General features: G+C 39.6%; 4 protein-coding genes across 8 annotated transcripts; 2 read left to right on the forward strand and 2 right to left on the reverse strand.

The window, feature by feature from the left end:
* Positions 1-23,355: 23,355 nt before the first annotated feature.
* Positions 23,356-25,915, reverse strand: LOC121359227 (formin-2-like). Its single transcript, XM_041478028.1, has 2 exons — positions 25,901-25,915; positions 23,356-24,018 (listed from the first exon to the last, which is right to left on the reverse strand). The coding sequence occupies exons 1-2, from the start codon at positions 25,913-25,915 to the stop codon at positions 23,356-23,358; spliced, it is 678 nt and encodes a 225-aa protein (XP_041333962.1).
* ARMC2 (armadillo repeat containing 2) lies at positions 23,564-93,095 on the forward strand. Its single transcript, XM_041478033.1, has 20 exons — positions 23,564-23,769; positions 24,013-24,065; positions 26,648-26,895; positions 27,513-27,585; positions 29,770-29,941; positions 31,108-31,318; positions 43,766-43,836; positions 47,620-47,712; positions 50,531-50,709; positions 51,989-52,091; positions 54,592-54,812; positions 59,223-59,368; positions 61,572-61,671; positions 73,874-74,189; positions 75,584-75,706; positions 77,485-77,598; positions 78,921-79,053; positions 81,041-81,195; positions 85,273-85,447; positions 92,965-93,095. Exons 3-19 carry the CDS (start codon positions 26,678-26,680, stop codon positions 85,404-85,406), a joined length of 2,562 nt encoding a protein of 853 aa, XP_041333967.1. The 5' UTR covers positions 23,564-23,769; positions 24,013-24,065; positions 26,648-26,677; the 3' UTR covers positions 85,407-85,447; positions 92,965-93,095.
* Positions 88,597-166,300, reverse strand: SESN1 (sestrin 1). Of its 5 annotated transcripts, none has more exons than XM_041478034.1 (11): positions 165,893-166,300; positions 98,056-98,121; positions 97,651-97,770; positions 96,969-97,169; positions 95,868-96,050; positions 94,418-94,660; positions 93,030-93,177; positions 92,080-92,192; positions 91,649-91,839; positions 91,274-91,418; positions 88,597-89,714 (listed from the first exon to the last, which is right to left on the reverse strand). In XM_041478034.1, exons 1-11 carry the CDS (start codon positions 166,154-166,156, stop codon positions 89,628-89,630), a joined length of 1,761 nt encoding a protein of 586 aa, XP_041333968.1. In that variant the 5' UTR covers positions 166,157-166,300; the 3' UTR covers positions 88,597-89,627. The 5 variants fall into 5 exon arrangements, with proteins under 5 accessions (XP_041333968.1, XP_041333973.1, XP_041333969.1 ...); XM_041478039.1 differs by lacking the exon at positions 165,893-166,300 and adding an exon at positions 105,295-105,375; XM_041478035.1 differs by lacking the exon at positions 97,651-97,770.
* Positions 166,301-167,053: 753 nt separating this feature from the next.
* Positions 167,054-190,699, forward strand: CEP57L1 (centrosomal protein 57 like 1). Its single transcript, XM_041478040.1, has 12 exons — positions 167,054-172,155; positions 172,785-172,966; positions 179,633-179,777; positions 181,621-181,800; positions 182,387-182,496; positions 182,917-183,033; positions 183,305-183,382; positions 185,113-185,211; positions 185,929-186,006; positions 186,109-186,308; positions 187,890-188,034; positions 190,188-190,699. The coding sequence occupies exons 2-12, from the start codon at positions 172,937-172,939 to the stop codon at positions 190,401-190,403; spliced, it is 1,398 nt and encodes a 465-aa protein (XP_041333974.1). The 5' UTR covers positions 167,054-172,155; positions 172,785-172,936; the 3' UTR covers positions 190,404-190,699.
* Positions 190,700-243,638: the final 52,939 nt, after the last annotated feature.

Genomic DNA, 243,638 nt, shown 5'->3' on the forward strand with positions numbered 1-243,638 from the left:
CTGCAATGAAGGGGAGGCTTCACTCAGTTTCTTTTGCTTCTCTCAATATGTTCTCATCTTTTCCTCCTCAGGGGTGGCTCCTCATGTTCTTGGGAGATTTGAGCTTTTCTCTGAAGCCCACAACTGTCTACTTCCCACCCTACAGCTGTCCTCCTCTGTCAAGTCGGTTGTACCTTGAAAAAGCCCTATTCATGGCTTTGCTGTAGCCTCTAATTATTCTCTGCTGAAAAGAAGAGGATGCTGGTGTGGCTCCTGTTACAGAGCAAAGAGGAGGCGAAAGCTGAGTGCGGATTATTTAGGCCAGAACAGAGGTTCTGTATCCCAAGGCACAGTCCCTTACAGTCCTCAGCTGCCCCTGCTGGGCTGACCACACTCAAGTAGTACAACTGATGTCAGAGGCTCACTGTTCAATCTTTATTATATTGCTGTGTAGTTGTCAGGCATTAACTTTTCTTGGGTAAAGCATGATCAGGCACATCTTATTAAGATAACATGACTGGTAGCAGTAGCAGAACTGACCTAACACAAAAACACTTGCCCAGTGACTCAATGTACCCATCATCAAGCAACACTAGGATGAAGAATGAACCTACAACCAGTAAAAATCATCCAACCTGAATGGTGCTCTCCACCTCATGAAACTCATCTGCCTTAACCTGAAGCGCAGTAACAGAGCCCTACCTTCAGGGACATCTGGGACCAAGCCTGTGTAGGTGGAACCAGCACAATTAATGCTGCTCCTCCCATCTATTGACAATCGCTGGTCCTGCCAGCAAGCAGACGGGAAGTAGAGATAGCCACTCTTCTGTAACATTGTAGTGTCCTTTGCATTATTAATCACTCTTTCATAAAGGTAATGAATAGTCACACTCCTTCCCACATATCCAATTATTGCACAATAATTAATGTGCAATTCAGCCCATCCTGACCTAAACCACAAGATGCTGAAGTCTCTTGAGTCAGTTTAAGACTGTCTTGTAGGTTTCTAAACCAGGATCAATTAATGGTGGGTATTTTCTGCACACTGTCTGCAAACTCCTGTCCCAGTTCCTGCCCTTTGCCTTTCAGATCTGTTTTCAATGCAGTGGTGGTCAGGCAGTGGTGGCTATTGGATATATCAGGACCATAGCTCAGTGGAAAGAGCCCTGATGGACACACTAGCCTCTTTTGTCTCTACACCTTTGTGTGTAAGTAGAGGTTATGTTTATATAGCTTTGTGTCTAGTTTAAATGTGCAACATCCACTTGCTTAACTGAATGTGCATTGATGGAATAAAACATTTTCCTCTTCATTCCAGATCTGTTTTCTAGCAAAACTAAAATCTTGTCCAGTTGATGTATCTACCTCATGGATAATGTCCACTGTCTCTCAGCATAAATAAATCACAGCTGTGTGTTTCCTGCTAGTTAAACTGACTTAAATGACTAATCATCTTTCATTCGTGTATTGCCTTTGGGCTTCTCAGGGTCCTCATAACCATGCAGAGTGTAAAACTGGATGTTTTTCCCACTAAGTTATCCCTAAAATAGTTCAGTCTTCTTGAACAATAGAAAGTTTCCTGGACTTTATTAATGAAAGATGAATTTCAGTGTTTGGAGAAGCTCTTTGTTCTCTTTCCTTGTTTTCAAGGAAGCTGGTTCCTATCATGGCTCAGAATGTTTCCACAGTGGCTTGTCTATTTGAGTTTCAACTCATGCTTCAAATTCCTTTCTTCCTCACTAGCCTTGAAGTCTGAATAGTCCTTTACAAACAGGTAATGTAGGACATTTTAAATATTATCCTTCCAGTCACTCTCCAAAGCTATCTGTCATGATAGGCCTATCGTGGCTGGAATTTAGTTGCAGACATTCCAGGATTTACACTCATCAAATGTCTTAGGTAGCAAATGCAAGATGTGGCCAGCGGTGTGTATTCTATTGCCATCTGTCAGAACCAGGTGGGGCAGTTTTCTTTATCTCTTCCACAACCCATCCTCCATCCAGGGAGATCTCTTCTCTTAGTGGGCCATTGAGTCTCACTGCATGACTGATAAAATTACATCATCCCACTGTGAATGCTCCACCCAGGGGGAGGAGCCAAGCTGGATATAATCAGAGATTTGGAATACCTTTTGGAATTTCCTTTGAAAATCCAAAGGATTTCCTCTGGGAATCCTTTTCCACTGGCTTCCCAGAGGAGCAACCTTTTTTCTACTGCATTCCCAGAGGAAGACCAGGCCCATCTACACCAGCACTGGACCTTCAGAGGAAAACTGCACCCTTCTACAGAATCACTGCTCAACAGAACCACGTGTCACTCCAGGAGGATTGCAGTCATCCTTTAATCAGACTGCTACCAACACCCTGACCAACAAGGTGTCAAGTCATATTCTGTCAGTGTTATTTTGTATTTCTGCATTTTTATTTTTCCTAATACAGAACTGTTATTCCTACTCCCATATCTTTGCCTGAGAGTCCCTTAATTTCAAAATTATAATAATTCAGAGGAAGAGGATTTACATTTTCTATTTCAAGAGAGGCTCCTGCCTTCCTTGGCAGACACCTCTCTTTTCAAACCAAGACATCATAGTAGCTACTTCATAGATACCATCTCTTTCTACCTCTGCATCTACCTCTCCTTTTCCTAATAATTAAATTGCACATTCTTTGTGACTGAGAATGTTGTCCTGTTGCTCTCTGTTTAGAGAGATGTCGATTATAATTGGCTTATCATTCATGACTGGAATTCTTAGGCAGCAGTGAAATAAAAATTTAAAAAAAAATTAAATTATGTATTCATTCAAAAATACCATGTGTTTTAAGGGAGTATTTTAGGATATTTGAGTGGAATATTCCTGAAAATACAAAATGTCAGTGATTCAGGATTCTATCCATAAAATGATATCTCTATCACTCCAGTTGCCATTAAATTCTTCTTTTTACCTTGTTTTTAAAGCCAATATTAAACACTTTTAGTGTTTATCTGGACTCTCACCACAAGACCATAAACTGGATCAACCTTCACTGTGGGAATGCAGTGATATTAGGACAGAGCAGTTTCAAAAGCTCAGCAACTGTGTATTCTTTTAGATACCTAAAGTAATAGATTTTCTAAACTGTATAATCTCACCAGATTCTTAAAGGACACCATCTGTCTGTACCATCACAAAAGTCCAAGTATGCCCTCCCCCTCCCAAAAAATGCAAGATGTTTTTTAATCATAACTGTTGAATGTATTTTCACAATTCAAGAAATTTAACAATGTTTTGGAAGATGAAAGAGCACCAACAACAAAAGTGAGAAAGCAGATTGTGGGACTTTCCTCCCAAGACCTGATGGGAATGTGGAATTTGAAAAATGTTTGTCCCCCCTTGTTCCCCCAGCTCAGGAACACCATTCTTCCTGTACTATGGACAAAAATCATAATACAGATCTCTTGATGTACTGTGGGAATAACAGGGCAGGAAACAAAAGTTAAATATTTACAAGTGACCGAGTCCTACTCTGTTTGTACCCATGATAGCAAAGGATCCATTCTCTGAATGTTGTGTTCCTGGTCAGAGAGGCTTCCTATACTCACGGACACCATCCCTTCATCTCCCTTCTCAGCAGTACCATTAAATTGTGTGCTGGCATGGGTTTCTGTGGAAATCCCTCATGCACATAAATGAGTAGAACGATAATGACAGCAAAGTGCCTCAAGCTGAAGTATCAGGATGCAGTTTCACAATTCGCCTACACTGTTCTCAGTCCATTTTGCCATATCCTTCCTCTGTGCCCCACACCTGCCAGCAGCAAAAGTGGTCCTACAATTACACAGACTGATCAGCCACCCTATTTGGCTGATTTTGGAGAGGAGAGAGTCTGTTTTCTGTTTAGGCAGGTCCCTTGCCCCCTACACAGCCCTGTGAGAGTCAGCACCAACACACAACAAGGGGACAGGGGCAGAGCACAAAGGCAGGACATAAGGTTGTCCATATCTTTAGCAGCAATGCAGATTATTTAAGTTGGTAAAATCTCCCACTAGAAAAGGCATTAGAACAGATTGATAAAAATTAATTTAGAAATTCACAGGACTTGACAGTATCTATTCTTCAATTTCAGCATGGTTAAAATATGAAACTGCTCTATTGCTTTTTGTGGTGTACCACTTGAATTGGGTGCAGGAATTGAAGGTGAGGAGTTTGAGATATTTTTGGTAAGCATAAGCCAGTATGTCTGATTTCTGCACCAAGAAAATAAACCAAAATTGTAACTAAAACTAGAACTACTGTATACAGCAGGTGGATAGAATATGAAGATTCAATATGGCTTTATCACAGAGAAGTTGTACTTCAAAAATCTATCAGAGTTTTTTATGCTGAGTGTATGAAAGTAAACAAGGAGCTGAGAGGGGATACAGTTGGGCTTTCAAAATACTGTTGACCAGGTCCCTCAGTAAAAGCTCATAAAAAATAACTTTGATGAAGCAAGAAACAAAATCTGTTGGTTAGCAACTGCTTAAAAGCTGTGCAGCAATGGATAAAAATACAAGTGTTTTCACAATAAAGATTTGTTACAATTTGTTCACTGTTATTAGCTTTTCATTACCCAGTGAAAAGGTAAAGAATACTATATAGTGGTAAGGTTTACTGATGATACTAAGTTCTTTAGGATACTAAAATCAAAAGCCAGCTCTAAGGGGATGCAGGAGGACACCATGAATGAGAAAAAAGCTAACAAAATTAGGTAAACATAAGCAAATCTTAACTTTTCAATACAGACTAATGGTTTCTAAAATCACTAACATTCAAGAAAGAAGCCATAGAATAATTTTGACCAGTTTGATTAAAATAGTCACAGTTCAAAGGTAAACCATAAGGAAAGAAACTGAGATTGAGCACGAAAACATTGTTAAAGCACTCTACTTTTCTCTATCTCATATTTTTCTAGGTTGCAAGGAAGATCAAGAGGAATGATCAAAGGTGTGGAACATTTCCATCTGAGGAGATAGTAAATGAAAAGTAAACAGACCAAGATGTTTCTATTTGAAGAAAGGGCAATTGAGGGTATACTATGAAGGAAATCTGTGAAATGGTGACTGGTATTAGGGCAGATAGAGAGCAACCACATACAACTTCTGACAATAAGAGAATTGAATGGGAGTCTATAAAATTGTCATTTGGCAGGTTCAAAACACAAGGAAGCAATTTTTTTTTCCATAAAATAGAATTGAATGTAGAATAAACTTGTTGTTATGGTAATAAAAATGAGAATGGGTTAAAAAAGGAATCAGAGCCATCTTGGAGAGAAACTGTTGAAGACTATTATGCAGTGGTCTAGAAAGAAATCTCCAGCTTGGAATTACTGGGAGTTACAGGATATACCCTGGAAAGAATTGATTTGTATGTCTAATGAGCTTTTCATAAGCATCCACAATTGGCCACTGTGGGGAAGAGGGAAGTGAACTACAAAGACCTCTGGTCTGTCCACGTACAGACATTTTAGCCTCTACTTTCCAAACACAGTAAATTACTTTAATGAGGCTTCTAATATCAGCCACATAATGTGAGGTCAGCACAGGTAGGCAATATTTTAGATATTATATCTAACTCCATATTGCCTTGATTAACAGCTATGAAATATCCAAAGGCCATTATTCAGCATCATTCAAGTGGAAGTGGTCTTATGCCATGGATGCAACAGACCTCTATATGAGACCAGAGCACTTTCTTCTGGTAAACACCATGCCATATGTTTTTATCAGGCACTAATTTGGGGGAGAATTAATCTTTATAAAGTTATTACGTTAGAGTGTCCTAGTTATGTCAAAGTATAGAGCTGGGGGCTTCTTCATTTGTACAAATGTTGCCAAACATTTAATTTCAGATTTTCAGCCTGGTGGATAATAAAAAATGACTACCCACCAAACTTGGAGCAATAAATTGAGGCTGTGTTTTTGGCAGCTCATCGTAGAGGGATTAATATTACTGGAATAGCTTTGTTTCTCAGCAATACCTCCTTAAAAACAGCTTCCTCTGAACACATATTTCTATTTTATTGAGAAAAGGAAATACAGTATTAGAAATCAATGTTTTTAAAGGGTAATTTAAAGAAATCTATCTTGGCAGATGCTGAAATATTTTCAATTTAAAACAAATAGTATTTCTGTCATCCAGTTGGATTTTTTAAATTAGACCATTACTCCTTGATAAGTTAATTACAAAACAGAAAGAGACTCAACCAATCTAAAAAAGCATATTGATGAAAGTATAGAGCACATGTCTAAAAGCTACTTGTACTGATTTATGGGTGAAATTTTACTTTTTATATGAAAAAACCTTGTCTCCAACATCTTAAATCATAGGGAAAAATGCTCAATTTTTCACCTTATCAAAACTAATGTTTTACATTGGTGCACTGATGGACTATTGTTTTCCTGTGCTACCATCCATTATAAAAAGTGACAGCATCATAATTGAAATTATTTAAAATATGTTGCATTTAGATAATTCTTTACTTTGCTATAAATATGACTACACAAGAAATGCTGCTACTGGAAATTGCTAGGATGAGATACCAAAATGGAATCATTGCTCAGCAGGCCATATTCCTCTGGATAGGAAATGAAAAATATCAGAACTTCCTCTGAAATGCAGAAAGGTTAAAGGAATGGAAGGAACAATTTTTGTTGTGTCTGAGATGCAGACAAGGGAAGCACAGAGTATGTTGCAACCATGGGTTGAAATGTCTCGAGGTCTATCAGCTGAATCCTGGTCTCACCAAAATCCCTGACAAGTCTTTCAGCTGAGTGAAGTCACAATTTCACCCCAAAGATTTTGGGGTAAAAGGAAGTAAAACTCACAAAAAAAAAAAAAAAATTGCACTGGGTGATTAGCTTCGCAATCTCTGCCCATGGATGTCCCTGTAACTGTAATGCATGGCAGCTTTTTATAGTAAGAATTTGCCAAGGTGCCCAGTGGGAATCCTTCTGGATTAAGTGCTGGGGTCTGAGCCAAAGTCATGGCAGGTATCAGTCTAAGTTTAACAAAATGAATAGTGGCAAGCCAGAACCCAAACTAAATGCCATCTATGAGTAATTTACCCGTATAGAAACTGTCCCACAGAGCCAACAGATGTTGCTGTCCTAAAGTAAACAGGCAGATTTAGCATTTTCAGATACTGTAAAATTTTACAGAATTTCACAGAACTGGCCAGCTGGTGAAAAAGAACCTGGCCAACTGCAGAAAAATGGCAGAAATAACAAATCTGGATTATGGGAGATGTTGTGTCCATGAAACTGCACAGTATCTGAATAGGCTAAATTTGCTTGTCCACTTTAGGGCAGCAACATCTTGGGGCAAGAAAATATTTCTCATATTATAAATGCATTAAACAGGACTGGCCCTAGAATTGAACCCAGATGAACACTGCTGGTGACTGGTCACCAGCCAGTTTTAAGCACGCCCCTTTAATAACGATCCTTAGACTGTTCAAGACCAGGTGAAATCATAAGAAATTTTAACAGAAAAATGTTCGCAGAAGACTTCTATACTTCAAACACAGGAACGAAAAATAAAAAAAGAAAAAAGAAAGTATGGGACACAATAAAAACCCCAATTTTCAGAATATTTTCCACTGGTAATTTTAAAAACCTAGAACTTTTGAAAAAACAGGCAATTTCTTTAATTACAGGAGAAGTCTACATTATACAAGGCTTTCCATATTACTGCTCACATCAATACTATCTCAGAGATAACAGCAACCCATAAATTACAATATTGTATTTTATTGCTTACCTTCCTAAATGTGGAGCAAAATTTAGGCAGACACTATGTATTGGTTGTATACCTTCATCCCCTCCTTCTGATGAACACCAATACAAGTACCACTGTAAAGTTTGTAAGTTTATGCTGTTACATGAGACAAAGTAATGATCTTCACTCCTTCTATTTAAAGAGAAAACCTGTCTTGTGATGCTTTTTTATCTTTACCTTACAAAGTGACATAGTCTAAGGACCCTGAAGGACAGGCATGTCAGCTCTACAGTTTTGATTTGGGATTGTTCCAGGTTAGATGACTTTTCAAATACCCCTAATTACCACTATGGAACAGTTTGCATTTTGATATAAGTGTGTACTTACTTTGATGTAAGTGTGGACTTCTAATTTCCACAGAGGAAAAATGGAAGTCAGAAGTTCTATATGAAAAGTAAACATAAGCAGCATTGAAAATTGGACTTTGGATCATTATTCAATGGTTCACATTAACATGCATTAGGGAAGTTACTGTGGGCATGGTAGCAGCACTGTGAGTCCAGGTTCCAGGTCTGTCACTTGCTTGTGGCCTTTCAGGAGGAGTTTCTTGCATTGCTTCATGGTGGAGCAATGTGAAAGGTCAAGTGGGGAGTGTCACTGAAATTCTGTGTTAGGGACTGTGCCTGGGCTAGGAGAATGTGGCTGAGTCCATTATCAGGCATTTGACTCCTTTATTTATCATAGTTATTAATGTACCAGCTCAAAAGGTCAAGCGACTCACATGAGATTCTCACTTTTCATTTGAAGAAAAATGTGTCCCTAGCCTTGTGCTTATGGAGAAAAGATAAAAATGTAAATGTGCAAAGGCTTAAGAAGTAGAATGATACTTAAAAAAATCATTAAAAGACACACTACACATGTAGAGTTTTTGATCTGATGTTATGATCTGGGGGATAATTCATGACTTTTGAGTCAGGGATAGAAAAGATTAGGACGGACAATAGAAAAAGGAGTAGAGCAATCTCCCAAAATACGAATTATTTAAAGAGCTATTCCCACGTGTTTAAAACTTGAGGTAATATTATACTGTCTGCTGCTGTAGACTATGATCCTTCTGGCTGTTATCTCACTTCAGTCAGTTGTAATTTTACTGACCAATAACTTGACATTTGTTGTTGCAAAGTAGATCCACAAAAGCCACATCTGTCCACGCAGCCCACAATTGCTCTTCCACAAGGGCCTCAACACCTGCTTCAGGGCTGGTGCCTCTCACCAGTCAATTAAATACACTTATTTTTATTTTTAAAATGAACCCAGATTTTACAGGAAATCCAGGAGAGCTGTGTGATACAGTCTGCTGTGCGATAACTATCAATGGTCAGGCCTGAAGTAACATTTTGGTTAGAATTTTGTTCTGAATGGTGAAACGCTGGAACAAAAGGTGAGGTAGTTTAGTGAGCCTTCAACTACTGCAAAGAAGATCTAGTAGAAGGAAAAGAGGCTGAAGAACTCAGCTGAGTGTGAGAACTCTTTGGGTAGAATTTTCACATTTGCCCCAGCTCCAGCTTTTTGCAAGTGCTGAGTCTCTTGGCACATCTCTAACTAGTGTGTTGCTGTAAGCATTCCTGTTCCATCTCTGAGCATCCTGTCAAGAGCTTCCCACAAGCTTGGTGATAGAAGCGTGGGGTGCAAATCATGGTATCTTGCACCGTGAAGTGTTTTCCTATTAGCACTTGACATTGCTGGCCGAGTATGAAGAAATTCTCTCTATCAACTTGATGACTCCAAAATTCCATTTTGATCAGCCAGTGGTTAGATTTTGAAGGGAAGGGCACAGCTGTTTCAAAAATGAAGTTTAGTGGTTCTTCATAAATGCCTTCTATTTCACATTCTTTGATGTCAGGAAACCTCAATATCTCAGAAGTTTCCAAAAGTTGTTTTCTAAAAATCACAGAATTAGAAAATTTTCTTTTAGTGACCATACATCCATACTTTTCACTTTGAACCAATTCTCTGTGGTTCAGCTTAATTTTTTTTGTTCATCTATCACTTGCAGACTGATAATACCCTGGTGTCCAGTCATGGACAGCTGGGTCTTAATAATGTGAGATGATGTATAAACACACTTAGCAAAATGATGTTCTATCCCAGAGACAATTTTTGTTGAAAACAATCCTAAAGACTACTGTAAACCTGAGAAAGGAAGAGGATTATTGGTCAATACACTACCATAAAACACAACAGACTGTCTTTAGCTTGGCAGAAAGTTATCTTTTGTCACATATTTGCAGCCTTAGGGTTGCAGCTGTACAATAAGAGATCCTTATTTTCTTCTTACATTTATTAATATTATGTTGTTCTACTTGCATCACAGCTGGAGAATGTTAGAAAGTACTGAACAAAACTCCTTCTGCTTTTCCCTTGTGTGGGCTTGATCCAGGAGCAGTAAGTGGAGAGCTGAAAGGTAGAAAAGAACTCTCTGAAAAAGCTGTGTGATAAAAGAAGACAGCTAAGACAAATACTGGAGCTTTTAAACTCCTCCCACTCAGCAATGCTCTTTCTTGCACCTTCAGTTTCATCAGACTATCTATCCTACCAAATATGCCTACCTTTCAAATTTACCCCAGCTTTGGAATGGAGGTAGCAGCAGCTGCAAGACCCCACAGGGTGTGATTATCTGTCTCCTGCTGATTATGTTTAAACATATGCTAAACTGTAAAGGTCATTTTTCTAGCATGACTCTGGAGTACACTTAATGATAGTCTTGTTACCAATTGACCTCCTGTACCTGACAGAGATTAAACATCTTGGGCAAATTTTCATTGCTTAAATCTGTGCCAAATCCTTTTCATATGTGAAGGACTTGATCACTTTTAAACTGGTGATGTAGTACAAACAAGATTCAGTTGTTTGATGCCAAGATGCCTGCTTGATTTTTGCAGTAAAGGAACAGAAATTCATAACCACTATGAGAAGAGCAAAAGAAAACACATCTGTGCAGATCTTTGTTGATAGCCTAACCTGATTCCTCAGTACATCCTGCCTGGACAAGGTTGAGTGATGCTGCAGCAGCCAGTAGAACTACAGCCATGCTACCTCACGTGATGAAAACACATTATCTGTGTCCATGGCTTACCATCAGAAGCATAACCTAGCTTTCAAAATAAGGGATATATTTTTAAAAGTATTCATATTGAGGAAATTAAAGCAAATTAGATCATGTTGTAGTGTTGGTTTTAGCAACTTTTACTTACTCTGCTTCCAGCATATTTAGACTTAAACATATCTGAAAAATCTCACTAAATCTACAGTGGGGCTATTTTCAGGGATGTCTTTTATGTTCCATTGGCTATTAACATTTCACAGCATGTCACAACTGGCCATTCTGATTCTATTGAGCCTTGCTGAATGAGAATTTTTGTATTATTTAAGAGCAATTCATGGCACTGCCTATATTCTATATCACCTCCTCAGAAACAGGGATGATGACAGGTGATGTCTCAAAAGATAAGTAATCTTCCACTACATACCCTCTGTCTACAGTGAGTTCTCTAGATGTTGTACATGAGGTTCACCAGGAAAATTCATCATGACATGTTACCTACTTTATTTATCCATTCCACTTGATACACCTACTAAAAATAGCTGTTCTTAGATGAGTGAGCCTTGCCCTCTCACATGTGTCCGTCTGCAGGATCTAATTCTGTAGCTGATTTTACAAAAGTGAAGAGTCATAAGATGAATGGGCTAAATAGGAAACTGTATCCTCCAGGGATATGTTGATGATTTAAAAATTTCTTAGGATACATGTCAATTAAAAGGAAAAAGGAAGAGGAAGGACTCCATACACCCTTTCATGCTTATTTCCTCTTCACTGTTGTTTCCCTTTTATTGCATCTGTCCTCAGATAAGCTTTCTGTTCACCAAATCAATTTTGCCATTTTGCATATCTTTTCTTTTATCCTCTTTACTTTTGCATCTTTGTTGTGGTTTAATCTGGCGGGCAGCTAAACATCGCACAGCCACTCACTCACTCACTCACTCTTCTTTCCCACCTCATTGAGATGGTGGAGGGAGTTGCATAAGAAAAATACAGTCCATGGGCTGAGATACAGACAGTTTCATAGGAGAGAAAAAGAAAAATAAAATTAAAAAATAGAATATGCAAAACAAATGCTGCACAATGCAATTGCTCTCTACCCACTGACTGATGCCCAGCCAGTTCCTGAGTAGCAGCCCCTGGCCACCTCTCCCCCTAGTTTATGTACTGAGCATGACTATGTGGTGTAGAATGTTCCCTTTGCCAGTTCAGGTCACCCTGTGCAGTTGTGTCTCCTCCCAGCCTCTTGTGCCCTCCAGCCTGCTTGCTGGTAGGGTGGTGAGAGAAGCAGAAAAGGCCTTCCTTGACTTTGTGTAGCAACAACTAAAACATCCCTGTGTTATCAATATCATTCTCATCCTAAATCCAAGCCACTGCACTGTGATGGTTACTAGGAAGAAAATCAACTCTATCCCAGCTGAAACCAGGTACATTACTACTGTGTGAGAAAATATTTCTTCTTATTTCCAGGCATTCTCTCTATTTTTATTATTAATGACAATGAGATTGGAACCAAGTTCAGCATCAACCCATAGCTGATTAGTGGTCTTAGTATTTCTGATAAAAATGAGCAGATAACAATGAAATTTTGAAGGAGAGGGTAATGATTATAAAATTTTGCTCACGTTTTGAGCTTTTGTTGATAATTTAAGTAGAGAAGGTAGATGGCTGAATTTAACAGCTTCTCACCACTAGAATGGTGTTCTTTACACCATGACTGAAAACTGCACTGACAAGAGACCACAGAAAAGCTTGCAAAACCTAAGCTTTAGGTTTAACATTGGCTTAACATTTAAGCCTGGTTTAACATTGACTACAAATGTCCTCTGCACTAAGACAGAAAGAATGGGACAAATTGTGATTTGCTGGGCATAGGAACAAGGACAGAAGGAAAAATTAAGTCTTTCACCCAGTCTTTCCTTTCTGTGCTCAGAGGCAGGTTGTAGAATACAAGAATAATGAAAAACAGCAGGTGCAAAAATACTGAGCAGGCCAGCCTTTCTTCAGAGGTGGTGCTGAGCAGGTCAGCAAGGTTGCAAACTGAGGTGGGTTTAGAACAAATATGAAAAGAGTACATCTGCAACAGTCACAAGGTCAGGCAAATACCACTCAAGTATCCATGAATATTTGAACTGCAACTGCTGCCAGAAATTAAAGTGTTTTTTCTTTCAATGTAATTCTACAGGTAAAAATATATTTTGTACATAGGATCAATCCCCACAGGAAAGTGTGTGTTCCAAAATAACAAAGAATGCCCTTTTTCATTTGTTTATTTATCATGGAATAGAAGTGTCCACACAGGCAGCTTTACATTCATAATGATATTGTAAGATTTTTAGTGGTTCATTTTTTCAGTGAGTCAAGTCTTAAAACTATCACTTGATGGAAAAACCCCCATCCTTTGAGGAAGAACAGGAACAATATTGATATTGCTGTGTTCTGGAGATGGTACCTTTGCATGCAAAATCCATTGCCCTCTTTGGGCAAATCTGGACCATCACACACAGCACTGTCAGCAATGGAGCACTGTGATTAGCAATTTAGGAGAGGAATGTGATGCCATCAGAAAGGAACCCAAAGAAGCAAAAATATGGTAGCCAGAAAATTATATATCAGCAGTACTATTTCTAAAAATAATGGTTTCCAAACTTTTCCACGAGGCATTAACAGCTCTTTAAGGGATAATCTTTATTGCTTTGTAATGTACAAAGCAATAAACAGCTGCTGAGATTGATTAATAGCCAAAGCAAAGTTGAGGCATGTAATCAATCTAAAAAGCCATTTATTGTGAGTATACTACAAAGCAATAGAGATTATTGCTGTTGCACAACAAACCATAACAGGAAACACATAAACACATACACACACATACAAACAAACAGTTGTTTTCTTTTCAAGGCTTGGAGTGCCATGCTGCCTTTTCCCTGAGTTTTTCTCTCTAACAAAGGCAGGCAACTGGCCTTGCAGCAAGCAATCTACTGGGAAAGGTAATGCCCTATGAACTTCAGTGTTATCTAAAGGAGAAATAATATTTAGTATTTTAGTTTTGTAGCTAGAAATACAAAATTCCACAGGTATTCATCTCATCCTTGGTAGCAGTACTGTTATTTATACTACCAAGAAAAACAAAAAATTAGCTTACCAGTCAAAAAAATCATCTAATTCATGAAAATGCAGTGCTCATTTAGAAATGAAGACTATTCACTTTTATGGGGTATTTTTATGAATGGCTACTAAATCACTTCAGGTTTTTTCAGAGTAACACTGAATAAAACAACTGGCTTTCAGCTCCAGCTGTTTCCAGCAACTACCCCACCTCATTCTTTTAATGCAACTTTAATACAGTTCTTAATATAGTTTGGTTTTGACTTCTCCAGTCTTCTTGGGAGGCTGTTTCAGAATCTGGTCTCTACTAGCTTTAAACATTTTAAAAAATTTGCATTCTGATTTTTCCAGGCCATATAATGCTCATTTATTCCTGAACATAAAATAAATTGCTTTTTATCTTCTTTAAAGAGATGATATTAAGAGAGTCTCTCACCCTTCCCTTTGGCAGAATAAACAAGCTGTGTCACTGTAGCTTTATGGCTTCATAGGTTTGTCCCTGGATCAGTCTCACCACCCTTCTGAACACTCATCCCAGTCTCAGTCTCTCTCCTGAATCTGGATGCTCTGGATGGCACTGAGCTACAGAGGAGCTCCCAAAACTGCCTCCTCCTGATGTGCACTCACCACATCTACTGGAAATATCTCACCCAGCAGACCCAAGGATCAAATTTGCCTTTTCCACATCCCCTTAACATCTGAAGCCAATTGTTAACTTGCACTTCCAGGCACAACTTGCATATTTCTTCTTCTGAACTGATGACCTTGCAGCTTATGACAGAAATTTGTATTAGTACAGAAGGGCATAAGCTTGCAATTTGCACTATTAAGTTTCAGTCCATTTTTATTACTCTAGTTCTCAAGGTTATTCAGGTCTTCCTGTATCATATTGCCATCCCTTTCCTTATTAACTATGTCTCCCACTTCCGTGTCATCAGCAAATTTTATTAACAAACTCTGTCTTCCTGTTCTAAGGTAATGAAAAAAATATGACTGAAGAGGTATCCTTGAGGAACTCTTGGCAAAATACCACTCAAAGTCAGGTGTCTCCGATCAGGACTATTACAAAGTATTACAAAGTATAAAAGCACACTACAACAGTCAGGTATCACAATTCTCCAATTAGAATTTTCCAATTTCACATTTACTGGAAATACAATTCAGCTCAATGAAAATAAATTTTTGGATTCTAGTGGATCCAAACTTTCCAAACTCTTATCTTCAAAAATCTGAAACTATTTCATATCTGCAATTACCAACAATTTAATAACACCTACTTAAAATACTAGAATAAGGATTTTCATAAATACATGTACATACCTCTTTAGAGATATAAAAATTTGGAGTATAAGAATTGTATTCATGATGTAGTGGTCCCCTTGGTTGTTTCTAAGCATTTGACTCTGATAGTTGAAACAATTGTTTTAAAGCTATTATTGCCTTAGCAGCCAATTTTTCCATTTATCCAGCCTTATATTTAATTTTTTATCACCTTTGTACTATTCCTGCAAGTCACAACTTCCCTGCAGAAGATGATCTCCAGACTTGAGATGACATTGTCCATGTATTCCTTTTCTCTGAATATGAGAAATTTGGGTCTGAAATTTCAAATTTCCTCATGTTTCCATTTTCAGCAGCCATACCATTCTTATTTCAGGAAATGCTGGACCTAGACCCATGACCTTCTTAGCCCTTCTCTACTTTTTTTCTTTCTTTTTTTTTTTTCCCCAGCTGGTGAGTTCACTGTCAGCAAAATCAATGCAAATCTTTCAATAATTATCAGTGATATTTCTTTTGTTCCTGCTGGTATTTATTTGCAAAGGGATTGTCACTGAAGTACATGACCTTTTGTCAAAAATTTTAGAGAAAATTCCCACTTAGAGCAGCCAAACTAAAGCTCTCACCTATCTCAGCTGTGTGTAACCCTACATTTGTGCTCCGGAGGCATCCCGAGGCTGTGCACACCACTGCTGCTGCTGCTGGCCTGGTTTCATCTAAAAAGTTCTAGTGGCAGAAGTTCTGCTGGCATGTGCCACTGACACAGCTGTTTTGGCAGGATTTGTTCACATTTGGCTGGTTTTTAAAGATGCAGTACGTCCTCAGATCATCAGGCTTTTATCAGCAAGAGAAATCTGGTGCTGTGGGAGGTTAACCCAGAGTACCTTGTGCCACATTTTGTAGATTGCTTTCTGGTAATTCTTTGCAGCATGTTGTGGAGCTGCACTGTATACTGTGAGATACAGTGTCCCATCCTAAAGTCTGAGTAAATATTGGGTCAGATTTAAAAATGCTTTTCTATCTTGTACAATAACCTATTTTTATACGTATTGCTTCCCCATATTGCAGATTTCTCACTGCCATAAACCCAGACTACATCCAACAGTAGAGCTCTCTTGCTCATTTAAGACAGATGAAAGAATTCTTTTATATCCAGAGAGAAGCTTAAAATATTGGGTACTGTGGGCAAGTGGGACATAGAGACAATGAATGATAGCTAACTATTTGCAGTAAGTATTTGCTAAACTACAAGAACAAATTGTAGTTTTGAGACATACTGTAAACGCTGGATGAGGGAAAATTTCAGGGCTGGATGTAAAGTTTGTGTTATCCTCACAGCACATTCACTCTGAGTTAAGAGATGCTTAAAGCAAAGACAGTGGGGAAATAGGTGGTGCCAGCATTCTGGAAAGCTGTGCCAATCTGGGCATTTTGGCATTATCTGAGGTGCTCAGACTCCAGTAAGATACAAAAAATTAAGTATTTCCTGCTGCACAGTCTTTTCATGCTGGGTAATGACTGGAAATCAGAGATGAACTTGATATAATAAGCATTGCTGATTGTGGTGGAACAGTAAATAAGGTTTATGTCCGATTCGGTCCCATCTTGTTTTGAATACATAAAATGAAAGCAGTGCTTCTCAGTGGTGATCTCTCTGGAGATTATTTTATATCGATGTTATTTGTGAGACAGCCCATGCTCTCCTTCCCATCTATACTGTTGTCAGTAAGAGCTTCAAAGCCAACCCTGGCAGCAAAGACAAGGCAGATCTGGTTGGCAAGGTGTTCGTGAAAACAAAAACACTGTAAGTGGACAAAAATAACACCAACCCACAAACGTTTAATTTAGCAGTCTCCTGCAAAACACATGAAGGGTCTCATAGGGTCCCTCAATTTCAGTGGAGTTTCATCCTGTTTCCTGAATTCAACACAGAGGCAGTGGCAGTGCTTTGTATTTTTCCATAACATTTCCAGATATTAGAGACAAGAAGATTCCTTAGAATAGCTATCATACATGCAGAATATACAGATGGATGGAAAACACACAAAGCTTAGAGACTGTATGTAGGCATGGAACCTGCTGGGTTTGTGCATAACCACACGTGTAAGGCAAGTTCCAAACAATGAGTCTGACATGTTATGGACCTGTGGTCTGCAGGCAGCCTGTGTGTACATGAAAACAGGCTGAGTTGTTCAGGCAGTAGAAGAGAAGGCTCTGGGGAGACCTTATAGCACCTTCCAGTACCTAAAGAGGGCTGCAAGAAATCTGGAGAGGGTCTTTTTACAAGGGTATATAGTGACAGGATAAGGGGGAATGGCTTTAAACTGGAAGAGGACAGATTTAGATTCAATATCAGGAAGAAATTCTTTACTGTGAAGGTGCTGAGACACTGGCACAGGTTGCCCAGAGAAGCTGAGGATGCCCCATCTCTGGGAGTGTTCAAGGCCAGGCTGGATGTGGCTTGGAGCAACCTGGTCTAGTGGAAGGTGTCCCTGCCCATTGCATGATGTTTAAGGTCCCTTCCAACCCAAACCATTCTATGATCCTATGACTTTTTGAACTTTGGCTGAAAACTAATATTTCAGCAATCTTAACATGCCCTCCCACCAGATACAATTTGACAGGAGAATTTGTTTGGAGGAAAGGCAAGGAATGCTGCTGTAGATACCTTGAGAAAGCAAGTAAGATCACCATGCTCTATTCAGTTAATGCAACAGCTCTATACAGTGAATCCCCTTACCTGATTAGCTATGTGTGTTCATTGAGCTCCCTAATGGATTCTGTATCTCAACAGTTTTGACTTTATCCACATCTTTGTGCCCAAAAATCCCTTCCAATTTAGTCAGTTCTTGGTATTCTTCACTACAGGCTTCTGTGAATTTTAAGTGCAATGTCTGAGCTCAGTATGCCCCATAATGAATGTACAGCCACTGTAAGTTGTGCACAAAAAAACACTCATGAAAGAAACACTAAACTGAAGGTTGTGTCTTCTGAGAAAAAAAAAAAAAAAGCCCTTTCTTTTTCATCTTTCACTGGTTCTTAACTTGCTCTTTAGGCTCTATGTTGGATTGCAAACTTCAATGACCTTCACATTTTTCTTCCAAATTTATTTATTCTTCAAGAAAGGTTGTGTCTCCAATATTTCTTCAAGTCTGGCCTAAAGAAATTTGGGTCTTGAATTGACAAGGAGCACCAAAGTCATGGGGAGTTCTGTTTGTCTAGCTGTTTCAAAAGGCACAGTAGAGGAAAATCAAGCATTTCACTAACATGCCAGGGATTTCCAGTCACTGGCAGAGGCAGCAGAAATATCAGGAAATCAGTGAAAGCAATCATTGATGTAGGGACAATTGCATAGTGGGTGTGCAGCTGGTAGATTGCTCACAATGCTTAGTTAGCTGGTAAAAGAAGTCTTTGCGTGCTGTGTGTCAGCACAAACATGGGTACAACTGAAGCCTATTTCACTTGGGAAGCTGGTGTAACTTCACTGGGAGATCTCAGCTTTTGGCTGAGCAGCTTTCGAGCACTGAGCATGGAGGGAATCAATTGCTGGTTAGAGAGAGGGTAAGGGACAGAGTTTGCAGGATGCAGTGGTTAAACCACACCATGCAATGCAAGCTAGAGATTGATCAAGGCAATTTCCAAAATCTAAAATTTCAGCCAAATCTGAATAAGATTTTAAGAAATTTTAAAAAATTTACATCTATCCCAGAATATTTAAGGTTTGAAAAAATCTCTGGAGATCATCTAGTCCAACCCCCTTGCTCAAAGCAGTTAACTAGAGAAGGTTCTTCAGGGACTTTTTCAATCAAGTGTTTAATATCACCAAAGATGGAGACCATACAAGCTCTATGAACAACCTGTTTTAGTGTTTGAGATGCTTAGAGATAACCATTCTCATCACAGAAATTTGGTTTTATGATTAAAAGGAGTTTCATGTATTTGTGCCTTCTTTCTCTTGTTCCTTCACTGTGCACCACCAAGAAGTCTGTCTCCATCTTCTTTGCATCCTTCCTTCAGATACACACGGATGAGTTCCCACCAGAGCCTCCTCTTCTCCAGGCTGAACAGTCCCAGCTCTCTCAGCCTTTCCTCATACTAAAGATGCTTCATTCCATTACTCATCTTAGTGGCCCTTCTCTAGACTCCAGTATGTCCCTGCGGTACTGGGGACACCATGACTGGACCCAGCACTGCAGCTGTGGCCTCACTGGTGCTGCACAGAAGGAAAGAATCACTTTGGTCTACCTCCTGGCAGTGCTTTTCCTAATGCAGCCCAAGAAGCTTTTGGCCACCTCTGCAGCAAGTGGCACATTGCTGGTTCAACTTATGTCAGCTGGCATCCCCAGGTCCTTTTCTGCCAAGCTCCTTTCCAGCCAGTTGGCCCCCAGCATGTACTGGTGCATGGGGTTATTCCTCTCGAGGTGCAGGACTTCACATTTCCCTTTGCTGTGCTTCTTGAGATCCCTCTTGGCCCAGTTCTCCAGCCTGTTCGGGTCCCTCTGAATGGCAGCACAACCATCTGATGTACCAGGCATTCCACCCAGTTTTATATCATCTGTAAACTTGCTGAGGGCACACTCTGAGGATGAGTGGTCCCCAGCTGCATTTTTTGTGGCCAATCTCAAACCTTTGAGCTCTGCAGTTCTGCCAAATTTAAGTGCAGCTCCAGATCCATCCTAATAGCCCATGCTTCATCAGTTTGTCTGTCAGGGTGTAATGGGAGACAATCAAAAGCCTTACTTAAGATAAACAGTGTACGCTGCTCTCCCTTTATCCACCAACTAGTCATCACATCATATACCCAGCACTCTTTCCTGTGACAGATTTCCCTGCTGCATGTAATGGAGGACTTCATAAACTTGCTTTATTAAGACTTATTAGGCCACTTGATACAGGATTGCTTCTAACTGCTATGAAATGAACAGCTCCACCTGCCTTTGTAATGATCTACAAGTGACACACAACATTGAGCTTATTTAACAGCACATACCAGATGGTTTATGCAAGGTTGAATATGACAGGAAGATTTTTGTCCAGATTGGGGGTGGGACTGTTGTTTTACTTTGAAAAAGACGAAAGAAATGCAGACAAATGGGGGCTGCATTGCCACTTGTGTTGCTGAAATTGCACTGGAGGCTGCTTTTACAGGTCAGCAGCTAGGAGGAGCAAATGTGGTCAATGAACACTCAGTGGGTAAAGTGCTTAACACTGTTAACTAATTCTGAATTGCACTGAAATATAGGCTTGGTATGTTTGGATATTCAGGTAAGTTTCATCTCTAGACAGATTTAAATTAGCCAGACCAAAACCTGAGACTGGATACCAGCACAAAGTCCCTTCCGAGATTTTCAAATCAAACAAAATTTTTTTTAAAAAGGACTTTGAATGAATATGACATAATTGAATACTTTTTCATTGCATATTTTTTTTCATTAGTGAGGCAGAAATGTTCAGAACACACTGCTTTTACCTTAGCAATCACTTCAGCAAATACTAGCTTACCTAGACCAAGTTAATAGGTTTTGATTATATTTCCATCCTAAAGCATTGTTACTGCAAACAAGATTTAATTATGTACCTGCATTTAAAAGAGGTGCTGAGGGAGTTCCTTCAATAAAAAGCACGGGATAGAAAGGATTTAAGTGAGAAAGTTACAACAGTTGAGACATAGCAGAGAGATCACAAAAGAAATATTTGCTGTAATTGCCAAAGCTCAGAAAATGAGTAAAATTTAACTTTTCGATTTGATGACCTAGAAAATAGAGAGAAGAAATAATGTGCATATGAAAAGGATTAAAGAAGAATCCAAGAAAGGAGGCTTAGTGGGTTTAACTGGGTGGATTTAAAAATTGTTTAAAGAATGATAACAGTAAAAAGAAATTCAAACTGGCTATACCAGGAAACAGATCTACACATTTTTCTGTGAAACTTCCCTTGTATTATTTCAATAAAAGAAAGGTTCAGAAGAAAGTAACAGAAAATGAGCTAACTGTGAATGATCTGAAAATAGCATACATACATGCACGCACACACATTCTTTTGGCTTTTAAAGAAGAATATACAGAGAAAAGCGGGTACAATAATAACAAGGCTTTCATTACTTCTGAGGTATTGAACTTGGCTGCCAAAGAAAGAGGACTAGATGTCTAATAATTAGAGATAAAGTAGAAGCTAGCAGAGATAATGGCATGTGTTATGTAAACCAGGTAGCGTTACACACGGAGATCTTTTTACTGCTATCATAATGCCTGTCAGAATCAAAAAAGGAACTGGAAGAGGGTATTTTTCTAGAAGAGAGTGGCATAACAAAGCTTATCATAAAAATCAGAAAGACAAAGAAATTTAAAATATCCACAAGCTTCTTATGTAGCAAACATTAAAAAGTTATGTTAGCAAGCAATTAGTAAAAGGAACTTCAAGCTAGTAAGAGATTTATATATATATTTACATATAAATATATATAGAGGATGAATTTATTCGGGGAGTGCTTTCAGATATATCTGAATAAAGGAAGAAGTTTGGTCAGAGCTGTATTTGTTGTGTTTTTCTATTATTCACAGAGGTAACAACTACCCTCCTACAGCAGTTTTTAGATAAATTTCAAAATGCACTCAGAGATAGTGAACAAAGTCAGTCACAAACAACTTACAAAAGGCCTTTGTTGTTATTACATGTCTGGAGATTTTCTGATACAGGCTGTGATCACATTACTCATTGCAATAGCAGGAGGCATGCGAGGGAGCTGTTCTGGTTCACCTGGCCAATGGGAACCAAACCTGGAAGTGGATGCATTTTTGGTGAGACCTTGCCAGGAGGCAGCCTGGGGAAGTCACTGCAAGTGACCCCTTTGTGCCACTCCAACAAAGCCATCTGGCCTGTGGGACCCATGTGTGTGAAGCTCTGCTGCAGCCAGTGTGAAAATGTCCATCTTTTGGCCTTCCAGAGAACAGGAGGCAAGCGGGAGATGAGACAGCACTTCTGCCAGGGAACCAGTAATGTGAGCAATCCAACCTTCACTGCCTCACCAGAGTGACCCAGGCACAGGACAGAAGTTTGTGGCTGCTGCTACAGTGTCTGAGACCCCAGTTTTTTACTTTGGAAAACTTTCAATGTCTCCATTTTGGACCTGCAAATCTGAGCTGAGAGAGAAGGTATTACAATGATGCTGACACCCGAAGAGTCAGAAATAGCCAATGATCCACCCAGAGAGTTACAGAGAATGAGAAGGGGGTTGGGAAACAGAGTCTTGCCTTATCAGTGAAACAGGCATCATAGCTTTAAAGGAGTGATCCTGAACAGAGGATCACCTGGGCTTTTATCCAAGAGTCTGGGGTCATCCTGTGAGTGTTCAGCTCCTGCTGCGTCACCTGTCTATTGTCACTTGCTGTGTCTCTTGTCACCTGTCTGGCCACAGGTCCCGTGCCCTTTATAATGCAAGGAATCAGTGCCAGTTCCCAGCCACCATGGAGACTCAAACACCGTTGACCACCAGCTCAAAAGAAGAGAAAGATTGAGCATGAGGACTTAATAGCATGAGAAGCAAGAAAATCATTAAACCAATAGAAGGCTAAATACTCCAATGAATTGTGATTTGTTTGCTAAAACGTATATTTAGTGTAATTTAAATGGACTGCTTATGGTGGTGGTGGAGTCACTGACCCTTGGAGGTGTTTAAGGAAAGACTGGATGTGACATTTAGTGCCATGATCTAGTTGACCTGGCGGTGTTCAGTCATAGGTTGGACGCGATGATCTCAGAAGTCTTTTCTCAGAAGTTAATAAATTCTGTGATTTTGTAAATTTTTGAGAACCTGAGTTGATTTGTGCAACACTTCCACTCTGCACCCTGCACAGAACAAAAACCATCTCCTCTCTAAACCGGGCCCGTGTCTGTGTTTAGCGTCCCTACACTGGCAACAAGCGCAGGTCACCCCGAGTAACTTCTGCCAGCTGTGCCCTGGGCGTGTGCCAGCCGCCACCACGCTGTCCATAAACGTGGGCTAGGCCTGGCCCCGGGGGAGAGCTCTCCACCAGGAACCCACCGTCCTGCAGGCCAGCACCCCGGCAGGAGCCTGCACGGGCACTGCCATGCCCGGGATGTGGGCACGCCATCCCTGGGATGCTGGGCACGCCATCCCTGGGATGTGGGTACGCCATCCCTAGGATCTGGGCACTGCCATCCCCGGCAGTGCCGGGATCTCGGCACTGTCATCCTCGGGATCTGGGCACGCCATCCCCGGGATGTGGGCACTGCCATTCCCGGGATCTGGGCCCCCCCATCCGGGCCAGGCAGCGGCCGCGCACGCGCCCGCGCGCGCAGGTGCTCGCGCGTGCGCCTCGGGGTGTTCGGGCGGCCCCGCGGGGGGCGCGGCCCCGCTCCGGCCCGGCGGCGGCGGCGCGGCGCGTACGGTTGCTATGGGAACGGCGAGCGGCTGAGGCAGGCCGGGGCCCTGCGGAGGCGCTGGCGGGTCCCGACCGAGTCCCCCGGGCAGCGCCCGGTGCCCCCGCCGGCCGTAGTGCTCGTCCCTGGGGGTGCCGCCTGGCCGGGCGGGGGCGAAGGGCCGGACTGTGCGGTAAGTCGGGCGGGAGGCTTTGGAAAGCGGCCGGAGACTGATAACCCGCGTGCCGCCTCCTGGCAGCTTTCCCGGGCTTGGGAGAGAGGCGTGATTGCCGGGTGTGGCTGGGACAGCGTTTACTCCGCCGGTACTGCTTATCTGGGGGGTTCCCCTGGGATGTGTTGTCCCACGGCTCACCTGGAAACCTAACTGCGCTGAGAACTCAGCTCTCGTAACTTCGTTCTTGTTTCTCTCTGATAGCGATTTCTTTGCGTCAAAATTTCACCGGGGTGAAAGTGCACCAGTTGTGATTGGTAAGTTTCTGTTAATCAGAATTATGTCTAACAATAGCTGTTGTTTACACACTCCTGAAGGGAGGATGTAGTGAGGTGGGGATCCATCTCTTCTACCGTGCCTGCAGTGAAAGGACAAGAGGAAATGGCCTTAGGCTGAGACGGGGGAGATGCAGACTCGATATTAGAAAAAGAAAATTCACTGTTAGGATGGCCATGCACTGGAATAGGTTAGCCAGGAAGGTGATGGAGTCACCAGCCTTGGACGAGTTTAGGAGGCATCTGGATCTGGCACTGGTTGATGTAGATTAGGGAGTACAGGGGCAGTGCAGGGTTTGCTGGTGGACTTGATGATCTTAAAGATCTCTTCCAACCTCAGTGATTCTGGGATTCTTACTGAGTCTGTGCCTGTGTGCTGACTGTTCTAGAGATTTGCCAGGGCAGACAGAACATGGATTCAAATGTCAGAGAGCAGAATGTTCATAGCTTGGATACAGAGCTTCTCTTCACTGTACTTAGTGATTGCAAATACACCCGCTCTGCACCCTAGCAATTAAACCAGTCTTGAGATGGGAAAGAGGATGGCAGAGGCAGTGTGAGATGGCAGAGGCTGTGTGAGATGGCAGAGCCAGTGTGGTGCCATATCTGATGTAGCCAACCATGCTTCTCTAATCTTGACTGAGCTAAGAGCTGTGAGAGTACAGCTGTCTCACTTCTGGTCGTGGCTGGCACTAATGTGTGGATCCTGTACTGCTATCTACTGCTTTAAAATCTTTCTGTACAGCAAAGACCAGAATTCTGGGGTAAACAACTGGGGAATAAAGACAAGAGCCCAAGTATGGGTTTTCAGACACTGCTGTGATACTCTTCTACCTCACAGCAGAGAGGCAGAGAGGAGCTCTTGTGCAAGTTAAAGGCTACTTGGGAAATGGTGACAGTAGTGAGGGACAAGATCTGTGTGTACCAGTTATTGTGCTGTCCCCGTTGACATGCAGTCTTCCCTCTATCTGTTTCCTGCTGGGACTGGAGAGTAAAAATTACAGAATCACAGAATATGCTGAGTTGGAAGGGACTCACAAGGACCATGAAGTCCAGCTCCTGGCCCTGCACAGGACATTGCCAACTGTATCAGACATAAGGCCTACAGAGAAAACCTTCCACTTAAGGTCAAAATTCTGGCTCCCAGTAGCTGGAGGAATAGGGAATAGTAGTCCATCTTGCTTTTTTCAGTGAGAACTGACTGTATAATTTTTTTTCTAAACAGACAGCTGCAGTGGAATTCCTTACTGTTTTTTTAACCACATTGTAATAGAGGGAAGAGTAAGGAGCACACAGAACAAAATTCAGTCACAGCGAAAACAAGTAATATATTAATGGTAGTTGGAAGTATTAAAAACACTGATAGTCTCAGGCTCCTGATCTGTTCCTGAGGGTTTTATTATTATGCATCATTTAGTGAAAGAGTTGGTGCAGTTCTCCTTTTTTATGTTTTTTATGTCTCCAGTTTTATGTTGGGTGTGCAACAATGACAGACACTGCCAGAATGTGCTGGCTCTCAAAGAAAGGAGAAGCAGCTGGAAAAGTTAGACTGCAGAACAGGAATAATTGAACTAAGAAACTAAGGATATAAGATTTTTTTTTTACTCCATAGTTTAGAAATAAGCCAGATGATGGTGTTTGATCTACTGTCAGTTCATTGTCATAAACTGTGTGAGAGAATAGAAGTTACCAGATGGTCTGAGTCACAATGCAGAAACATATTTTTGTTTTTAGGTAAGCTTGAAAGCAGAAGAGGAATTTTGCATGGTGTAAGACTCATGATGAGTTTGCTGTAAAACGACAAGGATGATACCTACAGAGAACTGCACCATGATAGTGATGGGCTGTGGGTCCAGGGAGTGATTGGCAAGGATGATACCTACACCATGGTAGTGATGATAACTGCACCATGGTAGTGATGGGCTGTGGGTCCAGGGAGTGATGGAGCAAGTCTGTCACTGCCCACTGCATTTCCCAGAAACTACAGCAGGACAGAATACTAATTAGAAGTTTGGGTTTATAACTTGTATTGGTGTTATCTTTCTTTGCCTGTGCTTGGGGGTGGGTTGGGGAGTTGGATTGGAAAAGGAAAAAAATTGATTGCCTGTTCTTCCTTATCTCTGCTTATCAATTGCTGAAACTGTCCTTGCCCTTGGTAAGGTCGATAATATGTATTGGGGTTTTCTTAAGTTGGAAAAACCTGTCTCTTTGCAGCATATTATTGAATTCCTGTTTTGACTGTGGTGTTTCCTAAGTAACTGGGTGTCAAGAAACAGATTTTCTATGGAATTGTAGAGGACCACATTTGGCCCATGAAGCACAGTGATGGATTTTAGTATCCTGTAGAAAAACTGAAGGTAGATCCTTCATGTCAGATGCTTTCTGGTTTTGAGTATTTTCCTACAGAACTGAAGAACAGAGAGGAAATGCATTATCAGTGTACCTTATTTCCCACTATTTCAGCACTGTCTAGGATTTACTGTGGTAGCATAACCAGTGATTAATTAATAGTTTGTAATTTAAAACTAGTATAATACTTTGTGCCATTCACATATATTTTCCAGTGGTCTTCCTGTGCAGTACTTTGCAGAGGAATGCAAGCTTCAAAGACTGAAAATAGAAGAAAAGCAGAACCATTCTACTGGCTGTCAGTGGCAAAGCCTAAGACCAGTTCTGAGATTGTAAATGAAGCCAGAGATGCCCTACAAACAGTAAAAACTCAAAGATTATTCACACCTACAGATGAACAAAGGAAACTTTTTGGGTCTCAATCTTCACAATGTCCTCAAAATAGACGCCCTGTACTTCTTAGGTACTGTGGCTTTAAGATGTTTTCAAATATCCTTTAGCAGCAAGAGATTTGATTCTCGAATTATGCTTCTGGTGGTTATTTTCCCTGTGTTAATCTGTATTCCTAGTCACATCCTTTGCCTTCTTCTAATGATCTTTACTGTTGGTGTTATTCTACATGTCCAGGAAGTTTCTCTGGATTAGAGCTACCAGAGGCAGTCACTACACTACTTTTTTATGTGTAAAATAGTATAAGAAAATAGTCTGTTAGTTACCTTTTCTTGAGACAATTGAATGCTTTTAATTGAGATAGTCTTCAGCTTTTTTCCTAGAATATGTGAAAGCTTGCTTGTTTCCTATAATGTATGGGCTAGATCTTTTTTCAGAACCTTCTGAGATCTTTTAAATGTGAAATTTTAGGACCTGCAGTTTGAAATGCTCATTTTTCAAACAAAGTTTTTGCTACCTCAAAATTATTTCTAGTTGGAGTTTTGGTACCATGATGTGCTCTTGTCACTTTTCCTTTCTTCCCTTTCCCCATATTCACTGGCAAAGGGAAGAAGCATGCAATTAAAAAAACCAGCTGATCACACAACTCTGCATCTGCTTTATTCTAACTATGTTCAATTTCTTCATTAGTCTTGATACATCCAGTTCTGATTTGTCTGAATCAAGACCAAATTCTGCTGTTCGTCTAAGTCCACTGACTCATGTAAGTACTCTGGAAATAACTCATGCACTACTGCTTTAAAAATATGTGTCTTGGTAGTGTTAGGAAAATAAATGGTTTATAGACATTGGGGGAAAATGGAGGCTTGTTATAACATTAGTCTGAGACTTAGAAAGTCAGTTTTGTAATTTTTCCTCCAAAACAAACCCAAAAATAATTTAAACTACTTAACTATTGCTGTATTGCTTTGTGACTCAAAGTGACATTAACAAGAATTGAAAGACTGATACTTGAGTCAGCTTTCTTGTGTAAGTTTACTGAAATAGGTGAAGCGTAAACATGTGCCAGCAGCGTACCCTGGCTGTTAAGAAAGTGGCTGATGGTATCTGGGGCTGCATTAGGAGGAGTGTTGGCAGCAGGTTGAGGGAAGTGATCCTTCCTCTCTGCTTAACACTGGTAAGGCCACACCTGGAGTTCTGTATGCAATTCTGGGCTCCACAATATGAGAAAGACATGGAGCTACTGGAGAGAATCTGATGAACATCCCCAAAGGTGATGAAGGGACAGGGAGAAATTAGAATGTTCAGCCTGGAGAAGACCAAGGGAGGACCTTATCCATGGATGTAAATACCTGAAAGCCAGATGCAAAGAGGACGGGACCAGCCTCTTTGCAGCAACTGGACCAGAGGCAGAGGGCACAAACTAGGGCACAGGATGTTTCCTCTGAAACTCAGGAAACAGTTTTCCTGCTGTGAGGTGATAAGGCCTTGGCACAGCTTGCCCAGAGATCTTCAGAAGTTTCTTGGGCATGGTCCTGGGCAACTGAGTTTAGGTGACTGTAGTTGAATACAGGGCTTGGACCTCCAGAGGTCCTTTCCAACCTCATCTATTCTGTGGTTCTGTGAACAGTAACTTGAAGGTAACTAGGTTCCTTTCTATTTGGCTTACATTTCTATAAGATGTCATGATTGTAGTTTATTTCAAAACAGATAGAGGTCTTTTAAGAGCCACTTTTCTTCCTCTGTGAAAGCTGTGAATTGTTTTCAATTTATAAGTGTATCTGCTCTTTCACAGTTTTTTTTATATTTGGTCTTTAAATATAGGATTAAGTCACGACTGTTTGTTCAGTACCCAAGATAACAGAGTGTGCTATAGCAATTAAATGTGCTTGCTGTATACATTGCTTTTTCCAGACAGGAACCTTTAGGAAATTCTTTAGGAAATTAGGGGAAATATCCAAGAAATTTTATATTTTAGTAATTTGGATAAGGGAATGTATTTACATGAATCAGGTTTAAAAATTCTGAGCATGCTTCTCTTTAGATTAAGTATATCAACATTTGGATTTAAGAACTGGTGTTAAATTTTCATGTATTTTGTGAGAGTGGAAAAAAATAGAGAAAACTACTGACTAATGCAAAACATGCCTTTTTTTTTTTTTCCTTTATCAATGGCTATAAATTAATACACTGTAAATTAAGAGTTTGTATTAATTATGGTGGTTGTAAGTAGTCAGTCTCACCTGTTGGCTCCTTAATACTGTGGAGAGCTCTGAAGGATCAGCTGGAGACTTTCTAGTGGATTCTTTATTTTAAAGAGATTGGTATTGATTTTAGAGGTCAGTGCTTTTATGTAGGTCAAGGGCACAGCAAGTGCTTGATACTAGAGATTCAGGGACTTGTTCACCTCCTCTAAGGTGCAAGACACTGACATGAAACTAGGACTTTCATGTCTCTGGATCTGCATGATTTGTCTCAGTGTGATAGAAAGTAGTACATATGATGTGAACGTATTTGGAGTGTTTTGGAAATACTGTTTTAATGCTCCAATGCAAACCAAATAATAGATGTATCTAGAATTGTCAGCAATAGTCATTGGCACAATATTTTCTTTGATAAATAAGCTTGCTGCAGATGTAGTTAAATGAGTACTTAGGAGGAATAAATAATTCTGAGTTCTACTCAAGCTAGGTTTTGTTTTCTGCACCCCTGAATGTTGGCTTTCTATGGTGATAATGGTATAGACATCTGGTTTGTTTGGTGGAACAGTATCATTAGATTCAGGATATGAAAATTTCTTAATGAGCAAGCCAGTGTAACTTCTGTTCTAGTTTGAACTTAGTCCTTTGTTAGAAGTTATGTGGATTTCTTTTTCTTTATTTTTTACTTAAATGAAAATTAAATTATCTGTGCTTTTGTTTAAAAGTCTTCTTTATTTTTGTCACAGAAACCAGTAGTAATAATTTCTGAAAAAAAAGATGAAGCTTCTTCTGTTTTCCATCCAACACCTCCTGCTGATGCTGCAGAGGTTAGAAAAGTCAGCAGTGCTTGCAAAGGCTTATTTAGAACACCTTCTCTGAAAGATTTATTTTCTGCTAAGGTGGTTCCTCTGGATCAGAGTAAGAATGTTTTGATGCATATTATTTGCTAGAAAGATAACTGCATGATGGGTTTTAATATTGGTAATTACATGAATTATTAATACATTAAAGGACTTGTGTGTCCTTTCAGTGTGAATTATGGAAGTATTTAAATAGGTTTAAGGCAGTTTTGAAAATGTGCCTTCCCAAAATTATGCTGGCTTGCGCTACTGAAAATGAGTTGAAAACTACTGAGGTGCCTCTTCTTCCTATAGGTTTCCAAGTAATGGAATCTTACTGAAAGTTGTCATCAGTGAGTAAAATTAACATTAAATGCTGACATGCTTGAAGAGATAATGAGATGCCATCATCTAAGGAGATTCCCTGACGGATTATTGAGCCTAAAAGGAGGAATAAAAAGAAATTATATGTCTTGACAGGCCTCCAACTACATCGTATTTGTTGTTAAGACTTTCATTAGTGGTGATTTAATAAAGGTCACCAAATGTGGGATTTAAAAGTAATTTTCTTGAAGATGGGAAATGGCATCTTGGCTTCCTGCATGTTGGCTCATAATAAAGTGTGCTGGGACTGTATTTCTGAAGACTCATTTATAATGACAGTTCTTATATTGTCCAGGATTGTTACTTACATTATAAACTGAATATCTCACTTTTTACCTACTAAACTTTACTTCATTTTTATGTATTTATTCTATAAATATATCTTTATATAATGTGTCATTTCATATAACCTTAATAAGCTGGTGTTACTAATTGAAGAAGTTGAGAAGGTAGTGTACTTGTCTCTTGCCTTGGTCTCCTCCCATTTTGGGATCATGCAAATGTTATGTGTTATCTTATTTGTGGAGGTTCTTCTTGTATGTACATAGAAGCTACAGGATTAACAGCTACCTTTTTCCTGAGTTCCTTCATAATATTCAAGTCCTGAAATACAATCACTTTTTTTCTCCAGGTACAATCCACCTATTTGTAAAAGGGAAATAAAGAAGATGAAATATTAAAACTTAAAACACAACCCCAAAAGACTTTAAGAGATACTGTTCATAAGAAGACATTGACTACCTTACTCTTAATAGTCTAAAGCTTTCTCACCTTTTAAATTGATACAAATTTTGTTAATGTAACACAACAAGTAGTAATTAATAACACTTGAACAAAATGCGTTCTCTTTGACTATTTCAGATGGAGTGAAACTTGATTTTGAAGAGCCACCTATGATGATGAACAGTCTTGACAGAAGTAATAATAACTGCTTAGCAGAACAAAAGTTGTACACATCATTTAATGATGAGAGTAGACAATTAATTTGTAATGAACATACCAGCAGATCAGGAAGTGAAGACTCCATGGAAGGAACACCAGGAAACTTTTCACTTCAGCTGCAAGGAGAAAGGTCAGCATTGGTCAAGTATGGTAATGTGCATTTTCCAGACAACCTTCTTCCTAGGTACTCAATTGTGCAAGTATCAAAATGCTTAAAATTAATGATATTTGAAGATAACATTACGTATGCTTTAACATGAAACTGTGTTTAGATTATTAGAAAAATTTACATTTCTTCTTTTAGGAAGTTTCTACATTCAAAAGACAAATTTGTAAAATATTGTTGGTAGAAATTTGTTCCATGTGATTTGTTTGATCATTAACATTTCAAAACCAGGTCCTCAAAGAAATCCTCAAGTAAAATCTTCAAGTTTAAATTTAATGTGCTTTCTTTTGTAGTTTAGTCCTGATGTTTTAAGGTGCTATACCATCTTCACCTAGCTTGACAGATGAGTAGAGCCATGCTTTCAGTTCTGGTATGTGGTCATACACCAAAACCAGGCTAAAACTCTTCAGCAATAGAAGCAGAATTTTTTGTGACTTCGAATTTTTAGGGGTTTTTTTTGCATGACCAAATAGATGTAAGAGATTAATGAGACTCACATGAATGTAGTCTGTTTTTACTGGACCTGGAATATCATATCCATTCTTTAATTCATAATCAAATAATTTTTCTTTTGATTCAGATGTGAATTCTTGCACAGGGAGGAATAGTCCTGTGGCACTGTATATAGTTGGTGTATCAGTTGCTGCATTAGCAGTCAGATGAACAACTGTTTTGTGATAATAACATTGACAGATCTGGCAATCTCAGCAACAAAGAATGAAAACCACTTTATTTTCAAAACACATCCTTGTAAAACTTGTTCACTATTAAAAATACGTATTTGACAGTAGATATCTTTTTTCTAGCATGTTTGTATGCTTAGGGAAAAGCTATTTCCCTGGATATTCTAAAGCACCTTTGATATTAAAGATTATGTTCTTAATTTTATAAAATGAAAGGCCTTTCGTTTACTAACTTGATGATAGCACTTAATAGTTTAAGAGAATGTTGTCCATTGAGGCTGTTATAATAAATGATGCATAACAGAGCTATCATAGGACTCTTATATTAAACGGTAAGCAGGACTTCTAAAAAAGATTCTAAAAGAATAAAGACTTGTTATATAGCAAAGAAAAAACTCCATGAGTGTGGAGGAAGAATGAGAAAAAAAGAGCAGAGATGAAAAATGTAGGTGAAAAAAGAAAAGCACCAAAGAGAATACTTTACTGCAATATAATTTTCTCTCTTTAAAATCAGTGATCTAATAACTTCTTAGATAAAGACTAGTTGGATTATCATACTACATAAATTACTGTAGTTTGAATTTTATTTAATAAAGGTGTGGTGTGAAGTACTTCAGTGTTGCAGTGGAAATGGATAGATCCTTTGTGGAATATGCATCCTGCTGTGTTCAGTTCTGCTTTCTGTTTGGGTTGCTGTTTTGGTTGATGGTGTCCAAGTGCCTCTAACAGGAAAGGGTCAGTTGATATTTTTGCTAATTCAAAAGGATGACCTTCCTTCTCTGTCATAATTTTAAGACTTGCGTGTATAATTGAACAGCTAACCCATTAGGCATGCTTTGTGTCTGTTCAAAATTGTACACGGCTCCTTATCAGAACAAGAGCTCTGGAAATTTTTGGTTTTGCATTTTTGTTACTGGTGCTTTTTGCAATCATGAATCTCATACATCAATTAAATTAGATCTCAAATTACTGGCCTTAACATAATACAAGACACTGCTTTCCAATATTGTTCTGACTGGTTTTCTCCAAAATGGAAGAGAAATATAACATTCCTCCATCCTTCTGTGTTGAATGCAAGATCTGTATTTTTGAATGGCCCATTTTTACCTCTCCTGTGAGTCCTCTTCTGTGTACTCGAGTCAGAGCTGATTTTTGCCAATGCTTAGGAAGCAAAGCTTCCTGACACCATTTAGGTGCTCATATGGCTTAGAGCACCACGGGTATCTGCAATGCTGCAAGATGCACAAGAGTAATACAAAATGCTTTCCCTTTAGCCGCAGACAAAGGTCTCTTATCTGTATCAGCCCAGGCAGTTCATGCCATCATGTGATGGGTGTGGATCATCTCAGCTGCTCTCATAGGTTGTATCTTCTTGCTAAGACCAAACACATCAGTCCAGTGTTTGTGTATGATACTACACAAGTCAGGCAGACCTTGTTCTGTGTGCTTGGGTGATGTCATTCTTCATCTGACACAGCAGTTGAAAGGTACCACAAACCTAGCCTTACATATGGTTTGTTGAGTTTGGTCTTCATGATAGTTGTATGTAAATAGCTCCAGAACCATAGAGGGGCCATTGCAGTGAGAGATTTGGCATTCTTTCTCAGTAGAACATGTTTACTAGATGATTGTAAGGTTAGATTGCATCTGGTTCTGTATCATAAATACTTGAGGCATTTTGTATAGGGTTACAAGATATTTTCTATTTAAAGTACATTGCATTCAGGAGTAATAGGATGAAAGCTTAAAGGAATGTCAAATCTTTTATTATCTAGTGTCCTGTCATTTCCTATACGAAGCAGGTGTCAACCTCAATTCTGTATCACTGTGACTTAAAATCCTTGCAGGAATTAAGCAAGAGGGTTGTAGATATAGTACACTTCATAAAGGGAAAGCGTGGGACTTCCTACTCCCCTTTCCCTACAGTTCCTATACATGTACTGAAATAACTTCCCTAATGAAACTGTGTTTCTGCTAATGAGGAAACAGTAGAGCATGGCAAAATAGCATGGCAGATTCCTGCCATTAGTGTTATTATATTTATTTTAAAGACAATAGAAGGGAGGTGTTCTATTCCAACAAGAGACTTGATCACTTTCTGTCTCACATTCTTTTGTTGTCTCCAAGACTGAAGAAAAGAATGAACAGTGCTAGTGAAATCACAGCTGCCTTGTAAAGGTACTGGAGGAAAAAAAAGAAAACTACCTTTTGAGGGGAAAAGCCGTTTGCCATTTTGTTTGCAATTCTGTTTTGCAAATAACCTTCTAGATGTAATAGAATAGGTATATTAATTGAAGCAGATTGAACTTATTGACATATTGCCTCAGGAAAGCTAGGAACAATTTCTGGCAATCATAAGGAAGCTCAGTTTTGTTTACATCTTCCTCTAACCATTGTGCCTTGCCATCTATTGTGATTGCTATAGAAGTGAAACTTCTAAAATGTTTTCTGCATTCATATATTTCAAGAGAAGTGTCAACAGTGATGGCAGATTTGCTGATGAAGAGCAACAGTTTCCTGGGTGTGAAAGAATGATGATTTTTTTTTTCCTACTCCAATTTCTCAGTATTCTGAAAGCTTAGATGTCATTCCAGGTCTTCTTAAAAGCGGAGCCTTGAGTGAGGAAGAGTTTGCAGGCAAACAGTTCATTCCCAAGTGGCCTGTTCTTTTTTAATGAGTGAGTTTTATAAAGAGCTACAAAAGGATTAGCAGGTACTGTAAAGAAGATATACTGTGCCCTGTTTTCTCTCACCATTGCTCTCTTTATTAATTGCCTATTTTACAGTATCCTTGAAATCTATTCTTCTTCCATGAGAGTAGTTTCTCTTTCTTGTGCTTTTTTAGGGTTTTGGAATATTTCAATAGAAAATGATAAAAACAAAGGATTAAATGGTAAAGTGAATCATATATTCATAGAATAGGGTGGGTTTGAGGGAACTGCTGGAAATTAGTTCTCTCTGGTTACTTAAACTACCTTCACATCTGTGCTCAAAATATGCACTCTTTTTCTCTTCGAAGAAAAGGATTCCCACAGAGGAGAGAGATTTTTTTTTCCTGAGGGGAACACTCATTCTGTTTTGTTCTGGATGATTTTTTTGAAATTAGTGATATGGTGTGACTATTGGTTTGAAGTATGGTGTAGCTGACTCTCCAGCATTTTTATATTTTTCTTTTTTTTAAATTATGTATATTGACAACTTTTGGAATTCTCATAAAGACAGGGAAACAGAAAATTAACCTGCTCCCAACTAATCGTTATCTATTTCTGCCTCAGTTCCACTGGCTATTTGGACCACTGATTTCGGAAAGAAACAATTGAGTGGTGGGAAATCCTTCATAGGAGGAGCTTTCTACAGTGTTTTCCAGATTGTGACACCTACTCTTTAAAGAATGTGCCTGGTTTGGTATAGGGTTAAGGAATACTGAGAGAACACTGGGAAAGAAGAATTCTTTTTTTCAGAACTTGTTACAGACTTCTAAAGAATAGGGTAAGAGTTAACTTTTATGTCTGGTCTCTTAGCTCACAAAAGAGACAGTGGAGTTTAGGCTCATTTTTACCCTGTACTCTAAAGAGTCTTTCCACTCCAGCGCTTAGTTTTAGGCCAATGTAATTGGTCTCCAAATCTGGGAGATCTAGGTCTTGAGAGTCCTTAATACCAACTGAATTGCAATTCTGGAATGGGAAAGTGTGCCATGCAAAGGGTAGAGAAGAAATGTCAGTTCAGTCTAGGTAGACCTGTAGTAACAATGGATTTAAATTTATTTTCTGTTTAGAAATGCAATGTTTATTCAAGATTCAAGTTAGGAAGATGATGCGGGTGTGGTTTTCAGACTCAAATATATTTAGGCTAATGTTCTAGATACTTTTTATGGTTAGAATTAGACTGTCAATTGTCTGGTTGCCTAAAGATACTCTGTCACAAATAGATACCATTAATATTTTCAATATTAGACAGAATATGCAGAGAATGTGAAGAATAAAAAGGATAAGGATAGACGTTTTTCATCAACCTTGATTATTATTTTGTCATACTGTTTAACATGTGCATGAGGGTCTCCATCAACAGCCTGTATAAATAAGAAATACTGTACTTTTTGTCGCTGCAGTTGTCATAAGAACTGAGTGAGCTATTCCCATGATTGTGTTTACAGGATTGTTATTTACTCATCTTTAGGATGACTCAGAGAGTGGGTCTATTTGTCAATATATTTTTACAAATTATGTTGTCTTTCTACTAGTTATATTTTCTCATATCAGTGGTATCAGTTATACAGTTGATTATAGTTTTCACTCCCTTTGTTTTTTTCTCTTCTTATGATGTTCCTTACAATCCTCTGCAGTTCCTGAAATAATTTCAGGACATCTACATTACCAGATTTAAATTATTTTCATGCTTTTGAGAAGTTTTGTGGATGAGAAATAAAATTGACTCAAATTGTGTGTAATTGGCTTAATACTTTATTTTATATCTCTTTTAGCTCTCTGCCAGTAATTTTGTCTCCATTGTTTTTTTGAAAAGGAAAATAGTCTTTAAAAATTGAGCTATTATACTGTTTTTTTTTTTCTTTGAGGCGTATTTCCAGATTGTGTTTATCTGTCTTGTTTGTCCCTCAGATGACATCACAGAATAGAAGATTCTGTGGTAGCTGAGCAAAATAGGGACAGATTCTCTTAAGTGGCTCAGTGAAGGTCAATTGTTTGTCTAAAAGGATAGAGTGCTTTTCAAGTGCTAAGTTATGGGTCAGGAAGGAATCAATTGGTTTGTAATAAAAAACATATTCCCTACTATTCAAATAATGAAAGACAATACCAGAAACTAATTCTGATGTCCTTCTGGCAATATGAAATATCTGGATAGTATAATGAAATTGGAATAAAGGGATTAATGAGAAATGCAAATGTTAATTGGTATGTGGAAAAATTAATTTCTGTGAGAGTAAATGACAAAACTAAATACTATTTTTTCTCATTTTGCCAAAAGCTAAAAACACTTCCTACTAGTTGCTTTGGCAAAAATACTGAAATGTTGTTTATACTTCCTTTCAAAGTCTACAGGGCAATGTCTTGTTGTTAACATCAGTAATTTTGGTTTAGAGTTAAAACTCTTGTTTCTTGATCACTAAACACTTACAGTGGAGGAATCATGGTAGCAGGGCATTGTGTTCTGAAGCACTGGCTCCTAAAAGCATTGTGTAAATGAACCTGCTCTGAGAAGATCCATTTCAGTTTCTCACTTGCTGCAGCTCTGCATCTGACTCCTCCCCTTCTTTGCCTGGGGGCCCTTGCACCACTTTGTCCATTGCTGCTGATTCAGCGTTTGCTCCATTCTCCTTAGTGCCCTAATTCCCAGGATCACCATTAGCTCCTTTAACTTTCTCTGGAGCCGCTACTGTTCTTTTTGAGACAAAGCTGCTGAGTTTGGCTGTGCCCTGATAAACTTGGTCTAGAGCCCTCCTTATCTTTGCACAGTGCTCCACAGTGCTCCTGCCAAGAGATCTGACAGGCTGTTCATGAGACCACCGTTCTGAATAATTTTTTAAAAAGTGCTGACAGTAGATAACCCATTGGCTGATACACTGGAGGGTTGTCTAGAGGAGCCTCAGCAGGCTGGAGAAATAGTTTGACAGGAACGTGATGCAGTTTAACAAAGACAAGTGCAAAGTCCTGCATCTGGGCAGGAACAACCCCGGGCACTATTATATCCTGGGAGCGATCCAGCTGGGAGGCAGCTTTGCAGAAAAAGACCTGGAGGTTCTGGTGTACACCAAGTTCATAGAGCAGCTCAGGATGGGAGAGACCTCAGAAGATCGTGTGGCCCAGTCTTTTTTTGGAAAAGAGAATAGATGAAACTATCTATCACGCTGTTCACTTGTGTCTTGAAAACCTCCACTACACCTAGGCTGCTGGGACCAGCTCCAGGCTCCCCAATGCAATAGACATATTGAAATTACTAGAGGGAATCCAGCTACTAAAATGTGAAGGAATCCTTTGTATAACGAAAGGCTAGGAGATCTGGAGCTGTTTAATGTGGAGAAAAGGCTTGGCAGTGGTTCTTACCAAGATCATTCAATACCTGGAGGGAGGGTGCATTGTGACACCATCGCTGATTGTGGGACAAGAGCTCTTCTCCTCCATGGCAAGCACTTAAAACAGGAAAAACTATTTACCTGTGATGGTTCTTTTTAAGGATTTATTAGTTATATGTACTTCCACAACACCTCCTTGCAGCTTTTCCCTTTGTAGTTCATATAGAATTGTGAATCTTGGGTTGAAAGAAAAGTGCTCAGCTGCTTAAATAGCCAAATGATCCTTATCAATATACGGCATGCCATCCTGGACACTGCTAGCAATAAAAACAAACCCAGATTACAGTGTAAGTGTGTAGTCACATTCTGAATATACAGATGAGTAAAATCTCAAATAACATTCTTTCTAAATGGCCTGTCTGTTTAAGGATTATCCACAATCAAGGGAACCTGACTCTGATCCAGTCTGGAAGAACACTTTTGTGCCTAGTAATCATTTTGATACATCTGGCTCCCAAAATCTGCTTAGCATTGCTTGTAATCTGTTCTTCCTAACACTTAGTGAAATGTCTTGATTTTGGGGTGTAGATACACCATGTCTGGCTTTCCAATGCACACAACGTATGTTGGTAAAATCAGATGTTCAGTGCTTGTATTTATGTATAAACAGTCTGCATCTACTGCAGTGCCTACACTGTTTTTAGAGCTTTGTGAAAAGTTAGAAATTGCTCTCCTAGACTTTTGCAGACCTGAAAACATTGATATATCACAGATCCAAAATAAAATTTGTAAAAATTTCAGTCACATTTTTGGTTTTAAATAAATTAGAAAAAGGAATTTTGTGGGAGCTGAAGGGGATGAAGGAATGAAGGAAATGAAGAAATCAAGGTAATGAAGGAAAATACAGTGGGGAGAAACTGAATGACTATGAGGGGAAAATGGAAGAAAAAAGGTTTGTTTACCTTATCAAAATAAAGACCAAATATAAAAAGGCTCTAAGGTTTAACAAATGATCTGGAGCTTAGATTTGCTTCTGAGGAAGTAACTTAAAGATAAGAATGGTGGTTTTATAGATACAGAAAGGGCTCAGCAGTTATAGATGTGTAGAAATAATGTGCTCATAATTAGAGTTCTTTGGCGTAATAAAAAGGGCATGTTTAAAAATGGGAAAGAAATCTGTTTCCAGACATCAGATTGTGTCTACAGTCTAGGGCTTCCTTACAGCATTTACTCAGGGCATGCTCTGCACAGTCTGTGTGTTAGTAGCTCTCTGCCTTTTTAAGAATCTGTTCAGGTTCTGGTTTACATGAGATAGTTCCAATTCCTGTCTCTACTTTAGGAGAGAGTCCATAGATCCAGCTTACAAGGGTGCAAAAGGAGAGGCTCATAACACCTGGACGAGCAAAGTTGTGTGAGGCCTTGGCACTTGCAGAAAGAAATACAATGGTGCTTATGACATTTTCCATCCCCACTGCCCTCATCTTTTTCTCATTCCTCTTTATTCCTGCTTATTTATTTTTAAATAAAATTTAAAAAAGTAACCTTTGAAAAAGTAACCTGTTATATTTTTACACTGTCTCAATTACTCTGCTTATCTTCTCTTCTCCCACTTTTTTATCTAGTTTTGCCTCCTGTAAGGTTATGTAAGATGTTACAGGATCCTTACAGTGAGGAGAGGGTAATGTCAAGAGGGAATGCCTTGAAGCTGGACAATTCAGAAAAGATGGTCATGTTCTCCTTTTGTTCTAGTTGAGCTTTGCTATCTCACTGACCACAGGTGCTTGATAGATACAATTCTGCAGAGAAGAATGAACTTGTTAGTATTAGACCATATGTCCCTCTTAACTGGTAACTAAATAATCAGGGGTACCAGCCATACATCTTTACCAGTAATTAATAAAATTAAACAAAGGAGTAAGTCTCTGGCTTGGTGGCTATCTGCAGTATCATAGGTTATATAAACACAATGAAACTATTTTTAATTACCTCCCTGTTTTTAATACACGCAAGGTAGTGTCTGAGAATGTCCCTACCTCTGCTTATCTGTGCTCTGTACTCAGGCATTTGTCAAGGAAAATATCACCTTTGCTGGGCCAAAACTAGCAGGGGTGATGCTAAGGGTCTAAATCTGTGGGACAGTGTGAGACAAAATTCAGGCCCATTGCCACACTCTGTTTAGCAGGTAGGGAGATAGTCAGCTTCTCAGATGTTTAAGGTGCAGTATGAAGAAGGAGCCCTTGCACTCCTTCACTGGGATCTTACTTTGACATTTGTGATTCAAACCTTGCTGTTGTGTGCAGCTTCTTTGGAGATTACTAGTTCAATTCTTTGCCTCTGGGATATAGTTCATAGAAATGTAGTTTTTCCTGGAATATCATGGAAGGGTGAGAGTTTGCAGGTTTACTATTAAGAATAGGCACATGGCAAGAACAAGCAAGTAAATTTCTAAACATGCAGAATTGCTTAATAAATGCAGCTTTCACTTAATTATCCATTCTTTCACCAGGGGAAAATACTGAACGCGTGTTGGGTCTGGCTGAGACGGAGTTGATTTTCCCTGGAGCAGCCCTCACAGTGCTGTGCTTTGCACTGAAGGGTGTTGTTGATAACACACCAGCAGCTGGCTGCTGCTGAGCAGCGCTCCACAGCATCAGTGCTGTCTCTCCAACTTCAGCCTGTCACTAGTAGGCTTGGGGTGGGCAAGTTGTTTTGAGGGGACATAACCAGGACAGCTGGACAAGACTGACCAAAGGGATCCCATAATGTATGATGCCTGCTCAGCAATGAAAGTTAAGACAAAGGAAGTGAGGGGGCACTATTATTATGAAGTCTGCCCTCCAGAGCAATCACTGCATACTCAAGCCCTACTTCCTTAGAAATGGCTGGACATTGCCTACTTCTGTGAAGTTGAGCATAAATATTTTGTTTTTCTTTGCTTGTGCAAGTGGCCTTTGCTTTTGCTTTATTAAACTGTTTTTGTCTTGGCCCATGGGTTTTTCTCCATCTTGTTTCTACCCTCGGTCCTGCTGAGGGGGGGAGTGAAAAGAGTGGTGTGATTGGGCACCTGACATCTGTCCAAGGTCAACCCACCACACCACATTACTCCAGTACCAGCTTACTTTCCTTTTGGAAGTCCTCACACTCTGTGTACATTCAAGAAAGCAGTGTTCTTCATTGAGGCTACTATGATTTCTTTTATATGAGAAGGATAAAAATGGTCCAGTTGCCAAGTTCTTTTTCTTCTGTAAATCATCAGAGCCTCTGTCAGTTGATTTCTTGATGAGGCCCTTATCAGACGATCAGATTTCTGCCAATTGACTTTGTTTCCAAGGCAACCACTCTCTTGACAAGCCAGTTCCCTTCACTAGTAGGTGACTTATTTTTTATAATAGGTTGATTATATTTTAACGGCATTGTTTTAATAAGATACTTCTATTTAAATTTCAGTCCTAAATGAGAATGTAAAGATAACAAGCCAAAAGTCTGTGTAACTAAAATGAAGTTGGCAGAGTGGTAAAGACATATAAAGGGATTTTATAATCTCTCACAGAATTCCTAAATTGTACGTATTCCCTAAAGATAAGCCTGCCCACGAACCATTCCCATTTATATAGGTATTCAGTGTATTCATTTTCTGAAAATAATGGAAGTTCTGGTGACTTACGAGGATGTTTCCCAAAAGCATAGATGGTTGTATGGCTGGTATTTACAGAACAATTTGCTTTCCTACTAATTTAAGTCTCTAAACTGGTGATACTAGTGTTGATACTGGTGTTTAAAAAATAACAGATTCCAGCCCAACTTTTTTGATGCACAATTGACATGGTCTTACTCTACATCTCACACATGTGGTGTTTCTGGTAAATTAACTCATCCTTTGTTTCAGTGGCTTTTTATATTAATCTGCTTTTGCTTCCAACAAAATTCATAGGATTGTCTTTGTTGAGTTTCTTGGATTCATCCTGGATTTACGTTTTCAGGGAAGAGGCACAGACAGGATATAGTTACAAAACACGTTCTCTGAGGAAAGTGAATTCAAACATCTGTATTCGTATAGGCATGTAGTATCATCATGCCTACACACAATTCTGAAGGTACTGATTTCTGAATATAGCTGTGTTCAGTATAGGGTGACTGAAGTTGTTCTCTTGCTTATCCAGTATCCTTTCAAGTTGTAGTCTTGTTTTCAGAGATGGCTGAAACTTGTAGAAACATTTCTGAAACTTTTAAAGTTTGTAGGACAAGGCATTCACAGAAATGGAATCAAATTTTTGTTTCTACCGATACATTGAACTGTAAAGTGTGCTCTAAACCCCTTCTTTCTTAGTGATGTCAGACAATTTTAGAGAGGCAAACACTTGTCTTTTTTACTTTATAAAGTATTGCTTCCCCAGAGTTGTAGAAATTGCTGTATGTGAGCTGAAATAATTTCAAGGTAGTTTGTGTAAGCATTTTGTGTAAGGATTTTGGAGCACTTATATCCTCATGCTGTAAAAATAAAACATTATTCACTGTTAGCCATAATCAAGCAACTGTTCTTCTGTAGTGTGATTGCTTGGGAAATTTCTCACTGATCACAGTGAGCTATCCAGTCCCTTTTGCAGGGAACTGGTCTTGCAAGATCTTTGTCTTTTATTCTGTCCCCATCTGTTGATAGGATGACTTACGTCTTCTCTCTGGACTGACAGACAGGATTTAGGCACCAATCCAGCAAACTACTTAAACAACAGTTTAGCTTTAAGCCTTAGAGTAACTAAATTATCTGGTTAAAAAAAATTGAAATGACATTGCTAACATACTACTGTCATCTTTAGAAGAGTTCAGGAGATTAGGTTGTATTGGTACATGAACTTTAAATGGAATAAGAAGTGTTAAATTAAACATACACAGAGAATAGAAAACACAGATTAAGACTTTCCTCTTTAGTACAGGAGGAAAGATTCCAGTTTGATAGCAGAGAGTCTACACCTTGTATATTTCTTTTAGATCAGCGCTGCTTGAGTGTGTAGCTAGGCAAACAGAATAAATAACTAAATTTATTATAGATGTGTGTAGTAGTTTCCTCTGTCCACAGAAAGATCATAAAATCAGCAGGAGTTATGGCATTACTTTGTAAAACAACAGAAATGGCACCATACCTGTTGTACTGACAGAACTAGTGACCACTACACAGTTAGCAATAATTCACTGGCAGACACAGAAATTCTAATATACACTTTAAAGGTTACTCAGGTGTTTGTTTCTTTGAAAGATCTTCTCATTAAATATTATAAAAGTGTTAATCCTGTCAGAAAAAAATACAGCCCTTGTGAATGAATGAACGTACAGTTTTAAGCTAGTTGAGTTTTATATTCATTTAATGAAGTTGATGGTAAAACAGAAATTATCTCTTTCTGAATTTAGTTTGGTTCATCTTTCATTTTATTGAGCAAGCAGAAATGCTTAGTTTTTGTGTTCCATAATGGTGACCTCTTGTGGTGCGAATGTGTCAGTATTTCTGAAGGAGCTTTCTGTAATACATATGGGAGGAGGTTGTATTTGCATGTAACTTTTAATGCACAGCTAACTTGCTAACTTAGTAAAGTAACATCATCTTTTCCAATTAGTTATTAATATGCACAACTCAATGCATGTGAAAGAACAAGCATATTGAGCACAGTTTTCTGATAATGCTTTTGTGTGTTCATACTGTATCTTTTAGTGACCAGATGGAAGAGCCTGGCAAAAAGTCATCACAGCTGAGGACTTCAGGCCAGAAGAGAAGAGTAACAGGTACAAGGGATTTCAATCTCCATTCAAAAAATGTGAAATACAGTCTAATAGAAATAATGTAATTCTTGGGATTTGTCAGTATTGTTTATTATTATTCACTGAACAATATTTTTTGGTTTTCTAGATATATTGGGTTTTCTTACTGTTCTTAATGAAAATAAACAATATTCAAGAGATCTTCACTCTAAATATCCATTGGTATTTTCTATCTTGCTTTTCCCATATCTAGGCTTAAGAATTTGCCAATCCATTAATTCCTTATTTGCCCATCACTTTTTCTAATCTGTCACAGTTGCACAGAAACTAATAAAATTATGCCAGCCTGCATTATCTGAAGAAACAGATTTTGGATTGCTGTGTAGGGATGCATTTTGCTAATTTTACATAACAGATTTTAATAATATTTCCTCATAGCTGGCACATTTCATACATCACAAGTGCATATTTGAGAGGCTGGTTTGGAGACCTGAAGTTTCTACTGTGCTGTTATTGTGCTTTATTACTATTTTTCTAGAACTGAGAAATACTGTTATTCCAGATCATTCTGGCAAAAGCTGTACTGTGCTCTGTGCTCATTTCTTTATGAGGAGCAGAGAGTATTTACCATGTTATGCAAGTTAGTACACTTACAAGCCTTTTAATTAGTTTGTGCTATTTTATTAGTGTTACTGAAAATTTGAAGTGTGTTTTTAGGATTGTTTCTTTTTATGTCTACTTTTCTTAACATTATGTAGCTTCCTTAGTATGTGCATGCTTCATCTTTTATCCCACAATAAAGAGGGGGATAGCACTAGGAATTCTCCATAATTTCTTCTCTACAATGGGATTCTGGGTGCACTGTTCATTTACAAATTATTTTTATTTTCTGATATGAATTGTGTTTATCTTAACATTTTAGAGAGGAGGTCGGCTGTTTCAATATTGATCTATTCATGGCCACTCAGTATTCAGTGAAAAGGCTAAACATTATAAGTCAGGCAGTGCTCAGCTTTTGAAAGCTCAGTGTTGCTAAGGCTCTTGTATTTACATGCTAAAAACAGCAACCAATAAATGTAGACTGATTAGTGATTTTTTTTGACCAGAATGCAAAGCAGCGGTTAAGACCTATTGAAAACTGAAACAACCAATTTGAACTTGCTGCATTCTTTTGCCTTGAGTATTTTTTCTGTTGAATTGTGGTTTGCTGTATTAGAAAGTTCTGGACAGCTTCTGCAGTATTTTAAATATAGCTAGTACCCTAACTTTTCATCAGCAGCTTAAAAAATCTCCCAGGACTGAGACATATACAATTTAGTAATGTTGCTTTACTTTATGGTTGTGTATTGTCTGGTCATTCTTACTGCTAGGATTAGTACTGTTTAGTAAAAGCTAATGAACTTCTTTTTTATTTAGGTATAAACAATAATTATATTTAGATATAAGGTATACCTTATTTAGATATAAGGTATTATTCTTTTTTTAAAAAAATATGCCATTATGACTTTCAGTTTGCTGTATTCTTCTGATGAATATGAGGCAAGGGAAGCAGAGTAGTACAAAAAAGCATTGTTCTTTTCATTCTGAACTGAAAATTAAATAGATTTAGTAATTTTTTTTTAAAGTGAGAAGTTTGGCTCTATCTGTAAATGCATGCCTGAAGTTTTCTATTTCTTGACTAATGAAGTTAAGTATATGTGTAGTTAAAAAGTCAGTTCCATCTTTCAGTTTAAGAGAGGTAGCTACAGATAGAAAATAAAAGAAATGATTGAGTCAATATGTGGGCTTTGTGGCAGGAAGGAAGTGTGCACGCTATGGTAGTGTTCTCATTTCAGCTGTACTTGTACATTATCCTAGAGCAGAATTTTCATTAATTTTCAGAATTTACATTATCTGGAGCAGAATTTTCACTTCATTGCAAACACTGCACAGTGTTTTATTGGTTAGGCTACTCATCAATTTAAATAAGACTGTCAACTCATTTGATCTACAAAATAAAAATGCCATGCAAAATAGTAAGAATAATATTTGCTAATAACATGTACTTATATATAATATATATATATAACAAATATAGTGTATTACTTATGAAGTAGCAGCATTTTTAATGACCTTTTGAAATAGGTATATTTGATAGATTGTGTGTAAGATGTAGGTAGACAGTTAATATAGACCAAAAAAATGAGTCTTCTGGTTATTTTCTAAAGAGCAAGTTTTTAAAATAGGAAGTTTTAAATTGTTTTACTGTTCCAAGTAATGCCAGTAGACAGTCACTGTTTTAAGGTCTGAGATACTTCCTTGTGATGCAAACGTCTTATTATTGGTGTTCTCAGGTAGTATAGTAGTTTCTGTGTTCCTTCATATTTGTGTTAGGAATTTACATTGTCCTTTAAATGCAAGAGCTAGTAATGAACAACAGGAGACATTTTCAGACAAATCCGTGACTTAAAGAAATGTGTATAATCCAGTCTTAATGGCTTTCTTATTTAGTAGAGTTGTGTGACTTTTATTTCCCTATTAAAAAAACCTCAAAGCAAAAACAAATCAACAAACCAGACCCTGTCTTTATAACAACTTTGCTTGCCTGCAAGATAAAGAGCTTACCCCAGTCTTGAACTCCAAACACATGGCTACATGCACCTTGTAAGCAACTGTTAGATCCTTTACATCTTGATTTTCGCAGAAGCTCTGGCTCTCCATCTGTAGTGGCCCAATGGTCAGGGCCAGAGTTTTGTCACTTCAAAAAATACTAGGTGAAGGTGTAAAGGGTGTTCAGCACATCAGAATAATTCCCAGTGATACTGCATCCATGTGAAAGTGAGTCCTGGATTCCATTTTTTAATAAACAGTGTTTTCACCAACTTCCTTGTCCAGTCTGAAAACAGATCCATGCTCCCAGTCTTGTTTCCAGAAAAATTCTAGTCCACTGGTTTTTAGGTCTACCAATTTTTGCCTTCATGTCTGTGATACTTTTTTTTGTATTTTGTTTCTGTAGCCAAGCGTAAAAAAGCTTAAGTATTTCTAAAAACTCTCTTTGTGAAGTGGACAAGGTTTCTGATAGTGAAAAGTAGCTTTTTCTGAGTCACGGGGGTATTTGGCTGAAGGCAGCCAGGAACAGTGGGAGTTTGTTGTCTTCAAGATTTCTGATATGTTTTTTGGAGGCAAATATCTTTCTCACATATCTATAGTTTCCTACTCATTTCAGAGGTTGCCATGTGACAAACTGCTGAATGCAATGAAGAATAGGAATAAACATGCATTTTATAAAAGTTTAGTCATGAAGTTCACAAAACTAATTGCATGAAGTAGTTAGAATTGCTAACAGGATGTAATAACTAACAGGACTTTCCCTAACTGATCAATCAGTTAATCAAGCTTAGTGTTGTATCATGCATATGTACTAGATAAAATTCTACAATCCTAGAGGATTGTCTGTAGTATATATATTTTTTTAAACAAATAATAAACTGTCACGTGAGCACAGAGCTGAGAAATAGTAGGACACTTTGATGTTTATGTAGTCATTACCTTCCAATTTAGTGATCAAATGAAACATTAATGTCAGCAAACAAAAGCTTTACAGTACAGCTTTACGTATCAAACCACTTATCCATCTAGTTTTGTTTGAAATGTTCGTTTTTGAGAACACGTAAATAAAAGTAAAATCTTTAATTCATAGAATAACCCAGAATATAGCAAAACGTGACATTTTTTCTGACTAATGAATAAAGTATTTGTAGTTATTTATTATTGTAGAAAGTGAAACCTTCACTGAATGTGTGCTCTTGTTTTGAATGTATTTTGAAGGCCTAAAGGATGAAACAAGAATAAATGAATGGGAAGAGGAAGATTTCTTTTGGCATACAAGGATTCTTCCAATTCTGCGTGACCTGGAAAAAAGTGGGTAACGCTGCTCTGAAAGGGTATATTTTCTGTACTGTTTCTTGCAGGAAGCATGGGACTCATTTTTGTTTACTGCAAAATAATAACAGTAATTGGGGTATGTGGCCTTTTGTGCTTCCATATGTTCAGTGACTTCACAGTGTAAAACTGGCCTGGGCAGTCTAGGTGGCCCTGCTTGAGCTTGAGCTTGAGGGGTTCTACCAGATGACATTCAGAGGTCATTTCCAACCTTACCCATTCTGTGATCCTGTAAAAATCTCTAGAACTGGTTTAGAGAAGATCTTGTCTGATTAAATTACCTTATTTTAGACAGCATAGCTCTGCCAGCTTAGCAGTCAATGTTGAGCTAATAATTTCAAGAATGAGTAAGGCACAGATTCACTGCTTTAACCATAGGCTGTATTGAAGGTCTCGATCCATTTTGAAAAACTAAGGAAATCTTAATGAAAATTTCCACTTGTGATTAAAGTGTTAGATGTGCCAGAAAAGTATATAATGACTCAGAGTACTGAAGCAAAATTGAGTAAATTAAGTACAGCTTGAAAGGTTAAACTCTGGTATCCATTTTGCATTGAAAAAGTTGTTCAGTTGCCTTCTGTAGACACTGTATTTATTTGAATGGTGGGAATATAGAAAGTAGGTTTGTTTTTAAAAGTAGTTCTGTTTTACAGGATCTTTAGCAGTGTTTGTGGTAGCATGGTACAGATTAGAACATTTTTTTTGCATAGTTTTGCAGATGTTTGTGAGTATGAAACACCTGTGCAGTGCTAAGTGATTCCCAATATATGTAATTGTTTAAAAAAGACAGGATTCTCATTCCCATGTCTGTCACTGATGTATGGAAAACAGCGATCAGGAAATTTGAAAACAGCTATGTAACAGCACATTTTCCTTGCTTAATGCCAAGATTGTCAAATATCAGCCACTGAGTAACGGTTTTGCATGGTGAGATGTTCTTTATTTGTAAGGAAAATAAAATTTAGAGGTAAAATCTAATCATGTCTTTCCCTTGTCATGAATGTAGCTAAGGAAAATCAGTTTTCATGCTCCTTTTCCTCAGTATTCACTTGATTTGGTTAGTGTATTGGGTTTTTTCTAGCTTTTACAAAAACCTGATTATGGCTTAGTTTTTCTAGTAGTAGATAACATTATCTAATGATACTTTCTCACCAGTTGGTTGAATGTAGTACTACATATACGTGAAGACCTGAGTTTTGCTACTTCTTTAATATTAACACAAATTGTAACTGAATTGCATCACTGCCTCCTGCAACTGTGTGATATATTGCTTTCTTTAGACTATTTACTGCATAATTCTTATGAATATTGGAATTACATATTTGAAATGCTTTGAGTGGGTCTGTTGGTAATTTGATATTTTTTAATTTCATGTGCAGTCATTTGCTTCGTAATTTTTACCTCATTCCCTGCACATGAACTTAGGTTGCATTTAGTTTTTCATCTATTAATAGAGAAGCCTTTTTCTTCACCTTCCTCATGCAAAAATATTTGCAGAAGCCTTTCCATGCAAAAACAAATCAGTAGTTAACCTGGAACTTATTTATTGCCTAAATTCTTCTGAACATTATGTGCTTGAGTTGTTTATAATATGACAAAAAAACCCCTAAAGTCTCTTTTTCTAGAGGAACAAATAATTTATTTTGTTACATTCCAGTACTCAGGAGGTTAAGCTTTAAAATGCCCCATGGGATGAGTGATGAATAATTTTTATTGTTAATTTTGATGAAATGGAGAGTAAGACCTTTCAGTTTTGGTTCCTTGCCACTCCTGTTTACAGCTTACTGGAGCAGAGCATTTAGGATCATGCTAAATTTTGTTAAATTTTCTGTCATGATGGGACTAGAAATGGAATAGTCGTTGCTGTTCCTTGAGTGTGATGATTGCAAATTGAGAGCTTCCAGGCACTTCTCAGCCTGAGGGATCAGTCCTTGAATCTGCCTACAGGGTAGGAGCCTCAGACATGTTTCATCACAAGTGCTTTGCCTCCTTGAATATGACTTTATTTCAGCTGTGAAGTACATCCTGAGTAAATGCAGAGTTTATACCGCCAGCTCGTGTGGATTTATGTGGACTTTGTAAGTGTCACCTTATGGGCAAAAGCAAATGTAAGAAAATCTTTTAAAAATCTCACTGTTCAATTTTAAAAATAGAAAAGACTTCTTTTCTCTGTAAAGTAAACATGTACATGATTCCATTGTGTTGAGATGCACTTTTTGCAACTCTGTTTTATTTTTGTATATTTTAAACAGAGTCTCAGGGACTTGGGTGAGGAAGTAGATCACTTTTTTGTCAATAGGACAACATTCCACTCAAATGTGTCTTACGCCTCTACATTGAAGAGTTCTAGCAAGTTTTTACATTCACTTTTTTTTATCCCAGCAAGGTTTGATGTATAAAGTTACGTATATGGGGAGAAAAATGCTCCTTAATGATCCCTTTTTCACATCTAATGTTCGGTGGAGCGCTTTAAAGAATGTTTTCAGAGACACAGTTTCCTGGTAGACATTTGGTCAATCTGATTATCAAGCATCAAAGGTGAGCTTCATTTTAGCTGTAGGTTTTATTTTGGCTCAATGATTTCTCATCTTGAGTCTCCTTTTTTTGACAAAGCAGAATAAAATTATTTCTGGGGATCACGTTATCGTGTGAAGACATTTATTTGGTGTCTTATTTTTGTTGTTGCGCAACCTATTCCTTATTTTGTTCTTCTGTGTCTTCATGTATTGAGATGCTTTGCATAAAGTGGCACTGATAATTAGTTTTTATTTTTCTCTCCTTTCCTACGCCCTTCAAGGAGAAGACAATATAGAACACCTTTGTCTAGCTTGTACCAAGCTCCATCAAGTATTGGGTGATGGAAATATGCTTGGAAAAAGATTTAAAAGAAGAAACATCCTTCTGAAGACATTATATAAACTTGTAGACCTTGATTCAGATCCACTTTCCTTGAAGCTGGCAAAGATTATTCTGGCTGTAAGTGTTTTGAAATGCTCTTTGGTAGAATGTGAAGCTCAAAATCATGAATTACAACTTGCACTTAATTTTTCATTTCATACTTGTAAACTGTGTCTAAATGAACCCTTTTCCTAAGTACAGTTTACTACCACAGGGATACTAGTCTGCTGTCCATCTACATCAGCACTTGTAGCTTATTTTCTGCAGAGAAGTTACATCTGGGTGAGGAAGGAGGGGCACAAAATAGAATAGTTGGTGTATGGTGGCAGTTATATTGTGTAGGCATGGAAAAGATACAGTGTTCTCTACTGGGATACACGTGCAGGGATTTAAAAAACCCAGTGATTATAAAATGTACAATAGAAATGAAGCTTTGTTTTTAAATAATGTCTTGATCTTGTTCTGAAAATACTAAAATAGAGGGGTTTTTTTTTTTTTTGAAGGTGTGTGAATGTAAATAATCTTTTGCTTTAATATTTCTGATTAAAACTCTCAATTAAATTTTGTGCTTTAGAACGTCTTTGTTCATGTTCTACAAAACATGTATGGGCAGTCACTGGTGAAAGGATGCCCACTAACATTTTGTTGTAGGCATCTGAGTAATGTTTGTGTCTGTTGAAGGAGTTGTGTTGTCCTATAAGGTAGTGTAAGTTATCTTATTGAAAAGATACAGTTACATATTCAGATACCACAGAGTTGTTAAGTGGTACTTATTAAAGAGAAAGGTTCCTTTACAGACATTTTTCTTTGTAATCTTTCAAAATCCATGAGCCTAGAAGAAATTGCCCTTGAAATGCAGAGGAAAGGAAGAGAGATGGCAATGTATTTTTACCACCTTTCCTTCCCTTTCACAATCTCTCATCATAAGATTGTGTTTTCTGATAGCTGAGAGTAAATTTCGTTATGGCATGTATTGTTGTACTGGAGGTCTTTGTGGTAGATGCCAAACCACTGACTTCCATACAGAATTTCTTTGTAAGGGAATTGGAGAAAAAATCCTGCAAGCTATTAATATACTACCTGTTTATATTAATACATTAAAAGTTAAAAATGGTTATTTTAAAGCCAGCACAGTTTGCTAAATAAAGTTTAAAATACCTGAGTTTCAGGTTATTTCAGTTTCCTTTAATTCTGCATACATCTTCAGTTTGTTTTAATGTATTGTTAGGATTTCAGCTGTAATTTAATAGTTGTGTGAGAATACAAGTTTGCCATGGTGTCTGAACTTGTAGAATGTTAGGTGTACTTTTGCATGCAGATTTTAGTTGTGATTTTATGTCTTTTAATTTCTTTGCAGATGAAAGTAGATGGAAAAAATCTTCTCAGTGTTTGCAAGCTAGCATTTAAAATTTGTAGGAACGAAAAAAATTATTTCATCATTCAAAATGATACATTATTGGGTATGTATTCTTTCTTGTCTGTAAGTCAGATGTTGAAATTCAACTGTTAAAGTTGTTCATCTTTGAAAAAACATTTTCAGAATGAAAAATTCTGAAGAAAGACTAAAAATTGCCTGCCTAGGTCAAACTAATGGTTGGTCTAGTCCAGTATTCTGTGTTTAAGCAGCAATGGGGATGGGGAATGCTGTTCAGGGGGAGCACCGGAGCTTGTGTGTTTTCTGTGATCTGTTCCCCCATCACTACTCCAGCATCCAGAACTGTTCTATTCTATTAGGGACACTGGATGGTGCATCCCTGCCTAATCCCTTTTTAGTTTCCGTTTATATGTCTTTTGTTCATTCATTTGCCTTTTTGGATTTTCTGATTCTGTCTCCCTCTATGACGCCATAGAACAATTTCCAGAAATTCTCTGTGTGTTTTAAATCCATATATTTTTCTTTCCCCCTGCTTGTAGTTTTACAGCATTTATAAGAGTTTGTACAGTCAGTTTACCCTTCACCTTCAGGATTTTTTAAAAGGCAGTCTTATCACATATCTCTGTCTTCTCCTTTTCAACACTGAGGCATCTCAGCCTCTTAGCTCTTTGAGCAGATATTGTGTCATTCAGTTGCTTTATAAGTCCTTTTCTCTACCTTCTCAAACTCCAGTGGATCCTTCTTGAGATTTATGGAACAAAACTATCTGTAGAATTCGAGCTGTGTCTGCAGCAAATTTTATAGAAATGAGATAATGCTGACTGTGGTGTTGGCCGTCATCAGGGAGGACCTTGAGAATAGTAATTTTTTACAATATTTTTTATAGCTGCTGCTTCACATTGAGCCAATGGTTTGCAGAACTGTCAGCAATGGCTCTAAGATCTTTTGTGTTTGCAACAGTGTTTGTGTCATGCACACCCTCCCTTGCAAATATGAGAAATATAAAGAAAATTAAAGTGTGCAAATGATACTTGGTACTGATTGAAATCATTCCTTTCATTAAAACTTCCGTATGTTTTACTGATGTAGGCCTTGGTCTTGCAAGCAGTTATTGCATCTGTATTGGTTAAGGCATATGTGTATATTCGCTTAAATAGCTGAGAGTATTCATGGTCTTAATGTTTAGTACAAAATTGTTGTCAGAACTGAAGACATGGTGTTCAGGTGGTAAGGAAGGGACTCACAGGAAATAGAACAGCTGGGTTGACTTTGGATACTGAAAAGTACAGTTTTGTAGAAATCAGCATCATACACAGCATTTGAACAAGTCGCATTTTTCTCTCATTTCCATCCTCATTCACTTTTCTTTCACTTGCTCTTCTTCCCCTGTATTTTAAAAACTAGTGAAGGAAAGAGCATTTGTAGGTGTTGTTTTATTTGTTTATTCACTCTTTGTGTTTTGGACCCACCTTGTCCCAGAAGAAGACATGACCCTGGCCTATCATCACAATTGCCCAGATCCCTGTTACAGTCACTGGGTTATAGATTCAATTTCTTTTTCGTCTTCTGTCCCTGAGAACTATTTATGTGCAGTGTAGCATCTCCAGTAGAAGAAATAAGTTAATCCTTCATCCCAGCATAGACAACTACTGTTCAAGACCCTGTTTGATACTGTGCAGAGCAGGAACCTGAGTTCGGACATTGCCACAACCCAAGTGATTTACTTGGTGAGGGTGGGAGTTTGCACAAGAACCTAGAGTGTGTACTTCATTCATACATACATATATATATATATATATATATATGTATATTTATATATATATATATGTACCATTTCCCACAGCTTCAGTTGAGACAGAAAAATTTTTTTAAATCTCTTCAGTTTAAAGATATAGGAAAATGTTTTTATTCAGATGGAACTGAATGGAACATAGGAAGCAGAAATAAGTATCTCTTTGAATCAGTTACTAGAAGTTTAAAAGTATAATGTTGGTTAGGATTACTCATTTATTTAAGATACCCCACTAAATTCAGAATGTCTCAATTTGACTGCAAAAGATACCTTGGCCATGTGTTAACTGTAAATTTTAACATTTCAGATGTCTGACAGTGGTTGCACAAAACAAAACTTCTTTGTCAACTTTACCTACATAAAAAGTAAATCTAAAAAGACTATGAACAGATTGAAAATGTGAGAGTTGAATTAGGCACCTGTGCCTTTTAGTGTTCCATTTGAGATGCTTGAAGACGTTTGATTTTTAAGGAAGTAGTGGGAAGTACACAGAATTCCAGGCCCACACAATCACTTTTGCAAATCTTGACTGAGAATTTCAATGATTCCTGCTATGTGTTTGCAGCTTACACTGGTTCTTGAAGTCTAGAAGAACAAAAGTCAGGCCCATTCTCTTATTCATTAATAATTGTTTCTTGGTTTCAGTCCAAATATCCAATTTTTCTAGCCCACTTATTAGAAATGTAAGAGTTCAGTCTGAGGGTGTTTTCCAGTTGTTAATCTCTTTAATGACTGGATTGTAGCAAATATAAATTTTAATATTAGACATTCTGAATGATAATTTTCCTTTCAGATTATTTGTTGCAGGTTCTGTGGAATGAAGATCTACAAACAAACCACGAAGCTCTTGTCTATTGCATGGCAGCTATAAAAGTCATGTCTGAAAAGGAAGTACTTCGTTTTAAAATGGTCAGCAAAGGAGCTATTGAAATGTTTCTGGAATTAATGAAGCAGATTAATAACATAAAAGAACATGACACGTATTTCTCCAAGTTGGGCCACTTATTAGTCCAGGTTAGCATTTAGTTTTATTTCTAAAAGTATGTTCTTCAAGGGCAAATTAAAAATTTAATTAGAGGAGATAAGCTAACCCTGTGTGCTACTGACGGAGTTGTACCTATATTTCAATAGATTTATTTTTAAGAAGTTAAATGAAGTTGTTCAGACCTAATGTGGTTACCACAGATGTTTGTGTGTAGTCAGTTTTAAAGGCTTTAGAAATTCTGAAGTTAATAGAAATATTTTTATGCCTAATAAACCAGTTTCTCATTACTACTTTATTGTGCTGACAATATTCTGGATACTGTAGTAAACAGATAAAAATGTGTTGTCTATCTAAATTCTTGAAACTGAAATAATAAATACAAACTGGTTCTGCAATATTCTAGATTACAAAAAGTTTTTTTATTACAAGAATAATATATTTTAAAAATATATATGGAAATAGCTGTGTTTCTTTGACAAAGTGTTTTTGAAGAACTGCAATATAAGGAAAAGGTAGTTGCAAAAGCAAACACCTTTTAAATCTTTTGAAGGCAGCAGGCTCAAAACTGTTTTCACATACAAAGCACCTTGATAAGTGGTGGCTCTGAAAACTGATCCTTGTCCCTAAAACTTTTTAAACCCATGTATTTTAGAAACACTGTGGGATGGATATTGTGTTTACCAAGGATTTGCCAGGTAGATACCTAGCATTTGTTTGGAAGTTACTGATGTAATGTTTAGTGAATGGTTGAATTGTAAACTTTCCGGTACATCATAGGAAAATACATTGGACAATTTTCTGAGGTAGTGTTTGCACTAGGTTTGTCAGCTAATTATGCCAGATTTCTTTAATTCTCTACTAATTTATAAGCACAGGATTTTATACTTCTTGAAATTATATGAGAAAACAGATAGCGTACATCATCACATTACTATTGGTTATTTTTGTCTGATTTTTTAAATCTTAGTAATAAAACTAATAAATCAGTTTATTTCCAGGATTTTGACTATCTGCCTGATATTCCTCACAACTTTGGAGGAATGTTTTTCTTCCATTATGTGCCTGGGATAAATGTAAGGTTTTTTTAATCAAGGGTTTAGTTTGCAAATGTGTAAAAGGAAAATGTTGTATTTTATGCTGTCTTTAAGAAACCTCTCTTATCTCTGCTTTTTTCAGTACAAATGGAAGTGTAGCAAAACTGTTTTGTACTGTTTGAATAGACTGGCTGTTTCTAAGAAGTTCTTGAGTGTTTTCTGGAGAAGTCTGACAGCTGTCTCTTATTGAGATTGCTCTTTCACTTGTTTGTGTTCTCTTCTATAATAGTACAGATACTTCGGTTCTCTTCTTCTTGTGAGAAAAGTAGTGATTCCTACTTCTATGGGATTCCTGTGTGACTTTCTCATATTGGTTCCTTCAACAAATCCATGTGCACTGCTTCCTTCATGTGAGTTAATTGATCAGTCATCATAGACAGATGAACGAGTAGTTCTGTTTTAGGGATGGTTGGAGAAAGTCTGTTCTGTGATCGATGCCTTCAGAATAAAGTTTTCATAACATACTGCATCTTGTAGCAACAGATCAAATAGCCAGTGATGTACAGAAAGAATGTCTTCAGTTATAGAAAGCAAACTATATTGGAGGAGAAAAACACTTTAAATAGTCACAGTGGTCTCTGAAGGAAGCTCTGCTATCTCTTAACCTTGGGAACTGAAGTATCCCATTTAGTTGGGACCAACTCTTCATTCTTTAACTGTATAATTGCACAATCACCAGATGGCAGTGTTATACATAATCTTGCTTGATCCTTTTTGTGGGAATAAAGTCCCTATCTGATTTCTTCATTCTTCCACAATGGTTTTTTTGCAGAAGTCATACAATACAAGAATAAAAATATTTGTAATATTTTTTCCCTTAATAGAGGGCATGAAACCAGGGTCAACTTTAATTAATTTAGTGTTGCTTAACCTAACAGTCTGTTAATATTTATACAAAATACAGTAATGCTTACTCAAAAAACAGGATTTTTGAAGAGTCACTGTCAAGACTTAATAAGTACTCCCTATTCCTTAATTGAAAAGCGCTTAAATGTCTTCTCCTTTAAAAATAGCATTTATCAGCAGTTAAATTTTCTGTTTGGGTGAATTTGATCTTTCATATGGCAACATAAGGATTAGGACTGGTGGGGGTTGCTAAAGATAATTGTTATGCATTTCTCCCTGAAACATAGGGTCTGCTTGAAGCAATCACAATATCTCTAGAATTCAGCTGCTCTCTGGCTAGCTTCTATTATTTTTCAAACTGTACTCTTCAGGTTTCAGTTGTACATTAACTGTGTTTTATGGATATATACTTCTGTGAACTGCTGAATGCTGTTTTCTTGCACATTTAAATGTATATGTTATTTTGCACTGCTTTTCCTTTCCAACCTGTCTTTTCTGAGGGTGACTCTTGATAGAATTTACTGCTTGAGGATTTTGAACCATCTAACTGTATCAAGCATTGAAAAATTTTACTCTCTTTTTGGAGACCTCTTTACCATCATCTATTGACATTTTTTCTATTATCCAACATGTAAGTCTCTTTGCTGCAGTGAAAGCTCTTGTCTGGGTTTGAACAACACTTTTAATATGTGCCTTATCTTTCATTTCCTTTATTGTGTCTATTGAAGCTTAGCTAGAATTCAAAAAATACAATTTTTTGAATGATAGGCTGAACATCTTGTATGTAAGCACTTGTATGTGAACATCTTGTGTGTAAGCAGTGAATGGAGTCGCCTGTCTCTATTCCATGGGACAGGAGTTTTTCTACCAAAACTTTTGAAAAGCAAAGTATTTGGTCAGAATATATTTATTAAAATGTATCTGTTGATTTTTGAAGCATCATGACTTGAGAAAGAATATGCATCTGGAAATTTTTTTTGCAGTTGTTCAGTTAAAATAAATAAATCCCAGGTGTCTTCTTAAAATATAAGTGATGTGAAGCAAATGGCTTCTGTAGGTTCAGATTCTCTGTATTATGAATATAGTATAAATTACATTTTTAGTGCTGAAGCTAAATCCATTCACATAATCACATTTTTTTCCCCTCTATGCCTTGCTTCTCCATTTTGACATGTTGCATCTCCTGTTGCTCCATTACAGAGCATAATGGGGTTACTGAAGATTTGTACTCTGCTGTCAAATTTCTTGAAGTAGGACAGCAAATTTGAAAGCTACTGGAGAATGGACAGAATATGCATAGAGTCCTATGTGCAAAAGCTGAAAACATCTTAACCTGCTCTTTGTCGAGAGTTTTTCTTTAAAATTAGCAATTACATATCACTCAATAAGCAGTCCAATTTAATGATAAAATGCTTAATTTCCAGAGTTTTTTGTGATAAGAAACAATTTGAACAGATGGTTTTTGTGCCTTATCAAACTACATTCAAAGGCAAATTGAAGTTAATAATTTCACTCTGAATAAGAAAACTTTGAAGAATTTCCATATTCACTTAAGATTTAATGGCTTCATATTCATTTTGTAGTAAGTTCTGGATTAGATCAAAATTAATTTAAATGTCATTGCCTGTCTGACCTTGTCATTTGGATACTCTTGCCTTGGAAGAGAATCAGAATATTTCAAGATGTGCAATAGGTGATGTATTTGTACATCTACCAGAGTTAGATTATGCTTTAAGCTCCTTGAAATAGAACAGTATCATCTGAAAATATTTTGGTTTCTTCAAATAGACCTGAGCACATAAGCTTTTCTTTTTTATATTGTTCAAACAGTGGATTTCTTTTATCATGATTAACTTTTAATTTTTAAATTGGAATAAATCTGATTGTCTTTTAAAATAAATTCATTTTAGTTTGCAGTTTACAGTTACCATCAAAATATATATCAGTATTTTCAAGATTTAAATATAAATTTGCAATACTAAGATTTATTGAAGAATTACGCAAAAAAATTACTTTAACCATCCACAGCATTTCACCTAATTCCACTTGGTACATGGCTGTAGACATGCAAGATTTTAAAGCATATGAAAGATCATGTGTCCTTCATGGAAGGAGGTTACATGCAGGCAAAGACCAGTGTCAATCTTACATTTTCAAGCAGTTATCCCAAACACACCGTGTTGCTGCCTGCAGGTTTGCTGTTGTTATTGATTGGTTTATACCCGCCTGCAGAGTGTTAACGGGCATAGCTTGGGGTGCTGTAGGTGAGAGCTGGCCTTTGCCGTGCTGCGACCAGCCGTGGTTAATGCCTGTCCCGTGCCCCGTGTGCATAGCTTTGGGTGCTGTAGGTGAGAGCTGGCCTTTGCCGTGCTGCGAGCAGCCGTGGTTAATGCCTGTCCCGTGCCCCGTGTGCATAGCTTTGGGTGCTGTAGGTGAGAGCTGGCCTTTGCCGTGCTGCGAGCAGCCGTGGTTAATGCCTGTCCCGTGCCCCGTGTGCAGCTGGCAGCCACTCTGCGGATCCTGGCCAACTGCGCCCAGGCGCGGCGCCAGCTCAGCCCCGGCGCTGCCATCCCCGAGCTCTGCGTGGCGCTGGAGCAGCGCAGCAGCGACAAGGACGTGTGCATCTGGATTGTCAGCGTGCTCAGGTACGTGGGAACGCAGTACCCCTATGTGTGCAGCGTGTGCAGGCAGCTCCCCTCCCTCAAAGGAGGCACGACCAAGCGCTGAGATTGGAAGATTTACATTGAACTCTTTTTTAAAGAGCTCTATGTAGCTTGTAATGATATTGTATATTAATTGTGTCTCTGTTAATTTCACAATTGTTTCATTGTAGCCGTATAGACTTGGATTCATCATCCCCATGAAAAATATTTTATTGTATTGTGTCATTCTTTGATCCCACCGATTCTGATTGAGTTTTTTTAAGTACCGTTTCTTGTATTTTAAAGCTGCATAAATTCTTAGGTATTTATTAATCCTGGTTTACGCCATGTTTGAAAAAAAAAAATAATGAGAGAAATTACACAAGGAACTATGTATTGTGAAATAAAGTACACAAGAGGGAAAATGTGACCAGTGTTCATTGTTTTGAGCTGTTACAGAGTGTTTGAGAAGATTAAGCCCTGGATCAGGGCTTGAGTGTGCAGATGGAAGTGCTGAAAGAATCTCAGTTTTATGAGCAGCCAGCGGCTGCTTCCCAAGTTGTGGTCTTTAGAGTGAGATCAGTATGGGTTAGTCACCACAAAGATCATTTTGTAGTCTGAATAGTTTCTCAGTCAAAAGTCTTCCAGTTACCAAGCATCGGCTTGCAATATTCAGTGCTAGATAGACTTGCAAACAATGTAAGGATTTGGAAGAAGTTGTGAAATTGGCTGTTGGTAATTTCAGGAATAATGGGATTATAAGTGCAATTTATGAATGATGTGCTGGATGAAGTATTTGCCATTGCTGCTTTGTTACTGCATTGAGTCATGTTGCCTGTGGCTCTGTATTCAGTGAGATTCTGTTATGGACTTCTCCTGTTCAGGTGCTCCAAATTATCCATCACGTTCTCCTTTCTGGATGAGGTTGAGTTGTGCTTTGAACAATGGCTACATAAGGGGCTGGCACTCCTTCCTCCCCACAGCTGAAACCAGGCAAATCTGCTCCTTTGCTCTTTGTGCTAACTGTAAAGCATGTGAATGGCTTCCCCAGTTCCATGCTACCTTTTTCACACCTGTCTCTAGTTTTGTTCCTAAAAATGAGCTCTAGCAATGATTACAGCACTTTGAGCATATTTACTTCTTCTGAGGAGGGAGCATTTCTCCTACTTGGAAAATGCCATGAAAAGTGGGATAATGAGTATGTAATTAAGTGCAATTGATACTTACACTGTAATTCTGATAAGGACATTTACTTGGTATAGAATTCAATATGGAGAAAAAATTACTTACCTTACCCAAGGTTTCCTACTGCTTCAGTTTTTTTCCTTAAGATTAGAAGTACACGCTCCAATAATACAAATTAACCATAAAAATAAATTTAATTAGCTTCCTGGAAGTTGCAGTCACAAAAAATATGCAGTAAAGAGCTCAGATTTGAATTTTGTTTTGTCTTCTAGTAATACAGAATGATTATTCTCTCAATCAACTTTAGGCAGCTTCTTTGTAAAGAATATGTTCAATCTGTTCAGATTATTCATTCAATAAGACTGTAAATCTTCCTGTAATAAGTTGTAATTGAACATCAACACAGATCTTTTCTGGTTTTGACTACATAAGAGGTAAGATGTTATCCTAGCTTGTTCTGTTACTGCATTTTTATGGTGTGACCAAAACATATCCAATTCCCTGTTTTGGCAATGGTCAAGGTGAGCAGTGTAGGACTGAAGCAGCTGTTAGGAAATGTGCAGAGATAAATCTTGCCAGCAAAGAGGCACAGTCTCTGTATTGCTGGTGAGAGATGTGTTCTCTTGGTGCTGTTGCTGGGCTCTACTAGATGTACACTAGGAAGCGACTCCTTATTTCCTCTAGTCTGACTTCCCACATCATCTTGAAATTCCAGTTCTCCCCTTTAGCACTAGAAGTGCTGGTGTCAGCATACTGTGCCCATATGGCAAGCAGGTTGGGAAGCTCCTTCTGTTTGCTGCTTCCCATAATTCACTGTAGCAAGGATAGCTCTGCTTCTCTTGTGCTCTTATGTAACTGCACATGCCTCTGCTAGAAGTCAGAGTATTGGCTTTCACTTCATTTGCTGTAAAATACAGCTCTGAGAATCTAAGAGAAAAGTGCTCTGAGAAAAGTGACTTTCTAAAAAATGTTTTGTGGAAAAAAGTCCTTTTGTTCATTTATATTTTTTTTTTCTTTATAGCAAACTTTCTACCTACAGTGACTTCTGTGCAGCTTTAGCAGACTGCTCCAGATGTTACATTGTATTTTTAGCCCTGCTAAACAAATACCAGAAGCAGCAGGTCAGTTTTTCATCTCTTGATTTTTATATATTAATCCTCTGATGTGTCTGTGTATTGTTGTGTGTAAGCTTGTTTTCAGTGTCCTACTTTTATGCATTTACCAAATAAAAATTTTAAGTGATTGACAGCATTTCTATGTAGTAAATAATTGTAATGAAATAATTTAGATTAAAAATTCAAAGCAATGCAGCAGACAGTTGATTAACTTGTCTGTCCATGTATAGAAACAGTCCTTTGAGACCTATTTTTTTTCCTAGTTTCAAGAAATATTTTTTAAAGCAAAGAGCTATTTGAATATTTAATTGTTGGAAATGGTCGGGCTTCCTCCTGTCCTCCACACCTGCAAAAGAAGTGTGACTTTTCTAGAGCTAAGCAACGTGATAGCAGAGGAAAATATGTTCCTTGCTGTCATGTAAAAAGGGGAGATTTCCTCAACCCCTTTGTGTTTAATTAGTCTGTCAGAGCCCCAGGAAAGCCGTGACCCCTATGCCCAACCAATCTGTCAGTGTCCCATTATGGGACCCTTCACTGAGCAGTCCCACTGGATCTGTTCCACTGACTTATTCAGGGTCACACACCTAACAGAAGAACCTCCTCTTCCTTTACCCACGATGGGCAGAGGGCAGTGCCCTTGGAGGACTTGCATTAACAGTTGGCAGACTGACACTCTTTATTAATAGAATTGTGAAAGGTTGAGGTTTGAGACTTGCCAGTGATAGTATCAGACTGCAAAAGGTATATTCAAAGCAATATACAAATTTAAAGCAATGTACTAACAAGCTCTAATCGCCAGTAAATGCTGGTCTGAGACAATCATTCAGCATGCAGAAATCACATTTCTTACACAGGCATCCCTAAGAGGGAGAAGACAGATTCAGCTTGTCGACTGATCCCAGAAGTTACACTGGAGTCTTCCCCCATTTCTCCCCATTCTTAACTAATTTTTATACTATTTCTTTATGTTTAGGTGGAACTTGAGTGGCTTTGGTCATACCTCTTAGTCAGTGAGAGGTGGTTGTACTAGGGGGTGGATATCTCAGGATAGTACCTGAGATAACCTTGGGATGGGAACATGCATTAATCCAAGTAGAATGGTTTCATAACAGTTGCTGATTCAAGAGCAGGACATTTTCCTTTATCTCTCTTGGTTTTCAGCTGCTATGGGGCTTATCAACTAGGAAGTACCACTGAGTTCCCTCCTCTGCAAGGGTTTCAACACAGTGCCTGGCCATGGTGTCTCCACTCTGCTCCACCCTCTCTTGGGTCCCCTTTAGATTGCATGATATGTGGGAGGTCAGATATGCTGACCATGTTTCATCCAGGGAGTACAACTGTGTTTTCCCCTGTGACTTCCATACCATTATCTTCTTACCCTTAGTCATCTTCCCATACTCTCTAACTTTTGATATCTAATAAGATATCAAAATGTATCTCTCCTTTACCAGAGAAAACTACATGCTTGGAGTACTGCATTTGGGATATTCATGTAGAAATAAATGTTTAGACTTTGTCAAAATGCCTTGTATCATGAAGTAAAATTCTGAGTATAGTTGCTGCCAACTTTATTAGAATTGCAAGGGTGTTGCTCTATTGTCCTGCTTTCTTACATTTACTGAAGATAAAACTCAGAGCTCGGTGCAGGATCCCAGTCTTACAGATTGATGCATTGGTAAGAGTAGAGTGCCCTATGTAGGGCAAATTACTCAGCTCTATTGCCAGGTAAGTTTTAAGAAGAGCATAATTTTTCTCTGAAGCATAGATGTTCAAATGTGGAACAAGGTTTTAAAACAGAGAATACTAAATTACATTAAGATCAGTCTTAAAAGTAAGGAACTTTCTTGGCTGGTCCAGCATCTAAACTAGTTTGAGATAATTTAGTTATCCTATACAATTTATCCCAGGCTTAGTAATTCTCGGGGCTTTATTGGAAGGAGGTTTTATTGGGTTGCTATCATTGAAGGGAGTTAATGAAGGTAACTGGATTGGCTATACTGAACAATGTTCTTTCTCCTGCCAAATACAAAAATAATTTGTTCCTTTCCTGTTTACCAGCATCCCTGTTGTCTGTGATAATGCACATGGAAGGGGAACAAAGATTATGTTGTTTCTCTTCTAAATATCTGCTGTAGCATATCTGAGTATTTCTAGGATCAGACTGCTCTTGCATAGTTTAGTCTTCAAAGACACTTCAGTAAAATACTATGTAAATACTATGTAAATAACATTAAAAATGTCAAAGGCATTATATTTTCCTAAATTTATAGTTATTCTTCCTTGTGACCACTGTATTAAAAACTCAACAAATTATGGAACCGAGATTAGGGATCTTTAATTAAGTAACACCTTTCTTCTAAACATAATCTGTCATTTTAAGGGTAGATTTTCTAGGTTCCTGAGATAATAGTTTTGTGTCATAATTAATTGTAGGTTCGTATCTACCTCAAATTGTTTGTTATTATTTAGTATTCAGAATTTAGCTTCTTATTTGGCTATTAAGTGGTCCTAAAATACATCTTTCTTCACAAGGTTAGCATTGCATTTTGTGTTAAATTGTCAGTTGTTTTATCAAAATACAAATGAGAAAAGAAGTAGCTTGTGTATTAGAAAAAACCTTAGCTATTACATTGTGTTGATTATATATGCAATGTCTTCCAAATAAGTATTTCCTACTGCAGTTTTGAAACAAGCATGTAATTGTCAGTTGTCAGCTTAGTGAAGCCCTGCAGAAATAAAAAGAAGAACATAGATAATGTAATGCACCACTTTTTCTGTAGTATATAATAAACACTTGAGCTGTGTGGAGTGCAAATGTTTTTCCTGAGGTGTAGTTGACACTGCTAATCTTTTTTTTAAATGCTGACAGCTAATGAGTTACAGTATGAGTTGGTATGTGTTGAAAATAAATGAAGTAACAGCAGTATGAGTAAAATTGTCTGCTGTGGGAAGAATCAAAGAGAAGGAAAAATCATCTTTATAAAAGCATTAAAAATCTTCAGGACTAAAAGCTGATATGTGAAGAAAGGAAGTGTGTCTGTGTGTTCTGAGTTTTCAGGTTGCAGATTTTGTGGGATCAGGTTTTTTACTGGCAGTCATAGCAGCTATAAACATAGGGGAAGAAATAGAGGAAAAACAGCATTCTGACTTTCTCAAGGGCTGTCATAATTGTGACTTTAAAGATAATTATTAAATACTGTGAAAGTAAAAATGGGAGCACTGGAAATAGGCTTGCACCCACACCACACACTGAATTCCACAATAGTTGCAACCCAAATAGTCTGTTCTTTGCTCCACACTGCAGCTACAGCTCTTTTCCCTTTTTTTTCTCAGCTCATTTTCTCTCTTGGGTGAAAGAGTCAGAAGGAATGGAAGAGTAATGATTCAATGGTATGAGGCAGACTTTTGGGGAAATTGAGTTGGCAAGACTTGATGATAGCATGTGTCATAGTCTTAGGTAGGGAGTACAGAAGACTGGAAAAGCTGAATCTTCAGGCCAGGACTGGGGAAGTCAACTGGGCTTTTACACACATCTGAAGTAGGTATTCATGGTTGGCTTTGTACCTTACTTGTGTGGAGTAACAAAAAAAATCCTTGCTGGTTGCCACATGCTTTCAAAACTGTCAGAAGTGTTTGTGTAATTCCTCTGTCTTACCAGATAAGCTTTGCATGATTCTGTTTCCAGTCAGCATTGTAGACTTTTGCCCATCTCAAGAAATCTTCTAGCAGGACTCTGTTCCACTTTCCCACATCATTATCATCTCTAAGCTTTCCAGATAGACTGCATAAAGAGTGACTTTCTCAGGCTGTGGTTAATGTCACAAGTCACAGGCAGGCCATGCTTTTGGAACAGAGACATTGCCTAAACAGGACAGTAGCTTCTATCAATAAGTCAGTCACTACCTGAGCTTAGGTGGCATTTTGGGGTCCTGCCAGCTTCCATGTAATGTTTTATCAGTTAGGAGTCTGTTTTCAATCTAAGAGCAAAAACACAGGGTGTGATACTAAAATTTATATAGAAGCCTGCTGTATAGAAAGGTCCCCTTACACTTTAGTGTATCCTAATTTTGAAATTGAGAAGCATTTGTTTAAGAATCTGACATCACTGGATGCAATAATTGCCTATTCAGCAAAATGATAATTACATTGGATCACATGAGCAGTTCATCCAGTCTGCTCTTGATACTCAGCAATGGTGAGATTCCGATGTCTAGAGAACAGTAAAAATGGCTTGTGTGATACTTCCTGTGTGTACTTACCAAACCTCCAACTCTTTCCAGTTTGGAAACACCCTCAGCCAACTGTGTGTGAAATAAACCTCAGCTGACTTCTTTTCTATGAAATTCTACAGTCTGTCTTCTACCACATATAAAGTTTTAACATGTTAAAGATCCACTGACAAGGAGTTGCATAGCAAACAATTCCTTTTGCCTATTTTGAATTTTCCCTTTACTGTCTTTATTTGATGCCTTCTGGTTCTTGTATTGCAAATGTGGTGAAGCCCATTGATCATTTCACACTTCCCTCGATTTTCTAGGTGTTTATCCTACTCTCTTCAGGTTACCTCTTTTCTTTCCATGCTGAGGAGTCCTTGCTTACATAGCCCTTTCTGATAAGGAGACTGTTCCATGCTGTGATGTATCCATGTTGCTTTTCTCATAACATTTTCCAATCCTGATTCCTGTCTTTTTTTTTGATAGGAGGAAACCAGAACACAGCACTTAAGATGTGCCCATGTCATAGATATATATGCCTGCATAAATTTATTTCCCATTAATTCCAAATAATTTATTTGCTTTCTTGATCTGTGGTCATTAAACTCTGTCATTAACTCCAGGATTGCTCTGTAGGTGGATATGGTTGGTTTAAAGGCTGTAATTTTATACACGAAGATATGATCACTTTGTTCTTTTCCATGGATCCTTTAATGTATAAATTAATGCATTTAAATTTCATTTTCTATTTTATTATCAACTGACTACAATTTTTTTTCAGCTCTTCAGTCAGCCTTTATCTTAGGAACTTTGAATATCATGGTGCAGTCAGTACATTCTTCCATATCACTGCTACTGCCCATTTTCTGTGTTTATGGACAAATTGAATACAACTGATCTCAGCACAAAACCTTGGGAATTCCACTGGTCATCTTCCACCATTGCAGAAACTGCTAATTTACTCTGTTTTACATCCTCTAATCATTTATCTGTACCAGGACATTCTGCCTTACAGCATGACTCCTTAGTTTCGCTAGGATTTTGGTGAGTGACTTTGTTAAAAGTCTCCATGAAAGTCACATGGGTGATATCAGATGGGTATTTTTTATGCATGTTTGTTCATCCCTTCTAAGAACTCAGTAAATGCATAAGTCAGAAATTAGAAGTCTTAAAGCTGATTGTGTTTATCTGGCTGTCCACTCATTTTTTTTGGTCTTTTTTTTTTTTTTTTTTTTTTTTTTTTTTTTTTTTTTTTTTTTTTTTTGTGGTCTCTTCTAATTTATCTGGTCCAGACACCAGACTTTCTCGCTTGGAATCCTTTCATGTTTGTTACAGCTTTAGAAGGTTGCATAGTGCTGTTAGTAATTAAGCTATTTAATTAATTAGTTCTTTTAGAACTGTTGGATAGTTATCCAGTCCTAGTGATTGGTTACTCTTTGTTTTGTCAGTTTGTTCCTTAAAGTTGTTTGTGATCGCTTCAGTTTTGGACAGATGGCTCTGATGAGCCTTCCCTGGAGAATGCTGTCGCATTGAGATCTCCCCGTTGCTTCTAGAGTGGGCATGAATCAATGCAAAGAACTCATTTAGCTTCTCTGCAATTACATTTTCTTCTCTCAGTGCTCCTATTTTATCCTGATCATCAATTAGTTCTTCAGATTCTGGCAAACTTCCCAGTCCTGATACGTTGGAAAAGATTTGTTATTATTTTTGCATCTCTTGCATCAGCTAGAAGAGCTGCACTTATTTTCAGTTGTAATTTGCACACTGCTTTACCTGGTTGATTTAGCAATCAGTTTGTCAGAAACAATTTAATTAAATGAAGAGATGTTGCCTTGTCATCCTCTGTAAGGACTTGTCCACATTTATCAGGTTCACTGTGCCTGGATCTGTCCAACTTCCTTCCCAAATGTGTCTACCAGGTATCAGCTCCCAAATCAGCTTATTGTCTTCTGTGAGCAAGCAGGCTTATGCTTGTGAGACTTGCTCTTGTCTCCCACAAAGCAAAAACCTTGTTTCAGGGCTGTTGAATGTCCTGTTTGCTCTTGGGAGTGCTGCTGTGGGGAAGGTTGTCGCAGGTGAGGCCTCTGACTGCAGGGAATTTTCCCACTGTGTTTCTGGCTTTATTGATTAGGTAAAGGCTTTTCTGCATGTGGTGTTGGCTGGTCTTTCTGGCTGGTGTTTTGGCTGGTTTATGGATAACTCCGTGATGAGCTCCCAGGAGCCCACCATCTGTCTGCTTCAGTCAGTCACAGAACATAAGTCATGTAGTGCCCAAAAGCAACCACAGGCTCTTCCTTATGCAGTGTAGTGCTGCACCTGTGTTTACTTCAGGTACACATTTGCCTTTTAAATATTTGAGAGTTATTGGTGCTCTGCTCAGTGCCATCACACTCTTCTGAGATTCCAAAGGGGTTTTTTATTAATGTTGTATTGGGGGCAATGGTGTGTTCCTGTGTCTACTGCTTGCTTCTAAATAAATGGTTATCCAGTGCTGACCCAAGTGTTCTTAGTGTTTTGGTTACTCACTTTTTTCGTCTGTGCCATCCCTCATTTGGGCTTAGGACAGCTGTTTGTGTGATAGCACTATACATAATGTCAGAGAACTGACCCAGCTTCCAATAACCCTAAAACTGAAAAAAAAAAAACTCCAGTCCTTTCCTGGTTATCATCTGCATTGCTTTCCATACAAATGCTTCCTTGATCCCAAATACTGAGGCAGCAATGTGGGAAAGGAAAGAAACTCTGTGTGGAAAGGAGATTGAGTGCTGTTCATGCCACTACTTGTGCTGAAATGCTTGTCAAGGTAACCCTACAAAGAGCTTGCCTTGATAAAGTGGTTCTTTTCTCCTCCATATACTAGTACATATTTTCAGTTGTATTCCTCCTCAGTGTAGGCCAACATTATAATAGTGCCTAGGACAATTTAAAAAAGGAATTTGATCAGTAATGTAATTTATCATTAAAGAGCAAAACATACAAGATTTTTCTCCAGTGTTTTATGTGTGTACTTGCATATTCAAAACTGATCAATCATTCTCTCTGAATTTCCTTTTTTTTTTCCAAGAAGAGAGTAGCAATTCTAGGATAGATATTCTGACAACTCTGAAGGAATTTCCCTGCTGATAAAGGTGAATAACTACAGAAGGTCACTCTTTCCCTACAGTATTATTTCTGACAGTGTGCTGAGCTGAAAAGTATGTGCATCTTCCTAAAGCTTTAGTTATGATTTTTTTTTTCTCTTTTTTCTTTTCTTTTTTTTTGGCTGAAAGAAAAAGCAAAAACGTTAAGTTTGATCTGTACATTGAGTGTAAAATTATCAGAAATGCAGTGTTCAAAGTTTGTAATGAACCAGTTAGCATGCATCATATAGAAACCTGCTGTTCTGGTGAATCAAAAGATGGAAGTGAATGTATGTAATTACTAGATAGGTAAATAATAGAGTATCAATAATAATAATAAGATATTACTGCTTGGTGAGACACATTTATAAAAATATGTTATTGTAGTTTTTAATTTAATTTCTCTAAACAATGCTGAAAGCTTGGGAACACCTCTTAAAAAAAGCTAAAATAATTACTAGGGTTAAAATGCCCCAAGGAAATTAATATATCCATGACAAAGGTCAGACCATGAGCAAGCTGCCTATTAATAGAATCTGCACAAGGAAGACATTTCTGTTAGAAGACCAGTCTTGAATCTAGGAAAAAAAAAAAAAAAAAAAAAAAAAAGAGCTGATAAGAAATAGGGGCTATAGTTGTTCAAATTTAAAGTAGTAATAAGAATAAAGATTTTAATGAGAGAGATCAGCAGTCATTGGAGCAATACCATGGAGGATATAGTTTTCAACTTTTTTTTTCAATTAATTTAATTTCTGAAATACTGGTTTTTTAGAGCGCCTACACAGCTTTTCATCAAATATTAGTCTGGTGACAGTGTGCTTGCTTTTCTTCTTTACCTTTCCTGGGTCTCCAGGTGTCCACAAACAAAACCTAAGCACAAGTTCTTGATTGCTGAAATTCACTAAGTGCAGTCTGAAAAGTTTAGCTGAACACATCAGACTTTGGGATGTAGAAATTATTGAGTAGGGTCCTATGGTGTGGATAATTGCATTTTACTAATGGTCTCTCCTTCTCCTCAAATGTATTAATATTTGGGGCGGAAGAAGGCTCTGTTTACTGACAAGGTACTCCCTGTTGTCACTGTGGCAAAGCTTCTCCCTGCTGCTTATTTCACATTACTTAGTCCAGAGGTTCTCTATTTGTTTTTGATATTTCCAGTGTGTTCTACACCACTGCCCTCTCCCCCTTTTTTATTCTGTAAATTGAGTTTCATATTGTGACAGCTGTCATTTCTGGGGTTGAACAGAAATTTTTCCAGCTAGAATGTCACTTCAAGATGAATCTTTACTGTATTTGGAAGAGATTAGCTCCAGGTCAGTAAAACTGCAGTAATTTTGCCTATAAGTAGACTATTTAACCCTGCAAAGAAAACTCCCAAGTTTTCTTTCCAAGGTGCATAATAAAACAGAAATACAAATTTGGAAGTGAAGTGTAAATTAGATTTGAATGAGAAGCAGGGCAAGTGGTAGAATTTTGACTAACTCCACTGAAATTTGGGTAACATGGAAAGCAGATTTCATTTGCAGCTGATGATTCAATAGGAACTCAGCTGCTGGCATCTGACCTTTTGTTTTGTACTATCCCCCTCATTCTGAGGGCCCAGACACCAAATAAAGTAACAACAGGTACTTGGCCAGCATTCACAGGTTCTAGATTAGACTGTCCTTCCTTGTTGATCTTGTTTTAGTTAGAAACTACTGACCTAATTTGCTTTCTTCCCTTACTGATAAGGACACCTGTACAGCCTGTACCTGTGCTCATCGTGCTGACGCTGAAAGGCAGGTGTACTTTAATTGCCAAGATAAACTGTTGTCAGGTTCTGTGACTCAGCAGGTCATGGGGCACCTCTGCTACTAGGGCAGTGCAAGGAAGACAGTTTCAGAAATAGATAAGCAAAAAAAAAAGCTTCCATATCCGTGATGATCAAGTGTTTATGTGTCAGTTGCCAAAAGAATAATAGTTAAACGCTGATGGAGTAAGTGGTGCCATTACCACCTCAAAACCCAAAATATCACAGTTTCTTCACAGATAGGAAGCAAGAAAGAAGATCTTCCAAAGCTTTTCTTGATGTATTTGTCCAAATTTATTTGTGTAGGTGAAGCTGTGTGCTCTTGTATATAGACTTCCACTCAGGTTTCAGTACATCTGTGTTCATCATGTCTCACATGAATGCATCACTATAAAAAGATGAAATAACTGAGTGTAATTCCTATCTTTAATCGAGTTTGTCTTCAATGCAATACGTTTAAACTTCCATATGATGTAAATTGATCTGATAAATGTAATTTTTCTGTAAGTGTGAAACAATGTCTGAAATTCCATATGCAGTTAATACTCTAAACATGTGGAAATGAACAGTAATCTCATTTATTATATTGATTTTTTTGCTATGTACAGAAAGGCCCATGGGCCTTGCACAGGTTTAGTCTTGCAAGCATTTTCAAAATATCATGTAGCTTTGCATGTATCTTTTTACACAGCCATTCTAAGATGGTGTTTCTTACTCTTGCAGTCCTTGCCCATGAGCATTTAAAGAAATATAGCCAAAAACAATACAAACCCTTGAGTATTGTACTACTCAGCAGAAGCTGTGCAGCTTTCCTCTTTGACCTTGCTGGTTAAATTTTCACTGGAAGATAATGCAACTTCGGTACTATTCTATTAAAGCCGGATGTGCTTAGCTAAAAAAGAAGTATTTTATAAGTTTGTTTTGCTGGGCTGTAGGTGGAAAGCACAGCTGAGATCACACTTCTGAAAATATCAGTTGATTGCTGTGTGGTACCTGTTTGTCTCTTTCCTGATTGGGTAGAGCTGTTGCTGGGCTGATACCATTTTGACCAAAATTAGAAAGTCAATATAAACTAGTCAGACTAGATTGCCTGCTTTTTTCAGTTCTCTCTTCTGATTCATCAGTTGTTTGTTTCAAATTTTTACAGCCTTTGTGAGTTGGGTGTTGTGCCAGCAAAGGTGAAAGCTCTTAGTGGTTAGTCATTAAGAATATTCATAAAAACTTGTCGTGATGACATTTAGATTCTAACAAAAATGTGATGCCTAATTAAAAAAGTGGAAGTGTGTCCTACAGAGTGATATTATTAAATACATGAATGTGAAAACCAGTTCCTCACGTAGGAGACTGCTGCTTGTCATGTTCAAGCATAGCATTCATCTTCCTGAGAGGATGTTATTGCCAGTGTCTTGTGGCAGAAGCTTAGGACCTGAAACTTACTGATGAAGGCAGGTATCAAAGGAGGAGTTGCTGCCTAATCATCTTTTTTCCTTCAGTGTTAGCTTGTATACTTTAACAAGTTAGACTGTGCCTGGTTAACTTATGTTACTATTACCAGGGAGGGTTAGAATATGTGTAAATATAATTATGATATTTGAAGAAATACAGTGAAATAATTGTTCAGTAAAATTCTAGGTGAATGCAAGTACAGGAGGTTGGCAGCTAAAGGAAGATGGTTCTCATGTACTTGAAGAAATGCTGTTAGTTAACCTGCACCATTAAGCCAAAGCTACAGACTTTTTAAAAAATGAGTAGATTTTGATGCAAGGGACAGAGGGAAATGTTTCAAGTAGTTTAAACTTGAGTTACTTCAGACTTTCAGAATTTTTTTTTTCTTGTCACATACTGGTGGCTAAGAAAAAGATGGGGATGTCTTTGAATGCCATTCAGTTAGGATCCTCTAGTCTTGCCACTAAAAGGTTGTAACCCAGTGTGTACAAAATCAAGGTCAGGCTAGAAAGTGCTTTAGGAGAGCAACTTGATTAAATCATGAGATCTCAAGACACCTTACAAAAATAGAAAGTAGGTCTCATTCAGCAATGATAAAAATAAAAGGGTAGGAAGAGCATATAAAATCAGGGAAAAAAAAACCCCAGCAGAGCACAATATGAGGTACAACTACAAAGAGACATAAAAAGAAACAAAACTTTTTATAGTAGATTGAGAAGACAGCAAGGAAATAATTTCTCTGGTGTTCAGAAGAAGCTAAGCAATACTGGCAGGTACTGTGATAGTGAAATGTGAAATGCCTTTTTGTTTTTTGCTTCTTTTTCTGAAAGGGTTATGTATGACCAAATGAATAATCTCTACTTTAGCCTGGATTCTTTTGTCACTAACAAACAAGCATATTAAATGTCATCAAACCAGCTGATGAAATTTTCCTTTTGGTGTTTACAAAAGGACAGAAAGGAGACCCAATCTCTGAGATTCTTAAAAAGTTATTGCAAGAAGAATTGCAAGGTTGTAGGGTGCCTGTTTTTAAAAGGAGAAAGAGGAGGAACTAAGGAATGACGGACCAGTCAATTTAAATGATATTTCTGGTAGAAATCAGGAACAAATAATTCAGCTATCTGTAAGCAATTAGAATGAACAACAAAATGAATAAAACCTAATTTGGATTTAAGAGTAACAAATCAAGGGGAAGGAGTTTAACCTCTACAATGGTTACTAGGCCTAGAAGAGGAAAGGTTGTGGTCTCTTCCTGTCACAGTTGACACTTGCTTTCTTGAAAGATTAGTAAATTCTGACCCATATGATTATTCTAGTTATATAAAGTGTGATTTTAAGATGTTTTAAGATTACTGTGGGCTTGGTAAAAATAGATGACCTCTACTAAGTATATCGCATTGGTAATTACTCCAGTGGTATACTAGTTCTGTCAGATGTTTTTGATTTCTTCTGTAAATCAGGTTATGAAAATTGGTAGCATAAAACATTATTTCTAGCTGCTGTGTTTGGCATTCCTTCAGTTGTTCTGGATGTGCTGTTATCTGAATTGGGAAGCAAATTAAGTATTATCTTCTTTTTAAGCAGCTTCCGCCTTCTGATGTTTTCCATGTAACATGGTTTGTTTATTTATTTTGTTACAGGATTTGGTTATCCGTATCATCTTCATTCTTGGTAATTTAACAGCAAGGAATGACCAGTCCCGGGAGCAATTTTTTAAAGAAAAAGAAAGTGTTAATACCTTGACATCATTATTCCAAACCTACTATGAACTTGATTTGAATGAAATGACACGGCACCATGATAGTAAAGGAAAAAACCAACAAAAGTATCCTTCAGAAGCAGAAGATATTCTGATAAAACTAATAAGAGTGCTGGCCAACCTCTCCATTCACCCTAGAGTAGGTGCAGCTCTGGCAGCTGCCCATCCTGTTGTAGGATTACTTGTTACAGTACTAGGTAATAAAATTTATGTTGTGTTTGTTATCTTTGTTCAGCCTGTAAGGAGAGTTTAAGACTTTCCATTGCAAAAAAACCCCAAAGTCAATTGGCTGATGTTCATAAACTGTTTTATGTAGGAGGCCTGCTTGAGATAGTGGAAGCATTGCTACTTTGGTACTGACTTTTCAGTATCTGGGAAAAGATGTTGTAGAAGTCTTTAATTCAGTGATCAGATTTGCAGATAGGATCATTAAAGATAAGAAATTTTATTTTAAACACATCTCACTGAGAGTTAATATATAAGGAAAGTTTGTTCTTATCGGGTGCTATATAGATGTGTTTGGTGGTGATGTGTTTTTTTTAAAGGTTTGCATTTTTTGTGACTGTTTTGGATTAAGTGTTGTTTCTGTTCTCTGCACCCATAACTTTCAGCCTCTTCAAAGAATTTTCTCTTACTTTTTTCCTTCTTTTTCAGTCTTCCAACCTTTTATCTTTTCAGATGGAAGAATGTCTCCCTCCAAATGGAGAATTAGGACTGCAGTTCCTTTACCACTTACTGATCCCGTTGTAAATCTAATTACAGACTAGGGCTGGTCTGTTCTGCCCATAACAGAGTTTAACTGTGACAAGATACATGTTAAACAGCTCAGTATATTTTACTGTGTAATGAGAACATTAAACATTATGTTAAGGTAATCAGCCTGATTGTACACCGTCTTACCAGTCATGAGGGATGAGACAAGTCAAACTCACAACTTGGTTCTGTCTCATGGGTTGAAACTGTCTTAATGTCCTAATAATTTTGTAAGTGCTTTTGACCTTCAAAGCTTCACTTTGCTACCCTCTCCTCTTCTTGAGCACTCTATCAGTCAGTTTACTACAAAGTGTTCTGTCTCCCTATGAACTTCTGAGACCAGAGACCTCAGACAAATAAGTCTTTCAGACTTTTAGACAGGTTAACATTCTGTCAGGAACTCTAAGAGAAAAATCTTTCAAATATTGTTGAAGGGGTTTTTTATCCTTTTTTTTTCCTAGATACCTGACAGTTCAGTGTAATAGTCCTTGGCATTTCTCCATGTCTATCACACAGCCTTGCTCCTGCATGTGGACTCTTCGGTGCCATCTTAAAATAGCAAAGAGGATGTGTAAAATGTCTTAACTAACTAAATTTTGAACTATGTACAACGACTTCTCTAAATTAATAATGGGGAAGAATGGTTTTGTATTACCATTTTTGGATCAGGTGTTCCTGTTAGCTTCTGCCGTGTTACTGAACAACAGAAGGTTTGACTGCAGTAATGGCTGTGTAAACCATTACTCAGTTTGCTTCTGGGATCTAATGCACTGCAAAATTAGATACATGTGTGTGTTTGTCTACATATGCATATGTTTTGGGGTTTTTTCACTCTTAGAATACAAGTCAGTCGATGCCTGTGAAGAGTTGGTCATAAATGCTGCAACAACAATCAACAATTTGTCCTACTACCAAGTGGACAATTCTGCAGTTCAAGACAAGAAGCTACACATTGCTGAAAGTAAGGACTTTTAAATGAGTACTTTTTGTACAGCTTTTAGAAAGCAGAAACATTTTGAAACAACAGAAAGACACGTAACATTTTGTGGTATTATATTGCAGGAGTATAAAGTTCATAGGGCTAAATTCTTTCAATAATGATTTCCCTTTTTTTTTTTTTGAAAACACTATGGCTTACATGAAAATAGTTGGGTTGTTCACAAAATCTCTTATTTTCTTCTGCAAAGGAATTTGCAATATTGTTTTCTGTTCAGCAGTTTTTGCCAGATTTGTTCAAAATCCATATACCTGAGCCAAAATAATCATGTTGCTTTTTCCTTCTAATCACAGTATGGCAAGAGGGTTTTTTCTTCTTATTACTTTCTGTACCTGCAAAATCAGATTTCTGTCTGTTTCTGGGTTGTAAATCCATTGGCAATATTGTATTGAGTGATTCTCTCCCCTCTGACATTGTGGACAACAATCAGTTATGTGTAGGAGCTGCGCTGACTTCTGGGACTGTTGTGTTAATGTTGTACAAAAGGTAGAGAGGCTGTGTCTTGCACATCTCTCTGTCTCAGTAGACCAGACATTGGGGAGAGACAGAACCTGAAGTTCACACAACAGATAGAATGAGGAATAGGAAGAAATATCCTGGCTGTCAGCCCAGTGCCTGGACTAGTAGACATCATAGTTTCTGTAGGTAACATCTCTGCTGTTCTGTCACGACTCCTTGTATCACCTATAAGCCAGCTGCCTCTTGTTGCTGATTGGAGACAAATTACTTCTGTCCTGTTTGTTGGCATGTGGAGCTAGTCCCATCACCTTCCTGAACTGAGGAAAGAGGAAACCTTTTGATGCAAGACCAGCAGGCTTCCTGCTCCTGCAGGCATTTTGAGAATACTTGCTGTTTGATATGAGTGGTGGACAAAATCCCTTCAGATGGCTTTTTAAGACAAGTTCAAGGTGTGTTCAGTGTTACAACATCCAGAGGCAGAAGTAACGAGGAGAAAGCCAACCTCCCTTCTATATTTTTTTCTCTCTTCTGTCATATGAAGGGCTAAGGGTTGACTTATTTGAGTCCTCTGTGTCATGGACTGATTTTAGTGTTTTGCTTTGTACTCACAGGAGACTGATAAATGTAACTTCTGAAACATCATTCCTCTGCCTTGCACCAAAATCCTCCACAATTGTAGCTCTTCCTAGGAAGTGCTGAAGGTCTCATTCCTGCTGCTGAAGCACACACTGATCATATGTGAAAAGCAGAAAAGCAGCAAGAAAGTGAATGCTTCAGATTGGGACAATATTAAGTAGCTGTTCAGAGAAAATGTGTTTGCTTGTTATATGTATGAGAGAAAACAGCTAATCTCAGAAAATAATTCAAGCTTGAGGAGACATCCCACCATAAGACCATCTGTTCAGGATCTAAATCAATTCTCTTATATATTACAACATTTTTTAAATTATGTCTTCCTGGATTTTCACATTAGCCCACTCAAACTGCATAGTGAAACTGGCTGCCCTTATTACAACTGTGCTTAGACTGTCTCCATAACTCCTCGTTTGTTCCTTTGCATTTAGTTCTATATTGGAGCTTTTTGTTTTATCTTCGAAGCCGTACACAACTTTGTTCTTGTTCTACCATCAAGTCACCCCCTTTGCTGCCACCAGGCAGACAAACAGCTGCTCCCATTTTTTACATTTATTGATGTTGCTGTTTGCATTCTGATATTCATTGATAAAAAAGAGCCATGTATTTGTGATTTACAATTTTTATTTAATTTCTTTGCAAATCAACAGTGCTTTTAAAGCTGCTAATGAGTGACAATATGGATGCAGTTGTGGAGGCTGTCAGAGTCTTTGGCAATCTTTCCCAGCATCATGAGATCCGTGACTTCATCGTGCAGAGAAAGAGTGAGTTTGTAGGAGTTCTATTTTTAAATGTCCATGGTTCTATAAAGAAAAGTTGTTAATAAGCTGTCTCAGTTAAAGGGTAGAATCAATCTTCCCTGATGTTTTGCAAATTAGGCAAACATTAGAATCCAATAATAGGCATTGTAAATACCATTTTATTTCAGTTTCATTGAAATGGAAATATCGGAGAAGGAAAAATATCCCACAGTACTTTCACAAAGGTAAATATTACAAAAACTCTGTTTTTCCAGGAGTTTCAAATTTGAAATTTCCCTTTACTCAAATATATTTTCAGATACTGCAGGTTAGTAGTGATATGATATAAAATTAAAATCCAATTAAAATCTCATTTAGGTTCATAAAAAATCTCAGATTTTTGATTCCCATATTTGACAGCTTGTTAGCACTTTGTAACATGTGGCTAGGATTTGACTGCCTCAGCAAAGACTTCCTATTTGCCTTGGGGTGAAATAGGATACAAGTCTTCTCAAGTCCTTTTGCTTTGGGTATCCAAAGAGCTTTGGGGAAAATGGCAACTCCTTGCTATCCACAGAAGGTGTGTCATCAGCTTAGACACCAGTTCACTGTAAATTTTTTTTCTCTCTGCCTCTTGGTGCTGAAGGTGAGGTGATCGTGTCACAGTATGCACTGTGAAGGGAGAAGTGACTTTGAAGGGAGAAGTGACCTTGAAGGGAGAAGTGACCCTTAGTAGCTGGTTCCCAGTGAACAGTCTCAGTCAAAGGACTAAATTTTGCAGCTGGGAGAGACTGTGGTGTTGGTGTGCCAAGCTCAGGAATTTTGAGAGGCTTCCTCTGAGTGAGGCCAGCCCAGCTCCCTGGCATCAGTGCCAGCAGGTGCTGTGGGATGCTGCTCCCACATGAGTCCCAGGCTGCTGCGCCTGCAGCTGGACTTGGTGCAGTCTGGGGCAACCCTGCACTCACAGGGGAAAGAACATCCCCCTCTGAGTGCCAGATGCCAAATCCTTGCAGTTTTTGCTGACTCTGGGATGGAAAGGTGGGTAATACTTTCAAGAAATAAGCTGCAGTTCAGTTTGGTCAACTTAGCCTCTTCTGATGGGATTTTCACATTTCTTTGGTGTATTTTTATTACTAGAGTTTCTGGTTTGTTGTTTTGATGGAACTGGTGTTCAGCATGATGTTGCTCTGTCAGTGTCTCCTCTACAAATGTCGCAGTAATACGCTACAAGGGTGAATTTTTGGATAGGGTATCCTTTATTTGACTGCTTTCTTATAAGTGTGTTGTAATGCCACTTTGTGGTAAATCCATCTTCCTAGTAATATTGTTTCCTTTTTACAATCCAGTATACAAGTTTGTGATTGCTTTGCTCGATTCCAAGAACCGAGAGGTCTGTTTTCCTGCCTGTGGAGTTCTGCTCAATCTCACAGTAGATGAGAACAAACGAGCTTTTCTCATGGAAGAAGGAGGAATTGGAAAGTAAGTTCCTGATTGTGCTTAAGAAAAGGTAATTTTTAGTAGTTTGGCCAAAAAGTTTCAATTGGATTGTTTTTTATCGGGGCGGTAGCTTGTAATAAAGATGCCAGCATAGTAGATACTTAGTATCTAAAGTTCTTTGAGAACAAGCCTTTCACAAGAGCCAAACCCCACAGAAAAGTCTCCGAAAGACCCTCTGTGATGTACAGAGCAGAGGATACCATAGAAGAAAGCAACTCAGGCCTGGCTTTGCGGCAGCTGCTTGTGCTTGGCTTAACTGGATCCTAGGTGGGCTGCAGTGAACAGCACGGTCGGTGTGTCTGGGTGAGTGTGCAGGCACTGCAGGGCTGATAAACCACACGGTCCCTTGCAGTTTTTGTAACCACTTGGTTCTGTAGGGAGAACTTCCTGATGTAGCCATGCTCGGCAGGGAACAGCTCCTGGGTCCCCTCTCTCTGGGACTTCAAGTTTAAGGCACTGTAACATTGTAAGGGATATTAGACCTTGAAAAACCATTGGATGCAACACTTGTGGCTTTGATGTTCAGATAATAGCGGATCCAGCTTAATTGGAGCAACATGAAAGATCATGTTCCTGTGCTTGTGAAGCAGTTGGTGCAGCCCACAGTTGTGAAACAATATGCCTCGCTTTGAAATCCTTTCCTGTTCGTACATCATATAATTACTTTTTTATACACTGTAAACAATGCATAGTCCTTCCTTCCCATGTTCTAGTTAACTTACAATATAAAGCTGGAAAAGGAGAATAAAAATAAATTGCTGGAAAATTGAATAATAAGTGTGAGAAATTTCTATTATATAGAGTATTCTGTAGCCTATAAAACCATATAAATTCAGAATTTTCTATACTGTGTCTGAAAATTTGTGAGGGAAAAAACAAAAAACAGTAACAGCATGGAATGAATCTAGAGAATTTGGAATCATCATTAGAGATCATTCTGACATTGCCAAACCAGCTCTATGGTTTTTTGGAACTGAGGTTATTTTACCAATATATAGTGGCCCAAAGAAAATAGGGAATTAGTCTTTTCAGAGAGTTATATTTTTAAAAAGTTAGGACAAGTTCTTTTGGCTCCTGTTGTTCCACAATGACTGCCTTCAGAGAGGAGGAAAAAAGCAAACCTCTTTTTGGGTGGTCTTCAATGACTGATATTTTCAGCCATACCTGAATATAGTAGTTAACCTTTACTATTCAACAGATTATAAATCTCTCTGTGAAGTGGAAAAGTGAGGGAAGGAGGGGTTCCTAAGGTTGAAGAAGAGAACAGCAGTGAAGGATTACTGTTGGAGAGGTCACCAGGGACACCTTAGTAAAACAGGCATTTCTGAGAGGAGTCCCTTGGGAGTACAGGCTGAGGAAATGCAAGAATGGGTAAGATCGGCAAAATTGTGAGACTTCACTGAATGTGAAAGGTAATTCTTTGATCATGGAAGTAGCAGATTCCTTTGGATTTGTTTTGTTTTTTTTTTTTTGGTGAGATGATCTGATGTGTAGTAAGATGGATATTCTGACTGAAGCTTTTTCTGCATTCCCACCACCATTTCCAGATGAATCATTGGTGCCTGATAAAGTTTGGCTTGGTTTGCAATCTCTGCTTTAGTGGTAGTCACAGATTTGGGACAGTCACATATTGTAGTGAAATTTGATGGAATTTTAGTGTCTTTGAAATGGTTACATTTACCAAGTATATGAGTGAAATTGGTCAGTTGGGTTAGGAAGTTACAGAGGATGGGCAGCTGCAGGCAGGCACACACATGTGTAGGCAAAAGGCATGTTCAGATCCTTGGGGAACTGCTCTTAATGAAAAGGGGGAAATTACTGAGGAAGAAAGTAGCATCTGAAGTTTATTAATGTAGAATTTTCCTGCAAACTTCCATGGAGCTTGCTTACATTTCTAGACTGCCAGATTTTGAAGAGCTCAGGAGTAAATTCCATGGAACAAACCACTGGTTTTGTTTGGTACTTACAGGTTGGTTGACTGCTTACAAGACTTTGGGCCGGCAGACTGGCAGCTCTCATGTTTGATCTGCAAAACCCTGTGGAACTACAGCGAGAACATGGCAAGCTCCTCCTGCTTTGGGGGAAACACCACGGCGCTGCTGACGCTGCTCACAGCACTTCTGGGTGAGACTCCTAGTCCTGGTCTCTTTTCCTCAAGGAGAGAAACAGAGGGAGCAAAATCAAAGCAGGATTAGTGTGGGTGGGATGTCTGTCCTGCAGCATTCCGTGGCTGGCCGGTGTGGACTGTCCAGCAGCACAGTGGTTCCCTGTGCAGCACACACTGGGCCCCTGGGGATCACGGAATTTCTGGGGTGCAGCGGGCTGACTTTGTCTCCTTGTGGGCAAGGACAACATCCTGACAATTTCTCATCTGCTCCCTAGAGCCAGGAAGGGTGTTCTCATTGCTTCACAAAGCTGAAAGGTTAATGTTAGGACCTTGATTTGCTCACCCAGTGGGATGTTTTCATCCAGACATTTATTTTTCCTTCAAATTTTACATAGTTCAGTGGCTGTGTAATAGTCCTGTAGTTGGTATATGTAATTTTCCTCCTTTAGTTTTTGAGCACTGCTTTGCTTATGATTTTATTTTGGGTAAGTCACTTGCAATTATCTTTTAAAAAATCTTTAAAATATAAATCAATTTGAAGGAAACTTAACTATATTTGATATGGTTTTAATTGGAAATTGATTAAAGATGTATACTTACTGTCAGACCCAGACAGAATGTGAGATCTCATGGTCTCTTTTGTTGTAGACAATCAGAAAAGTGGGTGGATTTGTGAGGATTTTTTCCAGTTACAGCAGAATTACTGCTATTCACTGCTGTAATAGTTCCTTGTATTACATTCCTTGCTAGGATGAACTTTATCTTAATGTGTGCAGTAATTCCATTTATTTACCCGAAAATAGCAGTGTTTCAAGGTTATTACTGCACTTTTTAACATTCTGCAAGAGATCTGCAAACTTACAGCCACAATTGTGCTGGAATTTTCTGGCACACAGCAAGAGGTATATATCTTTGTTTTAGAAAGTACATGCTTATGTTTTCCTCTGCATTTAACACTGCTTATTGAAGCAATTGATTTGACTGCAGACTCCAGGCTGGATAACAACTGTAACTCTCATTGAATAACTTTTGTCAACTGGAAGTTTATGTACAATTGCAACTGCAGTTACATCAGGATTGTAATGCAGCTGTGAAGGTAATTAATTAGGAATAGGTTAGAATTAAATCAGAAAGCCAGTCATTCTTCACACTGTAGTAAGAAGAGGAGCTGTAGAAAAGCACATCTTATTCATTGGATCTGGTTCCTCTGTGTGCAGAGAGCCAACAAATTTTAGTAATAGCAGCTGGTTAATATTGTCTACATCTTCCTCCTCCCATTGTGTCCAGTAACAGCCTTGAACCGTCATTGCTCTGATTCTATCATTCAGGAAGCAGGAGGCAACTGCTGACAGCCAGTGAACTGTACTTGAGCGTCAGCACACCCTCAGGAAGCGGAAAAAGTGGAGCATGGCACAGCAGACACCTCGCTTCACCTGCTGTGCTTGGGCCTCCTCCCCTTTATTTTTCCCTCCCCCATCTGGCACAGGATGACAAAAGATACAAGGAAGCAAAAGGGAATGGAAGTGGCCTGGAAAGATGTTGTGCCCAAGAGAAAGGCTGGACAAAGGGCACTGTTTGTTTTTCTTTTGCCCTGTCTGATCCCAGCAGCCTGGGATGCAGTGGCCCTGCTTTCCAATGGCACTTGTCATTCACCTTCTTTCAGCTGCTTGACTTTCATGTCACTCTGCTGGCTCAGAGCTTCTGGAGGCTGCTGTTCCCAGGCCCTGGCAGCAGCTTTGCCTTGGCCCAGGCCCTCACGAGCAGCAGTGGAGATGAGCTTCTGTCTTGAGAACATTCTTCTGTTTGGCCATTCACTGAAAAGAAAGTTTCTCCCTCTCTCTCCAGACTTTTTCTTGTGCAGACTTTTACCTCCACTATCAATTCCTGGAGGTTATTTGGGAATCTCAGTCCATGTGAGCTCTTAGACGACATGACAGAACTTCCAGGGCTGCCAGCCCCTGTCTTGCTGGTGCTTCAAGGATGGGCAGCCCTTGCAGACTGCAGGAGTCTGCACTCCAGTCTCCAGTTTCCCCCACAGTATGCAGGCCCACTGTGTTTGTCTTGTTCCTGGGCTTGCAGCCAGCACATATGCTCTTTGGCCAGGACCCAATATTGCTGGTGTTTGAGGAGAGTCGTGGGAAAATTAAATTATCTGAGGATGCACAGATTGCATGCGGAATGCTGATCCTCGCTGATCCGCACCGTTACTCACGTTCTGCTTTGGGAAATTTACTGTTTCAGTTCAACACTTCAGCTTTGAACTGCTTCTGACCCTTGTTCTTGTAGGCTGGAATTCTCGACCGCAGTGATTCCATAAATATTCAGTCGACTTCTGGGGAGCACAGCTGTCTAATAAAAGGGAGAAATGCCTCTTGCTCTGTGTTTGAACAGAGTTAATTTGGGTAGAAAAAAGCAGGAGTAGGCAAAGCAATTCTCCTTGAAAACAAATCCCATAATCCCTTATTTTCCACTTCAGGGTCTCTGGCTTCTCTGCTGCTGAGATTGATTTTAGGTATGTTGGGTTACTGTGCCATTGACAGGACAAGAGCTAATGGGCACAGGTTGCAATAAGACAAAATTCCAATTAAACATTAGGAAAAGAGATTTCCATTGTAGCAGAAGTTAAGCACTGGAACAGGCTGCTGTCCTAGAAGGTGTTCAAGTACTCAACAGTACACAGACTGCAGCAAACTGATACATGGTGACTCTGCTCCAGAGGTTTTTTCCAACCTAAATTATCCTATGACATCATCAAATATAGATTTGATGTCAAAGGCTAGATTTTATCTCTGATTACAAGTTTTCTTCCTTTAGAGATATGACATCCTTCTTGAAAGACTGGGTTCTTGTCCTCTTTATTTTGTTACAGAAAGACTCCTTTCTGTCATCTCCTTACGTAGAACCCATTTTGGAATCTTTCTCACAATCAGCCTCTGTTTAATTTTGGTAGTTGCAGCGTAGTGGCGCAGGACCCAAGTACTGTTTGCAGTTGCCGGTAACTTTGTGTGAGCTGGAGCCCATCTCACACACAGGAATGTCATTTCCTCCTCCATCCTTTACCTGTCTCAGCTTAGACCATCTGATCGGCACAGGCACCTTGGCATGCTTTTGGATGGGAGTAACTGCTGTTGGAGCATCTCTTTTCTACATAAAGTTTGATTCAAACTTTGATGTGGCTAACTGAAGTTTCTCCTCAGCCCCAAGTTGCCTTTACCTGCTGCGACTGCAATAAGCTCCCTTACAGAGTTATTTATTTAACACATTGTGAATCTGGTGCTTTTTCATAGTGTAGACCAAGGGTTAAGTATTGCCCATTTGGAGCAGGATTCGAGGTTCATTTTAGGTTTGTTTATGGCCTAAAGCATGTAAAATCTCTCTGTTAAACTGTGTGAAATCATTCAGCATTAGCAGTTGTGTTTGTGGATTCCTGATTCAGGAGAATGCTTCTGGTTGCAGACTGATTTGCATTTTCTCTAAGAGTTTGTCTCTTTGCCACACCCAGTGCTAAGCAAAATGGAGGGGGAAAAATGATTGATGACTTCCTTTCATTCCTAACATTGTCTTTAATAAAGACTGTCCTGTTGTTTTATTTTTGAAATTTGTGAGGAAGGGAGGGCATCAGTAAATACAGTAACCAGTGTGGTTCAAGTTCCTTCAGTGTGAGAGTAGATAGAGTTTGAAAGAGTCTCCAGATTAGCAGAGCAATTTGGGACAGGAAAAACATAGTTGTAGTGAGATGAATAGATTGCTTGAAATCCATTCAGCAAAACTGCTGTGGGCAATATTAAACCCTGGGTACTTTCCAGACTGACAGTCACAGTAAATGATCAATCTCAGAGACAGTTTTTGTCTCAGAGACACCTGTGAGGTGTGAGAATAAAAGAACTTGCAGTACCATTTTCACTGTTCTACTGACCTTACCATCCTTTATTTTCAGTTAAATCTAAGACCCTTGGACAGTGATGCTTAACTTATCTGAAGTGCAGTTGTTTTTAAGCCATCAGCATACACAGCTGGTAAGCTGTATATGTCACAAAATACGCAGTTGAGTATATTTTTATTTGGAACTGATGACAGTATTTCCTTGATTACAGATGAAGAGGTAGAGCTGGAGGGCAGCCTTGACAGAGATATAAAGGACTGCCAAAGAGTATATTGGGAAAGAGAGTTCAAACCCGTGGCAGAAAAACTTCTTGACAGAATTCAAAGCCATCACTCTTCCAGCTGAGTTTATCACTCCATTTTAATCAGTCGGGGTGTTTTTATCAGGTAAATTGCATATTTCTAATATACCTGTACATTGCCAGCAGTAAGCTTGTTGGAGAGCATGACTATTTAAAAAAAAAGTCAGAAAAGCCTGGCATTTGTGTACTGTATGCTATCTTCTGAAGAGCTTGTATGAAATCTTTGCATGTGTAATTACTTTTTACAATATACCTGAGCTGATGAAGCAGCTGTTCAGTGTGACTTACCTAGTAATTGCATTGTTTCTTGAACTGGAAAAATGAAACAAAAATATTTGCTGAACTTCTAATTTTTAAAAGGTAAGTTATGAGTGAGTACTTGGACCTCTGTGGTACCAAAAATGCTGTGCAAACGAATGTTATGTGACAGGAGCCACATCTCACCTACAGACTTTGACACGCTTTTACCTTAAGGAACTTGTGTGACAGAGTGACCCGGTGCTGTTGGGGCATTGTCCTCTGTTCCTTCATGAGCTTCACTCTTCAGGTTGAACGCTGTTGGTGGTCAGGGAATGTCACTCCCTTTTCCTTCTGACACTGGGGGCTAGGGTCTGTGGTATCCCAGCTAACCCAGCTGCTGCCTTGATGCTTGTGGGATGTATGTCCAGCTGTGCTGGTCTTTCTTGAATTGGGACTTCCCATCTTTAGGCAAAACACCCATATCCCTGATGGTTGAAGATTTTACCTTTTTTCAGTTGGTAAAGAGAAGATTTTACCTTTTTTCAGTTGGTCCCACACTCCCAGGAGCCACCTGTGTGCCTCTGCTTCTCAGATTTCTTAGCCAGCTGTCTCCCCTGAACCTGAGTCTCCATTTGTGGGGCCATAACAGGCCTCTTTCTCCCTGTTCCCCCTGACTGCTGCTGCCTTGTTTATTGCTCAGTTTTTATCCTTCCAGCGTGTAGAAGTCCCCGCTTGTAGCCCGTGGATTAGCGCAGCAGGCGCATCGCCGGCCTCCAGTGTTATCAGCCCAGTTGGTCACAGTGAGCTTTACAGACCTGACCCATTTCTCTCTTTCCTGACCTCAGATTACTGAGAATAAATGGCTCTGCAGGGGCTGCCCAGCTCCTGCTCCCGCGGGTCAGCAGCATCGCGCTGGGCCGTGTGCCACAGGAGCGGCTCCAGCTTCTCTCCCAGGAGAGGCTGGAGGAATTTGTTGGGAGGCAGCGATTCATAGCTCCCTCAGTGGCACTGCTCTCTCTGCCTTAGGTAGTGCCCAGACCTCTGCTTCCAGGTGAGCAGACAGAGTCTGGGAAGTAGCACCATGGTAGAAGGGCAGCGAGACTTCTTTCCTAGTTTAGATCCCTGCTTTTACAGAGCAGGGAAAGGGAGATGTTGTGGTCCAGGTTTTGGGAGTGATGAAGAGGAAACTTCAGTGAAAGTGATAAAATTTGCTCCATTCTTTGTGTCTCAGCAGCTCAGGTATTATTTGTGCCCAGCAAGGCTCAACCCTGCTTTGGGAGCTTGCGTGGGGACAGCCTCTGTCATGAAGGCTGATCCACAGGAGAGAAGTGCTCGGCATTGAGTGTGGTTTGGCTCCAACAACAGCTCTGCTCAGCTCAAAAATATCTCAATTATCATCCCTTCTTTTGCCATTTTAATTTTAGCTGAAGGGAAGAAAAATGGCTTCAATGTCCTATTTGTTTCTGGGAGAAAATAATGGATTTGCTTTGAGAGAGTATTAAAGAAAGGATGATGGGTAAGTAGTCCCTGTGGGGAAGAAGCTGGAGGCATTTGTTCCTGGCATTTGTGTCACAGCAACACAGGCAAACACCCAGCTGTGCAGGGCAGGGTAGGGGCACTGGAAAAGGCCCCTGTGGCTAAGCCATGTTAGCAGGACTAATCAGAATTGACAAGGGCTGAATCTCTGTCAGAAGGCAGCTGATACTGATGGCTGGCTAAAGTCAAGGTGGTGCTTGGGCAATTAAGATTTGTTCAAATACAACACTAATTATGTCAGTTACTCCTGATCAAACTGTAACCAAGAGCCTGAAGCACTGTGTCTGCAGCTGGGCAGAGCTGGGCATCCTGGGGCAGCCACCATGTGTGAGCTCTGGCCTTTGTACAGGAAGAGGCACGTTCAGAGGAGCTGGATTGAGAAGAGAGGGTGGCACAGGACTCCTGAGCACCCCTCCGCTCGAGCTATACCAGCCTCTGTCTTTCTCTGAAGGAAAACCTGTGAGCAGTAGGAAGCAGCCCCAGCATGCTGGATTTCAGGTGTGTTCTTATGGCATCGTTCACCACTTCACAGTTATGCACTTCACAGCCACGGGCTGGGGCTCTGCCGGAGCTGCCCGGGAGTCCTGGGCAGGGAGTCGGGGTTGCCTGCAGGTTGTGGCTTCTCCTCTGATGGCAGCTGTGACCAGATGAAGCCACTCACAGACAGATCCACTGCAGTGTTTACTGCTTGAGAAGTGAGAGGGCACTTGGATGTGGCTGGAGAGCATAGATGGAAATGGCCAGTTTAGGTTTCTTGGAAAAATTCATGTCTACCTTTGACCTGAGAAAGCACCTGGAGACTCAAGTGCTGCAGAAACTGCTCGCAGACTGGAAAGGCACAGCTCAGCTGTACAATGCCCTTAAGACAGGAAAGTTTTGCTCTGTTTTTGGAACATTAAAAATCCTGTATTTTCAGTTAAGAGGAAGCACCAGATGCTTCCTGTTAGTCACAATTTTTGACAGTTTATTAATCTTTCTCCCCTAGATCTTTTTAGATATTTTAGCTTCTTGGACTGTAAACTTAAAATTGTTCTCAGAAGGTTCTGTAGAAAAAGAAACCAGTCTGAGCTGAGACTCAGACCAGAGGACAGAAATTGAACTGCCTATGGGCTTGGGAAAATCCATTTCACAAAATCACAGAAAATCATAGAATCAGCTGAGTTGGAAAGGACCCATCAGCATAATCGAGTCCAACTCCTTACCCTGCACTAGACACCCCAAAAATCACACCTTGTGTCTGAGAGCTTTGTCCAAATGGGTGAAAATATCAGCAGCACAGAAGAGGTCTTCCCACTAGTCAGTGTTTTAAACTTTTCCTCCCACCATTTTAGATTCAGTTAAAAAATTCATGGCTCATGATTTTAACTGTTTGCTCAGTTACTGTTTCAAACATTTAAAATGTCTTACAACCAGTAAGAACAGAAGCTTAAAGTTAAACCACACAGAAACACTAAGAGAAAAAGTTGTTACCTTTATTTCAAAAATACCAGTAATACTGACAAATTTAAAAAGCAATTCACACTCATACAAAAGTATTCATGTGTTCTCCAAAACCACTGTATATTAAACGTCAGCATTTTAATCACGTTTTGATTTACTAAAAATAGATGTTTTTTAGCCTAGTTATTTAAGCAACTGCAAAAATCATTAAGACCAGCATTGGGCATGTAATACAGTAGGACTGTTTGGCAGTCTAGAACAACATTCCCACACCTTTTCCTAGCTCCTTCTTGGTTCATCCATGAAAAGGAGGACAAGAAGCTACTCGATACTTTGTCTAAGTAGATCTCTAAGAAGCTCTGAGGACTCCAGTCCCCTTCTTTCCATAGGAAGACCATTGCACTTTGGAGCTCACAAAATAATGCTGAACAAACATCCTGTTTTTAAGGCTAAACTAGTTGAGAAAATTGACTGCTATCTTTCAAATTATCAGTGTGGACAGGAGAGGTTTAGTTCTGATTAAACAGGGAATCTAAATAACAAGGCTTTTTTGAAACCACACACAATAAAGGCTCAGACAATAGCAGTGCTCACTTTCACTTCTAGCTCAACTGGAACAGCCTGGGTCTGTTCACTCCACCTGCACAAATAGCAGCATCAAGATTTTCTAGAATTATTCTTGTAGGGAAAGCAAATGTCATCAAGTCCCAGTTCTTTTCGCACTCCGACTCCCGCAGTATTTGCCTTAACACAAGATCTATGTATCTATGGTTTGCTATATTGCCACAAGTTCAGAGAATGTCCCGGGCTGTCTAAAGCCAAAATACCATGAGCAGGCAGCACTTCTGCACAACCCTGTCTGTCAACTGCCAAGCGTTCGCTGCCCAGCGGCAGCAATGATATTCCAAACATGGAAATAGCTGAAACTAAAGGAGTTATGGCACAATGGGCATCTTAACTTATAGCTACTGTTGGTCCTGAGGCTTCGTATCTTCCTCTGCCATACTGCAGCTGCAGAACATTCCAACGTCGACAGGCAGCCAGAGACATCAGGTCATATAGCGAGTAATAGCTCTCAGAGCATAAAGTAGTTCGGCTTGCATCCGAGCTTCTACCAGAAGCAAATTTACATGGACCTACAAGAGAGAGAAGAAGTTCTCCTTTAGCACCGTGTTCACCGCCACGCGCTGCAGCCAGAGGAAGCCTGGGGGCTGTGGGTGTGCGCTGGTGCAGCAGCAGCAGGGGAGCACTGCCCGTGTCACCGCCAGACCTCACTGAGGGGGCAGAGGAACCAATGCCACACCCTGTGGCACAGCGTGGCACTGGCTCACGGGCACACTTACACAGGGCCAGGGCCATAGGAAGAGGAATCATCCTTTAGCAGACCAGCTGGTTTAGTTAGAAATACAAGTTTCTAGCACACAAGCCCTTCTTCGGCAGCACAATATGCACAGCTGGTTCAGTTTCAGTGAGGCTAATGATTAAAGGTCCTGTGGAACAGAGTGGGGTGCTAGCAAAGGCAGAGGTGATAAGGACATTTGTCCCTGGGGACTGAGAGAGAAACACACAGGCAGCTTTCACCTGAACAACACAGAGTGGTTGGCCAAGGTGAAGCACCAGAAAAACTCTCAAGTGCCATAAACCCTCTATCTACTGAGATACAGGTGTTCAGTAGCTACTGGAGCTAAGAATTTTAGTTCCTCACATCAACTCCTCAATGCCTTTACTGCATTTCTTTGAGGATGAGATCAGAAACTTGTGGGGGGAAGGGTGTGAAAGTATTTTCTCACCGACAGCAGGTTGCTCTGAGTTTGCTCTGGCATGTAAGGGTTGTGTGTGGTTTCATTTGCATGATCTCTGTGAGGATGTATGGTTATTGTGTTCAGTGACACATATGAATTTATACTGTGAATGAGCCTTTGCTTTTGATGGCTATGGAGATGCAAAGTTTTGGGCTTTAAAGAAGGATTTGTGTGCTTGGAAAGCTCATCTATCACAGTTAGTCTAACCAAAACATAGGCAGTGTTTTACTTGAACAATCTTAAATCATTGTAGTTACAGGACCCTACTTTAAGGGGTTTATCAAGAACTAGAGCCTCTAATCATATGAGCATTAATGATTTCTGCATCTTTATGTTTGTAAAGCACTGACTTTAAGTCAGGCCAAGAAACACCTTTCCAAAGAAAAACCGAAGGACATAATGGATTCAATATCTGGGAGTTAACAGCAGGAAAGTGACTGGGAGATGTAATTCAGGCCATAATCCAGCAGCAGAGCTTTTAGGCTTTGATGGAAAACCTGGTTTGGGGCTATCCATGCCAGAAGGACCAGGGGACTGGAAAGACCCTGGGCCAGCCAGAGAGCTGTTCCAGGTCTGCTGCCAAGGGCTGGATGGATCGTGCACCACTTTCCTGCCTCTCTGGGATACAGGCAGTACTGACTGCAGTTGAGATGAAGCTGTGCCATTCTCGTGTCTAACCCCTTGTACTGCTCAGAGCTAGCCCAGTTTGGCCAGCACACAGGCAGGAGGAAAGGGGAGATTATTTCAGCCTGGGAACACGACACTTCCCAGTGACTGGAATGTGAGCAGAACCCCAGGAGCACCAGCTAAAGCTTCAGCTGTGTGGCTGTGGCTGTCAGGGAGACACTGGTCTGGGGCCCCTGGCTGCCCCTCAGCACGCACACCAACTGTACCTTCTCAGAGTGTTCAAACTGTCTCCAGAAGCTATCATACATTCTTTTTGTGGTCTTTTCAGGAGTGCAAACCACAGTCTTGATATAAACTTTAAAGCTGCGGTCCAACAACTGATTAATTTCACCATAGTCATAATCATCGTATCTGTTTGGAATTGAAAGAAAAACACATTCATTTTCAAGCAGCAGTTATTTCACTTGCATTGTTTCTAAGTTCCTATGGCAAAACAAATTATTGGGTAAGTGTAGCACTAGTGGCCCTCCTCCATAAACAAAAATATGTTTAAAAATACATGCATGTTTGCTTAATAAATAGTTCTGGTTCAACCCGAGAAAGAAAAGCCAGTGTGTTTAGAACAAAACAGTAAAACTGACCTTATTCCAAACATACAATGAATATAGTTCCAAATAGCTCGTCTTAGCATTGAGGTATCCACATCTTTGTGCATGGCCATTGTGTTGTAAGTCAGATTATAAGCAATATGGAACTTCTCATCAAGTAGTTGTCCCACATCTGGATAAAGACGATTAACCAAGGAATAGCCATGGTCTTCCCAGGAATAATCCTTGGAATAAGTAAAAATGCAGAATGAAGCATATCAGAAATAAACTTGTGAAGACCCAGAGCTTCAGTATAGTTAAAGATCCCACGGCAGATCATCCACTGGGGGTGGGGGTTGTTCGTTTGCTGGCTTAATTTAAGCCTCACCCACGGGGCAGTGAGAACACAGCCATTTCCAGGTTTGGTAGGAGGCACAATGAGCAGGTTGGTCCCTAAGCCTCCCGAGCAGCCCCCAGCCTTTTACCTGAACACGAAAGGTGGGCACGTGCATTCCGTGTCTGGAGAAGTCTTTGTACCCATAGCTGGTATCCTCAAAGTGCCGAGACACATCTCTTGTTGCTGCAGATTCTTCATCTTCTGTTAATGTCAAACAGAATGTCACACAATTTGGAAAAAACAAATCGGAAGTGTAGGAGCAGAACTCCTGAAGAAGAATGGGTCTCTGTGCTTTTTAATCAAACACATTTTCACTGGATTACCCATACTAAGATTCTCTGGTACAGTTCTGTGACTGCAGCTATGGTGTTCAGAGGCAACTCCATGAAAAACACTCAGGTTTTTTCTTACAGACAAACATTTTTTTCTCCCTTTTGTTGTACTGCAGTCTTCACCCTATCCCCTGAATCTAGGGAATGTACTCCTCCTAACTCAAGAGGTTTGTAAAAATGTCAGGGGCAAAACCTGGTTTGGAACAGAGAGCTTTTTAAAAGAGAGACTTCTGAGACTCCCATGCCAAGTGTGTCTTAGAGGAAATTGTACTGAAGAGCCCATTACAACCCTAAACTTGTAATAGATTAAGTACTGTCTCTCAGTCATCTGAAAAGTAATGTTTCATGCACTTAAATAACAAATCATGTCAAGTGTCTTGTTTTTAGAGCATCTTGCAAGATGCTTAAATCTCCTGTGAAACTTCTAAAACTCTCAAGAGACAGATTCCATTTCTTCTGGAGATTTCTATTAAACACATTTTGGTGAGAGTGTTATGGTGTGTCTGCGAGCAGCCACAAATCTTGGCACTACTTTGCTTTTAAGTGTTCCTGGAAGAAAACAAGGCATCCCTAATCTTGATTCCTTCAAAGAAATTGTAATGTTTGTGTGACATCTAATAGCACTTATTTCCATTTTGCAGGAGTATTTCTTCAAATAATTTGGAAAATTCTTAATAAATACATATACAGACTACAGCTGCACTACCTGAAGAGCACACAAACATGCTTTCTCTCTTCTCTCTCTCAAAACGCGTGGCCATCTCTTCTTGGCTGGCTTCCTCTTCATCTCTGCACTCCTGCAGCTGCTTCATCTTCTCCATAAGAGCTTCAACTTCACAGACAGACTCTGTAGACTAAAAAGAAGAGATAGACATTTCATTTTCATGCAACGGGAACTGACAATGATGGCAGTAATTGCCAAGCCAGAAAGTTTAAAAACAACTGAAGTCCTTTACATCTTTAAATAAAGATTTTTCAAGGAACACAGTTTTTGAAAGAAACCTGTACTGACACAATGGTTTACGTTTAGTCATCATCTTTTCTCAATTAGACCCCTGGTATTTTTAGCATGATTTAAAAATCACAGCATTTTGGAACTAGTTGTTCTCACACTAAAATTAGTTTCTCTTAGTCTAAATGTTCAGCAACTGAAAAACAAGGAGCTGTAACAGAAATTCTGATAGAGGAAGTAACCACAATTTACCACCCAACTGTATTTTTCTCCTCTGCTCACAGAAAAGAAACATGGAAGGAAAAGGAAGGGTGAGTACAAATGCAGATTTAATGAAGCCTCAAAAGAAAGCTAGTGCAAAATAATCGTCTTTCACAACAGTTGTTTTAACACCACAAGAATTCAGTAATTGATCTTGTAAACATTCATCAGCACCAAAGTAGAGTAAAATTGTCTTTATACAGCTCTGCCCCTTTCCTCCCTGCCTTTTGCAGTTTGGTCCTTCAGAGAGCCAGCAAGCTCCATCAAACAAATTTAAATGCCACCCACACCACTGCAGTAAAATATCACAGGCAAGAATCTTGCAGTGAGAACCCCCTCATGGCTGTTTCTTAAACCAACACTTAGTTCACATCATTCTTTTCACCAAGGGAAAACAAGTCCAGATCAGCATAACTGCTGCAGGCAGGAGAGAGTGTTTTAAATAGAGTCACAAAGTTGTAAATGATCTGTTAAAAATGATCTGGTGTGTGATGCATGACAAACACCTCAAAGCAAAAAAGTCAGAGCCTGGAATCAAAGGAAGAGCCAACTTTCCACTGCACCGATGAAAAAAACATTCCTGGCCACTGCTGCTCAGGACACGTGTCATGAACTAGCTGAGCCTGGGACTCATCTCAGTTCACCTTTATGAATGACACGCAGAAAAAAAAGACAACTGAAATTGTCTGTTTCTCCCTTTGGTAGCTTTCCCCAGCTTCCCAATATCATTTCAGCTTCTCTTAAATGCATTTTTTCAATACCCACATGTGGATTAGGCTCATCAATCCCACTCTCAAAGGAATGAAAAGAGACAGGCACCCTCCACATATTAAGTTCACAAAGAAATTACTACTATTGGAAGAGATTGTTCAGACACTTACTGGAATACTTCCAGCTGGGCTGGCATGGATTTCATCCACCCCGTGGTAACCATTTGTTATATCACATATGCAATAGTTACTGACAGAGGGGGGCCTGAAGGTGTGACCACCTTCACAGTCGATCTCTGGGCTGATTCCACAGCCAAACGTGAAGGAAGCAAGGGAGTGGTAGTGTGTAAGGAGAACGACTGCATGGATCAGCTCTGCCAGGGACCAGCTGTTCTCTTCTGTCTTCAGAAGTTGCTTTGAAAATAATGCAAGACAAAAGTATTAAAATAATTCATCTGACCCCACCTCAGTGCAGTTTATCAACACATTTCTTTGTCAGGTAAAATTACTTTTCTGACACCCAAACATGCTTCCTAACTCTCTGCTGCCATTAGTGTGCTCAGTGACCTGCCAGACAGACCTGCGTGGTTGTGCCACAAAGGACACAGCTTGTCTCCCCTCTCTGTCCCTGGGCAATTGAATAAGTTGGGGTTTCTCTTTTGCACCATGTGGTTTGTATCGAGGCCCTGCTGACTTGCACTGGAATTTCACACCTCTGATGAAGATGCAACCACAACTGTTGCATGTTTGTTCAAATGGTCTTTACAGCATCAGAAAACCCAGGCAACTCCTTGCAGATCAGCGAGTAAAAACCTGGCACAAGCTTCCTCCATCTTGTCCCTGTGGGTGGAATGCTCTAGATTCTACAAGAAGCTTCAAACCCCAACTTCCCCTTCAGGCAGGAAAGTGTGGGAGGTTTGGGGCCTTCTGGCAGAGCGTGTGCCCTCCCCCACAGCACAGCGTCCTGCCTCCGCTGGACCTGCCACCACCTCTCACCAGGCCAGGCAGCACTGAGGAAGTCCCAGCACCCACGTGCCCCTTGCTAAGGGCACAGAGGAGAGCAGAAAGGGTGGGGGAAGCAGCCCCTTGGTGGTTTGTTGGTGCTGCAGTCCCGGCTGTCTGTACCACCACCACTTCCCTGGGCAGCGCTGCCAGCCTGCTCTCTCCATCCCACCTGAAAACTCAGCACTTGAACTGGCACCAAGCCAGACAAAAATGTGGTGGCTGGTGTTCTGCCTGACCTCTGGCAGCATCTCAGAAACACCCGGGGGTTCTGGCTACTGAAAGCACACAGCTTGAGCAGGGAGGTGCACGCCTGAGCATTGTCACTGCATCAACAGAATTCCAACATGACAGAGAAATTTCAGGGTGCTGTAAATTAAATTTGCTACTCATTTAAAAGCAGTTGTGATCCTGTTAGTTTTACAAAGCAGGGCACAAGAGATATTAGATCATGCAGTGATGTAGCACTGAAATCAGAGTCTACCACAGAACATCCTTCACCCTGTCTGGCTCTGAACCCCAAGAATCTGTGATTGCTTTACAGAAAGCAGAACCCCAAGAATCTGTGATTGCTTTACAGAAAAAAGGGGACATTCGCATTACTCCATGAAAGACCTACCTCAATATGTTCCTTGGTGATAAGCCAGGGTCGGTGAGCCAGCATTTTGTTCAGTTCTCCTAAATTTTGCAATTTTTGAGGTGCATTTTCGAGACCATTCAACCATTTAGGATCTCCACCAACATGAAGGAAGTCATTCACGTGGAGGTTAACAAGGTAAGAGCACTGATGTCGTGCTGCGGCCTAGAAAGGAAAACAGTGTGAACAGAAAACAATTGCAGAAAGCTAGTACTTTATGACAAATACCATAAGGCATCATTTCCTCACAACATCCAAGAATAAGACTTGCACTGATCAAAGACTCAAGTAAAAAAAGATTTACATCAGCTTGTTTTGATTATTGTTCTCACAACATAAATATCCTTTGTTCATACACACCATCGTTATGCTGGCTACAGGTGCAACATGCCTATACCCAGGGAGAAATATGGGCATGGATTTATTGCATGTCCTGAAGCAAGTAATCAATACTGCATCCTACTCCCCAGGGGGAAGAAGCTGTCTCTAGCTGCATCTTTACCAGCAACAATCAAAAGCAGGTTTTAGATGGCATATGGCAAGAGAGACTACAAGCAGCTTCTCAGCAAAGAAAGGCCCAGTATCGTTTACTCCAACATTTTCTACATCAAATTAAGACACAGCCCAAAACTTTAATTCAACTTCAGCAAGCAAAGATCATTTAACTGGCAGATTGAAAATTAGAAATCAACCACTTTTGGCAGAAAACTTGCTCAAAATTTACATATTCAGAAATGCACAATGGAACCAACTATTGAGTTAGACATGTATGTGACAGGACACAGATACAAGAACAAGCTTTCTTGAGAACAGTTTCTGAGATACTAAGGAAGCCAATAACAAACAATTATCTCATTTCTGTAGCACGCTTTTCCTTCTTTTTCACAGTCCTACCAAATCTATGAACATAAAGTGCTGATCTTCTGAAACCATCTGTAAAGCAGACACCAACAAACCTACTCTGCTCTTCCCTTAGCTGCTGGTGAAATGCCTTTCCAGCTAGAAACTGCAAAGCACAGCACCAGCTGCTCTCAGACAGGGCTGGAGCGGCGGCCAGCGTGGCGGTTTCTGCCGGCTGCGTACCATTATCCCGATGTAGTGCCGGTAATGGAGCGGGAGCGGGCCATCCATTTGCAGGAGATAGTGCTGAGTTTTGAGAAAGCTTTCGAGATACTGCGGGTGGAAAACCATCACCAAGGTGACGTTGTCCAGTCGGCCCAGTGTGGCAAAAGACTCTGCAAACAGCGTGTGCATCGTGGCGTCCTCCTTTCCCACCTGAATAGTCTGATTGGAGAGAAGGAGCAATGAGCAATATTGTCCGAGTGCCACCAACAAAATAGCAAATAAATACATTACCACAGAACCCAGAGGCCCCAAGTGAAAGGAATTATACTATAAATCTATTAATGGCGTTAAATCAGTGCACATAAGGCACATTAAATCCCTGTAATACCTCTCATTTAGGAGATCACAAGTGGTTATATCAGCAAAAGGAGATTTTTGGCTTTAGTCTCTCTCTATTACAATGATGACTGCTCATTTTTAACTGCCTCACCTTCACTTTCTTGAAAACCCCAGGCTGATCTTAGTTAATTATAACTAAAAGCCAATTGAATCATCACTTTTACTATGGGAAAAAGAGGGAAAGAAGCAGAAAGCTGGCTAAGATGACAAAAGAGAAAAAAAAAGGAAATTGAAAAAGACTAAAATTCCTAGAAAACCACAGCCATATTACTAACTTTTCCTCTGCTCCAAATTCTCTTACCAGACAATCAGGAGAGAAGCAGCAGAAATGCTCATCCAAAGCACTCTGAACCTTCTCAGATTCTTCAGAGTGGTAGAGGCAGCTCAAGAAAAAGCAATCCCAGAGCAGAGGGGCAGGTACCTTGTGGACCAGTAGGAAATTACATCCGGATGTTCACAAGGAAACAGTATTGGGTTTCTCTCATACTAGATAGCAGCATGGGAGGGGTCATAACTATTCCAAAGCTCCCCAAGGCTCTCACTGTTCTGTACACTAGAACTGTGGCCAAAGTCTCAGGACTGAATGTGATCACTGCTGAAAATGTTTTGCAGATCAGCAGCTGTCCTGAAACTAATGTGGGCTACTACTAAAATGATGTTCCTTAAAAGCATAAAGTTCACTATGTACTTGAAAACACTACCACACCTCCTTCTCAGGGATGAATCTGCTTGGTCCGTGTCCCAGTGGTCTAGGAATTCTTATTCCAAGTTCCTAGAAAAGAAAATTACACCACCTCAGCATTTAGTTATAAACAGCTTTTTAGCTGTGGTTGCAGGAAAGAAAAGAGTTCTCTCCATTCAGAGCTGGGCTTATTTGGGTACTTGTGGTACTTTTGCACAGGCACTTGTACTGTTTGTACAAATGCAAATCATTTTTTTATACAAGTGCTTTATAATTAGCTGTGCTTGTTTACAGCACACTGCCCCACTCCCGCGACAAAAAGTTCAACAACAAAGACCCTGTCAACCAAAGAAAACACACACAAATTTATATGCATGCACACACACACACACAAACACACTACAGGCTGGTTCACAGAAAATTCTGCATAAAGCATATTTTGGCAGGGTGTCCAGGACAAGGAGTTCCGAACATGCCGGCTGCTGTGTGGTTATGCCACTGATACAAAACGAGGCTGCTGTGTGTGTACATCCGCAGTTCGCCAGCACACAACACCCTGTGCATCTGTCAGGAAATGAAACAGCTGTAACCCTAATCAGATTTCTTCTTCCCAACCTCAAAGAGCACTTAAACTGCTGAAAGTACCTGATCTACATTTGCATCTGCTTTTTTTTCAAGATAGGATAAAAAGCTATTCACATTTACAGGGAAAGAGGGAGGGAGGGGAATTTGCTCCATCAGAACAGCAGCAGCCAAGTCCTTGCAGGGAAGGTGGAGGCTGGATGACCCTGGCAGTTCCCTACTTGTCCTCTCCTTCAGCCAGATGAAGCCTTCTGACACGCCTGTGGCAGCCTGGGCCTTTCCTGCAGCCAAGGAGCAAATACGTAGAAGACTTGGGTGCATGTGTGTCCTGCCCATTAACACCGTTCCCTTTGGAAGGGGGGAGCCGTGTGTGCCAGGGCAGCCTCTCTAGCACAGAGCAGCTGAGGGCACAGCAGGTTCCAGGGGACAGGTACCAAAGCAGGCCATGGCCTCACCTCACACTTTCACACATGCCCCCCATGCCATCGCTGCAGAGGCTCCTCTGCCATGTCCATGGCACTCGCTGCAAACCAGCTCTCCTGAGGGGATTACTCCCCAGTGAGCAGCTTGGCTTCCCCAGGAAAGGTGGGAGCCCTGCCAGCTGCTGGCATGGCACTCTTACAGACGGGGGGAGATCTGGGATGAAAGCTGAGGATGGAGCTGAGTGCTAAACACTAGGCATTATATAAACTAATGGTTTGGGCTCCTTACCTGTGCCCTCTTTCCCAACCACCTTTTAGAACATATGCATTGCCTCTGTTCCATAGCCAAACCCACTCATTTTGTGATGATACCAACTTCTCAAGCAGGTTTAGATGAATAAATACCAAGGACTGAGCCAGTTCAGGCCACACAGACAGAGGGGCACCTTCAACTGGTCCAGGCCTCAGAACGTACGATGCCCCAAGAGCTGCCTGCCCAATGCAGTTGTTAACTTTGCCACATTTTCCCCACATAGGTAAAGGCTGTTATAAATATGAAATACTGGTTGCACTCACTACTGCACTTTTTTTTCTCTTTAGCTGAGGTTTCTATTTGCATGAGTTTCACTGTACGAGAAGCAATTTTATTAATCAGTTACTGTTTCCTGAACTTTCTCCTAAGACTAAATAACAGCTTCAGAGAGCTGGAAATAATGAGTGCAGGCCTAAGTGGCAAGTGCCAAACTCTTTAGACTCTGACAGTCAAATCCCAAAGTCAGATGCCTTCATTTCTCAAGTCTTACTTGGATAAAATAAGATCAAAGGGCATCTCTTACAAATATCTTTTCGCTTTTTCCCTTCAGTGTCGCTTTTTCCTGCTATGGGTCCCACACACAAGCAAATTTTGCCTGTCAGCCAAGCAATGGCACTTGTAGGATGGAATTTATCAACATCTCTCTTTAAAACTTCAGCAGAGCTTCTTATTTTGGCTAGAACTACACTCGAGAAACAGAGCCAAACAACAGCAAGCAAAAAGAGAGATCTTTTAAATTGTAAACAGGATTTAATTTAGCAGATGTCTGCAGTTTGCCAGATCAGGCCCTCCAAGACAAATACCTTGAAGTTTAATTCTTGAACAACTATTTTTCAGTTTTTCCTTTTCCCAGAACAGTTAGAGGAAGAAAAAAAACCCCAAACCCAGATTTAAGAATCTGAGATCAGCAGACTGCTAGTGTATTTTGCTTCACAATCTAAAATACATCACAATCAATACACTTCTGTTTATTAAAGCATACAGAGGTCAAACTTACAATTACACAGCATGTAACAGGTTATATACTCAACCATCCAAACCCTCACTGCAAAGTGACTTAAGAGGTTTTTTAACGATTAAATGGGTTGTTTTGTTTTCCATCAGGAGAGGGATCATCCCCCTGATATCATGGCACCAGCCTAGTACTTGAGAAGCTTGAGGTCAAGGCTGTGTTGTGACTGAGACATAACAACCGAGCTGTGAAGATGACCCTGTGTCCCGTCTGCAAAATGGGGGTTTCTTCCAGAGGGTGCTGAGAACAGAAGCAACTTGCCATGAGGGGCATGCTTAACACAGTCATGAGAGCTGTGTAAAACCTGACCAAGTAGAAGCCTTTTGAAATCTTGCTCTTCAGTTACAAGCTATGGCAGACCTTTTTTCAAAAACTATCTTTCTCTCTTTTTCGGAAGCAGCATTTAATCAAGTTCTCCTAGTACTTCAGAAATAGCTGTGTGCTTCCAGCATTCCAGCATTTCAAATATGCAATATCACAGTAATAATAGTTCTCCAAACAGTCCTAGTGAATCTCTCCTTTGTCCTGAATGTATTTCTATGCTTCATGATACCCTTCACTAAACCTCCATCTTCCAAATACACTCAAGTCAGGGAGCAACACTCTCTCTCTCGAAGGCAAGACCTGCATCCTGACCAGACACACCACTTCATCTCTCTCCTGCACCCTTCTCTTAAAGCACCACCAAGCACTTGGTGAGGCAGTTGTGTCTAGGACAAGCAGCAGCTGGAAAAAAGCCTGTATTCTTTTTGGTTATTCCGTAAGTGTAAGCAACTTTTATGTGATTCCAGACCATGGAATTGCACACCAAAGTGACCTACTTAGTGACACATTCTCTGCATCAACTTCTCCTGGCTGCTTTCCTCCTGTTTGCCAACCTCACCACACCACTTTCATTCAGTCTAGAAACTGCAGCTGAATACAGCTCAAAGCTCAGCAGAAAGCCAACCACAAGTGAGGCTTTAGGTGCAAATAAATAATAACAATAACAATAATAACAATAATGATGATGGTGATACATCAGACGCACTCCATCTTCAAAGCCAGAACATAAAACTCAGGTGGCTGCAAAGCTGAGCACCAAGGGTGGAACACCCAGAATTTCAAGCTAATGGAAGGAGGTGGGCCTTGCTGGATGGCAATCCACTCCACTGCTCACTTTCCAGAGATACCTTGCCTGAAAAGCAAGACTTTAGCCAGGTAAGTGCTGTATTGCTACGTTGACAGAAACAACCTCGAAAAACACAGGAAAAGCCTCCTCTTCCCCCTTATCTAATGTAACTTGTATTTCTGTACAGCCACTATTATGATTTCCATGGGAACTATGCTCACCAGCTACCCATCATTTCTCAATCTACACATCCCTCACCATTGCCATATCAGCCCAACATCACATCTCATGCATTTAGATAATGCAAGATTCCTGTGAGGTAGGACAAGTACATTATCTCCAATCTAGGAGAAAAAAAATCCCTCAGAAATGGAAATGCTACACATCTTAGAGAAGCTGCTACATGAGACTGGTGGCTTGAGCTGAGATCTCTGAAGTCACAGGCTAATGCCCGAACTATCAGACTGTGGGTCTGTTCAGAGACTTCTCAGCCAGGAAATGCTTTATGCAAATTTACACCAAGAAACAGCACTGCAGAGCTGAGACAGAAAAGTTAATGAGACAACTCTGCAAGCTTAATTATATACTTCCCAGTCACTACTTACTCTCACCAGTCTGGCTCAATTAGCACATCCAACTCCACAAGGACAACTAGACCAAAAAGTCCATACTGCCTGCACATACATGCTCAGAGAAGACCACTCTAAAACCTCAAACATGTGAATTCACACAATGTAGAGCTTTTCTGTATCTTACAGCTGTTGATCCAGCCCAATTTTGTGGTTAACTTTTTTAAGCTTCTTGACAGGAACCTCATTCCTGTCAAATTTATATAAAATCCTGAGATAAAAAATTGAACTGCAATAGTGTAAAAGAGGTTTGTAAACACTAACAGTACAACACACATTACCTCTGCTAGTAAGAGAACATCATCTGCTTTTGTTCTGAATCTCTTAAAAGAAAAGTCACAGTCTAAGCAGACACACAGTATCAGAAATTTCACCTAGAAACACTGAAAACAGAACTAAGCTACAAGCCAGGTCACAGAGCCTCTGGAACAGGAACAGCTATCTAACCTAAGCTACAGTTCTTCCTCCATTGTATGTCTAAAATGCTTTTCCAGATCCTTGTTGGTCCCTCACTGCTGGCTCCTTGCAGCTAGAGCTCTGTCCCTTATCACAAAACCTCTCCCAAAATTCAATGGTAGTTTTGTCCAGTGAATCTGGGGACTGCTACCAAACTGCTAATTTTCAGTCATTCAGGACTGATGAGCTATGATCCACAATGCTCACTCAGACTGCTTCCCTGGTGTTAGCACAGTGAGTCATTTTGCTCCCCTCAAGTGCAGTCAGTACCACTATCAAGTCTACCAGATTTGTATCTACCAGAAAGACTTATTTATGTACTTACTTAGGCCTTCTCGAAATGGCAAAGGGAACATTTTATCATAGACAAGCCACAGGCAAAGTAAAATTATAATTATCAATTTACTTCACTAAACTACATTTGAATGAACATCTTTATCTAAATCATCTATGTCATGATTAAGCACTAATTCCTGCTAGATTCAAACAAAACTATATGAAAATCACACCCCATAATACAATATAAAACAATCTAATGTAATGAACCAGAGAAGGGAAATGAGATTTAGGTGAATTTTTTGGAGGTAACATTTTTTCTAGATAACCAGTCATCATTTTACATAATCTAAGTGCTTTCCTACCCAAGCTTAAGGTTAAGAAAGGCACAATGAACGGTGAATTAAAAACTCTTCAACACAATCTCCTGGTAGAATTAACTCCTCCAGCACGCCTGTGCTGAAAAATTCAACTTAGCATAATATGATGAACACGTGAAGCATGGACATTAAAAATACCCATTTAGGGTATTTATAAGCTTAGAGGATGAAATGCTCCTAAGCATATAAGTGTCCAAGAAGGTTGTGCAGCATTTCCAAGGGAGACTTGGCACTTACCAGTCTAAGAGGCTTCATGCTGCTCCTGCTGCTGCGCTCACTGTGAACTGTCTGGTTCCTACTTCCCCTTTAAAGGCCACCGACAGCAAAACCTCACTGCTGGTGACACTGAGGCTACAAGTAGAGTTTCCTTGTTTAGGACCTTAACAACAAGGACTGCACAACTGGCCCCACAGGACAAGCTGTCCCCAAGCTGATACATACTCAGCTTAAAAACTGTATTTTCAGTTCTGCTACTGTAGTTTCCATACTGGTCAGAAAACTTTTAGGAAAGAGGGAATTAAGAACAAAGAGTGGTGATTAAATATATTTCTTTTCCTACATCTTTTCTAAATGTGGGGCTATGCAGAGCTGGCTATTTTTCCTATTTTATTTGTTTATCTAATCCTGAAGTAGCTGCAATTGTTGTGGCTTTCCCAAACAAATCTTGATTCACATTAAAATGCAGAAAAAAATTATCCTAGAAATGCTCATGTACTTTAAATTTTTGCACTCGTTCTGTTTGCTGGGTATTTCAGACTGTCATTCAGCTGAAGCAACAGACATGTCTCCACTTGTACGGATTTAAAGAACTGGGAACAAGTACTCCCCCTGTGTTACAAAGCGCTTTGTTACACAGACCTACCACTCTTCACTGGAATTAGAGCATGGCAAATGCTGAACTGTTCCTCTTTCATATAGAGTATGTTCTTACATGAATTTAAAATGTAAATTACTTTAATTTCATTATAATTTCTCTGAATATCGCAAAGTCCTTTGAAATGCCTGATTTTAAAAACATCCCCATCTAGTTTATGTGACTTGATTCAAGACTGAAATCAAGGCAAGGGAGAGTGTGTCCAAGATCACACACCTTGTTCACAATGGCAGGAATGAAAGCAAAGCCCAGACTCCTCTGTCTCCTTCTCCAGCACCTCTTCTCTGGTCATTTTCTAGGTACAAGCAGGTCCAGCTACAGCAGTCTCAAGGTGCCTACCTATGTGCTACCTGCTCTTACTCAGCATTAACAGCTCTTCCTGAAGCGGTTTTGTGACACAACTGCCTAGAGTCCACAACCCAATTTACTTCTGATATGAGCTCACTGAAACTGAGGCTGACTTTCAATGATTAGTGCCTTGCTTTTTTAATATGGCACTTCTGTAATGAAAGAGAAAGCGTTAAAGGGCGAAGGATTTCGAATGAATACAAAACAGGCTCTGCCGCAACCTACTGAGGATTTAAATCCTTCTGAGGATTTAAAATTTTCCTTTAAAAGAAGAATCTTAATGTGGTGACACTAAGAAATTTACAAGAGAGATCCAAATCAGCAGGTTTGTTCCTGCCCAAAATAATGCTCTTGACTTGCATTTGTTTATAATTACAGCCCGCTCTTCTCCTGAGAAACAAAAGAGCAGCCTTACTGTTTCAAAAGGATAATCCAAATCTATGCAAGAACGACGTACAAGCCGGGCAATTCCGAGGCAAAAACCACCTGGACGAGCCCGAGAACTCTGCAGAGGCACCCGGTTACCACACACACCAGCGGAACACAGCCCTCCTGGGAGCAGGGGCGTCGCGGAGCACAGCGACAGCATCTGCACTGTCACTGCAGGCAGCAGCTGCTTGTCCCGCGGCTGAGCAGGACCTGCGAACCCCCGAACGACACCCTCCGAGCGAGGAGCCCGCGGGGAAACGCCGCTGCTGCCTCCTCAGCCCCGCGGATCATCCGCAGGGGGCTGCCCGAGCCCCCGTCCCCCCTTCCAGCAGGGATTTCTCGGGGGGATGCACCCGAGGAGAGAGACCCCCGCCCCTGGGGCCTCAGCGCCGCGGGGACAGCGGCGGGGCACCCCGGCCACCCGCGCGTACCTGCTGCTGCCGGCCCGGCCTCGCCACCATCCGGCCGGCGCTGCGGGCTGGGCCGGGCTCGCCGCTCCCGCAGCCGGGCACTGCCCCGCCGGGGACCGGCGCTCGCTGCGACCCCGCGGCCGCTCCCTGTGCCCGGGAGTGGCACCAAATGCCCCGGGCGGGGGCACAAGAGGCGGCAGCCCCCGTCCAGTGCACCCCGGCCCGGCAGGACAGCCTGGAGCCCCCGACCCCTCGGCTCCGTTCCGCTCTCCTCCCCGGCCCCGAGACGCTCCTTGGACGATGCTCTCCGCCTCCCTCTCGTGTTCCTTATGCAAGAGTTTCTACCTTCTCTTTAAGCAACAGAATAATTACGGCTTTTAAACCGAGAAATCGCAGGAGGTTCACATTTTGCAGATATTTGTGTGACTAAGTGCGCTGCTGCTGCAGAAATCTGGCCTCCTGCCTATTCCCAAGATCATAACAGTCCTGGGCAAACATATGTTTTGCAATCGTATCAGCAAAACACTCGGCCTTTGTTTGCAGCAGGCTGTGCTGCGCCTGCCGACCCCCCAGGACTGCAAACTCTGCCAGATGCCTCGCATCTCCCACCTCTTTTGGTCTGGGATTTTATATCATCAGTTATTTCAAAAGAAACAAGTCCCTGAGCTGGCCCATGTGATTTTTACTTCTTTTTTCTTTCACAACATTATAAGAGCTATAAAGCTATATTCTGTTAGATAGTTTTACTTCAAATAATTTGAATTAAAATAAAATATTGTAGATCCCAAGAGGAGATCTTCTATTGCAGTTTTCATGGGAGAAGGGCCAGGACAGCTCTGAACCTCTAAACATACTCACCTGGGGGAGGAAGGCTTCTGCCTACAATTCAGGCTGTGCATTTTTCAGCTGTACCAAGTTATCTTAACAACAAGCAGGGAAATTCCACGGCACTGAACTTTACACTTCTGTTAAATGTAAAACTGAACACTGCAAAATTGCACACAAGCTGTTCCTGTTATCAAACTAGCAGCTAAATGCAGAAAACACTGAGGACAGTGCTGGCAGGGGAACATGGCAACATGACGCAAGGAAGCACTTCTGCACATCTCTAATTCTGGAGCCTTAAAGGCTTTCTTTCCTGTCCAGTTTTCAAATACCACCACACCTCTGGGTCATGCAATTAACGTTGGAGAACCAAGGGATACTCTACTGCTGAAGGCTTAGTAGCAGTTATAAGGTTAAATTACCTAGAGATGCCCAAGTACCACAGCTCCATCCTTATTTGGGGCCTTGGCTTGAAGCTGCTAAGTTTCTCCAGAAGAAACTGAGTGTCCTTAACTACTTGCACTTTATAAAATGCTCAACAGAAGCATGGAGCAATACTGGCAGAGAAGATGACATTTTATGAGCTAATAAAATAAACTAATGAAGAACAGTGTTTAATTCCCACTGCTTGCTTCCTTACTTCAGGCCAGGGTACAACAAAAAGGTGGCATGGGCTCCTCTTCCAACACGGGCAGAGAACTGACTTGCACTCACAAAAACTATTGAAAGGGAGAGAAATTACCTGAAAGCTGAAATACAAGATGCCTCCCTGGATGACAGACAAATGGTCATCCCCTTCAATGAACTGGTTAATACCCTTGGAAGAAGGGGTGCGGGAGGAGGGGCAGAACTCCCTCGCTTGCAAAGTGGTTTTGTCCCACTGTGGTCATTTGTACTGCCTGGGTATTTGTGAGGAAGCCTGTTTATATTAACAGTTGTTTCTATACAAAGAACCTTGGCAGATACAGATTCTTTTCTGGCATCGTCCAAGGGAAATTCTCTCTCTTTAAACAACCAACTCAACAACAGAAGGTAGGAAATTGTATCGCGCTCTCCGCTTTCTCTGTTAGGAGAGATGGAGACAGTGACAGCATGTCAGAAAAACTGTGTACAAAGGGGAAAAGGAAGTTGCACAGCCACAGCAAACAAGTAATAATGGACTTAAAAGCTCTCCCATATGGCCAGAGTACACAAGCCCTGCTCAGGCCCCAGGTATGCCTCTGCCTTAGCAGAATCCCATCACCCCCAGTTTGCTGCAAGGTCTTTCTCCACCCCAGTCCTCATACAAGTGTTTCCAAAGTGCAACTCCTCCAGACCAAAGAGCCCACACAAACCTGAGCCCCCTGCTCATCTAGAAATCAGACTCAAATTATTTGTATTTGTGAGCTAGTATGACCAATTACATGAGCAATTTCATAACAGAATATGGCACAGAGCTCACTTGGGCACTGATGAGTGCAAACCGCAGTGCAGCTAGGGAACAGGGGGACAGATCCATGGCTTGGTTTGCATAAGTGGAGCGTTCCCCTGGGGAAACACAACAGTATGTTTGACCATGTATCAGTGCAAGTAAACAGAGATCTAGTGAAATGCTCCTACGGGAAAACACAACAGATGTTTAACATGAAAATATCGATAGATACCGGCTTCCTTTCACCCAGAAAGAGTGCATGAGATATAGTCAAAGCAAACACCACCTACAGCATGGAAGCACACTCCTTCATAGCAAGCATATCCATAGAGGTTGGCATTTAACATCTGTGCACTCTAAGTTATCAGAAATGCAATTTTTCCTTATTGCTACATTTAAAGAAAAGCCCTGGGGAAGCTAAAATGAGACCAATTAGCTACAGTGTGAAAAGCCTAATCCTGCAAACAAAAAATGTCTGCACTTCGCTGCTTTAAGTTGAAACAGTTCTGTTTCAGCCCAATAGGGCAACTTTTTGAGTCAAGTTCAGCACAAACATATGACTCCAAAGAACTGGCAAACCTAGATCTTAAATTCTTTCCACAGAAAAGCCATCCAGGCAGGAGCATTTGAAATGCCAGTTATTGCAATGCCCTGGACATCAAATTAGTATCTTGGAGGATGATCAGATGATTCTTTCCCTGGAACATTTACAACTAAAACCAGGTAATTCTTTGGGGCTATGAGCTGATTTGTGTTAGTTTAAGCTCCACCTAATATGGTGCCTTAATGAAGTCACCAGGTGTTTCAGCAATGACTAAGCAGCCCCACACTGGCCACTATGAACATTTCCCTGTGGATTCCTCTCATTCTTTGCTGTCCACAGCCACTACCCTTTTCATAACAAATTTCACATGTGTCTGTTAATCTCTTCTATCCCTTGATTATACATTTGTTATTTCTCAAACAGCAAAAATCTTTATCATGATAACAATATGGCACAGGACTCAAACCATTCATTACAGTGATGAAAGAATTTAAATTAAATAGAAGAATGTATCATTGTAGCATGCAAGTAAAAAAACCCATGGCCAGTATTTGAAAGCATTCATCTTTATTTAACCTTAATTTGATAGTCTGATTTTTAAAAACTCATTCTATTATTAGAATAGGTACACACAGTTCTAGGGAGGAGAATAAACTGTATTCTTTGTACAATCTAAATTCTTGCTGTATGTGTCAAAAAGGATCAACCCTTTAGGAATGTCACTACACCTGATACTTTTATAATAACAACAAAAACAAGTTGTTTATTAGAATGGAGAGCTGATAATAGGCCACATCAGGAGATAAATTTAGACCAATAGACAGAAGCTTTCCTTTTGTAGTCTTTAGGATTAAGGTTGTATAAGACCAAACATTCTACCCTATTCATATATTAGATTTATTGTCTTTTCTTCAAACCTTATCTGTCCTTGAAATGCTGGTTTTCTATTTCTAGACCCTGCCTAAATGCTGCTTTCTCTGCTTTCTTAATGGCCATATCTTCAGCATTAATGGGCAAACAACTTGAAAGTGATCATGCTGGTTTGTGAGCAATTATAAATCAGGTCATTCATTCCTAGCCCACTGTATTTCCCACCAAAGACATCTTTTCTCTCAGAGCTGCAATAGGCTGTGAGACTCCTTTGTTTCACCTGAGCAGTTATCACAATTGACTGACTTGAACTCACCAAGCTGCAAGAACTTCAGTGGTTTTATTTGTTTCCTGAACTATTTGGTTCATCACTTAGGACTCTTACTGCTCCCAAAGAGTCCTTCTTCTGGTAATTTCTACCTTTAATATATCTACAGCTCACTCCCACATCTAAACCACAAGTTGTTTTGTTTTTAATGTCAGCACGGCTTATCCAAATTTAACATTCTGTTCTGCAGCTATTAGGTAGCAGAAGTACAAAGTTTAATTTAGGGAGCTAGAAGAAGTTTAGATCTTGAGATTATTCATGCTTTGGCAAGGACACAAAAACAGAAGTATGGCTTCTAAGACTACTGTAAATAGGTAGATTAAAGATGCATATCTAAAGCTTAGAAGATTGAAAGAGTGTTTTACCAGATTATCCTTCCCCTTTTTTATGAGGGTACACAGCTCTTCCTAGGCTGATAGGGAGCAGCTGACCTATCAAAGTTGTTTGTCTGGCTGGCTGTGGGTTCTGCTGCTGCTGTTCTGAGGTGGCCCCAGACTCACACACCACATAAGAATATTCAGGTTAACAATTCCCCCCAGATCCAACTCTCCCAAAATCTAAGTCTATGTCAGCTAGTTTCAAAGCTGACCTGGGTATCTCAGAGGTCACTTCTGAACCTTTGATGGTTAGAGGGTGTATAGGGAGGGGATTGACTGTCCAGCTGCAGATTGTCACCACTCCCTGGGGAATGGAACATCCGCGGGCTGCCAGTCACTCTGCAGTCTCTCAGTACTAAATAAGCATTAAGGTTAAACAAAACTAGTTTAACCTTAATAAGAGAGTGTATTTGGAGTTCAGACAAGAAAAATAAAACTTAGCTCACAGCTGTCTAGAACTGGTTTGGCCTAAATATGTCACCTCTCTTTCCTTTAGTAGCAAACTGCTGGGTCACACCAATGCCAAACATATTTCACAGCTCCTTGAAGCTGGGATACATTCTACCATCTTATACTGATGCCCCTTCTCTCCAAGATGAATACTGAAAAGCGATGAATATGATGTGCCCACTGAGTGAAAATTCACCCTTAGGAACCTCCTGCAACTCCTAATCCTCATGACTGATTGAGTGAGACAATTCAGTACCTTACTTGCTGTGCTGCCTGGAATGTTGTCTGACCCTGCCTCACCACTATCACGTGAAGATGCTCTTGGAAGGCCTGTCCTGCAGGGATGGAAGTGTCCCTATCACTCACTGAGCAATCAACTGCCAACAAACCCTTTATACAATGCAAACATATGTCTTCAAAGCAAGGGAAGGCAAGCTGAATCATCTCTGTGAGTTTAAGGCTTCTGTGTTTGTTTTTGTTTTTGGTTTTTTTTTTGTTTTTTTTTTAACTGCATTTAACCAGGTACCATAAAGAGCAGTAGTCTTTATATGAAAATATAAGAAAAAGACAGTGAAATACATCTCATTTCAGACAGAAATAAGACACAACAGTAAGCACATGGGAAGAAGGAAAAGGCCTTTAGGAGAGTGTTACACTTGGCTTACTGGAATTGGCTGAGACCATGACAGCAAGTGACCCAGAGCTGCACTGCTGTGGGGCTACAGCAAGTGTGCAGGAAATGCTGTGCAAGCATCCTGTAAAGAAGTTGCATCTAAAACCTGCTCTCATATTCTGGAACATACAGACATGCAACCCAGAAGTGCATCTTACCAGAAGCTTTTTGCCATCTTTATTCCTAGGGGTTCGAGTGTGTTTCTAGAAAATTGCTTCATACTGTGACCCAAGGCTCATGCCTGCTTTGATTCTGCAGGTACAACATACAAAAACCTTACTTTTGCAGAGCTTCACTAAGAAACAAACTAGAAGTTTATAAAATGCTTTGTCAATTAGTCAAGTCCACTTAATGTCATTTATATTCACACTGCATTCAAAAACTAAGATATTTTTGTGTGTTTTCTTTGTGTGTGTGTTTTAGTTTTTGTTTCCTTTTTCTTTTTTTTAATAAATTCAATGTTTTCCCCACAAAACCACAAGCAACAAGAATGGAATATGACAAAATGTCATGCCATTTAGTGTACCTCAAGACTCAGCTATTTATCTGTAGCTTAATTTTACAATGAGATAAATAAAGTGAAATAGTACTAAACTAATAATGTCAGTTACTGCTGGAGATTCAGGAACCCTTCTATCAGTAACTGCACTTTGGGGAACTGTTTTATGGCTTCTTACACTTGTCACTTTCAGGCATATGCTCAGAGTGCCTAAGAGCAGCATCCAGGAAGAAAAAAAGAAAAATCAGTTCATTTATTTTCAGTTTGCACAGTCTAGCTGTGTCCCACATAATGTCAATTATTTTTTTGAGTCCGGGAATTCTGGAAAAAACATCACAGTTCTTTATTAGGGAAAAAAATCCATAATAAAATAAAATAACCATAAAGCTATATTGTCTGTAATGACCTATGTTGTCAGGAGGGTTGCAAGTTCCTGTACTGAATCTCTCTCCTTATTTACCTAATATATGGAGCCAAGTACAATATACTATCATATAGGATTTATCAACTCCTTTAGAACAGTATCTTGGCAAAAAGTTAAGTACAAAAGTAAACAGCATCATCATAGAAGAGCAACCCACATCACTGATTTAATGATAGCCATTAAGAAGACAGATCATCCTCTAGGTACTATTCAAGAACTGATTGTTATAAGTTAAGGAGATAACAGCAGACCTGTCATTTTCTTATCAGATCTGTGTCTTTTTGCTTTTGTACTCAGAGACAAACCCATTAAGACCTCTGCATGAGGAGAATCATAAAAATACCAGATTAATAATGTATTTCTTGTCATTTTTGGCAATTTTATTGGTGTTTTGTTTAAATTCAGACTTAAATTCAGACTCAGTATTCCCATTTTCAGAAGACATGGCTAAGATTTTTGAAACAAATAATTTTTTGGCCTTTGCTTTCTAAATCAGAAGAACTGACAAAAGCACTGCTTTCCTGCTGCTACAAACCCTAAAAGATCTGGCCTGTCTCCTACTCAGGAATTGATACCATTTCCTACAGCGGGTCTTACTATGTTGCCACTTGCAGCAACATGTCATTTCTTCCTCTTAGGGCGAGTTAAGAGGTCACTGACCCTCGCTGGGGTGCACAGCAGGGAGCAGAAGGCTCCCAGCCCATCAGGAGCAACCCCTGCCCTGTGAGCAGCGCCGGCCAACACCCGCTCTGATGAGCCCCAGCAAACTGCAGTGCCTCTGCCAACACGTGCCTCAAGGACATGGTACACGTGCCTCTGTTTAACACAGCACAACTTCTGCATCCTTCTAAATCCTGCATAACTTCAGAGCTTGGAGAGCTTCCTCAAGGCCCCTGGGACAAACTGGCCTGGCACCAAGCTCCTGTGGGACTATCATCCTCCTACTGCCACTGCCACCTTGGCGGTTTTCCACTGGCCACAAAGGCTTTGGGTCCCCGCAGGACAACTGTAAAGTCACAGGAGGTTTCTGCAACTGAGCTGCTCAGGATTTGAATAAACCCACATACTCTTCTGGACTTTGTAACATTGCTGTCTGCAATACTGTCATCTAAACCATGCAACTGTTAATACCTTCCCCCATCTACCCTCTCAAAAGCATAATTTGTAAGGCAACTAACTCAAAACAGGCTTGAAACCAATTCTAGCACTTTCTGTTCAAATACTGTTACTTTTTTTTTTTTTTTTTTTTAAGTTAACCAAGTACTGGAACTTAGCCTTAAATCCAGTTTGTTACAATCATAACTTTAAATCAACCACTTGCTGTTGTGAGGGATGAAAGGCCACCTACCACTGCCTACCTGCCTACTTTCTATACAGCATTTTAAACCCATGATTCTGAAACTTTGATACTGTCAAAGTCTTGGGAAAGGCCAGCACTGACAGTGTAGCCCCTCAGATTCACACATATTGAAACCACACACAAAATAAATACAGTGGATATGCTGTAGGAGACACAATGCTCTCAGATTTCCTTATCAGAATAAGGATCTTGTAATCCAGTATCTTGTAATCAAGCTACCATTGAAGCCTGAATAATAGCAATTTTCAAATGTAAAGTAAGTAAAAAAAGTAAGTAGGTAAAAATGCACACATACTGTACTAAACATACACAATTTTACTAGGATTAAAAGAGGAGCTGATAAATCTGCATATGAAGCTATAACCATTTAAACACCTTCTCATTTTGTCAGTGAAGCTACAAATCCATACCTGACCCTCTACTCCTCACCAGCATGACATCTGCCCTCTGGACACTCAGCAGGGATTCCAAACCAGCAAAACAGAGCAGAAAACTCAGGCAGAACTGGATCATATTTTCACTACTGATGAATGATCACTGATGCCTGTAAACTAAAATGTTAGCAAAAAACTCTGGTTCATTTGCTAACTTGCCTATGTTACTAATAACAGCAGAGATGGTGACTTCTCTTTATTAGGGTGTGCTTGTCATCTTCCTGAGATGTCCTTCTCTTGACAGAGACCACAAAAATAATTAATTCCATTATTTTTGTAAATGTAAATTTCATTCGAGTAACAAATTATAACTTAATGTGAAATGTGACTTGAAATAAAATCATCTGTCCCATCACATTCCTCTGAAGCTGGTAGGGTGAGACTAAACCAAATTTGGATTGTAGCAAACAAGGCCAGAGGCCAACTCTTTAGAGCTGCAGCAAATAAGGAATTACTTGGCAAAGCATAGGTCTGGAGATGTCAAAGATCACTGCACAATGGCTAAAACATACAAGACTGAGACAAGTTCCAGAGAAATCACTTTGGTGAGCCTAGACCAGGGGTTTACAGAGAAACCAGAGTCAGGATTGGCATTAGGATTTGAACCACCACTGACTGGCAGGGCAGAATTCAGGCTTTGGGCTAAGGAATGAGAGAGAACTCCTTAGCATCATCTCTCTAGATTTAAACTTAAGCCTAGTGGGAGTCATTTTGCTGTCTGCACGTCCACAGCCAGCAGCTGAAGTGTAGAACTTGTACTAACCAGAAAGGGAGGTTCAAATGTGGCAAATGAGAGGGCTCCCTGAGTCCCCTCTTGTAACAAGAGGCTGATTCTTTCCTCTGAAAGAATAAATAAGTAAAACCCTGTGAACCTGAGTTAACACTACAGTATCATCTATATTCTTTCTTCTAAATGCAAGGACATTTTCTACAATTAATTCTTTCTCAGGGCTATAGAACAATAATGCAGCATTACACACACAGGCAGGCACTTTCTTAATAGCTGTCCTGCTCTAATTATTTTGTTGAAATACAATCAAGACATTGCTGGAAGGGAATGCTTTAAACTAGAGTCACTTGAGACTTCAGGTTGTTTCTGGCAATACATTGCCCTGGCTGAGGGAAATGGTCTTGTACAACAACCAAAATTAATCATCTGACCACGCCTAAGCTGACCTGAACAGGAAAGAAAGATAACCCCCATATAAGCTTGTACAGCAAGTATGTTAGGAGTGAAGGACTTTGCCCAGTTTCACATGATACAGCAACTGGACAAATTCTCCTAACGGCTCTGAACCTCAAACACAGGCTGCTCTGAAAGCAGAGGAAAGAAGAAATTAGCTAGAGGCAAGCTGGTTTGCAGGGAGAAACTCCATAAAAGAAATGGCAGGATAGAGTTAGAATGTTTCTGCATGGCAATGTGGGCACAGCCCAGGTGGGCAGCATAGATGATGTTAAATCAACAAATTTTGAAAAAACATGAAATGTAACTGCAGTGCATCCAGAACCATTTTAGTTCACTGGGTACTGCCAGTGACCTCCCAAGTATAGTTTGTGTAACAGGTCTGTACCTGCACCAAAAACATCGGACACCTGTGTGTATGCATGCAGCCATCATTTTACAGACTGTAACCAGCCACCAGAATCCCCAAATGACCAAATTTCTTTTTTCCCCGTCTATGCCATCTTCCAGGAGGGGAGGGGATGGCAGGGGTGGAAGGGACAGGAATGTGTGTGGGTAATAGCAGCTCTATTTATGAAGTCCTAAAAACAGACTAGCTCTCTGCATGGGTACTCACTGATGAAAAAAACCAACCCACAATTGCCTGCTTTGCCTCATAACAAGACAGACGTTCACATAAAACAAAACACACATTTAGATTTTTGGCTCAGTATACTTGTCTCTGAATTGTTGCTCTGCATATCAACAAATGATCCTTTGTTTTGAAAAAGCCTTACCAGCCACAAGTTTCCCAAGAGAGGGACATCCTCAGGCACTGACAGGCCTGCCCGGTAATATGTAACCAGCACGTATGGGATAGATGGCACAAATCCAGGTCTGAGTATAGAGGAATCACAAGAATACTGGCCAAGAGAGAGTTTAAGTTAAAAAGCTAACTGGGTACAAGAATGACAGAAAAGTACTGGACAGAGTTATCCTACAACCCTGCTATGCTGCTTTGCATGCCAGCTTGTTGACATTTATGTGGCTATTAAAAAATGAGAGAACAACCACAAACAAGTCACTATGCCGAACTTTTTTTCTAAAAGTACAATGTTAAGGAACATTGGACACAGAGGTATCCAAGCCAGTCTTAAAGCAATCAGCCTCACATTGAGAGTTACTGGCTAACAATTCTCAGTCAACAGTAGCTAAAAACATTCAATCCCAAGCACCTAGAGCATGGGAAAGACTGCAGTCTATTTAAAAGTCAGGAATATCAAAAAGCTGCAGCAGAAACAGAAGCCTGGACTTGGCAAGTAAATGCCTTTTCCACTCCTTTTTAGACAAACTTCCTTGATGGAAGTTGTCCATTTTAAAGGAATTGAATTTTGCATTTGCGTAGCCTATTGAATTCTTAACTAAGTATGGTTAAAACCTTTTTATAAAATATAAGAATATAGTAGCTGTTTTTTTCATGAAGTTTGTTGACAGACTAGAGCAACAGCACTTACATTATAGTTTTCAGACAGTAAATAAAGCCTCTAAAAGCAAATTTATTTCAAGTTTTCTCTGTTAACTAGCAAAGTATCAACGAAATGTTATTGGCATTTATCCTGCTATTTTGGTCACAATCAGATTTGAAGGGATACAGCTGCACCCATTTTCCCCATGTGTTTTATACCAGTGTCTCCCTAAATGTTTTCTTCCTCTCACCGTCTAAAACTTCCACCAACTGTTGGAGAAGCTCCCCAGCTGCATTTGACTCCAGTATGAACTTCCTCATCAGACTGTCTACAACCTTTAGCCCATGTTCCCAGTAGCCTCAGGGGGCAAAGGGAGTGGGCAGTTGCTCAGAAAGCTTGTAACTAACAGAACATTGTGAAAGGAACATGAAGGGAACTAGAGTCAACAAATTTGATTTGAAGATTTTAAGCAAAGTGCCTGAAGAGGCAGCACATATTTTCAGTCTGGTAACTACCCCAGCCATTACATAAGTGTATTTGTACATCACCCTGGAAAGCCTACGGTTCCTGTGGTAGAAGGGTGCTTGACCTCCACGGTTTGCTGCTTACAAACAACAGTTTACACCAAGCAAAGTGTCCCATCTTAGATGCCCTTGAACCAATTTGAAAACTTATTAAAGCAGCATTGCAATTATGTGAAAAGTAGGTGGAGAAAGACCCAGAAAAAAAAAGCTTCAAAGGTTTTCAATTAACTTCCAAGTGGCATTTCCAAGAATCGGCACGTCTGTTCCATACTGTGAAATAGCTTTCCAACTGTTTCCTTTGCCCAGTATTTTTCCAAACTGACTAGAACAGCCAAGCACAGCTCGGCAGCTCAGAAGAGTGCACAGTGAAAGACATTTCAGAAGAACCCTGGGTTCATGACCTATTTTATGTAATGGAAATATGCTTAAATATGATTCTAATGTAGATATAAGAACTCTTCACATTGAGATGATATCGACCTATGTGTGGCTCTCTTACGTGCCAGCAAGGCTTGTACATCATGTTCTTCCCTGATAGGAGGCCCCTTCAACAAAATGAGGCTCAAAATTTAGAACACAAAAGCTAGTTTTCTGCTGCTTTATTGTTTTCAGTTTCTCCTGACCCTACTGGTTCCCAAACTAGCTCAGCTTTTCAATGACATGAGAACTCGAAGGAGCTAGAGCAGTGTACTAAGGTTTCAGGACAATGCCCCAAAACCAAAGCAGCCCCCCAGTTCTCCTCTAAACTTCCACCTGCACAGACTTTCTTTCACATTATGGAAGAGACTCATCTCTGCTATAGGTTGCTGCTATTAAACAAAAAATCTAGCTCTGCAAGAGCTCATTATTACTTTGATGATGTCTCTGTATCAAAGCCACCTGAAGATTGAAAATATCTGGTCGGCCCCAGGAAAAACAAAGTCCAGGAAAATTTATCTAAATTTGAGCTTGTTATGAAGCTGAAACTTGCACAAGTTCAATAAATACAGGCTTTGTCTCAGCTAACTGTGGTGGTATTACACTACAACTTACTTCTGCCTTGGAAGAACCAGGAAAGCAGAGGTTGAAAACTCTCCACGTGCACATGTAAAAGTAGAAGAAAACAGGCTGCACTCCTTCCTGGTGCCTGACAGCTGGATCCACTGATTATTAAGGACAGGGGAGAAAGCAAAGCCAGACAAGGCAGTTTGTGGACATGGAGGATGGCAAACCAGAGGCTTAGGCAGAGAGAGCAAGAATGAGCATCCAGAACCAAGGACTCCTAGGGAAAGGCATCCCTGTACTTGTTGGGCTTAGGGACAGCTAGCCCCTTCTTAGTATGGGGACTCACCCAGGACAGGAGCCTTGTAAATTGCTGTGTAGTCTATGAGGAACTAGTGGAAACCATCTCTCTCAGACTAAAATCAGCTTTTAGGGGCTGAGATTTGATGTGATTCAACTTCATTGAAGTTTCAAACAGTGGAAGTTTAAGATTAAGGGATTTCATGGAAAAACATGGGTTTACCTGAGTCTGTGACCAAAATGCAACTAAATGCTTCCCAATGGTCTGAGTTTTGCTGTATAATCTGTTCAAATGGATTCAATCTGTAGAATTGAACTTGCAAGTTTTATTATTAAGCACAGCTGCTAGCAAACAGAAACACACAAATCTGATGTGAAAATAAAGTGGTAGCCTATCTATTCCTTCCACTGTGGCTACTGTATTTGTTTTCTCTCTTTGGACAAACACTCACCCAAACTTGGGACAATTCCAGCTGGTTACATCAGCAGTTTACACAGCAGTAGTTACAGACAAAAACTAGCCTTCGTATTACTCTATGGAGTTTATTACGATTTCCTTCTAAAATCTGCAGCATTAGCAACAACCTTGTATGTTATTAAATCTATAGCATCTGAAAAAGAAAATCGAAATGCTTTTATTTTTCATCTTCAGAACAAATAAATCAAAGTTCAACAGAGCATCCAATTATCACAGAGATTTTCAGAGACATCAAATTACCATCGACTTTGCAATTAACACTACAGGCCAGTGACAAATGATGCAGGAGTACCTCTTAACACAATTTAACAAAACCAGTCAAGTCCCAAAGCAAAGAGGGATTCAAAGCCTTTCAGATGACAGGAAATAGTGGCCAGCTGGCAAGAGATTTAATGAATACAACAGCATTCAGCAGCAACTTGAAAACTGTCTGCTTTGGTAAGGCTGAGTTATTAAAGAAATCTCCATTTATAAACAGTGTTGATGGGATTTGAACAGGCTGTGTAAAAAGGATTAAAAGTCAATTGAAAAGTCAGTACAGATAAGAAAGCAAAAAGAAACGGTGCCCTTGAATTCTGTACACAGTGATTAACCTTATCTCTGTCTCCTGGCACTCAGCAGGGGTAAAACAGGCTGCCTTATGCTGGTGAGGTGGGCTTTGCATTAGGGTTATTTAATTCCTGTACAGTGCTTTGAGCTCTACTGTCCCTTCACTCTCCCGGTCTCCGTTTTTCCAAACTGTACACTAAAAATCATCTTTTGCCATTCCACCAGTTACATTTAGCAGATACCAAAGAGACACAAATTGCAAGAGTCTTTCCAGGCATGCTATAATGATTAGGTTTTTCCTTCCTTTATGTAATTGACAATCTTGCTGTTCTCTGTTAAGACTTTTATAACTGTACACTTGCAATATAAACCAGTGTAAATATTGACAATGGAGATTGGCAAGTGGGGATTTCTGGAAGAAGGAGGAGGGAGATGAGAACTTGTTTTTAAGGGCTTTTTTTCCTCTTGCCTTCAGAATATCCTGTAATATTCTGCTTTACCCAAGACTTACTATGGCTCTTAATTTATGTATCACTTCTTAGAATAAGACAACAGAAAGGAACACAAAACTAGCTCTTTTCAGTCCTTAATCCCTCCCCTATCCTTTCTCATCTCATCCCATCCAAAACCCAGCCTATTCTGGTAACATAAGTTGCCTATTTCTGACGTGCCTTTTGTAAAATGGCCAAAGCCAAAGAGCATTTAAGGTGAAAATGTACAATGCCACGTCTTGTCTTGGTTTCCCTTCCCTGTAACATAGCCTAACATTTGATTTGCTTCCTTTGGTCTTGTCCAGGATACAATAAGAGCTTTATGAAAAAGCTCTGTAAGAATCTGGGCCATTGATTTGAACAAGGGCTATTTAGCCATGACACAGCACCAAAGAGAGCTGCTCCACACACCGGCTCTGGAAGGGCTCTTTACAGGAGTGCAGTGCTTGGCAGCACAGCTGGGCAGCTTCTGGGACCCAGGTTATCTCCTGGCACAGTTCTTCACCTCATTGTGCCAGCCTGTCAGAGCTAGTTCAGGTGTGTCCAATGCTGTACCACAAACATGATGTAAACATATTCCAATTACTTATCTGTGACATTTATCAGCCTATGTTTTTTTCCAAGGCATTGCAGAAACCATTACATAAACATAACCAGAATATTACTTGCAGAAGGGGAAAGCTATTCCGCTGGGAAGTAATATTTAAGAAACAAACAAACAAGCCACGAATACTTATGAGTACATTGCCTCCACGCAAATCTGGGGTGGAAATTAAGAACATCAATATACAACTGCCCTAGGGAGATTCAATGAACTTATATTCAATCAGCTGTTTTGTATAAACCTGTATAAAAATCCTGTAGGAAATACATTTTTTTCATTCAATAAGTATGCTTTTATATCCTTCAGAGTAAAAAGTATATTGTCACTCAAAATACATTTGTGACTATTCATTTTGCAGCAATTTTTTCATGGTCCAGTCCTTATTCTGGATGACATACCCAGGTAGTCCTCACTGAGGATATAGAAGTAAACTTAACAAAACCAATCCCTCCTAAAAGCTCATCACCTTTTTATGTAGTTCCTACTGAAAAAAGGAGGGTTTCTTGGTACTTTCTTCTGTTTGGGCTGCAAAGTCAGCATAGGTAAGACAGCCAGGTCTCCCTATTTGCTAGGGTTTCTACCATCTTAATATGACACTAAAAAGGATTGGATTGCCATTCTGTGAGGGCCGTGAAAGATGAGGTGAACCTTAAAAACTGAAAAACCACCTTGCATCTGAAAGTAGCCAGGCAGCTGCCTCATTGAAACGTCAAGAGTATCAGTCACAGTTCCCCTGCCTCAATGCACGTACCTAAGAGGATTATGATCTAAAAACGAGCAGTTTGGCTCCTTCTGTAACCTCATGATGTTATTTGGGCATTTATGAATAGCCAGATCTCCGTGCAGATGAGTTGCTAATAACATGGCACGTACCAATCACACTGCAAAGCAAGTGATCTCACCTAGGCAGCTTGTGTAAACACAGCTCAGCCACAGAAATATGACAAGCTTCTGAGCATGCTTAAGGTTATTCCATGAAGAGTATTTATTATGTTGCCTGGAAACACATAAATAGGGCTTTTGGGGGTTCCCCTCCAATTTTTCATGAAGAAAATTTAGACCAAGAATTCCTTCAAAGAAGGGGGGTTTCCTATGGTGGTAATTTAGCATACCATATTCTGAAGATTAACTTTTCTAAACAGCATTTCCAGATCCAGCAATCTTCCTTCCTGAACATCTATTTCCATTAGGAAGTATTCTGCTGTTATAGCCAAGAACTGATGGCACTTCCAGTGGCCTATTTGAACAAATGCACACTGCTGGAATTAAGACTTCTCCCCATGAATGCATTTTGGAAAAGTACTTTTAAAGCATCCTGGACACAACAGTGAAACTGAATTTAAATTCTGAAAGATAAAAAAAGTCCAAACCCTTTGAAAGAAGCTATAAATATCTGTTACCTTCTTCCTTAAATCAATAGATATTACTTACTTGTTGGCAGACTGGTAGGAAAATAAAGTCTTTGGTTATTCACAAGGTCTACCATTAAAAACCAAGAATGGGTAGATTCAACTGTCTCATGGTCTCATGGAGAAACAGCTAAACACCAGTTCTGTCCAGATTAGAGGAGGGTAAATCCTATTTACCACCATTTAATCTCCCCTATACTACATCTTCCATTATTAACACTTAAAAAACCAGAATTCTATTTCATATGGAACAGTGTTAAAGAACAGAAATTCCATCAAAGTAAATATGAAGGTCACTCTATATGAAATTTCTGGTTTGCAAAATATTTACCAAAGAATCCTGTAAGAAGATAAAGTTTGTTTTTATATAATGTATTTCATTATATCAACTAAAGCAGTTGGAAAACTACAGGGGGAAAGCTCTACTTCAGATCAGGCTTAGAAGCTTATCTACTTTTATCAATTGTATGAGCTCATCTAAGAAAAGCAAGCACCTCTCCCCACAAGTCTGATTTGCTGTTATAACAGCTACAACACTATTTTTATTCAACAAGAAAGACCAAGTTTAGAATGTTTGCTAAATGTTTTTAGTTGGTTTTTTTCCCTCCCCACCAAAACAGCAAATAATTATTTCCTTAAAGGCTCCACTGCTACAAATACCGGATCAGGACAAGAAACAGTGGTCAAACAATTTATTTTAGAGATATATACTTTGCATTAAGTGGGATTTCAAAGAAAAATGGTATGATAAGGTTTAGCCAACAGCTTTGGCTAAAGAGCCCAAGTTTTTTTGATGCAACTTGGTAAAATGGACAGGTATTTATTTTCAATATATAGTTATTGAACTCTGCCTGGCTTATCTGATGGGTGCAAAAACTGATGGAAAAATGACAGAAAATTATGACATATTCTTCATTGTTTTAATCTTCATAACCACCAAGAGAAAAACACCTTGAAATTTGAAAATTTGTACAGCACACCATGCAGAATATTTCAGGAACAGTCAAAGGAAATTACAAAAGTATCCCAGCTGTACAAAAAGGACCGATGGGACCCCTAAAAACCTACTTGAGACCAACCTCCCATTTCAGCAGAATCAACTGCAGCTTTGTCATCCTGACAGATGTTTGCCTAACCTGACAGAAGTGTCATGAGTCCTTAAGGAGTGCTTAAGTAACCTTATTATTAAGAACTATATTTTACCTGGTACCACTATCTGAATGAATCTGTGAACATAGAATGATTCTTCAGTTATAAAAAAAAAAATTATCTTCTATTACTGCTGAATAATTTAACACACCACCAGTTCTCAAAGAACATATTGCTAAGAAAGACTTTTATTATGTTCCTGCAGTGTGACTCAGCTGCTCGATTGTCTTTTCATCCAGATATAAAGCAAAACAAATTCAAATCTAGAAGCAAAGAGCATCAAATATAATGCATGACAGAATGGAAATGACAACAGGTATTTCAACTTAAGTGTAGCTCAAAGCATTGTTGTTCTTCGTTGTTCTCTATTATTTTATGGCTTCAATGGATTTGTGACTGAGAAACAGAGGGACAAGGATAAAAAACAGGGTGATTTAAAGTTTCTAAGGAACAATTGTTTTGTGATGAACTTTTCAGAGCAGGGGAATGAAGCTCCTAGGAAGAGCAGCAGTACACAATCTTACTGCACCTTAGAACAATGCTTTGCAGAGGATGTGGGATTAAGAGAGGTCTATTCCTACTCTATCATAAAGCTGGTTGCAGTACACCATTAGCAAAGGGTGGTTCAAAAGGCTTAGATCCCATCTCCATTCAACCCTACTTTTGCACCAGCTCTTGCTGACTTTTGAGAATTTCTTGTCCTTCTCCAGCAGCCCCACTATTAGTTACTCTGTCAGGGAGAGATTACTTCTTCAGAGACAGATAAGTAATGACCTTGGACAGCAAGTTTGTTACTTCATCTTTGCCTCAGAAGATGGGGACAAAATGTTCTATTTGTTCTGTGCAACCCTTGTTACTGCAGAAAACAAGTAGTGGCTGATGTACTGCTGTCTCCTTCAGACTGAACATGCCAAGTGATCTCAGCTCCCCATAAGGCTTCCTCTCCAGACCCTTCACCATCCTCATGGCCCTCCTCTGGATGCTCTCTAACAGCTTCTTGCTATTATATATAATACATCCTTCTTGCATTGTGGTGCCCAAAACTGCACACAGGACTCAAGGTGAGGCCACACCAGCACAGAGTAAAGTGGGACAATCCCCTCCCTTGTTGGCTGGCCCAGGGAGAGGTTTCTCTCTGTGCTTCCCTAGCAGTGGCTTCAGATGGAACTTTCCACCTGCGCTCTCCTCTATTGTTTCTTTCAGTGGTAATTTACTGCAATTATATCCCCATTCCCTGCTCACACGAACTCTGCCAACAGAAAGCAATCCTGCCCTACATCCTGGAAGGCCCATATATTTTTTTGCTCACACAACAGATGTCATCACATCAAAGAACAGTGATGATTATCAGCAAGCCTCTCAAGGCACACACAAAGGCAAACAAAAACACACAGCTGTTTAAGAAGTCTTGTTGAGGACCCTTGGTATACTTACAAATATTCACAAAAAAGCAGGGCCAGTGAGCCTCCATGCAAGACTTCTCCCAAATGCATGACGGTCAGATTTTAAAAAATGAGTCACAGGTGATAAAAAGAAGGAATGCATGGAAACTCTTTTCAAGTTTTCAAGGTAGAGGTGAAGCAGAAGAATGGAAGTCCAAGACCCAGCCAGTGTATGATGTAGGTAATGGCTGGATAACAGTAAGTTTTTGCAGTTTTACTTAGTCAATGTGAAAGGATATTTCTAACGCTACTAACAAAGGAAATTCAGGGTAGAATGGAAAAGGGCTCAAGGACATTTCAAATGTATGTGACTAGAAAAACCAATCCTACAGGAAAAAAGTGAGGAAATAATGCTGAGTGCAGCTCTGGAAGACAGTGGTATAGCTGACAGGAGCACCTTTCCCTCCACTGGAGCCTTGGGCTACCCTAACTTGTGAACATTTGCACGTGTGTATAGAATGGCACAGTAAAGACAGGGAAAGAAAATGGCTGGAAAACCATAGGTCTCTCTTAACATCCCATGTCCCTTTTATTTTATCCTACATTTAACCTAGGACTCCCTGTCTCCTTTCAAGAACTCCTTAAAGAAAAACATTTTGTCTGTAGTCATGCACACAAGCCATTTCCACCTTTGTTTGTCAATCAGTGCTAGGTTTTCTTCTATGTTAAACTGGCTCTTATTCATTATTGAGGCAATGATCAGGCACTTCAGTCTGTATGGAATAATTTCCTATGAAAAGTCTTAGACACTTTTTCCTACTTTAAAAAAACTTACAATCTCATTGGAGAACAGCAAAAAGAAAACATCATGCTAGAGCAGTTACCACAGCAGAAACACAGTCAATGATTACGATGTCTGGCAACTGTCACAACATAATAACAATAAATTAATACCTGGGGAAAAAGACTAAATCTTACTGTTTATTGAATATGAATTAGTATAGCAATCCATAAAGGAAAAAGAGGCTACATATGTGATCAAATTCAATGTGAAAGTCCTCTCTACAAATATCTAATACCTATTATTTATTATTGTAATCTTTAAATAATTGATCTTATTTACTCAAGCGCTGTACTTTCTGAAACTGAAAGCTTACTTTACCATCAAGAGAGGCAATTCTTTTTCTACAGTTGACATCTCAAAAGAGTTCTCTTCTGCTTAAAAATGTAGTTTGGCTCCATCTGCATTATTTGTTTGCCCTTGCACTGTATCTGAATGATTCCATAGGAAATATACTTAAGTCCACAAACAAAGTTTTTTAAAACCAGTTTTCTACGGTTGTATAGCTGAGCTTGCAAATCCATCCAGGTTCAAAAGTCTAAAGTGCACTTCTACAGACCATCAGTGCAAGAAGGTGTCTGAACACAAGCCAGCTTCGGTGCAGAAACCATATACTTCTGACACTGTTTTCACCATTTCAGAGCTAATAAACTCTGCCTCTTAAAATGAAAAACAGGTCTAATACTTCCTGGAAGACATTCAACCATAATGAAGGTCAAGTTATATCCCAGATGCATACCTGTAATTTCACTCTGTTCACGTCATTAACAACCATACAAAACTAGAAATGGTATCAGATTTCAGGCAGCTAAAATGGCTTTGCTGATGCTGCTCAATCCTGGACAATTCATTCTTACTCTACTGGGGAGTTCACTGACCTAACAGATTCAAAAGCAGTGGGCATTCCTGCAGATATGCTCAGCAGATAACTGTACTGTAAGAGGAGACAAGATCTGTTGAGAAGGCAGTCTCTCCATGGCCTTAGCTATATGCAGTATTTGCAGGTAAACTGCTACTGATTATTTAACATGGGTTTGGTTAAACTGCCACAAGCTATGTCCGTACCTTTTTAAACACCGTTTACAAATGGCTTAAACAAGAAAGAGATAAAACCAAATGAAAAAGAAGCTTTTATAACACAGTGTACATTTATCTACATCAAGACTCAAACCAGCTTAAACTTTAATGATGGTTATATATGGAACAGCATTTGCAAAACAGACTACTGACAAAACTATGCAAACACTGCTCTTGCAGTACTGTCAAGTCAGCTTGGGAACAGCTACTGCTGTGGTTTCCTTGTGAAAGTGTAAGCACCTTAGGATCTGATAAGAGACACTGTAGGAGTCTATTATAATAAACACAGAATTTCAGTTCCAATTCTTCATCCTCATAAATTCACTAGGCTAACAAAAGCCCCATACGATATAGGTGCAAGTAATTCTGGGCTTTAAACATGAAAACTACAGGTACGAAGCTTAAGTAGTTGCATTTGATGCTGTCTATCATTACTAGCTGAGCCAAGCAAGCCTTCAAACTCTGTTCCTTTTCAGCTTCTGAAGCTTAAGTAGTTGCATTTGATGCTATCATTACTAGCTGAGCCAAGCAAGCCTTCAAACTCTGTTCCTTTTCAGCTTCAGAAAAGAAATTTATGAAAAGCTTAGCTTCCAAACTAGAAAATTTAAATATGCATAACCCAAATATCTGTATGTTGTTTACTTGTAATTCAATATTACATACAGTTCTGTGTAACTGGACTCCAAAAATTCTGCTGGATTACTGATGTCAATTTATTGTTGAAATGCTAATTTCAAACAACAAGTATAAATAAGTTTCTTTTCTGCCCTGTCCCACGAATCACCCACTCAGCCATTACCTGGACATCCAAAAAGTCTATATATTGAAGAAAGAGCCTCCTTTATTTCTCAAATATGGTAGTACACCTTCTAAACCAGAATTTTTACCTGAACTGTACTAGTATGGTTTCAGAGAGAAGCGTAATCAAAGCATGAAGGGGAAATGGCTCTCTCTGCTTCAGGTATCTTCAGGTACAATGAGGAAATTATAGAACTGACAAATCGTAAACCTCAAAAACAAAGAAATCTGCTTGTTGTATAGTCTGTATGATGAGAGCTCAAACCAGTAAATTTTGGTATACTTTGTAATTAATCTTTGGACATACCTCCTATGATAAATACTTAATAAAAACACTTTATTGCATGTACTTTTTCAAAACATCAGTTGGAGACAATCAATTCAAAACCACCTATGGAGACATTGCTCAATGAGTCTAGCACAAAAGTTTAAATAGATCTGCAACAGTCTTTAAAGGAGCCAAGAAAGCCTGTGTGATGTGCTACTCTTTCCCCTTCAAAAAAAAATGCGAGAGGTAAAGGAAGTTTTATTTGACAAGCTTAGAAATTTAGGTTTGTTTACTCGAGACTCTAGAGAACTAGCACAGCTACACTGCAATTTTCAGCAAGTTCAGCTCTGGCCATAAATTACAGTGGATACAGCCCAGCAGGCATGACTCATTCCTTTTGCAACTGTGCTTTAACATCTAAGAGGCCCTGCTCATCAGCCTGTTTCCAGGAATATCATATTTTTTGCACACTTGCCTAATGATCACAAGTAGAATTCCAGGCTTTTGTTTTTGCTCAGGTCCCACTCCTCCAAGACCTGATGTGCCCAGCTGTGTCAAAGGCATGTGAGTACAAGTGTCCCCAGTTTACGTGTCAGCCTTGCTGACGAGCACTTTCCTCGAGACTCTTTGGTCCTCTGCTCCAGTGCCACAGGACTTACTACTAGACAATAATACTCATCTGGGCAAGCAAAAGGAGAAAATTACAATAAAGACTGGTTATAAAAGGATTTAATTCTGGATGAGAAGGAGATTTACAGAAAATGAGTGAGGAAGGAATCACTGGTAGGCTTCTCTCATCTTTCGTTAAGAAAAGATACGTTCTTTTTTACTTACTAAATAGAAATACATTGCAAAGATCAGAGGCAAAATACAGAGTGATCTCTCAAAAACTTAAATATATTTCCCATTTTATTGATAGTTTAAATTAACATGATGCAATCATTCCTTTATAATGAAACTTTTATACTCACTTTGAACATTCCTCTTCTCATTTTCAAGTTAATCAGACAAAAATTGTCAAAATCTATTACCAAGAAAAGCTGATTTTCAAAACCTGAAATTTCAAGATTCACCTTCTTGAATGTGCCTGCATAAACAAAAAAATCTAAATCATTAATTATCTTGAAAGATTTCTGTAATTCATCTGATTGTAAAATTGCTTCAGTAAACAATTCAAAGCTACTTGATAAATATAGGGACTACTACACTATTTAAATGCTAGTCATAAATTGACAAGACTTTCTTCCATAAAAGTATCTAAAAGGCTGTATTTCAGAAATCTGTTTAAGTTTTTGTGTTAACCATAATGAAATCTGTGAGCATGTGTGAACACAACATGTATTTTTTAAATAAAAATATTTTCCTGACAAGGAAACTGGACCTGGCTACAAAAGCCATGGCTGACTTCCTGCTCTTTCATTGGATCTAAATAATATTTCAAAGCAAATTTAAAAAAGGGTGGACATTTCTGCTTGTCCAGGAAAACCCCATCTAACATCCAGTTAAAGAGTTCAACTACGAAGGTAATCTGATAATATCTTAGAAATACTTGTCTGTATCTTCTGTCCATATTCTGCTTAGAAGCAATATTATCCTTACTTGCTTATTGTATTTTGTCTATATTGTTAATGGTCAAAAATAACTTGAATTATTTGGTACAGCTTCTATTTCTACTAGCATATGCAATTAAGATCTAATAGGGTGTTGTAACACAGGCAAACAAGATCATATGGCTGTATCATGGAACACAGACTTTTAGGGCCCTGAAAGAAAAAAAAATTGTCAAAACCTCAGAATTTCAGCATCTACTAAAACCAAACATTTTGAAATTCTGGGATGAGATAATAAGTGAATGGAAAATTAAAAAAAAGGCAACACAACAAAACTATCTGAATTTTTTTTTTAACCCTCAAAGCTCAACATTGACACAGAAGACAGAAAGTCAGTCTAGACAGAAGTAAAGAAGCTTAGCCAATTTAAAAAAAATACTTATATTTCACCTTAAATATATACAGAATTGACTGAAATGGCTAGCATTGTTTTCAAGACTTTATGGAGGATGGGCAAAGTACCAAAAACTAGAGAAACATGAAACAATGCTTTTATTTAAAGAAGGAAACAAAAAAGGAACCAGTTCAGCCAGCTGAATTTCAATTCCAAAAAAAAAAAAAGGAAAAAAGAATTGGCTAAGCAGTTTCTAACTGCCAAGGCAATAATATGTGAGAGGGTAAAAGGCAAAATTCAGTTTGACACACATGCTAAGGACAGATTCTGAAACCTTTCTAGCTTGCCTTCCCCAACAGATAATAGGTTCAAACAAGGGAGGGCACATGCGGCTGGTAGCCTTTAAAACAGTCAGATAAACTTCTCATACACAGCCTAGATATAGTAATTTAGTAATTGTTTCTTCCCTGGGGCATCTCAACAGACCTAACAGCTCTCTTCAGCACCTTCCCTACCTTCCCTGTTCTGTGGTTCTGTGAAAATGCATTTTAATTTAGCTATCCCACACATAAGGACAAAGAAAATAATCAACATGCACACTTGGGAAGGTAATTTGGAAAGCACTGTCTCCAGAAGGAGATTGTTTATGATGATTTTCCTGGTGTCAGAATGCACTTGAAAATACTAGAAGGATTTTTAAGGCTCCTGTTGATTTGGTAAAGAAAGGGGAACCCCTCAGTACACACCTTAAAAACCTCACTATAGGCAAATTAATGGAAGCTGAGAGATTACTTGATATTTTTGCATACACACATATATATATTTTTATATATACACACACCTTTAAGACTGATTAAGACGTCTAAGAATTAAAAAAAGATTGGGGAAAAAAAGAGATTTTTTTTTTTTCAAAATCATAGATTAACTCACAGAAAACCACAATTAATAGAAATTGATATTACATAAATGTGTCTTACAGAGGTACCACTTTCTATCAGCAAGAAAATTACTCTGAAAGCTCTTACTTGATGATGATGTCCATTTCTTACAGGAAATGGACACCATTGCTTCAAATTTTAAGTAACTTTAGATACCTTTCAGAAACTTAACTTACATTCAGCTTCTGGGAGAGAAACAAAACTCTGACCTACACACACAAGACTAAATTAGATCATCACAATTCTCTAACCTGGCCTAGAAGTCTGTACACTTCTCTCAGCTTCTATGAGATGCTTCCTAGTCTGTGCATTTTGCAGCAGAAGGGACTCAAGACAAAAGTGCCCTGATGCAAAGACAGACAGAAGTAATACTGAGGTAGCTGAAAACACATACCTCAAAGGCAACAGTCATATAAAAATAACTCCTTAGATTCCACAAAGTAAGAAAGGAGCTTTAAGACTTGGCAAGTGGAAAACTCGAAGAACTCTATGGAAAGGAAAGATGCAAGGGGAAAAATCAACATATCAGAAGGAATATGACTGCTATCCATCAGGGAAGACATGGTGAACTGCCTCTTGAAAAGGCTCTGAAATATGGGTGAGAGAAATAAAACTCATCTGCTCCCATAGCCTGGGCTGCCTGACATCTTTCAAGTTAATAGTACCTCAGGCTTTCTGCTGTCCCTTCGTAGGCTCAGACTTGCCTGACAAAGCAGTCCCAAAGTCAGGGACATTACAAAAAGCAAGCATTTTATTGTTATTGCTGTACTGATTAATCCATGTCTAAACCTACCCTGTACATTACATACAGTCTTTGTTTACATTTTATTACTGTACAAATTGTTCCAAAGGAATCTTTCCCTTCCCTACAGTAAAAACCAGGAAAAAAAATTTCCAGTAATACATTATGTTTCCAAGTGTGGTAATTGTCATAACAATTTAACCTCCAGTCCATCCTAACAACCATTGCTAGAACAAATTCTCCCTCTGGCCAGCAATGCATCAAGTCTCACTCCAAAATACTGTCAAGGCTGCTACTGGATGCTCAGCAGAAGACTTCAGCAATGTAACTAATTCATGCTATCTGTCTGCTAAAGAAAATTTAATACTGCCAGTTCAGGCAGGATCTTTTCTGTGACAGCAAAATAGCATATTTGACATGTTTATAACTTTCAACTCCCAGGCTTAAAGTCTCAGTATCTCCATCACAACATTGTCCCAAATAAATAGTAATAATGAAATTTTGTATGTCAGAGTAAATTATAAAGTGGTTGAAAAACAGAACCTCAGTTAAATATAATTAGGTTATTTTTTAAATTAAGACATTAATGTAGAAAGGATTCTTAGAAATTTAATAATGAGAAAGATTTATTATGTACCAACACATAAAGCGTTCCAGAGGAACCCAAACTAGATATTTACTCAGAGCAGGAGAACCTTAAGACATTTTTGTTGTTTTGGAAGACATGACAGAATATGTTAAAAGAAATACACAATACACTCATACTCTATATCCTCAGATCAGTATATTTGATAAATAAGTACGTTAAACATTTCCTAGGGCTTTCAGACCATTATGAATCAATGAATGGTTGATGGAACAGTACGTCCAGGTGCCCATGGAATAGAGGGTGATATGGAAAGGCACCCTTTAGAAAACAGTTCTAGAGCAGCTCAGTCCTGAAGTCCTATTTCTGCCTGAATGAAATTTTGAGTTCCTGGGACAGAAAGATAAAACCTTGTTCTACATGATATGGAAACAACATATGAGAATTGAGATATAGGAAGAAATATACATGTATCAGGGATATGCAGGGAAGAAGCAATTACAATATAGCACTCATTACAGACCTGAATAATGAAGAACAGGAAAACATCATCAGCAAAGCATACAAGAAAAGGGCAGGCTGACTATGTTAAAGCTTTTCTGGAGCTGAGCCATCTAACAAACACGGGAAACATTCTGAGAGATAAAATGCTCCACAAAGTGTACTGAGACAAAGTGTTCGTTTAAGAGATGGGGGATTTTTTTTTTCAGCATTGTAAGGTAGGTTTGGCTCCTCTTTGCAATGTTGGGTACTTTATAGCTGCTTAAACATCTGGCCAGTTAATATTATGATCTTCTAAAACTTCTAAGATTATCAAAATGTCTAAAAATTATTTTAAATGTTCATAACACTGGAATTAAACTTCATATGTCTTATAAACAGTACTTCCTATGCAGAAGAACAATACAGTATCACTAAAGCAAAAGCCTAAATGACAGTACAGACATTACATTAAAACAGAAGCATTCTCTGTTTTGGAGAACTGCATTTAATGTCGATATTTAACATTAGTTCATATTTCTTGAGCTCCAATTAAATGTTGTAAACATTTTTGTTTGGTTTTAAGCCAGAAATGAAACCTGAAATTCTTTCTTATTTATAACCCAAGGGACACATTAGCAGCAGTACCTCCTTACTGAGCAAGGCTGTACATGTATTAAAGGAAAGCATCTGTCACCTGAACAAGCAAACCAGGAGTTGTCTGTTTCAGTCAATACTTAATTTCCACAGGAAAGCTAAGAACATGTGCACCCACCTAGGAAAAACAACTCTCAACTTGGCAAAACACACAAGGGTATAGGTTTATTTTTTACCAATACCAACAGTGTATAATTGTTTCTTAGTGAAACTACCTTAACCAGCAAGTAGAAAAATTCCTGGGAGATTAAATACTCAGTCCTCCAGAATCAGGTTTGAATTTTCTACTTAACATCAAATTCATGTTGTGATGCTGTTATTCTGGGAAACAAACTAACATTTTCTATCTTTTTTTCCATGCCCCGAATCCATGGGCAAAGAAACAGTACTAATAGGTTTGTATTTTAATTGCTGGTACAAAACTATTCAGTCAACCACTTATTGATTCATAAGGCTCTGAAAGTCCTAGGAAATGTTTAACATCTTTATTTTTATGATTTCCATATGTAAATCAGATATCAGAATAGGGCTTAATTACAAATTAAATTCCCCCTCCTCCCCCCATGATGAAGAGATACAGTACAAAGCTTTCACTGTAGGATAAAGTTGATGAAAGTGATTAAAATAGAACTTGCTGTTCAGTTGCTTAGAACCACACTCTTGCTTTCTGCAGTTTCAGCATTTCCAGAACGTGGAGGAAAGCATAAATAGACTACAACAATGAAACACAGCTCCACCAGAGATCTGAGACAATGTGTGCAAACACAGGACTTCCCTTTTTCAACCCTTGGTAGTCCCTGATTCACAGAATATCCTGTATCAAAAAGTTTAGATGATATAAAGTTGGACATGGGAAAGGGGTAAATTTGTGTTTCACTGAAATATGAGTTTATATTCTCAGAATTTAACTGGACAATGACTGTGGTGAGGATTGCATTTTCTGAGCAATTGAAAAGAATGTCAACACTAGGGGGAAGAATTCAGGTTGCATGAATGATTTTGAACACAAGCAGCACCTACATAAACGCCCACTAAACTTCAAGTCTGCAAACTTTGACATTGTGGCATAATGCTGCTGCTCCTGGTGCCTAGGGTACAGGGATAACTTTACACCCAAGCAGACGTTTCTTTACACTTAGCAGACTGTTAGAGTCCAGAAATTCCAGTGAACCACAACAGTTATAGTATGGGCCAACTGTAATATTCCCCCCACCCCACCCCACAACTCCAAAGAAAGGTAAAATCTACCATGTCTACAAGATTAGACTGCAGATTTGAAGACAGAGCCCAGATGACAGAGCCCAGTTTTACCCTTACACCTCCACTGTCACTACTAATCTGACAGCTTCCTTCAAACTCCTAAGCAATGCCTGCAACTGCTGCGAAGTTTTTAGAGGCTCGTAACTGCACAAAGGCAAATCCTTCTTTTTAGCACTTACAGGCTTGACAAATCTGAGTGGTAGCCATGGGGAAAAAGAAAATTCTTCTTGTGTAGTTCAAGTGCTCCTGTCAAATATCAAAAGATCTGCTTCAAAAAAAAAAAAAAAAAAGGTAGACTCTCTCAAAGAAAAGGTCATAATGACTCTTTCCAAGGAAAAGTCAGGGTATATCTACGCACGTTTTTCACAAGGTAATATCTCAGTAATGCAAACCAACATTAGTTTAGAAAGATACATGGGTAGGGTATAGCTATAAAACTCTCAAATTAAGTCATAGTAATGACAAGACAAAAGCACTTCTATTGCTACAGTTTATAGCTGTGGATAAAATGGAGAATAGTTTATAGTGAGGAAATTTTAGACTCACAGAAATATTTCTGAGTAGTAGCATTATGAAACAGAAAAAAAGAAATACTGAAAACTCTATAAATAAGCAAAAATACTGAAACTCATCTTGATATAGGGTGATTTCCATAATCTATTTGATCTATAAACCAACAAACCAAAACTATTGACCCGTGCACTTCTTCCTCCCAAATCAAACCATATTCAGTGTCTTATCCAGCTCTGATTCAGTACCTCAAACATTACATCAGTCACTCTTACGTACATTTACTTTGTGGCATTTCATTCTTTTCCTTCAGTTGTTCAATACAGAGAGGTTACATACACCTGTCTGCAGAAGTAAAGACAGAGAGGAGGGGGTTTAAGCTACAATATCTGGAGCTTTTACAATGATTGAAAAAAACTGTTTATATATTTTTACCTTAGTTTCCACTTGAAGCAGAATGGTATAACTGAGTCCAACCGCTCTGTGTGGAAGGCAATTATTTATCAGCTTCCTCTTGGCAAAGAATTCTTTCACCTTTTATTTTAAAGCACTGAGGGTACCAAGGTGTTTCCTGCTCAGCCATCTATCACAGCAGGCTTATAATTTATTTTAACAAGAAACACAAAAAGGATATCACAGAAGTGCAATGGCCCATATTGTAAAGGGAATGCAATTCTAATAGCCACCAAGACAGGTTTCTAATGCTGAAGATTCTTCTACCAAAGCAAGCACTGTTAATCCCTGTTCAGGCAGAGCATTGCCCAGACTGCTGATGTATTCAGGAATTACTGCCCCCTGCTCACTGCCCCCAGTTAGACTGTCCACAGTACTATGAACAATTGACATGTAACACCAGAGATTACCACCAGCTGTAGATGCACACAAACCCATTCCCATGCACACATGTACAAACACTCCTCACCATGCTATTAAAACACCACATCTCTTCAGTCAGGTCTCACCTTCTCAGAGGTGAGTACATGCTGTTCCAAAAACTAGTCTGAAAAAATGAACACTTTTTCCTTCATTTCTAGATTAACATTCTTCATTGTGAGGAACGATTAGCACCAGCTGATGGAGCTATTACTTTGGTTGAGTTTTGAAATTGGTACAAAGTTCACAGTAAGTTTGAAGTCATTAAAGAATTGATTTTTTTAATTTTTTTTTTTTTTTTTTTTTTGCCAACATAAGAGAGATGTTCCTACTTCCTCCAGGAAACATACAAGTAAATTCCAGAATTCATTAAATATTTGTGCTCTGCCTATTCCCTGAGCTGCATGATAGATCCTGGACAAGTGAGCATAATTGAAGTTAAACATTTCCAGCATTCAAGAATAAAATTTTGACCTTTATCATCTGAAAGAAATCCAATTTTTTTTTAAAAAACCTTCACTTTTCCTTTAATATTTAGAAGAAGAAAGTTACACACAGGGGGATTTTGAAATTTTTCCTCTTAAATTTAACTTTATTATTTGCAAACTCCTGCATCCTCTCAGCACAAGGAATTAATCAGTTCTTCTCTGAGCTTTTCCCTTTTCCAAGCCAAACATCTGCACTCGCCTTCCCCCATCTGCTGTTCTTGTTGTTGAGTAGTTCACCACCTCAATCGCAACAACTTCCTTTTCAGTTTCACTAAACAATAGGTTGGTGCTCTCCTGAATGAGGTTGCCTTCTGTCTTTTCTATCATTCCATCTTTCCCCTTCACTAACCTGAGGTGATAAGAAGAAACACCACAAGCAAAAGCTCGTCTCCTTTGCTTTAAAAGAGAAATTTATTTCATTTTCTTCTCAGTAACTCTCCATGCTAGTTTTTTAAAGATTAAGATATGCAAAAATACTAAGACAAATGCAAAGACAAGCCAAGAGCAAGGTCTTTTATATATATATATATATATGTGTGTGTGTGTGTGTGTGTATAAACACTTGTTTTAAAGCAGACTAGGAAGAAGGCCATTTAAAAGCAACACAAACACATTCTTACAAACCACTGTAGCTATTGTTAAACATTTACTTGGTTTTGCCTGTGTGTAGTGTTACCCAATAGGCCATTTCCATTGTATTCAATAAAGTAAGTGTGATGAGATGCTACAATAGCCGAAGTTGTCAATTCATGACACATTTTTGTCACATATGTGTTGTCCCGATTATACAAACCTCTAAATTTTAAATGAAAAATAAACCAAATCTGTAGTATGTGAATCCTACAGGCTGAAGAGCCTGAGGGCAGTAAACCAAACCTACAGCCTATTTCTGTTAAGTCTCACTGTTTTGAGAGCTGCTAGCAGCCAGAAATGGATCAGCAGATAGGACTGAGGAATGGAACTTTCCCAATTGCAGACTCAGCAGCTTCAAAACCAAACCAGCCACCATTTTATCATATTGATCTACATTAAAATAAAAGACCTAAAAGAATTTTCTTAAACTACAGTAAAATAAATATAATAATTCCTGATATCCTGGCAACTAACATAAATGAGTAAACTCCAAAGTGTATTTCTTGGGATTTTTTTGTTATTATTGGAATGGTGTGTGAGCAACTGGAACTGTAAATCTCATGCCAACAGTTAATTCCATATTGTCTTGACTCAAACAATGATGTTAAACCATTTCTACACAGATTTTCAGTTATGCTTTCTGTAAGACCCTCTTTTGCCACTACCAGCCCATCAGTGCCTTACAGCAGTAAGCAAAGTATCATGAAATTTAGTTAATAGGAATCTATATTCCTCTCTAACCCTTTTCCAGGAAGAGGAGTACTACATGTAATATTTTCTTCGAACTTTTGATTTATTTTTAAAATTAGAAGCAGTAAGCTCGATGTGTTCTTTTTACACTTATAGGGGAAAAGAATAGTTGGGAATGTCCTTGAACATACCTGTTTCCCCATGGGCATTTAATTCATAATCTAGGAACACTCACCTCCAAAATAAATAACTCTGTGCTTCCAAAGTCCCCACTATGTTTTCAATCACAATCTTGGGGTTTGAGTCTTTTGACATCTAAGGACTCCTTTAACAGTGCTAAGCCTTGTACTTCTTTTAAGTATTGGAAACAACTGGAGATCTGACAAAATCCAGGACTACTCTACAAATTGAAAAGAAAAAAGTTACCAAGTTTAGTTGTTAAAACCAGAGATGTGACACAGTTTAGGTCACTGTGAGGTGACAGCCTCTCTGAATAAACAATAAACACACCAACACTAAACTCTTTCCTATCAGTATCTCTAGATATCTATTACCCACTGTTTCTAAATTGCTAAAAGTAACTTCTTACTTTACTGATTTGTCCAAGAATTGTAAAATGTTATTTGAGTAACATAATCACCTCTGCAGATAAATACTAGTCCAGACTTTTTGAGTTTGAGAGGAGAACAGAAGCCGAATCTCCTAACAATTCCTTAAAATATAATTTTGACTTTTTTTTACTTCACCCTTCCTCTTTTTATTTATAATCCTCCGCACATGAGGAGGACTCAAAGCACTGAGGGAAACAGTTCTCCTGAACAGCCACAGCTATCCCAGCCACTCCGGAGTTTGCTTTTTTTTGTTGCCCACTTCTCATTTCATGTATGTTGAGCGGAGGACTAAGAAAAAGCATGCAGCCACTAACCCTCCTTGGGACACCTTCAGCAAGGGGCAGCCTGTGAAACAAGTGCTTCACTCTGTCTCCTCATTTACATCTTTGACACTCGGCCTTCTTCTTTCTACTTGCAAGTGCAATCCTCTCCCAACAGCATGGATCACTGTTTTTGAGGGAGGGATACTCTTATTTTTGGGACAAAGGCACAACCATCCCCTAGGTAAGTGCTCACAGCAACAGCAACCAGTACCAGAGGCCCAGAAAACAGGGTAAGGTACATGTCTCAGCCCACTTGCCCTGTTAAGGCACTGCCTGCCTGCCTCCAGCAACCTGCCATTCAGAGAGCCAGAGTTGGGCAGCATATTTTAACACCCTTCCAAAACCTCTCCCAGATTCTGTGCAGTTGTCTGAACCAGTACAGTCTACTAGGAGACATACTAGCCTACAGAAACAAAGTTTCACAGGTTAGCTGTGCCTTATTTAAGAAAAATAATAAAAAAATAAGTAATCTCATTTTGCTTTTGAACTACCACCCAACAAGGATATTGAAAGCCTTTTATTCTTTCATATAAGGCAGAAACAGCAAAACACTGTTCCCATTCTCTAACAGGAATTAGAACTTTCTAATATGAATGGACAGCTCTATTGTAATTTCATTGTTTTCTGAATAGCAAGCACATAGAGCACAGCCTGTAAAATGAGAATTTGCTTCCTCTTACATGCATATCTTGCAGTTGTCAGTCTTGAAATGTCATCTGCTATCCAATCACACTTTTTGAAGCTCTCTGCTACCAGTTTCCCATTTTACTAACCAGCTTAGTATCAGCAAATATTTTAAGGAGGTTAAGAGACTGTCAATTAAGATAACAAAACAAGAACTCTAAAAATTGCTTCACTAGCTATTTTATGCCTATGGAGTAAGTGAAGAGATGCATCCTTTTTTTCCACAAACGTCACTAAACAGCAGCAACGTTTATGTAAAGGGAAGAGCACAGTTCAACATTTTCATATGCAATATAAAAGACTATAGAAATACAATAATGAAACTCCCTTTCAAATTTAGATCTGAAAGCACAGGTTGATCCTTCAGTCTCACTAAGTCTCAGGATATGCAAACAATGCTGGTAAGCCAAAGAAACCCTAAATTGTTGTATCAGCCCTAAGGCACAGATATAAAAGGTTATTTTCAGGACTTCCTACAGATTACAAAAGGGAAGCAGCCAGAGAAGCCCTTTCTCAAAGCAAGTCTTCAGAAATCCCTGCAGCACTGAACAAGATTCCCTCCTTCACACAGCTCCCTTAATTACCATAATTTGAAAATATTCCAATTAACAGCTAGAAAGTGAGCATAAAAGGAATGAGGCTGCTAGCTCTTCCATTCCTATCCAACAGGAAGAAAGTTTTCTTTAGAGAAAAAGTTACTTTTGCTTGTTATCTAGCTGATAACTAACCAAAAAACCTAGAAATCAACATTACCATTACCATACCACTACTCCATTTGCAGCTGTGGAATTCCATAATTTTTTTTAACGTTTCTGAGAAAGGCTTTTCTCCGTCACTTTTCTGGGTTAAGATTTTAAACAAACAATTAAAAAGACTTGTGTATTAGGGAATTGAAAGTATCTTTTGCTGGTAATGCCTCCGTAAGTGCACATGCTATTTCCTCCTCATTTTGCTCCAAAGAGCAAGGAATTTTAATAGAGTAATGCGAAAGCTTATAAAACCATCACTGAGGATGCAAAGATTTAAGAAGGGAATGTTTAATATTAATTCAACAACACCAATAAAGTATCACAGCTGGTCTTTTAAAAATCTCAACAGTTAATTCTGTATAGATCAGGAAAATAAATGCATTTCCAAAAGCTGATTGGCAATTTAAATATTACTGACTACTGCCTTTATCCATATTTAAATATAACAGAAGCAGATCCAATTATTCAGGGAAGAGGAGGAAAAAAGTGAACTTGGGTTTTAAGAGCTTTCTGGTAATCAGCCTCTCTTGCCTTCAATCTTCCTTCTCATCTATTTCCATTCTCATTCTCCTCTGTATCTTTGCCTCTTCTTCTGAAGGCAATAACTCCTACAGTCAATATTCCTGTTTGGTGCTGGCCCAAATCCTTTCCTTGTTACTTGATAACAACCACAAGTTCCTGCTTCACAAACTAGCCTGCTTCTGTATGCATCCCATGTGAACCACAACAAAAGTCATATGTGTTTTCCATATAATTTTCTACCTTTTTTTTTTATGAGAGAGAGAGAGAGGAAGTAGGTTAATGAGTTCTGATGTATTCAGTTATGCCAGATACTTACTCAGCTGGAACATTCACTGCAGATGACCAAATCACTCATTCAGTTGCAGTCTGGAGTTCTTTTACACAGGACATCAAAATAGTTTAAGTCCTTAACTTAAAAAAAAGAAATTCCAAGAAAATTCCAGATCTATTTAAATTGATTAACACAATAAAAAAAGAAACTCAGTAAAACATGAGCAACTTGATATTCACAAAAATAATGAAAGACAGGACTGCAAGTGTAAACATTTCACTGAACAGACATAAAAACAGCTTTAGAAGAATAACTGCCTTTAGTATAAGCTGAGGTCAATACATTCTAAAACGTGAAAACAACTTTCAGCTCTAGCTAAGATGCAACGAACTTCTCCAATATGATATACAATCACTCAGAAAAATGCAAACAACAGATCTAGACAACTTGCACAGGCACAATTTTCTCAGGAGAAAATGAGGAAAAAACAAAAAACCACCACCAAATAAAACCCCAAAAACTTGAATTTATTCCACCCATCTGAAGTACTACATCTATTCCAAAGAAGTTAACTGTGTTTGTTCTGGTTTATTTGGATATTAAATGCAAGATAAAAGATCTCTAGGCAAAATGTAAAAGATTGCATCTTATTTTTGGGAAATAAACAGATTCCAGAGGTGTGTTCCTGCCCAGCCAATCCCGAGGCTGTTGTGCAGCTCTGCCACCTCTCAGAGCCCAATCACAGCCATGAAGGGAAACTCGTTTTGCAGTTTGTCTCGGCGGTGCTGATGATGAATGGCTGCTTCAGGGGAAGAGATCAAGCTGTGCGGTAAATCTTCCTATTTGTTCCATCTGCTTTTCTATTTTAAACAGCTGCAGTGATCACCCTGGCACCCTACATTACGTACATGTGAATTTCATAAGAGAAAACATTTCTCTAAGTGACCTAGGGAGGACAAACCTTTGTCAAACTGAACACTGCAACTTCTGCAAACAGTTGCAGAATTTTACTATTATTTTGTATCTGCCTTCCAAAAAATATATGGCATAATCATAGCTCAATTTTACAGTTTTTACAAGGTCTACTTTGCAGCCATAGCTGGTTTCGAGATGATGGTGTTCACCTTCCACCCTCCTGCAGCTCCACTTTGCAATACAACTTGTAAGATGGCAGAAGTAATATGCAAACAGAATATGTTTATTAGGATATGCAACTTAAATACACAAAAGCCTAACTTGTAAGCCTTACTTATTTTGTAACTGTGCTGAGGTCGTACTAATGTAAGGTATGCCAATACAGCCTGGCTCCAAAGGTCACCATTTAAAAGGAATGCTTTCAATAAAGCCCATTACTGATTTTAAGCCAAAAAGACTGGTAAACATGCTGAGACAAGCCACGGGTTTGGGTATTTTTTTCCTTTGGTTATAAACACCAATTTTTGACTGGTCAGATTCCAGTGTGGCCAAATGCTGCTTTCACTTATACTTTCACTGTGTTGTTCTTTGTCTCCTGACATAATACTATGCAGCACTGCTATGTTCTGCTAAACAGCTTCCTCACTTCCCAAAGCTAGCGACATTCCAAATGCCAGCAAAACAAAGTTTAGTGTCTTGATAAGAATATCTACCCTACCCCCAAATTGAAATGCTTTAGGATTTTAAGGAAGGAGAATGCTAGCACATGCATCTACATGTGCTAGATTATAACATAGTTGTTTTCCTATTACTGTTTCTTTCCCCCACCTTAAATTCAGCATCTTTGAAAGTCTGAATATGTTTAGCCACTTCTGAATTAAAGTAAATGAAAAATGAAGTGAAATGGCAATAAAATGAAATTGCAAATAGCAGCACTATAGGTTGCTTTTTCAAAGTCTCACAAGAAATTACAACATCTCTTAGATAATTTCCACCATACTCTATGGATAATTTTCTTCACATTAATATGTCATGCTATAGAAGTTTTCTAAAGTGCAATGGCATATAAAAGTTAGCAGAAAATATTTCAATTTCAACTAAATATATTTCTATAAATACATCCTATCAGCTTTTCACATAACTCAAAACTATTGTGAAGTTCCATGAGCATTATTTACGTTTTACAGATAAGCAAACTGAAATGGGGCTATAACTCGTCCAAGATCACACAGCAAATCAGAGAGTGGCAAGGCCAGGAATAGCACTCATCTCCCAGGTCATTCCTAGAAGTGTTAAGCCCATTTCAATATCGCTGAAGCAGGAGAAAGTACATTTTGGGGAGAAGTGCCAGAGGAAGATTTCTTACTAAGGAGTCAGAGAGAACACTCATGTGCCAAGTTCTTGAGAGATCAAAGTCTCGATTATATTTCTGTCCCCTCCTTGCAATGAGACAACTTGTTGAAAGTGCCTTTCAACAGCAGGACACATGAACGTGAATGTGACACCAAGCTGGCAAAGGCTTCAGAAATTAAGATTTGATCTTAAAGGCTAACTACAGTATCTTTTGATTAGCAGAATTTAAAGCTGACATGTTTATACATTCAATGTATAACTTTGCAAATACAATGACTGAGCAACAAAATAACCACAATCCCAGTGTTAATCTCTTAGGAAGAAATCAAAATTATTTGAGAACTGTCTGCACAGTTTCTATTATTTCATGAGTTTCATTTTAAAGAAGATTTTAATATTTAAATAAGTTTTAAGGCTACTAGAGACACTTGGCACCTTTAAGGATTTCAGGAAAGGAATTATAACTTTCTGTATTCAGACAGACCTAAAGTAGACATTTTGAATATTATTGTAATGGTAACACAATACATGGTTAAGTCATGCTACCAAGGCATTTTCTTTTGGTTCACCAGTAAGGACTGGAAAAAATTGTGCAAAAAGCCCCTGCAGAACCAGCATAAAAAAACAGGTCAAAGTAACAAAACAAAACCCCAAACAAAGCAGAAAGATTCTACTTCACTTACCTGCTTTCAGCAGTATCTTAGATTTACGCAGATAATCCTAAATTGCCACGCTCTGTCAAGGAGCTGGAACACTAAATTGTGACCTCCCTCAGGCTGACAGTTTTTCTTTCATTTGGGATTTCAAACAGCTGAACTTCGTTTGCTTTATTTCCTCACCTCCCCACCCCCATGTCCTGCCTCAGCAGTACCTTCTTCTGTTATGCTCCCGTGCGTCAGCAGGATGCGTTCCTGCAGCCCCGCACGCTGCATGATGCAAGAATGTGCAATCTGGAAGGGCTGTTATTGATACAGTCCCAGCAAGGTAGGTGCCTTATGGGCACACAAAGTTGGCCAGATCCTGTCTGTACAGTCAATACAGAAATCAATATCTTTATGTAGTAAGCACAAGTGGAAATGAACAGATCTTTAAAAACAAATTTTTGATTTCATGACACAACATGAAAGTTGGCATCCTGTGACACTGTAGGAAAATAGTAAGATGATGGCAAAGTAGGAAGCAAGAGCAATGGGATGACGATGACAGAACAGAGCAGGGAAAAGCTGAAAGGAGTTCAGTTTAGGATACATTAACTAAGGTAGTCATTGAGTCATCAGACATGAATATGATCTATGCCCAGACAGCTGAGACAGAAAATGGAATCTGAAATTCAGAGACCAGAGATGGTCTACCTCGAAGAAAATTAATAGGGAAAAATTTGATGAGTTTGATACTGCAGAGTAAGTGCAAAAAAAGCTACAACAATAATACCCTGCACATTTAATTAACGTGAACATAAAGAATTTGCACAAAAACACTAGAGTCAAAAATCTTTATTAGCCTGGGACTAAAGACATTTATCAAATGGATTTTACCATTCACGTTGCTTTCATTTTTAAATTCTGCCAATCTAATATTTGCAAGTTCCACTCTTTCCTTACAATCCCTGGCTGTTAGCTTAGTGAAGTGACTGGCTGCTAACTGCCAAGTATTCTTGTGCCTTAGCAGGATATAGGCACTTCATTCCAGTAACATGATTTTATTTGGCAGTTGGCACAAAAGAGGCATTAGGGTTATGATTCAGTACTTGGTTGTCTCAACAATCTAATGCTGAATTAACTTTTATCTCCCTAGCCTTTGATAATCAGACTATTAAAAGGTTAAAATGGGTAAAAATGTTTCTAAAACTTTTTTCTACAGAAATCTTCATATTTCACAGGGCACTTTTCAAGGACAAGAACACTAAACAATCAGCCAGAGGTGCATAAATTCCAAAGTAATATTTATTGTGTTACTATTAGCTATGCTTTCTACTAATACCTCTCTCTACTGCCCTATATAAACATGCACAGAAAGCTCTTACTGAAAAATACTGCTTGCTTTGAAAATATTCTCAAAGCTTTATGTTCTCACAACCTTCATAGGTCACAGAATTTTCCTTTCCCAGAGCATAGCAGCGAAAGGGAGATAACACTGAACAAGCATCAAAAAATTCTAACTTCACAAGCTACTGTGTTGCTCTCCCTCACCAACCTGTACTTCTCTCTTCCCCACTCCAGAAACAGTAACCTGACTTCCTCTCTTGTTTCAGTTCTTCCTCCAGAGAAGCAAGCAAGCAGCACCCATTACAACCCCTGCTCAGCTCTGAGCAATGCTCCCAGCACTGCTGCACAAAGCTCTGCCTGGCTCCAAACTCACCTGAAGCAGTAAATCCAAAAGCCTCTGTCCTTCAACAGGCTGGTATATTGAGCCAGAAGTGCAACCTGCTAGACTGTCATCTGCTGAAACCCACATCTCAAATTCTTCTACTCCAAGAAGGATGAAAAGAAATCACTAGGAGAAATGGTTGTATTTGAGCTTGGACTGTGTCCTCATTCCAGGAAAGCCTAATGCCAGAGTTCAGCACTTGTTTTCCCCTTCAGCTTATAGAGTGGTTCTTCCGAAAGGTAAAAAGTAAAACTCACAAACCAGCACTTGGACAATGTAAATTGTAGGTGCTCAATGCTATTCCTGAACTCTGATCCAAGCACAGATCTAACTACACTCACTAACACCTCTATAAATCACCCCTTTCCAAACCAGCTGGGTCTAGTAATGCGTAAGGGCTCCACAAGAAGCAAGTCACTGTGGGATAGATTAAATTAATAAATGTCCATCATTTAAGTTGGGGATATTCCCAGATTTCCAGCAGGGAGAAATGAAGCAAACCATTACACAAGCACAGCCTTACCAGCTTCCATTTTGCACAAACTGCTATTTTCCCTGGTTCCACTCCCAAGGTATAATGATCTACAATGAAAGGGCTGATTCCATCTTTTCAAGGACATTGATAATTTAATGTTAAAAGGAAAACCATGGGTTTTTTTTTTTCCCCTTTTGTTTGTTGCTTGTTTCTCTATTTGATATTTTGAAGATTAAAACTTCACAGAAGAGGGAAGGAATCGCCAAAAAGGAAGTCTGCTAACTGACAATGGGCCAGCCTTGGGTTTTATGCTAGCTATTCCAGAAACAACAACGAACCAAACAAAAAAACCCAGGCTATTTTGAAGTTCCATATTTATAACTCTAGGCTTCTGATGTTCATAAAAGCTTTTAAAACTAGGAGGTCACTAAACAGTCACCCCAGGTATCGTATAACTAATTCATGTCACTTGGGGAAGGTAGGGAGAAAACTATTAACCCAGTCTTGTGAGAAAACAGGGAAGAGCTGGCCATCATCAGCCACCTTCTTTAATCTACTGCCAATAGATTAAACCAATAATTGTCTACAGCACCACTTGACGTTTGGCATTTGCTACATTTCCTTCCTTTCAAAAATCCTTTAAAAAAAGTTTTGAAGATGATGGAATATATGTTTTAGAATGCAGGCATGCTTTAACACAGACAGAAAAGTAAACACTAATAAGAGCTGTTATCATAATAAGTTCACACAACTGCAAACAATCAATTTACCACCATTTTGTGAGTTAAATCTTGTCACTTCAGCCACAGCAACTGACAGGATGCTCCCCATTTGATGCGTTTTACACAGCAAGTCAGACAAATAAGTTTTTATAGATGAGCTACTCCAAAGTTAATGGTAATTTAGTTCACATGCAATCATGGGAAGTTATCCTAAAGTCAGAAGGCCGGAGTGTGAAGGGAAGTGTTAGCGTATGTCTTGTAAGTTCAGTCACAGAGAAACACTCAGGGTTTCTCTTCAGGTTGCAGGTTTTCATGGTACTGTTCATTAAACCTCTGGCATTTCACAATGCCCATGGCCATCCACTATGTGCAAGATTCAACTGCACACATATCTATGTTTGAAAAAAGGTCTATTAAACAAAGTGGAAGCACAGTGTCACTAAAGACACATGTATTTCATCTCCTATTGTTTGATATAATTAGGAGATGGGGAAATAAAAAGGCCTCTGCACATTTAATATATGCTATTATGTCATCTAGTTGCATGTTTGCTTGAGGCTGACTTCATTTGGCCTGAATATAAACTTGGAAGAACTTCAGGTTCTTTTAATGCTAATGATCTAGTTCCTGCATAATACAGTCAAATGAAAAAGCTTGACATGGGAAAACTTAAATAGCAACAAGAATACAGAGTTCTCTTCAAGAAGAATTTCAGCTTCAGCCTCTGTTAAACTCAACCCAGTGTACAATACTTGCTGACAGTGTTTTGCTCGTCCTCCAGACTGTCCTCCTGGTTCTGCAACCCTGTTTCAGCCACTTAGCTGCAATAGTACAGGTGACATCTCGCTGCACTTGAATTTTGAAAGCAAGTTGCAAATCCACTAGAGACTAATTATTTTCTTCCTAGGTGCCAAACTGTTCTATGAAGTCTTATACACCCATTGATATTTTAAAGAACTGTTCTTCTTTTCCCTTAATGGGAACTTCTAGATGCAAACATTTTTCTCCGAAACTAAAGATAAACGGAAATCTCACACAAAATACCAAGAGACACCCAGTTTTGGTGCAAACCTCCACCAAGAGGTGGCAGTCAGTTATAAAGGAATAATGAACCTACAGTGCCCTCACGTGTGAGGGGATATTAACTAGAAGTCTGGAGATATAGGAAGGGAGAGAACTTCTCAAGACTTCAGGAAGGACCCTCACTGAAAAAAACAATGCTTTCCAGCACGTGGGGATAATTGCCCTCATGCATTAGGACAGATTGGGTACTATAAACATGTGCAAGAAACAAATGACAAAACATCTCCACTTTCAGCTGCCTTTTCAGATGCTTGTGAGCTGAAAGTTTCATGAGCATTCCCACCACAGGAACATAATAAAGGCAGTTTAGTTATCTAGTGTAGAAGCCTCTAAATAGTATTTCAAGGAAGGACCACCTTAGTGGAAGGTCAAGTCGACATATACAATAAACACTGTGCAGACAAGTTCAATGATGTTGAATACAAGAACATTTCTTCAAGTGTCTGAATCTCTTAGCAAAGATCACATTTCACTCTGTTACCCAAAAATTATCTTTTCTACAGTTATACAGAAACTGGGGAGGGTAATGCACCTTAACTAGCATTCACAAAACCTGTAGGTCAAGTTGGAAGTCATCTAAGTTAACCAACAGGAAGCACCAAAGACAGTGCCTTATCAGTCTCATCTTTCACTGTGCTAGAGCTTCCTGCCCACCACAAAAAGGCAACTATCTATTCACGACCACAACCTCAATCCAAGGTAAAACAAGATAGAGGCCAAGTCCCAGTCATTAATGGGCCCAAGGTGATTTCACCTCCTCTCTAAATAAAGTTAAGCTGTTTAATGATGACAACACAACCAGCACTTCCAACTGCATCAGTCCTGCTTTACATGCAATTCTTAACTTGTTCACAGGCCCGGAAATGAGAGCAAAAGCTAGTTCAGTTCTCTCCTCTTGGGAGCCCAGGCATGTAAAGGGCATGACTTTGAACCACCTCAGGGAGAAAAGGTGCTGAACCCAGAGTCCTCACTCTTTGGAAATGCTCTAACCACTAAGCTATTTCTCAGGAGTGGGAGGGGTACCTCTGATTTGTTTTGTGCAAAGCCCATCTGATAGGTCTTCAGTAAACATGCTCCAAGAACACCATGTTCTGCAAGCCCTGAGAGGAGATAGAAGGAAACATTTAATCTTTGGATCCACAGTGAGCTTACTTGAGCATAGGTGTGGAACTACTGCCCACTTCCAGACCTGAAACAGCCTTAGCACAGCTAAACATCTGATGAAGATCTAGCTAGATGCTCACTGACTTTGGCTAAAGGGTTAGAAGGATCCTGAGTTTTGAAGCTCTGAGTTGGGTCATAAACACAAGCTTCCTGAACTCAGCTCCTGTCTTTAGACTGTGTAATTGTCTTTCAGTGACTTGGTGAAAACCAGAACCTTTGTCTTGACAAATAATTATAACACACCCATATTGATGGCTGTAAGTGCAGAAACCTAAAGTTACCTTATTCCATTTAAAACAAACAAACAAACCCCCAAAACCCAACCAAACAAAAAAACAAAACAAAACACCAAAAAACCACCAGCTGTACTATAAAGCAAAGCATTCTGATGTTCACAACTACCAGAAGTTGAGTCGATCTAGATTATTTCAGCTTTTAATTTTTTTGTTCTATTGTAGGAAGAACATTTTCCTGTTAGGGTTGCTTTTTCCTATAGTGCCATCTGTTGCAGAACCTGACCTCTTTTATTGTTATTGTGAACAATATATCAATGACAAACCAGGGACAAACTTGTCAATGAAAATACTGCATAGTAAGCTCTGTCACAATCATGACCTAAATGTATCCCAAGTGGCTGAACGACCGTTCTCCTGCAGGAGGCTGCAAGAAACAGTAACAATGTGTAGGAAACAGTAGCGCACTGCCCCTGAAAATACCTCCAAGATACAAGCTAACTCTTTCAGTTGCATACATATAGTAAGGGAGTTCAAAGAATTTGAAGAGTATTTGCATCTAAGAGGCCACAAGCTCCAGCCCCCTTCTTTCACTTAAAATACCACCTATGTTCTGATGCATTAGACACTGGTAGTAAATCTCTGGGAACACAAGCAGCCTGCTGGGTCACTGCTACAGCCAGGGTTGAATTAAGTACAGCACCTTTCCCACTAGACGAGGCCTTGTCATACAGCAGGATAAAAGCTAAAACACAGCCAGGAAGTTTCACCAGGCAGGGTCCCTCTAGCACACACCAGCAACTCCTGTGCACCACAGTCACACAGCAAAGAATATAGTTTCTTCTAGCTAGTGAGGACTGCCAAAGAACTCTATTTTCCACTATCTGTCTTTATAATAGTGGACAATTAACTGTATTTAAACAGATTTTGTCCTTTTAGCCTTTCACAATGCAGTAATTTTACTCTGCTTGGAGTAAAAAAAAAAAAAAAAAACAAAAAGCAAATAGCAACACTACCACCCAACCCATTATTTTACTTAAGATAATACAGTTTAGCAGAAAAAATTTATTTTATTCCAGAGATAGCTTAAACATGTGTATTGGTTAATTTTGTTTAACAGGAACTAAAAAGTCCTAAAACCTTAAATATCAGCCCTCTCTACCCAGCTAGAATCTACTCTTTTGTTGAATCTGTTCTTAGAAAAACTGGTTAGGTGCCATGTGCTAGTTTAAAATTCTTTGTTGGTAAGCTCAAAATTAAAGTTAAGAGTTATTCACCAAAATTTAATAATATTTTCATTTCCCTTAAAGTCCTTCATATAGATTCCTTGCTAGATCCTTCAGGAAAAGAAAGACTGATTATGCTATTATTTTCACTTAGTACCTCTACTAGTATTTTCTGGTTAGGTCGGGGACAATGCCGTGGCCAGCAACAGAAGACACCATCATACATACTCAGGACTGATTTCTTTCACAAACCTCAGCTTTTTGACCTCAACTCTTTCAGTTATTAAAACATCACTGTAGTTGGGCAGGGGATTTTTTTTCCGTTGTTGTTTTGGCTTTGGGGTTTTTTTAATCCGTGGGAGTGTGTGCCTCCTGTGTTCAGACGTGGTGACTTAGTGCAGTGAGGGCCTTTTTCCTTCTTTCAGTTTTGTTTTTTTTGAAAGACATATTGATGCCAAGGCTTCATTAACAATACAGAGGTAATATTAGGGAAGTTTCAGTTGGACATAAATGCTTTACAAAACTGAAATAGTGACAATAGTGAATTAAAACAGAAATAGGCATGAAACTTGAATATAGTGGTGATTATTCATAATTAATATATAAGGTGCTGATTGACCAACTACCACAAACTTCTTATTCATGAATGCTTTTCTTCTCCCTTTACTATAACTGTGTCGATCATCACTGCTTTAAGTCAGTTACAATTACATTATTTCTAAAGAAAACTAGCAAGATATCATCACCAACAAAAAAATAACTAAAAATATGCCCCATCTCAAGAAGTTTTCATGTTAGTATACTGCAAACAGAAATAGCATGAGACAAAAAGGACAAAAGTTTCATTTCTCAAGAGTTTTAGAATAATACATCTCCATTTATATAGATGTCACTTCAAACAAATAAAAAAACTGGCAACAAAACATGAGACATGAAGTCTCCCCCAAGTGTTCCTTCAAATTCATTACATCTTCCTGGAGCAGGTGCACCAGCTTAAGTTCATTCCATGTGGAATTCTGTGAAGCACATACAACTGAAGAATGTCTATTTACTGCTGTGGTAACTGCCACACCTGGTAGCCCACATTGAGCCAATTTAGTCCTGAAAATACTGCAGCTGCATTCATATGACATTACCTTTAACCTCCCAGGCCCTGATGAATGGTACACCACACCAATAAATAGAGGCACTGTGCTTCCAGGCTCCATATGGCCCATCCAAAACTTGCTTCCTGCATCCCTCTACTCACAGTGTAACTTCTCAGATTAAGAGACAAGTGTGAGTGTCAGCTTGGCACAGTGATCACACTTATGGCCACAGGAACTCCAGGAAACCTGAAACCTATAAGAGGAGACACACGAGTGTTCATAACAAATGGAAATACTAAGAGAGTTCTGAAACAACTCTCTTGTTGTGCAGCAACATTTCAAGATACTTCTGGACAGACCAACCAGCACAGAGGCCTCAACCCTGCAAGCACATGCATGTTTCACTCTACCACACAGGAGCAGCCATTCTGGCAATTTAGGGCTGCTCCCAGGAATAACAGGCAGATGGGATTTTTTTCCAGATAATGTCTGTGGTACACTACACCAACACTACACCAGGTACTTTTAATGAAGTACCTGCTGGATTATTTTTAACCTATAATTTTTAGATCATGTGATGGTATTAATGTAAGTACCCTCAGTAAAGCAGTTCCCTCCAAATGTGACAGTAAGTACTCAAAATACTACTGCTAAGACAATAAATACTTCAGAAGAAAATCAAGGGGAAAAAAAACAATTAAAAAATCCCACAGCAATCTAATTAAACTGAGGCGTTTAATATAATACTAAGTTTAATCTAAATGAAGAAAAAATGCTTTCCTCTTTTTGTACAAAAAAAATTGTCCTATTTCTGTAGCACAACACATTCTTTACCCCTCTTCAAAAAAAGATCCCAGAAGCTGAACTTTGAAAAAGCCATGCAAACATGCATTTCATCCTAGTTTTCTGAAGTCCGCATATTTAGAAGTGTTCTAAAGTTCTAAAAAGAAAGAGAAGATAAATACTTAACATTTTGATTGGATAAATTATTTTAGCATATTTCAGTCTTCACCAAAATTCTTGTTCAACTCACCTCATTAATCTAACTGGATTACCACTACTCAGGTTAAATCCTTCACCCACCTTACAGGGCCTTCCAAGCTTTCTCACTACTTCAGCTTTACTATAAAGCACTTTGGACTGAGGTAAATAAATTTCACAGCATCTGGACAAAATGTGTTTTTTTCCTAACTTGATGAAGTTTTAAGACCTCAGGTACTTATTTCTCAATGTGACACCTTGTCAATAAAAATTACCTTTAGGGCCAAGTTAAGTTTTGAGATGAGGCAGAGCAAGTTTCAAACTCCAGTTCAGTACAGATCCCACTCATACTTGAATAAGATACTCATACATCCAAGGCAAATGCTCTAAGATTTTTACAACTTTAAATGAAAACATGAAACTCCTAATGCTTGAGAAGATCTACTTTGTCTGTTCAACTGCCTTCACAAGTCACTTACCTGAGTGAGGCAAACCAGAGACTGGAATGTGAGACCTTCATGTTCATAGTTTTTGGCTATTCTAAGGGTATTTTTCTTGCTGTTCTTCATGGGACTTGCAGTTATTACTGAGGAAGCCTTTTCCTGCAAGCACTTTGTCAAAAGCAGCGCATTTTCACAAAAAGGAGGGGGCTTTTTGAGACATCAATCAACTTTGTAACAACCAAATAAACACTGATATTCTAGCAAATTCTAAATGTTACTCTCAAGAAAACACACCAACAAACTATTCCAGTATTGTGGTGGGTTGATGCTGGCTGCATGCCAGGTCTCCACCAAAGCTGCTCTATCCCTCCCTTCTTCAGCTAGACAATGTAATAAAAGAAGCCCGTAGGCCAAGGTAAGGACAGGGAGAGATCACTCACTCACCAGTTACCATCACAGGCAAAACATACTTGATTTGGGGAGATTAATTTAAATTATTCATAAATCAGAGTAAGATAATGAGAAATAAACCCAAAATTTCAAGCATCTTATCCCCCTCCCCCCCCACCCCCCTCCTGGCCTTAACTTCCCTCACAATTTTTTCTACTTCCTCTTCCCTAGCAATGCAGGGGAACAGGGAATGGGGTTGTGGTCAGATACATTGTCTCTGCTGTTCCTTCCTCCCCTGCTCCTGGGATCCCTCCCCACAGGAGACAGTTCTCCATGAACTTCTCCAAAGTGCATCCTTCCTCAGGGCTGCAGTTCTTCATGAACTGCTCCAGCTTGGGTCCCTTCCAGCAGGGTGGAGCCGTTCAGGAACGGACTGCTCCAGCATGGATCCCCCTCGGGTCACAAATCCTGCCAGCAAAACCTCCACAGGTGCTGCCAGGAGCCTGCTACAGCACAGGCTCCCAGACTTCCTCAGGCATCCACTTGCTCTGGTGTGGGATCCTCCACACCCTGTAGGTGGAGATCTGCTCCACCACAAAGCTCCACTGGGACATCCCGCCTCACCATAGTCTGGACCATGGGCTGCAATGGAATCTCAGCTCCGGTCCCTATAACACCACTTCCCCCTCCTTCTTCACTGCCCTTGTCTGCAGAGCTGTTCCTCTCACACATCCCTCCCTTCTCTCACTCCAGTTGCTATTACCCAGGGCTTCTTCCCCTTTCTTAAAAACACTACCCCAGAGGTACCACCACTGTCACTGATGGGCTCGGCCTTGGCCAGTGACAGGCCCATCTTGGAGCCAATTTGACATCTGGGAAATTTTCAGCAGCTTCTCACAGGAGTCACCCCTGTAGCTGCTATGAAACCAAAATTTTGCCATGCAAACCCAATACAAATACAGAGCCAAGGGGGTAAAAAAAATAAAATCCATTCTTTATTAAATAATCTGCCCCACACACTTCCTGGACTTCATCTCCACTACAAGAGAGAAATAAAAAAGATCACTGTAAGAGCCTTCTAGAAATTTAGAATTTGCATCAACAACGAGAACATTCCCTTTAGGATGCTCTCCTGCAGATGATGCCAGATTTCCAAATCAGACTCTGTGAAGAGTCATGATCTCATCTAGTTACATGAAGGAAAGCAACTGCCACAAGGACATAATAGCAGCTTCTCTTCTATATTTTCTTATAGTAGCTGAATATTGTTCAACAGACTATTATACGGCATGCTGCTTCAATTCTTTATCATTCTATAATATTCAGAATTGTTAAGAACTCAACTTTTTAGAAGAAGCTCCTCCTTGCCATTTCGAAGTCTCAGGGTTCAAGACTTCTCAGAGAGCTCAATATTCAGAAACACAAACTATGCAAGAGGTATCACACTATTTTGAAAATAAAGTAGTTTACAGACTTTATTACCTATGTGAAGACTGTCTTAGTCTCTTGGAAAGCTTGATTTCAGTGAGCATCAGAATCTACCATTGCACCAGATAAAGGAATCTAGTCTCAAATTCAGCTATTAAATTATATTATCCCTGACTTCTATTACATACAGAAGAAGATACTTCACATGATACTATCCCTAGGAAAATCACTTCATTCTATTTCAAAATTAATTATGCTTGGCTTAAGAATTTAGAGTTAGTTCTTTGTTAGATTGCCTCTTATACTGTATATCCACAACAGAAACTTACAGCACATGCTCTTTCCAGTTTGATTTCCACTTACATTTCTTAGCAGTTTTAGACAACAAAGGAACTCAATGCTTTTTACAAGCCCTGTCCAGTTGGATTGGCCGCTCTTATTTTTGAACAAATATTCAAGTAGTACTGTAGCAGGATACTCTACCCCGGAATGTGGTCAAGCAACTTGGACAATGCCCTGTTTGCATAGCTATCAGTGGTGGGCTGAGCTCAGGCCATGTGCTGGTTTTGGTGTTGAACCACACTAAACCGGTCTGGTCCGGCTAAATGACCCCAATTCAGTATCCTGATAGTGAGGCAAAGGTTTGGCAGACAAGCTGCTAAGACAGACATGGAACTGGCAGTCAGTCACTTGATACTATGGAAGTCCAGTCCTCTTTCATCACGTAAGGTTTCTCTAGCATATTCCTTCTTGACACTCCTCAAGGTTAAGAGAGAGATCTGCCCACGAGCAGATTGGTAGGGTGAGTTACATCCATGTCTACTTAATTATTCCTTCTTGTGAGCTTTAATATAATTGCTTTGCAATAGTGCACTGTACCATCCTATACATACACTGCTAGCAGTTCGAGCTTTTACACTGTGCAGGAAAGAAATCTAGGGCTAAGCTTGGATCCAGCCATACCTGGACCTCTCTCTGAGAAGGAGTTTAGAAATCAAAGGGTTCCTTTCAGCACCTCATGCTTCAGCAGCAGGACTTATCACTGCACCCTCGACAAGTACATAGAGCAAATGTTTAAAAGATTAGTATTCATTTTTCTGCTGAAGTTTTGAAAATAGAAGATGATAGACTGGTATATTTATTTCTGTTACAGAATCAAGAAGGTGTCTCCTTACAGCTGTCTAGAACAGCTACATACAAAAAGAAAAATTTCACACCAGATCATCACACAGGACAGAACCAGACAGGTTATATTAGCAAAGGATAAGCTGGGATAAGTTTGCACTAAAGCCATAGACTTCAAACAAAACTTCAAGCTTTGGCCCTCCCACACCAGCATCCCTGACACAAACTCTGAGATTATATCTTTGAAGACATTTTATTCCCCAAAAGGCATTTTTATTCATGAAGTCATCATTAAACAGGGAATTTTTGAGTCTGAATGAGTGTGCAACTAGAGAAATTTTCAGTTTCACAACACAACCAAGAAGAGATTTAGAAGATAGTATTAAAATCTGATTTTTTTCTCCGTAAAATGCATTGGTTTTTTTGACCTCAGGACATCGTCCCAAGTATTTTTTAGCAACTGGTTTTTTTTGAGGAAACAGGCAGCAATTAATTTAGCTTCCACGTGAGATTTCCATCAGAACTTTTCAATCATCTTAGCATGTTGTTATGCACATGCATGAAGATTTATTGCTACTGGAAATTACTTTGGAGCCACGTGGCTACCCTACCCCAGAGACCTGATAGCCAAGAACTGTACCTCCCCCCAAAACACACGTGTGTGACACACTGCACCGCAGACCCTGGGCTCTGGGAGGAGGAACAGAGGTGGAAGCAACACACATGGGGAAGCACACCACAGCTTACCAGTACAAAATTAATTTTTGAATCATGAAGCAGACATATTTTCCACTGTCCTTAGGAGTAATGTTCTCCACACTGAATTCAGAGTGTATAAAACCAGCACTTTTCCCAAGTCTTCTATCACTACACACAAACATACAGAAAACTTTACAAAGAGCACAGAACAGTCCATGCTTCAATCTCAGGCATTCATTTAATGCATAAGCTACAAAGAGTTAGCTACTACCTTTGTTATTTTTAGAATCTAAAATTAAGATTTCTACATTGTGCACTACAAATGGTATCTTCTGCATTAAAAAGCTTTCATTCTAGTGAAACCTTACTCAAAACCTTAAATCCTTTAAGAGAAAGGCCTGACACCAAATAATGAAAGAAAAAGCAGCAACATTTGACATTTCCAATTTACACATACTGACAGATTATAGACAATATCAGACAAGCAGAGCTGCCATGTTCTGAATAGCTAGAAAAGCAGAACACCACAAGCAATGATACCAATATGCCTTCTAAAAACCAGACAAAAACATTTCCATTTAGCTTATTTTCCTGCAACAGAACAGTAGCAATAAAAATGTCAGAATTAAGCATCTCTTACAGAATACTATTTGCAGATCAATTTCTAGGTAAATATAAGCAATCATTACAAACATAACTCTTAAAAACAAAATGTAATCTAGGTGAAGTTATAAGGTTTCCAAAACCTTTTCTGTAGCACAAGTAGGAAGGACAGAATGGACACAAAGGAAGTTACAGCAAATATCAAAAGCATATCCTGGTAAGGCCTTATCTCGTAACATGGTGAGCTCCAGAAAACGTTTTGTGCTCCACAGTTGCCAAATATTTAGTTCTGTTAAAGGGACATAAGCTTGCACTCAGCACTGACTTGAAATTCACAGAAATAGAAAGATTTTCTTAGCTTCTTCCTTTCCTCCATCTTTCTTCTACACGGGTATCAGTGTGAAACTAGTTTAGAACTAAAATTTGAATAAATGGAAAATCCAACCAAACGGTTTAATCTGAGTGGAATGTGCTGTTGGCAAACAGGCTGCATTTAAAGCTAAAAGTTTTGTAGCACCAGAACACCAGCAACAGGCTCAGCAACAAGCTGCAATGGAAAAAAAGTCTTTCAGAAAAGAGATTCTCCTCCTCCCAGAAACAAACACCATCCCCTCTCCCCCCCCAAAGAAAAGAAAAGAAAAGAAAAGAAAAAAAGAAAAAAAACAGAAGGAGTTTTCAGTGCTTTTCTACAATACAGGGCCTGAATTGAAAGCAAGTTCTCACAGTTGCACAGAAGCTACACATTATCAGATTACATAAGCAGCATCACCTCTATTTTTAAAATACCAGCCCAGTATATTTTTGGGTAATATTCTTGCACTAGAGCACAGCACCGGGTGATACTTTTAACCCAAAATTACATGAAAGAACAAACTTGGTTTCTACATAAAGCTGAAGTAAGAAAAATGGTAAATTGTTTAAATAGAACTAAACCAGTTCACCTTCCCAAACCAACTTCTGGCAGCAATTCAACTTAAGCTTTCCAGAAAAAAAAATAAAGACAAAGGGAAAGGAAAAAAGTCAAAGTCACTGCGAACATCAGAAAGGCAGTAAACATTAAAAAATGCCAACACTTAACTTTTTGGGTTTAATGAATTTATGCAGCTTCAAGTGAAGATTTCCATGTTTCCATTGATTTCTGGAAAGAAACCTAAGCTTTTCCCACCCTCCAGTCCCTGTTAAACTGTAAACAATTTACTGGAATAGAAAACCATACTGACAGCAAACCATATTTTTGGAAATTTAAACACTCGGTATCCACAGGAAAATATAATCAAGCTTTCAAAACCTTTTTTTTCTGGCCCACAATGGTATATTCAGTACTTTTCCACTGTGTTCATTTTAAAAGGAGAAACCCTGACCTGAAGAAAAAGTCAAGAGTAAGATGACAAAACAGCAAGTATTTCTTCAGTGCTCACTTTGCACTTGTCACAGTAAGACAATGTAATTTTCTTTAAAGTAACATGCTTTGGTCAGGCTAACAGAAGATACATTATTTTACATAGACTAGAAGTCCATACTTTCTTTTTTTACTTAATATTGTACACTAATTTACAAAACATTGCAAAATCTTAGAGCTTTTCCCTTTGCTTGAACATCTCCTCAAGATACATAAAATTTCCCCATTTGTGAGCACAAAGCACCCAAATGTATGCCAAGAGCCCAAAATGAAGACAGTTATTTACTAATAAACAGCACAAACAAATTATATTATTAAAAAAAAAAAAAAAAAGAAAACCAAAAAACCAAAAAAACCAAAAATATAAATAAATTGGCTTTTTGGAAACGTAGAGCAGAACTTTTAGGAAAATCAATGCAGAGAGGGGAAGGATCACTGCTACCCATACACTATTAAGAGTCAGAGCAAGAAAAACAATTTCAGATAGAGACCTAAGTGGACACAAGAACACGAGTGTAGACTGGAAAGGATCATATCCAGTTACGAGTTGAAATGAACAGCCAACTTCTAAAATTACCTCTAGAAAGAGAAGCAGAATCAAAAGAAAGTTTTAAAAAAATCTAAAAAAGCATTCATGTGACTTAGTGACTGCTAGATCAGGAGAACAGATGCTGCTATTTACAAAATGCATTCAAGCTGAAGCATCTCTGCCTCCTACAGATCTCTAGGTATTAGCTCCTCTTAAAAAAAACCAAAAAAAACAAAAAACCAAAAAAGACAGGAAACAAATATTTTTTAACTAAGCCACCAATGTACATCCTATAATTGCTTACCTCATTACTAAACAGCAAGAGATAAGGAAATGTTTGTGTTTGATTTCTTGAGTTTTAAAGCACTTCAATGCAGTAAAAAAATAAATATCAACCAAGACATTACCAGAAGTGTGCTTCATGCTTCACATATTTTGAAAATAAAAATTCTGGTTATGATGTCCTGAAAATGAATTCAGCAGAATCACATATATTCATAAATTTACAGATCAAGTAATTTCCAACAATTATAAGGAAAAGTTGACTAAGCAAAGCTCATTTCCATACATGAAGAGCTGAATACTGTTAGCATGGAAAATTATGGGAAGGTTCCAAACACAGAAACAGCATTAGAAGTGCCCCAGGTGCCCTACTTCACATCATTTTGAGAACCTCCACTGTTCTCAAGCAACTCCTTATTCCAGCCAAAGACATTCCCAAGGTCAGACAATTCTGGAGTTGACAAGCTCAGCAAGAGAAAATTTTCCTTCATCTCTCTCAACAGACTGAAGCCTTAAGAAAGAAGGCAAGTAGGCTGAAGGAGGGAAGAGTCAGATAAGGCCATCTGAGTTTTATTGAGCATTTAAGTCTTTAAGAAATATGTTCACACACCTGCTCAAAATATTCCTTGACACATCAAGAGTAATTCTTCTCCATTAACATCAGCCTCACCCAGCACATGTGATACAGACCCACCATCAGAACATGTTTACAATAAACACTGCAGAGGCAGCAGACACCGTAAATAAGACTGATCATTTTAAAGCATCATGTCATTACTTCAGTATTCTCTCTCAGTCTGAGAAAAGCAAGAGTATTAAACACAACCAAAAAAGCCCATAACAGACAGATGTTTGCTAAACTAGTGATCTGGTAAAGCACCATGTGGATTTTGAAGGGAGCACCCTACAATGAATAATTAAATCCATTCCATCCAATGGCTGGAAGAGACAGAACATGCTTTTGCTATGAAGTGAACTCACAAAAAAGGATGATTTAATTCACTGTATGTAAGAGCACTGTGAGAAACAGGAACTGATTTGGGTATTGGCACTGTGCAGAGGGACTAGTCAGCTTCCAGATGGATCAGATTCACCACCACCAGTGACAATACCATATTTAAAGTCTTAAGCTTGAATAGACTACAAATTTCAATTGAGACACTTTTCTATGGTGGCTGACCAACAGTAAGCATCACAGGGGAACATCCCTATCATGCAGCAGGACACATTCAAATTAACCTGGACAAAAATCCTAAACGTAACAGATCTGCCTAGCTAGAGATCTCAAAATTCACTAAAGAAAACTACTAGTGTTGTACAGGAAGGTTAAAAAATACTTTAGACAAAGTTATAAACTCCTTTTTCAAAGACTATCCCGAAGAAGATTAAAGATTTGGAAAGTTAGACAGTCTTCCGTGACACCGCTCATCAGGATAAGCTATTTGGGAGCAATGAGTGTAATTTTCACCCTTTTTACTCTTAACCAGTGTGCACCACAGAGCTCAAACACAAAGCAAAGAGTGAACTCTCTTGTGAATTCACATTGCTAGAACAAATATAGCAATGAAACAGAAAAGTAACTCCTATTTTATCCTTTATGGATGCACACAGGGGAATTACTACCTCCTCTCCTGGCAGAGGCTTTATTTGTCCGACCACAGTGGCAGAGGACACAATGTCTGCTTTGGCTATGACCAGAAGTCTTCCCATCCTTTCTGGATGCACATTTAATGTAAATGATACAAGTATTTTGCCAGAATTTGGAAAGGAAGGATATTCCCTTCCATGTCCTCTGCCAAGCAAGCCTCGATCCCAATCAGTCCCTCAAGGTTTTAAGACAAGAAGATATATTTGGCTGCTCAAGTAACCCCTCTCTTCTGTGCCATAACAGCCCTTGCCAAACTGGAATTCTGATACATTTATCCACAAAAGCAGCAGGCCTGAGAAAACAAAGAGATAGTCAAGACCACCCCTTCAAGCCCACCCAATGCTTTTATGTATGAGACAGGTTTCAGACCACAGGTTTGAGCACTATTTGTCAGGTAAATACAGTCTTGAAGATCAAAAGGAAAGGACTTAAATGGTTCTTGAAGTTCCTTTAATCAGTTACCAATACAAAACACAGAAAAAGAAGCTGGAAGGAAAAATCATCCAGTTAGCAATGCTCTGCCTTTCCCAGGGAGAGATCAAATAAGCACCTCACTCCTGCCTGATGTTTAACAACAGTTCAGATCTAGAGATGAACATGTCTGGATAAGTCTATCCTAATATTGAAATTTTCCCTAAATGTCCAAACCAAGTAATTCTGGAATTTATATCCATTGTTCATTTACTCTAGCTCATGTTTTCTTTGTTTTTGCAGCAGGATTTTCATCCCTTTTCATCCCATTTCTTTGGGAACATATTATCTTAAGCCTCCTTTTAGCCAACCACACCACCACTAAGTACTTCAAACTTTCTTCACAAAAAAACTCTAAAGGACTAGAAGGTATGATACAAGCTCACATTAAATATTAAAGTAATTTTAAATTATATGATTGCTCTACAGTATTCTTACTCTCCCTCCCAATTCATAATCTCTTCAACAAAGCATAAAAATTTGTTAACCAAGACTTTGCTGGACAGGACCCTGTAGAGCCTGTACCAAGTATTTGTTAGGTGACCTCGCTTGCCTTCTGGGGATGGTTTTCCAGCTAATTTTACTCATTAAAGTGCAGTTTACATATCACAATTCCCCAGCTTGTTAATAAAGCTATCATGTGAACACTGAGGACTCCAGTATATCAACCTATTAATATAACAGAATCTCTCTGCACCACAAGGCCTGTTACTCCATCACAGAAGCAGCAGCAATGCTGGATTTAAAAGAATTTATCCTGGCTAAGTCTGCTTTGGCTGTTGCTCAACTTCTTTTCCTAGGCACTAAAAATGTGTTCCAACACTGGTCCAGCATTTTTTCTTTGAGCTACAGTTAAAACCTATCAGCTTCCTCTCCATCCCATCCCATTTAGCCCACACTGAAGAGGTATGCACCAATTAATCTGAGTCTGCTACTTCCCTCCACTATCTTGAAATTACAATCCACTACACAAGATCACTTCAGCTAGTTGCTTTTTTAAGCACCCTGGAATTAATTTCACCAGGCCCTACCAGATTTAAAATCTGTTGTTCATCCAAGTAACCTACAGGTTTTCCCTCCACCCTCCAGCCTAGGAAGGTTACTACTTATGCTTTTATCATGGGTATTGACTACACAGGCCGGATTAACCGTTTCAGAAAACATTTCAATCACCTCAGCATTATCTGTTAATCCACTGATCTGTGGATTTTCTATTTCTTGCTTTCTTCCAATATTCATTTTAGCTACGCCTCCTTATGTTTTTGACCATCCTAGCGTTAGTCATACATCTTTGTTTATTTTCTATATGTTTCCTTTGCTTACATCAATGAAAAGATCAACAGAGAGCGGAGCTATTTTTTCATTACCAATTTTCCCCTTCAATGCAAGTGTTTGATATCATTAGACTACTTCTCAAAGAGGTAGAGATTGTTTCTTCCTTCCTTATATTTGCCCCCAATCAAGCTCTACGTGCCATATTCTCTGCTTTTTGACACTTATGGGTTTTATGCTGTTGTCATCTTTTATCCTATGTAGGCTAGCATCTTGTTGCACCTGCAGAACCTGCCCTCCATCTCTGTATTCTCTTTGTTTATGAAGAGAATGAATTTACACACCCATGGAGAGCAGTATGTTCTGCTGAGTTTTCTCCACTGAATGGTTAGAAGAGATTTTAACTATCAAATCTCATCCTTTCAGTGATTCTTCTCCATCTACAGACAGACACCTTGTATTTATATTCCACTCATACATTACTGATTGATCCAACAGAGGCTGGCAGAAGACTTTTCATGAGCATGTGTTTAGACATTCCACTGCTGTTCTTTCCCAATATATTTGTGTTGGTGTGCGGACACCCAGCACACCGGGAGCAATGACGCACTACTCTGCAAGGTCATAGGCACTATGCTATAAATACATGCAACACACCCCATGAGCAAGGATTTACCAAGAGCCTATGATACATATTGGGGGTTTTACCTCAAAAACTATCCATCAAACATTTTCAAATGCAAACATTGAAACTGTTTTCACTTGGTTAAAGCACTGCAATTGAAATATCTTTAAAACATTTTTTAAATTATCTATTGAGGTCAAAGTGGCTTTAGGAACTTGCTTTTATTAATAAAAGCAAAAATTAGAAAAAAGGGGACTCATTTGCTGACACTATCTTTATAATAACCCTTACAAAAACAACTCATTCTAAATAGGAAAACAGATGTATTCTCTCAGATAAAAAAAAAAATGTTATTATACATATACAGACATATAGCCTACAATGAGAAAACTCATTATCCTGAAAAGAAGTCAAATCAATGGGAATTTATATTAAGCAGTAATTAATTCTATAGATTCTGACACAAGCAATATTATTTATTAATAATATCATTATTAATTCTACTTCTTAATAGCAAAGAAGAAAGCTGTACACTTAGCAGTCCACCATATATCAGAGGAATTTTGATCCAGGGGGGAAAAACCCCAAAACATAACAAAAGGCAGGATTAGAGGGATGCCACGCTGACACAGACTGCTTACACCAGCCATATAATGCATTCTACCAACCTGCTCCAGACACAAAGCTGCAAAATCACCAGGAGCACCAGTTGCTCATGCCTAAATACTTGCTGACTGCCCCAACAGGCAAGAGGGCACTAACTCAAAGAAAGAAATAGCAATCAGACCACGTGGAAAATTCTAATCTTTTATTTCCTCACTGATTTATGCTGGAAGCAAATCAAAGATGAATAAAGCGCATTTTGCAGTTCTCCATATTGAGGCAGCCGGGGTGGGCAGGAATAAAAAGAAATATATGAGTCCAGGCTCAGAGTTCTAGTCTGGGATGGACCATTCCACAGGTGAGAGAATGAGAGGAGCCCCAGTTCACAGAAGAACTTCTGGGTTCAAAGTTGCCTCTCCTGCCTTGGGTCCCATGTCATTTAATAACTCTGGACAGCATAATTGTACAAATTGCTGTGGACTTCAGTATTGTTTCAGATCCCAAAACAGGGAGATAAAGTAATATAAGTGCTGATGCTGTCCTGAATGGGACTGCACGTTTTTATGTTACTAACCTTTGGAAGCACTGCTGAAAGCCACCAGTTCTGTTTAAATATATTTAATAAAAATAAAAATATTTAATTTAATAGTTTGCTCTATCTGCCATCTTCACTGCAAAGATCTGAATAATATTATTCTTGGTCATTAATCAACAGAAAACCATTTCATGCCTGATAATAGTCCTCAGCACCCAAAACAGAACACTTGCACTGGATTATTTCTCCAACAATTCTCCAAAGATTACAATGAAAATTTTCATTTATGAGTACAGACACAAGAACTAAGATTTGCTGCTCTAAATTAATAAAATAGAGAATACTTCTCTCTTAGATCCCTGCTTCTGAAAAGGAAAATTTACAAAAGCAGCTTTTAAAATTTTTCTTAAAATAATGTTCTATTTTATTTTATTTTGCTTAACTTGCTGGAAAACTTTTGCTGCACCTTGTGTGTATACAATTGGTTTCACAGCTAGTAAACCTTTCACACCTATGTTTATTAATCAAACCAGCAAGGACCACGGCATTTGAACTTGCATTTGCTGTATCAAGATGGACATTTTCTGCCAGAACTTTTTGGCCTAGTTAAAAAAAAAAAAGCTAGTAACAAAGCTTCTAAACCACACTAATAGCTGAACATGTCACTTACTACAAATACATAAAAACTAAAAGGGAGTCATCCAGTCCTGTATTCTGACCTCACCCCAAAATTTAGGTGAGAGATCACCATCTGTTTGGCCTTTGAATAGACTCTGATATCTTGAACCTGGCAAAAACAAGTCTTCCCTTAGCAGTCTGTTGCAGTAACTCATCATTCTCACTGGTAACACTCACTTCTCTTATGAACCTTTAACAGGGAAAAAGCCAGATAAAGTTTTCAACTCAGTATTCAAGTTTTGGGTCGTTGTTTGTTTCACTGGCTTCGGTTTTTAAAGAAGAGCTGTCAAACTTTCCACTTAAACCATGTGAAACCATGAGCTTTGAGAAAAACTCCACACACAGCCTAAACTGGGTAAAGTAAGTTACACTGTATTTATTACATTGCACACTACCGAGAAGTTAGACAAAATAAACAGAGACTCTTTCACTCCAGTAACTCAAATTAAGAATGTGTTTCTATACATATGTATATATGATAACATATAATGGTTTTTATGTTATACATATTTATGCATATAATGTATAAATTATTTTATCTACTTTCATATATTATTATTATTATGTTTTAGCACTTTCATATATTATTACGTTTCCCTGGATTTCCCTATATTCAACCTGTTAAAGCACAGTAGTGAGAATCAGGCAGCTATCTCCAAGCACAGCTCTCTGTATTCACTTGTGATTAAAAGAAACACCCGAATTTCCTTTTCCTACTCTGCAAAGCTAAAAGTAGCATCTCTAGCCGTGCTGCTGGACCCGTTGATACAAGAATTCCAAGACCCGGGCAAAAACCTGAGGTGAGCAAGACAATCGCAATGCAAGTAACTATAATTAGACCGTAAGAGTGGAAGAGTACAAAGTAACATTTATTTTTGTTAGCATTAGGTCAGTAAATGTAATCCTCTATTGGCTAGGCTGCCTACGAGCTAGGAAAAAAAAATAGTTTGGATCCTATCGATGCCAGTGGAAAAGCTATTTACCAATAAACAACAAGAAGGGCATTCTGACAGGCTCTGCCTTAACAACAAGCTCATATGGCTTTTAAAAGCTCCAAGACTTCCCATTTATATTTTCAATTGGCAACACTAATATCAATACCCAAATCCTTCCTGCACTTCTGTTAAAGTTAATCGGGTAATACCACAGCACTGATCATACAGACTGAAACTAGAGCGTTAAAGTTGTTATTTTAGTGCTTCCTTGGGGATGCCCCAACTTTCCAGCCATTCATTGCCAAATCCTCTCTGGTGGATTCCACTGAAAGACTTCGTGCTTTCTTACAGAATAGTTAGGTTTGGAAGGGATTTCTGGAGATCATCCAGTCCAACCTCACTGCCAAGGCAGGGTCACCTAGAGCAGGTGACACAGGAACACATCCAGGTGTTTTTTGAGTGTCTTCAGTGAGATATTCCATCCCCCCCCCCCCCCCCCCCGCCTTTCAATCACGTTTTTTTCCAAATGTTCATTCGGGAAGAGAGCCATAGAGGTGGAGAGCACTTAACACGTATTAATTGCAGGAATAAATCTGACAGGGCGGATCAGACACCCACCTCGTCGCACAGATGAAACCCGAAGGCGCCCTGCGTGGGACGGGGCCGGGAGAGCCCCCGGTCCCAAAGCCGAAGGGATGGTGTGCCCGCTCACCTGCACCCCGCTGAGGATCGCCTCGCTCTTCTCCCTCACGTCGGGGAAGGGGCACCTCTTGGACAGCATGAGCAGGCGGGCCAGCGCCTCGCCCAGCCCGTCCCGGGCGGCGGGCACCGGCAGCCCGTCGGCGGCCGCCCCGGAGGCGACGCTCTCTGCGCGGCGGAGCACGGCTTGCCCGATGGTGTCCAGGGCGGCGGCGCGGGCGGCGGCGTCCCGGCTGCACAGCCCGTCCCAGCGCACCTCGCCCTCCCGCTCCTCCATGGGGCCGCCCGGCCGCTGCTCCCCCGCCGCAGCCGCCGCCTCCTCCTCCTCCTCAGCAGCCCCGGCGCGGCCGCCCCATGGCGGGCTCCCGGCAGCCGCCAGCCCGCCCACACAGACGACGACGAGCGCGGCCGCGGCGAGCGCAGAGCCCGCTGCCCGCGCCGCATGGGGGGCAGCGCGGGCCGGTGCCCCCGACAGCCGCCGCCGCCCTCCCGCGCCGGGGCTGCCGAGCGAGCGGCGCCGCTGCGGCTTCGCCTTTCCCGGCGGGGAGAGGGGCGGCCACCACCCCGCGGCGCCGGCGGCTCCTCCTCCCTGCCCCGGGCATGGAGGGAAGAGGCGGCCCCGGCCCTGCCTCTCCCGGGGCGGCCCCTCAGCCCTCCCCGCCGGGGCCGCCACGGACCCCCGGCAGTCCCCTCACTCGGGGTTGGGGGCAAATACTCCCGCCCAGCACGGGGAATCCGCACGACAGACACGCCGCTCAGCCAATCGTCTTTCAGCGCCCGCAGGCGGGGGGCCCAATCGCGGCGGGGAGCGGCAGTTCCGGGAGGGGCTGCTGGGATCTGTAGTCCGGCCAAAGGGCGGTACGGCGGCCCTCGCGCGGGAAGACTACGTGTCCCGGCAGGCAGTGCGGCGCGCGGCCGGGATTCTGCCGGGATCCTGCCAGGGAAGGGGGAGCGCTAGCGCTAGCGCTCGCAGGGGTGCGCGCACGGTATTCCCGTCATCCTGTTTGATAGGGGTTTGGGAGGATTTTCCGATCCATCCCAGAGTTATGGAGCGCCGATGGCTGGCGGCAGCCGGGGGTGAAGCAGTCCTGGGGTGTACCCTAAGTAAGCGCGTCGGCGGGAACGGAAGATCTGTCTGTGCTAAGGAAACACAGTCCCGTCAGCACTTGGGATAAAGAAGGGATGGGGACGAGGGCGGGGAAATCCCCGGAATATTCACATTGAGCAACAGTTCCGCGGTGTTCTTATCCAAATTAATCCCAGGGGATTTTTAAAAATCCCAGTCGTGCAGGGGCTGATGAAGCTGGAGAAGGTTCGGGGGGAATCTTACTCGCCCATAAATCCCGACATTTATATGTGCCTGGAGGGAAGGTGCGGCGAGGATGGAGCCGGGGTGCTCTCGGTGGTGCCCGATGACAGTGTCAGGGGCGAGGGACTCAAAGTGAAGCACAGGAGGGTCCCTCGGAACATCGGGAACATCAGGAAGCACATTTGTTACTGTGAGGGTGGCCAAGCGCTGCCACAGGTTGCCCAGGGAGGTTGTGGACTTTCTATCCCCGTGCTGTGATTGAGTGTAATCTGTCACTAAAGAAGCTGGTATTGCTGCTTTCCTTGCTTTTCCTGCTGGGAAAAAAAAAAAAAAAAAAAAAAAAAAAAGGGCTGTTTATGATAAATTTTAATTTTCAGCCAAGTCAGTTCCTTGATCCACTTCACCTCTTGGCAGAGAAGAGGAGAAGAAAACAAGGGCAGAACTGTTTGCAGCTGTCACATTGAAACAATCATGAAACTAAAATTTTGAGTACACAGAAAGGCAAAAGAATACTTGGGAGTAAATTAGAAACAGGACATTGAGCCTGCATAGGGTCTTGCATAATTATTTTTTGCTCCTCACGTACACATTTCCCGCTCTAAAATTCAGATGTCAAAACTGAAGGTAAATGCAGAACGAGCTACTCTTATGCCCCAGAAAACACAGAAACCACTTCTGAGTCCAGGAACAGAGCCTGGGCTGGCTCACCAACACCATCCATCGTCAGCTCTCTTCTTTGTAAAGAATCTGATTTCTTCATCCGCCATCCCTTTGTTTTCTGGAACAGTTTCTTCCAACTTGCATTTACCTGTACCTTAGAAGGAAGACCAGTCTGTTTTTTCCCATAAAATCCTTTCTGCAAGGAGGCTGCATTGCCATTGTTCAGGAGGGTGGACAGGCCTGGACTGCTTCACGCAGCTGCTTCCTCCAGGCCTTTGGCACCCTGGTGAACAATGTATCTGCTGAAATCAGCACTACCTGTAATAAAAGTGAGTCCTGACTTCTCTGAGCACTCCAGGCCTCCACCCACCATAACTGATGGGTTCAAAGCAAATAGTTCTGCCCGTGCCTTTTATGTTGTTGGCGGGGTTTTTTTGTTTGTTTCTTCTGTTTTTTACATTAGCTGCCACTTCAGCTTCCCATCCCATTCTGTTGTCACTCATTATTTTCCTGTGAATGGGCATGTCACATCTGTTTGCTTTATTTCTATCTAGATCTTGATCTCCTGAAGTCGGCTAGATCTTATTTTTCCCATCATGAGTTGTTGGGTGTCTCTGACAATGACAACACACATCCAAGATCAGAAGAGTGAACCAGAATCAGAGCTGGAGATTTCGTGTTTTAGACTTTGGTACAGCTATATTCACACACTGAATGCCAAGATTGATTGAAAGTCACAGCACTGCCTTTTATCTTTTAGAAGCTGTTTTTTCCACTGGCTCCAAATGAACTCTGGCTACAGGAAACAGATTGTGAAACTGGCTCCAAGGCCTAAACTTCAGATTTCAGCCCTTTGTTTTATAGATTTTAATGTAGTACTTAGGGAATAGCGATGAGGATGGCTTTATTTTTTTTCCAAACCAAATCTCTGCAGTTTTCTGATACCAGGTCAGGCTTCTTTATGCACTGCAAGACATTGTGGAAATCAAGGTCAAAGGCTACCAGTGGAATTAATCAGAGCCCAAAGTTAGGGGAATGTGTTTGTTTGATTTGCGTGTTCACAGCCCGAAGTTAATATGCTTGTTTTTGATCCCTAAAGAATGGATAAGAGAGAGGCAGAATTATGAAGGAAACAATCTGGCAACTCATCCAGAATTACAGCAGTTGAGTTTTCAAAATGATAAGCTGAAGAAAAACAAATTTGTGGCTGTTTTAAACCTCAGTATTTCCTTCCTTCATGATTTATCAACTTCCTTTTTTTTTTAACCAGATAAGGACTTCTATAGCCATATGCAGATGACATCCTACAGCAGAATTATTTTTGAAAATACAATATCTAGTAATTGTATTAATGTTCTTTCTAAGATAAAAGATCTAAAATATATTTACTTTTAAAAGTTCATTTCAGTTTATGTATGTTACAAAAGAGCACTTTACTCAATAATGCATGTAGTCAAATACTGGAGCACTAATAAGAACACAGTAAAACTTGTGCAGTCTAGAAGGAACTGCTTTTTAAATTAAATTCCTTCAACTGTTTTCCTTTACACCTGGTTTTCTTAAGGCTTACTTCATTCCAATTGCTAAATACCTAGGATGGGATGACTCTTCAAAAAGTTCACCCTCCCTTTTTAGATCTGTTTTGGCATGTTGCCACAATAAATGGCACTCCAGATTAAAATGCATTTTTCTTCACAGCTACCCTCTGAGAAAACAAACTTCTGTGACTGCTGTTTTGCAAAGAGACACCAAAAAGCCAGAGGCTGCTCCTCTACTGCCTTTGAACCCAGGGTCAAGTTTGGTGTCAAGTCCAAACCATTCTGTTTGGGAGGAGATGTGGCCTTTTTTTGCTTCTGAGCATGTGTTTGCACATCTAATGTGTTCTGCTCTATTATGTGTTGCAGGCGTACATTTGCACCAAACCCTGCCACCCTCCCTCCTTAGAGGTCACAAATACAGCAGGGATGGGGAAATTAGACACCAGCTTCTTCTTAGGAGACCAAATCTTCCATGCATAAAGTCTGTGAAATAGTTTATGCTGGGGAGAGGGTTGCTTTGAGAAGAGCTGGGCTATGAACTAGAGCTAGAGCTACTTAAAGTCCACAGCCACTTAAAGTCCTGCTGGATGTTGCCAATTCTCTGACTACATGCCACTTAACTGTATAAATGTAACCTGAAACACTGAGAACCAGGAAAACAGTATGGGCAAACTAAAAGTGCAGTTCTGAAAATCTCCTCTGAGCAGCCACCTGAACTCTTGTTAATCTCTTTCTGGAGAGAAGTGTTCAGAATTGCCCCAAACTGGGCACGTGGAAACCTGTCTCCTCTTTGTTCCCATTTGTGGTTTAGGAAGTAGGTGGAGCAGCTCTAAGAGAAGTCCTGCTGAGTGGAACCTCTCCAAGCCCAACAAGTCAGGGTCTTCTGTTGCAGGCACAGATGGCTTCAATGCCTGGCAGCATTTGGTAGAGTGCTCACCTTCAGTACTGTAACCCAGGGATTGAAGAATTGCCTTTTAGCTCGAAGGCATTTACATCAATACCTCCTAACTACCAGGAGAGTGTCCCAGGTGCTCAGGAGGATTGCAAAACAAAAGGGAACTATTTATCACCTCACTTGGTGAATTTGTGCCCTACTGGAAAGGATGGCAAATGTGTGACACTAGTGTGAGCTAGAAGGAAGGAGACATAGGGATCTGTAGGCACTTATTCCTGGTTTCTGATAACTTTCCCCAGACCAGTGTTACTGCAGAAATGCATAAATTAACCCCAGGACCCTGTTTTGATGATTGAACTAGATGAGAGAGACACCTCCGTGTTGTGCTCTTTGGTCTCAGCTGCCTTGTCCTTGTTCGAGCCACACATGCTTTTTGGAGCAGGGTCATAACTTCAAACGAAAAGGTGGTGACTCCCTGTTTCCTTCCTGCTCTTCCTCCTCCCAGTCTAGCATGGTGGTCAGGGATGAGGCATGAATGCTCCCCAGGAACTCCCACTTCCTGGCCAATGCTCTGACCACTGGGTAGCAGCACAGAGAAGGTGGATACTGTTTCCTCCAGCTGCACTTTAAAAGAAAAGGAACGTTGCTTACTGGGAATTTCATATCTGCTGACAGCCCAAAAGGCCCTATAAGCACCTTTGGCAGGCTGTTAACACCGACCTTGGTGTTTTCCAGCAATAACACAAAGAAAAATGCTGTGACCAGCAGCCACATGAACTGAAGTCACAGACCAGAAAAGCTACAGGGACTCTTTATTCATTGTTTTAAAGAACAGATTTTGGCACTCACTGCCAGAAGAGGACTCCAAATTCTGAGTCCAAAGAAGATAAAGGTGCCAAGCACCAGGGTGGGACTTCACCCACGTCTATGTTCATAGAGTTTCCTCACCCTGAAACAAAGCTCTTGTTAGCTCCTCACTGAGTGTGCTGCTTGTTTTGGATCTATACCTGCATTTCTTTCATGCAGGGAACTAAGCCTGTCATTAGCACACTCAGCCCCAAGGCTGAAAGGCTCATGTATCCTGAAACATCCTTATTAGTCCCAACCCTCTGATTTATTAAGGTCACACAGAATGACAAGAATTGGAGTCAAGAACCTAGAGACCCACTAAATTTCCTTCATATATGCATAACTATTTGCATTCAAAACTGAATATAATTAATAGGGAAGAAATGCCTATTAAAAACTTTATAATCAATTGAAGTTAGTTTTCTGCCTGCAACATTGCACAGGATTTTGTAGCATCTTACTCAGATTTGCTTTTTCTGTATCTCCAAAGCCATGCAAGTTTAAATATACAGATTATATGAAACAAGTAATGCCTTTGACAGTTTTAAGTTTCCCCTGGCAACTCAGGGTAGAAGTAGTGATAAAACCATTTCTACATTTTTGAATACTGATTATACCATATGAAATACAAACTATTTGGCATTAATACCTAGAATAGTGTGCCTGTTCAGGATGTGCAATGTGAATGTTAGAATTGCTGTGATTATTCTGGGTCATGTAAACAGGTCATATTTTTAAAAACCATTCTTCAACAAAATAGGTCTCCAAAATAAGATCGAAGAGTTACTCGAGGAATTGCTTTCATTTTTTCTGCATATTACAAGGCAACTATTTCAGACAAAATATGATTTTGGGAATAACTTCTTGCTTGTAGAGAAACTAATTTTTTCTTTTCCTTGCTAACTTTTTTTTTTTTTTTTTCCTCATTCTGTTTCTTAGGCTGCCTGATGTACAAATGCAGAATGGTGTTTTTGTTCCTTGCCAGGTGCCTAGCTATCGGCAGCACAGGAATACATGAAAAAAATGTAGGCGTGGTAGTTGGTAAAAAGAGACAAATCCTATGAATAATCACCCTCTTTGTGTTTCTTTGCTCATCCATGTCAAGCTTTTGTGGTTATCTGTCTAAAATCTACCTCCTACTCCATCTTCAGGCTAAGTTAAAGGATAGTGGATGAAGAGACTTGACACTTTCCCTGAGAAAGTATTGGTAAAAACAGAAGTTTACTTTAAAAATAAATTCCAAGGCAACAGTGGGGCACAATTTGTGTGTTTCATCTGCCTAGAGGGCAAGTTGCAACGTTCAAAACCATCTTTCAGTGATACCATTAAATATTTGGGACATAAAAGGTAAAAATTATCATGCAGTAAAAGTGTTTACTGTGAATGAGTCAACACCTGCAATAATCATCCCCTACCTTCTTATATTTCTTCACTATGATTGTCATTTCAACCCACCCTCATATTTGCCCTACCCTATCCTAATGTGCCTTTTCCTTTTTGCATTTGCCTTTCTAATATCTAATTATTCTGCCTGTGCACAGATACAGTCTTTTATACTGGAGTCAGTTACCCTTCAAAACCTTCCCTTTACACAACAGCAAACCTTCCTTTCTTTTTTTTTTTTTTTTTTTTTTTTTTTTTTTTTTTTTCCAAGGGTATATAGCCAAAGCTGGTAATTTCTTCCTGCCTTCCAATCTATCAAGATACACCAAACTAAAGAAACTACATACGGAAGATTGTGTGATGGCATCAGCAGAAAATAACAGAAGACAGAAAAAGTAGCCTTTTCCATTCTTCATGTAGAGTATGAGGAGAACACCTTCAATTTCCACATCAGTCAGTATACTAAGGACAAGCAGCATCTCTGGATTTTAAGCATAAAAGGAATAAACTGGATTGTTAATCTTGGGGGGGTGGGGGGAAAGTGGGTATTTTTACTTTGAAAAAATCCTAGTTTTTTGTGCTAGAAGAGGGAGTAGGATAAAAAGAATACCAAATAGCAAAGGGCAAGGAACAAAGCTATAGGATCATGTAAATACAATAAAGAGAGAGGAGATGAGGGACAAACCCCATATGTAACAGAAGGTAAATGAAAGAAGAGGAACAGAACTGTGGGTGAAGTGAGGAAGTGTATTAGTGATCATTTACAGTATTTGGGTTTTGTTTGATGCTCATTACAAAAAGATTATGTTTAATTGCTTTGGACTGATTAAAGATATATAAATGTAATTATTTTGATAGCACCATATTACAGGCTAAATGTTTTCATGCTAAGATAGCAATTATTTCTAGGTAGGAATTGCAGTCTTGCTCCTCTAAAGTTCAGTTATCATCTGCATGTAGAGGTTAAAGCAATTTACACCAAGTTGATTTCCCCACCAAGGGTTGATTGTGAGTGTATCATGTACTTTTGGATGAAGGCCCAGTTGGATGAGGAATTTGGTCTGCTGTACTCATTGAAGAAAACAGCAAAACTCTAATAATATTTTGACCCAAGTTTGCATGCTTGATACATTGCCAGGTTAGAATCTATTCCCCAAAAAATTGTTTAAAAATCACAGTTTTTTTCTCCACTAGGTTGTTTCTTTGCCTTGCTCACAAAGTACTCGTGTAACTCATTCCACTTTCTTTCTTCCTCTTTTTTTTTTTTTTTTTTTGTTCTGTCTTTTCTCTGAGCAAACAGGAACTAGGGAAATATTAGTGTGAATGCTTAGAAGTGAAATGCTGACACAGTGAAAAATCTTAGGAGTTTTGGGCATTTGTTGGGTTGTTTGTGGTTTGGGGTTGTTTTTATTAAAATGCCAGGTTTTGTCCTACTTGACAGTACATATGGTGTCATGAGAAAACAGAATGCCTTTTCTTTTCCTCTTCTTCCAAGAATGAAAAACAATGATTTTATGAAAGTTCTGCATAAGACTTGATGGGCTTTGCTACAAAAGTATCAAAGAAGGGACTGGAAATTTAACCTTTATGTATCCAGTTCTGAGATTGCCAGTGTGTATCTCACAGTTTGTACAACAAACTGCCTCAGCTGGATTTGGCTGTGTCGGTTTTTCAAAACACTCCCAGGTTCCTTAATTTCTCTAATAAATTTTTGCCATTTGCTCTGAACTTACTTAAAGTGGAAGTTGACAAAACTTAAAAAACACTTTGAAATGCTTTATTGATTCAGTGAGGTTTCACTTCTTATTAGTTTTGCAGCTGCCACCATTTCATGTCTAACCCACTTATATTAGAAGAGATATGGGAGTATCAGCTGCTTAGATATGTCCTGAGCATTGTCATGTGTTTCAGGCTGATTAAAGTGGTTGTGTCAGGATGCTAGAGACTGGGTGTTCCCAAAACAACAATGCCGTTTGCCCACAACATTATTTATTTCTTTTTTTCCTCTGTGGAAGGGCTGTTCTTTGTCTGCAGGGAACAAGGCTGAGTGTTGCAGCACAGCTAGTACAGCTGACCAAGCTTTTCTCCCCGTTCTCAAAGGAAAGTGAAAGGGGAAAAAATACACCAGTTTGGATTGTGTCACAAAAATGGCTTCTCACATTACCATTAGCCAGCAAGACTTGGCTCAAGTAGACAAGGCAGCAGCCAGAATTTTGGGAGCTTCTCGGTATTACCTGTGTTGGGGCAGTTCTTTAGAACTTCTCTTATGTCAGATAAAGACTGAATCAGTCTTTGGCTCATCTAAGACTTTGTTTTCAGTTATCAAAAAAGCCACTATAAATTGTGCATACCTGGTAGGTCAGGCCAGAAGATAGATATCTTTGTATTTCTTTCTGAAAAATGCCTTGATCTGCTTTTTCTTTTTCCTCTTTGAAGGTGTTCTGACAGCATATCTTTCTTTGGTTGTAGAAGGTTGCCGTCACAGCAATTTGAATGAACCAGTGTCCCTGTGAGATAGCAAATATCGGAGAATTTAGTGGAAGTATCCCTTACATTATCACATTATTCATTTAGTGTGTCTTTTGGGAGACTCTTAAGCCAGCATTATTACCTAAGTCTGCTATTGTTTATGTGTGGAAAAAGCTTTTCCATATGCTGCTTTACAACATGAGACATAACTGTATGTGTGGCAGAGTGTTTCTGGACCTTTCACTCGAGGAGACATTTTTTTGAAACTTTGTAATGAAGTGGCTTGCATTGGAGGGGAGAAACACAGGGGAGGGGTGGAGGATGATGAAGAAGTCACAAGTGATCTTTCTGTAATACTTGGGATGTCAGTTGTGTTCAGTAATTCTCCACTGTTAGGATACTTGCTTGGGCCAGACAGCAGTAACTAAAATGTCAATTGATTTTTACAGCAATCCAATGCAGTACTCTGGCATTCACTGCAGGCCATAGTAAACAGAAATGGTATAAAGGTAAATGGTATTAGTACTTAGATGACTCTGATGAAATGGGAAGTTCTCTGTTTGTCTTAAGGTACCAAACTCCAGTTTGCTTGCTCTTTTCTCAGGCATGAATGTCACATATACAGGCATGGACCTGATGGTGGGATTGCTCCCCAGCGTACTTTGTGCAAGCTCACTCTCAGCCTGCATGTGGTGCTGAGCCAAGAGGCAGAAGTGGTCCCACTGAATGGACCAGCCCTTCTCATGCTCACAACCCCAGGGCTGAGCACTCCAGCTGCAGCAAAGCAAGAGCTGGGCAGAGTATTTGCATTAATGCAGCGCTGTTACAGAGCTAATGTGCTGTGCCTGGCATCACGCTCCATGCACAGGGTTGCAACTGTGTGGCACAGAGCTCCGTGAGCCTCCTAGCTCAGACATGGAGAAAAACATAGCTGGCTTGCCCAGGCTGATATTTAATCGCAGAATATTCTGAGTTGGAAGGGCCCCATGGTAAGCCCATGAGCAGAACTAAGTTAGCCCATGCTTGATGCAGCCAGTGTTGGAACCAGTTACTCTGTGTTTTCTGGGTAAAATAACACTGGGTGTCTGAGCATCACTACTGCATCCACCAACACAGGCCCTGCCATTTCCCGTTAAAAAACCCAGAGGGCCACTGTTGACTCCAGATATAACCTGCACAACACAAGTGCTTCACCCTGCTCACCAAAGCAGTGTAGGCTGCTGAGGTGGGAGTGAGGCATTTCTTCCTTCTTCCCCTCCCCTCTGCATGTAACTGGGGTATTTTGACAGCCTCTGTTTAGTATGCATACTTCTCTCTTGGCTCTTGCCCAAATTCAAAGGAGTGCACTGCTTTCCTCAACCAAGGGCTTGTCTAAACAACGATATTCTGGCTGCTTTAACGAGTGTTGTTCAAGTGCTAAATCCCCCTAAGCCTTGTGGAGTTACATTAGTACAAACATTGCTGTTTGGGAAGCAATATCTGCTTTAAAGCACCTCTCCAGGGCTGTGTACCAGGTGTCCATGGCAGCAGCACCATGAAATAAGAGAGTGGTTTAAGCTTGCTGTATAAGACTTTTTATAAAGCAAACCTGGTTGTGGTGGTTTTATAGAAGCTTAAATACTTGGGGGGGAAAAAGTTGTGGTAGGACAGTTGACGTTCAAGCATACGTCAAACTACTTAACTATTTCCTGATATGTTTCTTGTTGCATTGGGCTGGAAGTGGCCAGGATGTTTAGTGATATCTTGCTGGTGTAGATTGACCAGGTCCTTTTCCTGGCGTGCATCTCTTTGCCTGAGGTCTGCAATGTTGTAGACGTTCCTCCTGTGCAGTTTGGTTGCTATAAACTCTATTTACCTGCTGAGACATTAGGACTTGTCTACACCAGAGCACCTCTACCAGAGTAATTATGCTGACACAGCCTCAAAGCACTATAGCAACCATGCCCTCAGCTGCTCCACACAGGCTCTGTATCTGAGGAAGCTGTGGTGAAGTAAGGCGTCCCTAACTGTGGCTGCAGCAGAGTTTCTGCAAACACAGGTGTCTCAGTCCTCTGGTGTTTTCTTTCACACCCTTTGCTGAGCCTGTGCTTTTAGGAGCAGTGCGGGGAGCTCCCCCCTCCAGCTGGAGGGTGTTTATTTTCACATTTAAGTTCTGGGGTTTTTGTGCTGAAGCCCACACCGGATTAGCTGAATCACCACCACCACCAGGCAGGTGAGCTGGCCTCTTCTCTTTCACTTCCCATTGGTTTCACTTGCAGCACTAAAGGGGTTTTATTTCCCTTTCTGCCAAATAGGTGTCCTCCATGCCCCCCCCCCCCCACCTTTGTATTACTGAACTTGTCCACAAACTCTCAAATATTCTGCTTCTTTATTCCCTCCCTTTTTCATTATTTGCTTCGGATCACTGCCCTCCTTACAACTGTCCACAAACCCATCTCCTTGGAAACAGCAGAACTTGTTTATGTGAAAGTAATAAGGAAAGTAATTGATGTGTAGCTGTGCAGGCATGCAGGGGAGCCATGTTCCCCTCGAGGATGTTGGAAAAGTGAGTCTCCACTTATGCTGACTGCCAGAAGGTTGGATGGTGTAAGCAAAAACCACCCTCTTCCTCTGCTGTTTCCAAAGTTGCCTTTTATTCACAGCACTTCTTGCCTGTCCATATGCTCATTTTTATGGACTTTTTTTGCTGGTCTTTTTTATCACCAATGTGAAGGGGTTGAATAGCAGCAGGAAAATATTTAAGTCTTGCTGCTCTCTTATTTTCTGGAACTCCATGCTGATGCACTGTGCCATGCCAGGACCATCTCCTCTCTTGTCTTGGCCCTGACCACCTCTGTGGCCACAGGACTTTCTCATCCACGTTTTGAGGTTTCTGCTGCTCCCTGCTTTGTGCCTTTGCCATTACCCCTTGTGCTGTTGGACATGGTTGATAGACCTGGCCAGGTATCCCAGGATGGTCTTTCCCAGTCCTTCAGGACAGAGGTAGGGAGGCCTGTAAACAGCTTTTGTAGCCATAAATGTGGTGGGATCACCAGAGGGAACATCTTCCAGGTGATGGTGGGATGCCTGGCTGTCTGCTGCTGCCTACCCAGGGCGAAGTGTTTGTGGCCTGGCTTGAGTAGGATGGCAGCAGGACCCCATGGAGAAGTCTTTGGAAAAGACCTGTGGCATGAGAGTGGCCTGGATAGACTCCCTCTTTGGGACCGGGGGGCTGCTCTGAATGGTGTGACCTTGAAAGTGTTAGCACACAAAAGTGGTGCTGGCTGGGAGACCCCTGGTCAAGCAAGCCCTGGTGAAGAGGGGCTCATGTTGACATCTCTGTGATGACAGTTTGGAGGAAGAAAGAAGGATTTCTGCTTACCTTCAGTTTAGTGCATACCTTGAAGAGGCAGTGCAGCTGGAGATTATTATTTTGGGGTTTTTTATACAGCCTTTGAAACAGGCTGTAAGAGCTGCAAGTGCTCCTAGAAACTTTTTTTTTGTTATTGAAAAATTTTCCTTTGTTTGCCACCCACCAGTATGAATGGCTTCTCCTGGGGTGTGCTTCATCAGCAGGCCATAGTCTTGGTCCCTTTCTTCTTTCTGTTACTAGATACCTCCTTTGGGTGATTTTCTTGGGGACTCACATCTGTAAAAATAGCCTTACCCAAGCAGGAAGACTGCTCCAGTTTTGTGCCTTGTATTTTAAACACAAGTGATAAAACAATCATAATTGTTCTATCACTGAACCTTCAAATAAGCTGTTTTTCTATTAGCTGAACCTGTATAGACTCTTCTCTTCTTACACTGTATCAAGTGAAATGCTTGATACTACTTTGACAGGTCACTCTAGGATGATTTCAAACTTGCTTTAATTCCTAGAGGTTGTATAAGCCTAAAGCACTTTCTGCACATTTCACTGTTCATGTCTTGAGTATCAAGAAAAATTTCTGTTTGACAGGGTGTGAACTGTCTTCAAATGTGCTTCTCATAAAACAAAGAATGTGAAAGGGTGGAACAGAAAGGGAGTGAAGAAACAGGACTTAATACATGCACCTGATAATGGAGATAATACTGGGGATGTTGCATATTAAATCCTGTTATCTCAACACTAAATGTGGAGAACTGTGTCTTTATTATGGAATAATGTTACATTTTTTACCATATGTAATTTGGTTTTACATCCAAAAAGATGGGAAGAGGAGCACTAAGGAGGCTGCAAATGGAAATAGGCTGTAAAACCTGGAATGTTTGCTCTGCAGGGAGCACTTAGAGTCAAAACATTGAAGTCTGTAAAACGGTTAGTAGAAAATGCTCCTGATACTTGGGTTTTTAAAGGACAAAAATCAGCACAAGTTTTTAGAAAGCACCTAGAAAAATCTTGGAAAATTTTGGTCAGTCAAAGGAAGCTATGTTTTTTAGTGTTATGAAAGACATTGTTTTGGAATTGCATTAAAAGACAGGATTCCTCTGGTGGGGTGTGGGTATTATTATTGTTGATGTTGTTGTTATTATTACTACTACTATTATTATTATTATTATTATTATTATTATTATTTTGGTGTACATGATCTGGTTTGATATAAACAGAGCCAGGAACAGCCCAGTGACATACTTCTGAAAAAGAGTCTTTTAAAGAAATAATGTCATTAAATGTCTCTCTTTCTACAGGCTATGGATTCTGAATCAAAGAACAGTTTCATAGGAAGCTTTCTTCAGCCACCAGATTGGAGGCTTCCTGCAGCCTTTGTTTATATAGAATCAAAGAAGTTGGCAGCTGCTGCTGGTGACAAGCCTTCTCTCCCAAATAACCAAGGTATAGCCAAAATATGTCCTTAAAACAGTCTTTTTAATTGTTCCATGTGAAATCTCTTGAGCAAACTCCCCATCCTATTTGACTGAGTTCAATGACTTGCTGCAGTTATCAGTCTGACATTAAGACAGGATGTATATGTGTCCTGAGGGAGTAGTCTCCCTGAAGTCATACGTCTAGAATGGAAACCTCTGCAAATCTTCTAACATCCTTGTAAACTTTGGCTTTGAAATTTGTTTAACTTAAAATTGTCAGACTTCCTCTGAAAGCAAAGGAGAATGCTTCAAACTCAGTAGAAGTAGTTCATGACTTCAAATACAGTAAAAACAAAGATCATTAGTATGGTACCGTGACCTGAAATTGGCTTTGCATGGTGCTATTTGACTTCTTACAGCTTAAAATCACTTCTAAGCATTTGGGTTTTTTTGTTTGTTTGCTTGTTTGTTTTGGGAGGTTTTTTTGTTTGGGTTTTTGGTGGGTTATTTTGTTGGGTTTTTTTTTTGGTTTTTTTTGCATGGCATATTTCCTTAGGAGAACTTTTGAACAATTCAGCCTCCCAGGAAAGTTAGCAGCATCAAAGTTAGTCCCTATGAAATATGGTTGTCATGTGCCTTAATGGATCACTACTCTCTGGAGCTCACAAGGCAAATGCTCAGTGGCTTAACATATCTGGAGAGCCTGGGGAATATTAAGGATACCCATACTTGGACTAAGTATCATGGACAACTTTGCTACCTTGCACAGACATAACCTATGAGAATGCATGTGATCATTGTTCTTCGCCTGAAAATCTGTGATTTCTGTAGTAATCTTATTTCATACAGAGTTTGGGCTTTTTTTGATTACAGGGATCAGTTTAGTGCTACGTAGCTAAGTGGTTAAGGAAATGTTTGGCAATGCAACAGAAAAGGTGGTCCCACTTCATCCTTCTGCTTTCTGGTATTTGCTTTTGGGTTTGAGTTTTCGTTTGATGCTTGTTTAGTTTTTGCTGTTTTGTGGTTTTGTTTGGTTTGGGTTTTGTTTGTTTGTTTTTTAAACGGATCTGTGATAATATGGTGAAAGTTGTTATGGAGGTAGCAATATCTCATGGTATTCTTTTGATGGAAGAGTTTGGAATAGAGAAACTGTCAATTATAAAATGTCAGAAAATAAGCTTGACTTGTTGCAGGACATGTCTTAAGCTTCCACAGGTGTGTATGCTTTACATGAACTAGTAGACTTTTTTTTGTAGCTGAAATTGCAGCTTTTATTTTTGGTAAAATTTGACACATACTGATTTGAGGCTGAAAGCAAAATCTTCCAGACTTGTTTCCATGGTTTAAAGAATCATCAAAAACATACTAGATACTAGATGTTGAAGCATTACCTTTTGAAACAATAAAGTATTTAACAATGTATCCTTTGCTAAATTGTCCTTTGTATCTAATTTCTCCCCATGTTCTGAGCATGTTTTCTCTTTTTAATCTTTCCAGACCAGTTGCCTTACACCAAAACTTATGACCTCACTTGGATACCTGTGTTCTCTGCTTCTGTTTAAAGAGAAGCCCCCGGGTTTATTATACTCTATTTGCCATGATTTCTTTGTGCTTGCTGCCATTTGGAGTGAAAATAGTTTTGCTTATAGGGCCAGAGCTTCATACCCCAGTTACGCAGGAAACACATCCATTTTCTCCCATATGTGTCCTGCATATGTTAGTGTACAGCTGGGGAATATAATTAATTTTGGGAGTGATACTAGGAAGAAAATTTAGGTAGTACATTGTAATGTGAAGTGTTTTCTAATAATGATAATCATAATCAAAATAGGAACTGTTACTTAAGGTGTAGCTGTTGTGTTGTTTGCTAGCTGTAATGGCAGCCCTGAGATCTCTGCAAGAAAAGATCCGGCGCCTAGAGCTTGAGAAGTCACAGGCTGAAGATAAACTGTGCAGCCTCTCCAGAGCAGCTGCTCAGTACAAGAAGGTCTTAGAGCACAAATCCTATGAGAAGGACGCAGCACATCGAGAGCTGATGCAACAGAGGAAAGGTATTTCTTTGGAGTGATAAGGTGTAGCCACAGCAACACTAAGATTGTATAATCCAGGGAGTGTTTTGTTTTGAAAAACTGCTAATTAGTGCAGCCCCTTTTTGTTTTTTGCTTCAGAACTGAGGAGGGACAGGAGCTTGATAATTGTGGATAAAGTTGAGATTTTTTTTACATATATCAACCGAGTATTGCATAAGCCATAAAGCAATTTTAAAGACTAAGCATGTTTCAGGTGGTATGTTTAGCTCCTACAATAAGCAAGCAGCTGCTTACATAACACTGTTGCTAACTTGAGAAAAGATAGGAGAAAAGATTCTTCTCTCTCAGATTCTGGTTAGGTATCTGCAGATACAAATCAAAGTAACTGCAGTGCTCATGCCTTTGGAATTCAAATTAGAGACTAGCTTTGCAAAAACATTTTGATTCTCATGTCTTCTATATAAAATACATTTAAACCTCATTACTTGTTCAGACTAACAAAACTATTCTTGCCTGTTTTGAAGACAGAGAATTCCTCAATGACGTGACAGTCCGGCTAAATGTGTAGCTCCCTTTGCTGTACTGAATGTCTTATTTCTCTCTGTAGATTCAAATGCAGTACAATCCCGCTGCTCCCTGCTGGAGAAACAGCTGGATTACATGAGAAAGATGGTTTCCAGTGCAGAACTGGAAAAGAGAATGATTTTAGAACAACAGGTAAAGCCCTTTAGCATAATAACAAAGTAGTGACATAGTTCAAAAGTATAGAAATGTGCAGGACCTGAAGTTTTTTGTGGTCAATGTTTTTCCTCAGCTCTGCTCAGGCTGCTAGCAAACAGAAGTAATTTAGTGTATGGCTGATGACAACCATTCAAAGAAGTGCATGAAAAGCTCCCTGGGTGGAACTCCTAATGAGCAAAGCCATGCTAATACTTGCACACTTGGTAGACAAAAACGCTGCTGGAAGCTTAAGTCGTCTTTGTCTGCCTGGTATTTTTCATCACTTTGCAATTTAAAAAATATGGAATTGAAACTAATTAAATACCTTTATTCTAGTGTGGGGTGGTTTGGTGGTTTTTTTGCTGTCTGAAACAATTTCAGTCACTTGCCAACTCCATTCTTGCTTATTTTTTCCAGGCTCAGCTTCAAAAAGAGGAAGATCAGAACCGGTTGGAACTGCATGCAAAACTTGAAAAGCTTGAAATGCTAGAAAAAGAATGTCTTAAACTTACTGCTACTCAGAGAATTGCTGAAGTAAGCATGCATGGAATGACAGTCTGAAAGTTATTTGGTATAATTTTATGGCATACTATTAATAGTACTAAGTTTTGCAAAAGTTACCTCTGTTAAAGCATACCTGACTGAATGCCACCTCACCTTCATGTGCATGAGTCTTTTTTCAGTCTGGGCTTTAGAATTTCCTACAGTCCAGTTTTATCCCCACATACAGTTGTGAGCTCCTCCAGACTTCTGATTCAGCATGACAAATTGAAGTGCGATTAATCATTCTTGCCTTCAAATTCAGGACAAGATCAAATACTTAGAAGAAAAGCTGTGTAAAGAAGAGCATCAGCATAAGTTAATACAAGATAAAATTGCTCAGGTAGACTGAAAAGATTTTATTTTATCTTCTTTTTTAGTACTGAAGAAAGCTATTCCCTCTGTTCAAAATGCCCTTCTTGTTTTATTACGTTTTAACTCCTTGTGTTTATTACCCAGGCAGAACTTCTGAAATACTACCTAGATCAGTTATAAGCTACATATTAGAAAGCTTGCCAGGTGTGTTGTATATTTCAATGAAGATTCTACTTAGGTTTGTATTAGTGATACAGTTCATCAGCCTCAACACTGCTCTAAGTGACCCAGGTAGAAAATTAATTTCTAGAAAATCTGTAACTGAATCAGGTTAACTTAATTTTCAGTAACTCAAAAGTGGTCACATAGGAAACCATATATACCAAGTGAGATTGTTTATTATGTTTATTTTCCTCCCTTTGTTAAGATCTTTAGAAATCTAATACATAGGGCTGTACTTGGAAAACACTTATTCAGTGATATGTTGTTCATCAAATGAGATCTTGTATAATTCATTATTCTGTGAAGCCATAATCAGTTTGTTGAGCCAGCGTCCATCTGAGAGAGGACTGTTCGCCAAAGAGAGCAAAATTATGAAACCTTTTGTTAAAGGAGCAAGGTCGTCATATTCCAAAACTCACTTTGTGCCTAAGTAGTAGCCAGCTTGAAAGAGAGACCATTTGTGGGGGAATTCCCCTGGGGTGAGGTGGGGGCTGCAGTGCTGAAGAGTAATATTGGAATAATGTAAGCAAAGCTGATGCCTTAATTTAATTAATCACTGCTGTCAGCTCTTGTACCTCATCCAAGGATGATAGGTTTTCATCAACCCAGAAAGCTTTAAATAACATGCAAATTTGTAGCCCAGATGTCTGACCACCTCCAGAATCTAGCAGAATGACAAGTTGAAAACTGGTAGGTTTTTTGGTTTCTTGCTTAGACTGCATGCTGCTGCAGAGCAAAAGGCCTAGTACAGAGATTTTATCTTCTGTGAAACATGGTAAGAATGACTCTCCCAGAGCAGATAGTCTAAACATTTGGTCAAGAAAGGACTTAGATGCAGTAAACTGAGTCCTAAAGTAGTGTTAGTACCACCTTAATATACTGCAGGATGGATTTAGGTCTGTTGGGTCTGAGCTGGGAAGCACAGGGTGTGGTGTGGTTCACTTCCTCTTGATGACAGAAAAGCCAGAATATTCTCACTTTAGTGGTGGACCTCCAGCGTTGTTCAGCTGGAGCTGTAACACATGCCAAACCAAAGCCCTTGTCCTGTGTTTAATTGGGGATGATTATCATCCTGTTTATCATGGGCCTTCATAGCAACTTCGAACCACCGAGCAGTATGAGGACTGTCCAGCAGGTTTGACCTCAATGTAACACAGACAGGCTTAGTTCTCTCTGTCCCCAGATTGTAGGAGCCAAATGTTCATATAATTTAGATTTTATGATCACATCGTCAGCATGTGGCAGGATTGGCTTATCTCAGTTGCTGGTTGTCACAGTGGAAAAATACAGCTGCTGCTGCAACTGAATATGAAAATGAGGAATACTAAGACAGAGCTGCAGGATCTGCCTGATACCCTGCCTTCCTAGTAATCTGTTCAGGTTTTAAGAGTATCTTATACCTTCCAAGGAGGGCAATTAATAGTGCCCTTAATTGGTTCTTATCCATGAATGAACAAGAGAATTAATTAAAACTTGATATTTCATACTTCTAATATTACATTAAACGTCTGTTTTCTTTTTTGCTTATTGCCACAGCTTCAAACAGGATTTGATATGAACAGAATTTTGGTGTCTTCGGTAACATCTCAACATGAACCTGAAAAGGAAAATGGGAAGAACAAAAAACCTAGGAAGGTAATGTGGAAATTTTTATTAGCATACTGTTGCTGATAACATCTGACTCGCACAGAGACTGGAATTTGTGAAAAATGGTCATGTAAGAGGCACTTGATTAATCTGCTGCACTTTACTCCACTTCTAAAGTGACAAACAGTGCTAAATAACTCTTTTTTTCCCTCTTTTTTTCTTTCCTTCATTAATTAAAATGGTACTGGGGCTGGTAGGACATCACTGGAAAAGCTTCCCTTATCAGCTTGACAATTATCTCTGTTAGAGTCTTGCTGCCATCCCCCATGTTCTGTCTTAGCTTCCATTCAGTTTATCTGGCAAAATTAGTTTCCAAAGGAGTTTTAGCTCAGCATCTTAAGGTGGTGTGTTTTGGGGGGATTACTGAAATCAAGAGAATTTATTTTGCAACACATGTTACAGATCAGTCAAAATTTTTCAATTGTGGTTTTGAAAACATAAGTAAAAAAGGTTCAATTCCTTTAATGTTAGCCTAATTGTTAAACAATCTCCTACATGCATATGGAATAAAATTTACTTGTGTCAGCTGTTGGAAAGTCTTATTTGTTACATATACAGGAGGGAATTTTTTTTAAACCAGAAGGAAACTGAGGTGATGCATTTCACTGTGTATTTACTTGAATTTTACTTATTAAAAAAAAAGTTTAAGATTGTACTCTTGAGTGAGCAGATTGGAATTTTTTCTCTTATATTTTCTTATGTCAGAGAAATCCTACAATGAAGAAAATGCAGCTTTCACAATTACATGTAAAGGCTGGTGAACTACCTTTTGTGGCTGGGAAGGTAGGTGAAAACCACTGTTGTCACTAAAGTGACATCTACATTTTGAGTAAGGCTGTGTAGTTGTTGATTACTTCTGTAAGCCACCGATCATTCTTCTTTAAGTCTGTCAGCTCCAGCCATTCTGTCAGTGCAAATGTACAAAGTGTGTTGCACATTATGAAGCATCGCAATCCGTGTATCTCATCGCGAGGACAAGGAGGACACAGTGCACTTTCAAAATCTGTTTCCACATCACCCACTGCCACCAGGAGCTTTTCAGACCTTCTGTTGGCCTTTCAAGATGAGCTGGGCCAAATGAGCTCGTGAGTACCCATCGCTGGTGTTTGTCAGTAAATGAGACTTCAGCAGTAGCCCTGAGAAGCAACAGGGTGCTGTAGTCGAGTCTAGCCTGTTTTAGCTACAAGACTGCTTATTGACAGAATGACATGAGCAGGCTTGACTAGTAGGATTTTTCTCATTCATAAAATTCTTTCTGTGTTTCACTGGTCTTGTTTTTCTGCTTCCACATTCTGTATTTAAAAAAGCAGCAAATGAAAAGCCTTTCAGACCTGTGCTTTTTAGACATTTTAAACATATTCTGAGATATACAGAGCAAACCAAAATTTTTCTCCTGGAGAAGGCTGCAAAGGTGGTGCTGATATTGAGTAGGTCTGCAGGATGCAGTCAGTCTGGGTGGTAGAATGGATTAGTACAGCTCTGGCATGAACAGTCCTGTCACAACATCTCTCCTGTTCCTTTGTACTCACTCCGTGTTCTTTCCTTACCCGTGTTCCTGCCGGGTCCTTGTGCTGAGTCAGTCTGGTGCTTGTACCCTTTGCTTGTTGATAGCAGGAGAACTGGCTGGTCCTGTAAGGGGGTTGTGAAAGAGGGACAGTCTCCTGCCAGAAAATGGGCAGGGTGTGGAAGAAGCTAACACTTCATATGGGAGCGTATGTATCTTTCTATCCATGCACGTAAATGTGGATTACAGCCTGTTGTGTTCTTAGCCATCTTCCTATTAATGCAGGCTCGTGGGACTGTGGGCCAAAGCTCTGTAGCTGGTCATAGCAGACACGTCAACACGATGAGCTGTGGTTTGAACAGGGGAGGATGTGCTGATTAAACCAGTTAGGATGTTGATACTGATTTGAAATCCTTGATGTGGTAAAATTTAAACTGGCAAGCAATCTAATGTTCAAAAAGCGATGTCTAGCTTACTCATGGCAGTTCAGAGACAGGCTTTTTTTTTAAATAGCAACAACCAGTTGCTTAAATTAAACTGTCAAGGAGAAGCAGTTACTCAGAAGTCAGAAAAGAAACTCTGACCTTTGTAAAGGGATTATTTATCTAAGAGGAGGTCTCTGGTTTCAACCTGTTCAAGTATCTGAGTATCAAGATCTACACTATTTCTTTTACTTAATCGGCTTATTTTAATTAAGCAGCCCACTTTGCTGTAAGTCTTTCTGAGCGTAATATTTTATTTTGAATAATTTGTCAGAAAAATTGTAACTTGAATGTACTAGTTTAAAAAATACTTTCATGTATTACACTAAGCCTTCAAAGGCTGTGCTAAATTGGCAGGAGGTGAAAATGTTGTACTGCATAGCTGCTGTTCACTTTCAAAAATCTCATTTTGCACAGTATTACACATGTAGTTGTTATGCCTGTGGGAAGAAGGAGAAGTAAGATGGACATCAGCTAAAAATTTGGAATGAGAAAATCAGACTCACGGGAAGACCTTTTCCCTTTCTCATGTTAATATATTCCAGATTAATGTGTATTGTGTGAGAGTGGAAATAATGCTAAATTTCTGTACTCTGCACAAAATGGCTAGGAAATCCTGCAGGAAGAAATCCTAGAGACTGTATCATGAATATTTAGATTGCTATTCTTGTCTTTAATAGGGAGCTTCAAGAACTTCTGAAGCAGATACAGGAGACTCAGGACTCCCAAGCTCGTGAAGACCTGGAACAGGAGCTGGATTGCCTTGTAAAACAAATGGAGATGAAAGGAAAACAAATATCCAAGCTGAAAAAGCATCAGGCTACTGTAAGAATGAAATGTAAACTCTCTAGCTACTAACACTTGTTGAAAGGCTGCCACAACTCTGGCTCTTGTTGTCATCAGCTAGAATGTCACTGGAATGTTTTCAGCCAAGATGTTCCAGTATGGGTGATTATAATTAGACTGCTGGCTCATATTTTTGTACCTCCAATTTCTTCATTGGATCAAGAAAAGGTGCTTACAACCGTACAACTGGCAGTTAGGAACGTATGCTGGTGGGAAAGCTTCCTGCCCTGTGGCAGTTCTGCAGTACAGAGCTGGGTTGCACTGTCTGTCACTTCTGCTCACTGTGTTAAGACAAACTGTTGAAATTTCATTTCTTTATATCCTGTCCCTCAGGGGAATGAAAAAATAGAAACTGTAATTCCTGTACAGACTGGATTAAATGTCTTTTATATTACAGAAACATTGAAGATTTTTTTGTTAACTAGTCTGTTGGCCAGAGCTTCTCCAAAATCATAGCTGGGCAAGCCTTTCAGTTTTGTTTAACCTTTAAACTGCCCTCATTCTGTCAGTATTTAGTTTAGAGCCATAGATAGCAACTTTTCATACATGCCCATATAAAATCCCTCTTCTGTAGTTGAACGGCCTAACTCTTTTGTAGCAATTTGGTTTGGGCATATGATTAAACATTCAATCCATAGCTCTGTCTGATTGTTTCTGTTTTTTCATCTTATGTTTCAAGATAAATGCTTGCCTGAGAACTTTTCTTATACAGGAAACAAAACAAAACTCAGCATGATACCTTATGAAAAGAGGAGGATTTAGTTAATTTAAATCTGACCAGTTTTATTCATATTCATTTTTGATGGATTTTACTCACTTAAACTTTTTATTGTCCATGTAATTGCAAGCATAGAGGTGCTTTACATCATAGCAGATATGTCAGTCTTGCATGTTAGCAATATGGACAAAGGGCATTGACTGCTGGGTTCTCACTGCCTCTCCTGAAAATGTCAGCTGGTTTTTTGATAAAACTCATATTCCTGAAGACCCAACAATTATGGTGTTACTCCTTGCCTCAAAATCTTGCTGTCTTTTTCCTCAGGAACCTAAGACAGGTTCAACAACTGCACCTTGGTTTCTTTCTTTTTGCATATCTTTATGGCCAGAGTTTGCCTTTGTTTTGGGATGATGAATAGTAGCACATACAACATGGTGCAACCTTGTTGTCTCTTTGCCTCTTACCAGTGTGCAGATCTTCTGACAAATCCTCTGTGCTCTGGTACAGCCTGGTCAGAGCACACTCCTTAGGGTCCTGCTGTAAATAGTAGTGTCTGTATGATTACTGTCCATCATGTCCTGGTTATCAATACAGGCCATTCCTCTAACTCCTTGGCCTGTATATTTTTTTCTGTGTTTTTGCACACAGACATTTCCATTTATATTTTGCACAGACCAATCTTAATATTTCTAATGCATATTTATTTTTCTAGAACCTGCCATACTCATAAAAGTGCCATGCTCATCTCTGTGTATCACAGTTAATAATATGTTCTCGAATGCAATTAAAGTTAATTATTTTTAGAACTGGACTTAAAGCCTAAATTGGCATTTGGAATGCTTCCAGCCTAATTTTATCTTTGGGAAGTGACCTTTTCATGCCAAGTGCAAGTCAAGACTCATTATTTGACATTTTAAAAGACATTCTTTAGCAATTAACCCTATTTATTCTGTTTTCCACTTTTGTTAAGGAGGCTTCAAAATAAGCTGCTTAGATCCAGTAACTGATAATTAACAGTATACATTTTAGAAGTTTATTGGTTGTTTGGTTTTTTCATTAGAGTAGTACAATCTGAAATGAAAAGAAACTGTTGTAAATGTAGATTACTAAGACATTATCTTCCAGCTTTCTCAAGCAAGCATTTTCATGTTAGTGAGCAATGGGTTTCAACAACCAATTGAGTGTGGGTAAGGTCAGTTTTCTGTGGTGGCTTCTTTATGGGCAAAGTCAGTTTTCTGTAACAGTGAGACAACTGAGCAAGGTTACTAAGCTTAAACTTTTTTTTCTTTAATGTCTCTTAGTTATCTGTAGTTTAGAGTTCAGTAGAAGTCCAGTCACCTCTACAGCTGTGGGTCTTTGGAGTATGTAACATATACTGTTAGTATATGCTGATTAGTAATTTTTTTTTTCCTAGGTGCAAAAATTAAAGAGAAAAACTCAGAAATTGAAGCAAGGGGCAACTTACGTCAAATTAAAGTGCGGTGAACAAAAGGAAGCAAATGAGATTGCAGTCACTGTAAAGGAAAATATGTCGAAACCTTGTCCTGGGCAGAAGAGCAGAAGTTCTCTTCAGCTGCTAAAAGCTGTGAGGCAACTTCAGCTATCTCTGAAAAAAGATGATGTCATCTGAGAAGAATAGTTCTGAAGTTTGTTATGTTAGAAGTTTTTGAAGTTGTCTGACATCTAGTAAATTTTCAGTTGTACAAAATACCTTTTAAAAATAAACTGGATACAGTAGACATGTACATTCTAAACTGCCTACTCTCCCGTAGGTCAGTTTGTTCACCTTAGAATTAACTTTCATGTAGTGCAGCTATAACTCAACTACATTTCCTTGTAATAAAGTGTTTTAATGGACTAATGAAATGTTATTATTTGTTAACTTGTCAAATAAAATTTTATACTTTTTTACACTTAAAATAGTATGTGATCTTTCATGTCCTATTTCCCCGGCTGCCAAGGAGATATTTGGAGCCTGCTTTTCTAGAACGACTTGTGCTAGTGCTTCTGTACAAATAAAAACAAAGGTGTTCCTTTCTCTAATAACTGAAGATTCAGATCACTATGAATGAGGCAGAAGAGGTATTGTCTCTTTATTTATATATGTTTTCATTATTATTATTACTTTAGAACCTCTATTGACAGTCTTAGTATTAGGGACAGCTGGGGTCTAGAAGCACAACCCATGACCTGGCATAGCCATGAGAGCATGGGAGTGTTCTTGACATGTGCATGGGAGGGGCCACTGCGAAATGCTCGAGTGCTTGTCTTCTCTTTAACAGAACCTGCTTCTAGAACAGTATACAGTCACTGAGGAGGAGACTGTCATAGAGGAGACCTTCAGCTGTGTACCTGTTACCAATCTTCTTATTTATGGATTATTTCTGGCTTAGAAAAGTATATTGTATGCTTCAAGCTGCTTAGACAAAATTCAAAGCATGGTATTTTTTCATGGTGCAGATAGCTTTTCTGAGATAGTTTATGCACTTCTGCATGCTGGAATCTGGATGCTGGTAGGTTTAGGGTACATAAACCTCTCTGACTCCCTCTGTACCTTGACCTGGTATTTTTGTTGACTACAGAATCCTGGGGAGAGGGTGTTATTTTGGAGCTGGAGAAGCAGGGCTCTGGTTCCCCTCTTGGGCAGAAGCTGTGGTGGAGGGCTGCAACCTTGGGTCTGTCAACCAAGTACTGGATGGGGCAGTCTTTAAACAATGGCAGCATTGAATAGTCAGTCTTCAAAATGCGTATGCTGACAGGGGCTGTCCAGTCACAGAAAAAAAATTGTGTTTGGCCTTCTGTGAGGTGAGTGGCTGGAGGGAAAGGGAAACAGTTGAACCTGGTCCTGCTGGCGATTGGGCATTTCTCATCTCTGCCTGCTTTGGAGAGGGACCAGGAGCTAAAAAAGCTGTCTTGCTCAGAGCCAGGAACTGGGATTTGAGAGGGGAAAATAGGAATGGATAATACGTGAGCTTACATTGGCTGACTGGTTACATCACTTGTATTTCAACTCAAAAGATTTAAATACATTTTAATAATTCTTTTCTGCTTTTTCTTTCTGAAGCTTTTATTTCTGTAATGTGTGTGTTTTCACATACCAAAGCAAATTTCTGCATCAGCTGAGAGATCCAAACCAGATACAAAGAAACTGTATCCCAAAGCAGTTTTCTTGCTTGAAGAAAGGCATAAAATTTGTTTTCAGGTTGTATCTTGGGAGGGAGTGGTAGGGGAAGAGGTCAGGTTATGTATTTATCTATTAGCATATTCACAGTTCGAGGCAGTTGTCAGTCATGTAAAATAAGTCTACAAAGAAATATCTGTCAGAGAATAATTGTATAGAAGCTGCATTGGGAAGGTAAGCTTGTGCCAACTGTGGTGAACTTCAGCTCCATGAGAATTAGGCAGATCACAGTGAATTCTGCTGGGATCGAATGCTTCATGTCTTTATGCTCCAAAAAATGTTCTGGCCTAGAACTCCATAAACATACATTTGGAGAAAGCACAGTGGTCAGAGCAGGCTTCTTCACAAGAACAATATGTTTTTGGCTTAGTAAGTGCTTACTCTATTCTTTTGCAAATCTGTTTTGATTTATATCCTGCATGTTTTTGTTTGTCTTCTTAGATGAAACTGTATATATCTCTTTTTTATTAATGGCTTGGATCTAGCTCTGCAAGGCAGCAGACAAAAGCACACAGTGATCCCAAAAAAAAAAAGACTTAGCAGTTATTTACTTGAGTTCTGCGTTCTTTTGCACTGAGTTATGCAAAATTTCGACAACAGGTTTTATTGGCATTTGAATGAAGGGTGGCATTTTATGGTTAGATATCAAGGAAAGCAAACAAAAGATGTAGGTCAAACAGTGTGATTAAAAATACAGACCAACATATTTCATCCAACAATAGTTCACTTTCCTGCTGCTAATGTATGCTAGCACAATTTAATGGCTCGTTACTTGAGCCTGCTGGAAAGACTTTGTCCTAGCACAAAAGATGTTCAGTTTGAGCATGTGTGTTACAATCTTCTAAATAGCAAAGCTGGAGATTGGACATAGCTATAAATCCAGCGTGTTCTGGGAATAGAAGCTGGCAAAAACACTCAGAGCTAAATAATCAGGGCAGGATCTTGCTGGGATTTGGATACTGGCTAACGTAACTAAGTGCAGATGTTTATGTGGACTGAAATACATTCCCAGAATAAGAATATTGTACAAACACATTATGATTTTATAGCAGGAAAAAAAGCCAAGGAAATTATGATAATAAAACAAACACTCTTATTTTTGATGAAGCATGTTCTGTTTCCCTCTGCTTGCCTGTACTGAAGTGCCTCTACTGTGTCCCCTGCTGGGGCCTGTTGAAGCTTCTGCAAGTTGCTTGGGTTGTGGCTCTGGTGCTTACCTGAAAGTCTCCATGGGTTCCCACGTGAGTGCCACAGTCTGTCTTAGATGAGAGGAGAAGGGAGAAGCAAGCATTTCTGAAAGTGTTACTCTGAGGGAACAGCTGAAACAGGTCAGATTAATCTTATCCCAAATGCCTGGTCATTAGCTTTATAGCCATTATCTGTGTTATTTTTATCTGAACTCCACTTAGTGGCATAATTTCTTCTCTCTTGGTTCCTTTTTATTTATACAGCTGAAAAATTGCCTTCTCTTTATTTTCCTTAGCAATTTTTAATTTAGCTGATGTTTCTTGCTTTATTTTGGGCTCCTCAGCCCTGACTTTAGCTGCACCAGTGCTTTTTTTTGGGGGTCACGATTGTGTCAGCTGTTCAATTTTGAGGTCTGAATACATGCATGGGAGCCAGGAATACTGGCTTTTTCATTGTGTGTTTACCACAGAATTATGGTTGAAATTGAACGGAATGTCAAAACATAAACTGAATTCATTTCATGTTGTATATTGTAAGCAAAACTTTAGATCTCCCAGGCAGGTCAAGGGTGTCCTTCTTAGAGTGAAAAGGAAGCAGCTTCAAACATAATGCTGCAATGCATAAACAGAGTGGTTACATAGAAGTCTTTCCTTGGAAATGATGAGATGAAAGCTAAGATGATGTGTCCAAGTTTGGCATTACACTTCAAGGAAGCTGTAGACTACTTGAAGAATATGTGGAGTTACAACAGAGGTGAAGAACACTTGACTAAGACACTTGAGACAAAAAAGAAAGGAACTGGATTTACGCGTCTATTTTCTCTAGGTTATAAATCTTAAGAAACATGGGACATTGCTGTAAAGGTGAAGGGAATAAAGCTCTGTTTGCATTTATGCACAGGACATATAATAGTGGGCTAAAAATCAAGCTTTCCAAAGACTGTGTAAGCTAAACACTGACACGCAGGCTAGGAGATTGTTGACCATCTGTAATGGCCATCTATTTTTTAAAACAGGATAAACAAATACCTTTAAGGAACAGATTTACTTTTTCCTGCCCAAAATCGGTGAAATTAGTAGATGGATTGTAAAACCCATTCTAGTCCTACCTCTTTAGGGCTCTGAAGTGTTCCAGCAGTTTGCCATGTTCTGCTTTTGGATGAAATCTAGGGGGCCTTTTTTAATGGTCCAATTTTTCACCTGTGGTTTTAATTTTCATGCATTCATTTTTCTCAAATAGATAAAAATGATGTAGTGTATGCTTCTTGTAGGTATATTTATCATAGAACCTTCGACTATCTCAGGATGGAAGTGAAACATAAGAACCAAACATTCTAATTCCCAGCTCCTTGCAGGACTACCTAAAGCTAAACCAAATGGCCAAGAGTGTCATCCAGATGCTCCTCGAACTCAGGCAGCTTTGGCACCATGACCATTTCCCTGAGAACTCGGTCCAATGACAGACCACCCTCTGGCTGAAGAGTCTTTTCCTAGTGACCAGTGTTGATACATGAGAATTAAAAACCAGTTCTCCTCCTAAAGTTTTCTCAGTTCCCCATTCTGCGACACAGGCATGCTAGGAAGGTGACAGAGTTGTGAAGGATGCTTGTCAAGGAACTCCACTGCACAGCTGTGCATTGTAATATGTATTTATAGGATTGACAAGTATCCAGATGGACTTTTTAAAGGCTCACACACAAGTCTTCTAATTAAATAAATTCTGCTGTTGTCTTTTCATATCATTAAACTTGCTTACTCGTAAATTCACCATCTGAGCTGTGTTGAGCCTGACAAATGTTTGGATTATGTCAACTTGTGTGTAGCATCCTGTTGAACATTTTTTTTCCCTATTGTTCTGTTGGAATTCCAAAGGATGCCTCTTGTTTCAGAAAAGAAAGGGAGGTAATACCGAAAAAAGGCTTACAGGCTGGTAGATAAAATGCTTTAAAAGCATTTTAAAGTGGTTTTAAAAAGTGGTTTAAAAAAAACCACTTAAAAAAACCCATTTAAAGTGGTTTAAAAAAAAAAACCAAAACCTCTTAGATCTGCCAAGAAGTAACTGAAAATTAAAACTAGAGAAAGTAATATGATTTTTGAAATCTGGGCCTGTAAAGGCAGAATAGGAGGGGTCATAATGCTGTTTTCACTGTAGTAACACAGCATAACCCTTCTTTCATCTGAGTAGTGCTGTGCACCTTGTTCTGCAGCATTTATTTATGTGACTACTCCCAGTTAAATTCAATGCCTAATAATTCTTTCTGTATTTACCACTTTAGACCTTTTTTTTTTTTTTAATTCAACGTACGCTCCTTTTGCATGTGCCAGAAGCAAATGTCCTTGTTATTCAGGCTGCTGTCATGCAGAGGGAGTTAGAGAGCTGGAAATAGCCCGGAGAAGGGAGCACACGAGAGTACTGCTGCTGCTCCACGTCGGGCTTCCGCTGGCTGTGAGGACCCAGGTGCTTTTGCTGGCCCTGCAGGTTGCACTGTGCATATTTGAAAATAAAACCTATATGAAACTCCTTCCTGAAAACAGGCATGAACATGCCAGTATTTGCAGTTCCATTGCACGAGATGAAAATTTTCTCTTCTTCTATTTCTTGAAAAGATGGCAATCTATGCCAGACCAAATGGGTTGGGCCAAGGTTGTCTTAATTCCCTGAAGTTTTTGTGCTGTTCTAGTACATCTAAGTTGCAGGTTAGTTTTATTTTCAGTTTTTAAGTAGGTTTCAAATTTCTAGGTTCAGTGATCTAAATTCTGCCATTTTCCTGGTATGAACTGTTTTGGTTTTTTAATACCTGTAATACTTCCACTGTGTCAACTTAAGGGAAGTACACTTATGAATAAGTCTAATAGCACAGTGGTCTTTGACGGCTGATTAGCTGTTGTTTCCGTGTTACTCACTGATGCTAATGATGATATATATGCTCTTTAAGTTTCCTATTATGTCAAGATGCTATTGTTTTTGGATGTGTGAGTCGCTGGTTATTTCTGATTTTATTCCAGTTTCTTGCAGACAGAATTACTCAGCTAGTCCAGAGTAAATATTTGCACATCCTAAAATGGAAGAGATTTTGTACGGATGGCAGTGTTATTGGACAGTTTTATCCCCTTTATCAGGAGGGAACCAAACCTAGGATCTGTCATGCATACAGCTAGAACAGCAGCTGTTCATGAAAAACAGTGTGTCGGCAATGGCTTTTTTCCCACCCAAATAAAAAGCTATTAACATTGAGGATAGTTTGTCTCCAGACTTTCATTCTCAGCTGTCTACTTATGATCAGAATTAGCTGGTCAGCAAGATTCACTATTGGGACTGAAATTCCCTTTTCTTCATTTGGTTGGAAATAACATTTGTAAGCACTTAGGAAGAAAATAAACCTTTGAGATTACTCTCAGGCTAGGATTGTTCCTGCAATGGGAATGCAATGGCCTTCTAGCTAATACAGGAAGAAGATTCAGAAATGTGAAAGTAACAGTCTCTCTTTTATATATTTAAGCAGAAGCAATTCAGTCACATCAAGGAGGAACACAGCAATGCAGTTCAGAGGGCTGCAAGGATTTCAGTGGCAATGAAAAGTTCCTGGAAAGAAAAATCCAGTGAATGTAGTGATGGAGGAAGATTTGCATCTAGCAGTTATAGCATGTCACCTACACTCTCTGAAAGTAGTTTTCTCCAGGTAAGATGAGCAGCCTTTGAATAGTGAAGTATAATTATGAAGCATTTTAAAAAGTAAACAGAGGAAGATCAAATTCAATGTGAGAAATCTATAGGTTTATAAATAGTGAGCTAGGCTGTGTATATGTGACTTTCAATTTCTTTTAGCAGATTGCTTTTACTGGAAAGGAAATGTTGGAGTGATAAAAATTATTTAGGTAATTAATGAGCTCCCTGTGTGCAGTGTAGGTAGTGTTGAGCTGCTTGGATTTGAGGAGATCTGGGATGAGAAGGAGAAAGCTTGGAGAGACTTTTTTCAATATTATCACTGTGATGATGTTTAGATTGAGCAGGACACTATTGGGGACTGAGACATCTCAATGAGGCCTGCAGACTTGGGGAGTATTTGTTTAAGCATCACCTTCTGAAAATAGTTTTGAATACTTCCTTATTTATCCAATTTAATAATATTATTTTATCAGTGCTATGTGTCATTGACAGTGAATAAACTTCTGGAATTATGTATAATTGACAGCTAGAGTTCTGTTTTTTCTCTTTTGTGTTTAATTTTGTTACTAAATTTGCTACTGAACAGTTTATATGCTTTCTAAATGACTAAGAAAAATAATTGGTATGTTCTTAACTCCAATTCTCCAGAATTTGCCTATTTCTCATAGAATGAATGTGATTGAAGAGAAATATCCTGATGTGGTTCAAGACAATTGGGAAAAAATAAGAAGTGCTTTAGACAGGAATTCAGATATTTTTAATACTGATGTGCTTCCCTGTTCAAGAGTTTTAAGAAGAAATTGTGAAGAATTATCAGCTTTCCTTTAAAACCACAGTCCTACAGATAATACATTTCTTTATATGTATTTTCTGAGAAAGGTCAATACTGCAAATGTTGCCATCCTTGGTTTGTATGCTTGAGAAATCTGGAGTGTGGCTTTTAAAGTCAGCAGGAATCCTGGAAATCTGGTGCTCAGATTCCAGAGTCTGGAGCCCTGAATCCACAGTTGTTGCTCCTCTGGACTTTTTGTGTCTTGGACTGCAGAAACAGGCAGTTCAGAAGGATATTTGTGGGATCAGCTTGATGGAGAAGCCAAGATATTGTCTCAATTATACCAAACCCTGAAACTCATCCTTCCAAACTTCTGCAGCAATATTATTTAAAATATTTCTGTGGGTGGCCTGTTTCTGGATAAACTAAGAGAAGAAGGCTCTTGTTTAAAGACTTATGCTGAAGTATCTCTAGGTGTCTCTAGATTTTCACTCTAAACTGTCTGCTTATGATCAGAATTAGCTGCTCAGCAAGATTCACTATGGGACTGGGTATCTAGGGTATCTGCTTGTGGTTATTCCCAAGTTCTCTTTCCTTTTGAAGGAAGGGAGGGAATTGTTTACACAGAATTACTCATATGAGTGGTACTTAGCAAGCAAAGCAGAGTGTTTAAAACCTAGGATGTAACCCATGCTGTTACAGAACACTGTGGAACTGCAGCAGTTCAGAGCATTGTCTCTGGAAAAGTACAACCCCTCTCTTCTGGGAACTAGGCAGGTCTGTGCCTCATCCTTGCAGGTGAGGTGTGGGTTGCCCAGGGTGGAGGATAAAAAAGGAAAAGGTGCTGGGACTTGTCCTCCCTGTCTCCTTTCTCCACCAAAAATCTCTAGTGGATGTACCTGTGGATTAGCACAGGGGAGGAAGGCACAGCCCTTGGCCCGAGTGGGACTGTCCAACCAGTGACAATTGATTGGGACAGTGCTAAGAAAAGTACAGATTTACCTGGGGCAAATAAGGGGCCTGTAGCATTTAGTTATGGCTCTGACTGGTTTAACTGGTGGTGCTGGTGCAGCCATTTTTCACTCCTTAACCCAAAGGGCTTCCATGATGGGGAGACACAGCTGCACTGCCCCAGGAGTATGGCACTACCCTGGCAGGAAGAGCAGGGTTACACCCTTTGTCGCAAAGACAGCCTCTTGAACCTGCCACATTTATTTTATATGAGCAGGATAGAAGGAGAGATGATCCATGATCTTGGATACAATGGGCTAATAATGTACAGAGAAAGGAGTAAGTCCTACAACATTACAAAGTTCACCTGAGCCACTCTGTGGAATAGCCCCTTATTAGTATTAAAAGCAACTCAGATGTGCTCTGGATCATTTTGATCTCCAGTATCTGGTTATCTAATATTTGAGGAACAGTTTCATCTTACCATCATAAGTGTCATTCATCTGCTATCTAGATCTGAGCATCATAGATGAAACAACAGAATGATTAGACAAGACATTAAAAACAAAGCTGAAATAAAGCATGGAACAGAAACACAGATGGCCCTGTATTGATTAAACAATGAGATAAAAATTATATTACATGTAGTTCCAGTAAACCCCAAGAGTTGTGCTGAATTTTAGGAAATTCTGTCTTACCTGTTGGGATCATTGCACACATAAGCAATACTCACCAATACTGGATAAAGAAGAATCAGCTGATACTTATGTAGACTTTCAAAGATCTCTGGAAAATCAGTAGCAGAAGTGCTGCTGTTTGTTATAGTTTGGCCTAAGACAAAAAGCAACCAACCAACCAAACTCCCAGTGTTAAATATACACATCAAAGAGCTGAGAAAAGGGAAGAAAATGTGACAAAACTTACAGTAACACAGTAGTTTTGGCTCTTCAAGGACAAACTAATACTGGTATTCTTCAAAGTCTTGAGCAAGCCTGAGATGATATAAAGAAGAAGGAGAAAAGTTTTCTTCTAAAAATGGTTGTTATGATGCCGACAGACTCTTCAACACTAATACCAGGCCAGACTCAGCCATGCCCTGGACACCCTTGTTTCAGGAGCTGGCAATAGCAGCATTGTGCCAGAATCAGATACCAGAGGAGTGATAACCCTGAAATAGTAACATACTTGAAGTTCTCATGGCATGTGAAGATCTGGGAGGTGTGTGTGTGAGAAGAATGTTGTACACGCCTGAGCAGGACTCTGTTCAAGCAGAAGGATTTGTTAGCTGATGTCCTTTCCTAGAGGATAGGCACTCCTCCAAGGACTGTGGAGGTGCCTTGACCTCCAACATCTGTTTGGGATCTGGCAGAAGGTCCTTTCTTAAAAGAAATATGAAAATAATAAAAATCCACACACATGGTTTCCCCTGCCATAATATTCCATTCTCTGACATACTCCTGCTTCAGGATAAAAAAGCCCAGAGAATTAAGTCATGGTGTGGATGAAAAGTAAAGGGCACTTTAGGGACAGCATTGCTTTCAGATATCTTGCACTCATGTTGCCTGAAGTGCTGATGTTCTCCAGCTGGTCTGGGGTTTTTTTGCAGAGTCCTACCACAAGGAAAATGGTTTCACTCTCCCCTGGCACAGCACTGAAACCAAGGAGCTGAAACCTCAATTCCAGCTTCTGCTTTCTCACTCCGATATTGACTATAACCTTAAGAATCTCAGTAACTCACTGATGAGATTGTACCTCCTTTCCCTGATAACTGAAATGTACTTCCCAATGGTAAAGAAAAAAAAGTTAAAAAAGGTCTTCAAAAGTATGGAAGAAAGTCCCATTTTATTATAAGTCAGTGTTTTGCATCATGGAAAATAAGATTGTGTTATTTTTTCTCCTGACAGGAAGCACCAGAAAGGCTCAACTCACACCCACTAAGCTCTAATAATTGCTCACATTAATATTTTCAGTATCTTGGTTCTGAGGCTGTGCCTTTGTTCTCTCAGGTCTCACTAGCGTTTTCTGTGCTTTTTCTCGAGTTTTCCTTCCTTTGTTTGGTGTCTCCCTGAGGTGTGGTCCTTCCACTAGAGGTCGGCTGCAGCACATCATCACCCAAAAACTCGCCAGTCTCTACAGTTCTCGGAATACCAGCAAGAATGAGTTTCATTTTTATTGTCACCCAAAAGGCAAAACCAAAAGAAAATCTCCACCGTGTGACCAGAGACCAAAAGAGTTGTGTAGCTGTTAAACAGAAAAAACAGACTGCTTTTAAATGCATGACTTGCCTTTAAAACTGCACCTTGAATAAGCACAGGTGATCAGCTGAAAAGGACAAAGGTTTGATTGCATAAACTGATCTGTAACACTTTCCTCAAATTAGCATTTGAGCTATCAGAGATAAGCACAGGCAGACACGTTTACCCAACTAGGCAATGATGTACACTGCCTTCATTGTAAACTGACTTAGTTTGTGGTTTTAGGTTTTGAACAGGATTTTCAAAGTATACCTTCTGGGGTAATGCTATTCTTACCAAAGCCATTGATAAGAAATTTGCTATTACCTTTGGTTGAAAGACAGTGGTTTTGAAAATCCTGGATTTTTATTTGGAGGTGCCAGAATTAACAGCAGGGAGTTTCATTGTGTCTGCTGGAAAAGAAAAGAAACACAGAGCCAGAATGTCTCCTTTGTCCCTTTACCACTCGACTTATTTTCATCTCTTTTTTTTTTTGGCTGATAATTTGCAGTATTGCTTTACTCTAGAATTTCATATCCAGCTGAGGAAATTTATATCGGTACCATCTCCTTTTGTGCTTTATGTTCTGCAAAACTTTAGAAGCATCTTCTGCAAACAGCAGACGATGAGAACATTTCTAGTTTATGATGCAGAGATTTCTCAGTCAGAGAGCTGGGGCATGCTAGATGCTGGCAAGGCTTTGGAAAAGAGAAACTACAGGATTCCTTACTTAGAGGTAATAATGAGGAACTAAGTTTTTTCAGTTGTGTTAGTCCTAACTAGTCTTCAGGATGCACCAAGATACATTTCAGTGATTAAAGTCTAAAATGTTTATTTTGACAAATGGAAGGATGATTTTTTAAATAATTCGGGCCTTATCAAACTACAATACTTCTGTACCGTCAAGAAGCCCTATTCACATCTGCTGAAAATACAAACTGAATGTGTTGCTCTTGCTTTACTATATATAGCCTCCTATATAAAAACATGTAGCAATATTCATAAGTTTTCTGGTTATTTTTATGTCAACCAGATTAATCCTAAAGTAGATCTCTGGCAGCAAAAGCTTTTGATGGAACTGCAACAATAGAAAAAAGGAGATAAACTGATGGATCTTCCTTCTAAATCTATAGAGGCAATATAAGTGATTAAAGTGATTTCATTTGAAGCTATTTTAATTTATTTATTGGACAGTTCCAGGGAAATTGAAATCTCTAGAGAAAGGTTGCTTCAGGTTTGTGTATCATGTGCTTATGCTTGAATTCATAAAGATTCATTACTAAGGTGCTATAGAGGTATTTTCCCCCCTCCCAGTTCAGGAGTTTCAAAAGGCAGCTCAAACACTTGCATAAATATTCAAAAGCTCTGAAGTTCACCCAAGCCAAGTCAAAATCAGACCTGGAATTGGTGTCAAAGGGATTGCTCAGAACAGCTCTTTTTGTTATGTGACCAAGGTTCAGACCTGTGGTCAAAAGACAAGGAGAGATGCTCTAATAATAAGGTACAAGTTGGCAGAGCACAATGTGTCCCAGGGAGTGGCTACTGAGCGTCTCTATTTTAGTTCTGGCTTCCCAGGTTCTCTTGACTGTGGTGATACAATGCCATTTTGGGACATTTGGAGGATGTGCTACCTGCCACCCAGCCTCCTTGGAAAAATGGCAATGTGTCTTCAGAGATCAGGTGTCTTTTGCCTCTGCAGGGAGCAGGAGGCACCTCTAACAGCTCTCATTCACTTGTCCTAATTGCATGTTATTCACTGTGTGTATCCTTCAGGGCTGACCTGCACCTGCCCAGCAAGAGCTGCTCATTCACTCCTGCTGTGGATGCTTGAAGGAGATGTGGGGTATGACAGGCTGGTCAAGTGTGCTGGGGTTTTGCCACATCATCCCAGTGAAATTAGAGCAAGTCTGGTATCCTCATCTGTAAAACTGGTAAAACAGGAGTATTCTGCCTCCAAAACAGGAGGAAAACTAATGCAGTTAAGATGGTGAACTGCTACTATAGACCTGGATCTATATCAATATCTCATCCAGTGACACTGATATGGTGTCAGACAGAGCATGAGGTTACTGCCCCTCATCCCGAGTGAACCTGAAGCACTATGGAAAGCATGAACACATTGTAGCTCATCTCCTAGTTCTACATAAAATAGATACCTTCTTTGAAGCTGTGGAAGAGTTGTGCCTCTATGTGCCCCTTTCTATCAATAAACACATTCCTGACAAATGGAAAGTCCTTGGTGTGCTCTTTCTTCTTTTATTACTCTTGTGGTGTCTCCAGCTCATGTGAGGCTGTTTCAACCCAGAAATGTTGCTGAGCTCCTAAGTTTTCTATTCCCAAAGAACTACTGCTGCAGTCCATCCAAATATCTCTGTGCTCAGGCTTGAAGAGCCCTGCTGTTTAGAAAGGGGGTAGTGGGCTTTTCAAAGAGCAGCAGATGATGCTGTGGATGTGTTCAAGTTGTGGGCAAGCTTTCCTTTGGGACCCTTTTTGGCTGGCAACTGTTTAGTAGGGAAGCAGTAAAGGATCAGAAATTGTTGACTCCCAACCAGTTACGAAAGTGAATAAAGTAAATAGTTGGGAAGTTAATGGAATTGCAATTTCTATAGAGCTCGATATTTAATTTGCATTTTTATTAAAGGCTTCTAGGTCCCCTGCCCCCTCCTTTTTAATTTTTTCTCCTGTGTTAAGCAAGGTTCCATTCGTTCAAAACAGAGGACAAAGAGTCTTATGAAACTCCTGTTCTTAATATCCTTGGAATTCCTATAATGCTTTGCTAGAAGTTGTATCAAGAAAATTGTATGGATACTAATAACTGCTAAAACATGACTATGTTCTTCATATTATACTTCTGATAGGAGTGGCAATTAAAAAAACTGCAAGGTGAGATGTGTGTTTTTAAAATTACTTTTGTACTATTAACCTAGGATTTGGCAGTACTGTGTATATTAATATTCTCACTGGTTCCTATTTAACATTCATTATTCCTTTTGTGGATCTCACAAAGCATTTGACAGAGGACTTGTCTTAAATTGCAGAATTCAGAAATTGGATATAGAGGCTTTACAGCTGAATTTGGCTTTACAGTATTTTAACTAATGTAATGGGATGATTTTGATGATACTCTTAGAAAGATTATATGTTTACAGCCTTTTAAAAAAAATTAGGACAGAAATAAGCTTTCTTTTATGATCCCTCTTTTCTTTTTCCAATGCCAGATACTTCACAAAGAAACCATTCTTTCAAATCTTGCTACAGCAGGTAGTTTTTCTGGAAAGCTTGGGTACAAGCCATCATCACTAACAGAAGTAAATCTGGCTTTGCTGCTCACTGAGACAATGAAAAAAAATGTTTCTCCTTGTTTTTTCTATAGTGATTTGCTCACAAAATATAGTACATTTGATTTTGATCATCGCTCCTTAAGGATGAGGGGTAACAGAAAATGAGAGAGGTAATCCTTCCCCTCCACAAAACTTAGAAAAAAAACACTTTTGCATTCTTTCCAATCTGGTGTACTTCTTCCATATGCTATAACAGGCAAATCCATTCTACATTTTCACCTTGGAGAGGGGGCAGCAGAGAACTTTCTCAAATAAAGGAGAAGCAGTCAGGAGCAGGGCTCTAAATTGATCTTGACTCACTGCGGGATGGGGTTTGGTGTGCTGACTCATTGGCCTTGTGAATCTTTTGTCTGTATTTGGTGTGAGAGTGATGGAGGATCCCCAACAACATGCGGCAGCAGTGTTTGAAACACATCCTGTGTGGTCAAATCCTACCACTTCTTTTCCCACCACTGGACAGCAGAGCTACGGTCATGTCTGGGAGAAGTTCCACCAGATACTTAGAAGGGTAGAAATTACGGATAATGGACAATTAATACACCTAGCAGGCATTTGTCAGCTTTGATAGAGGGCTTCTGTAACAGATTTCTGTTTGGACACCAGCCTTCCCCTTTTTCAAAATTCAGTCTCCTGCTCCTGCTGCTAAGCAGGAGCTGCCCAGCTGTAGTGTATGGTGGTGTGCCAAGGTGTCCTCTGCTCCTTGTGCTCACCAGCTCCAGTACAGCACAAGCAGCGTGAAACTGCACCTCTGTAAAAACAACATGAGGATGTGCCTGTAGCAGGGCTCGTGAGTGGATTTGGCCAGGAGAAGCATGTCTGCTTCCTGGTATTTACTGAAGGGTAATGGTCTTAGGGAATGGGTTAGCATGCGTGTATGGGGGGGAGGAGAGGAAGGACAGCGGCATGACCTGGTTGCTAGAAGCCATCCAGCAGCTGAGCACCTGGGGACCTGAGAGCAAATGCCTGCTTTGTGCAGAGGCAGGTGTAGGAGCAAGTTCCTCCTCTAAAGGAGGAAGTGGCATCTGTGGACATTGACTCACAGAGGCTCAGAAGCTGCAAGAAATCTCCACATTTTGTAGAGGGGGAGAAAAAGCCCAAATGGCCTCACTGTGGGGGTAGTGAACGAAAAGTAGGACCTACTTCTCTGGTATCTGGGGAAGTTACAGTGTATGGCAAGCTCTATGACTAATCCTCTGAATGTGAAGCTATGCCTTTGATGCTTTGATTCCCTCTTTCTTTATTGTTCTTTGGACTCAGAAGCCATTCACAGCTGCTGCATTTTGCACAGAAGGGTTACATCCCAGAAGTTTTTGTATCTACAGCCCAATGTTCAATTTGGCTCACTCTACCCATGCCTGCACCAGTGAGCCCTGGTGGCAAGGTAAGAAAAAAATGAAAAATCTCCTCACTTTGTTGCTGTTTTTTGAAGAGGAAAGCTCCATTCTGCCTGAAGCTGCGGCAGCCCTAATGTTAATGAGAAGGTCTTGAGCCCATGCGCTTGGGCCAGCATCAAGCATGGCAGTAATACAGGAGTAGGGGAAAGGGAACAGAGAAAGAGAGAGAGCATTTAGTCTCACACATTTCCTCTTTCCTGCTGATTAATCTGTCCCAAGCTTGATACCAACTCTGTGTTAAAAAATACAACCACATTTTTTGTCAGGAAAATTTCCCACTGCAAAATATATTGAAAGTCTTCCTACCTCAGGCTGACCTAGACTAGGAAATATTAAATTCCTAAATGAAAACTTCAGAAAAAAAAACAAACCTCCAAACATTTTGTTGACTCACGCAAGCACCATGAAATTAATGATGAAACAAAAAAGGATAAAAAAGGAAAGAAAACAGGTTTGTCAAATGCACTAAATCTACAATTGGGTTGGGATAGAGTAGCTGATTGAGGGCAATGCAAGGAATGTGACTGATTTCAATTTTAAAACAGTCTAGTCATCAAGGTTATTGAAGAATTAGAATTAGATCCTCCACAAAGAAAAAAAAGTGCTGTCCAGGTTTCTCTCTTTTAAAATAAAACCTTAGCTGCTGGCCAAAAACGTGCCATCACTTTTTTCCTCATGTCACTCATGTTTTTCAGACAGCATTGTCTGTTGGTTTGGATTGGAAATTTTAAATGGAAATGCTTCATCCCATGCTTAGTCCATATACTTACCATGGTATTTAACAGAGATGCACAATTAATGCTATTGATTCAGGAAAACCTATTTTAATACTATTTGACCTCATGCTATTCTATGCAATAGAGATGGAAGGACCTGGATTTCTCAGATTTAAGAAATTAGACCTTTAGAGTAAATGAGAATAGGATGAGTGAGGATGATCACATACTCATAGGATGAGTAAGTAAGATAGAGAAATTGGTTCACAGATAATCTGTCATTGCAAGGATTATGTAAAGAATTCTTTGTTTGACAGTTTGTCATCAAGATTTGCTTGGCTTGAAGGAATTCTTGGAGACAATATGCTCATGATGTCTATTGCAAATTTACAGAACTACCAATGTAGTCCTAAGTTTATCTGTGCCACTTCTGTTAGAAGCTTCCTTAGAGTGTCTCATGTTGAGCAGGATAAATTTGACAAGCACCCATTTGTAAAGATACATTAACAGGATTTTCTGGAATCAGAAAAAAACAAGGCCAAGATTAATGCTAAACCTTTAGCACACTGAAAAGAATTCCAATTTATTGTATAAATTATAAAATATAAAATATATATTGTTCAAATAAGTTTGGCTAGAGAAGATATAAGAATTTTTCTTATGTATTTGATTGTCTGAGACAATGAAATGGATAATGCCAAGTAAATCACTGTCCATGATGACCCACAATTAATAAATACTGCATGACTCACAGTGATGTTCTCATATACACTGATACTAATGCCAGTTTAATTCCACTGATAACTGGTGGAGTAACTCCTGATGTTTGTGAGAAGGCCTTGGAATTGATACCAAGGCAGGTGTAGCTGTTTTCTTGCTTGCTGTTCTTCTGCTATTCTTTTACTACAGTGTTGAGTGTGCTCAAAAGAAGTGAGGAAAAAATCTCAAATCAAGTATTTAATTTAATTTTACAGAATGTTTGATAGAGCATGTAATATGAGCTTGTTTTGGGGGTGTTGTGTAATGTCACAGTAAAACTTTCCTACAGCCTAGTTTGATGTTATTTCTTTGTTCCACACTATGATTTTACCCCATGCTGCTCCTGTGGCCTGCTGGAGCCCAGAAATTAGTTTTGCTTTTACGTCTGGAGGAAAGAGGATGAACTAGGAGGTCAGACATGTCACTAGCCATAGCTGTGCTGAGGTTTTAGTGAAACAGATGTTCTGAATTTCTTTGGAAAATTCCCTTGTTCTGTCCCTTGCCACAGTCTTGTCTTTGAAACAGGGACAGCATTTTCATACAGCCCAAGGACAAACCATTAAGGACTGAAAAGGAATCAAATATTGTAAAATTATATGCTGTGATAATTTCACTGCCAGCTGGATTATGCATTTCACCCAGTATGGAACTTCCTTCCCTTTTCTTTTTATTATTATAAAGTATATGCATAAAAATATTTATGTATATATATAGTTAATAAAGCCCAAAAGAAGGAAAAACAATTATATCAACATATTAAGAGATGCAGTAGTGCCATCCTTTTTCATTATTCATATTACAGATTTCCATGACTTTCAGTCCTGTAGGCAGCACCAGTCTTCTTTTAGACAACAAACATAGCCAAACTATTTGCTTTGCAGAGGTTCAGAAATCTCCTTGAATAGTAAAAAATGTAATTACATTTTTCCTGTCAGGAAAAAGGTATAGCTATACAGGCAGCTTGCAGCTGCTTGGGCTAGAAGGTGACACAGCTACTGCCCACAGGGAGCATGTGGTCAGAAGAAGAGCCTACTTGTCCCATCTTTTCTTATGTCCCCTGAGGAGTCTGTGAGCTAATGCTTTAAAAATTGACATAAAATCTGCAGAAATCAGACTTAATTTTTTCAAGAGGGTCATCCAACTGAAAATGCACCTGTTCACTTGTTCCAGCAAATGTGCCTGAGGATCATTAAGTATTTCAGGTCCATGGAGTGGACCAGTGCTGCTGACCATTCCTTAAAGGCTGGTTGCCTAAATCCCAGCACAGAAGATGCTGCCAAAGGAGGCACTGGGGTTTTTGGCTGAGTTCTCAGCAACGTGTTCAGTACACACCAAGGTGAGGCATCACCTGAGTACCCTATCCAGTGCTCTGGATCCCTCCATGCCGGCTGTGTTCTGATCAATTGCTGAATGATCTGAGGGATTCAGGGTAACCCATTCCTCAGAACCTACGTCTTGCCCTTACAAACAAAAACTTGCATTTACCAGTGGTCTGTAACAAACCTGAGAAACTTCAGGCATGTAGAAGTCACTAATAAACATTCACTTACATAGGTGCTGCTGGTTGTGCTTAAACTACAACCTCTCTAAGAGTGGGTTTAGATGTTCCTGAAAAATCCAAGGCATTCTGCAATTTATGGAAATGCTTATTTAAGTAACTTATTTAATTCCTAATGACTTCTAAAATGTGCTATTAGATATAAGTGGACCTCAGGACTTACTGGTTTTTAATCTTGCATGAGGGCATGTGGCCGAAGTGAGACAATTTGTACATTTACTTCACAGTTTTGAAAAAATAATGACAAATGTAATTCCTAAGGCTTATCAGACAAGTTTCCAAATTTTTTTGTGAAATACCCCAAACAGAATTGGTATCTCACATCCGCATATTAGTGGTTTGATGTGAGATATATGGTATTTTGTCTTTTGAGCTGTAGAATTTCTGCTACTTAACAATCATCCCAAAATTCTCATGTAGAAAGCCTGAAGAAGCATGATAGTATTCTACAAGGAGTTTTTTAAGCATTTTGAACTCATATTTATTTCTCATTTACTGGAAACTTGTTTGTGTGTTTTTCTCCATAGAAACATATAGAAGCAAACACAAATGCAGAAGAACTGTGGCTGTAACCCAAAAGGAAGTAGGCTTCCTTTTGGGTTACATTTTTTTGTAAATTTTTTTGCTTCTCTAAGACTTCAAACATTCCATCCACCCCCTCAGAAAATAACAAAACAAAACAATCCCCCCAACGCCCCCCCCCCCAAAAACAACAAAACCCCCAACAAACCAACCAACCAACCAACCAACCAACCAAAACAAAACAAACAAAACCCAAATAAACAACAACAACAAAAAAAATCAAACTAACCAAACACAAAAAACCCCACGCCATCTTCATCTGGAAACATGAAAAATCCTAAATGTCTTTGAAAATAAACAAAATGTAGGGGACAGACATTGAATCGGTGATATTTTAAAAGTATGTTTATTTTTATTTCTAATATGATTACATGTATTCTTTAAAAATATAATCAGTAAAATTCCTAAATGAAAGCTGCTTGGAACTAGAAAATTGTATTTTTCCACTAAATAAATGTTGAACAGAGTGCTCCATCTTCAAATTTTCAAGTCAGAAAAAGTAATTGGAAAACTTTTTCTTTCCAATGGGAGGTGTCAGCTTTCCAGGGAGCAGGCACTGGGACAAAATCTCCTGAATTCTAGATAATATAAGTTTGTTTTCATTCCTCTTTTTTTTTCCAGTGGCAGAAGAAATAATGCAAAGATCAGTTCTGACCTTCCATTAGGCAATCTCTGATCTGGAGATTAGATGTGAAATACTTCAGAGAGCCCTCACAATGAGAGAGACATTATTGCACAGGGGCCTGTCTTTCCCCTGGACTAATACATGGATATGGATATATACTCTTGAACTTTAACTAAAGCCTAGATAAATATTTACTAATCTGATTACAGTTTATTTGGCAGTGAATTTAGAAGCACAGGCAGCAGAATTTCCTTAACAACAGTCTCTAATATGTTTTGGTTGTTTGGGGTTTTTTTAATATACTGCACAGACTGTCTTTCAAGAACTGGAACAACAAGAAAGTCAATTTACTGGGAACCTACCTGAGACCTACCTAACATGTAGGTAGCATATGCCATAAACACAAAAAGTATGGCATTTTTTCTTAAATACGTTATAATTTAATCAGTGCTCACTATTGGAGTACCTGTGTTATGAATCCCTCCACACTGTAAGCTGTGAGCCAGTGTGACAGCTCAGCACATATTCTATCTGAAACTGAGACTGAGTCAGCAGTGCACCCTCCCTAGACTGCAGGGATGATCAGAGGTGTGGGTTACACTGACAAAAGGCCCTGAAAACCAATGAATTACATTTGACCAATTTAACATTACGTTTAAACCATTTTCTGTTCCACTTTGAAATTCAGCTTGTAAGAAAGTAGATAAGAAATATGTTGGTGTGTAAGTGTTGCTTTAAACCCAAAAAGGATTTATTAGGGCCCAGTAAGCCTGAGCAGAACGAGAGGAGAAAACCCAAAACCTGCAGCAAAAAACCATCACACAAATATCCAGTTACTTGCTTTGCTGCTAAGATACATAACTGGGTATTAACATTTTTAGAGGCATAAATAGTACTTAAAAGGCTTAGGTAGTCTCTTTAAAATATGACTCTCAAAACAAGCACAACAGGGAGAAGTTTTCATTTCTTCTTTTGGTTTTGTTTTTAGTAAAATGTCTCTAGTTTTGTAGTCACATACCCCTTTTCCAAAGTGCAGTAGTCTTGACTGAGATATTTAGGACTAAGAGCAGGAATTGCCAGAAAAAAAGAGAAAGAATCTTGAAAATGGAGATATTTCAATGAATGTTCTCCATCAGGTTGTTTAAAAACACAATCAAAAACCCTCTTCTATCTGCTCTAGTAAAGTCAGACCAGAATTTGCTCAGTTATTTACCTCAATCAAGTGCATTTAATTCTTCTATAAGGGGCTTTGATTTAACCTTTAGCAAACTCTGCACCCCATCATTAAGAGCAGTGAAACAGATAGTGTGTTCAGAAGAATAAGGAAAGAACAGAATGCAGAGAATTGCATCAGAAAAAGGAAGGGAATCTGACTGGGCTGATCCAATAAGATGTTCAAAAGAGGTGAACATTTTTCAGGGGTGCCTTATAAACTTTATAGTAAAGAATGAATTCTGATTCAGCATAGGCCTGTTCTTCCCAGCATGTTTAAATTTGACTAAGATTTCAATGACTAAGGCAATTAGCTCTTCCTTTTCTCCATCCTTTCTTTGAATAGAATTGGAGACACCTGGGAGGCAGTGGAGATCCTGTCAAGGCAGATGTTAGGAGAGACAGTGGAAAGAAGTCCGCAGTACATCGTGCATCATTATTTGGCACTGAAAGGAGAATAAAGGTGCATTGCACACCAGGAAATAGCAAAACCAGAGGAAAACCAGGACATTGCATTTGCTTGCTAGATTCTTACATGGAGAACCATTTAAAAAATTTCCATGGTTATACCCTTATACCAAGTGCTTGTTTACACTGGAAGATTAACTTCTGTAATTATACACCAGTGATGTATGTATGTAATTCTCTTTGTGGCACTCCTGGTCAAGAAACAGAATCTTTTTAAAATGAACACCACTTCTGCTGACTGCAGTACTGGATTCTTGCCTGGGGTGTTACCAACCTAGCTAATGACTCACTCCCAAGGTAGACAATTCTCTCTTAAACATGCTGATGGAATTTTAGAAAAAAAAGTCACTGTTAAACTAATCTACTGAACAAGTTCTGATGTCACAGCAATTTGGGACACCAGTCAAGGAGTGTTCCTTTTAATTAGTGCTAAAGTCCTTGTGTTTCGTGAGCTTATCTTCAAATCTTGCACGTGAAACTTAGCCAGGAAGGTTTTAAAATATGTTGACACTGAATATCAGAATTTAAGACTTTTTTCTCAAACTTTAGCTAAATTAGAAAAAAAGAAGAGAAGTTCTACCTTAGTTCAAGAGCTAATATTTTGTTTTTTAATGCCTTCTTGGTGCTTTTTGTGAATTTATATGACTGAAGGAAAAACTAGGCACAATAAAAAATTCGTACTGTATGTCTTACTCTGTGGCAATATAAATGAACCCACAGTGTAGGTCTTACCTGTAAAAAAATAATATTTTGGTGATATTTTATTTAGTTGTTTTCTGCTAGTGACAAAACACCATGTTCTGAGGCCAGATCCACTCTTAGGTCGATTATACAGAATTGAAATCTGTGCAGAGCTGGCTGCTGTTTCCTGAGTGTCTCTTTTTCATGGCACAGGTCCACAGCACTCAGTTCTTTTTTCATGGCACAGGTCCACAGCACTCAGTTCATGAAGTTTGCAGAGGTGGAAAACCATGACAACTTTCACACTACTTAGGATGGATATATTCACACACAGGACCAGTGAGGGTTTTACATAATATATGATGTGAATATAGAGGACCAAGAGGAGATTGGGAACAGCTGCTGCTTGTGACCTGCCAGTATATTAAAAAAGATAAACATAAGATGTCCACAGGTCCAAAAGACATATGTTAGGTTTGCTCTTTTCAAGGTAAGCCAAGTCCATGACTTGAGTTGTTGCTGTAGTTCTGCAAGACTATGTGTTGACTGTATTTCTGGGACCTTTCTTTATCCTCCTAGTTAGTTAGGTGATGAATGTTCCACAAAGACCTAAGTGAACATGTGGAATTGGTTGTCACATATTGTTAACATCACAGTTTTGCACTTTTTCAGGGTCATAGACAACAAAGTCATCCTGGAGGGAATAATAACAGAGAAGGGATATTTACTGATGTAGCTCAGTAATATAATGAGCAAGCACATCTTCTAGGCACATGGAGTTGGAAAAGAAAAAGGTTAATTTTTTCTGAATATCTTTTACTTTATGTACTGAATTTCTTTTTCCACAGAACTATATTTAACTTCCTACCATTTTAAACTTTTCTCAGTTGTAAATTAAAATCCACAAATTATTTGATGTTCCAGACTTCCTTTTTCTTAAACAGTAAGATCTGAGTAAAGTCAGACTATTACAGATTTCTAAATAAGACCAGCTGTACTTCTAGAGAAGTGAGGAGGAAGAAGCTTGGAAACCCCATGGCTGATTTTTAACTGTGTAGCTCTAAACTTTTCAGATACACTCTACTTGATTTATAATTTATTGTCAAAAATAGCTCTAATTTAGGTAGCAATACAACCAAGAAAATAAAACCATCGGTTCTTCAAGGATTTCTCATGGAGTGATAGCCTTGAAACATTTGTAGTGTTGTTTTTTCCTCCTATCACAGTAATTTTCAAATTATGAAGACTGACTTTTCTGATACTAAGCTATCTGAAAAGAAAGTTTACCCCCTTGATTCATTCTCTGTCCCTATAGCTCTTAGTAAAATTTGTCTTTGAGCAGTCAGTGCTGCTTTTCATTGATCTGAGTGAGAAGGTGAAGGGATGAAGATGATACCAACAGGATTTGGTCTGTGAACAATTAAGCTTCTCTTCACTTTCCTCTCCTAGTTTTCTTGTGTTTTCTCTGGCTTTATGTTTCTTGATGTGTGCCTTTTGAAGCTGAACCTCACAAAGAATATTTGTTAAACAATGATGGAAGAGCTATGTTTACACCAAATGGCTGGTGCTCTTGCTCCTTTTCTTGTAGAATACTCTGGGATGTGCCAAAGCTTATGGAACTTGAAATCTTTTCCTGGCCTGGGGTTCCCTGCAAGCAAAAACCACAACCCTGTGCTATAAATAAACCAAATTACCACAAGCCCTGGGACCGCAGGCATGTGGAAATCCCTGTGATACTGACATCTGCTTGTTTTCTCCTTTTTTGGTTTGTCTTAGGCAACGTAACTTGTGTGCAATTCAGTGGCATCAAGCCAATCCTTGGCTGGGCACACGCCTCTGTGTATCAATGTGCTCTGCTGCTTGACCTCTGGACCTGTGAAACTGCTCTCCTGGAAAAAAAAGAGTCAGGTACAGATGATTTTTGGTCTGAAAACAGTGACTTGCAATCAGTTTGCATTGGGTTGCAGAAGATTCCATTTCAATGTTTCCTGATGTGCGTATGTATGGATGCTAGAACCATCAACTATATATATTCTATAAATATCACTCTATATTGACTATAAATTTATCTTTTTCATTGTCATTGAATCTGAGAAAAAAGTGCCATGCTTTATTACGTAGTTACAAAAAAAACAAACAAACTGACACTAAAATGTGTATTAAGCAATGTGTAGCATTGTTATTCACTAGGGCTGCTGCATATCCTGAGGGCTCTCCCCTTCCTCTCTATAAATCCAGAGATGTGACTGTATTTTACCATGGCTCACAGAAGCATAAAGGGTTTCGGCCCAAGGAGTTCAGTGTTGAAAGGTGAAGATTGGACAAGTTGAGAGGAATGGACCCAGAGAAGCTTGGAAGGGTATTTCTGCCTAGGCGACTCAGCACTCTCAAGGACAATGATGTGAGTGTCAGGACATGGAAAGGGGCAGATAAACCACTTCAGAAGCAGGGAGAAATGGCACTAATTGAGGCCATCTTCACACACTTCAACTGTTTTGTTCTCAGTCCCGGAACAACACAGGGCAGCTCTCAAAATAGGAATAGTAGAGGGTGTTATGGAATCTCCTGGGTACCCTTGAGGAGGCTTTAAATAGAAAACCTTTCAAAACTAAAAGTATGTAGTTTAGGAAATCTCCTAAGGCCACTCTCCCATTTACATGGGTGTTACAGAGCTATATAAAAGTATAAAAGACTGTCTAATTGTCTAGTTCACTAAGCTTCTGTCCTCATCCCGAAGACTTCACTTTCCATTGCTGTATGATCATGCTACCTCTGTGAATTTACCTTTCATTTAATCATGGGTCTTCTGTACAAGGAAACTTGATTTATTTTATAAAGAAAAAACTCCAGCTAGAGAATAATGAAATCTCTACAACAACAATATAGTAATTGTCTTCCAAAAGCATCAAAGGGTATATTCCAGAATTGCTCCCACAACCCAGCTATCTAGGCAGGATTAAATGTACAGATAGGTTGTTGCTGGAGGTCTCGCTTTTAGCTGAAATTTTAGCTAGCTTTCTTTCCATCTGGGACAGAGTTCATGCAGAAGAATAAGGAAACAAAAGCACTTTGTCCAGCAGCTTAGCTTAGCCAATACAAAACTTGCTATCAGTATATTGCTCAAGCACTCTCTTAGCTTCCTCAATACAGTTCAGGTCAGGCAGGTGTAAATCAGAGAAAATGAGTGTTGAAATCTGCATTCTCAGCAACCAGGTTACCTCCTAAGCCTTTCTGCATCTTCCTTTTCCGGAATCCTTTGGTTTCAGTATGGAAAGTAATGTGAATGCTTTTCTACTTAAGTGTTAATGCAAAAGAGTCAGATCTAGATCATTGCATAGTGACATTACTGGCATGTCCAGAAGGAAGAGCACTAGTTTGTCTTTTCAATCTCTTAATTACCATTTCACCAAAAAGTATTACAATGTCATCTCAAGAGTTCACACATGCCATTGTTCTTGGAACATTTCTTTTTCTGACCTAAGCTGTGGGCATTTGTAATTAAAATTTTTATTTAAAAAGAACTTAATAGCTATTCTTGGTAGAGGAGCCTAAAGAGGACATGAGTCTTTGTGCATCTTTAATTACACCTTCATTTAATTTGGAGTTTCTCCAAAAATAGAAAGTAACAGTGACAGTCATTGCCGAATGTGGTAATGGAAAGTCTTGGAAGAGTCAACATGTTTCAGGCTGAGGAAAATGGAGCTCTTCAAATATATGAAAATTAGCTGTCAAAAGAAGCAGATGTTTTTAAAGCAGTTCTCAAAAGAATCAGGTGTTTTTAAAGCAGTACACTGCCTGTTACTTTTTAAAAAGAAAAATGTGTACTGTAAAAATCTTCATGTTTCAGTAGAAAAAAAACAAAAGTTAACTTTGCAAGATTTGGAAGAAATTTCTCCCATGAGTCATTTATTCTATGTTCTGGTCTTGAGCCTTCTGATGAAGCTCAATAATATCCTGTACCATAAATGTGATGCTACACCAAGTTACTGGTGGTTTGATACAGGCAGCAACCTCCATGCTCAGAAATATCTCCCCAAAAAAGAATGAATACTTGGGCAAATAAACATTACTAAACGTGTTTCTGAGTATCTCTTCAGCTTTTTTATGTTTACTTTGAAGATTTATCAGAATGCTTTGGACCCAGAGGAAAGATTCACTTTGGCCTGAGCAATGACTGACATCATGCATAAACATCCAGGGCTCGAGCTTGAACTTCAAAGTATGTTAACGCCTACAAACATGAATGCATTTGTTTGCAACTTCACCCCACTGCTGAGGGACATAGCAAACCAACAAGTAGGTTGAATTTACAAAGTAGTCATCTTGGTCAAGTAGATGAAATCCATAATGGGAAACTTTGTTTAAAGCCTGCATGGATTTACAGTGTTAAAATGAAGTTCATGGATGTTTTGTAAATAGAAGGCCTGAAGCTCAAGAGCAGTAAGCTATCATTTCCTCATCATAAAAAACAAAACATTGGGAAAATTGCTGAGCTTCATATGTCATGTTAAAGCCCCATCTGCTACTGTTTGAGACAACTAGAAATAGTATTTGAGAGGCATGGAAGGTAAATAAAATTATAATCTAATATTTCTCTGTAATGCAGTGGATAAGGAACTAGTCATGTTTAGAGTAAGACAGAAGAGACTTTAAAGAGAATATAAACAAAGCTTGTACTTTGTAGTGCACTTTGAAAAATTTCAGATAGCTGGGGATTCCTGTGCTAATAATTAAAGCACAGCATTTCAAATCCTCATGGTTTTATTCGGGTCTAAAAATCTGCCTCAGCTTTCTGCTGCATCCTGTCACAGGTATTTCCTTTCTCTGGGCTTTGATTTCAGAGGCTGCGGGTTGGGAAGCTTAATTAGCTAACTTTTGTAACATGGCTTTTAGTCCACAGACAGAAGTTGGGCGTTTGGTACAAGAGGCACCTGTTGTGCTGCTGTTGCCACCAGTTCTTCCACATTACTAGCAATAAAAATGAAATGTTGCCAGCATGACTGGATCTCAAATTTTGTTCTGAAACAATATGAAAGGCTCAAAATAATTTTAGTATGAATGATTCATCTAGAGTGGGTACACATATAATTGACATGAAAACTTATACATACATATATATATATATATATATATATATATATATTTTATAAATAGAACCTCCATTTAAATAAAGCATACTTGATTTTTGCCTTGATTTCTGGCTATATGTGAATTTTGTTGGCTAACATCACTGTGTTTATTGGTAAGTTTTATGTAGAGGCCCAGAGGGAACATATCCACATGACTTGCTTGCTTCTAGAAGCTTCCCACACGTCTGACAGAGCCAATGTCAAGCAGCTCCAAGATGGACACACTGCTGGTCAGTGCTGAGTCCCTCAGTGATAGCGGTAGTGCCTCTGGGATAACAGATTTAGGAAGAGAGGAAAATCCTGTGCAACAGCAATTACAGACAGAGAGAGAAGAGATAAAAAACAGCCCTGCAGACACCAAGGTGAGTGGAGAAGGAGGGGCAGGAGGTGCTCCAGGTGCCAGAGCAGAGATTCCCCCACAGCCACTGGCACAGACCATAGGGAGGTAGCTGTGCCCCTGCAGCCCATGGAGGTCCATGGTGGAGCACAGATGCACCTGCAGCCCCTGGAGAATCCCACACACCAGAGCAGGCTGATGCCTGAAAGAGGCTGGAGCAGGCTCCTGGCAGGACCCATGGCCTCACGCAGAGAGGAGCTCACACTGAAATGGGTCTGCTGGCAGGACTTGTGACCCTGTGGGGGGACCCATGCTGGAGCAGTTTGAGAACTGCAGCCTGGGGAAAAGGACTTAGCCTGGAGAAATTTGTGGAGGACTGTCTCCTGTGGGAGGGACCCCATGCAGGTGAAGAGCATGGGGAGTCCTGTCACTGAAGAGGAAGGAGTGGCAAAGACAATGTGATGAACTCATTGCAGCTCTTGTAGGGGGAGGTAGGAGTGGAGTGGAACCTAGGAAGAACGAAGGGGTGGGAGGAAGCAGTTTTAAGATTTGGTGGTTTTTTCATTACCCTACTGATTTTTAATGTCAATATATTAATTTTCCCCAAGTCAGGTCTGTTTTGCCTATGACAGTAACTGGTGAGATCTCTCCTGGTGCCTATCTCTCCCTATGAGAATTTTGTTGTATCATCTCTCTCCTGCCCTGCTGAGGAGTGGAGTGATAGAGCAGCTTCATGGGCACTTGGCATCCAGCCACCACATTGATTGTAAAAATTTAGGATCCAACCCAAAAGTAAGACTGTTTGAAAAAATTGCAATTGTATGGTGAATCAAGAAATAGAAAAAAGTTTCATGCTGTTTAGATACCCAGAAAAAAAAAAAAAAAGGAGAAAAAGTGGCTCCTCTCCCACCAGCTTTACACTGTCCTTTCATGACAATGGATTTGGTAATTGCATCTTGCAGTACACTGGGGCATTAGTATTCCTATGGGTACAGAATATTAAACAGTAATGATGAAGTAATTACTGAGGTAAGCCTGCCCTCAGGGTCACTGCGTCAGTATTTTGACCTGGTGGTACAACTTTCTCTGTCCTTTGGCCACAGCCCCTTACCCATCTGAATACAGCTGCCCAGCTGGATGTGTATGCACTGTGATTTCACATATGGAACCCACACATCACCTGCAGTACAGGCCTGCCCCTTGCTCCCAATCCCGCAGCTGTGCAACACTGTGGGTTATGCAGAGCAGCCTCAGAGCAGCTGATACACACCCAAAGTCAAGAGCTCCTAGCCTCAGCTCTCCTCTGGATTCCTGCCTCTGTCTTGAGCCCCTTGCCATATTCCTCTCCCCGCAGACCTTGTGATTTTGTGCTGGTTATCTGAGGGTTTATTTCCAAGTGCAGGCAGTTTTAACGGGCAGGCATAATCATAGTAGATGTGACAATGTGGCTAATAAACCATGTCAGCTAACAAAAGAGAATTTTAAACATCTTCTGTTTTCATTAGCAAATGAGACTGCTTAGATGTGTTCCAATATAATTATGTTTATTACAGCTTCAGTTCTATTTCCATACTTGATGTTTGATATCTGATGTGCACTAAAGCATTGCAGTTTATTCTTGCAAATAAACCTGTTGCAAGGTTTCTTACATAGAAAATTTATAAAAGCCTTATTTGAGACCTATTTGTTCTTCCTTTGTTTTTGTTGGGTTTAAGTTCTACTTTGAGGAACATTTCTTTAGCTGGAGTTTCACCCTTCTCTTAGTTTGGTGCACTCATTCCCCAAAGCTCTTGAGTGTGCCTACCCACACACCTCCACAGCACCTACAGACCAAAAACAGACAATAAAGGAGGCAATCTAGAAAAATAAGTACAGCAGCAAATAGTTGGTAAGTGGCTAACTATGGAAAACCCAGAAACTTTTCTAGAGTTCTTGGATTCCAAAGGACATAAGTTCCATTTTGCTTATGTTAGTAATAACTCTTTCAAGTCAAATGCCCCAGTGTGATCTTGCTAGTTCAATTACACCTCCTGGTTAAATTCTAGCTATGTGATCCGTAATTTATTTATCTGTTGCTTAAGATTGGTGAATATACATTCTATCCACCCTAAAACAAGATTATTTTTCCTGCAAATGACCACAGAAAGGTAGAATTCTTGACCTCATAGTGGCAGGAAGTAGAAACAATCAGCTTAATGAGAAGAAAAATACACGTGTTTTATACTGATGTGAGGTCACGATTAATTCTGCAGATTTTTTGTGTGTGTGTAAAGTCTGCAAAGAAAAAAAAAGACTTGACATTAAAGCAAATATTGTTATAGTTGAAGCAAATTATTACTATAATATCTACCATTTCCTGGTGTAGGACTCCAAATTTGGTTGGGTATAATTTTGATAAATGCTAATTATTGTGAATGAAATTACTGACGTTGGATGTCTCTAGCAGGTCGAGGTTTTTTTAATTAGCCAGCTTAGTTATTTCTTGCTACTTCTCTTGTCCTCACTGGAAACAGGAAAGATGCTGTTCTCCTTGTAGCAGCTCTGTGAAGAAGTGTGTAAAGATGAGTTCCCTGTCCCACCCATCCAGAGTCACAGAGTTACAAAAGCACATTGTAAGGTACTGGTAGAGGGGACAGAATAAAGTTGCACAGCTTCTGACACTGAACTTTGGGGCGCTGTCTTTCCAAACTCTTTTTTTCAGTATAGCTGTGAAGGTGGGGGAATGGCTGGTGTTGAAATCTAAACATTTATTACTAATAACTGTGTGGCTGTGTTCACATTTTCTTATGATCTGTGATTCATTGATCACAAGTTGCAAAGTGTGAAGGCACTCAGCTATAGCAGTGGCCACCTCTGTCACCTGCGGTGAGCCAGGTGGCCCAGTTGTAAAGGCTGGGACAGATAGAGAGAAGAAGCGTCTTTCTAGGCACAGAGTCAGGATTCCCGACACCAATTCCACAGCACAACAGATGATGGACCGTTGTCTTTTCAGCTTCCACATGACCAATCTGCAGATTTTGAAAATTTTTATTTTCTGGGGGTTCTGTTCTTTTGGAGGCTTCCATCATCAGTAAAAAAGGGCTCCAGCTCTGCAGAACATAGGTGTTTGTTGTCCCCATTTTGAGAGCATCATAGGTACACTGGTGCGTGTTCTGGGATCTGCACAGTCTTTGGAGAAGGAATGGCCTCAGCTGGTAATAACTGAATCAGGATACAAAGGTATTTATACTTTAGAGAGGTATATACAGAGGAAAGCCTACTGAATTTTGATTCAAAAGGTAAATATCTTGCATTAGATATAAAAAATAGATAAAATAACATTTGGCATGGATAAAATAAGCTTTGAGCAAAGCCAGGTAGATTCAGTGTCTTTTACCCTCAAAGCAAAAAACAAAATGTCAACATATTTTTAGGGGCCAGAATAGGTCAGAGTGGGCACAATTCTGGCTGTGCATGGCTGGCAAGTCAGAAACAAATCCAGTCCCAATTTATGATTGATTTTTGAATGATTCTCTAAAGTACGTAAAGGCCTTTGTTATCTGTATGTAAATTATTTCTCTGTTTCCTTTTTTATTATCCCTTTGTTAGCAGTTATTTGATGAAGTATTGATAGAAGACCTTGTGTTGGTGTAAGAAATTGCTTTGTCACTATTAGAGATGGAAGCAGACAAAGAGAAAAAGTCAGGCAGGGGAAAATAGTTCATTATCCTGGATTCCTTCTCCACTCTCTTGGACCTTGTCACACTCTGCCAATGGCTGATGAAGGTGGCAACAATGAAGGCACGGTTAGCTCAGTTTGTGCTGTTTTAGCTGAGGTGATTTCAGAGAGGTGTGGTTTGTAGGGGAAAAAACATGACTTCTTTTAAATAGGCCACCTACTACAGTTGGAAAAAAAAGCAGAGAGAATGAGAGTGCCTGCATTTTTGTTGTGGGAGCTGTTTGCCTACATGTGGAGATGGGGAAATAGGTTTAGTTCCAAAAGTTAAGGTCATGCCTTAACTCAAAGCTCAAAGAGGAGCTCCTTGACAGGAGAAACTCTCTCCCAATGAAAATACCAAAATTTTGTCAAAAGAAGCAGGAGGAATTCACTAATCAAAAACATGAAGATGCATCCTTCTGCTAGGTTTTACACACTTAAATATTTTAACAGCCTTTTTATGAAAGGTAGTGCAATATAAGAAGAGGGACACAGGAAGTACAAGTTTTGTTCGCCACCAGAGGTAGGAAAATATCAAAATTGCTCTAGCTCTACTGATCTTCACAGTGATAATGAAATAAGATAGGCAAGGGAAGTCAGTGTCATTTATGGAGTTATCAGCTGCAGTAGATGACAATTTGTACAGGAAGACAAAGAAGATAAGGACTGAGGTAATGGGGAGACTACAAAGGGAAATGTTGAACTGCTGTCTTGGAGGCAGGTTATTGGTGAAAATTCTTCCTGTTCATCTCCATACTGCTTGACACTTTTATTAATGATGTCAGTAGAAAACATAAGGAAGTGTTATTAAATCCAGGACATTTCAGCGCTGGCAGATAAAACTGATATGGAAAATAAATGGAATACCTTGCAGGAAGAACTCACAGTTCTAAGGATTAGAGCAGCAGAGAGGAGATAAGCATCAATAACACAAATCTTAAGGTTATGAATAATAACACAAAATTCTCCTGTGGGCTTTGAGCTTATTACTTGGAAACAACAGAGGAGGAGAAAGAACTGGGTGTAGAGCTTACCATGGGAAGATTGTAAACTGCCAACAAATCACAGCTATGATGGGCAGGAAAACCATTGTTCCTTACTGTGAGTCAGGCAATGAGTTTATAGATAGAGGGGAAATTGATGCCTGTATGTGGTTCTGGTAAGGCCTTACCTGCATTATTATGTATAATTTGGAGATTTGTGTTCAGGTAAGATCAATTCAGCCTGGAGGGGGCAAAGATGATATACTGGCATGCTGGGGCAAAATACAGGACACTTTTTACAAAAGCAAATGAAATAGATTGGCTTGTTTATCCTAGCAAAAATGAAGGCTGAGAGAAGATAAGATTTTTCTCCATAAATACACCAGAAAGATAAGCACCGAGAATGGAAAGAAGCTATTAAACTAAAGGCCAATTTTGGCAGCAGAACAAATGGATCTAATCACTGTGAATAAATTTAATCTTGAAATTAATAGGGGATTTCTAAGAATCAGACAACAAAATTCTGGAAGGGAAAGAGCAAACAGTAGAAAATTAACAGTTTTAAAGTGGGGCTTGATTCATTTATGGAAAGGATTTGTGGGATGTGATTGCTTACAATAGCAATGTTGGGTGTGTAGGATAGATGACACTTCAGTCACAATTTTTTTTTCTTAACCCTTTCTCTAACTTTCCTCTTAAAAATTCGGAGTCTGTATCAAAAAGTCAGCAGCATTTATTTTCAGCAGTTGAAAACCTAGACATCTTTAAGATACATGAGCCACGACCACTCAACTTAGTTTGGTAGAAAATCTAATTTCCTGTCACAACTCTTTTTCACTGAAATAAGAACTTCTTGAACTATAATCTGACATGTGGAACTTTCTTGACCAAACTAACAAACAGGTTAATCTACTTCAGCCAAAAAATTCTATGAACCAAGGAGGTCTCTTTTCTTGGCTGTTTTTGTTTCTTGTTTAGGTAGTCAGCTTTCTAATAAAATAGAAATTCTAGTTAAGCTACTGCTGGTTGAGCTTTTCCTTCCATTTTACACATGCATACATACAAACACAAATATTTTCTAGTAATTAATAGGGAGTAAGGTTACACTAAAACTTTTCACTTGCCTTTTTTTCATTAAATCCATAAGAACTTAGTATCTTGAAAACTCTGTCTCTGTATCAGATTTCATTAATATTCACCAATTGCTATAGAAGTAATCTAGAGCAGACAGATGGGCAGTCCAGATCATTGCCTGGCTGCATTTCTTCTGGGAGAGGACTAAGATGACATACTTATCTGAGAGGCTTACTTACAAATCCCTGAGAAATAGCAGTCAATTGTCATTTTCCAGTATGAGAACAGAGTGGAAAGTTATGGCAGAAAGTAAGATCTCAGATCTTACTACATATATAAGACCAGTAAATATAACATTATCTTCATTTTAGCGAAGATGGTTAAGCCGGTCTAAATATTAATATAAACCTATACAGCTTATTTAATGTGGTACTTGGAGGTGATGTTTTTACATCTTCTTTTGATGTGATGAAATTCACAGTTCATTACAGTATGAAGTGGTAGAGGCTCAGATTCAGACTGAAACATCAGAAAGGTTAGTGATCTCTTTTCCTGTTATGCAGTCTTAAATGTAGCTAATTTATGGATTCCTCTATCTCATAAAATAGCTTTTGTCAGACCTGTCAGAATTACTCCCATTACTTGATTGTCTCTCCATTCCTGGAGTGGAAGGTCATTTACAGTTAAAAGTACATATTTATATTGTATGTGCTGTTCCTTTCAGCCCCCATAGCTTCTCTTTGTTCCTCAGTGTTTCCCCAGCTCTCAGTTTCTCAGTATTTCTCTTCTACCATTTGATGACAAGGGACATCCTTTGGCAGAAAACTAGAGCTGGACAGTGCAGCTTTAGTCTGAATTTTGCTTCTTTTTCGTTTTGTTTGACATAGTCACCTTTTTAATATATTTTATTGTTCTCTATTTTTCCCCTTTACATGACAACAACAAGCTGATATGTGTGCTGATGGCTGCTCTGTACAGGCTCTTTATATGTCTATACTGGTTAACTAAGAGCAATATTTATAATAATAACACAGAGCTCTTTGTTTTAAGAGCCCAAAGTTGATTTTGGCTGTGCCCCATATGATTCTTTATTCATGCACCTGGTGTCTTTCATGCATTATTTTGTCTCTTCCCCTTTTCTTTCCTTCTCTTCACAGGCAGGGAATGACACCTGATTTAAAAAGATTTAAGAGCTATGTTTTCTAGGTCCTCTTTGTGTTTTTATCACATTCTCACAGCACAGATTCTCTGTGACCAGATTGTCTGACTGATAAAACACGTGATGTGATGTTAGGAGGAAGCAAGGGAGTATCTTACTCCTTTGCACTCTGTACCAAAAAGTCAAAGCCTTTTTTTCTGACATCTTCTTACACTATATGAGATGAAGCATCACAGACCAGATCAATATTTCTGTGGTCTTGAGTCTGAAGGAGAGCAGTGATGGATCTCTAGGGAGGGAATACTAAAAGCAGAACAGTGCCCAGGTTCTGACACTTGGTGCTTTAGAAGTTTCCTGAGCTAGTGGTTGCATCCAGACCATGTGTTTACTGTGTGCTGATGGACTGCTCTCATAATTCATTAGATGGGGGAGGTTGTGTTAGGGTTGTGTCATATTGCAGCTATCTAGAATAAATGTTTCTTAAGTTTTGAAATCCCTGTTTTAACGGTAATAACGTGTATGAGCTCTACTTGTCTGTTTAAGCTTCCTCTCTGGCAGTCAGTCCTCTGCCCAGTTTTTAGTCTAAAATAATGTTATTCATCTCTCTGCTAAAGGCTATTCTTTCTAAATAAGAACAGTTAGCCTATTTCCCTTTGTTTTCCCTTATGACATTACAGGCTTTCAGCTGACTACCCTTCGTGAGTGCTGTCTGTGTCAATTGAATTGGCAATCCTGAGCCACCATCAGCTATCTGGGTACACCACTTGTTTGCTTTGTATCCATTGTGCCATTTCAGATGCCCAGAAATATTTTAAGTTGAATGCAGGGGTCTCACTGAAGTGAATATGATGGAGGCAGATTTCTAGATGTGGATTGTTTACAGCAGAAGGAAAGTTAGTTTTTCAAATGCATCCATGTGGTTCTGGTTTTAGGTTATACAAGGCACTTGCAGTGGAAGCAGGTTTGGGGGAGTTCCATTTGTCCATTAATGAATCATTCTAAAGTTAACCACGAAACATGAGAACATATTCCTTTTCTTACAAAACTTCTTTCAAAACTAAAGCATCATCCTAAAATCGCTAAATTAAAGACTAGAGTGATCAATTCCATTATTATTCTAAATCTGAAGATGGAAAGAAATAAAAAGTGTTTCTGAATTTGTTACAATTTTCCTTTTATTCTCAGTTTGGCTTCTTTCTGTCATACTCCATGTTGATAAATAGTTTTGCTTCATTGCAGATATTTTCCATGTAGCTTACCAATAAACATTCAAGAAATTGACAATCATATTTGAAAGTTCAGTGTGATCTATAAGTGATCATAAGGCAGGAGAATTATTTAATTTGCAGAATAAGCAAAAATATGTGTATTATGAAAGAAAATTACTTTAGTCTTCCTTTTTTTTTTCTGCATACTTAATCCTTTCCTCTTTGTACATTGGACATTTCTTCTTTAAATGCCATGGACCTATCTTCTTTAAAGCTTTCCACAACATCTCTTTCTTGCCATCAATTCAGTCATGACCTGTACTTTACAGCATTGTGGCATGCAATAAAAAATTTACTAAGGAAAAAGAAATAAGTTTTATTTGGTATTTATTCCTTTCCCAGCCTGTTTGCATTTGGCTGCAGTCTCTAGCACTCTGCTCCACCGACTAGAACTGAGCATAAAACTCACTAAACACAAATGAATTAAATGTTTCCTCGGTCTCTACATTTAGTCATGTTTCAATGATTACAATGCATACAAATATAACAGAATGCCCTCCCTTACTCCTCCTTTCTTTAATTAAGCTGCTGAAGTACAACAAAACAGAGAGCAGTTTATGTAAAGTGAGCAGCAGAGGAAATGCCTAACACATTGTTTTCCTTTTCCTTAGCTCCTGTGTCTATCTGGAATAAGGAAGATGTAATTTATCCTGGCCTGTCAGGTCATTCAGAAAAATGCTCTTTGGCTGACATTCAGCAAGCATCCTTGTGTTATTGGATCCAGCCTCCCCATATCCTGGACAGAAATGTTAGCAACATTTTCTTCTTCACACTGCCCTAGTAATAATGGGGTTTGTCAGACTTAGCCCTCAGAGTGTATCTGTTAATTCTGTTTATAATCAGTTGGGTGGCAGTCCTGCACAATATTTGGAACAGCATCACTGATGGCTGCAGGAACTGTAGTGGGTGTGTATTAGCACATGACATAAAAATAAAAGGTGTCACATCAGTGATTTATTCAAAGTCTATGAGTTGGGTTAGTGACGAAGCATAGCTAAAAATACACAAGAGAGGACTGATGGAACTTTTGTGTTCAAAAGGCACAGTGAAATCTTAAGGCCTGTGGTATGCAAAAGGCCAGCAATCACAACCTGACCTTGAAATACGCATTCTTCTGGTGTGGTGAAACCGTGAATTCCCACTACTTTCATTTCTCCTGTCTTCCAAAAAGAGAAATATGATCAATGCTATTTGCAATGGGAAATCTCCATGTCAGCTTGATGCCATAGTGTCGGTTCAAAAGCTGCCTTCTAGGGTTACCAACATTATTCTTCCTCTTATATGGTTTTTTTTTTTTCCTTTTTTTTTTTTTTTTTTTTTTTTTTTATAAACGTCCTGCATTTAATATATGGTGTTCAGGAGCTGCCCTTACTTATACATGCTAAGTTTTTGTAGGGCTCTATGCAGCATTATCTTACACAGCTGTTGTCTCTCTTCCAGAGACAGCTGCCTTGCAGTGGTGAGCTAAGTGATCTCATGTGCAACATAGAATTCACAAGCAAAGAGAGATTCTTTGGGGCTCATTGTGCCTTCTCTGTGCTTATATTGACATCTCTTTCTACGTTCCTTCATACACTTCTTCCATCTCCCCTCACCTCCCGCTTGCATCCCTGATGCACCCTGTGCTCAATCCCTCACCACCAGGGAGTATCCTCAGCCCATTCCTGGGTGTAGGAAGTGCCCGTGGTTTGCTGTCTAGCCAGGCAAGAAACACTGTGTTTTGCAGCAGGTCTGTAGCTGTGCACGTGCTGACTGCCTGGCTGTGATGCTGGGAACCCAGCTGGCTGTTGCCTCCTGAGAGCTGAGCAAGCCAAACAAAACAGCCAGGGATCAAACCCTCCTTGCCTTTTCCCTGAGCAGAGAGTTCTTCTCACTAGCTGAATGCTGATTTTGCAAAACTGGAAGGAACTTTTTACCCTCGATACATCTGTTCTTATGGCAAATGTATTTAAAATTAGTCAGAGGGTTCAAAAGTTGTTGGAGATGAACTAGCTAAGGGAATGAGGCTAAACTATTTCCTGTGTGACACACCACTAATTTTTTTTCTGAGTTTAAAAATGAAAAATAGATGTTATCGTGACACTCCATTGTCTCATTTTGGCTCATTCACAGCTGTAGTGTAAGGAGGGGAGGGAAAGACTCCACATGCACTGCAGCTGTGACTTGCAAGCTTCTGAGCATGAATTGCTGTCTCTAGAGCAGTGTCCTACACACTACCTTTCCTTAAACTGGAGATGATTGTAAAGGAAATTCTAGGGTCAGTACTGCCTGCAGAGGCAGTCAACTGCACCAGAACAGACTTGTTCCACCACTACATGGTTTGCATCCTGTCCCAGGACAGTGATTCTGTCCTATATGGATGAGATCCACTGGCCCAAACAAATTGATGATCCCCCAGAAAAAAGCCTAGTGCCGTGTGGTCAGGGCTGCCTGCTCACTGCTGAGCAGGAACCTTCACAGCACTGAAATGCAGCTTTTGACAGCACACAGCCCATGTCCCTGTATGGTGCAGCACTCTGCAGCCACTTGGTGGGCACCCAGGCATTGAGACCTGCTGTGCAGCCTCCTTGGGCCAGCCAGGGTCTGCTTCATCCAACAGACCAGTTTCCATTCTCTGTCACAGACATATCTCCATTTCTAATCAGATTCTGCAGCACTAAAATCTTCAAGGGGAGCTGAGTAACTGGTTGAAAAGAATTGATCTTCCAAACATTTGGAGCTAGCTTACTACCTAAATGAGGAATAGTTTCTTTGCCACAGACTGGCCGCAAATCTCTTTTTCATTTTCAGATGTCTCCTCTCCTCTGTCAATCATTTAGTGGCTGCTGCATCCATTCTGAATCAGTTTTTGCTGATTTACTGTCAGTGGGTATTAGCTAGCTTATCAAACTCACACACAGGAGACAATCAATACAACCAACAGAGGCAGTGGTAAGGTGGTCATGCGTCTGTTATTCCAGAGTAATATGGAAAAAAAATGGAACAAATCTTGTAAAACCTTCTTACATAGGAAAAGGAGATGGATTCAGGATGTTTGTGCTGAAGGACCCACCAGTGCTGTGAGTGGTGTGGCTGCCCACCCAAAATAGGGCAAGGTTCATGGTGATTCCCTTCAGCCTGTGTGAAGGAAAGCTGTTTGTATGATGCCAAGGGAGCTGTGTGCCCTGCAGCACCTGCCGTGGCCTGGCTGGTTGATAGCCAAGACACATGGACTGTGCCATGAAGGGCACAGGCTCAACCAGGCCAGACTCACTGTGCAATAAGTCCTTGTGCAGACCAGTCTGTTTGATGGTGGTCTAGGACCTTCAGAATGATGAAATTCCCTGTATTTGAAACCTCAGTTCCCAACTTTACTATATTGCCTTTGTTTATAGGCTGAACTATTTCTCAGGAAGACACTGCTCATGTCTGCCCATTTACTTCTAAGGCAATTGCTGACCATTGATTTTTAATATGTTTTATATTCCTTGTGCTCAGAAGAATTGTTCTCTAGGCAATAAATCAATTTTCCACAACAGAGCAAAAGCGTTCTTTGGTACATCTATGTGCAAGCTGCCACCAACCCAAGTTAAGTTAGTACTTAATTAAGATAAAGAAGTCAATCCTCAAAAACATTTTTTCCCTCTTTGATCCTTCCCTTTCCTGCTATACATGCAACAATAATTCTCCTTGATCTGTAGTGGAATTAGTGTGCTTTTTTAGCACTCCTGGACTTCAAAGTGCCTGTGACCCTTTTAAAATATGACAAACTCTTTGGAAAACTACCACTTGTTCCTATTTGAAAATTAGGATTATTTTTATATAAATATGCAAAACTTTCTGAGGCTCCTTCATACCAAGAGCTAATGGGACTTACATAGGAGTTCTGAGGGGATGAGTGTAGTTTTTTGTGTTTGTGGGGAGGCAAACTGATTTTCCAGACAAGTAATCTAGAAAAACAACTATTTGTACGTATTTAAAAAATGTGACTATCTGCAAATATTACTATTTTATTTGCAGCTGATTGAATGTTGAGAATGTAATTTGATTTATAAATAGGGTGCTGCCTCTAAGTCGGCTGCTGCTACAGTTTCATTATGCCTGTGCTCAATGAGAAATGTTTTTCTTCAGTGACTTTCACTATCCTCAGTGAATTATTATAGCATAAAACGAGAGTAAACGAAAACACACAGAATTTAAAATCTGCAATGGTTTAGTAGGAAGAGCTGCCAGCCTTTATGACAGCAAGCACAGAACTGATGTTCACGATATTTTAGGAATGACATGTTAAGCCTAACAAGTCAGAGCAGTTCAGCAGATGAAAGAAATCTGGAAATTCTGGGAGTGAAATAGAGGATTGGCTGCTTTGATGACGTTCAAGACCAGGTTGTGGGCTTTGGGCAACCTTGTTTCGTGGACAATGTCCCTGCCTATGGCAGGGCTGTGTAATCTCTAAGGGCCCTTCCAACCAAAGCCATTCCGTGGTTCTATACGACTCTGGTTTCACATTAAAACCCCTGGAGAAAACCTTTCATTAACTAAAGGAGAAAATCCAGATACCTCTCAGGAGTTTCTAAGCATCATCAAGTTTACAACTGAAACGACTCCAAAATTTTGACAAACAACCAGTGAGCCAGAATAAGACCATTAAGTATGATTTTTCTCCTCCTGTAGAGCAGAGCTTGGTCTCAATAGTTTTATGCCCACTTACTACTGCCTGGCTTTTACGTGTGGTACTGTGTACTAACAAGGTACTGCCAAGACATAGATATATTTTTTAATATTATTCAGTGCTGATTAGCTGAAAATTGATCACAGACCACTGTGTGCTAATTAAACCTGGTTTGAAGATATAAATAAAAGGGCATTCAATGTGTCTAGTTTGGTCCAGGCAGACTTGTGGTTCCTATTACTACTTTAATGTCAGTATGAAGAGGTTTTTTGGTTTTTTTGGTTTGTCATTATTTCTTTTACCATACATTATACTTGCACTGAAATTAAAAACACATAAACTGCGTGACTTTTTCCAGAATTCATTTCATCTCTGATAGCTGATCCACAAGGCCCTGTGTATTTATACCTGTGATATATAAAGGAATCACTAAAATGCATGTTTTTGGAGATGTTAGCTAAAGAAATTGAGTGGTTCAGTAGTTGATTATCAGCTCACCTTTCAAAAGGTGACTCTTCTCAGCTTTCATGCTTTTCTTCCCTCTTTAGGCTTCCAGAGGCTTTCATTTACCCTTAGCTGGACAAATAGGGATCCCGGGACAGGATGCTGAATGCTTTCACTCAAACGAGAGAAGCAGTGGGCAGCAGGCTGCAAAGCCCAATGCTCCCAAGTGATTTTGAGAGGGACTGTTGGGTTTTGGCACATAGGTGAAGTGGCAGCTTTGAGTTAGCATTTGTACTTTCTCAGTGGCTACTTTAAGGGGAAGAGTAAGCCAGTGGCAGGAGTGGAAACTCCAGCAGAGGGGAGGAGGCTGGGATGTGGCCAGGTGTCTAGACAGTGGCCTGGCTCCTTCTTCTGCTGCACAGTTTCCCCATGGTCTCCCATGGGCACACTTGCAAGGCTCATGATGGATGGAGAGGGGCATGGGAAACAGCAGCAGTCCACAGGCACAGGACAGACTAAGGCTGTGAATGCTAAAGAACATTGCTCCTAAATCATTTCCAGCCTAGGTGTGGACATAAATTCTGGCTGTAGTTCTACTGATGTGTGCATAACTGCTCTGGGCTGTTGCATATGAAGTGTCCAACAGTGGTCCTAGCTAGAGAGGGACACTTTGTGAGAAAGGCTCCTCTAATAAATATTTCTATAAATATTTTAATTTTAGAAGAAGATGTGATAGTTATTTTAAAATAATAAATGCAAACATACAATTTTGACTATGGATTTTGTCTTTTGCAAATTCTTATTTATCCAGTGTCTAAAGGTGAGAACATAGATCCTGTATTAAACTGCTTGTGATTCTGAATCTTGTGCTGACTGCATTACAGGTTAGGCACAGAATTAAAAAATTTATCAGGTAGTGAAATCAAACTTTTACACAACTTCCTAATGCTTATTCTGTTTTTAAAATAGCCAGCATAAATTATTAAGTTTAATATACTCCTACGGTTCTTGCCATCTCAGTAAACTTTGAGAGGGTACAAGGAAATATCTGCATGCTGCAGGCTCTTTTGGAGAAGTACTACAGAATTTGTGAACAAAACTGCATAACCAAGACTTCATTAAGATAATTTTAGCAGTCTACAGTGCCTGGCATACTGGTTGAAACGTTTTTTAATGTTTAAACTCCTTAAGATTTTGGAGTTTCATAGTTCAGATGTTTGTAATACTGTACATAGTCTAGAGGGGTTTTTAAAATTATGTGAATAGAGAATGTTGCGAGTGTTTTGGCTTTGCTAGATTCAGAGTTCATGTAAGTCCCACATGTTGGTAAGAAGAAAATAGTGTCTTTTTCTAGGGTAAAGTTCTGAAACTCAAAAGAAGAATTATTGTTTAATATTGCCATAAGTAAGTATATCTGATACAGATATTTACTGTAGGTCTAAAAAATGTTTGATATAGACTTAGTACAGCCATTTCCATACAAATGCATCACAATTTAAACCTAACTCTTGTTCTGAGGTCATCTTTTTCATGTGGATAGTATGAACTTACTATCAGAATACTGTGAATACACCTTTAAGCTATTTTGCAAGGTGAGGAAAAGAACATTTTCAGTGGCTTAGTGGGATAACATACACGTAGTACAAGCCACGCTGAAGAGTAGGAAATATGTCCCTTGGTTCTTTATGAGGAGAAAGGATTGATGGTGGGATGCTAAGCAACAGCACCAACACTTTTTTGGTACTTCAGCAGAACTACCCGATAAATATCATTGATATGAGTGATAAATTGTAGTGAAAATAATGTGCAGTAGATCAGAGAATGAATGTGTGGGATGTGCTATCCTGTGAATTCAATATAGCTTGTAAAACAATTTGTGAGATAACATAAGTTCAAACAGAGTTGGACTTGATTTTATTTTTTTAACTCTGTTCATATATAAATGTTCAGTATTTATTCTTTTTATTCCCAGATAAGTTTGTTTCTAAGACCTTTCCCTTGCATACAATATCTTGAGATTGAGCACAAATGTCAATAAAGAAGAAATTAAAAACAGAAATGGACTTTTTCTAGTCTATTTTCACTAAGAAACAGACCGCACTTGGCATAAACCCATAGCCTAGTTTATGTGTGTCCTTTCTACTGGGTGTGTAGCCTGTTTTGAAGCCACCTAGAAGTGTATGTTCCACTCTGTCAAAAGGCTGGGCAAGAACATGACATGTGGGCAGACTCCAGGTGCCATTTCATATGCCCAGGTAGGGAAAGGTGCATCTGAGCAGCCTTGGGAAACACCTCGGCAAGGAGAGTTCTGTGAGCAGGACAGCTGCTCCAGGAAGCCATGTTTTGCAAACGGTGTGGGTTTGTGTCACGCTGCAGGTACAGTCTGCCTGTAACCCAGCTAACAGTGGGTGGGTGAGGCCACACTGAGGGGACCCCAGGCAGCTTGCAGCCTGGGGTTGGAGTAGAGTTTCAGCTGATGATGCAATGAAATCTGACTCAGGGTCACACTGTTGAATCCCCAGTTCTGCAATTAACTCATCATCTCACTTAGCTCCTTCCAGCCTCTGCTGCCTTATTGTAACTTAAGTATCAATCCCCAGTTCTGCAATTAACTCATCACCTCACTTAGCTCCTTCCTGCCTCTGCTGCCTTATTGAAACAAGTATCAGCAGCTACCACTAAGTGGCTACTGTGGTAATCTGTGGATTTTCCTAAAGCATTGTAAAGACACATGCAAGATGAAAAGCATTACATCTAAAATTTGACTTAGTTCTTAAATCCCAGCTCCACAATTTTTATCATGCTGGTCATCACAGTACAGAGGAAGCACAGCTTGTAAATTTGGCCGCAGAAGATGCCAAGAATGTCCATACAGAAAGAAGTTCAACAAAGGTAGAGCTTATCTGGTCTTATCTGACCCTCTGCACAAAATTACATATTTAAATTATACTTTTCTTAGGCTGTGTCATGTCCCAGCATGCCCTGAGAGGTCAGCTCCCTGGGCACTACTAGCCTCAGAAGCCTCTTAGATAATGTCCCTGTCATCAGAGAAAAACCCTGCAGCTAATGCCAGGTTTGCATTACGTCTGCAGTGTTCCCGGGGGCCAGAGTCCTCAGGCTGTAAGTGTTGCTATGTAAAAGTAAACACATGTCTGTAAAGGGAGTGATAGTCCGAAAGTGCCTTGAGCTGTGTGTTCTGCCAGTCTTCAGGCAATTTTTGGTGGATGGAGAATGTGCACAGATTCTCCTGCAAAAGCTGACAGAGAAAGAAAATATTGAAAATGTTCTTGCTTCTAATCCCAGCACTACGTGTAAGGGAAAAGCAAACAGATAATCTCATGTTCAGGATGCAAATCCACTTCTTTAATGATTAAGCTTAGGTGGTGGGGATTGTTTACTCTTTAAATTTTATGTATTTAAGATTTAAATGAAACCTGTTAATAAGCTGCAGACTTGTTGGAAGTTAGGAAAGGAGAGAAAAAGAGCATACAGCAGTTTAGGAGATGACCCTGTATCAACTGCTCCTTTGAGAAAGCACAATTTTTTACATGTCACAAGAATCTCCTTCCTCAAAGCTTGTGTCTAGCAGGGAGTGCCCTTCTGCCGACTCCCTGTGTGACTCTGTTAGCACCAGCAGACAGATCGGCTTAGAAACAGCTCCCCAGCACACTGGTTTTGCTTTTCGTCATCTTGTTCCCCAGGAATACAGGGGCTCAGCAGGAAGCACAGGAAAACACGTGTTAAGGTATAGGCAGAAGTTTGTGTTGAGGCTGGAAGCTGTAGTTACAAGCCCAGCAAGCTATGAAAGTTGAGAAGGTGCTCATCAGCCCTCCCCTGCTCTTTAACTGCACACCAGTTGCAGGCATGTGGAGCTACAACAGTTTGGGATAGCTCTTATCTGGCCGGTAGTTGCTGGAAATTAGCCCCATCACAGGCTTATGGTACAGGCTATTTTCCTTTCTTTATCTGCCTAGTTTTGTTGGGTGTTGTCTAAGCAGCTGTATTTTGTCTCAGTCTGCCCTGAGAAGCTTTTAAGCTTTATAGTATTTTATGTATTATAAAAAAAGTTGCACACAGGCTCTTCATAGCGCATTTACTCTTAGATTTAGAAAGAGTTTTCTCTGGACACAATAAGAGAAGAGATAATAGTAATCCTAGAGCAGATTATTTTAGTAGACTTAAGTTTCAAGGTCCTGCTGCCCTCACCTCAGATTGTTTCAGTCTATGGCTTCAAGAGTCTCAGTGTCCTCCTACCCTGAACTCACTTGAGAGTTAGGACCAAGAGTGGTGGCTTGCCATAGTAACTCTTGATAGGCATCCTGGTTTATCAGTAAGGACTGAATCAAACATGATTTACTTGTACCAAGGAACTGAGTTCAGCTGCAGAACCTATCCACCTGCAGTTCCTGCCATGCACTTCCAGCTACTCTTGGAGTCACAAGGACATCAAAGAATAAAGCCATGGTGCATTTTAGGAGCATCCATCTTGTGGCAGAGAAGGCATCTTCATCTGCTGGGATGATCAAGACAGAGATCTGCGAGTGTTAATGCTGTGCACCCTGATCAGATACTGGTTTGTGCCTCTTGAACCTGTAACTTGTTGGCAGCAAGAAAATATTTCAGAACCCTATAATATTGTGTATATATCTACTATTACACTTCTTCAAGGAAGTTAATGTGTAACTTAGAGATGTTACACATTGTCCTTTTACACTTTAAAATGAAACATCCAAGAAATGGACACATCCTAGAAAATGTGAGTATACATATGAATGCACTTTTATTTCTTTAATAGCACTGATTTTTTTTTTTAAGTTGCCTGTTCTTCTCCTGTGCTTTGACACTTGCCTGTGTCTCTCCATCAGCTTGTGGCCCAGCCACACTCACTTTCCTATCACTTGATATGCTGTTTTTCTGTGCTTCAGATACAAAGGAAGCCGAGATCAAAACCTCACCTGCTGAAGGGAGGCAGATGTGAGGGTGCCCAGAGAGCAGTGAATGTGGGGACAGCTGCAGTATGGGAAATGGGGATGGCTTCAGTATGGGTTTCAGGGACCCCTGCAGCCTGGGGACCACTGCAGCATGGGGACCACACAAGCACACCTTTCACACCTGCATCAACCTGCCCTGCACAGGCTGCCACAGAAACTGGCATTCATGTCAGAAACGCAGCTGCAAGTTGCTGGAGAAAAGGCTTTAATTAAGAATTGCTCCTGCCCTTTCCACTACTCTGGTCTTTTTTCATCCCTGCTTTATCAGTTATTACCAGTTAATGTTTCATTTTCTGGTTTTGTTTAACTGAAGCCAGGAAGCACCTTGTAGACAGCAACTGCCAATTAGTTATAATGAAAGCAGAAATTTAGCTTCCAGCTTCCCTGCATTTGGAGGGCTAGAGCAAGAGTTAATTCAATTGTTTCCTTATCTTCTGAACTATTCTTGCTACATGCATTTCTGGTTGCCAGGTGCTTCTGGGGTGAGCAGGCCCTGCCTTTCCTGTCTCTCTCTCCCTTCTTCCCTCTGATAAGGAGCTGCAGCTAGGTGGATGGATGGATGCATGGAACGAATGAGTGAATGAATGAGCAAATGAGCTACCGACTACTGACTCTGGGGGAGAAGCAAAATATAGTTATAATGTAGATCTTTCCGGAAATACATATATGCATTTCCATAAGACTAAAATTAATTAATGTTAATGGGAACTGTTTGAGAATAGCCCATCTCACTCTAGTCACCTGTATCTGAGAAGATTGCCCTGATCATCAAGAGGTGCTTCAAAGGGATGACTTGTGTCCTGGAAGACCCTCTTTCTCTCCCCAGGGACTCAGGGGATCTGCATCTGGTCAAGTGAGTCCTCTTACTTTCCTGATTTTGCTGTCTTCATGTTACGTAGAGTTGAGCTGCAGCAGGATGAAGGAAAGACTGTGGATAGTAGCCTGCATCCACCCCTACTGGCTTACCTAGGCCCTGAGTGTCTCTGAGTGAAAGGCAGAAGCACTGGGTGCAGCAGAAATGTTACCTTACAGAAGACAGGAAAGGACACCCACAGCAACTGCTGTCTCAGAAGTAGATGTTGGAAGTAGGATGAAAGAGGACAATGTAGAACTGCGGGTTTAGTGCAGTGGTGCCATCCTGTTCTTCCCCTCCCCCAGACTTTTCCTTTGTTCCAAGATTTGGCGTAAGAAACTAGGTCAAAGCTCTTAGCCATACATGTTTTAGAAGTACTAGTCACTCTGTGAGCATGACAAAGCAAGTTGGGGGGGCTAGGGTTTGGGGTTTTTTCTTCATATAATATGGAAAATCCATTCTATTTGGGATTAAACTGTGTTTTAGCTGTTTCTTGGGAAATGGCACTGCAAGTCTTTCATCTGTTTCTGGGCTGATCTAGATGCAGCGGGACGTTGTTCTTTTCTCTCTGAAGAAGTCAGGTGCTACATCATAGGAAAGTGACAAAGTGTTGGCAATCCTCTGCAAACATGGCTACAGAGAAGTCACCCTTAGTGTCCTGCAGTGAGGTGGAGAAGAACAGCATCTGTGACAGTCCTTGACCACCAAAATCAGTGAAGATGACACATATCTGGACACTGTATGTGCTTCTGCCTTGGGAGGAAACCCTGCTTGCCCTGCTTGCTCTCACTCTGCTGGTATCATTTACGGGTTGTGATGTAAAGCAGAGGAAATGGGAAGTGTGAATACCAATCTCACCCTGAAAAGGATCTGGTGTCCTCAGGTATGGTTTGTGCTTATCATTCTTGTGCAAAAGTTAGTAGGTCACAGCTGGTTAAACAAACCCTGCCTAATCATAATTTCCCTGCTTACAACACAGAGTACTTAACCTTTCATTACTCCTTTCCACCCAAATCAAAGGTCTGATTTTTTGCATTCAATTTTACTTTGTTTTTTCAGCGTAAAAGAAAAAGAAAGACATTAAAACCCTGGAAAACTCACTTCAAAAAGACCTGAACTTAATCTCTAAGGTTAAGTGATGTCTCTTATTTCAGAATGTATAACTGCATATTGTGTTTCATCTACATGTATATGAAGACAAGAAATTGCATATTATATATAAAAGCAGGATAATGCATTTTTCATGTAATAATTGTTTTTCTTCATGTCTTCTAGCAAAACAGTGGGCTGCCTACCAGTAATTGTACATCATATTTTCAAATAATGATGCAGATTTTTAACATGTGTCAGTTGCATTGCCCTGCCTGTCTCCTGTCCCAGCCAGCAAAAGCACATTCCTGAAGGAAGAGACCCTGAATGCCCGCAGTGCAGCAGCTCACCATACTTGCTTTATAAATTAGACGCTTTAAGAAAGTTTCTTCCAAATGTCATTCAAATTCAGCAGGTTTTGAAGATCTAACCTTTACCTTGTACTCTACACACCATAACTAAATCATGTTATGTCTAAAATACACTTGCTTCAAATCTGAGAGACAAATCTTATGTTCAAGTAAAAGTTTAACTAAAATAAACCAAAAAACCAGGACTTCTGTGAAGTGACAGGCACAAAGAAGTCTCAAAACACTATACACTTCTAACTCCTTGCAGTAACTCCTTCTAACCTCAAACACGCTCTGCTGTCTAATTATGGGCACACATTCCTTAACTTGTGGATAATGACTCACGCTAACAAAGTGCTGGTCATGTACAAAACACTTCAAGAGAAGGTCAGTATTTGTCAATGCTAACAGAGAATTTGTTCTAGGCACTAAGCCATCCACAGCTTTTCACATGCATTACAATATGGCTTGCAACTGGACATGGGGAAAAAACAATTACAGTGACAATGTGAATGCAGTCAGTGTGAGCCACAGATGAAGGGTTTTGATGTAGCTACGAAAGGCATGCCAAAGGAAGCACAACACTGCTCTAACACGGCTCCCTCCACACCTTTCTACCTGGCACCAGCCAGGTCATGGCCACCTCAGCCTGAAACAAAGGCTGCATTTACTGCTGTGCTTAGGGTTAGGGTTAGGTTAGGGTTAGGGTTAAGAAACCCACAAAGCCTAAAGCTCCAGGGACATTGGAACCACAATAGGCATGCCAAGGGAAGCACGGCACTGCCCCAACATTGTTCCCTCCACACCTTTCTGTTTGGAACCAGGCACAGTAAAAGGCTGCTTTTACTGCTCCAATAAGGGTTAGGGCTAAGAAACCCAAAAAAACCTAGAGCTCCAGAGACACTGCAACTACAAAAGGCATGTCAGGGGTAGCACAGCACTGCCCCAGCATTGTTTCCTCCACATCTTTCTGTATGGAACTTGCCTCAACCAAAGGCTGCTTTTACTGCTTCTATTAGGGTTCGGGTTATGCTTAGGGTTAGGGCTAAGAAACCCACAAAGCCTAGATCTCCAGGGACACTGGAACTTCAAAATGCATGCCAAGAGCAGCACGGCACTGCCCCAACATTGCTCCTTCCACACTTTTCTCCTTGGCATCAACCATGTGCTGGCCACCTCAGCCTGAACACATGCTCCTATTACTGCTCCACTTAGGGTTAGTGCTATGCTTAGGTTTGGTCTTAGGGTTTGATTTATGCTTTAAGAAAACCACAAAGCCTAGAGCTCCAGGAATACTGGACTTTTAAAAGCAGAAGTTGCCTCTACAGATACTCATCATGCTCAATGGCCAGCACAAGGTAAGGCAGGGGCACAGACCTCACTTCTTCTCTCAGGAGGCAATAACTGCTGTGCTGAATCTCAGCAATCACCACAAGAAATCTCTTTCGTGTACAGCTGGGACATTCTGAGGCCAAGGCTCTCCCACAACTGTCCAGTTCCAGGATGATGCACAAGCTGTTGTTCATTCCACACAGATAAATTGCATCCCTGACTTCCAGCCCTCCAGCAACCCAGTCCTGCTCTGTCCTGGAGCTGTTCCCTCAACATAGTTCATAAATTAGAGGCAAAGACCATGGGCTCCCAGAATTGGACTGGGTGTCTTCCACTCTGGTAGTAATCATGGGAGATAGCACTGGGATACAGATACCTGGAGACCAGACTGGAGCAAATCTGATACAAACTCTTTACACAAACACACAAATTTTCTGTGACAGATTCAGACTGGTCAATTTAAAATGCCTTGGCCTGATAGGGACATACCCACTGACCACTGTTTCTTCCCTGACCCACTGCATGACAACCGTGTTTTTCAGCGCCTATGTGCACAGATTTCACCCTCACTGTGTCATCTTGTACTTTTATTTCCTTTCTCATGGTTTCTGGGGACAAGGCTTTTTAAAAGGCAATGCTCCATTTTTTGCTTTCAGAAGGACCTCTCTGATGGCAATCTTTCAAATTTCTATTTTTGACTGTTCAAAGTTGAGCCAAGTGGGAGGGTTAAGAAGAATTCTGCTACAATTAATCTAATGGGTTTCCCAATTTTCCATTTATTAAAGCACTGTATTTAACATTGTTTATGGAACCTGAATTACAGGGCGGGTCACATGACTGAGAAGAATGCACTTGGAACACAGCAACAGCAAACAGGCTGAACAGATATTGAAAGAGGGGAAAAAACAACTGTACTGAAGCAGAAGAGAACCCTCGAGCCTTTAGAGAAAACCAAAAGTACTTAGCTAATAATAAGCAAAAATAAAGAAAGGCAGAATTTTTAAAAAGAAAAGGAAAGTAAAAGAGGAGAACAGGAGGAAAATGCATGGACAAGGCAAAGGGTTTTCTTATTTTTCATCTTTTCAGTCACTCTGGAATATTCTTGCACCCTTACTGCTCACAAAATTCTTTGTAGAGAAGAATTCTATTGATACTCTCAGTTCTCAGCTTCAGTCAGCCCTATTCTGCCTTTAATGTTGCTTCCACTGTATCAGAAAAGATCTCAGCAAGCTGGGTGATACAACCAGATCATGAACCCTCAGCAAATGTTTGCATGCCTTTTAGCCATCCTGCAACCAGCTAGTACTTGAGTCAAGCATTTCTGCCACATTCTACTGGAAATCACAAGGAAATGTTTTCTTTGCTTAATATCATCTCATGAGATGTGCAATGCAACAAGACACGCGACAGGCTATTGTGCAATTGCAGCCTTACACCAGGATTGTTCAGGGCACAGCACAGGCAAAAAGCCTATTTTTTGACTGCAGTGAGAACTCACACACAGCAGAGATGGGGACAAAACTGCACAGAAGTCAAATACTTTGTTTTATTGCCGCTTTCCTCAAGTGGATTGCATCAACAGAATCTCTGCTTGGTCACTGTGAAAAGTGCTGTTACAGAAATCTGCCACTCATTCTACTTTAAAGATTGATCTTAGCATTTGTTTTCCATCAGAAACAGTGTGAATCTCTCAGAATTCCTTGAACCAAATCTTTACGTAGTTTCTGGTAGAATTAGGTGCCCCTAGGAGCCATTCCTAACAAACACATCCAGAATGGAACTACTTGGTGAAGTACAGCCTGGAAGTACCTTTCCTCTCCTTCACTTGGTTTTAGACAGTGACCAGGCTGTTCCTCTTCCCTTTGTACCAGGTAGCTCTTGACAAGGAAGAGCTGGTCCCTTGGTGGAGTACAGGGTCTCTGCTTTCTCCAGATGGCTGGAGATACCAGCAGGTCCTCAAAGGGCATCTGCCACTACAGCTTCTCTTGAGACCACTCAGGGTTTATGAGACAACACTGTTCCCTTTGCTTCTAGCCAGCTGGCCAGGAGTACGCGAGGGCACAACTCAGATCTAGGTCACTTATGTTCACAGAGATTTGGTTGCAAATATTAAGAGGAGTCCTACACAGAATTTTTACAGTCCCATACAAACTGAGCTGTCAGAGACACCAGCTTGCTCTGAGCTAACAAGGCCTGACAGTCAATGTGCTCCTCCACAGCATGGCCATGGCTGCAGGACATCCTCCAGGAGAAAGTACATCACCACCAGATCTGCACGAGCAGCTCTTCAGGCTGCACAGGCACAGCTGGGGAGGAAGGCAACGTCTCTGAAGGTCTGCTGTCAGAGCTTCACCAGTAACAGCAAATCTCATAACTGTCAGCACATGGGCTTTTGTGTTACAAAGTGTTCAAGTTTTTAGCACCATGGTTCTAAGACACATATGCCCATACACAAAAATTGTCTAGCTCTAGCACACTAGAAAAATGCTAGGTATAGGTTTACTATCAATAAAAATGCTCTTTTCTGCCTGAAGAAAGATCAGATGTGATGCAAATGGTAAAAAGGGCTTTTGGACAGAAAGGGGGGAGATTTTTTCACTTCTGTCCTTTAAAAAAACAAAGACAGGAAAAAAGATAGTCCTAGTTTACTTTCCTCCTGTGTCATAGAATCATCTTGTCTTTATGTCTTTGGGCATAAGTACAAGGCAACTGTCTCACTGTACTTGTATATTGTAATTTAAATTAATTGCATTGTTGATAGTGACTGGAAAAAATCCTCCATCCATTAGAAATATTCTCCAAGGAAAATGCATGTGTGCCTAAAAAATTAGAGATGACTTCTGTAAATAAGAACAACATTCAATTAATCCCATCGAATATGATGAGGAAAAGGCAACTCAGAGGCCACATTGCTATTTGATATGTGTACACTGTGCTCTGACTTTGAAAGTAAGCCAGATATGAGAAAAGAAAGAAGCATCTGTTATCAATCCTTGGGAAAAAATCCCAATGAAATTAATTCCAGAATATTTGTCCTACCAAGATGCTGGACAACTTCAGCTTCCACGGAATAGCTCCCATGTATTTACCTAGCTACTGTCAATTATTTATTGTTGGTTCTACCTCAGAGGCATCAGGACATCTTATTCATCAAAGCTGTCCAGATTTTGCATGCCAGTATAAATCCTGTTTCTCAGTTATACTAAGTAGGTACTATGTGTCACTGGACCTGAATCAAGGCAGAAAATTATATTCCTATAAATCATTGTTTGGGAAAGGCATTATTAGAGGTGAAATCATAGTATCTAGCATTGGATACTTAGCAGAATGGCACTAAAATGAAGAAACATGAAGTGAGAATGATTACTTAAAGCTGCCTATTAGCTTGGAACATACTAGTATTGTCAGCAAGACTCATCTTTACTTTCCCTAACAAGACACCAGTCTTTTTGCCAGTGTCATTCAAGGTGCCTTCGAGCACATAGGTGTGTATTTTGGCATTATATAACTGCATTTGATGCTATATCTGGGAAAACCACTCCACTTAATTTGTACACAACTATGACAGACATGTTCATCAATCAAAACTGCTGCCAGGTGGTAAGAGAGCTCAGAAGAGTAATTAACCAAAACTGAAAGTTAGTAGAAACGCATTATTCTGTCACGTAGAATAATTCCATTTTGGTGGTATCAGTGTGATTACATTCTGTCTCAGATTTTTATAATTCTCTATATAACCTTCTGTAGAGAATACTTTCTAGAACCCCTGATGGAGAATCTAGTTAATAAGCTGTGATCATGGGAATTTTTTGAATTAGCTGCTAGTGGTTAGGTTCTTTGCCGCATGTTAGGAAAGGAGTCAGCAGTGCAGAGGACATTGTTCTCCAAGGAACTCAAGGCAAATGGCGGAAGGAAGAGTGCCTCTGAGGGTAGGCTCTACTCACCCTGCAGCTTTGAGGATCCAGGAGCTGTAGGAGTCATAGCTGTGAAGCAAATGCTCTCTGAATCACAGAGTTACTCAATAGAGGCAGCGCATGGTGCACCCTGTCTGTAACACCCTGGTAGGCTGAAACATACCCTGAGGACTAAAATCTCTCTCAGAAAAGGAATCAAAATATCTTTATAAAAAGAAGTAAGGTGACTTCAGAATTCTCCAAATGGTCTGTAGCAAAATTACCAG

This window comes from Pyrgilauda ruficollis, unplaced genomic scaffold, assembly GCF_017590135.1.
Source record: "Pyrgilauda ruficollis isolate IOZ18807 unplaced genomic scaffold, ASM1759013v1 scaffold43, whole genome shotgun sequence".
In the NCBI taxonomy this organism is placed as follows: Eukaryota; Metazoa; Chordata; class Aves; order Passeriformes; family Passeridae; genus Pyrgilauda; species Pyrgilauda ruficollis.

Bases quoted from the DNA above. Each gene is read 5' to 3' on its own strand.
- ARMC2 (XM_041478033.1), top strand. From the start codon at position 26,678: ATGCAAGCTTCAAAGACTGAAAATAGAAGAAAAGCAGAACCATTCTAC. The intron at 52,092-54,591 runs GTATGTATTCTT...TTTTCCTTTCAG, and splicing joins TCAAAATGATACATTATTGG to ATTATTTGTTGCAGGTTCTG. The intron at 81,196-85,272 runs GTGAGACTCCTA...CCTTGATTACAG, and splicing joins GCTGCTCACAGCACTTCTGG to ATGAAGAGGTAGAGCTGGAG.
- SESN1 (XM_041478034.1), bottom strand. From the start codon at position 166,156: ATGGAGGAGCGGGAGGGCGAGGTGCGCTGGGACGGGCTGTGCAGCCGG. The intron at 98,122-165,892 runs GTGAGCGGGCAC...TTTCTTTTCTAG, and splicing joins CGATCCTCAGCGGGGTGCAG to GAACTTGGAATAAGAATTCC. The intron at 89,715-91,273 runs GTACAGTTGGTG...TCTCTCTTGTAG, and splicing joins AGTTTGAACACTCTGAGAAG to GTCCATGTAAATTTGCTTCT.
- CEP57L1 (XM_041478040.1), top strand. From the start codon at position 172,937: ATGAGGAGAACACCTTCAATTTCCACATCA. The intron at 183,034-183,304 runs GTAAGCATGCAT...CTTCAAATTCAG, and splicing joins CTACTCAGAGAATTGCTGAA to GACAAGATCAAATACTTAGA. The intron at 183,383-185,112 runs GTAGACTGAAAA...TTATTGCCACAG, and splicing joins TACAAGATAAAATTGCTCAG to CTTCAAACAGGATTTGATAT.